This window comes from Passer domesticus, chromosome 13, assembly GCF_036417665.1.
Source record: "Passer domesticus isolate bPasDom1 chromosome 13, bPasDom1.hap1, whole genome shotgun sequence".
Taxonomy (NCBI): domain Eukaryota; kingdom Metazoa; phylum Chordata; class Aves; order Passeriformes; family Passeridae; genus Passer; species Passer domesticus.
In genome coordinates this window covers 10,914,933-11,203,290 of record NC_087486.1, presented here as the reverse complement: position 1 = coordinate 11,203,290, position 288,358 = coordinate 10,914,933, and the positions used below count along the sequence as shown (strand labels likewise).

General features: G+C 40.4%; 4 protein-coding genes and 2 long non-coding RNA genes across 19 annotated transcripts; 3 read left to right on the top strand and 3 right to left on the bottom strand.

Annotated features, from left to right (window-relative positions):
* Positions 1-47,968: 47,968 nt before the first annotated feature.
* Positions 47,969-186,082, top strand: ATP10B (ATPase phospholipid transporting 10B (putative)). The gene is made up of 24 exons (XM_064387690.1): positions 47,969-48,103; positions 48,337-48,499; positions 134,904-135,197; positions 136,565-136,759; positions 149,182-149,386; positions 153,000-153,085; positions 155,739-155,845; positions 159,404-159,535; positions 161,934-162,061; positions 163,190-163,442; positions 164,347-164,582; positions 168,355-168,534; positions 169,068-169,653; positions 170,171-170,277; positions 170,964-171,090; positions 172,574-172,758; positions 174,834-175,146; positions 176,301-176,377; positions 176,922-177,047; positions 178,124-178,324; positions 178,917-178,997; positions 179,109-179,213; positions 179,687-179,874; positions 182,492-186,082. The coding sequence occupies exons 3-24, from the start codon at positions 134,923-134,925 to the stop codon at positions 182,988-182,990; spliced, it is 4,392 nt and encodes a 1,463-aa protein (XP_064243760.1). The 5' UTR covers positions 47,969-48,103; positions 48,337-48,499; positions 134,904-134,922; the 3' UTR covers positions 182,991-186,082.
* Positions 186,083-200,540: 14,458 nt separating this feature from the next.
* Positions 200,541-210,912, bottom strand: LOC135280145 (uncharacterized). The gene is made up of 3 exons (XR_010347198.1): positions 210,821-210,912; positions 207,908-208,001; positions 200,541-200,967 (listed from the first exon to the last, which is right to left on the bottom strand). It is a non-coding gene; the product is annotated as an uncharacterized LOC135280145 (long non-coding RNA).
* A 2,567-nt stretch (positions 210,913-213,479) lies between these two features.
* LOC135280144 (uncharacterized) lies at positions 213,480-218,777 on the bottom strand. The gene is made up of 3 exons (XR_010347197.1): positions 216,901-218,777; positions 214,374-214,543; positions 213,480-213,580 (listed from the first exon to the last, which is right to left on the bottom strand). It is a non-coding gene; the product is annotated as an uncharacterized LOC135280144 (long non-coding RNA).
* Positions 218,778-238,437: 19,660 nt separating this feature from the next.
* On the bottom strand, positions 238,438-242,731 carry PTTG1 (PTTG1 regulator of sister chromatid separation, securin). Of its 2 annotated transcripts, none has more exons than XM_064387524.1 (6): positions 242,609-242,731; positions 241,797-241,899; positions 241,320-241,498; positions 240,427-240,505; positions 239,521-239,670; positions 238,438-238,590 (listed from the first exon to the last, which is right to left on the bottom strand). In XM_064387524.1, the coding sequence occupies exons 2-6, from the start codon at positions 241,876-241,878 to the stop codon at positions 238,511-238,513; spliced, it is 570 nt and encodes a 189-aa protein (XP_064243594.1). In that variant the 5' UTR covers positions 241,879-241,899; positions 242,609-242,731; the 3' UTR covers positions 238,438-238,510. The 2 variants fall into 2 exon arrangements, with proteins under 2 accessions (XP_064243594.1, XP_064243593.1); XM_064387523.1 differs by having other exon boundaries at positions 240,427-240,508; positions 242,609-242,729.
* Positions 242,732-242,767: 36 nt separating this feature from the next.
* On the top strand, positions 242,768-254,626 carry SLU7 (SLU7 homolog, splicing factor). 4 transcript variants are annotated; one of them, XM_064387519.1, is made up of 16 exons: positions 242,768-242,855; positions 243,263-243,439; positions 244,037-244,190; positions 244,386-244,466; positions 245,017-245,181; positions 245,327-245,392; positions 246,743-246,790; positions 247,283-247,414; positions 247,698-247,795; positions 249,186-249,253; positions 249,448-249,587; positions 250,352-250,513; positions 250,936-251,040; positions 251,222-251,296; positions 251,531-251,635; positions 252,559-254,626. In XM_064387519.1, the coding sequence occupies exons 2-16, from the start codon at positions 243,276-243,278 to the stop codon at positions 252,736-252,738; spliced, it is 1,743 nt and encodes a 580-aa protein (XP_064243589.1). In that variant the 5' UTR covers positions 242,768-242,855; positions 243,263-243,275; the 3' UTR covers positions 252,739-254,626. The 4 variants fall into 4 exon arrangements, with proteins under 4 accessions (XP_064243589.1, XP_064243590.1, XP_064243588.1 ...); XM_064387520.1 differs by lacking the exon at positions 242,768-242,855 and adding an exon at positions 242,869-242,953; XM_064387518.1 differs by lacking the exon at positions 242,768-242,855 and adding an exon at positions 243,016-243,148.
* Positions 254,627-263,900: 9,274 nt separating this feature from the next.
* On the top strand, positions 263,901-283,623 carry LOC135279942 (protein Shroom1-like). 10 transcript variants are annotated; one of them, XM_064387527.1, is made up of 12 exons: positions 263,901-263,950; positions 264,426-264,574; positions 267,433-267,520; positions 267,970-268,106; positions 268,373-270,506; positions 272,982-273,071; positions 273,792-276,575; positions 277,678-277,739; positions 278,440-279,015; positions 279,405-279,555; positions 280,691-280,963; positions 283,059-283,623. In XM_064387527.1, exons 7-12 carry the CDS (start codon positions 273,897-273,899, stop codon positions 283,311-283,313), a joined length of 3,996 nt encoding a protein of 1,331 aa, XP_064243597.1. In that variant the 5' UTR covers positions 263,901-263,950; positions 264,426-264,574; positions 267,433-267,520; positions 267,970-268,106; positions 268,373-270,506; positions 272,982-273,071; positions 273,792-273,896; the 3' UTR covers positions 283,314-283,623. The 10 variants fall into 10 exon arrangements, with proteins under 10 accessions (XP_064243597.1, XP_064243603.1, XP_064243604.1 ...); XM_064387528.1 differs by lacking the exon at positions 263,901-263,950 and having other exon boundaries at positions 264,375-264,574; XM_064387535.1 differs by lacking the exons at positions 263,901-263,950; positions 264,426-264,574 and having other exon boundaries at positions 265,382-267,520; positions 279,408-279,555.
* Positions 283,624-288,358: the final 4,735 nt, after the last annotated feature.

The window sequence follows — 288,358 nt, the reverse complement described above, 5'->3', positions numbered from 1 at the left end:
AATTATAGTTTGCAAAGAAGTGCAGAGAAGGAGATGAAAACTGCAAATCAGTTTGGTTTTGTGTTGTAATTAAGATTTTGATCAAACATCCAGCTATTTTTCCTGATCCCTGCTGCTAGATACAGAGGGAGAAAAAGCCTTGGTGTGAATATGGGAAAAGGTTCTCTTGGAGGTTATAGAAGGGAACAGGCTGCCTGCTCCTGAAGGACTGTATCCCTGAAATTCCAGGCTGCTGCCCTGGAGCCTGGGCTTAGGGTGTCTGTCCCTGGACACAGCAGCACTGACCCATCCTGCAGTGCTTTAAGTCTTGGCTTTCATTATCCCCCCAGTGCTCCTCTCCTGCTGTGGCACTGCATGAGAGCACAAGCCCTTCTGAGATCAGGGTTAATGGAGGGTGGTAGGAAACAGCCTGTTCTTTCTCTCACCTGGAGATCCTGATTGATTAGAGATGTGCAATTCAACTGTCATAATTCAACTGGCATAAACATTTTTAGTTTCTCCACATACTCTGTATATGATCTCACATGATCCAAGATTTCAATTTGGATGGTCTTCAGTTGTCTTAGATTCTTTTATGTTCCTCAGTCCAGATATTGAGACATATCAACTTTCATATCTCTCCTCACAACATCTAACATATTAGATTCAGTAATTATATTCTTTCTAGCCTCTAAAACAAATAAGGAGGTTAAACCCAAAAATTACTTCATTATAAGCTTTTAAAACTCCCATGATATTAGACTGTAGTTTGAGTGTATCAAATCCCCAAAATCACTAAACTGAAGCTTGGAGACTTCCTTCTGGTGTCAGAGTCAACAGCAGCCTCAGGGTGGTGTGCTGTAAATAAAGCCCTGAATTTGTGCTCAGATGTGGCACATCTGCACAGATGGAGGAGGGAGGGAGTTCTCTGTCTCTGCAATGAGACCAAAACCAAGATCCCAAGTCTCAAGTCTGGTACTCAGGGTCCAGCTTCAAAGTTCTGTCTTCAGGCTGTAGGAGGCCAAGGATGCTCAGTGTGACTCCTGTCATTTTAAAACACAGCCATTTCTGCAGATCAGGGCAGGCTCATATTAATGTTGTGTTTTAAGTCCATTTTACAGCAATTCAGTAAAAAAAAAAGTGGACAACTTTAGTTCTTGTGTACCCAGAGATGAAAGCAGGAGCTCTATTGATGTTGGCAGTTCCATAAATTGATTAGAAAAGGACCACTCCATTTGTCATTTCTTAGAAGAGGCACAGGGCAGATTTGTCTTAGTCACAGTCTGGTTGAGTAATGTGACTAAAAGCACAGCACATTAGAATATTCACCCCCTTAGAGATTTTGTGTTTTCTGGACCGTTTTTATTGTTGAGCTATATTTAGGATTCATTTTACAGTGTATTTTGATTATGTGTTGATGTATATGAGGGGTTTTGCACATGTACTACATTTGAATTCATTAGGAAATTATTTTCTATCATTTTGAAAACTATGGACAAACAAAATTATAAAAGCTACTTAAAACTTCTTCATATGTCAAATCCAATAAATGCTAGAGGTGAAACAACAATAAAAGGGTTGTTTACATGACTTATGAGGTAAGCTATTATTTTGCAAATAAGTGCTTCCCCATGAGGATTTATTGTCTATTAGTGTGGTGTGCAATAAATAGGAGTGATATTAAGATAAAAAAAATTGAAGTTAATACAGGCTTGTTTGTTCTTATAGAGTGTTTCTAGCAAGTAACGTCATTTATTAAAAATTTCAAATAATGCTTTTTGTACTGTGAAAATTCAAATTATATCTAGTGTTTAAATCACATTGCTATCAATCAATGTAAATAATTAATATTTCAAAACCCATGTGAGCAAATATCACGATACAATAAAAGCAATCACCGTATTTACAAGTATTTAATTCCATTTTATGCAGATTGCAACACATAATTTGAAGATCTGTTAATCTGGCTTCTAAAGGGAGATGTTCTTTCAATAATAAATAATTTAAACAATTCCTTGAAGTGGTTGTTTCTTAGCAGTAGTCTGTCAGTTAAACTTTGCTGAGCTTTTCTAAGCAAGATAATGCTTTAAATGTAAAGATGTGACAAAGACACTTTGGAATTACATATCTAATTTATACTTGAGTACTGAGCCTTGAGTACTAACACCATGAGTGGCTGGGCTTTTAGATTCTCCATGTGCAACAAGTTACTCCTTATATATCAAATACACAAAGACAGTTCTTTTAGAACTCTGGCAATACTCTCATTTGTTCTATATGTCTGATTTGGTAAGGGATTAAATGGAAAGCAAAAAAGACATAAGAAGAATTCCTATTTTAAAACATTGGTCTTGACAAAAACATGAAATATCAATGTAGTTTCTTGCATTCTAATAAATAATATCCTTACCTAGAATAGGATATTATTTGTATGCACTGCATTAGACTACAGATACAGGCATTTTATTCTGCCAACTAGTTTCTATTCACATATGGCAGAACTTAATGAATAATATGCCAGATTTGTTTGAAATTTCAGGCTACTGAGTACACAAAGAAAATGACTGACTACTAATATCTGCTACCTGAACTGTCCTTTAGAAGCATTTGTTGCTTCAGTCACCTCTGTAATCTCCCTGAGATCAGTGTTGTGAATGCTGTCCACTGGTCCCTTTTTCAAATCTGCTGTTTTCTTCCACTGTCATTAACAGAAGTAGCAAAGCTTCCATCAGTCAAACCTGAGGCAGTGTGGAGCAGAACACTTAGGAACAGCAGAATGTTGTTCCTTTTGACATTTATGGTAGGAATGTTATGTCAGCTCCTTTGTCACTTTAGAGCCTTTTATTTATGTGCCATTTAATACTGCACCTAGCTGTAAAAATAAGTCATTAGTGGGCAAAATGCTGGCACTCTGAGGCCCAAAATTCCTTATGCAGGAATATTTTCAACATTTTTAATTGTTTCTGAGTGACTAATAAGGATAATTTTGTTTCCATTTACATTCGCACTCTAATGAACATGTTTATCCTGTGAATTCACAAAATCACAGAATAATCTGAGTTGCCTTAGCAGATGCTATTAGTAATGCACTCCACCATATTTATACCTTTGAACAGTTCTTACAATTCTTTTATTCTTTTTGCTCCTAAGAGTCCTTTCTGTATTATAGGCTAGGAAAAAAAAAAAAACAAAAACAAAAACAAACAAAACTTCAGGACAATAAAGTTCAACTGCCAACATGCTATAACACCTGAAACTTTAAACCAGCTGTTGGTAGGGATATGACCAGGCAGGCTGGAAATGTCATTGAAATGTGGCTGTTGTCAGTGTGATGGAAAAACACATGATGTGCAGATTTTGCCAGTGAAGTCAGTTTATCCCAGAAACAGCCCATTTCTATCAGTTATATTTTCCTCCAAATTATACTTTAGCTTAGAGACAAAATAAAGCTAGTTCAACGAAAGAGATGGGGAAAAAAGAGTGAGATGGACAAAAATTGAAACACATTTTGAACGCAAAAATACTTTCTTCATCTTCCCAACAATTCCTCTGTACTACGCGTGTCCTTAATTGTTCTAAAGCATGTATTTCCAGCAGTTTCGTACGGAATAAAAAATGTTAGGTAGGTAAGATGGGGTAGCTTCAGGAGAGCAGAGAAGGTTCCATTTCAGAGAAAGGCAGAAGTTTTAGTACAGAGGTTTTCAGGCTTTATCTCCACTGGCAGCTGTGACACAGAAACACGGTGGGAACTCATTATGAAATACCTCTAAGGGTGGAACACAAACTTTTGTTCCACAAACTTAGGTTCAGCCCAGCATTTCTAATTCATTAAGTGTTTGCACTTTATGTTCTCTCAATGACTTGTTACAAATAAGCAAGGTGATCTCTTTGTGTCCTAGCTGAGGGGAGCAAGGTGACCAGACTTGTTCTCTTGGGGGTTTAGTGTCCAGACTTTCACTTGCATTCCTAAGTGTGGTGCAGCTGAGCATTCCACAGGGAGAAAATCCTTGGACTGGGTCTTGTAACACCCTTCAGCATCTGGAGGCAAAATGAAGTCAATAAGCACTGAGTAAGATTTTAGAAGGGATAATGCTTCTGTCACTGCTTCACTGAATGTAGAAGCATAATGGTGACATTTTATCTGCTTTTCTGTCGTTCTGATAGCACTCCAGTCCCCACTGTGCAACACTAGAGACTTCAGGAGGTACAATTTTGCTCCATTTTGGAGTACTTATCTCCAAACTGGTAATGCAAAACTCTTAGGAAAATTTTGTTAGATCATTAGATCCTCCATCCACTTTCTACTTCATCTGTAGCAACCCTTCTGAAGGAGATATCTCTGCTTGTTCAGGATGTGGCTGTAGTTATTATTTTCTTTCAAAATTTTGCATGAAAGCAGACACATATACAGGCACTTTTTCTTGTATATTAAGGCCATATTACATTTCCTCTCAACTAAATTTGATCAAGTAGGCTCAGAAAAAAAAAATTATTGCCCTTTTGTTTTCAGAACTGTCTTATAATTTCTTTTTACATTTCTTATGGAGTTATCTGAAGAAATGTTATGTGATGTCTGAAAATCAGCTGTCAGTTTCTTGCTGTCAGGGAACTTTTACTTTCTAGCCTATTCTTTGTTTTAGGGGCTCATTATTTTCAAGTTTAAGGAGTAGAGAAAATGAATTCTGAACAAGTTGAAATTCCATGACCTCCAAGGTTGTATTTGCAACTAATTCTGCTTCAGTGCTTTCTCATATCCAATTGGCCTTCATCAATTAAACTAGTTAGTGTTCTGTTCCCAAATAATTTTTAATAGAAATTGCATTTTACATATGTATTTTCTAGTCATGCACAAATGAGGCATTTAGTCTAGACTCCCACTATAATCAGTGGGGAGAAGGATATGTCCTCATCAGTGATTTGTCCTGTGTCTGTTGGATACTGTCTTTGAAGGCAATGGGTTACTCCCAAAAAGCAATTCTCACTTCCCAGTTGAGGACACTTACAGGGGCAGCTGAGCTGGTCAAACTCTGGTGAGATAAGTACTCTTGGGGTGAAGTTTATTACAGGAAATATAAAAAATGTAATACATATAAAAATGCAATCTATACACATGCATAATGCATACAGTGGGAAAAATCTGACAAATCCTTCTGCATTTGTCTTTTTGAATTTTTACTCTGGACATTCTCAGACATTACTCTAACAAGGATTGAATGTCCAAAGACATTTCTCCCCATACAATGTTAAACTTAACTGTCTGCATAAATATTCTCCTTTTCTTGTATAACATTACATCTGATGAAATAATAACTTTATCTTTTTGATTCAGCCATAATTTTGCTGAATCTTAGCAGCCTATTCTTTATAAGGAATGCATCCATTGTCTGTAGATTATTTGATTCTTTACTGAGCCCCAAGGATTTCTTATTTTCCTCCTAATGTGACCTGAAATAAACCAGACCATATTAGATAAGAGCATAACTGAGGATTTTGTTCTTTTATGGTTAATAGATAAATTTCAAGATCTGATTGAATATTGGATTTCAATTCCAACAATTCTGACAATAGATTGATTTCCTTTCTGCTTAAATTACAAAAAGATTTCCTGCAAAATAAGCTTATTGAAGTACTTCATTATCAGTTGAGTAAAAATATTTAAGTTGCAGGAAATCTCTACCATAATGTTTTATTAAAAGCTGATTAATTTAATGTGTTTTTGTGAAATATTTGGGGTGTCTGTAAAAAACAGTGCACAACAGTTTGCTTAGAGAAAGTGAAGGCTTCCCCTCCCTTCAGGAATGAACTCCCCACTTGTGCAAAGAGTTCCCCATATAAAAGGATGTAAGAATATACATAAGGGATGTGGAGAATGCTTTGTATTCTTTCTAGTGCTTCCAATGAAATATTTTGGCATCAGATTCTTACACAGACAAGAGCTGAAAAGATTTCCATCTCCATTTCATTTAAAGCTGTTAGGATATTTGCATAAAAATATGAATTGCATTCTCTTCTTTTGAGACTCTACTATAAAACTGGCCATACCACAGGATGGGAAGAGCTGACTCACTGCTCTAATTATAAATCTGAAGACTAATTAACCTTCCATGACTAAATTAAATTCCAAAATAAAAACGAACAGACAGAAGAAGCCTTTAAACAAAGTTTTAAAGCCCACTAGAATATAAAGGACCAAATATATTCTGGAGGCTGTTTTTGAATATTGATGAAGTTGAACTGTATTTGAAAATGGTACATGCAACACGAGCTTGGGAAACAGGCATTCACACAGCTGGGACAAGCACTGTCACAACTAAAATGTAGTACCGCAAGGAGCTCTGTAAATTTATAAAAAAATACTTCCCTGCATAGTTGTTTCACATCACGTTTTGTTTTTTCATTAAATAAAATCAAAGTGGATTAATCCTATTTTTACTTTTTTGGACGGGAAGCCCCACAGAACATCCTATTCCTGACAATTTTTTCCTAAGTTAAAAAACCTGCCTTGTATAAATGGGAACTTATTTGTGGACTGGGCAACAAAATTCCATTTCCCTCACTGGAGCTGAATCAGCTTCATAAGTCCAAAGACCAATAAAATTTTCCATCTGTCAAAAAAAACAAATAGACCTGATTTTGAGTGGATGAATGGAAGGCTGTTTGTGGCATATTTTTGTTCATATACGTTCCAATAGAACTTTAATTTAAGATTTTAGTATGTCTCTGAAATAAGATCATGAATAAATTAATAATGGGTAAAATTATTCCTTCATTGGTCTTCTTTTCAAGTTTTTATTTCCAGAGATTAAAACTGAGCAAGCACCAAAGATGCCTTGCTCCTGAGCCACTGCTTCTGTCCTGAGTACTTGATTACTTTGAGTGGATGTTCTGCATGAGTCCTCTTGATCCTTTGTTATAGGACTGCCAGACACTGTAGGTTTTGCAATAAGGCACTCATGAGGGGAAAACTCAGAAAAAAAATCTAAGTGAACTCACATTCACCTTGCTAATCTATGACTTCTTGTGAGTTCTTTAAGAGTCAGGCATTGAGAGGGAAGGATCAAATATCAATTTGCTGCCCCTGGGGGTTTGCCAGGGCCTTCAAGTGTCTTGTCCAGCTACAATATTTTCCTAATTTCTCTATTTTATGCATCTTGTGTACATATAGAAACTGATTTTTTATTTTTAATGCTGAGCAGAGGATCCACCTAGTGAAAAACCATCCAATCTAACAAAAATCCAACATTCCTCTAAATGCAAGCTGTCAAAGTTTTTTGCCTTTTCTAGACCTTAAGCTGGGTCAGTCTGCACTGAATTTGAGAAATAGTACCTTAGCATTGAAAAGCTCTGTGGGTGTACATGTGTTAATATGTACATTTATTGTTAGGGTTGTACAGCAGTTTTATTCCCTTTGGATGCTCTAAGCTGTGACTGATGGTGGCCAGAGCATGCTGTGTTTCAATGAGCTGTGCTTGTAACCTGCTAAGTGATGGTTTCCCATTCCTCTGCAGGATTATAGGATTATGAAGCTGATAACTTCTCTGAAACAGCCTTCACTCAGCAGAGCTAAAAAGTACTTTGACTGAAATGCTGCTTCCTAAAAGGGATAGAATTTTGGCTGACATATATCATGAAGCTTTTTTTGTATTAAGTTGTAATTGATGGGAGACCATATAATTTGACAGACTTTGAAATATTTAGTTACCAAAAAAATAAGTTCTACATGTGAGACCCATTCTTTTTTTTCTCAATTTTAAATAACAATTTGAAGTTAAATATTTGGGGATGTGGGAGTCAGAAACTCACCCTGAAAGATACAGAGCTCTTCTACTTTATACCCAGAAACAAATATTAATTTCTTTTGGAAGTTAGTACCATTTGGATAAAAAATCCACTATAAATTGTAAAAGGTGTAAATCCCACCTGAGCCCAAGGATCTTGCAGTCTCCAACTTAGTATCGAGTCTTCCAGTTCTATTGCACCTGCAAGGTTTTCAATTTCTTGCATTGCTTTATATTGTTTAAAATAGCTCTTAAATTTACAACATATAAAAATACAGGTACATATTTGAAACACTCAGAATTAATAATATTGTGTGTAACAGCCCTTACTCTCCATGAGCAAAAGATCTGAAGATCCAGCAATGGATTCTATTGCTGCACTGAGTAAAAAGGTGTAATAATAGTGTTGTCTGTTCAGCAACATTTTTGCAAAGAGCTCAGAATGATGTTAAGGTCAGAAGTCACAATGAAAAAAACATTGCTTTGTCTTTTGATTGTTCCATCCAACTTTTGTTTATGTCATGTTTCCTTTAGTTATAAAGATTTTTACTTTTTTTCCTGTGGTCTTGGTGGTTCAGAAGCCAGTGGAATGATACCAAACTGTGAGCTGAAATCTAATGTACTGCTTTGAGCAAATCATCCAAACCATCAGAGAAATCAAACGTTTACTTCAAGTGTCCATGTCAGGAGATCATAGCGTGGATGGGTGGAATGTAGGAAAATAGAGATAGTGATGAAGGCAATCTCACCCCTAAGGAGTTACAGCTGAATTAGGAGCAGACCTTAATAGGCCACGGCTGGATCCAGTTAGGATGGGTATTGTAAAAGAGTAGGTTGGCTGGTTGGGATGTTGAATGGAGTTTGTTGGCTGTGGTGAGAAGGAGTCAGTGCTGTGAGGAGCTGCCCATGAGAAATCACCAAGAAGGTATGAAACCTTTGCAATAAGATGGCAACATCATAGCTTAGAACTTTTTAGCTCTTAACCTGCTTGAAAGTTCTAACAATTAAAAACCATGGTCTGAGAAAATTTGGTCTAGTGTTTAAGTCTGTCATGCCCTCTTTATACTCAGAATGTACCATATAGTTAGAAAATGCTTCTCAGGCAGTTTCACAAGTGTTGGTTTTTTGGTTTTTTTTGTTTTGTTTTTTTTTTAAAGGTGGATGTACTGGAAGGGAGAGATAAAGGTTTTGAATATACGCTTAAGTATTTGAAAATACATGTTATAATCTAATATCACTGGGTTGAATCTCACTTGGCAGGAAAAACTTCTTGTTCATATAAGAATTTCTTTCATGATCCTCTCTGCATGAAAAATGGTTTGCTGCAGTGTTTATTATTTTCTCCTTTCAGACACATCACCTGACTACTGTTCTCATTTTGTTATCTTATACATCTCATATATGACTCAGAACATTGTTCTCTTTTCTTATAGAGATTTTTCATTTAAGTCACTCATTTGTAATTTTTTTGATTATTCTGCACAAATTTGCATGAAAAGCAGCCTAAATAAAAGTAATGTTTATTCAATTACTTGCAAGGCATCACTCTTCACTAGGAGCTGGAGCATTCTCTATAGTTACAGTAGCTACCCAAATGTGAGCTCAAGTGCATTAAGATTCTTGCAGAGCCCTAGCTACTATATGAAATAAAAGTGACAAGATCATGGCTGTCAGTGGGAACTGATGACTTCATACAGCATACACTACTTAAGTAAATCTTTGGCAACATTCTGTGTTTTCCCAAATGTGCTTTTGGCATTTCACTGCCTCTGATGCACTCGTGTTTTGACAGTGGCAGCTGGAAGAAAATGAAAAGACCAAATCTTGTGCTGTAGGTACTATGAAAGGCATGAAGTTGAACTACCAAACTGTGAAAAACACAGGATATTCTTGTAGCACTAAATAACTTCAATAATTGATTTGGCATTTAGAACTGACTGAGAGAAATATTTCTATTGTTGGATATTCTCAGCTAAAAGGCAAAGTGGAGACTCACAACAAGAAGCATTGTAGCATAGGATCAAGACTGCAAAAAACACTTGAGTTTTCCACGGGCATATGGAAGGAAGTTAAGTGGTGCTACTTTACCTTGTCTAGTAGCACTCCCACTACATTCTCATCTATAAATTGATACATAGATCAGACCATTGGAAAAGAATACAGCATTTTCTTTTAAGCAGCATTAGTTCATAAGGTCTATTTATCAGACAAATGGTGCACCTGATTCTTTCTACTAAGGACTTGAAAGGCAAGATGCTCAAAGCTTAATATTGTTACCTAGGATATTGAGACACTGGCATGCTGTGTTTAGCCTTAGCTAACTTACTGATCTAGCAGGTTTCTGGTGGAATTCTGCATGAGACTTTTAATATTAAAATGGTAAATACTTTGCCTTAACTTAAAATATTTAGATTATATTTCATGTACTTATGTCAATGAAATCAACATTTTTGTAGACCTCTGTTTCTTCCAAACAGAAAAATGCTTTCATGGGTATCTGAATAGCAGTTTAAATAAAATGAAACATGTTTGACTTACTCTTTACCACTTTATTCACCATGACAACCAGTCAATTTCTATATTATTGCACCAGACCTTTTCTAACTTCTATTCATTACGGTATTGTTCAAAAATGAGGTTTAAATGTATAGTATATACGCATACACAATGTCTGGGGTTTTTTAAAATAGCATTTAGTAACAAAGCACATTCTTCTGGCCATCCAGATATGTGAGCCCAAACTAGTATATGTTTACAGCAAGCTTTATGGGATGCTCCTCTGATGAAATGCAAGGCTATTAAGATTTGGCAGAGGTTAGAGAAACTTATCAGTTAATCTGTAGAGATCTGGACATTAGATTGTCAAAACCAAAATTTGTTGTGAGGTATGGCATTTAAATAACTTCAGTGGCTCCTCTCTGTTATTAGAGAAAAGCTGTTTCTTGAAAGGTGAGTGCAGAGGGACTGAGACTTGAAGCACAGCATGGCATGCCAATATGATTTTCTTGGTAACATAAAAAACTTATGGCAGGAATGAGAACTAGTCATCTCACTGAATGAATAATCTGGCTTTTTGTTGACTGAAGACTACTGGTAAAGATTAATAATTTAAAACTGAAAACCTACATCAGGAGTGTTCAGGAGTGTATATCTATCTATGGAGGCTACCTATCAAAAACCGTTAAGCTGTATCTCATAAGTCCCAAGTATCTGCAATATAGATGTAATATCAAAAATAATGTTGATAGGTGTTTCGCATATGTGCTTTGAAGGCATTAGTGGGATATTTTTTCTCAGATCTGGATGATACTTTTCCTTTCTTTTTTTAAGTGAATTGCCTGCTCATTAAATTATTTTAATGGTTAGCTGGCGCTCATTTTTCTTGCTAGATAAGATGTTTCAAAACTTGTTTCAAATAAGAGAGAGAACAATTGTTTTAGCAAAAAAAAAAAAAAAAAAAAAAAAAAAAACAGCCTACCAATAATTTTAAACTTCTCTTTAGGGGCTAATCTTGAGCAATATATCTTTTCCCTACAGGAAATCACAATAGCACATAGGGACATCAGTCCATCTTTACAAAATGGCTGGAACATTAGGAGAGAGGGTTATTTACTTGTGATCCCAAGTCCAGTAATAAATGTGAGTGTTAGGAAAACATTCATGACTGTAAAGTGGTCATAGATCCTGAGAGTGCTTATTTCCCAAGTACCTTAACAAGCCAGCCTTGTTAGGGTTGACTTAACAAAATAACATAACTTCTGTTGGAGCCTGCTTGCACTGTATTCAAAATTAGTGTGATTTTAGTAGATACTTATCCTCAGGTAAATCTCTTACATTATGTAACTTTTAATGCACTGGAGTTGAACAGTCTTACAATTTCTTGACATTTAGTTCCTATTGCTTCTCTCAGGAAACAACATATTTTCCTGTTACTGAGTTTTTCTCTATATATAGCCTGCATTTTCTTTGACATAATCTAATCTGTTTCTAGTTATGCATTGAGTGCCACACTAAGTAATCCATTCCCACTTTGAAGTTAATAGCCTAAGGGCATGTTATGCCTGGTATATAATTCACTCTTAGTCAACCCAGACAAGTAGCTTGTGGTGTTTTTCTGTTTTTATTTTTATAACCCCCTTTAATTATCTCAAGAAAATGTTGATTTTTATTGTCAAGTTTTCTTAATTTTCTTTTTGTAGAACTTTCTCTATTTGTTTTTTCTGTGTCTCTTTTATCACATACTGCCAAAAATGATTGAAATGTCTTCCGCAGTCATTTATGAGGATATTCTTTAATTTGTGATAGACAGTTTGAAATAATATCTTTGCCTTGTTTTGGAAGCATATTACATGGCACACAGGTGCTAAATCTGCTGTCTGTCATTACTTGTTGTGGTTTGATATTGGCCAAATGCCAGGCACTCACAACAGTCATTCCCTCACTCTATGCTATAGTTGAGCAGAGGAAAGGGGAAAAAGTAATGAAGGATTCATGAGTTAAGGACTGGCAGAAAAGAAACACTGAGGGCAAAATATGCTCAAATTTATTATTAACAGAGTCAGAGTAGGATAATGAGAAGTATAATAAGCCCTTTGTTCCTCCAGTCCCACCCTCTTTCTCAGCAACAGCACAGGACAGGGTGTGAGGGTTTTGGTCAGCTCTTCACTTGAGACTTCCCTGTTTGTTCAGGGAGTCTTTTTTCTCTTATGCCATGGGGTCCCTCCCATGGGCAAAGAGTGTTCCCAAAACAATCATGTCCTGGGTCCCTCATCCACAGGGTGCAGTGCTGTAAGGACAGGCTGCTCTGGTTTGGAAGCAAGGCCCTCTCTCTGTCTCTGGAAGCAGGAGCCCTCTCTCCATTCGGGTCTCCCATGGATCACAGCTTTCTCTGGCATCCACCCGCTCTGCCGTGAGCACTTCTCCCATGGGCTGTGAGTGGATCTCTGCATCCCCCATGGACTTCCTGCCCTACAGGGGGACAGTTTGTTTCACCACAGTCCTCACCAGGGCCTGCAGAGGAATCTCAGCTCCAATGCCTGGAACACCTCCTCCCCCTTTTCCACTGCCCTTGGTGCCACCATGTTTTCATTCAAATGTCCTCGCTTCCTGCTCTTCTCTGACTAGAAGAAAAGCTGCTGCTCACAGATACCATTGCCAACAAGTTCCACTAATTCAAAGATCCTGCAGTGCTGAGAGTCTGATCTTGCCTACGAGTCGCTGTGTTTCTGCTGTCAGCCACACAGCCCTGCTGCCATCGAGCTGGCCACGGCAGCAACTGCAGCACCTCCCTGGGGATAAACTTCACATGCACTGTTTTGGTTTTCTTCTTAAATATGTCATCACAGCGGTATTACCAACATCTCTAGTTGGGCCAGCTGCATGTCCATCTTCAGAGCCAGCAGAGATTGGCTCTCTCGGGCAAGGTGGAAGCTTCCAGCAGCTTCCCACAGAACCTACCTCTATGGCCCTCCCCTGCTACCAAAAAAACAGGCTGTGCCAAATCAACACACTTGTAGACTCTCATCTTGCAATATGTCTGCTTTTACTGAATATAGGTACAAAAATTATTTCCCTTTCAGTATTTCCTTTACATACATACTATTTTTCTATAGTCACTCTCATTTATACATTTCTTTTTTAGAGGTTTCATTGCTGCTCCATACAAAGGCATAAAACCAGATACATTTTTGAATGGTCAATGTGTCTAGCCTTCTTTCAGAACACTTGAAGTTTAAGGTGGAAGCTAAGTTGTCATTTTGGCTTCACCTGAAGAAAACTGAAGATGCGATTGAACAATAGGAAATTTAGACCTGTTTTGGTTTAGGGTCTTTTTAATAACAAGTATTCTAAAATGGGTGTTTTCTTCTGAAAATATAAATATATTTTTATTTCAGATAATGCAGATTTCCCTTCAAAAACATTTCGGAAGTTGCCCATGTATGTCTGTTTTGATCAGTAAATTTTATTTAACAAATAGCAAATACCAAGGGTGACTACTTACTCTGTAATGTGGGGTTCTTTATATGACAGCTGCAAAGACAAAATAAAAGATATAAAGAGCTGAGGAATATTTGGCTTTAAACCAATGAGACTCCTTTACACTGTATATGAAACGAGTAACAGTTCTAAAAAGTTAAGATATTTGGAACTTAATACTGAAAGGCAGTGGCTGTGGTTGGCAAAGCACTGATGCCAGGTATTTGATATTTTATACGCTACAGCTATTCCTCTCTTCCCTGTGTCTCAGCAATGTTATTATTACTAATGTAAGGAAGAATTAAATGCATATGGGGATTCAAAAACTGTTTTGTTTTAGCAATTCACATGAAACCTTCCAAGACTTCTGAAAGGGTTGTTTTGTATCAGATATGATAAGTCTACTACCACAACCACTAGAAATAGTCATTAAATTTATATCTTTACAATGTGGATGCTTTGAGGTAGGGAGTTACATTGGTTCTTTTATGTCTTTTTTTGAGGAGTTTACTTGCTAATGGTTCATTATTATGTGCACTAAAGAAGTGAGAATTTGTGTGATCTCCAGTCAATAAATATTACTATTTTTAATTCATGAGAAGTCACAGATCTTTAGCTAATGAGGTGCAAATTTGAAAGTGCCAAAAGTTTCTAATTGTCAGGTGAAATTATTCTGGAAGTGGATCTGTGAAGGAAATGACCACTGGGAGAGATTGTTTATATTTATATATGAAAATCCAACAAATTATCAGGTTTCTTCTGCCTGATAATAAAAATTCTATCAGTGCCTATCAGGTTGTCTTGAATACCAAGCCTGATAAAAATAATTACTCATGATGCAAAAAGTATTCAAGGGCCACACTGCATAATAGCAGGCTTTTTTTCCTAGTCTTCTCTCTAAACATATGCATAGGTGGTTTGTGCATTTTAGAATATGAGGAAGTTTCCACTATTTCAGAAAATCCAGTATGGTTTTTTTGATATTTCATATTCAGCATATAAGTAAAACTTTCTTTTTTCATGCATTCTCACTGCAAACACCCTTACGTTCATTGAGCTAAGTCAGGTCTTTTCAATGCTTTGAAGGTTTTTTCTGCACTAGGAAAGAAGTTACTCATGTCTTTCAAATCTCTGTGTTCTGTTCCTCAGAGTTAATCAATTCTATTCATGGATTTGAAAAATTTACTGTAATACTAAAACTTATGTCGGTTCCTCTGTATATTAAGAAGGAAAGACTTGTAACTTGGATCAGCATGACCTTACAAGTTTGAGTTGTGCCTTTGCAGGTTAACACTATTCAGAAAAATTATTTTAACTAGTGCTTCCTTTTACATTGTGAAATTTCTTGTGCAAATAAGTCACATCACTGCAAACAGGTTTAAACTGCTTCCATGCTTATTCATATTTCATGCTTATACCCACAAAAGGAGGGGTAAAAGACAGTGGAAAACAAGGTTTTCATACCTGCTTTTTCTATAGGAATATTACTATTGTAGAGAAAATAAGCAGGAGACAGATTATTCATTTCTCCATTGCTTTCATTAACTGTTGTTTGGCAGATGGAATCTTAAAATAATGTGTTTGTTTCTTGGGGTTCTTTGCTGCAATTAATATTTCTTCTGTAGAACACATTGCAAACTTTACTCCGTCAGGAAAAAATAAGTTTGAGTCCTTCGGCAAATTCATATAAAAGGAGTTCACCTGTGGCTATAAAACCATGATCTGAATGCATCCTCTGTCTCAGGAATTGCTACACACTCAATGTACACAGAGAGAATATATCAGATATTAATCCTTCCTTTACTGCCTTGTTATTTATGGTCTTTACTATCTGTTATTGATTCAGGTGAAAAATAGGTCTCAATTTTCTGGCAATTTTTATGTTCCATATAATATAAATACAAAGTCATCTAGATACATTGTGTTGAAGCAATGGTATTAGTCTATAAGTTGACAATAAATTGACAATGGGAGAGCTGAGCTATTGAGTAGAATGTTACCTCTATTTGGAAAAGTGTGGATGACTAAGAGTGGCTAGTATGTCACACAGTCTGTGTGAGATTTTAAAGGTATCTCAGGAGCTGGAGTTTAAGTCTTGTGTCCATATTGGCCAAATAAGTAGAATTAATGGACATGAAGATGAGTACAAAAGGAAGGGGGAGTTGGCAAAACCTGAAAAGTGAAGTCATGGCTCAGAGAAAACCCGTTTACATTTTGTCAGCTGATAGCAAGAAAGTTGGCATGGAAGATCCAGCTGAGGTAGTCTGTTTTGAGTACTAAAGTATATTTTACAAAGTTCTCCCCAACAGACCCTCTAGCTAAGCTGTCAAAAGACCAGAAGAGTCAAGTGGTCAAAGGATTGGATAAAGAAGCAGCAGCACAGTGAAAAACTAATGACCAGTTTTGATGGGGTGAAAGGTTCTCAGCAGAGAGCCATTGTCAGCTGTGTTAAAGGGTATGGCTGACAAAGCATGCAGCAAAGAAAAAATCTTTCATGGTGAAGCAGAAAAGAAGAAATATTTCCTTTCCCTGTAAAAGCAGGACTCCTCAAATAAAATAATGGTTAGTAGATTCAGAAGAAAATTGAATTCTACTTCATTAAATAGGTGGTCAAAATATAGAAATTTCTATTATACTGAGCCACTGCTTGGGAGCAGAGCACCAATGGACCTCTGACCCACAAGCACAGCTCTTAGGTAGAATGAAGAATAACAGAATAGGGAGGGGAAAATTACTAATTATCAATTAATTTTAAAAGGAGAATCCCTTAAAAATCCTTGCACTCAGAGATTTATTTCTGCCACCATAAACTTTCACAGCCCAAGCTATGGATCAGAGGTTTTTTTTATTTTTTGTTTTGTTGGGTTTTTTTGGCCCAGTAACAATATTTGAGTAGTTTATCTTTAGAAGTTATCTTAATTACTTGTCATGGTCAAACACTGCTTGATTCTTGAAAATTTGCACTTTGTTTCTATCCTTGTGGACTCTATTATATTATTTTAAGTCAATGCGTATTCTCTTTTAGGCTCTCTGAGGCTTTTTATCCGAGACTTGGATTTCTTTGCCAGAGTTTAATTTCCTTTGCTATGGATGCAGGGATTGTCTCCACATTGTCTCTTAAACTTTCCAATCACCTCTGTATTAAGAGGCCCCTGTTCAGGATAGGTTTGCTTCTTTGTGAGGACTTTTTCCATATCATCTCAAGTTCAGCAGTAATGTACCACATATTTCTGTTCTACCTTATTTGAATTTAACCATGAGGAAACCCAAAGACAGATGTGATGTGTATACAGATATCATACATAGGCATAAATGCTGAGTTTTATGCTAAGGTACACCTACTCTGATTTCAGGACCATATAGTACTGCATCTTCTTTACATTAAGTTCACTGTGATATGTTTATATCAGCCTTATTTATTTGCTGTTCCATATAATGTATATTTCAAGGAATACAGAGGAAACAGCAGAATGTACATTAAAAATTTACATTGTTAAAAAATTAGCAACTGCTGTGTGCTTACTTTTTATAATAAATAACCCTTGCTCAGAGAGAGGTTAATTTTCAGGGTATGTATTAAATACAATTATTGATTGTGTAGAACACTATTCTTGGAAGGTTTCTTACTTAAGATTCGATTGACGATATGTTTCAGCTAATTAGTGACCATATTTGCCTGGTTATTTCCCTTGTAAAATATATTCTTTCTGTATTGGATTCCATAAATCCATTTCTAGCTAAGGAATCTGAGGCTAATCAAAGTAAAGCTGCTGACCTTGTTACAGATAGGCTAACTCAGTCCAATTACTCAAATCCACCTGTGCTGCAATTAATTATTTCCTGAGGTTATGAAGTAAGCAGAGAAGTATAAGTAAAATTTATTTTCCAGCAATTTGTATTGATCTAAACGCATACATTTTCATACATTGCATTGATGGCCTTGTATATATTGTATTGCAGGCCTTGGAAAAATGTGAGTTGTAAATGCCTTAAATGTTTTTTAAAGGTTCCTTAATTCATTGGATAATATTGAGTAGAAAAATTAGTTTCTTGACACAGTTTGTTTTTCTAATTATGTTCACCCTTGGAACTTCTTAAATTATTATTTACTGTGTCCCAATTTTAAGTAATCAATTCCACTAAGTGCTCTAGAAAGATTTTGGTTAAATCTGACTAAATGTTTGCAACTAACACTAAAATTCTGACAAAATATTTGGGTTTTGTTTGATGGTTTTTTAAAAACCTCACTGAGGAGAAGAGACATGTTTCTCTCCTAGCATCACATGTAAGTTTATATCTAAAAGCCATCCTGGTCTTAAGTATATAAAAAAATACACATCTGAATAATTTAGAGAAGCTGTTTCCAAGTTCTAAAATATTCAAGTGATTTGGGCAAGCTCTGGTATCCTGTAGCAGTTGACAGAGTTTTAATGTGACAGAACAAGAGTGAAACGACGTGATGCCACTGTAAGTGCCCACACTATATCTGACCTATATAACCATCCCAAACCCAATCCAGTTCTCCATTTTCCAACCTGCTTTATTCTACTCCTTTGCTGCAGGTGCAAAATGAAAAGACTTAGAAGATGGCATTGATCTGTTATCATACAATGCTTTAAAGGAAAACTGAAAATTGGTGGTGCCTCTACTTTAAACTGCTCTGTAAAGCACTAACTTATTGGTTCCAGAGGAGCTGTACAATTCCATTGAAAATTTGAAGTTCAAAGATAGTAAACTACACCTGGAAAATACCATTATGGCAGATGAATTGTAATTAGAGTTTTAAATTCTGAGCTAATTGTTTATAAGAACATATTTACTTCCACACCTTAATGAAATTGTAACAAACATGAAGATAACGAATCAGGAAGGTAGAGCTATTTGTGCTTTGTTGATAAAATATGCTCCTGTGTATAAAAACAGTGCAAGCTGTCACGTGGCAAATGCTGCCATTTGTCTCCTTAGCACCTGGCTAATGACCCATGACAGGAATATCTGAGCTGAGTGATAACTGTACACTGATATAATCGGGCGTTATGGCACAGATTTTACCCTAAGGGCTTCAGTCATGTTTTTTAGCCACTTTGCTGTTGAAGACTAACATTGAAAGAGCTTTCCTGTCCAAATAAATTTTTCTGGGTGACAGAAACAATTTACAAAGCTCTAAATATGTTTTTTGGCCTGTTATTTGTAAGACCTAACTGTGGAATATTCAACATAAATAACATTCTGGAAGGTATCATTAGGAATGTGTCTGATTTAAACCTGCCTATAAAACTCCATGATCCATAGAGAGGTGTTTTCTCTACACTAGTCTGTCAGATAATAAAAGATAACTAGATATGATTTCAAGATTCCTCTGATACCATGTTTGCTTAGCTTTCTACGTAAGTTCTTGTCACCTCTTATAGGCTAACAAAGTATGTAGTTAAATAGTTAGTTTCAGAAGAGCAAAGTTTGCCAGAGGAAATTACTCTGGTGGAATAGCCTTCAGTGCATGAAATTTTTTGTTGATTGAATGATTTTTTGAAAAAGAAGAAAAAAGCAAAATCACCACACCTAGAACAAAAAAAGCACCCTCAAGCCCAGCCCAGGCTTATCTGTGTTTTCTGGAATTTAATAGTATAAACAGAATTTGCCAGCAGATTGTGAAATAGGTCCTTTTTAATGATAATCCCATGGCAATCCAGCATCTCATCAGAAACATCACTGCCAAGCTGCTTGCTCTTGAAGACTGCACTTACAAGGAGCATGTTTAAATATGCCAAGCAGAAAAGCCTGACCCTTTCAGCCACAGTGATTACGTGTTCTCCTGAGATAAGGCTGACAAGTGATTGAGTAACAGAGGCCAGAAGAGAGAATCAATTCTGTGTTAATGAGCATGCAAGGCTATCAGGGAAGCAAGTAGCACACAATTGGTTAGGTTAAAGACAATATTAATCTACTCGCAGGGAAAGGAAAGAGTGATGCTGACCCTGTGAAATGCATTGTGCAAGTTAATTTTTTATGTAAGTGTTCTTGTTTTCTATGTCTTAACCAATTTTGCCCTTGAAAGTTATGGTGTCCCTGAGTTATTCATTAATAACATTTGTCTTCCATACATATCTTGGTGGAGCTCCTGCAGTCCCACAACATAATCTTTTATTGTGTGCACCAGTATGGGTGGACAAGGGATATTACTGTCAAGTTAGTTCATAAGTTAATAGCTTGGTTGAGAAACATCCCCTTCCAATAATGAGAATAGATGAAGCCCCTTTGACCAGCTTCATTTGGACTACAGCTATCTTGGGCATTCACTCTTTCCCCAGACATTGTGAAGGAGATCTAGGTGTTGTAGACTGACATTCAAAAGTTGTGGGGTAATTGAGATTTTGCTTGCTTCACTGTAAAATACCTCAGAGTGCATTAATCTTTTCTGTGATCCCAGTTCATATACTTGCAGTATTCTCAGAAGCAGTTACATTGCTCCATGCCCACCCAGAGGTGTAACCAGTGTAGTCCCTCTGGGTGCAGAGCAGGCTGTGGATCAGGCACTTGAGGGAGTGCAGAATGGGGTTCTCTGCACGGGATTGTGCTTTGATGTTTTCTGATGGTGGTCACGTGTCTCTGGTAGAAAACAGGAGACTACAAAGAGGAATGCAGTGCATAAATAACACTTCCTGTTTCATTTGCTATGCCAATCCCCCCTCCAAACCTCGCCTGCATATTTTTCTTTGGCAGTGTTCTGTTTCTAAAAATAATCATAGCACCTGTCTCTGAACTGTTGGCAGTGTGATCCCACAGTTCACCTGCTTGAGTGACTCATGGCTTCCTTGGAAGGTGAGAAATAACCCTGTTCTCACTAATCATTAATTAGATCATCTTTTATCTATGATGAACTCTTATCACCTTGACTGAAGGGACAATGACTTGATTTAAGATCCAGAAACAGCTTTACAGATTTGTGTGTGGTCTGGTGCTGTGCACATAACTCAAAAGTGCAGTCTATGAATGCCAAGGAACCAGCTGTTACTATCTCTCACAAACTGGCATAATTTGTCTTGCAAACATACCCCATTGTCTTTTAAATACACATTCATACTAACAAAAGTTGCAATTATCACTGACTGTTTCCCTGGCTTGTTGCCTCAAACATTACTTTAGGACATGGTCTTGTACAAAAAGGTCAGGGTCAATGCTTCAGAGAGTGCAAAGATAGCTTGACCATAATTCTGTTTACTCCACATCTTCTGTCTTCCTTTGCTATTTTTAGCTGTTAAACAAAATTATGATTTTAAAAGTTGTTTCATGTGCTTGATTTCTTTGTTTTGTTTTTCTAAAACTTCTGGATGTATGGAACTATAGGGGAGACAAATTGTGAGTTGCTAAAATCATTACAGAAGCTGAGAGAACTCTAGAAGAACTAATTTACTTGGAATTGTTTAGCTCAGTGTTGCTATCACAGATGGGAGACCTGACTGAATTTTACCACTCTACTACTGCTTTGCAGTGATGTGGTCAGTAATCTCCTCCGATATGTGTGGGGAACAGAAGAGATTCTCTGCCTGTGTTTTTCAGAGTCACCAGTGCTTATATTATATACTATTTAAAAGAGTTATAAAGACAGAGAAACAATGAGGACAAAAATCCTGATTAAATAAACAACGTAAATGGCACCAAGGGAAATCTTAGATGCTCTTCATCTGCAGTTTGATGTCAGTTAGCATGAAACACATTCTTCTCTCTACTGCTTCCTTGTCTGTGCCATCACTTAGGTCACTCAAGAGTTGAGACACAATTCTCACAATCTTCAGGCAATATCACCTGGACCTCTCCTACATTATGCACTTTATCAAAAATGTTACCCTGGAGGCTTATTTAATCCTTTACAGCTGAGCAAACCAAGACTCTGTGGACCAAATAGAATAAATTCAGTGTTACAGCTTTTCCTCTACTGAGTCAGAAACCTTCCCTCTATGCTGCTGATGTAGCTGTTTTCTAAATTTAACTAGGGTGGTTTGAATAACTGAATAAGTCCATCTAAAAATAGCTCCTGGTCCTAGTTTATAATCTACTACTTAGTTGATCTGTATATAAATTGATTTCATTATTTTGAGGGAGCAAAGAGAATTAGGGAAATGGAGCAGCTGGAAAACAGGACATGGGACAACAAGTAATGGGAGAAAAGAGTTCTAGAAATAACTTTTAAACTATTATGCTGTAATTACTGATTAGTACATTACCCTCCACCATTGTTCTTTGAAGAAACAAGAAATACCTTTTTAGTGTTTGCATGCCTGTAGCAGTCTTAGTGCAGTCTCTAGTGTTGACTGTTGCACTGTGGGAATTGGTTTTGAAGCAGATTATGGTGCTTTGAGACCTCCAGTAGACAGATAGGATCTAAGGTCACTTGCTCTAATATAATATTAAATAAAATAATATTGTGGCTAGTTACAATAGTAAGAGTTGACATTCAGGTAATCCATGCAGTTGGTTTAACAGTTTGAAAATTGCCTTCTAGGAATGGAAATGTAGAAATACAAATAAAACAAACCTTATCAACAAAATTGCTTTCTGTTGGCTGTTAAGAGCCAGCTTGGGTACATCCCCCACTTCCTCTCTTGTGCACGTTAGTGTCAGGGATTTCATCCCGTGACAGTTGCACTTATCCCAGCCTTAAAATCTCCTTTGCACATCAGATTTCTAAACTAATCTTTGAAGCAATATTTGCTTTTATTCTTTCTGACTTAAGCTAATGACATGGAAATAGCTTTAGAATATACCATTTATTTTCCAATTTTACATAGTCACAAATCCTTTATTAGGTGGCCATGACCTCCCAGTAAATATTTTTTTTCTTTTAAATTTGCCTTACAGCAGATACTTAGTTTTGTATCACTCACCCCTACATACAGCCTGATGATTAGCTCTTAATTAGTTAATATAGGAATATGCAGAATGGTAATGCATTTGAATTAAGCTGCTGACCTTTTTCAGCCTGCCTGGAAGGGCAGTTTTCATTGTCTGTAACTTGTCACACAAACACAATTCTTATCTGGAAAAGTAGATCAAAAGCAGAAATTCAAATGGAGGTGGTTTGTTGGGAGGGTTGGTTTGGTTTTTTCCTTAAAAGAAGTGACAGTGCAAGTTGCCTAGAAATAATCATCTGCACTGGGGGGGTTTTCTTTCCCCAGTATTCCAGTAAGTGGATCTGTCCCAGTTGAGTGACCACACACCCAGCCTCTTCCTGCTCTGGGCTGGCAAGCAGGGTCTTCCCAGCTGGGCTTCTCTGAAACTCAGACCCTTCTCTTCTCTTGCTTTTAAGTGAGACCTGAAACTGTTTCCCAAAACAAGCCTTTATTCAGAAGAAATGTTCTGATCAGTAATCCAGTGACAGTGAAGACAGTCCCAGGGCTTGTTCTGGCACAGGCAGTGATGCCATCAAAGCCAGGGGCAATGCAAATGGGCTGGCACAGGTGCTTCTGCCTGTTTAAAATTCAGCAGCAGGGAGTATTTCAAAAGTCGTGTTCCAGAGGAACATAAGTCAAAAAGTTCTGACCCTCTGGCACATCCCATGAATTTCTTTAACCAGCACCAAGCAAGGCACAGAGAATGGCTCTTCACTGGGCTGAAAGGATTATCCTTGGGGAAAGGAGCAGTTCCTTCACGGTCTGCATTAGAACATGTAGGTTTTCTCATTCTACCACACTGATATGTTTAGTATAAATGGTGCTTTTTTAATATTTCTCTATTGTGCCACAAACACCTGAAAATCAAAAAAAATTAAACCTTTCTAGACGGCTGACCCTAACCATTTCCTTCAGAATATTGTTTTAGGAATTATATCAAAAGTGAAGCCATCCTCAAGTCTCTAGCTTCCATGTTCTGTGATAAAAGCTTAATTTCAATGAGAGATATATTCTGATTGCAAGTATGCAGTAAACACTGAAACCTCATTTTTCCAGCAGCATTTTGATCACCCTCTAGAGGGATATAGCTTTCAGGAATTAGACTGACTTAACTGCTTTAGTAAAACTTTGTTTATGTCTGCTAAATAGGTAATGGTCATTCAAATCACTCTCAGAAGTATTTTGTGTGTTGTAGGAAATAGCATGGAGTGCAGACAGACCCATTTGGCCAAATGTAATATGAAAATGCATTTGTTTGGTTTTTTAATAAGTAAACAGAATTTGTGGGTTGAGGAGCATAGAGTTTGCATCAATATTATTTGATTAAGTAATTTTTTTTTAATCAGCAGATACACCTTGCTTTGCTACACTGCAGAAAAAAATAGGAAATGTGGAAAATGTGCAAAATACTTGCAAAGAAAGTGTGCAAATGCTTCAAGCTGTTCATGAGCTGGTGTTTAGGTGTACTTTGAGATACTGTGTGAGTAATAGGATTGGTTTAGGCCCTAGTCTTGAGACAGCAGCAGAGTCCATGCTGTGTTTATTGCCACACTGCAGTAACCAAAGCACAATTACACAGGCTGAGAGTAGCAGAGGATGCCACTGACCTCTGAACAGAGCCAATTGCTGGGAGCATCCTCAAGGGGTTGCCCAGAAATGTCTGGGAGGTGAACAAATGTGTATTAGCACTAGACATGCATGTATTGGATCTAAAACTTTGTCATCCTTGTCCCTCTAAGCTGACTATCGGGAAAATGTAACTAAATATTTATATGATAGGAGTGAAGAATTTGAAAGAAAACAAGGGATCACTTCAATTTTCCTTATGAACCAAATTTCTCAGTTAAAAATAGCTGCCTTTCAGATAATATGTTCCATCTGAGAAGAACTTCAGGACTGACAAAGCTTCTGAATAATGTTGTCTAAGGTGAAATCTTGCTTTGTGTTCTGCCAAGACAGTAATGTTCTGTATTTTCATAGGTTTCATTAAAAAAAAAGAGTGCCCAAATACTCCGTTCTCTGAACACAGAGGCAAGTTAAAAGTCCCTTATACTTTGTTACCAGTTAGCAAATATCACGTAATACTTCCTATTAGTGCCAAAATATTAAATGACAGTTTAAAAAAAAAAAAAGGCATGCAAGCCAGTTCTGTAGGACTGTTTTTCCTTGATAAGCAAACAGAATTTTGCTGTAAGTTTCTGAATGCCTAATCCTTCGTATTATTCATTATACTCTCTATGTTAAGGATAAGAAAGGATAAGTGAATCCTATTTGTATTCAAAACACAAATTGCAGTCCATAATTATTCAAGTTCAGTATTTTTGATTATCTTAAATAGCTGTCATGGAATAGAGTATGTAGTCATCTAAATCTCTGATGCCAAATTCTGGGGTTGTTTTTCATGTTTTTCCAGGCAACATGGTTGTATGTAACCTATTCAAACTGGGGAACCTTGTTGGTGACTACTTGGATGAGAAGTTAGGCAGCATAATGACATTATTTCAACAGTATTAGAACATAAATACCTCTTTTAGTCTGTCTTGGATTTATTCATCTCCTTAGAAAATAAGAATTTTCTGCAGAAAGGAGTAGGGGCATCATTGCTTGGGCCACACTGGATGGCAGGGTCCATTTTCCTTGCTCTTACTTGTTGAAGAAAAGAATGAAACAGCAGAGAAAAGGAAGATAAAGTATACAACAAAAAATCAGTTTATAGACCTGGGTTTGTTTTTATTTTTTAGGGATTTTTGTCTTGGAAAATTTTAATTATGATTTCTGGATGGATTTGTAGCCTTGACTTCTATTAAGGGATTTTCCCATTCTAACAATTTTTTTTGCTGTTCTTTTGTCCTCTCACCCTCATTGGTTCTTTCCTTCCAGCCCTCTCTAAAGTGTCTGGTTTAGGTTCAGGATGTCCACAGAAGCTGCATAGATGAGCAGGAGCAGGAAATGTTCAACAGCAGAATTGCTCCAGTGTTTCAGTCAATGGTAGCAAAACCAGCAGCTCCTTAGGCAGGGGGAGCTCACAGCAGCAGAAAAGAGAGAAGTTAATTTGGTTGTGCAGGACATCATCCCTTCTACATTTTGAGGGTAATGTCTGACATTTCTTCATCTCACCTTGGTTACGTCTCAGGATTCTGTACATCCCTGCACATGCACAGAGATGTCATCAGCAGATTCTCAGTTTTGTTTGCTTCTATCTAAGTGTGTCTCACCAAGACCTGGCAGAGAAATACAGGATGTTTCACGTGTGATTTTATGGAGCTTTGTTTCAATTATGGCACATAAAACCTTTTCCTTTGTACTGTTACAGAGATTAATTTCAAAAGGAGGTGGTGACAGATAAAAGAATGGGGTAATTTCTGTTGACTAGAATATTTTTCCAGTCTAGAAAAGTGATATTGAATTAGGCCAAATCATTCTTACTATTAGTTTTTAACCTTCTCTCTATGTTACACACCTCTCAGTAGGAGCTCTACAGGTGGAAAGATTAATATGAGGGGAACCATGAAAGGGCATATGTCCTTCACAGATGTCATAGAATGAAAGCTTCCATGGAAATACATTTTTCTGGGCACAAAAGTTGTTTGAGGAGGGGGAGAAAAGAGAAATTGGTAACATTGATGATTTTATTCCTTAAAGCATATGCTCAGCCCTCTGTAAGCAGTGCATTCAGCTGGAGAGTCAGGCATTTCACAGTGATTGATTGCTTTTGCAAGTCTTGAGCCAAATCAAACCAGGCAGTTATGCACTGACAGCACATTAGTCAAGGAAAGCCTGAATTTTTATTGTGTAAATTTCAAACAATGCAAATAAATCTGCTTCTGTTTGCATGATAATAAAAATAATCCCTGCTGTGGAATGTCTACATTTTGAATTTTTGTGGTTTGGTTTTTCTTTTTAAGGCATCTAGCTAATGCTTTTGGTAATTCATGCCAATGAAAGTCACTTTTTTCCTAAAGTTTTGAAATCATGAAGCAGTAGCTATTATGTGGTATCTGCTTTGAAATTTTAGTGTATCTTTCTGTACTACAGTGCACTCTAATTTTGTTTATAACATTTGATTATCATGTCAATTTACATCCAGGGTAGAAGAAATTGGCTGGGTATCAAGCAATAAATTTTAATGGGTTCACCATCTGCATCATTTGGTGTAGCATTCAGTGATTTTTGTCCTGATGTGGCAAACAAGTTATCATTCTTTAGGCACTGCTGATCTTCAGTTCTGCATGACTGACCTAACTGCATGTTGCTCAGTCCCTGATGCCTGCTCCACACATTATAACAACCTCTCTGAAGCAGACATGACATGAAATACCAAAATGGCACAGGTATATTCTGCACGTGCTGCCATTTCCAAAATCTTTGCTGCGTTCAGAAGTGGTAGAAAAGAATGTATATCAGGAACCACATCACCATTAATAGTGGTGTTTAGGGCTTTGCACAGGCAGAAAAACGTGAGAAAATGGATTGTATTTTGGGCCTGTGGCAGATTGTCTCACACTTTAAGGCTAGGAACAAGCACAGTTTGTGAGAGTTGAGCAAAAGGCATTCCTGGGCAGTGAAGTGTGGTCTGAAATCCCTGATGCCCTGCGAGGTGCTGGGGTTTGAGGGCAGCCATGGCAGACAAGATCAGCACTGTCTGATCCCAGGGATCTCCAGAATCTTCCTGTGCAGGATGTTTTCACCTGTTCTGCACCACTCCTGATCACTTGGTCCTGCCTGCAGGCCCTCTGGGGTCCTTACAGGATGCTGATGCCAACAAACTGAAATAAGGGAAGAATCAGCATCTCTTGGCAGTGTACATTCAATTTGTCCACATCTACTGCCCATGGCCAGGTGTTACCTTGCAGCTTTCCTTTGCTGTCAGAGGGGAGTGTATCAGCTCCTGGAGAAAAAAATAATTCAACACCCTGAACTGTAGATCTGTTTATCCAGGCTGAAGTAACTAATTTCTTTTAGATAACCTAGCACTGCAAAGACAAAAGCTATATGTTTGCAAGTCATGCAGTTATCTACAGTGCTTTTCTTGGTTCTTAAATAGATAGATATGGTAAATTCCAGCTGAGATGCAATGGAAGGATTAGGTTTTGATCTTGTTGCATTGAAAGGAGTCAAGTGCAAAGAATTTCACATGATTAATGCTGTTGAATAATTTCTTCATGTTAATGGAGAATAATGATAACATAACTCATTCTCCTAACAAAGGTTTTTTTGAGTGGCATAGACATATACAACATCAAAGGGATCTGCCACAGGTTGATATTATTCACTACAATCAGTGTTATTTGTTTCAAGCAGGCACATAAAGAGATTAATAAAGTTCTATTTCTCATCTAACTGAAAAAAAAATCAAACTTCTTTTTATACCCAATCTGATATCATTATATAAAGAGATTAATTCTGCCAGCAGCTTACACCTATGAGTTTTCATAAGGTCTAGAGCCCTTGTAGATTCTTCATAGTATAAATATATTCCACTTGATTGCAAGTTCATGGTAATTAAAAAGTTGAGTGAGCCTGGTCCTATTAATGCCAAAAATCTAGCAAAGGGATTGAATATTTTGCTAGATTTTAAGCTTCTAGTCTTTCCTTTTCTCCCCTGCTTTTTCATACACTGTCCAAAAGCAGTATTAGGCAGTAATTACTGTCATTTTCTGTGAGAGGTAGGAAAGGGGAGCAGATAGAATCAAGCCTGGACATGGCAACAATTTGTTCTCATTATGCTGATGACTGCAATTCAGTTTCTGTTGCATATTCCCTTTGCTTTTACCTTAACTCCTTTGGTTCAGTTTTGAAATAAGAATATAGGAGATATATTTTTTTAAATTGTGGGGTTTTTGTTCCACATCATGCTTCAGATTGTCTTTTTAGTATGGCTACTAAAGATTATTTGGAGAATCTTACGCAAGCTGCTACATTATAAATTTCTTCTTTTAAACACTATTTATACTGTGGAACCATGTAGAAAAACCAGCTATTCCATTTCTGCCCAGTGTGCTAGGTAAAGAAAACAAAAAACCTGTATGAGCTTTCAAATGCTAAATGAAAATTCTTCAAGAACAGGATATATGTTCATATATATGTTTCATATATAAATTGGAACAGTTTTATTGTACAAATAAGGACATAATAATTGTATTTTCTTAGTTAAAAACATATGGAGAGAGAGCTTGGATAAGAGCTGCTTCTGAAATGTTATATATCCATGATGCTTTAAGAAACAGGAAAATTATAGTTAGCACTCTAAAAATGGCTCAGTTTTGTCAGGCTGGGAAACTTCTTTCCACAATTGTTACTTACAGTTGCTGGACAAACGGTGTTAATGAGTTTTGCCTTCTGGATTCTGCTTAAAATATTCCATCTTAGGCACCTCACCAGTGCTGACTCTACCTTTTTTTTTTTTTTTTTTAACTTTGGAAAAGTAATTGCTGTTCCTGGCACTGTATCCCTGGGGCTAGGTTCCTGCATTTAAATTCCTGACTTGCCTAACTCTTGATGGCAGATACTTTCAGGCAGGCAATATTAGCAGTTCAGTTACTGAGTATTCCTTTTGATACCACTGTTTTTATAGAGATTGGAAAATTCATCAATTAATTTCATGTAAAGAAGATCTAGTTGATATGTTCTCCAAAATGAATGTTTTCCCCATTATCAGAACGGAATTATTGCTTGGATCATTTAAATCTATCCCATACAGTGATATGGAAGACTGTAAGACAATGGCAATCTTGGTGAATTTATGTGCTTCACCTAATTTGAGAATATTTTAGATCAATATTTCACATATCCATGTTTCTTCCTATCTGAGGTGTATTCTATGTGTATATATATATGTGTGTGTGTGTGTGTATAAGGAATTTTTAGTTTCTTGCATCAAGTGAGCTGACACAAAATTCCAGAAGATGATACTCTCTCATTTCTGTACAGGATATTCTCATTCTTTACAATTATTCACAAACTTCAGCTTTCAAGAATCCTGTGGAATAAGCAAAACAATAGAAAATTTGATAGAGTGAGCATTGCAAGGGTATTGTAACCTCCACCTCAGTGTGCTTCTCTTCTGTGTGTGTTCTATGTCACAAACATGTGTCTCTCCTCAGACTGAGATACTCCATAAAAATAAAACTGCTCAGAGGTTTCTCTTTGGCAGAATAAGCAATGGCATCTATTTGACAGTCAGCTGCTACATTCTGTGATTAAAAGAAAATGATCGTTTCTCATGAGGATGTTGATTATTCCCTAACTTTAGCTCAATTGCCTAGTTGCTGATTATATTCTAATGTGCTAAGATGCTTTTTCCCAGGATTTCTGTATTTAGAGATAGTGTCTAGGATGGGGAAAAAAAAGGCTAATTTTTTTATAAAACAGTGCTTAGTTGTGATTCTTTACAAAGACACCAGTAGGAATTCTTTGGCTTTGAATAGCAATTTTTATCAACATAACCTGGTCCTGACATACTTTGCTGCTTTACTCTTAGTTTGCACTGATAATTTTTTTGTGAGGTATAAGAAAAATATAATTGTGTAATGTAAGAGAGTGCCACCAGTGTGAAATACTGCTGAGAGGGGCATATAAATATGCATTATAGATGGTAAGACACCAGTGACATAGTACCAACCATGTGAAAATACTTTCAGAAGGGTTATAAGGGCTCTTGCTAAAAGTAAACAGGTGAAACACCAGTTTATAGTCCTGCGGTCAAAGTGAACTTGGTGGCTTTCTCTTAATTTCTCTGCTCATTTAAAGAATATTCAGTCCTTGAGGACCTGAAAGGAGAAAGATTCTGATTTACAACGAGCCCCGCTCAAAGCTGAGTAGCAGTGTTAAGTGCTACACTGAATTAAAAACTCATTTTCTGTAACAGTCCTGTGTAGGACTGCTCATCCTTGTGTAGCTGCATCTTTGACAGATCTTCAGCAAAACTGACTCACATCCAAACCAGTGATTAACACAGGTACTTTTTCTTGTGTGTAGTTGAAAGAGATGTTCTTACTCTTTTCTAGATCTGCAAAGAAAAAATCTTTTATAGGAGTAAAAGTTCATTGTAGTGATATACTGCAGATGTATATGTGTTTTCAGGCAAAAGAAACCAAGTGAAACACGAAAATGGCTCTAAACTGAAGTAAGAATGTTCAATATATTCCTTGGAGGAGAGGGAGAGAAAGATGAGGCAGGATCGAAGTTCACATTGCAATTTCTGTTGTATATCTGAGCAAGTGCAGTTCTGACTTTGAAATGAGTGGACAGATCTCAATCTCTCCCATTTGCAGGCTAGAAAATGTCATTCTGCTAAATGGTCAAGGCTATATCTGTTCAAAATTTCTATCAGAATAACTTTGTCTACTCAGAAAAAAAGGTGGGTTGGTGTTTTTCATGGTTTTGTTTGAGGTTTTTTATGAAATGACAACAGAGAGAGAGAAGATGTTTTGTTCAAAAAATCACCCAAAGAAAAGGTTTTGTGAGGAACAAAATTAGGTCAGGAAGCTGGCACTTGATTGCTATAACTATATATTGCAATATAGTTCTTTCATGTGGGAGAAGCTAAATTGGAAATAAATGAAATTATTGCTGTAGTTGAGGGAGATTTGGGAGTGGGAGGCATACCCGAGGGGTTTTTTCTTCTTCTGGTAGGCTAGAAATTAGCAATATCTGCCAGCCAGATAAAAACAGGAGTAAAGTCTAGTATTACCAATTAGAAAGGACCTCTGCACTTTAGAAACAATGGTTTGTGTACCTTGGTGTAAAAGGAGGGGTAATTGAATCTTGAGACAAATGAAACTCAAACCTTTCAGCCTCCCTGTCCTAAAAGCTCCCAAGCCCAGCACAATGTTCCCTTCACCCCAGTGCTGTGCTTTAAAGCTTGTTCAGTGTTTCAGGGTGACTGGTTTTCTGTATATTATCTCTCAGTCCTGGGAAGAGTTCAAGTACAGCAGGAAGAGAGAGGGGAGTGGTTTTGGTCATCTTGGTTTGACACATTTGAAAATGAAGCTGATATTGAGGCAGACCACAAAATCAAGATAGCGGAACATGACCTGATGCTTTTTGTTCTGTAGCTTTCTGGTTTGAGAGATCAGAGCCACCATTTCATCTTGGAGTGCTGTTGGGCATGCCACAAATATTATGGCAGTGTATTGTGTCCCCATGGCATCCTTAAACGTGTCATGAAAACTTTTCACTAGTGCTATCACACACAATAGAATTAAATTAAAGCATGTTTTCATATGTCTGTTTCCAAATATGCATTCCCCTCAGGAAATTGTGTATGGCTGGCTGTTGCTTAATTCCACAAAAACATATTTATCTGGGCAACAACTGGAACGTTATGTTCAAACTTGCTGTTGGTAACCAAATTAATGGTAAGACATTAATATTGAGATAAAACCCTCAAATTCTATCAGTCATAAACAGTAAAGTTGGGCAGCAGAGACTACAGGAAAGCGTGAGCCAGAAAAATCAGTGGTATACTATGGGTGGATAAAATACTGTTTTCTTGTATAAACAAATTTGCTATGTGCCATAACAGTGTAACTGAGCACTTTTCCATGATCCCTTAAAAAATATTAGACAAGACATAAGGGATAAATAGGAAACAAAAATTATTTAGAATGAATTGCACTTAAGAAAATCTGGCTAGATTTCTATATTCCATGTCATTTTCTACAACTATAAAGTTATGGTTTAAAAACAAGACAAGAAAAAAGTTATAGCAGACTGTCTGATTAATAAATTGCAATCAATTGCAATGCCTAATTATCTCCTAAGAGGTTTGAAGAGATAGTAATGGATGAAGCGTGTTTTTCTCTCAGCATGAGGAGAGCTGACTAGAACAGCTTCAAGGCTTAAAATAAACAAACCTTTGCTACAAGTGAGAAAAGGACCAAAGTCTTAAATAAAAAATGTGCTGATTTTGTTGCTTGAATCACGCAAAGCCAAGAGTGTAATGTTTGTGTACAGATAATTGAAACAATGTTTTATAAGAGAAAAATCTTCAAAATTGTAAAAAAATCCCAGTAAAGACCATTTTTCTGTACAATTTTGGGGGGGGGGAGTGGAAATAATTGTGGTGTTTTAAGGAGTTCTGTTCAAAATTTGACATATGCAGTAAGTGATTTCTAGTTCCCTGTGGTATAGATGGAACTGTTACAGGAGTCTAAGCTCACAGTCCAAGAGAAAACATCAGGGGTTTAGGGTCATTCATGGTAAGCTTACCCTACAGGAAAAAAAAAAAATCTCAACATTTATCCTCTTTTGTTAAATACAATTTGCTTTACCAATTCTAAAGGCTTTCTCTTCTTTCTTCCCCCCAACACAGGGGAGTTTCTGAGCATGAAAATAAAACCCCACTTTAGCCTCTCCTGTGTGGTTTAAATTTACCTGGTTTGTTTTGGATTTTTAGTAGCTTGGGAGTAGATGTGGGCAGGTTTCTTGTGATTGCCACTCCTTTGCAAACAGACAAATAGAAATGTCTGAGTGCTCCTGGGCACAGCAGCCCGTGAGGCAGCTGCTGCAGGCTGCTCTTGAGTGGGATGGGTCTGGTCAGGTCCTGTGTGAGACAGAGCTCAGCGAGATACAGCATCTGAGTGGTTTGGAAAAGGAAGCACTGAGAGGCTTACAAAATGTAAGCAAAATCAGGGATGTAAGAGGAGTGAAAAGGCAGGTTAGGAGGTTTGTAAAGGTGGTAAAATTGTGTGCTCAGTCAGAAGAGAAATGGGAACAAGAGAGAAGCAGCACTTTGTGAGTAAATGAAGCCTTGGAGTGCTCAGCTGTAGGCAGATTTTTTTTTCTGCATCTCGAGATTTGGTGCAGTTAGAAAAAGCACAAAGAAAGTAAACTGCAATGTGAAAGGATGTGGACATGGTCTTAAAAGGAATTTTAAAAAAAAAAACTGGAACTACAGTCTGGAGGAAAAAAAAGACTAAAGTAGGGGACACAGCCAAGATCTACAAAGTAATGAAAATGAAGTGAATGAAAAGCTGGTGTTCATCAGATCCCTTGGTGCTAGAACAAACATGGATTGGTTGGACTGGAGGGAGGTTTAATACAAAGGATGCACTTTTTGCACTTTTTTGTTAAGATGTTTATGAATTTAATGGAATTTGTTGCAACAGCAGGCTGAGGTGACAGCTGAACAGTGTCAGCAAGGAGTGGAAGCAATTGGACACATTTCTGTGAAATGACTAAATTTTTAATTGCTCATTAAAAGGAACCTTGCAGCAATGTGTGCTCCTGATGCACAAACACAGAGGGATGGGGTGCAAGGGAACAGCAAGGCCAGGCACTATACAAAAGGGAAAAGCCTGTTTATTCTCTTAAAACTGTCTCATATGGCACTGCCCAGAGCACAACACAACACTGAGTAATATCCTACTCAACAGGCCATTCCTTATGTTCTTATGTAAGAAAATGTGGTTTAATTTCTCTTAACAGGATACCATGAACTGTGAACACTTTCTTGCAGAGTTAACTTTGATTGAGAGCATTTATGTATCACAATAAGCGTTCTCCTTCACAGCAGAGCCTGACTCTTGGATCTGTTTCAGGTTTTCTTCCTTCCTTCCAAGTAACTTTTCTCCTTGCTTCAAAATTCTGAGGCATGCACTCTGAATTTTTTGATTTTAACTTCCTTAAAAAGTTCCTCAAGAGTCCCTGGTGATTTTTGTCAGAAAAATTAATTATTACAGCAAGCTGAATAATTCTGGCACTTCAGATCTGTACTGATAAGTATGGATTAAAACTATATTTAAAATATAAGAGATTATGCTTTTTCATCCTGATGGGGTTCTCAGGCCTGTACAAATAAGAGCCCCATGCCCTGCATCCAGTGTTAGGGGAAGATAGAGGAGTGGTGTTATATGAGGCAAAATATGCTGATAAAACCAATGAAAACAATGTCACATAGGTTTCTAAAAAAAGTCTTACTTCAATGAAATGAAAATGCTTATCATTATTTACCCTGAGCAGATGGAGCACATGACTTGTTTTTGCTATTTCCCAGACACAAATAGAAGATGAAAAATACTAAAATCCCCAGTCACACATAGAAAGTGAATAATCACAAGAGTTAAATATTTCCTGAAAACACTATTGATATCTCTGACAGACACTGAATCACCTGTCAGCATCCTGCTCTTTGAAAAGTTTTTGCTTTTCATAACCAACTTCTCCTTGAGCATTTTCTGTTTGCTCAAAGACCAACCATTTAAACTTCAGCCATTCATAGGGAGGTTTGCCACGTTCACTTTATGAATGCCCAAGTGCACTTATATAACCAAAAAAAAAAAAAAAAAAAAAGCCTTTTGTAAGGATCTGTTAACAGATTACCTTTTTTTCCTGATACCACGCACTGTGTTATCTTGTCAGAACAGCTTTATGCTCTTTTTGATAAGCTTCCCATTCAGGACACACAAAGGATCCTGCAGACTTATATAAATTGCTTACACTGCAGCTTTCCCTGCCCCATTCTCTCTCTTCCAGAGTCTCCCCTTAAACCTTCTCCCTTACCCCTCCTCACACTTTTTAATCTGAAATTTTGAAAGACAAAATATTCCAGCTAGAGAATTGATGGCTCTGTGCCCAGTTGTCATCTAATTCTTCTGTCTCCTCTCAGTGCCATCCTCTGTCAGAAGGTCACGCTTCTCCCAGCTCTGCTGACTGTAGTGAGAGGAACAGGAGACAGAATGATTGTGGAAAAAGCTTCCTGGAAATAACTGCTACATAAATTTAGCCAAGTGCTAAATTTATAGGAGCGGAGGAGGGAGTGTTGGATTTTATTGCTTCCTCTCAATAGAGAAAACAGTAGGTTTGAGCTGTGAGATTTATATTTATATATTGATTTTTTTTCTTCTTCTTCTATACATTTTTGCATTTAGTTTGGGTCAAAGCTACATTTTCAGATTTTGCCAGTGTTATTGTAGGTTTTGCTTCCTTCAAGGGAAGAGAAGAAGTTTCACCCATCCAATTTTCTTTTTTCCATTAAACTGGGGAGGTGTTCTCTGACTGGGAAATTCAGCAGAGTCTCTGCTTTCAGGAGCTGTGTTTCTATATCATGAGGAAGTATCTCATGACCAGTGTAAATAAAAAGTCACAAATTTATTTCACTCTGAACAGGCCTCCACATGGTATATTTTTTTCTTCCCTCTCAACCCTAAATAGAAAAAACTTGTGGGGAAAAAAAATAGAAAAAGCAGCAGAACAATGCATGTTTCTGCCAAATTTGTATTCTCAGCAATCTGAGGCTGTGCAGTCTCCTGGCAGGAACCCAAAGGGTGCACCCTGAGGAAAAGAGAAATGTTTTAACATCCCAGTTTTCAGATGATCAGTATGGGGCGCCTAAGCTTAGGGCAGGTATCTGTGTGCACTTACACGTGTTCTGAATGCTGCTAAAATGAGCTCTCCTACTCATTTACATCACTTTGTAATTACTTTTTGCAGAGTATCTACTGCTTGTATTTCTAATAGTTTGTTTTCTAGAGGATACAAATTATGAAAAGAACTATGGGTTTTCATAATTTGGTTTTTGCTTTGCTAGAATTTGGAAATCAGTTTATAAATGTCTAAGCAGATGTTAGGAATTCCTGGGGAAAAAAATTTAAAAATCATAGATTTCTGGGGCACTTCTCACATTGAGTCATAAAGGCAGAAAAAAGGGCATATGCATTGATCCTAATTTCAAATAAACTTGTAAGAGATATAGATTAATGTAAAACTACATTCAAGTTACTTCTAGCAAAATTAAATACTAATAAATTAAATGTTAATGAGGAGACATGTGAAAGCAGTCATGGATTCATTTAACAAAGATAAAAATATGAACAGGTGAGAAAATAACAAAATTTTAATGAGATCCTGGCAAACAGGTGAAAGAGAAGAGGTTGCTAAGGAGATGGTATAATTTTTGTCAGAAATATTAAGTAAAAATAATTATTTCTTCAACTCCACATAAAGAAAAAATAGAATTTAGCAGACATTAAAACTATTAATTGACTATAAAACAAGATAGATGGCTGTAAAGAAAGAGCCCAAATGAGAGGCAGTGGCGTTTTCACAGGCACTGATGTCTCTGATCTGGAATATGCAGCATTTGGTGTTCCAAGTGTAAGAGACAGTGGTTTGAAAGAGCTGAAATGGGGCAGATTGACACTGAGCATAGGAAAAACAGACTTTATGGACTTGCAAGTAATGAACTGCATTGAGGATGTTTAGGATGAGCTCAGTGAATCGTCACTGAATTCCTGTTGTGATGGATATAACTATTATTCTTGCCAGCTCAGACAGGAGTGAAAGTTTGCTGATGCCTGGAAATGCTAGAGAGCTAAAAGCCATGAAAACCAACAGTGACGCTTAGGATTGTGTGGAACTCTGAAAAATGATGACAGAAGATATTAAATGATCATTTAAGACTCCAAAGAGATCATTAAAAAGCAATAAGAGATGCTAAATAGAACTTGGATTTCTGCCTCTCCCCTCTCTCCCATACTATGAGATGACAGAGGCTTTTAAGGCCAGAAATTGTAATGAACAGATGCTTTAAATGATACTTTTACAAAGATGTGTGAAGAAACAGATCTTCTCAATCCTAGTAATATGAACTACTTCACATCTACTCACACACCAAAACTGTAATTAACCCTGCACCACCCCAAACATCTTCCTTGTTCCCAGTGCCCTCTCTTGCTGCAAAGCACAGGGTGCTGTTTGTTTTTTTAATAATAAAGAAAAGGCAGAAAAAGCAGGAAAAAAGAAAGACAGTTCCATAAACTGTCATAACCTGTTGAAAAGATTGACTCTGAACTGAAAATACAGACAGCTCCTCCACCATCTGTTATACCTGGAGATATCTGGCATGTAGCTACAGCAGTGTCAGGTGGAAAAGCTACAGGAGACATTCTAAGGTCATAGATATGATAAAAACGGAAAGAAAGGATGCTGTGTAGGTGTTGGATGCCAGAAATGGTTTCCTGATAAATACCAGTTTGTGGGGGGAGAAATAAAGGAACTTCCACAATGCTAAAGCAAATAAAGGGAGTTCTGAATAACCACAGAAGGAACAGTGGAGGCTCTAAGGTGATGCAGGGACAGCTGCCAGCTGCATGCATGTTGACAAGAGAGGGGGCTGACTCCTGCAATACAGACTGAGAGCTCTAAGCACATTCCAGGAGGCATTTGTAGGACTTTAAAGGTCTGAGAATCTCTGGGGACTTGGGCTTGGCATCTACTCATCAATGACATCCTACCAATTAATTTAGCTACAAGACAGCCAATTTAATCTTTTGTCATTGAGTGGGCATCCTGAAAAGTTTAACTATTTCCATTCTTGCTGTCTACTGCTATTTGAAGCAAATTCTGTGTTTGTTTAGAAAGCACTTTAACAAACACTTGCTTGCTTCACTTATGTGCTTGGGTTTGGGATGTTGCCTATGTGAACTTAGAGCCAGATCCCTGCTAATGAGTAAGGGACAAGGTCATATTGATATTGAAATACGTACATGACTATATATCAAAAGGAAAAAGATAAATTCATTTTAATAGTTATTTCATCAAATACTAAAGTAATTTCTTTAAATTCAGCTGTAGTAACAGAAGAAGGTGAATTCTGGAATAAAAAGTAGAGGGAAAAGCATTGTGAAGCAGAACTAGAAAATATAAAAGATGATGAGAGGGAGATTCATTTAGCTGGAGTATTTTTCTGACTAATAATTACATTTCAAAGGCCAAAGAACACACACTCCTTATGGTCTCTATGATTGGAGAGGATATGAAAGTATTTGGAATTTGACTTGATGAGTAATTTCTAAATGCAAATCTGTAGTGGTAGAAGCTCTCAAATTAGAGTGAGGTCAGCTGGGCTGCACTCATTCACACCAATGGTGAGGCACATTCCAATTAGTTTCCATCAGCTGTGAACTTGGGTAGAAGCTCATTTTACTGGCAGAAATCTCTGTGGAAAGGACCCATAAGTCAGCAACAGGCAGGTAGTAAGAAAACTCTTTTGATCTACTTATAGCATAATTCAAAGAACCTGGGCTTATTCCTACAACCATGTAATAGTTAAGAAAATCCACAAGAAGATTTAATGTGTGGTTCTGCAGATTTCATTCTGGTTTTCCTGTTATCTTTCTTCATGCAAATCTAAACTTACCGTGTGATATTACCTGGATTAGCTCTTATCCTACTTGGGCACTGACCTCATGTAGAAAAATATCTATGTTTCTTTCTGAACTCTCTGATGACAGAGGTCAAATCCAGAGTTTTGGGATGGTTGTATAATAATTTAGACAGACTGAATTTGCAGGGATGTGTAGTCCAGCAATGACCTTATCAGATTTTTGCAGACATTTTCAGCTGCAGCTTAACGGCCATAACCATGTACTAGCAACAGGGAGATGTGGCTTAATTTTACATGCATATGACACTGTTGAAAATGATTTATTATATAATTAAGGATAAATATGCCCCAGTGAAATAAATATCAAGTATTGATTATCAGTATTATCAGTGAGCCAGTTGGAACTCAACCCCTGATGTTCTGCTGATATTCTGTATAGGGAAGCTTGTTCAGATGAGTGCTCATCTTATCTCAGACATCATCTAAGTGTTCTGTGAGTCAGAAATTACCTACCTCTTCTGGGGCTCCAAAGAGCTGCTGTCCCTTGTTCCCATTGATCAAGACTGGGAGGAAGCCTTGGCATGAAAAAAGAGAAGAAAGTACAAGCAGTTATTTCAGATTGCAAAATGGTAGAATTTTGAAAAGATTCATGTAAAAGTGCAAACTGTAATAATTCAAAAGGAAATTGAACTTTTCCCTCATGGCTGCTATATGTGGTTGTATATTGGAGATTAAAGACAACTGCTCCAATGTACTTTTTCCTTCATCATCTTCTATACTCAACTCTTTTACCTCATGCAGAAAAAGGAAAACCCTGAAGTGCTTTTCACAAAAAAAGGTCAGTCAGAAGAGATCACAATTGCAGTGCAAGTAGTGTTTATTTAATTTGATTTTCATGTACCCTTCATTGTCTACTATCTTTAACATTCTCATTTCCATCTGGAAGGCTGGGGAGGCAGCTGGCTTCCCAGCAGACACCAACTCCACAATTAGGTAGCTGGCATGGAGCTCTTGCTTCCCTGTTTTGGAGCTTGTCTGCCTCCCTGGCCCTCATGGCACTCTTGCCCACTCCAATCCACTTGCACTGGGAACCTGGCTGCTCTTGCTGGCCCTGGCTCAGGAGCAGGAAGGGTTCCATGGGTTTTGTACCAGCAGTGACATTGTATATGACCAGGCATTAGCAAACATATGGACTCTGATGATTTGAAGCCAGTTTGTTGGGTTATCAGTACTGTTGACTCAGAAGGAAATGTGTTGAGTATTTCTTTGGGGTGTGCTCAGGCTGTCTCATCAGGATGGCAGAACAATGTTTTTCTTACCCTGCTGACATTAAATCGGAAACATCCTCATGAAAAGGCTCCTGGCACAGCTTTCTGGTGGCATGTTTCATGCTGCCTGTAACCTCTGAGCAGCACTAATTTTTGAGGCTGCCTTTAAGCCTGTTCTGTTCCTCTCATCCTTTCTATTGCTTTAGGTTTGCATAACTCAGAAATACTCTGGACTTCAGGGCTTGCTAAAGATGCTTCTGATGTTCAAAGCCTTTTCAAAGTTTTACTGCATTTTTTCTTGCTTCTCTGGGAACCACCAGACCATGATCTGTAGCTGTTTGCTTGTTCTGATGCTGGCTTGCCTACAGGTTAGAGAATCAAAAAGTTGCTGTTTGAAATTAAGGGAGCTGGATGGTTTGAAATCTAGATGTAGGTAAACAAAATACAAGCAATAAGCTTAGATAACACACACTTGGAGTGCAACTGTATTATATAACACATTATCTCTCAAGCCAAAATTTCACAGAAATTACTTGAATGGGGGTTATTTTAGAAATTATAATTGTGGCTCTTGCTGGAATTCCTAGTTCAGCAGTTTGATTTCTTTTTTTTTATTACTTTTCGGTAGCCTGTGTCCTTTCCTTTTCTGCTCCTACTTTTCTGTGGTATTGCAGAGCTGCCCTAATGCTCTATCAAAAGCACCAGATTCAGATTTTGGGGCTTCTGTTACTGACTGTGCTTCTCTCCTTCAGCCAAATCCATCCCCACAAAATATTGCAGATAACTTGGCATCTTCAAGCTATCACCAGCCATGTTACCTTTGTTATCAAACCAACTGAGATTTAACCCGTGTTCCAACAAGAGGGTGCCCCATACTGCATCCGAGTGAGCATTTCCTTAGCCTTAATAATGTATCATGGTGAAATCTGCCACGTAATGTTACCAAAAGCTAAAAAACCCCTTTTGGTATTACTATATTATTGATTCAATAACACTTAGGAGCCTCATTTTTTTTGCCTCCTGGTACAAACCCAAGTTTAGATTTTATTTTTCCATCTTCATTTTCTGGATTCGTACGAGAGTTATCTAAAGAGAACACAACACTTTTACACATCAGTTACTGACACCAGTTATTTTTATCTTTTGCTTTCCCCAGCAAACAAACCTTGTTATCTTCCTTGTACAGAAAGGAGCTGCAGGCAGGAGGAAGGGCCACCATGGAACAGTAAGTAGGTGCCAATCTGCATTTTCCAGCTGCTACAACCAGGCAGAATTTGAACCAGGGAAGGGGAGCAGACTTCATCCTTCAGTGTTGAGCCTTGAGTTACTCACTGTCCTTCCAGCTTCCTTACTTCTCCATGATAGAAACATCTTTTGTTGGTTTTACAGTGAAGGGAGAGTAGAAAAAGGGGAGATAGTAAGCTGATTCTAGAATCAAATTCTAATTAATTTGAACACTTAGAGACCATTATGCCACTAAGCCCAGCTCCTCTTTAAGCAGCATAGGTGCAGATGGGGGTTTTAAGTTAGAGCAGAAATTCTGTACAGTGTTTCATTTTCAGAGCATCTGATCTCTTTTCTTAGTTTTTGATTTGCAGAGCTGATGAAATAGTAAGAAAATATATGTTATTTAATCCTGGTGACTAAAGTCAGAACTAATTTCTGTGGTTATTTCACCTCTTCTGGAAAGTGTAATGAAACCTAAAGCATCAAGAAAAACTTGCTCAAATTATTATATCTTTGATGACATTTTTTCGGACTTTTTTTTCTACACTTTCTGGAGCCAGAGGTCACCAGCCACTTACCAATATCTTCTAGTCCTTTTGTCCAGAACCTGATTTAATTTTTTTTTTTTTTTCATTCCCTTCATGCTTGAGGAAGAGCTAGAGGTGCCACATCCTTCAGGCAGACATGCTTTGTGTATGCCACAAGTGGCACCCACCTGGTGTTAGGGACAGTCTGGTTAAACTTCTGGCTGCTGCTGCCATCCTCCAGCTTTTGATATTGCATTTGCTTAGCAAAAAGAGCACTCCAGGTGTTCCTTGACTTCAGATTTTTTTACAAGATTTTTTCATTGTCCTGTTGCTAATTTGAATGTCTTGGCCAGATTCCAATGCAAGTAATTACATTCTGTCTGTCTAATTTTCCCTGCCGTTCCCATTGCAGATGTTATTTGTCACTACTTGCAAGAGTGGTACTGCTGTTGAATTTCTGGTGCATTTGGGTAATGGAGAAGAAAACTGTGAGCAGAGTCCAAAAGGAGTTTGCCTTTCTCCTTTTGAGATCAAATATCACTTTAATGATCTGGTTTTGAGGTGGTAGCCAAAAAACCACAAACATATTATGGTCTGGCAACAGTGGTGCCAAAAGTGACAAACAGAAACCTTTGCTGGCAATGTGTTCTTTATATCAATTCTTTAATTACCAGCAACAGGTTTCATGTAGAGTTATTACATTTGAACATCTGAGGTCCAGGATTTTTGATTTTCATCTAGTTTAAACTGATGGGTCACATTTAATTTGCCTTAGTTAAACTGCATTTATATCAGATAGGGCCACAAACTTTCAAAGACTCCACATTAAATTTTCATTATCTCTGTAACCTCTGCCCCTGAAGACCATGATCTGTAGGAATTAACTTTTATTTCATCAGCTGCATAGTAGAAATGGACTCGTGACTGTGTCTGCCATCCCTGAGGCTCTCTCTCACATTACCTGCACCCATGTATTTGGCTTCTGCTGTGTGAAATAATTCAGGAAAAAATTTCCTTTAAGGTAATCTGGGAGATCAGTAGGCACAGAATATTACTTTAAACGTTTATAAATTTTTTATAAAATTTATAAACAAAAAATTTATTTTTGTTTTCTTACTCATTACTTGCTGTGATTTATTATGGTAGACCTTTTAATGACCTCTCTGGATCAGTTTGTTTTTAAAAAATGAGATTTGTTCCCTAGATTAGTTTAAACTATACATATTCCACAAGTGGTTAAATCTGAAAAAGCAGATATCAGAAGGTGCAGTGTGGCTTCATGAAATTTAAAGTTGCTCCCCTAGAAGCTTCAGAACCGAGAATTTACTGAAAGCTGAAAATCCTTAGCCTGTTGCATTCTATGTTGGTTTATTTCTGTGGTTTCTTGAATTATTCTATCTCTCTAGGTAAAGAAATAAACAGGTAAACCTAAATCCCTGTTTAGAAGCAGACAAAACAATTTTTAATCCTTTTTTTTTTCCTATTTCTCCCTGGGAATGACATATATTTTCACTTTTGCCATAACAGCCGTTTCCACCTCAGTGGCACAGGAGCAGATCTCCTAACTTACTCACCCTGTGTTGTGTAATGTCTGGGGGAAGAAAAGGCATGTAGAAATTTGGCATAGAACAAATTTTTGCATTAGATCAATAGAGTCTCTGATTCAGCCAGAGCTGCAAACAGAACAGTTTTGTTCTGCTTGTGCATGGTAACAAGTATTACCTTATCCTACAAAGAAGTGGAGGTAAAAAGACTTGCAGTGCACTAAGCGTGTCTGCTTTGCAGGTCCCAGGGTGCTGTAGGGTAGAGGTCTCAGTTATTAGGAGCAGGGAACTGAGGGAGAGATAAATGATCCTGCCCAAAATCTGTGCCTGTCATACAAACCAGGGCTCCACAAAGGGCATTTTGAAATGAGAGTCTGTGATTGTGCCCATCCTGAGAAAAGTGTTACCTTGTAAGTGGAACTTGTTGTGCAGCCTGACTTGGAGGAGGACAGGCAGTCCTAACCTGAGAGTCACTTTCCCACAGTTATTTGGGGTGTTTTCTTGGCAGATGAGTTCACACAGATCTTTCTGGAGTTAACATCCACCTGCTAAACAAAGCCAGGAGTACATCACATCTTTACAACTTGTGTTTCATTTAATAACAATTTTGAAACACTTTGGGTTACCTTTCAGACCTCCTCAAAAATAACACTTCCCCAGTAGTTATTTTTAATACCCGTTTTTAAGATAACCTTTGAAAACAAACTCTGATATAACCAACAGAGTTATTAGAAATGTTACAGAATACTGTTAAGTTTGCTTCTGTCTAAAAGCTGAGTTTTGAGTAATACCATGCCAACATCTAGTTCTAACAGCAGGGGAAAAGTGCCCAGGACAGGGACTGGGGTGGTCTTTTCCTGTACCTTTTGCCAGAGCCAGTATCTCAGAAGGAAATACAGACTTGCTGTTGAAAGGCTTACAGGAACAGTCTTGTGCTTCTTGCTTATGTAAGTACTTGCTGAGAAACTTGTGATATAACTATTCTACTTCCCAAGGCATTAGCTGTTCTGCTGAGGTGATATTGCATTACACTGTGTTGTGCACTGATTCTAAATAATAAAAGCAATATCATTTTGGTAGTTTTCTCTAGGATATCAGACTGCTCTACAGGGTATTCATTAACATGCAGGAGTGGAGCCTGACTGGCTGCTCAAGCTCCCTTCCTTAACTGATTTAAACCAGATTGTATATGTCTGCAATTCAATGAAGAACTTGCATAAAATTCAATCCCTGTGCCTTATTATTTTTTCTCCTGCACCTCAAGGCCCTTGTGAGAAATGCTTTAATTAAAAAAGCATCACCATGGCTTTAGTCTCACTGGTTTAAACTTTAGAATTGACATGATATTTTTCGCTGCTCTGTAAAGAGAACGGGGGAAAAGAGTTGAGAGGGAGACAATAAAATATTCTCTCCCTTTGTCAAAACTGATAGAACAGATTTGCAGAAAGTGTTGCTTTGTACTTTTGCTTTTGTACAGTTTCATAAAGCCTAGCTTGAGTCACTGAAAACAGGTGCTTTGAGAGTGATGATGAGTGGGTAGATGTTTGCCATTGTTGGGTTAGGAGATCTCCCCCCTTTCTCTGCCATTTGTATTGGAACTGCAGTGGTGCCCATAAAGTGATTTTGTTCTATGTAGCCTAAGAAAAATTCATGGTTTGTGAGATTGATACAATTTACCTTTTGTTTAACAGGTTTGCTACTCACCAAGTTGGCACAGTACTTCTGCATTAAATATTTTCCTCTGTAAAACATCACAGCTGAATTCCACCTTGGAATAGCATCAGTGTTCTGACTGAGTCCTACAAAACCCCAGAAAATCAGAAACAGGACTAAAAATAGCAACAGATGTTTCAGTCTTTAACTTATGCCAGAGTGCAGTGTAGATGCTCTGAAGTGGGGCTGATGACTTTCAGAGGAGATGCATCAGAGGGCCCACCAGGGCTTTTTGGGTTTATGCCCTATTCCTGCCCAGCACTCAGGCTGAAGTCCTGCAGCAGTGTAATTAATGTTAATCAAACACTGTTGGATGATCTGTAAGTAGCTACCTACAGCTGACACAGAAAATTTCACTTTTTAGCTTACATCATTTCCCACTCAGGGCTGATGACATAAATACACATGTTACAGTGTTATTTTATTCAAACTACTTTATTAAGTGATTGACGCTGGTAGGTTCCTGACTTGAACAAGATTCATACCTTGAGACTTAGAAGAAGCAGTTTGATGCTGTGTGTAACTGAGCTGTCACACACTGGCTGTATCACACCTGTGTTGTTTTCAGGTCCCAGACCTCCCTGTTGGAGCATCTTCCCTGTATTGCTGGCACTGAGTGCACTGTGGCATTCCAAGAGGAACTGCAATTTAGTAGATTAATACTTGCATAACAGATTTGCAAAATATGTATTGTAGGGGCTACCAAAACTGATGGTCTTCAAATTTACTCTCACTGCTCAGCTTAAAGTACCATTTTTGAGGAACAATTAAAGCTAAGGTACTTTCCAATCATGTTCAAAAATATAAGAATGCAAAAAGAAAAAAGGAGGGGAAAAACCTCACACCCAAACCAAACACTGCCCCCCTCAACCTGTTTTTCTATTTTTTTCTTTTCTATCTAACCATTATATCCTAGTGAAAATTTTAACTGTAAAATTTTCTTGTGTTATAGCATTATTTGGACTTCTGTATTTTAACAATTTCCTCTTTAGAAGTTGTGTTTGCAGATGTATTCTGGGGCAAAGATCACTGTGTTTTCCTATATGATGGAAGAGGCAGTTTCCTTTCTTGGCTGAGTTGCTAGGAGACTTTATCAACTACTGTTTGTAGATAAATGCAAAGAGAAGCTGGTAGGCATCAGCAAGAAACAGTCATTTTTTGATACTGTAGGAAATAAATCCTGGAAATTCTAGTCTCTGCTTATCTTGCTATGGCAAGGTTTGTGAGGTTTTGTCTCCTGAATGCTCTGGAGCAGCAAAACAAGTGTATTCACCAAGGCTGCAGTAAATGACAACAGTTATGAGCAATTATCTTGAAATCATTCTCAAAGGCCATAGCTTTCAGAAAGACACCCTACTGCATTTCTTCAAAACAAAGAACCTCAGTAATTATTCATCTTTATTTTACCAGGTTTATTAAATGGTTCAGTGGCCTGATTCTGGCAGAACAAAGGGAATGGAATAGAAATGTAATTATATATTTGTGCTACAGGTTTGGCCATGCTTCTGCATTTTTAGAAAATTTAATGCCTGTTAAAAGCATCCATCCTGATGCATATGCAAACAGCTGCGGCTGTTTTACTGTTCTGAAAGGTTTTGCTTGTCGTAGTACTGTCAAAATATTCACCAAAAAAACCAAAGTTTTGCTCTCCAGTCCTTTGCTGATGTTCCATCAATTCTCAAACTGCTTGGCTATTATAGACTAATGGGTGTGACAACTATACTCTCCTTTAAAGCTGTGTATAGTCAGTAAATGGCTCTTACAGAAATCAGTGGAAGCTAAAACTGTGCAAGTTCCGTCTCTGCTACAAAGGATTTTCTTTCCTGTGCACAGTACAAATAGCACAGTATTCAGTGTGCAGATCTGATTAACTGCATTGGCTGAGCCAAGCAGGCAGCTCTATTCACATCCAAATCACTCACACAAGGCTTCTCAGAACTCAGCCAGGGTTTATGTGCACACATTCATTGATCTTTGATGGAGATCACAGTAAAGAATTCTTGTTTGATTAGTAAAGCAAAATCATTCTTTCTGGCTTTTTAAAATCAAGCTGAATAGACTACAGTAAGGATGACTTTACAACCTACCAACTTTAAATGGTGAAAACTTCCAAGTTTTTATAGAAACTCACTAATTTGGAGATATTTATATGACAGATTTTATGATAGGCTGTTGGTTTTTAAAAAGACGCTTTTCTTCTTACATCTTCCAGAGCCAAATCTCATTCAGAGTCCTCTCTTTTTAATTTCCCTCAAACAGTCTAAAAATAGAATATAATCCCCAGGATTTTTTGGGAAGATGGGGCAGGTTATTTTTGGGGTTTTGGGGTTTTAGTTGTTCTTGTTTGCTTGTTTGTTTTGTTTTGTTTTGCTTGGGGTTCTGGTTGTCTTTTTTTTCCCCCAGACTAACTCTCTCTTCTTCAAGAAGTGTTTGGACATTGGTCACAGGCATATGCTGTGATTCTTGGGGGTGTCCAGTAAAGGGATAAAAGCTGGGCTGTGATGATCCCTGTGGGTCACTTCCAGTTCAGGATATTTTATAGTTCTATTTAGAGAAATACAGAAGAATGGGAGAGATTTGTTCAGCTTTCCACACTGTAAAGTGTATCTGTTGGGTTTTTTCTTCTTTTAAATACAATATTGTTAATATAGTTCTGCTTAATTAATATCAGGGAGCAGAAGCTTATTTTGTTGTTATAGCATTCACTGGTTCCTATTGTTAACAATTAAATTCCTCAGGGTTCTGAGCAGACATTAATAAGTTAATTTGAGGAGGCCAACAGTCCCCAAGGTATTTGCCTACTCCCACCAGCTTTGGACAGAAAACTCCACTGTAATATCATTTAAAAAGAAAGAAAACAATAAAGAAAGCCCTGCTTAGAGTGACATTCCTGCTGAAGCCCACGTGTTCACTGCTCCTTGTCTGGCATGTGGGAGAGCACAGCCAGTCCTGGCAGGGCCTCCAGCAGCCACTCAGTTCATAACCTCTCCTTTCATCTCATTACTCTGGGCCAAGAACCAGAGATCAGAAACTGTAAAGCATCATTTGAGCAGGGGAATGGGGAATTCCAAGAGATTATTTGTTTCTAGTGACAAGTAAGGACTTTAGTCCATTTAGCATCTTTTGCTTTGCTTGATAGCTAATAGATATAAAAGAGGTTAAGGATATCAAACATCTCAACTGCTCCTTTCTTGCCTCCTAGACATGACACAGTACTTGGTAAACAAGAGGAAAATTTGGAAAGTATCCTAAGCTTCATCTTTAGCTCAGCTGTTTCTTCTGAGTGTCTCAGGGGAAAAAAAAATTTCTTTTACATATATCTCAACAGCTAAGGAAGCTCTCTTCAGTTCCACTTTGTTTCACATTCTAACAACGTAAATAAAGCAAAAATAACTTGTGTCTCTGAACCAAGTTTGCCTGCCTTTGCTAGTTGTGGATGCAAGTTTCCCTTCAAACAGGATCCTTCCTTCCCAAGTGCATGCTCCAAGGAGGTAAGTTACTTTTGTTACAATCTTATTTCTGTTTGTCCTGGTATTTAACTACAGAAGTGCCAAGGCTGGGGCTCTACAATATGTGGGTTGTTCCATGTCTAGAAAAGGGCTTCCTTTCTTTCCAGGGTTCTCCAGTTGTCTTCTTTCTAGCTCCTCCAGCTGGAACTGAAGAGTTGAATATGGAGCTTTATTTCACATTTTACAAAATGTTCTGCTCTTCCTTCTCCTGAAACTTGGTGCAGCTCCCTAATTAACTGTTTCCAAAAATCTCAGAAACTGTAAATCTTTATCCCAGCAGGAACTGCACTAATGTTCTCAGAGATGAAAGGCAAACAAGATAGTGTGTCACAGCAGCATGCCTCTTTCTACAGAGACAGGCATTTCACCATCTTATTAATAGTAAAGTTTTATGGAGCAAATATAAAAATATTTGTTCAGAAAAGAGAAATTGTGTCTTTTAATTTATTTTTAATGTAAAAATATATTACTTTAAAAATGTTGACAGGTCAAAATCAGTGATGGTATCCCTCATCCAAAGATACTCCTGTCACAGAACATGAGGATTTGACTTAGTTCACAAAGACAGAGCTTTAAAATCAAAATTTTAATTTGATCCCACTATCAACCACAAATCTAAATGCTTTCTGTTCTCACTATTGCAAGAAAAAAATACTGTGACACTTTCAATGTTTTTTATTTCAGACAACCCTGGAAATGATGGAAATTTCCCTTTGCCCCGTTAGTGCATGCATGAAGACTGGAAGGCCATAATGCTCAAGGAATTCCCCATGGGGCAGATGCACAATCCTTTCATTTTATGGGGGTGACACCTGAGGTGTGTGCAGCTGCCCAGCCTGCACCTGGGGGGTGGCCTCAGACCAAAGTGTGTGCTGGAGTCACTGCAGCCCTAGTCGAGCAACCAGAGCTTGGCACCTTTAAAAAGTATGACAGGATGGTTCCCTGTGCATGTAAGTACTAAAGGAAAATGTGTAGTGATTCTCCTTCTTCATGCCAGCAAGGAAATCTGTTTTATCACTCCTTTCTGTTATGTCAGCAGTGTCAAAGGTGAGTCTTTGCATAACTTGCATTAAATACTGTCTAGCTGGTTAGCACCTAGAATTGATTTTGGAAAAGCCTTCTTTAGGTTTCTTGATAAAGTAAGGATTAAATAGGAAGTGCTTTAGTTTGGTTTGGCTTTTTTTTTAATTATTTTTTTGTTGGAGGGGTGTTTTTCATAAATTCCAGTTTTATCATCCAGAGTACATTCGTATGGGTTTCAGGACATATCTAGCTTTCAGCTTACTGGTCTTAACTCTGCCCTTTTACATTCAATTGGAATTGACTAAATGGATTAAGAAATAAAAATCTTTACCTAAAAACCGGCTTAAGGCCAAGGAATGAAGATCCCCAGCTCTGCTGGTTACCCCTGACACATTTGCCTTCAGCATTTCAACTATTTAAGACTGAAATCCTAACAGATAAGAAGAAGAAGTAGCTCACTATTCATAGATTAGAAGTGTGATTTTCAAACTGCAGATATATAGGTTGTAACTTGCAGAATGGTTAAGAAAAGCACATTCTATAGATGGCTTCTAAGCCCCTAAGCAGTTACAAATTCCCTGAACCAATTCTGATAGCAAAAATAATTTCCTGTTGGTAGTGATGTCCACTGACCACATTTCACCTTGGCTTTACTGCAGACTGCAGTAAAAAAGCATCTTTTTAATAAATTCCAATTAACCAAAGGCAAATATAAGTATAATTTGGTCTATTCTCAAACTGTCGCTCTTCATTTATGTGTCATAGATGCTGTTACACAACAAGCTACATGTCAGTAATTTTTCTCCAGTATTACTTCTGAAAAATAATGAAAGATATTAATAGAAACTTGTTGGGCAAAGATATTGGGGTGAGAGTAATAGGAAATTATCAGAGCTGTTTTTTGTTCAACTTTTGTAGCAAGAAGTTGCTTTTCTAACAAATGCACTAAGCTTATGCACAAATGTATAGCAGAGGGAAGAATGATAACACAGACCACAGATATTACAGCTTGTAAATGCTGTAATCTAGCATTTAAGACATTGGGGTTTTCTTCCAATTCCTGTTTCATGCTGAAATGAGAATTCAACATTGCTTTCATTTTCATAGGTAAATTTGCTTCTTCAGAGCCCGTCTGGTTTAGAAATACTCACTATTCAGCTCAATACTCACTCAATATTCAGCTGGTTGCTAATATTCAGCTGAATACACAGGTGTCCATGAATGCTTTATATGCACATCCACCTGAACACGGCTGTGTTTGGAAGGAGGTGTTGGTGTAACAGGTATTTCATGACTGCAACTGAGAAATGCTACTTCACCCTGATTTAACAAAGAACATCTGAGCCCTGGTGTTTACACAGCAGTGCAGAGGAGTGCTTTGTTAGAATGCCTAAGTAGGAAAGTACAATGTATTTCTCTGGGCTGTCCCAATAGTCTGGGCAGTCTGCTCAAGTAGCAGAGTCTCTGAAATACACTGTAGTAATTATTTCTTTCAACTGCATCAAGAATGTATACCGTTTATTAGTCTTTCCCCTTTCCTGAAAACTGGTTCCAGGATATTTAAAGCTACACTTTCAGAATTTTAAATTATATTGTATTTAAATTATATTGTAGGTGATGGGCACCTTTTGTTGGTGATAGAGGAGGAGATTTCTGAGCACTATTGGGGAGCCTGAATAAGAGTTCTCTATTCTAAGACACAAAATTCCTTTTTCTATTCTGTTGTTTATGCACATTTCTTTAGCTTCTGAAGCATAAATTTTGGTGCAAGTTGGTTTACTGAGAACTTACCTTAAATATGTGGCTAATTAAGTCTATTTTGTGCAAGTTTCAATTCCCCTACTTTTATTATGGCTATGATGAAAAATAAGGGATTATCCAGAAATTAATTTCCTATTGTGATCTACCTGGCTAAGGCCAGAAAACCAAGATATTATAGATTTTTTTAGTTGATGAAAAATCAGGTGACTAAAAATCATTTAAGGAAAAACACAGAAATGTGCAAGGCAGGAAACCAAAACATGGCTGTGGTTAGATAGGATAAAAATATGGTCTGGGGACCTTCCACCCTGAATCAAATATGCTATGGCCACATGATGCAAAGCCCCAGTCTTTCTGGTGTGAAAGTGTTCTGCTCATTCAGATTTATTCAAGAATTGTGATGGGTTTATTTCATAGTGGCTAGCAATGCCAAACTTTCTATTCTCTGCCATTAACAAAAACTCTGCATTGAGTATTCTATTCAACTTTATAGAACATGCTCTAAATTTCTGTCAATTTTTATAGAATAATGCATTTTTATGTTTCTTAAGCTCTTTGGATAGAACTGTATGGTAAGAATATAATTCTCTATGAAATGTTACAGTTTCAGCCTCTAAGCTATATAACATTCTGTTAAATTTCTTAAAGCCAAGGAATTCCTTAAAGGCTCAGTGGAATGATTTCTGACTTAAGGCTCTATGAAAAGTAACAGAATATGGCATAGCAGCTTTAGAGGAATAAACTTCTCCAGGTTTACTTCACATGAGAGTTTTGTTCTCTTAGACATTTTTGGCTGTAATTGATTTTTTTAACTTTTGGAAAAAATAAACAAAAAACAACACCAAAATATCTGTTATAACAATAAATTATCTCCACATACCTGATATGAAGATGAAGTTCTCCAATCTGTATATAAATAGTGTGCCAGATTTCTATAACCCTGCTTAAGTCAGGTTGATATAATTCTATTTGCTCCATTGGACCCTGTAGTTGCATTCAGTTCTGGTGCAATGCCAGTGAAATGGACTCTTGGGGTTAATTTGGACAAAATAGTTTGACCTTAAAGAGATTTCTAGAGAACAACATTTCACCTTCACTATCTGCCTTGGGAAAGAGTGCTTGAGTTTTAAATGACACTTTGAAATTGGTCCTTTTGCTCACCCCCTTATTATCTAAGTAATTGCTGCATATGATAAATTGATTGATAGTCACTGAGTTTAATCTACATGAGACTTCATGAGACTTTGAAGAAATTGAGTGTTATTTAAATATAGAAAGCTTCTTTCTATATTTCTATTTCTTTAGAGTAGCTTTTAGTGTTTATCTGAAGTGCTATTTCAGGGGTGAATGATTTCTCCTTCTAACTTGCTTTGGTGCCGACATTTATATCAATATGTTTGTTACTGAGCAGTCACGTCTCTGACTGTGAAAGCTTTGTTGTCAACAACTTGCTGCTCTCAGAGAGATCCAATTTGTTTCCATTATAGATGAAGGCACAGCCAAACAGGAATTTGGTTTTCTGTTTGCATACGCTGCGTGGGTGCAGGAGTGACAAAGTCTGAAGGAAAATGTAAGGACTAAGCTGCAAGCAGTGACAGACAGAACTTTCTCCAGTGTGTGTGTGTAGCCTCTGTTTCTGAGCTCGTAGGGATGGAACATCACTGTGGTTTTCATGATTGTTTGACCCTTACAGTACCCCCAATCTGTAAGACTGAGAAAATTAACCCATGTAACAATTGTCTTGTGTCTGACCTGAACAGAATCACTGATTCAGCTTATCTCAAGAATGGATATTATAGATGTTATTTGTTTGATTTTAAGCAATTGTAAAAGCAGGAAAAGTAACTGAAAAGTGTTGAAAGACAGTCAAACATACTCTAATGATTTTCTGAACCTTGTAATGCAATATCTGTAGATCTCAGAATTTTAAATATGTGGGTCTAACAGCAAAAATTAATATTTTTCTTTGCCCTTATTAACCCTAGTGATTAGCAGGAAAAGTTACTGAGGTAATTTGAAAGTGTTGACATATCAATTTCAGGTAGTCAGTGTGAATTCCAGTTTTTCAGAGTTAATTTTTGAGAATTACTTTCAAAGCACTTAAAAACAAGTATACTTAGTAATGATATTTTTCTTTCTTGATTAGTGGAGTTCAAAATCTCTGTAGTTCATCCCTTCAAATTCCCAGGCTAACAAACTCATTCATTGCCATGAAATTGAGCTGGGGATTGAAAGAAAAGACAACAACAGTGAGTTGTGCTCCTTTGAGAGTCATCCTTCCAAATTATATCATGCTTAAAATCACATCTTGATGTTGAAACTCCAAAAACTTAGAATCCAAGTGTTTCAAATCTCAGATTTTCACTAGGCTTTGTTTTCTTTCAGGGAGTATCTCCCCTGATTGTAGAATCCCCCACACATAAAACATGGTTACTGCTTTTCAAATGCCACTGATTCAGTAACTATGTGCATAGGACACACATTATCATACATCCACATATGAAATTGTAAATTTAGTCTGCCAGGACTGTGCCTCTAACCTGTTCTTGCTGACTTTCATTGCATCTCTGATGCACACTTCTTTTTTCTCAATCTCTGATGAGGTCCATGGTTTCAGAGCTATGAAGATTTTTTTCCTTACATTTGACAAGTCTCCAGAAAGGTCATTACTATAACAGGACACAAGAACCTGGTCTGTTGGACTCTTTCCAAAACTTTGCTTTACTTGAACAAGTCATTTGTTCACTTTTCAGCTTCCTCTAATAGGAGAATAACATTTGTTAACATTGAGAAAATGTCAGAATTTTTTAAGCTCCACATGAGCTCTTTCTACAAAGAAACTTACAGCACATAGAAATTGTATCTTAATGATAGAAGCTGCTTTTGTGAGGCTTTAGCACAATATGATTCCTTAATTGATCTATAGTAGTGGAAGTTTTTGGATGGAATAGAGATAGTTGAAGGAAAATGGTTTTAGAAAGATGAGAGCTACCTTTGCTGCCAGCAAGAACCCATTAAAGGGGGAAAACTAACAAAGGCAAACCCAGAAGTCAGTGGATTATTTGCTTTTATTCTAATTAGTTTTTAAAAGATAGTTTTTGTTTGAGATTAAAATTTTTTCCCTTCTAGGTGGATTTGTTGGTTTTGGGGTTTGAGGGTTTGTTTTTTTTCATAAAAATGTGAAGTAATACTCTACTTTCTTCAACTGCTGTTTTAAAAGTATTGGATGGAAATTTACTTGCCCTCTGCTCCTTCAGGCACAAATTGTGTCTTGTCAAACCAGACATTTGCAGAGAGTCTTGGAGAATTGTTTCTCAGGCCAAGTTACTGTTTGTGCTCTTCTGTGTTTGCAGAATGAAAAGATAATGTTTGACAGCATTGGCAACTCTGTTACAGGGATGATGAATTCTCCTCAGCAGCCATCAGTGAAAATTGATGTAAATCAACTTCTTGAAGGAGGCAGGGCAGTTAATTTCAGGAAATGCAAAGTTAAATGAAAGCAAACAATCTTTGTTTATGCAATGATTTAAATTGGCTTATTGGCAAAAAATTTATATCTGAAGATATCTGTATCACAGTTGCTGTTATTAAAAAAAACAACATATGCTGGCTTTTGTGTATATAAAAGCTCATTCAAATAAAAAAGAAAAATTAAGCAGGAATCTATAATCTCTCTTTAGAGAGTTTCCAATTTGCAGGAAGATTCAGAGCTGGGCTTTAGCCAAGACAACTTGACAGGTTATTTTCAGAACTTTTAAGCTTACAAATTACATTAGTAGCTGTGTTCAACTTTAAGTGGATTTGAAGGCAAACTGTCTTTAGCAAAGCGCTGGTTTGAAATTTCCAATCTTGGCTTCTCTTGTTCTTTAACCTGTAGAGTGGCTGTTGCTTTCTCTGGGAAGCTGAGTTTTATTCTGACATCAAATTCCTGGTAGTTCTCTAGAGTTGGTGCATAGCTTGTTAATACACTCAATCTCTGACTGTGGTAGCACCCCAGTTTTGGTTTTGGTGGGAGTTGCAGCCTGATCTTGATCCCTGAGGGCTCTATAAATATGGTTATTTTGACGTCTGTGATAGTGTTGGGGTTTTTCGCCTATATTATTGGAAGCCAAATGAAATCATAGCTCACATTTCTCAGATTCTGCAGTGAGCTAAATTTGTAGGCCATGCCTAAAGTTCTGTCATGAGTTTATACCAAAACAAGTTTTATTACAAGAATGTTGTAGTTCTTTCTGTATATCAGAGATATGAAGCTTTAAGCTACATGGGTTTAGACTTCTGAGATGGGATTAACTTTTTAATAATTTGGTCCTCGATATCCATTTTCTTTTTAGAAACTGTAGTTCATTATGTTTGTCTCAAATTGCTTCCTGCATTAGTTTTAATCTGCCACTAATATTGGATATTTAAATTTAAAATCTGCTAATTTTCATCTATAGTCAAAACTAGATATCTTTTTAAATTTTGGGCAATTTATAGAGCAGGTAATTACATTTAACATTTTTACGTTCTTTTAGGTTATGTTGTGGAAGGGGTTATACTTTCAGTGTGCATGCTAACAAGCAACTTAAACCATTCATAATTGATAATAAACCTACTCTAGCCTACCCAGTATTTTTACTATGGATCTGTTTGTGTGCTGAGGATACCCAAATCAAACCTTTGCTCGTAGCTCCTCTTTCCCCACCAATGATGATGAGTAGAGCGATGCTGCTTCTTATCCTGCTTGCTTGAGTCCTCTATATTTAATTTGCAAAACACTGCCAAGGGAAGCTAAAGACTGTTTAGAGGACTGGGGTAGGTCTATTTGTTTCCATCTACTAATTTGTTCTGTCCTGTTTGTTTTCTTTATTCTTCCTGTATATTTGGCAGGGAGCAGACATGAATTTGACTGTGCTCTGTTGAACAGCCGCCACTGCCTCAAGCTGTTTCAGTAACACCTTGCCAAAACACTTTTTCTTTCCAGTTTTGTCTCCTTGAAAAAGGGGGTGGGTTGGGGCAGAGATTGCCACCTGAGAGTTACTTTGGGACTAACTGGGTAGATATCAGAAGATGAAATAGTTTCATCATCCTGAACTGGGGCAGAAGATGTTGAGAAATCAATAAACAAAAAAAACCTGCAAATATACATTGCCTCGACCAAAATGGTTTTGCTTTTTATTACTGCTGTCTCACCAGCATATCTTTAAATTGCAAAGTGATATTTGAAACAGAAACTTACTTAAATTAGCTCCATATCCTAATATGCCATCTGTATTTGATTTAGTAATTGTACTATGCTTAGAAATTTATCACAGCTGATTTTATTTTGCTACATGTTTCTATCTGAAGAGTTCTCAAAAGTTTTTAAAAAAATCAGAAAATACCCCACCTACCCATAGTAGCTGGAATCCTTCCACGTGTTGGAAACTATGTAACAATAAGTATATAACTATTTACTTTAACACCTGTCAATGTCTTCTGTTTGTTTTAAAATCTTCTGCTTAAATATTATCATCTTGCTCTATAGACCTCAAAATCCTGGTTTACAGGGACAGATAATTTGTTTCATACATGTTAAGATTTAGGAGGTTTACAAATGCAATAGAAAATGTACAATTACTTGAAACTATAAAATAATATATTTTATGCTGTGGAGTTTCTGAATCCTATTCCCCCACCCTGAGCTGCAAAGGGAGAGCTGTGTCCAAAGCATGTTTGCTGTGAGCCCATGAGAGCCTCATTTCTCCTGCTGTGGAATCTTTAATGTGCTGCCTGATGTGGAAGACAGTTTAATGAGAACTCTGATTATTAATTCAAACCTAGCCACTGAAAATGAACAATTGGTAATTAAGTGAATGTGATATGATGACTAATTAATTGATGTAACAAATAGCCAAAATAGTTATTTTTAAGCAAATGTTTGAATTGTTTGAGAAAATGTTTTGTAATACAAGCAAAAGCACTTTGCTCTATTATTTTTAATTGCAATTGCAGCTTACTCAAAAATGACTTGCAGTGTTCCTAAGAAGACAGGCTTCAAGGTCAGACTTAATCAAAAGTTAGATTAAGTCTATTACATGTTTGACTATAGAGATTTTAAAAAACAGCTTTTTTTGTCTCCATTACTTTTCAGTTGTTCTCAAATTTACAGTTTATTCCCTCACAGCATAGAGTTGCAAGTCACTAAGAGAATTCAGTCTTTCCTTGAAACATACCATCATGGATTTATTTAAAGTTTAATCATGTTCCTTCTTTTATCCCAGTTTCCATAATTTTATCTTATACAGTAAAAAATGCATTAATGAAGTAATGATTAACACTCCACTTCTTAGCAAGCAGTATTTTAATGGTAGCCATTGTGCATAATAGAGGCTGTTGTTGGAAATCTTCTGCTGGCTGATTGTGAAGAGGTTTGATTAGCAATGCAGCCCTGGAGCAGGAGGTGCTCCCAGTGGTCTCTGCTGGCAGCTCTGCCCAGGGCAGTTGGGGACCTGAGCATCCCCTGAGAGCACGCTGGGTGAGAGGTGCTGCTGCTGGGGCAGAGCGGATCCTCCACGGGCCCTCCCTGCTGTGCTGGGGCCTCAGCACTCCTCCCTTCAGCTCTGGATTAGTTATGGGTACTGAGGGGCTTCTCTTCTAAGCAAGACCTGTAATGGGAGAGGAATTATCCCACTCATAGAAAAAAAAATTCTGATTCATTTTCCTCCACTGAAACAACCACATGAGTCTGGGGAGGAAAATAAAACTGCCAGTGATAGATTACATTTTGCCTTCAGTGAAATCATTTTCCTTCTGTTTCAAGGTAAAAACAGTTAGGGATATACTAGGCTCTCTTGTAATAACCATTCACAGTGTTTTGCTGAAAGAAAATAATTGGAAACTGTTTTCCTAGGGACTTCTAAGCATAAATATGAAGTCGCAGCTTCTTGTATGGAACAGTCCTTTGCAGGATTCATAATATTTTTGGGTTTTTGTTTGCATCTTTTGTTTGCCTTTTTTTTTTTTTTATAGTATTTATAGAGCACAGAATAGCAAGCCAAGTATGGCATGGATTTCATGTGTATGTCAGAGCACACCTGAATAGCCCAGAACTTTTTCTTACAACTGGGAAATCTGGTGCAACTCTAAAAAGCAAGCCCCAGCTCATAATGGGATTTGGTTTCTCACATTTAGAGAGAGGAAATTTTCAAGTGAATACAAAATAGGATCAGGGATCTCAGCAGTAAGAACCCTGTGTGATAGCAGGGAATGTCAAAACAGAGCACTGCCTTTCTGATAGTAGCATGTATAAGCTCAAGAAGAAAACTGTCAGGTGGCAAAGCATTTTTGGTTAATAATGAAAGTGGAGAGATTTTCACATCTCTTGTTGGAAAAGAAATAATTCAGAAATGAAACAGATAAATTATGGGAGATAGGAAATCCTGTTCACTCTTGCACACCAGAAAGCTCTCTGGGACAGGTGCAGCTAACAGTGAGGTAAAAAACAGGTCATATAACCAGAGAACAAGTTGTGTGGCTAACATGAGGTCACCTCGTGTGTGAGGCAGGGATTGCTTGGAAAAACACATGGACACTACATCATCAAAAAGGTGGTTGGGTAAAAGGACACGTGAGCAGCGGCCCCGCAGTGCAGGCAGCCGATGTGTGCTGGTTTTGGGTGAGTTTAGAACATTAAAAGGATTTTGCAGCCGCGGGGACGAGCAAACCCGCCTGCGCGGCCGGGAGCCAGCAGCACCCCTGCTGGCCGCGCCCGGAACTGCACCAAAGGGGAAACTGCTTAAAGAGCAGCAAGAGACTTTTTGTTGAGTTTTCTGTTTATTGAGCGTTCTGTTTATTGAGTTTTCTGTTCTTGTTACTGTTACCGTTGTTGTTGTTTGCCTTGTTATACACACACACTAGCAAAGAAATGTTATTCCTTTTCTCATATCTTTGCCTGAAAGCCCCATAATTTTGAAGTTGTAATAATTTGGTGGGAGGTGGTCATACTCTCCATTCCAAGGGGGGTTCGTGCCTTACTTTGGTTGTCTTTCAAACTGAGACAAATAAAAATTCTCAGAAGGGACAAGTTTAGAGTGTAGGAAAATGAAGGATTCTAAAGGGTAACAATTGGACCAAGACTTGCCTCATTTTGTACTTTTCAAACCACAGAGATGAGAAAAACAAAACAGTGCTTTGTACCCATTGGGGTTTGTGCTTGAGTAACATTGTTGTCTGTTATAAAAGGTCTTTTTGTGAAATTGATTCTTCTTTGAGAATCGGAAATAATAGCACGGCTTTGCTTTTCTTGCTACACGACTTGCTGCACATTTTCAAGTGTGTGCCAGAGTATTTCTGCACATCTCCTTTAAAACCATTCAGCAAACTTGGAAATCTACCTTAAAAACTTCCAACTGCTTTAAGGTGTAAGCGATATATCTGCGCTCTACCTGCCATGAATAATTTAACAACTGAAGTATTTCAGCTCCCAAAAATCATAACTTGAAACAGTTGTTGAGTAATCTATTCAACCAATAGATTCTAATCTATTTTCCCTGGCCCTATGTATATATATATATATAGCTGAATCTATCCAGAATTAATACTGCCCTTAGTCACCAGTCCTTTGTGTCCTCACAGTTAATTTCTGCATGTAGATTATAAGTAGGTGTTCTATATAAATAAACTCCCAAAAGGGAACCAGATGCTGAACTTTATAGCTGAGTAAACAGAACCACTGAAAGGTGATGTGATATAATATGCTTGGCATCTGTGAGTCAGCATTAAGATGTGCTCCAAATACTATTGCAAACACTGACAGTTTCTGGATTTAAAGAACTCAATGTGCTTTCATTAGCGCTGCTGGAAATTGCTCCCAAGGGTTGTGGTTCTCACTCAATTCAGATCACTTATGTAATTTCAGACTATGAACTGTTTCAGGCAACTGCAATGCTCACTGATTTTTGCACGGCTTGATGAACTTTCCATGTAAAGGTTTCCCAGCACTGGGTTTAGAGCTAATACTTCAAGTTCAGTAGTCTTGAGGAACTCCCAAAATGTTAGATTAGAAAATGTTACTCACAAGATGCCCCCTGCCCTGCTTAATGGTCTGAGTGAAAAAGCAGAGACAGAAGCAGAGGCAGTGTGTTGGGTCAGGGCCCTGATTCACCCTGACACTCGTATTCATTAATCTTCTCTTTACATTGTTGAAAAAGTACCTGCTGCCTCTGAAGTGAGATAGCTCCACAGACAAACTGGATATCTGATTCCTGGCCTATCAGTGGAATGTAAATGCACTTCCAGTGTGGGAATGTACAAAGCTCCAGTGATTAGAGAGTGACTGGATGTACAGCAGGGATTGCGTGCAAGTGCTGATCACCTTCAATAATGATTTTTTTCTGACCGGGGGTAAAACTCGCCACGTGAGTTTTGCAGAGAGCTCATCCACCCTGGGCTGAATTCTGTATTTTAGGGAAACTTTCACCAAAGTCCTATTTTGAGCTCTGTCATTTTAACATAGTTTATAGGCAGGATGAGTAGAGGCATAAGGAAAGAATAAGTTTTATTTCTTCTATGGGGACAAGCTCAAATGCTAGTGAGGATTCAAGCAGCATCTCACCTTGTGGGTGCTGCGAGAGCTCTGGGCAGAGCTGTGCTGCTGACTTGCACAACAGGGCAAACAGGTGCTTTGGAAAAGCTAGATAATTATGTGGGTGTGATAATGAGGCACTGGTTTGGTTCTCAGTGTTCTTATTCTGACAGCAAACTCTTGAGCCTCACCTTCTGTCAATGGGCTAAAATTGTGTAGCCAAAGAACACAGGCATGACCAAGTGTGCAGGAAGTTGACTTGCCCTGAGTTTTTGCTTAGTAGTTTTTGCTTTTCATTTAAGTTCAAACTGCATACTAGTTGCAACACCTCCATAGGAAACATCCAAGGATTATTTTTCTGGTTTTTTTAACCAAAGCCATTAGTCTGTAATTTTTTATCATGGCTTTGCATTTCCTCTCTCTGATTGCAGCCAAGTACATAGGGCTTTACTAATCTCTTTGCAGGGATAAAATGTCCTCTGTTTTTTCCTTGGTGCAGGTTTCCAAGCCACATATTTGGCTTCACTTTGGGATTTGAATTGACCCAAAAGATCAAAGCAAAAATGTGTAATTTACCACGATCATTTTGACTTGTAGCCAGTGTTTAATAAGTTGGGAATTTCCACGGATGCAGAAGGGATATAGCTTCCCAAATCTCATTGACATTCAGAGGGTTTGGACACGCTTCAAGCTTATTTTACAATCCTATGCTGAAATGTCCCAGCTCTGCTTTCCATTCTAAATATACATTTCTCAGTTTATTCATTTTAATTTACAAATTCTCCATATTTAAAACTTGCATCTCCCTGGAAGATATTAATCTTGGTAACTCTGAATAGTGTTGACAGCCCAGTATAATTACACATGATAGAAAATGACTACTTGGGTCAACACAAGTTACCTAGTAGGTGATTTTCAGATAACTGCCATTCCTTCCTAAAATAAGGGAAAAAGATGGGCCTTAGAAACCTGACTAGAAAATTTTAGGTTTCTGAAAAAATCATAAATTTTTCTTCATGATGAAGTCAGCACGCAGCTAATTAGTGTTCTACACCAAAGACAAGTTTCTGTCTTCCTAAGAAACTTTAAGAACATACTCAAGCCTTTTACAAAATATTATGGAATTGTCAGCATTTTCAATGGAAGAATAAAAAGCAAAATACTTTAAAGCTTAGCAAATTTTACATATTTAACTGTCAGTGTTATTAGATCCAGCCTTTCTTCCACCATTTTGGAAATGGAAGAGCAATGAATGCTTATAATACTTAGTAATGGTCATTAGTTTATTGATAATTACTAAGTTCCCTGACTCTGCAGTGTTTCCTTGACTTTGCAGATCCTGATTGCTGAAGCAGCACTCTACAGTGACAAGAATCAAATGTTGTACTTTAATAATTTCTATTAATCTGTGTAATTTTGTGAACAAAATCAATAATTCCATCCCTTGTTTAAATATTTAATGAATTTTAGATAGGGGCATATTAACTTTGTATGATTGTGCTTTTGCTTTAAAAAAGCAACTTCTGCCAAGTGCCTGGACAAGTATCTGTGGGAAGACAAGGATAAATAGCAAAACCTGAACCAAATGGGATTTCCTGTGTTCTCATTTTGTTTCTGTGCTGTAGAACTCAGTCCTAGATGTAGCAAACCTGAGAATGAAATCAGAGGGTATTTTCTCAGCACCATCTTTAGTCCTGGAGAGGTGACCACAAGAGAGAGAGCCTGAACCTCCTTTGTTCCTGATCTAGAGCTTTCAGAGAAGGAGAATAGATAATAGATAATGCAAATGATAAGTAGTCTATGAGGAAGAAAATCAGGACTTACTTAAGTCATGAGTTTTGCTGTAGTTCTTAGTGCCACTTGGGTTGGTTTGTGCCTGGGGACATGCAGAAAATTTGCTGTGAGGTTTTCACAGATTTTTAGGCATAATTTTTTTAAAAAAACCAAGTGAGAATACAAAATCTGATTCAGTTATTGTGTTTGCCTTGACAATGGCCATCAATAAACTCATGATCCCACATTTTCAAAAACGGCAGAACAGGAAAGGAAGATCTCAAATAGCGACAACTGAAATTCCATCCATAAGTCCTGCAGTGAGCTGCAAGTTTCATAAAGCACCTGTGCAGGCAGCAAACACCAAAGCGAGAATCTTTGTGACAATATGGGAAAATAATAGAAGACAATGTCTGTTTTCAGATGAAGAGTTTCCATTTTGAACAATGCCAGTCAGGGTTATGGTTTCATTGCTACCCAAGTATGAACAAAGTGCACATGTCAGGAATAGGAAAAGATCTTGAACTTCTCAGAAGCCTTTTGTTTTTAATTTTAACTAAAGAAACTTCAAAAATGCTTTTACAATCCTAAACTTAGATATGGTTAAGACTGGGAATTGCAGTTGCCCCTTCTGTAACCTTTGGTGTTCTCCCCAATATTCTTTTTTTTTCCAAATGTACTCTATTTTATAAGCTCATTCTTTTTCCTGTACTAGTACATTTTCCTTATCTTCTAATTAAGCACTGCTTCCAGCACACTTATGATAGCATGCTCACATTATTTCAGTGTGGGACTTCTGCTGCAGTTGGCACAGGTGAGGCTGTGACCCTGCTGAAGCTGTCTGCTGCTGCTGCTTTTGCTGCCTGTTTCAAGTTTACCAGCTTCCAGTTCAGCTAAGGCAGAAATCCAAACATACAGCTGCTAGCAAATCTTTTTAATTGAATTTGAGAGGGGCTTGAACAGGTAGATAGCACCAAAATTCCTTAAATCCCTTCTGTTTTCAAAACTTGTATTAGAACCATTCCTTAAGATTTCAGTTCTGCATGAAGTACAAGAGCACTTTGCAGCTTTTCATGTTCAGACATGTCATATGTCTTCCCTTGCAATTGCTCACTTCCCTTTCTCCTCTGAGGAGATAGAACTACAATATGATTTTAATATTATATTGTTCAATTCTCAATAAGTGCTAGGATCATTAACAACACTTGATACATTGTGTGTTTAGCAATTACACAAATGCCAGGCTGATATTCTCATCTCCCATCCTCATCAGTGAGTTACTAACACCAAAGAATATGTGCAACTTTTCACTCATTTCTAAAAATTGCTAGAGAAGGATTATTAATTTCTCAGATTTCTGACTGTGAAGCAAATGTAGCGTGAGGCTTAATGTGCTGACAGCGTTTCCCCATTTTTAAAGGTAGCTCAGCTGTCATGGTTATAGTGCAAGAAACCAGTCCAAGCTTAATGAGAGTTTCATGAATGAAAAAAGAAGTCCTTTGAAGAGATCATCAATAAGAAATTGGTTTAAAAAGAAAGTGGAAACATCTTGCTATTCTCTGGTCTAACGTTATTTTGTATATGTGGTGGATGTTGTTAGACTGGTTGAAGTGGATTATTTATTTCCAAGTCACAGAAACATTTTCAGAAGAGGAAGATGTTTAAACTTTCCCTGTGCCACATGCCATAGATATCATTTTCTCTCTCTTTACTCCCATCAACCCCATTATAGTCTTAGTGGCTTCATCTCTTCCTTTCTCCTGCATCCCTATTTAGCTCTAGGTAAAGGTTCTCTCTGATGCCTCTGGAGTTTTTTGAATGCTGCTCTATTTCCCCTCCTTTCTCTCCTCTCATGTGCTATCATCAGGCAAGTGCTCCAAGGGGACAGCAGGAAACCTCTGCTTGAAAAAGCAGCAGCAGTGGAGTAGTTGGGGTTGTTGAACACAGCTGGTCTTGAAAGGGAACCACCACGAAAGATCTGTCTGGGACTTTGAAAATTTGGCAAGAAATAACTCTGTGTTTCACACATAAGTGGCCAAAGCCTGAGGGGAGACTCATGACAAAATGTGACAAAGGAGCAATCTGAAGGTGTTTATTTTGTAATGGTTTCACAAACTGGTGAGCTGAAAGTGTTTCTTGTTAATATCTCATGTAATATTTCTTGCCTCCAATTAATCTCATTTGTGCCTGCCTCCTGCTATCTGACCCTATTTCCTGGGCTGGGAAGGGGGAAGAGCTCTTTTCCTGCTCATGTCTCTCCTGTGTGGTGTCAGTGAACTCGTGGCACTAAGACAGAGTTGGCCAGCACATCTTCATGTCAGTGTTTGCACAAATGGATTTGTGTGAAGCAAATGGCTCCTCAAGGGTCATTTGAAGAGTCTCCCTGAATGCATTGTCCTTCCTCTAAACATTGCAGACTGCTGATGTAACTCATCTTTTAAATGTCCTATTCATGGTATGATATGTGGAGAAGATCAGATCTGCAAACAGTCCTTTTCTTAGAAATTCCAGTAGTCCTTATTATCAGATCTATTGGGGTTGTTTGCGTCTTTAAACATGGAAAGAGACACAGCTTCCTTGGGAGTTTCATTCTCTTTCCAGAAGGCTCCAGGCGTAGCAGAGGAGTGCTTTTAGGAATGACCTTTTATCACACCAGAGATAATAGTATGAGTTTTTTTTAATTCACTCTTGTGATGCTTTAGGCAAATGTATTTGGTAATGTCGTCCTCTGTAAAAACAAAAATATTATAAGGAAATGCTTTGTTATCACTGCTCACAGTAGTGGCTTTCTGGTTTTCAAAATACCAGCAATATTGCAAATGCTTTCAGAAGAACCCTAAGAAAAGCTATTTCCTCAAATAATTCACAGTCATTGTCAGCTGCTGGTGTGCATGTGAGTTTTCCATTTTTATTGCCCTTTTTCACAGAGAAAAAAAAAAGGCATCAGAATGTTCTCTGTTGTCAAATGAAGAGAAAAAACAGGAGGAGGGCTGCAAGATGAGCAGGAAGTTATTTGTGTGACTTGTTGAGGGTAAAGTTCAGATGATTACCTCAAACGTTGCAAAGCTTTGCATGTCAGCCTTTCTATATAATGAGAATTTTTTGGTAGATATCCAGAGAGGAAATTGTTTTGAATTCTTGCATTGAATTTTACAGTGTGCTGTTTCTGTTTGAGGGAATGAGTAGAGGTTCATTGTGGGCGTATGTGTTGAGCTGTAACCAAAACCTGCAGTGCTGGGGCAGCAAGAAGGGGCCCCTGTGGAGCCTGTCCATGTCACTGCCTATCAGGTACCAGCCCATCTCTTCATGATCACTACTCTGAGAGCAAATGCATTCCTCCCAACATATCATGACTGATTCTTCTGTCAGGCTTAAATATTGCAGTACAGCCTTCCTGTCACACATTATAGGAAAAAACCTGCTCAGACCTCTTAAATAATCTAATCTTGTCCATTTGTTTACTTCTTCCACATTTTCCTTTCTTTGTTGCAGCCCTAGAGCTGTGCTTCAAATTTTCACAGTGGTTTACTACATGTATTTCTTTCTGAAGATTGGCAGAATATTAACACTGTGTTCTAAAAATAAGTTGGAAAACTTCAACTTGACTCTTAATTGAAGTTTTACTGATTGTCTATCAGGATTCATTTTGCTAAAAATATAAATTAGTTCTCACTGGGTAAATTTCAGCCGTTTCTAATCTTTCCTTCTAATTTCTGTATTGATTTGAATTAATTGTTATTCCAGGATTGCAGGCTCTTCCCTATGACTGTCTAATGACTTTTACCAACACTCTATCACACTTGCTTTGAATTTTAACGATTCAGGAGATGGAGAGTTTCAGCAGTCATTGCTGTCTAGGAAGGAAATTGGTTTTCATTGGTTAAAAGTTATTGAATGTGCTGTTCTTTTTAAACATCCACAATCTGGGTTTGCTGCTGATGTTTTGTTTTTTAAGCTTACTTTTTCAAAACATTTTTTTTTACTTTTTGACAAAGTCACATTTTGTCGTGAGCAGAATCCTGAATGGTCTCAGAGCTCCTGGTTGGAATCAAGAACAGACATGGTTTACCTTATAGTTTCCCTGATTTTCTGAGTGATTATCCACATATACCTTATCTATACCATAGAAACCAGTTTTTAATTTTCAGGTGAGGAGGGGATGGCAAATTTTCTCTTCTCCCACTTTTCAGAATGCCCTTCCCACTTATGCTCTGCTGTCTGTGTAACTTCAAGCTTCCTGGAGAACAGCTCGAGTGCTCTCTGGGGACATGACTTACCATAATAGGGTCTTTGTTCTCTGAAATCTGTAATGTAATGGAAATATAACCTCCTGACATTGTATAATCTTAATGCTCTGCCAACTCTCTCGGAGACAAGATTTTGTTCCAGCAGTGGATGAAATGTGAATTGCAGTTCAGAAGTGTGTGTACTTGAAGCAGTGAATTCAGCCATCAGCTGCTGGGGTGGGTTGTGCCTCTGCTTCTGTTGGGAAACTGGGAGAAGCATTTCTGACACACTGAATGTTGTAAAAACTGATAGGAAAATGTTGCAAGTTCCTTTGGCCAGTGGCAATTAGTTTAAAAAACATAGTCACTTTGCCACAAAAGCACTTTAAGACAGCCCATAACTGAGGCCCTTAATCTTGGGGTTTGTTTTATTTTTCCCTAGCCGTACACAGCAGATTTTTATGGGGACTGAAGGATCAAGCTCTATTTGCTTACATAAAAGCATGAACTAACAAAACCCCCATATTTCTTTTTCTTAAAAAAGCAGATGAACAAAAGAGAAAAGAGCAAGTAGGACAGGAAGGATGGAGGGAAAAAAGCTAGACACAAGTGTCAGGTGGAAGAAGACATTGGGAAAACTGAAGGGGGGTAATACTGCACTTCTTTAGGATTGCTGTCTTAAGTACTGTGTATATTTCACCAAAATACAGAATTTCAGCTAATCACCTTAGAATGTATATTGCAAATGCAGTTTATCCCACCTCTGGCAGTAATAGTAATAGAGCTTAGAAGTAGGAGGAATTTTTGTTTCTCTTTTATTTCTGGGTTTTTCATTCTGTCTTATTCACAGAACAATTGAAGGTGCTAAATTGGTTATGTTTGGGGGGGGAAATCCTGAATATCTCAGCATAATTTTCAAAACTGATAAATTCAGTGAGGAGCTATTCTTCATATCAAGTTACAAATATCTCCTGGGTGACTCTAGGTGATAATTGTAAAATTATTGTCATGTAAGAGTTTAATTCCTAAGAGTATCACAGAAAAACTGTTCTATGCACAATTATAGTAGGTACAGGTAATCTGCCTGGTATAGTTACTTCCATTTAGTGAATTTCAGTGGTGTTTTCATGCAGCCTTTTAATTAACTTAATGTAAAACTGAGTTTCTAGGGCGAGTGATGATTTATGTGCCAGTATTTCCCAGTGTTTGCTCTTGAGACAGAAGACTGATGGTTTAAACAGTCTGAAAATGTTTCTTCCTTTTCTGTGTGACAGTTCATTAACAGATTATACACAGAAACATCTTTACATAAAAATCAGATTCATCAACAAATATGTCAAACACACATTTAATCCCATTCACTTGATGAACACAAATAATCCATAAAGGTGATTTATTATTGCCACTTGCTTTATCTTGCATGATCAAACTATAATCAATAAGAGCTATTAGTCTTTCAAGTTAGAGATTTATAGACCTTGGTCATGGAGTAATAGCCAATATGCACATAAAAATCAGTTTGAAAAGCCTTTGCTTTTACATTCATGTGTCCTTGAGACTCAGATACCAAATTGGATTTCATATCATGAAACAAACTGGATTATAATAATCTTAAATCAAAGAAATCAGAGGGGAAAATGGGTTTGTTAACCTAGCAATTGATTTCTTTTTCTCCCTATATCATACTGGAGATCTGGCTACTCAGCATTTTTAAAACTATGCATGCAAAACAGCCTTTTCAACAGCTCTTCCCTTAAGATCTCTTATCCCGTGGTGGTTTAGGTCTGGCTTTGTACTGTGTCAGGATCAACCCTGGGGCTTGCAAACAGCCCAGAGCATGCTGATTCCAGAACTCTGTGTATTGTATTCATTTTTGTCACAGTGATTTGTACAAGTTACAATTCCAGCTTCCAGTTAGTAACTTAAAATTTCTTACAGCTCCAGTGACTTTAAAATTTGTCTCCCCTCAAATTTAAATAATGTGAAAAAGATAAACTTTCTAACTTAAGGTTGCCTCACTTCAGAATCATAGATAAAATGAAAAGTTCCATTTTTGGGGGGCTGCTGTTGCCTGCAGACTCAAGTTAATAGTGTCATATCCATTTACCTTATATTTAATTGCCAGCTAGTTTTATTATCTTTGAGGAATCTCTTTTCTGAATTCCCAGATGATCCCTAATTCTTAATATGGAGAGCTGACAAGAAACACTGCAATAATAAGAGGTTAAAAAAAAATGTTTTCACCTGCTCCAGCTACAAAGGTACTAGCTGTGGTTTAGTTTTAGGACTAAAGGCTTGGTATCTATAGGTAAGGAGGTTGACAAAACTCTAAGTTCTTAAAGTTAAGAGATGCACAAATCCCCTGAGAGCAGAATAATTCCTATGTTCTTAAAAATATTCTCAGCCCAGCTTTGTGCATTTTAATAAAACAAGGCAAATTAGGGTTCATAAAATGTGCCTGAAGTCTCTGCTTTTCCCAGTGCTGTGTTTGACAGGAATTATGATATTTTGACTGTTGAAGTTTCATTTTGACTCCTCAGGTGGGAGATGAGTACACTGAGGAAATAGTTCTAGTGTTTCCTTCCTTTGTGACACACTGTGGCAGAGAGTTGGCAAACTGCTGTTGCATTAATCCTTCCACTGCAGAGAGTAAATCAAGTATACAATGGCATCTGTACAGGAGCAAATTCATTTCATCCTATCTCTGTGTGATGGCAGAGGCATTGCTCTGTGAGAGTATGTGAGGTCAAGGCAATTAAAAAGTCCTAGTTTTTGTGGACTTTTATTTATACACTATTTATTAGAATTATATACTTGGATCTATTTAAAGCTGTCTTTTGGCTCATCATCATAATCTTAAAGTGCAGATTTCATACTGAAATGATAAATACTTTTTTGAAGTAAGAAATTTGAAGTTTTCTTTAGATGTAACTTCAAGCTGAGATGTAACTTCAAGTTGATGAGAGGCTTACCATGTAGTTGGGTCTAACCTTCCACTGTGTTTCAAGTCATGAAATTATGCAAACTTCAACAGGTGCTTCTATGTTATTAACAAATGAACAGGTAAATTAAGTTATTAATCAGGTAAACAACATATTTAGTTTTCTTTTCACAATGTTGTTATAATTTCTCATAATACATCAACTGAATGTTTCATCTCCTGACAACACTTTTATCCTCTTTACATACACAAATTAATTTAAATTCTACTTTTATTTTAATATGGGGATTTTCATTCTTATTTTGCTATCTGCTGCCTCACCAAAATGCTGTCACTAAATCTTTTTGTTTTTCTTGAGAGAGTTCAAGAAGTGTTTGGACAATGCTCTGCGGCACAGGGTGTAATTTTGGGGCTGTCCTGTGCAGGGCCAGGAATTAGATTTAACCATCCTTGTGCCCCTTCCTTCCTACTCAAGATATTCTGTGATTTTCATTGATTTTGTATCATCTGAGATAGTGTGTATATGTTCCATTCCTAGGGACACACCAAACTGAGTTTTAACACACAGGGGAGAAAGAAAAGTGTGAGATCTTTCCTCTTCCCATTCATATAAGAAATCCTGGAAATTGCTATGGATTGTTCAAACTTCTCTCTAGAAATAAAACTTTTTAGTTTTACCTTCACTGATGAACGAGATATGAAACACCCACTGGAATAAAGGATGATGTCTAAGATACCATTCCTGGATTTCAACATGTGAAGAGATAAAATCTGCCCCTTCCAGAATTAGGACACAAGGAATAAATTGCTTGATGGTAGCTCCTTTTTAGACTGGCTTATCCTTGGTGTTAACCCACCACTGGCTTAACAAGGCTCTCAAATTGGTGAAAAACCAGTTTAGGCACCCAAGAGTGAAGCATTAGCTACAGTCACACATATTAAAGCCTCACTGCTCTACCACTGCTTCTCATCTGAAAAGAGAGAAACACCTAACATCCAAGGCTCCAGAGGATTTTCTGAATTTTCCCCATAATATAAAACTCAAGCAACATTCTGTTTGGGACCAGGTCAACAGCTATTTAGTTAAACAACAGAAGATAGTTGCAAAAATATTTATTCTTCAGTAATTTCTAGATGACAAAAATATTAAATAAAATACTGGTATGTGTTGGATGGGGTGGTGAGTTGAGAGTCTGCAGCAATTCCTTCCCACCAGATGGGCTGTAAGTAGCTTGGAGTGCTGGCAGCTGATATTTAGGATGTAATCTGAAGAAAGCAGGAAAGTAGAAGCAAGGGGCAAACTGTAAAGTAGAGTGAAATGGAAATAAAGAGAGCAGTGAAAGTAGGAACCTTGATAATGTTTTCTTGCAATATAATAACTGCAATTCTTAAATCACTCTAACTCTAGGGCAGGATGCTTCTTCCACAACTGATGAGTGAGATATAAAGGGAAATACTTTTACTGGAGAGCTAGAGTTGTCCCACCACAAAGGGCATCCTAGTTTGAAATGTAATATGGCACAATGATGTTAAAAAAAAGCCAGCCAAAGTCCTTATCTGTGTTAAACAAACTGCTTTCTGCAGGGGTAATACAAATTTCCCATTATTAGAGTTTCATACCCCTGTGACATGATGTGTGTCTTAAGGGGCTTGATGTCTAGTGAGCAGCTCTAGCTCTTTCTTTGTTTTCATTCATTTGTTTGACAATTTATGTTACACAGATTTTGTCACCTACTGTACTAAATCCTCTGGAGCCTGGTGAAAAAGAGAATGTTTGTCCCTGTTTCATGAATACAGCTGATTTCTTCAGATTCTCCAGGGAGTAAATGGAGACAAGTTTTCCCTTTCAGCATCTGTGTGTTACTGCTGGCATCTGGCAGCCAGTGTGCCCATTGCTGGTAATAAACAAGATGCAAAATATACTGCTTTATTTGTAGATTGCTCTCCCTGGTTTGCTTCAAGTTTCCTCTTCTACCAGATGTCACTGAGTTTAGGAGTAATGATTTGGCTTAAATGGACTGGTGATTGCTACCTGCCAGGGAAGCAGCTGGAAGAAGAATAAATATTTTCCTTCTATTTCAATGCTTGCTTATCTTTCACTAGTGTATTTTCTGAAGTTAAAGATGTGACTGATTCACCCCAGGTCTTTGTGGTCACAACTGGGCACTTTTTCAGTCATCAGCTGCTGTTTACTGTAGCTTTACCATGTCAACAGCATTTGGTGCCATTTGCTCCAATGGCTGCTATTGTATTCTGGTATAAATGTTCATTAGCAGTGCTTCCATGAGCATTTCTCTACTCTAGGTCTAAAGCAGGTTTTTAAAAATAAGTTAACTTCCCTTTTGGTGATATTTTCTGTGTTTCTATTCCATTTCCTTCCCGTACTTAAAAGACACAGCAGTCTGGCATGTCCTACCCAGAGGTGATAGGCAGTTTCTCTTAGGGATTTCTGACAGGCCAGGAAGGCAGGTAAACCCAGCCTGACTCCTCAGATCCTGTCTTCTTACTAAATCAGTTGCCATTCATTATTTCTAAACAAGTCTTGCACCAACTGTATAGTGAATTTTGCAAGCACTCCATGTTTCAAGAATTGGAAGGATATCTAATATGCGTAGGGTTTAGTTTATTTATAAAATTAGGTACAAAACATAAAAGAATCAGAGTACCAGCTCCAGTCTCACTCTCGTGTCCAGGATGGAAAAAACTTTACGTACAATCCAACTCCAGCTTCTTTGCTTGGGCTGATCCTTAGCCCCCTGTGCTCCCTGGGGCAGTGGGCACTTGGGGAGTGTGGAGTGATGTCTCCAGTGGTGGTGGCTGCCTTTGAAAATTTGTAACCAGAGCTGTACTGTGTTAAAAAGGTCAGCACCAGATTGGAAAATGATGAATGCTTTGGTGCTGCTTCATATCATTACACTTTGATCAGAGGTAAATAAATTTGTATTTTAAGCCTATCCTTCAAGTTTAAGGCCTACTGATGCTATTGAAGGATTCGTCACCAGATGTTTTATGACAGAGGTTTCTATTGTCTGATATAAATAAATTTGGCAGACCAGGTCTGTGTTGCATCTTGCTTTCTTCTTGAATTGTTTGTACTTTTCCTTACAGAATGAAGACAGTGTTTTGTCTTCTACTACCAAGCAAATGTCATGTAATAACTGAGCAATCTGAAAAATTCAATCAAATGTGTCTGCATGTTTGGGGAATAAATAGGTTTATAACTCTGGAAGGGGTGCATGTATAGCTGAGAGAGAAGGGGGGTGCAGAGGGGACAGGCTTTTACTCCATGTGAAAACTGACCTTTTTTCCCCTCCATGAATCTGTGTGCAAGATCTCTCTCAAGCTACACATATCGGTTGTTTTCTAAAAAGAGATATTAAACTTATAGTTGGTTATTTTGCCAATCACTGAGAATAGGACCCTCCAGCAAAAGAGGCTTTTACCATATTTGTGTAATTTTTTATGATTATATGGGGGTTTTATGTGGTTTGTCAATGACTTCGATATTTGAGTTGCAAAAGCAGAAGTGTGGCAGTTCTCTCCTGTGGTACTGGTGACATTTTGTGTTTCATTTGTCTTATGAAGACTATTGACTTGAGATCAGATATGTCAAAAGGAAATCTCTTTTTTGTAAATAAAAAATAGTGTTAAATTTATCTTGATTTTCTGTGTTACAGTCACAGCTTCAGGGGTATATTTACCACAGGGATGTATTTGTGAGTGGCATATTTATAAAAGCAAATGTGCAGCTCAAAGAAACTTTAAGAAATGTGAGAAAAGAGACTGATGGATACAGTGGATCATATCCAACATATTCAACTACTCCTGTACACAAGCTAAGAAGCTAACTAGGAAACACATGAGTGTTCTGAACTCATGATTTTCCATATTAATAGGGAAAAATCCTGTAAAAGATTAGGTTTTCTTCTGCTGTCTTACAAAATTTCAGTAACTGCTTCTGCTTATGTGTGGGGTCACAAAGTTTCTGTGCTGTAGCTAAATGCTGCATCACTAATGATCCTCTTTTGATTGATCTTAGAACTGAGGAGGAAAAGAGAATGATCATAGGAAATTGGCTTTAAGGGCACTGATGAAGGGCAAAAGATGCACCAAGTGACACCTGGTCATAAACAGCATGTATAGAAGTGATTGGATTGAAAAATAGGAAGGGAGCAACTCAATAAATAAGCATTTACAGGCAGTGTATTCTTTACTGAATATTAATGGTTCTCTTTGCAGTTATGGAATGAAATTCATTATTGCTACTAACATAAATATGACCTGTTTAAAGCATTTCATGAAGGAAATATATATTCCTTCCATTCAAAATACAGTTTTTCAGAAAAATTAAAGTTGTTATTGGGGAAGCCCACTAAATATCTGACTTGGCTTACAGCCATTGATCCAGGACAGAAAGTATCCTTTCACTTTAAATTGCCAACTTGATGAAGGAATTCTATTTTGTACTTCATTTAGGGTTTTAGATCAAAAATCCTTCAGGTTACATATCCTGTATCATACAAAAGAAGGAACTGGATGACCTCATTTTCTGTTGATGCATGAAAGAGGGTGGTGAATCTAGAAAAAGACTGGCTTTGTGAGGAAATGCACAGGAGATGATTTGATCTCTGTCAGTACTTCAAAAGTTGTGGGATTCAGGCAAATTCCTAGCTCTGTTTCTATAATAAAGTTACAACTACCTTTTCCTAGTCTAATTTCTTTGCAAAAATGATCTGCTTTATGATGCATAGCATAGTAGGGATTTTCTATTAGTTAGGGCCTTTAAGCAGGATTTTTTGTAATGATCTGTATACTCATGTGCCAGTAAAGTAGGGTAAAATAAAAATTGGAATTAAGCACTGTATAGAAAGTCATAAAATGAAACTTAGACTGACTTCATTGGTGTATTTGGAACAGGGGCTCAGAAGAGCTTCAGAAGAGTTTGTGGCATTTTCCTTGAGCCTCAAACTTTCTGCAGAGATTTTTCTAATGTCTTTGCATGACATCTGGAAAGTCATCATTTTCCATTCAATTCATAACTCCCGGCAGGAAACCCTGGCATGGCAAGAACTCCTAACCTGAGTTCATCACTCTGGAAAGTTCAGTGGCTGCTTGACAGCCCACCCCTCCCACAGCCTTGATAATCACAGTAATGCATATTCACTATTTGGTGTTTACAGTAAGAGAAGCTGTAAATTTTCAGCTTTCTCTTTTAAACGTGTTATAACAAAGGGAATGTTTCAGCCCTAGGCTGGACATCTGTGCTTAATTCTTCATCTTAGCCACCCTCATCAGGATGGGCATCTGCACATTGTTCCTTCATTGCACTTATTCATCCTTTTTTTGAGGTGGGATTTAGAGGATGCAGGTGGAGGACCTCATTCACCTTTTCCAATGAGGTGCTGTCTTCTCATTTTATTAAACCTGTTCCCCATATGTCCAACAGCTAAGATGTGCCTTTTACTGGCAGTCTTGATTTGGCTTATTTTTGGTTTAATGTAAATGTTGCAGCAAACTAGTTAATGGCACAGAGAACTCTTATTGATTTATCTTTTCTCTCCTGCCAACTGCTGGATGCAAAGAGAAGAGGAGTAATTCCTTGGATTTAAGGGGATTCTCTACAAAAGTTTCCTGGAGGAAAAGGGAAGGGATTTTTATGCAACGCTTACATTAAAGGCACCTTGTCTTGTAAGGTGCCTGCTTTTTAGTTTTCCACAAGGATTTCCTTGGTCAGAGTATATGGCCTGACATAGTCTCCTTTTATCCAGTTTCCTTTCTTCTTCAGCCTAAAGCAACATTCCAGTGACTGCATCACAGAATCCAAAGCAAGGGGCACAGAGGAATTGCTCTTATTCTTCACTTTTGTCTCCATTCTTTCCTTCACCACTTCACTCTCAGATTTAAACTGTTTTTTCAAGGATCCTCCTATGGTTTCACACAAGGAGAAAGAGCTTACATTGTCTCCCAATGCAGGGAAATAATGCTGAGAAAGCTTTCACAAATGTTGGTGTCTTGGCTATATTAGATTACTGTTTCCATGTTAATCTAATTCCATGCAAAATGGTGGCAAATACATGGTTGGTTTCTTGTAATGCCACTAAGATGCCCAGAGAGAGAAGTGAGTTAAGTGTTTGGTAGTTTTGGGAACAATTTTCATCATCTTTACATGTGCACTTAGGCCCATTATTTGCAGAGAAGCAGGATGCTCTCTGAGGCCATACAAAAGATGTACAGCTGAACAAGAGATGGCAGATGTTCTGGGTACAAATCATTAGAGAATCCTGACAGAGACTTTAAATAGTCATGAAGGCTGGCTGGATACAGGCTTCTTAAAAGTCCAACTGCTTCAAATTGCAGTGATGCTGTTGGAAGCTGCAGGCACAGATTAAGGGTAGTGGATGTCCCTTAGGGCAAAAATTCTCAACTTGAACTCTTCTCTGCACAACAAATCCTAAGCATGTCATGCCCTTGTTCCATGCAAAGGGTTTGCATTAATCTCAGAGTCCTTTTCTTGTTTGGTTGTTTTGTTTGTGGGTTTTTTAGAGAAAAGTCTTGCTCCCTGAACCAGTGAGGAGGCATCTTAGTTTCTTACTGTGCTAAATGCTAGAATCCACAACATCAGGTTTTTTGAACTCTTCAACTAACTTTGAAGAGTTAGTGTGCCCCACACCTTTTCCCTACCATGACATCCATGGTAGGGAAAAGGTGTGGGGCACACGAAGCCTCTGAAACCCATGGAGTTTCTCCATGGATAATTTTATTTTGCCCAGAGTGGAATCTCTCTTACCATGTTTGAAAGAAACAAAAGATGAAACATTTCCATCTTCCATTAACCTCAGAGGAACCAGCCAGCATGACCACAGAAGCAGCATTTCAGGAACAATGCAAGTTTTCTCTCTGCTTCTTTTGTAGACATGGCAATGGCCTTCACAGTGCACTGTGTACAGATTAATCAATAGATTTGGGAATCCTCTTCACAGATTTCTCTTTAAACTGAAAGCTGCAGCTAGTCAAGGGAGGACGTAAGAGTGGATACAGAGGATAAAGACAGCTAGAAAAATTGGAACAAGCAATTGCTTGTCAGAAAGGCTTTTCTAAATTGGAGAAAAGTATTAAGCAGAGTTCCCAAAGGGGTAGTCCTTGAACATAGTCAGTATCTAATGTATATACATGACTGACAGGGAGAGTGAACTAGTTAGTTGCTTATTAAACTAAATTTGGAGCAGCAGAGGATGTGGAACAAATAATAAAGGAGAACTGAAAGAATTACAGACTTAAGTATGAGCCCTAGTGTATTAAATGAGCTTTAATACAAATAGATGTATACCACAATAGAGCAGGCAGGAAAAGTGTTCTAAACAACAACAAAAAAATCATTTAAACTGTAAGAGAATAAAGTTCAAGGGCTACTCTTACAGACTGAGTAGAAAGGTGCAAAGAACAAACAGCATGTCTTTACAACTATTGTTTCCCATTTAATTAATTGATTCACTCAAGTAGCACCAAATTTTTGCCATATTTACACACCTGATTACTTGGCCCACAGATTATTCCCAGTCCATTCCTGAAAATATTTCAAAGTATTAGAGAATTGATTTGTGAGGCAAATCTAACTACTGATTTTCCCAACAGTAAGACCAATTGGGGCAATTCTGTGGTAAAAACATATTCCATTTACCCATCTGTAGGAATGAAGCTACATGGAAAAAAAGAAAAATAAAATTTGGACTATCAAAGAACCAAAGTAAAAGAGTAATATGTGTTTATTTTCCAGGTATATGTGTTTTTCAGCAAAGTTAATAGTATACCTATGCTTTCAGGTATTGTGCTGATATACAGCCAGAGTGATCTGGAAATCACATGTGTTGTGCTGTGGCTGCCAGGGGTCCCCTTTTCTCTCTATTGCCTCCATGTGCTGGATCTCCACTTCTCCTATCCATTGATACAATGTCAATATATTACCAAATCTGTGTCCAAAAAACTTCAGGGTAGGTTACTTACAGAGGCTCCTTAGCAGCAGAATTGCAAGAGGTACAGGAGATTTGTGCCCGCTCAGTCCAGGATCTGCTGCCAAGCAGAGGCACACGGACCGTCTCCATGGGCTGTGGCAGCATTTGCCAGCTCTCTTTGCCACGTGCAGCTGCATCCCTCCTTCTCCTGCAGGTGTGTGGACAGTGTTCAGACCATTGTGAGGGACCACAGGAACCAGCCAGGCTTTGGGGCAGTGAGTGCACATCATCTCCAAAGCGCTTCCTCATCTCCTCTGATGAAAAGACAGCAGGGCAGTTATAAACATCCTGCTGCCTCAATCTGACAGAACCTTGCAATCTTTTATTGCTGGCATGAAAGGATCTGTAAATCCAAGGTCCTTGTCCTTTTCCTTACAGCGACTTCTGTGAGTTACACGCCCCATTTTGCAATATTTCATTTTTACACAACCCAGAGGAGCATTGTAGAATCATGTACCCAGAACCCTGCACAGAACTGCAGCACTACAGTGCTGCTGGCCAGGTGAGGCTCCAAAGAAATCAGTGCAGCGAGGCAAAGCATTTTATTGCTGTTGGTAGTGTAGTTATATTTTATTGTCTTGGCTGTCACCTTGGACAGCTTTTCTGGCACTGGCTGATGTGGGTTAATCATGGTTACTGGGGCAGAGATAGGGTTGTGTATAAATTACTGCCATCACCTTGGAGAAGGAAAAAAGTCAATAGGAACTTCTGATCATTTTATTTTCAGTTTGGACTGGCAAGAGGTTTTGGTAATGATCTAAAATGCATCTTAGAAATGTTTTTAATTATGATTAAGATAGCTGCTAAATTTAACAAGATACAATTAAATACCAGTTTATTAAGTTTGAATTTGTTGCTGATTAGCGGTTACGCATGATGTAGGTTTTTAATGTTCCTTAATACTGAATAAATGGTTTGGATAATCAGTTGGTATATAATGTATTAATCTATTTCAAAATGCAAAGATAAACATGCAGTTCTGAGCTGTGCATTACACCTGCCCCCCTATTCCAGCTGATCTCTTCCACTGAGCCATTTAAAGAAACTGCAGCAATTGTAGGACAAGGCCTCAGGAGCTCATGAAGTATGGGATGTTTGGGGTTTGATTGCTTTGTTTTCTTTTTGGGTTTTTGTTTGTTTGTTTGTTTTTGTGGGTTTTTTGTATTTTTGTTTTTATTTGCTGTCTGCTGTATGACTTGTATATGGCTGTGCTACAAAGAGAGCAGTGGCCATTCAGGGACATGGTAGCTTTAACCTTTGTCCCACCTTGGGCTCTGCTGAACAGGATCCAGCTCAGCCTTAGCTGTGGCACCTTCATTGCTGCTGCTTAATACTTCAATATGTTTGCCATTGAAAGCACTGTCAATAAGAACACATGTGGTGCCTTCAGGAAATCCAATTTTAATTTAAAAGCTAGAAGATTCACCAAATGTCTGCTTTGTTTTCTGTATTTTAGAATTTACTTTTTTAATGGAATGCTTTGGAATACTGTGGCTTGGAGCACACAAGCTAATGTTTTCAATAATTAGTGCTTAACACACCGCTTCTTCACAAGCTGTTGTCAGCTGTGTTACTTTCATGGGGGTTCAGAGCTTTTTGGAAATGTGCTTTGTTTGTGCACAGGGTTTTCAGGAGACATTTGCTGTGATACAGCACTGATATCTTAAAGTCTAATACTGGTGCAATTTAACTTTTCCATACGTTCAATTAAGTGGATTCAGATACCTTACTCTGAAGCCTCAGTGCCTACAAATCTCATGTTTGGGCTAGGTGCATATTTCAGCTAGATGTTGTGCCTCATACAGTAACAAGGATGCAATATGCTTTACTATGAAGACAGATCTGCAGTTGCAGATTAGTATTTGCAGAGCAACAGATATCACAAAACAGCATAAATAGATTGTTATATCCACAGAAATATCCTGCATTGGCTTTCCAGTATCTTCCCCAGCTCTCTTGCCCCATCACCCCAGGTCCTCTTACTGAACTGTCTCAGTAATCAGGAGGAAAAAAACTTGATCTCTTCTCATAAAAGACTGTGTAATGGCTGGTTAGACCTTGAACTTAAAGTGTCTTAACAAATTGTTGTGTTACTTATAAGCCCTTTGGGAATTCTGGCCTACCAGATGCTTTGGATGCGCATCCTTCAGGTGCCAGCAGTGGGATGCCCTGCAGAGCAGAGCAGGGGGAGCCTCTAGAGCCCCCTCCAAGGTCTCCTGCAATCGTGGTCAGAAGTGCCCCTGCCCTGTGACCCAAATCATCTTCACAGGATTTTGTTCCTTCTTACTTTTAACTTCTCCTTATTAAAGTCTCATATAAACTTTTTGTAGCTCATCAAACAGAACTGAGTATTCAAGTGTCCAGATTTAATCCTCTGAGTAATAAAATAGTAAAAAACAAGAACACATATGAAAAAATAAATAAAATCTAATAATTATGTTATCTTATACTATTTTGGCCATCAGAATTATCATATTGTGTTCTTGACTAAGGGGCTTTGCTTTGGTTAACAAGAGCCTGAGAGCTTGTCTATTTTTTCCCCTGGATCCATCAGTCAATCCAATAAAAGGTCATTAAGTCCCTATAAACATGGCCTCTTTTACATTCTTTATTTATTAAAGCTACATGACAACTAGGACTACAATTTCATTGTAGTAGATCTTTTATGGAAGTGTAAGTCATAGGAGTAATGTAGCCTTTATCAAGGAAATATCCAAATTTGGGATTTGGCTTGTGTGATGGGTTTTGGTGTTTTGTTTGCGTTTTAAAACCTTCATTAAAAAATAAATAAGTAAAAAAAAACCCACAACAACAAAACCCACCATAAGATTTATTCCTCAATTTTGAATCGAAAGGACAACTTTAATCTTTGGTCCTTGCTCTGTTACTTGGGGCTTTTTTTTCACTGAGCTGCTTTTAAATTAGTGGTATATAATATTATTGATGTCTGCTTTGGAGAGAAGCTTAGCATGGACTTTTCTGGCATGTCATTTAATGAAGAATCCAAGATGAATGATTGTGTTAGGGCCTGAGAGACTTGACTCCTACAAATGAAACCAAAATGCCCTTTTATGTGCTGCCACCAGGGCATGGTGTGGTGCTGTCCTTGAACTGCAGTGAAAGGAGTCAAAAATAAGCCCTGGAGGCAAAACTCAAGGTCTGGTTTAAGCAGGAAGGCTCTATAACTGCTATGTAATGTAATCTATATTTGTACAAAATCTTTTGCTCTTTCTTGGGCAGACTGCCCAGAGCAGAGATATCCCTCCAAAAGAACAGCAGGTGGTATTTGGGGTGTTGCCTTTCTCTTTTTCTATTGATCTTCTGTAGGCAATATGTCATTCTCAAGAACATAAATCCAAAACTTTCATATAAAGACTCAAACTTCCTTTGAGTCTTTATAAGCTCTTCAATAGCTGGTGCTGAAAATCCATATATTTCAGATTTGGAAAGTGTTTGATCCTTTCTTTTAAGCTATACAAATAGCTAAAATTTAATATTTTCATGAGAACTTCACCTCACAGAAGTATGCTCCCCAGTCTTTATTTTAGGGAGATCATCTAAGCTAATTCATTTTTTGAGATGCATGGATTTCACAGATTTCACTTTAGGGAATCCTGGAGGTGGGAAGGTTATTGTAAGTCTTTAGGGGGTTATGGGAAAAGAGACCTCAAGGTCCTACAAGGAGTAAATAACAGATAATTAAATGGGACAATTATGCCTCATAACTGCTAATAGAAATGTACTTCCCAGCTTTATCTCCTCTAAGCAGTGTAGAGGGATAATTGCAGTCTACAAACGTTGTGACTTAGTTGCCTTTCCAAAGCCAAGTTGCCCTGAATGCAAAGTGTCCATCTTCCATTTTTTGAATGTCAGAAAAATTCAGTTTTATTTTAAAATTATATATTTTTGTTTCCTTCTCTCTCTGCCGTATTTCTTTTACAGTTGTAGTTAGGGAAATGAGTCAAAATCTGAACCATCACAGAGCTGCTGGAAGGAAAGATGACAGATTAATTTGGCCTAGACAGGTAGAAAACATCTGTGATCAGTGGTGCAATTGTATTGCATCTCCTGCTGTGTTTTCCTCTTTCTAACCACACTGCCTAAGGTGTTCCCACCAGATAATTAGATTAACATCCAAAAAAATTTTTCCCCATGGCTTTTGAAAAGGAAGCAGCATAGCATCCCTCCAGACAGATTGGATTTGATTGTTATTCTTAGATTAGAGAGCAGCAAACCACGAGACAAGAAAGCTGGGAAGTTGGTTGTAAAATTTAAATCAGGACTCCTGTCCTCGTTCTGAAATAATTTAACCTTGAGCTTATTTTTCTCTGAGAAAATTATCTCTGATGTCAGAATCACTCAAAAAATCATTGATGTCGCTTAGTCACAAGACTGAATTTGCTGGTTCATTAAATATGTCTTGCATTTGGTGTTTTAGCTAAGCCTGTGAAGAGAAAAATGACTGCAGCTGAAGGAAAGCAGCTTTTTATTGGGTTTGGTTTAGATGTTCTTTAAATAGTGGGATTCTCCCCAAATCTGATGATAAGAAAAAGCAATTACTGAATCAGTGGGAACATTTTTGAAGTCTGTTTGCCTACATGATTGATGTATGTTTCCCAAAGAGAGCATGAGGGGCGACGTGTTTAACACTCCCTGTGCAGCACAGAGTAAGGAGTGTCTGACTGTGAGGCAGCACAATTAGATCAGATGATTTTATTTATAAAATATTATTCATGTGCATGTTCGTTACTGTAGGTAAGGATTTCTAACATAGAGAGCCATATATACAACATTTTGAGATGCTTTTGAACATTCAACAAGAAAGAGGTTTGAGGGAAAGTGTGCTTTGCAGCAAGGGAAGATTAAAAAGCCAGGCAATTGAACTGATCTCTGTACTTCTCTCTGAATCTTGCTCTTATTTGAGAGTGACAAAGAAAAAATGGTTGTTGCTGCTGTTAGACTGGCAAGCTAAAAGAAATTACCTCTTATTTCACACATTTTCTGTTGTGTAGGGAGACAGGCTCACGCCTATAGTCTCTGTGAAATAGATTTGAAAAGACAGTCTTGGTAAAAATCTAGGCTTTCTGCATATCATAAAACTGTATTATCTCTCCTTCAACTCTCTCCTAACATAATTTCTCCCAGGAGTAGCCCTAAAAACATTTCTTCTTTGCAGTTGTATGTGTTAGGTGCAAATATTGCTTTTCCTTTCTCCAGACTGTAGTGCAATTTAAGCTGAGATTCATGATGTCTAGGGAAACTTGGTGTCCTCAGATGTCTCAATACCTGGAATAGAGAGAAGGGAAGAGTTTGGTAAAAGACTGTTAAATTTACATTTCTTTTGTTTCTTGCTGTGAAGTAATGAAATTGTAACATAAAATGTTTTTTAAGGGACTATAATAAATTCTTATTGTTTTAGTGCATATTGTGCTCTTACCACAATATATTCTTTTTATTCATCTACTTAGTGATCACATCCACCTGTATTTTGTATCTCATGGAAAAGTATTCTGCTGATTTTTCCTTGTTTATAGATGGATTACTTGGGAAGATTCAGATCATGATTCTTAGCCAGATCAAAGAGACCTCTCTTCCTTTATAAATCAAAATAGGGTTTTCCTCTCTTAGAAGAGCCCACTCGATCATTGCTGCAATCACATGACTAAATAAAATCTAACACTGCCATCTAGTGCCTGTGCTCTGGGACACTTCACTGTGAAAGGTGGTAGCAGAGAGCCTTTGATATCACTGTAACTGTGGAGTTCTCAACTGAGAGAAACACTGGTTTTTTTTCCAAAACTTTCCTTTTAATCTCTCTTTTTTTTTTTTTTCCTCCTCAAAGAAATAACTTCCTATCTAAAGTAATAATAACATTAAGTGTTTTATAATATGCTAAGAGCATCGGCTCTTGCACAGTTTCTAAAGGATTGTGTTCAGTATTGGACTGGGATAGGAAGTGCAGAGAGTAAAACTTCTGTCTGTGCTCTTCCCCTCGCTGTTGTGCTGGAAGCTGCTTGGAGAGTTTACACAAATGAGCTTCTTGCTACAGTCTGGGGGTGAAAAATTCCCTTGGAGAATGTGTCCCTGCAGTTTTGTGACGCAAATTGTCAAAATTACCCTAATGAAATAGGAGAAAGGAAAACTATTCAAGAAAGCATTTCATATCTCTGGGATTTGTTTAGAAATAACATGTACAGGACACATTTGAATACAAAGAAATATCGTGTCTCTCAGGTGAAAGCCCAATTTTCAGTACTGTTCCCAACAGCCTGCAGAAGAGCTCATTGGCTTTGAGCACTGAGGGTGGCAGCGTGAGCAGGCTGTGTGCTCCCCTTCCTGCTTTAGGTGCTTGTAACATAACTTAAACATATATAATGTTTAGAAGTACCTCTTTAAGAGATGCATTGATTTTAGCTCTATTCACTTCTTAAGTAAAATGAACTGCTGCACTGAAAGCTCCTTTCAGAATTGCAGCCTGATAGCCCCGAGCAGCCTGTCAGGCTGCATGTTTATTTACTGCTCCATTGCTCCCCCATGATTGATTCTTTCTCACATTCCACTATCGATTTTTCTGTTCTGTCTTTCTTCAACCACAAATATGAAGAAGTTCCCTGCAAGCCCAGTTGCCTTAAGCACTGTTTGAAGAGCCCTTTTTTAGGGTCTCTGTCCCCAGCCTGTGGCAGACAGACAGGAGGCTTCGGCTCAGCCTTCCTCCAGCTGGGAGCACCAGCACAGCTCCAGCCATGGGGATTGTGGAGAGCAGGCAGAGAGCTCCAGAGGAACTGCAGAACTCCCCACAACCAAAACCTGTGATGTGATCAAAGGTGATTGTAATAATTTTATTCCTGGAGCTTTATAGCAAAACATATTTTGCCTGTTTTTAGACTATTTCTTATTACTGCCCTTTTCTATTCACAAACACAGAAGATCAACAGATGTCCACAAAATTTTCTGGGATTCCCTTTTCCATAGTCAGGTGGTTGTTGTGTTCAATACAGTCTCAATCTTTGAAATTCAGTGTAAAAATTTGAAACTTTGACTGGGAGATGAGGAATTAAGTCAGGTAGGGTTGTTAATATGATTTTAGAGCTGCGCATTTCTTTGGTTAAGGGGAACTTTGCTTCTCTACAGTTTTGCAAACACTTATAAATTTCTCCAATAAATCTTTTATGTTTACTGTTTTGACTATTTATTGCTTATATGTTTTTGTTTCTAGTTTATACTCCTGTCTAATGAGATTATACAAGATCTAAAAAGATACTCAAATTCACTAAATTTTACTGAAAGCTCCATGCACATGCATGATGAAAGTGATTGTGGTTGGTTTTGGGTTGGGTTTTCTTTTGTTCTTTTTTTCCCCCCACTGTGTGTTTCTCTTCCTCCTGGTCAATGAAAACTAACAAAACTTCTTTTAATCAAGTATCATTTTGTAGGTTTTCATTGTGGCAATATTTAGTATTTAGTTGACATATGTGTTGTTTAATTGCAGTGTGTACATAATGCAGGGATATAGAAAAATTAGTTGTGAAGAACTTCAATCCAAGGAAAATTAGGTGTACTTAATATAGAAGGTAAATGTACTTAATATAGAAGGTAAATCTAACTGAATTGGAAGCAACTTCTTTCTGTTGATAAAGAATATTCTATCATTGGCTTTATTCTATGCACTAGCAATGTCCTGTCATTCCTCTGGACTAGAATTTACTTCACATGCCCGTGCCTTATGAAGGGGTGGTTTTGTTTTGTTTTTTTTTTCTCTCATTCCAACGGCAGGTATTGGCACTAGGAAGGCGAGTTTGTTCCTCCAGAGGTAAAGATCTTCCATCCTCAATGTCAGACAAGTTGATAAATCACTGTAAGCCATGGGCTGGTGCTGTGAGCTCAGGTACAGCTGATCATCCATGCTCAGATGTGACTGCCATGGTATTTTACAGGACAGAAAGACACCCCGGGACACACAGGTTCAGATTTTAGGTGGGACAAAGGCACATGTAAAATGGTGAAATCAGCCAGTGAGAATTTTCTGTCAGAGGTCAGAGAAACATGTCAGGAAGGGAGTTTTCATGTGGAAATGGGAAAGCTGCCTGTGGTTTCTCTTGTCTGGTTCCACATGGAGCTGCCTGGCTCGGACCTTCCCCACCCCACCACAGCTGAAAGGGAGTTGGATTCCAGAGGAGCTCATTTCCATGGACACCCAGGAAACAGCTGACCAGCCCTGCATGTATTCTGCCAGGCTCCCATCAATACAAAATTACTAAAATAGTGCTCTAAAGCCAGTGAGATGATTTCTGTGATGGGTATGTGTACCATAAACTACAAGTGATGATTTCAGGAGCTCTGTTGTGTAAGTGCTGTGCCTGGCTCAAGATCAGTCCTTCATATTTTGGTGCACTCAAAGTCACAATAAATAGCATGCAAATTAGCTCTTTACCCCTTGAAACAGTTACAGATTCTCCTCCCCAGAAAAAATATTAGAATTGCAAATCATTATGAATAACATTAAGCAATCAAAAGCTAATATAGAAATGTATGCAGAGATAAAGCAGATATTGTGTTCTGCAGGTTTAATGAAAAATGTCTGTTGCTTTTGTAGTCATGCTTTTATTTGATCTGTTTCTCAGGCTTTTTTGTGATGAAAAATCTGAGCAAATTGATTCATAAAAATTACTATTCTCTGGTCATTTTCTTTTATAAACATCTATTAAAAGTTCGATTCCATTTCCATTTAAAATTTGTTTCCAGGAAAAAAAAATATGTTGGAGTTACTTTTATACTTCTCATCTTAGAGAACTTGGGATTATCTATTATAAACCCAGACATTTTTATTTTCTTTTTGCTTGTGATACTTTCTGTCTCTCAAACCAGCTTTCAATATGACAGTGAAATGAAGATAATATTGTTTCCCTTTTTCTGAAATGGAAAATAACTACCTGAAAACTCTTTTAACATAGGTACAGGCATTCAAAATTAATAAGTATCTAGGAAGCAAGGATTAGTGCCATTGAGGAATGAGCAGTTTCTGTGCACTTGGCTATCTCCTAAAGAGAAGCCAGCAAAATATTTGTTATTTATTGAGGCTTATTAATGTATGCAGTCATGTAAAAATTATTACAGCTTTTTTAGGAACTGTTTCACCCTTTCACTATAGGAAAAAAAAATAGGTCAACACTGTATGTTATTAACACTGAATAGCATTCCAGCACAGTAAAATTTTATCAGTTACCTGTTTCTGGAGGTGAGAAAAATACTGCAAGTATGTAAAATCTCAACCTTTAAACTGAAGTCTCAAGCACACTATTTTCTTTCGATAATCTGTTTAATTTGCATGTGTCTTTGTAGGTGATTTTCAATGATTAGGTTCTTAACAATAACTTGTAAACAAATTTTTCAGATAGCTCTACTTGCAGTAGTCACAGTATTTACTTAGTAATAACTACTCTCTCTTTTCACTGAACTTACAATAAGGACATTTGCATTTATAACAGCTTAATTGCAAATATTTCCATATAGCACATCACACACATTATCAAGTTGGTGTCTAAGAAATCCTGCTCTACTTACAGTACTTCGAGTATTTTTATTTTGAAGGTGGTAGTAGTTTTGCCTCCTTTTTGGATTACTTTTATTTCTCTGTTAAGTAAAAAGTAGAACTCCAAGTTAGGTCACTCACAAACCCTTCTAATTTTTACTTGCAGATTTGTGTTAGAAATAACACTACAGCCTTTGTACAAACACATTCTTTATAACATCCATAATGCTTAACTGTATCAGTACAGTTACCACAGCCCTGGGGCACTGCAAGAGTCTGCAAATCCCCAACAATGACAATTGATCATTTGGGGGAGTTTATTTTCTGCTTGAAAATTCAGAGGTTGTGGTACTTGGCTTTAACAAATTTCACACTGAGGAGCTTTCATTTTCATCTGTTTTCCATGTCACTATCCCTGTCTGAGGTTCTTGATGTGGTCTCCATCTGGCTGCCATCCTGCTCCATTAGGAAAGTAGCATTTGCTTTCCTGACAAGGCTTCATCTCTTCTTTTCTGGAATGCAGGGCCAAGCCACTTGTTCTGCTTGAGCAGACTGGTTCATGTGTTTGTTTCTTCAGGATTCTTTTAAAACCTGAGACCATGGGTCAGAAATTAATAAGCATCAATAAAGTAGATATGAGGTATTCATATTTAACTTGATCACTTCAACTTCACATTGCTCCTGAGCTGGCAGACAGTAGTTAGTCTGAATCCCTTCCATGAAGGGGAAACATATTAAAGTTGTGTTGAAAATTACTCTATGAGGGTGTTATCTTACAGTATTTTTTATATTTGCAATGCTCTGTTAGATACTGAGGATATAAAGAAACTTGGCTTTTCAGAGACAGAAAGTCTGAGACCAAAGAGCTCAGACAGGAGTAAATTCTGGTCAAGACACCAGCCTGTGTTTTGGCTCACTGAAGGAGGAGGTCTTGCTCCCCTCTCAGAGCAGCTGAGCCACTTAAGGAGGTGACCAAGCTGATGGAGGAGGGAAGACTTGGATGGGGTATGACACGTATGTGAGAGAGACAGGAAAGACACACAAAGCCTTAACTTTAGCAAGATCAAATTGTAAGGTAAGACAATAAACAAAAGCATCAGGGAAATAGCTTGCACTAAAATGAATGTATTTCAATTATGGTTGTTTTGCCTCTGTTTCAGGTCATAATATTTTCTTTTCCATCCATCTATCCATCCATCCATTAACTGGATTTCATCATCTGGGCCTTTCAGAGCTATTCTTTGATTGTTTTCCCTCTTGCTAGATAACAGTACATAATATTGTCATTTATTCTTGTTCAAAGTCTTCTTTCAAGCTTTTCTGCTGCCTGGACCTACTGATATGACCAGTTAAGTACTGTTGGCTTAACCACTGACTGGGTCATTTTAAAGGATATGACTGATTTGAGCATTTTTCTTGAACAGGAAGTGATGATGCAAGGATGCCTAATGCACAAATAACAATAGGAATCATTTAGCTGGTTCAGTTACCGTGAGAAGTGAAGGTAGAATGTTTATAAACTCTATATGAGCTCTATGTTACTGTAATACCTGGCATATAGTCTGAGAAATGGTTGATCTGTTTAGGTGAAAATTATCACCTTCCAGGAAGAGGAATAAATATGATCTAAGGGTCTGAATTTGAGACTCTTGAGAAATCTGGAGTACTTCTTATAATGTTGGACAAATACTTTTCTCACTGTAGCTCTATAGCCATCTTTCCACATGCCGTTGTTCTTTTGGTTCAATGAAATTATATATTCCTTCAAGAAGGAACTTTTACACATTTTGATAAGTTACACATCTTGGCACAAGAAAGACCTGATTGTTTTCAAGCACTTTTTGAAGTCTTACAAAGAAACAGCAGGTGTTGAAATTACATCAGTCACTGTGTTATTGGATTTTGCACATGCATGGTCACTATTAGACGTGGCAAATCTTTAGCAGAAGTGTCACCTGATCACGTAGATAAGTTCAAAATCCTCCAGTTAGTAAATGTACAAAGTGCTTGTTCTGACCAATACAAATTTTGTTTAATTTATTAAGCATAAGCTCAGTGGGTATATTGAGAACAAACTGTATTAAAACATGAAATAAAACAAAAAATGTAAAAAGGGGGCATTGATGATAATAGTGGCTTGGGTTGGGTTTTGGCATTTTTATCAGAGCTTTTGTCCACCCCACTCCTGTCCAGTCCAAACAAAATTATGGTGATGTTATTTGAGGCCAATGATTCGGGCTGGTTCAATATATTTTTCCCCATAATAGCTGGAAGCCACCAGAAATCCTGTAGTGGCTAATTATGAAATTATCTGTCTCCAAGGAAAATTTCTTCTTAACTGTGTGTGCTGGTTATTCCCTGGAGGAATAATATTTTATATTTTTCATATAATTGTACAAGGGAGCTTAGAAAGTGCTGAAACAAATCCTTTTTTTAAAATAAGTGGATATTAGAAAATTATAAAATCCATTTTCAACTTTAGACAAAAATAACTGACATCTAAAGATGACACTAGGTGGGAAAAAAAAAAAATTCCAGAATATTTCCTTTTATTTTGAAGGGTTAGTTGAATATTTTCTCTTTCAGAAATGGCTAATAAGAGTGGATGCCATACTAACTGCTGGGTAGAATGGCAAAATCAAGTCTAGCATTGCACACCCTCTCCCATGCCTAGTCTCAGGCTTGCTGGCTCTAGCCCACTACGGGCCTGCACCAGCAGAACAAAAACCATTTTCAGCTGATCTCAGATATGAGAGTGTGAAAAAAATGTCCCAGATACATCTAGCTATAAAACTCTATTAAGTTTGTAGACATTGATATAAGTTAATTGGGCATCACTGTCCCACAGAGACCATATAACACCAAAACCAGGGCTGAGTCAAGACCTTCTGTGGTTTTGAGTCTGTCAGCTCGCACAGCATCCCACACTCGGAGGATGGGCTGAGGTTAACAATTAGTCTAATTAATCACCTACTAAAATTGTGCCATTGTAGCACAAGGGAGATGTGTGCAGAGGGGGCAGGAGCCAGTGTTGCTGTGATTCTGAGAGGCTGCTGTTAATGTGAAAAAAGAAAACACCACTTGCTGGTGAGCCCTGGTGGATCCCAAGACAGGGGGAGTGCTGTCTTGCCACCACAGTCAGCAATAGATGTGGAAGAGAGTAAAACTTTCCAACTGGTTTCATGCTTAGCTTGATGCTACTTTTGTAATTTTCCTCCCCAACTCCTTCCTGTGTGATAACCCTAGGATACAGTGAGAGTGGACCAGAGCTGACCACATCAGTTTGGGTCGTTCATCCAGGCCTTGGGCAAGAGCCAGGAGCTAATTTTGTCTCAAAGCCAAGGAAATCTGACTGATGAACAGCACTGCAGGCCAGAGGATTCACAAGGTTGGGACAGAGCCAGTCAAAGAACTGCCTTGCAGAAGCAGGTGAAAATGAAATATTATGGTCTAATACTACAGTCTATTAGTGACTACAGACAGGATATTTATGGTATGCAGTGTTTAAAGCAATGGAGTGTATATAAGAAAATCTGATTTGGAAAATAAACCAACACCCACTTAAATGTCATATACACAGCTTAGAACACTGTTTAACTATGATGATAACAATTGAGCTTATAATGAAAAGGGTGAAAGCCTCTTCAGTAGGTTTCAGCAAGTACAGGGCTATCAAAATGTTGCTTTGCTTTGCAAAAATGTTAAGTTGGCATACATGAATTATTTAAGTAATTCTTGAAAGCCAAATGTCTGCAAAGGTACTGAGGTTGCATGTAAATTCAGAAAGACAAGGATACTGCTGGAGACAGGTACAGTGCAGTAGAGCATAAGAAATGCAAACTGAATTGCACAGCATACAAGCAGCATTAAAGAAATGTATTTCAGCTTCCAGTCAGTGAACCCAAACATGTTGTACATTATGCAGACTGCTTAGTAATTTGCATAATTATAAACTCCCCCTGAAACAGTAAACATAACTGCAGAATTCAGTAATACCAAAAAAATCATCATTGGTATGAATTGCTTATTTGACTTTTTAATTTTTCTGGGGTCTTTGAAAACACACTGGTTTTAGAACAAGCCAGACTTTTACAGTAGCAAGTAATCTATATTGGAAAGAAATGGAGCATAAAATAGAAACTTTCTGTTTTAATATAAAGTAGTAGTCTTGTTGACTTTTGAAGTTGTTTCTGCTAAAGTTTTATTTTACAATTTAGATACATCCTTAAATTCCTCCAAAGAGTAATCCATTAAAGCACAGATTGCCAATATATGAGGGGGTTCAGAAGAGATTATCTTTATTGCTGCGGATAGCAGACAATATGATTATGTTAGGGGACTCTGCTGTGGCTGGAGAGCAGAGGAGCTGCATTAGCAGCAGAATACTAATATTGATAGTACTTCACAGGAGACTGCAGAGAGCTCTTCCAGGGAGATTCAGGGAAGAAATATAGAAGTTTAAATATGAAAATGAAAGAACTCTCAAGGAGACGGGAATAAAAAAATAATCCTTTTGTTAACAAAAAGAACAGAATAATGCATTTGGAACTTTTGTGAGCTTTATATCTAGTTCATGTTTTAAAGAAAGCCTGGTTTGTGGAGCAGTTAGGGAGGGAAACTTCTGCCCCTGGTTGTCCCCTGTGGGGACCAGTCCTGGGGTAATTTGTGTCATAGCTTCAAGTCAATTTGTCGTGTTTTGTGTAGAGTAAGTGACCCCACTAATGCAAAGGCTGCAGAGCAACTTCAGCCTGTGTTGGCTGCTGAAAACTCTAACTGGGAGGCAGCCACAGGAAACAGTGGTGGTGCTGCTCAGAGCAACATTTCTGAGGTTCCCTGTTGATTCTGCTTTGTGTTCTGAAAGATGTATGAGGGGAAAAAATAATGCAGAGATGGAGTGCTTGCAGAGTCCAAAGAGTTCTAAAGTAAATCGGTGGTGCATCACTCCCCTGGATGTTTCTGACCTCACCAATTTCATTGCAAGGCTGTTTGTGTGAACTTCGAGACAAGCAAAGATGTGTTTGCATTTACCTCTGTGAGGACTCTGAGTCATCCTTCATTATTCCCCATTCCAAAGCAATAACATCCTTAATTCCAGGCTTTTAAAAAAGCTTTTAGAAATTAAATAATTAAAACAAGCACCAGGAAAACAAACAATTATCAAGCAAACAAAACAAAAATTATAAGCTTCTATGCAAAAGAAATAATTACCCTGGCAGAGTAAACTACTTCTAATTTTTTCTAGTGAGAATGACATAACAATAAGTACTGTGTAATCTTTTTTTTCTGTTCCTAGGAAAGACAAAAGCTGCTAGCTCAGGCAGAGCAGCATCCAGTTAATTTTCTGTATCCTCAGACCAATTAGTCAAGTTGAGGAATCAATCTGTCAGAGTCATGCCTGAGTATTGGCTGTGTGGGAGGGGAATGGTTGTAATGGCTAATAGTAATTTATTTCAGAAAGGTAAGAACATTATTGCTATATTTAGTCCATATGTACAATAATATTGTCATTGAGATAAGATTTCTGAAAGGTTTTCATTTTGAATACCCTTTTTACAAAATAGTTGGAGACTCCATTCTCTTTATTTTTCTTATGTTTACCATCTTCCCATTAGTGTGACCAATAATGGGATTTACATGCAAGTGATCACTAATGACTAAATCCACAAAGACACTTTATCTATATGGTAATTTCAGGAGGATTAGGAAGGTGTGGACTAGAAACACACACCAATATTAGAATTCTGTTGTATTTCTGAGACTTAATTTGAGCCACCAGCTCAGCTGCTTGTTCCACCCACCTTTTGTGGATGAAGTGCCCTGCAAATCTTGCATGGATTTAAGCTCCTGAGCTATTGAGCGCAACTTAATGCAGACTGTGAAGCTGTAGGGCAGAGGCTACCAATCTTCCTGACCCTGAGGACCATTTTCTAAATTATTTAATTGTTTCTCATAGCCGTATCCTGTTGTAATTCTCTCTGTGTTCCCTGTGTTTTACAGACCAAGCCCTTACACCCCTTTGTCCCTTCTCTCATCACTGTTCAGAAACAGAGATAATTTTGGCAGATTGCTGTTATTACATTGTACAATAGAGACCTCCAGGTTATTGAAGAGTAAAGTTCTGTCTGCTCATTAACAAGAATGCATACTTATGGTTTTATGTTGTTTGGGGTTTTTTTTTTTAACTCCTCCCTGTTTCAGAAATGCACCTAAGTTTAAGTTCATTGTTCTGGGATTGGCTGTTCCCCCTTCCTGAGCTTGTGCTGACCTCAGGTTCAGCAGCCAGCACTCACTCTCTTGCCCTTCCACACCTCTGGCTACAAACACCCTTGAGTTACTCTGCACTTGGCCAGATTTTTCTCCCATGTGCTATTGCAGGCAGAACCCTCCAAGTAAGTGCCCTAATTTGAGGTTATCCAATTCCACATGTTCTCAGTCACTCTGGAAACATGCTTTTAGTAGTTTCTCCATCAAAACTGACAATAATCCAGCATTCTCAGCTGATAAAGTCTAGCAGAGGTAGGGGAGATTTTGCAGGTACTCTGCACAGGTAAATAAAGAGTACGACCTTTTACATTTACACAATAACTCATGTGCTATGTTTGTTCTTTGGCTGTGCCACTTTTATTCCTGCCTTGAGCTATGTGCACCATCAGTCTGAATAAACCAGTTAACACAATCTTTTCTCCCTGTTCTTGCTTTTAGTGAGCTTTGTAATTATTTGAGTAGCTATCTGGATGGAATGGGCCCACTTGTTCAGAGGAGCAGACCTGGGGCTGCCTCTCTGTGTGCAGGCTGGGCTTGTGCCTGTCTGCACCATCCTCAGAAAAATTCTTTGGAGGAGCAGAGAGTCTTTTCTAGGCACCCAGGGTCTCATTTGAAAATAAACTTTATGTAATGAGTACACCCAAGGAGGCTGTTTTCATTGTTTTAATAGAGTTTATGTGCCAGGATCAAATAATATAAGTAAGAAGTAGGAACCAATTAAAGAAATCTGGGTGTTTTCTTTAGCATTCTCCAGGGTGCTGTCAGCAGGCATATTTTCCTGCCTGTAGCCTGTCTGTTACCAATTGTTACCTTTTACCACAGATATTGTTTTATTTCCCTGCCCATTGTTTTAGTTACTTCATGAATAAAGAGAATTTAATTTGCCTCAATCTTAGAGCTACTGCATTTTTAAGTAATTGCAACTGATATGGGACTATCAGAGCTTAGCATATTATAATATGTATTAGCTGCTCCAGCTGGCTCTTGTAAACAACCTCTTTCAGTAATATTTCATTTCTATGCAGCTGGAGGTCTGCCTGAGCATGCAGCATTTTATCCTAGAATTGCTAAAAGTACGTTTGAAAAGCAGAAATTCAGGAAGTTAGTACTTGCACATACTGGGCAGTGTTAATGTTCCTGTCACATTGAAAAAATTTTACAGCCTCTTATTTAAAATTAATTTATGGATTTGAGTCTTGCAGATAACGTGTAAATAGTCTGTTCTGGATTGGACAGCAAACCATCAGGATTTACAGAAGATGTTTTTAGAGAACAGGGATGTTTCTCCCAAGCCATTCCTCCCTCTGCTTCATCTTTCTGCCTCTCCTCTTTCTTCTGTGTGTAGTGAAGTTCTTCTTCATTAACAGCCTCTGGAAGATAAGGCCTTGAGATCCTCAGAAGTGGCCTTTCCACACCAGGTGTGGGTGGGTGGGTGGTTTTTTTATTCCTTTTTCTAACTCATTATCTTATTTTTACCAAAAGGCTTTTCAGGCAGGTCTGCTAGGAATTGCTTATAAAACCAGCCAGCACAGCGAGTAGAGAAATAATACTGTAATTTTCTACTTTGTCTGGGGTTTTATTAGCCACAGAGGGGGTTTTGGAGCTCTGAGACTTTCTGAGCAGCATGGTCAGTAGGCTGCAGGCCTCTGTGTGTGTGGATGCTTTCAGGCCAAACCACCCTCTGACTTCTAGTCAGGTGCTCTTTTTCTGGTTATAGAGAGAAGAGAGTGCCACGTTTTACAGATATTAAGGCCAAATATCCTGTTAGCTACACACACCTCTCCCCTCTTAATTAGGCTATTGGCACACTGTGTAAGCTTCTACCAAAGCACCTGAGGGCATGAATCACTGCTTTAAAACACCTTTGGGGAGCAGCTGTAGTACTCACAGCTGGAAACTGGACCTTAAGTAGTTCTTAAAGCACGTAAAGCATATATATAGAGATGTTCTACCTGTTATTGTCATTTTGCAGGATCACTGGTTTTATTGTTTGACTTTGTATTAATCATTTGTTCTTTGTGTTTGCATGTTGTCTGGTCAGAAACTCTTATTCATTTACAAATATTAATGAAATTGTTCACCCAATTGTTCACCTAGGTTAGTTCAGGTGCTGGATGTGCTTAAAAATTGCTCCTCTTTGGTGTCTTTTTGAGTGGTATCTTTTCTGTGCTCCTGTGTCAGCCCTGTCCAGGACAGAAACTGGCAGATGAAGGATTTCCCTGCAGTGATCCCTTCTTCATCCACCCTCTGCACTGCATCTGCTGTGGTTGACTGGCAGCTGGCACGGTCACCATTTTTCCCAAACTTCAGAAAAAGTGTAGGTGATCAGACAGCTCTGTTACTCCCACAGGTGGTGTGATAGTGCCAGAAAATTAAATAAGTTGATGTAGAAACAAAACATGAGAATACAAGAAAAGTACTGATAGTGACTAAGTAGAAAGTGCTGTCAGAGTAAAACCACTTGGGAAAAGAAGCATGTTTTCTCTTTCTTATAACTTTGTGTTATGATAATCTCAGGGGACACAGAATCTGTGAGAAGAAATTGCATGTTGTGACTATATGAGGAAAAGCAATACTGTAGCTTGGTCTAGTCCTGAGCTTTTGTCAGTTGTTATTGCCTGCATGTTGTTGAGAATGATCAAAGCAATAGCAAGCAAACTGACTCATTTAATAAAGTATTAAAGATGTCTTTGGTAGTGTGATCTGACTCTGAGGTTTATTGCTTGACTTTACTAGAAGACCAGCCTTTACATCTTGAACTTTGTAAGGCAATACTGTTTCATGAGCTTTCATGAGTGGGTTTATGTACATCCAAGACTAAAATACCAAATAGATAAAGATCTTGCATTATGTGTTGTCTTTTCTTTGCTGTTTTAATTATCAGCAATTCTCTTATTTTTTACTCTCTCTTAAGGGAATGTGAATCTTGAAGTTGCTGTGGTTTGTGCATAAGGGTAGCATCTGCCTTTGCTCTCTGGAATGCTCTTCAAGGAATGTGTGGGATTCAAAAGGTCCAGTTTGGATTCTCAGTGCTGTCCAGAGCAACCAAATTGGACATAATTCAAGCACACAGCTTATTTATTCCTTTGCTGAACACAGTTTTGCAGTTGTTCTTGCCAGGTGAGTGTAAGTGGGTCTTGCTGCAGGAGTTTCAGAAGTTGCCCAGCTCAGCCCTGGGCTGCTGCCATGCAGAGCAGCCAGCAGGAAGGTTCAGGTCAGAGCCCCAGAGCAGTGTCCTGGCAGAGCTCAGGGTGAGCTGTGCCATCAGGAGCAGGAGGTGTGTGCCCAGCACATGTGCTGTGACCAGCAGTGGTGACCCCTGGCAGAGGGCTTTGGCAGAGGGCTCAGGGATGTCACCTTCCGAGCTGCCAGATTTGCCAGTGGTTTTCAATCAGTCCTGAGCTGGAAAATACAAGCAGAGTTCCCAGCAATACCTGCATGCTTTGTGAGTTCATTTCCTTGGGGAAACAACAGCACAGGCTCATAGGAGCATGCAGATACTCTTTTGCTGGCAGGCTTTGCTCCACCTGCTGAAGTGCTGTGTGAGGCAGAGGCAGTGAGGCCAGGCCATTAAATCCCACGTCTCCAAGGGGCTCATTAGCCTGGGCTCAGTGCTTTTAACCACAGCTACACAGCTTTCTGCTTTGGAGAGGAGTCACATCTTGGAGCTCAACAGCCAGGCTGAGAGCTCCCCTCTGCAGACAGCATCATGAGCAGAGCAGCCCCAGAGCCACGCTGGCATACGGGTGGGGTGGTGATCCTCACTGCACTCCGATGCTCTGCTGGCTCCAGTAACTCAGAAAAAGTGAAAGCATGCCTTTGATGTTATACTCTTGTACAAGTAATATTTAAAACTGAAAATAAATTGCCAAATGACAGGGCCAGGCTGCCATAATAATCTGATAATTTACTGCTGCCACCTGTCCAGCCTACAAGGCAGTGACTATTTCAGGTGTTTCTTTGTATCTCCCAGCATGAAGAGTACTCAAATCATGCTGGCTGGTTATCCTTGGCTTTTCAGCTAGGAAAATATTAATTTTCTGAGCTTATGCTCCCAAAATCGTCGTTGCCTCACACCATAGTAATAATATACCAATAGCAAAGCTAAAGATTCAAACTTTTCTAGTGTCTTTTAAAATTTTTTAATCCCTTCTTCTGCAATACTGGAGGGCCTGAGATGCTGTTTAGAAGCTTATCATTGACCTTTTTTTTCCTTAGAAAACCCTATTTTTTCACTTTGAGTTCAATATCCTATTTATTTCTGTAGGCTCAACCATGAGAAATGCACTCAAAAGTTTTGGGTTTGAGGCTTTTTTTAAGGCAAAAGAAAGTTAACATTTTCTTTTAATCAATTTTAATAGTAAGTCTGGGGAATTCAACAGGGTTTTGCCTTTGTACTGATGACTGCTGTGAATTCTTACAAAATCTAGTTTTCACTTGGCGTTTAGCTTCAGTAAATAGAACCATATATTTTAAATATCTCCATTACTTTATGCTTAATTTGCACTTAGCAAAACTATATTAATGGAAAAATAATTATGTTATGAAAGAAACCTTTCTGAATTGATTACCTGATCTTTAAGTAAAAAGTTGTTGCAATGGCTGTTTCTAACAAGCTCCTTCTCATACAGCTGCAGTGCTTTTTTCAGACTGACTTATTTGCTCTTTGATGTGACAAAAACCCCTGCACTTATTTCATCTGAATGATAAATGATTGCAAGGAGGGACGAATACCTTGCAACAAAAGATACCAGTGATGCTCTTTTCATTACTGATTTGTTATTGCAAAGATCAAGAATTGAGAGATCTGCACATCTAACTTAGATTATTCATTACTCTTCATAAAATAACCTTCACATGCGAGTTTGTTTCATCTATAGCTGTGGAAGTCTGCAGGTTTTAATCATTTTTTCAACCACTTGGATCAAAACAGAAATTTCCCCTCCTATGAAAACTTTTCCATTTGCAGACTTATTGTACATCTTTATTATAAGGGTTTTTTTAAATGCTGGAAGTCCAGTTTATGGAGGATGAGACAAATTTCCTTTACAAAAATGGTCTTTAATAAATGGGGATTTATTGGTTTTATCCTTATTTCCTTCCTTTTTTATTTTAGCTGATTTTTTTTCTATAGCACCACATGCATTTGGGATGATTATCTAAAAATAAAAAAAAAATTCAGAATTTTTTAGGCCTGTTGCTGTGATGCCCATTTTAGTAATGGCTTTTCAGCCTCAGTTTTCCTAGCACAGGGACTTCCCACAGTGTGGAGTGGGCTGGGAGGGCAGAGCTCCTTGGATATCTGCAGATAGCAGTGTGAGGTGTGCCTGGTTCCTGCCCAGGGGCATGGGAAAGAGTTCAGAAAGATCCAGAGGTCACCAGGGCTTATCTGGTTGCTGAACATTCCTGCTGTTTGCTCTGTGCCTGCCCCTGTATGACCCCCAAGAAGGATTAAACTTGAGAGTAGCTGATTTCTGACCTGGAGAGATCTCTGTGACTGGTAATTCAAAAGAGAGAGAGGCTTTGGGTTTGGAGCTACCACCTATGGTCACATCTCAGCTGTGTGGCTGCATGCTCTTGTTTTCATGTTTCAAGGTCTAGACGAGAAAAATTGTTGAAGCATGATTAAAAAAAGTGTGAGAGATTGTGTATGTATGTACCAAGATCTATCAACACACTGCTTTTCCTTCTGGCAGCTCTGAGCAGAATTCTAAGATCAGTTTTGATTGGTGACATGCATTTTATCATCTCTGTTATTTATTTATATTGAGTATCCTCTGGCAGGAGTAAGCTCTCTGAAGGTTAGCTCAGAGTCCCTGCAGTATCACTGAGCACCTCTCTGCAGTCAGGATGGGGTGAGGAGTCTCTCCCAGTCTCCCATGACAGCCTGAGACTGCTGAACCCCTTGGCATTACTGCAAGGCTCACATCACCATCCAAATGGTATTTATGCAAGGTCTGATGGTTCAGTAGAATATGGCTTATCAGGCAACATAATGCGGTAATTGGGCTAATAATAAAAATAAGAGTTCCTCTTGTAGTCCTCTCCTGACATTTGGATGACCCTTCATCCACCAGACCTTGTTGCAGTCCTTTGGTAATGTTCTCTGCTATTTTAACTCATTTTCCAACTAGACCTAAGCATTTCCAATTTAGCAGCTAGTTTCCCATACCCAATTTTTGAAACATGCTGTAGCCTTTAGAAGCATATAATGTTCTTTGAGTTCACAGTATCTGTTCTGCCAGGCTGCTTTATAACTTCATACTTTGTAACTCACTTTGGAACTCCTTATACATAAAAACACTACCTGAAAAAAAATTCTAGTCATTGTCTTGTTCAGGTGAATTACCACAGCAAGGAATTTCTGCCACAACCCTCTGTCACAGGAGGGTTTTTGTGTTGATTTTTATGAATTTTGCGTGAGATGATGAAGAATAAAGAGAATAGACGAGTCTTATACACTCAGTCCAGATGTCCTCATTTAAGTTATCTGACTGGGTAAAACTTGGAGTAGTATTTTGAAGGTATCCAAAAAGGCATTTTTGAAAAAGAAATCAATAATGTAATTTTTTAACTATTATATTTTAAATAAAGATTAATGTATTGTCAGGAAAGAGGAAAATAATGATGCTTATAACTAAAAGCACAAAAATGTTGGGAAACCCCAGGGCAAAATAAAAATCTACCATTATGATTGTCCTTTAAAAATAATTTCATAGTGCTCTTGTAAATTCCATCTACAGAAAGTGAGAAGAGATATGGGATTCTAGAAAATTGCAAAATTTATTTTAAGCATCACTGGACAGTAAAGTGATTTTTACCATAATATGCAATAGAAGTCTTTTTGAAAGACACTGAGTCCCTTGAGTAGGAGAATAGGAATGAGGTCATCATGTCAAAACGAGGAAAGCAATTAGAAGGATAAGAAACTGTTGAAAAGCTGTAAGAAAAGCTTCACTTAACAAAGGTTGCATACAAAGGAAGGTCAGGGCATTGTAAGCTGTGTAAGTGTGTGCTAGTTTGAGGGCAGACCAGCGGGAGGAATTAACTCCACACAAATATCTTGTGAGAGATTCCAAGTCAGAAGTACAATTTAATAGGAAAATTTAAAATAAAATCAAGGCAATAGTACAGAAATACTGGCTTAAACTAACAAAAGTCAGAATACAACCAGACACCCTGCTGGTCAAGGTGGTGGTACCAGTCCAATTAAATGGTGGCTGCAGTCCTGTTGGAGTGATAGATGTGGTTCTCTTGAGGCTGTGATCCTGCAGAAAGATCTAGTCCTTCTCTGGAGGTCCAGTGGTGGTTAGCAAGCTCTTGTCCTCTGGGCATCCAGTGGTAGGGCTCTCATGGTGTTCCAAGACTGAGATTATATCCAGGTAGGAATGTTTGATTCCTCCCTCTGGGCAGGGCACCTCACAATGATGTGATTCTGCGAGTCATGCAGCGAGACTTGATGGCCCTTTAGAGGAGATAACCCCCTGAAGGGAGTTACCAGAGCTGAATTGTGCAGAAGATAAACACTTCCCTACCTATTTTAACATTTTATGTAAACGGTAATAAGGTGCATATTTTGGTTACACCTTTCATTGTAACCCAAGACAAAGTGGTAGAAGATATCTAACAGGGAAGAAAGACAAAGTTGCAGAAAGGTTCAGATAAGGCTATAGACTCTTTTTTCTCATCACACATTCTGCTTCCTGGAATGTTTTGCAGTCCTTCAGGCAGGTGTACAGTATTTCAGTAAAGCACATAAGAGCTATGAAATAATGAGGACGAGGTAAAAACAGGTGTAAAGGGGTTTACACAGAGAATGTGAAGGGGTTTTTTTCAAGTAACTTCCAAGGCGACATTACCTTGAATGTCATGACTGGATTACATGACCACAGATCTACGGAGGACAAAACCACTGCTAGCTGACAAGGTTTCTTTTCAGATTTCTGAACTGAAAATAGGAAAATATATAATCTCACCTATCCTTCATGGCTCATTGCTTTGTTTAACCAGTTGGGTAGCATTATGTTTTCCCACAGGAACGCTTAATGACCCATGATTCTAATTTATAAACAAGAAATTATTTTTATTAAAAGGCTGTCTATAGAGCACTCTAGATTTGCCTGCCTAGACCTTCTGCCAGTCAAATCATGGTGGCATTTTCTGATAGCACTTGTCACTATTTATTTGTTTATGCAGTAGAAATACAATGCCTAGAATTATTACCCTTATAAGCAGGAGAGCAGAAATATTTGTAATCATTTTTGGCTGACGTGAAATCTGTCCTTTAGTTTTATATTTGCATGTGTGTTTTCCAAGAGGAAAATAGAAGATTCTCAAATGCTCATTGACCCAACACTTGATGTGTAAAGAGGGGATGGAAAGTTCCACTCCAGTGAAAAAAAAAAAAATCTGTGCAATTATTATTATTATTATTATTATTTCAATGAAATCCATTATTGCTCATGGTGGCGAGTAGCCAGAATCCATTATGTGCCACCATATTGCCTTTTAATTAATTGCTTTTAGTCTCATAAAACATTGCAAACAGTATTAATGCCTCTTGATACCATAATTGTGTTTAATGTACACTGGAACAGCTGCTATACAAAACTTAACACCATAACTGCATTTTTATTGAATGTCTCTCTTTGGTATTTTATATTGTTGGAGCCAACCTTGAAATGGCCTCCTCGTAACAAAAGTGAACAGACTTTAGTGTTTGTCATTTCCTTCACCTCCAGAACAGAATTTTACACTTTTGTGATGGTGAAAATGATGTTGAAAATTATTTATCATTGTTGTGGGTTTTTTTTCCTGGAACTACAAAGACATGGTAGATGAGTTCAAAATGCTCACTCCCTGTACTGCACTTGAAGACAAACTTCTAAGATGGTAACAGCATTTCTCTTTGCTAAGTGGAACATGAAAAAGGATTATAAAAAGACACTGGTACAGGTGAAAAGGTCATGCTTTTATATAAACCATGACCTCCCCTCTCAGAATAGGAATCTTATACTATTATACAAGTGAGCTCTGAAATACAAGTTGTTTAATTGTTCTAAATCTAAAATAGTTGTAAAAATTATCCATCTCTATTTTAAACCTGTTTTGACTTATCTCCATAGCTAGTTAAAAATAAAGAAAAAGTAGAAATTCCTGATTTGAGACTTCCAAAAGGGGGGCGGGGGGGAAGTAGAATAACCAACCCCGCAAGTTCAATTGTTTTATAAAGTAGCTCCTCGTCAGCACCCTCAGTGTTTAATCTATATTTGGAAAGTCAAGCATTTGTCTTTGCCCGTTATTTCTGTTGTAAAGACAAGATCTTAGATGTAACACTGTCTTTTATATCCACATTGATACTTGAGACCATGTTCCCCCGTGGTATCTGGAAGCAACTTCCATGAATGTGTATTATGAGAGAGTTTCTTTCTGTAAGGTGAAAAAAGAGGAGTATGTCTAGAATTTTAAAGACATTCCTACTTGTGTATCCACAAGAAGTTACACATTTTGGTGTTCAGCACTTGCTCGGAGACCTTTATGTTTCTAAGCTCTTTATAGAGAAGAAACTGTGACTCCAATCTAGAATGTAGCCTTAGGGGGAAATGTGACTAGATTTTCTGTTTTAAGGATGGAGAGAAGAGCTCTTCTCCTAGGCTGCAGTATGCCTTGGCTTTGGCAAACTTTGCTCATTACTTATCTAGAAAATAAGCAACAGTGATTTTTGTGCTCTTAGCTAACTGATGCTGCACCAAAACAGCCTCCTCCCTCTGGAAGTATTTATGTTGGATGTGCTGCTATTTAAAACTGTATAATTCTCATAAATAATCATTGATAGGAGATTCTGTATCAGAAGAGGAAGGTCCAGACTGCTGCAGCTGTCCATGATAGCAGTCATCTTTTAAATTAAGTATATGAGCTAGGTACTAAATGTTCTTGCATTTCTCACAACAAGAGAAAAGAGAGAAACAACTTTTAGATCCTTTGGGTACTTCAGAAGGTAATGGCAATATTTGGGTCTAATTTAACACTTTCATAATTCTTCTATGTAAAGTCTGATTTACTGGTAGTAATTGAACTGTGTGTTTCATCAGTTTCTGTCAGTACATCTTTTTGTTCCATGCAGGCAGTGAGGAGCAGCAATGTGCTGTACAGAAAATCAACAATACCATCAAGAATATGCCCTTTACAATTTTAATTTTAATTTTAATTAGACATTGACATCTGGTATGGACTGTGAATGTTTATTTACACACCTGCAGGCTATTTGATATGAAGAAATCCCAAGTACCTGAAGAATTTGTCTGCAGATGGAGTTTAGCATTTTAATTGGATGTAGTAATTGTGAAGAATGTATTGAATGTATAAGTATTGTAAAAATTGTATGCCACATAGGTTCTAAGTATTTGAAAGCTGTTCATTTAATAATAACACTTTCCCCTTCTGTTGATCTTCATAATTGATAGAAAAGCAAAGGGATAATCTTGACAATACTACAATCTCTGAGAGTAGCAAAGGTTTTGTTGAAACAAACTTTGATTTTTAATAACATGTAACCCTTACAAGGGACTGAAGTGGATGTCCATGAAGAAAATACCTTGTACGGCAAGCTCATTTGGGCTAAGTTGTGCCTGAGGAATCTCACATCAAACAGTCAGAGGACAGCAAAGTTCACTCAACATTCATAATTACTTTAATGATCTTGTTTGTTCTGTTGTTTTAGTCACAGACTTCATATTAAGAAACATTTCTAAACCTTTGTTTCTCCTGCCAGTAAGTACTGAATCAAGCACAACACTGCTGAATCTTGAAGTTAAGGATTACATTAACAATTTTCTACAGCAATTTTGAAATGTCACTTTCCAGGATGTATAACTTACTGTCATGTCCTCTGCTCCCCTTTACCAGAAATTCCTCTTGAGAAATGGGAACTGGACACAAGACCTATGTTTTGTGTTAGATGCTTCTCCCATTTAAAGTTACAGCTGTTCTAATTTTTTTCTCATTTTTCTGCTGTTTTCAGGCAGAGGAAAGGGGGAAAAAAGAGCATTTAATTCTGTATAGGGAAGAAAGAGAAAAACTTATTCCCAGAAATGCTATATGGTCTGCTTTTAAATGATCCATCCCTTTAGAGGTCCTGACTGTCCTTGCAGGGGATTGCATCTGTTTTGCACATTCTAATCTCAAGGATGCAGCATGAAGTCACTAATGTCACCCCTTCAGCTACTTCAGCAACACAAAAGGAAGGGATTCATTCACGTAAGCTGCAGCAAATGCTGGAACTGTGTCATTTTTACTGCAAGGCCCTTTCCTGTTGGTATGCAAAATCTGACACATTGCTGCAGGGAGCAATCAGAAGCCTGAAGTTCTGCTGCTTTAGAGGCTTCTTTAGGTCTTGATATATGGTCTGGAATGCAAAGTCTTTTTATTTGCTCACCTATGGACATCTCATATAAGGACTTGCAGGGCACCAAAGTATCTGTCTGGATATCAGATGTATAGTCTATTTTATAGGTTTATAACATCACAATATAATCACAAATTATAGCTTGTGATTTATACATAGTTTCCAGTTCTCTTGTTTTTAGAATCTCTATCAGAAAAATCCATTCCACTCACAAACTCCTATTTGCTTGGAAAAAAAACCAAACCAACCCATATAGCACACACTGCAGTGGTGTCATGAGTTTGTCCTAAAATAATGGGCAAATGTGGTGAATCAAAAAAATGAACTTGTCATTAGCATATACAAATTTCTATGGGTTATATAATTTTTTTTAAAAGAGAGATTTGAATAGGAGGAAATGCTTTACCTGAGCAGTATCACTTCCATGCAAACCTGAAGGAAAGGTTTGAAGGGACCAGAGCATGCCTCTTCCTGAAGAATTATCATCCCTCTAGCTATGAGCTACTTTTACAGCTGGTCAAAAGCAATGACTCTAACCTTTGCTTCTTAATTGCTTATTTGGCATCAGTATCAGTGGAAGACATTGTACAACCTTTTACTATAATAATAGTTAATCACAAGCATAAATGCTGCAACATTAGGGCCTGGTAATAAGGAAATCCTGCCATGCTCTTTGACCACCAGACAGGACTGAGTGACATGGCACTGATGCTTCTGATTTGCTTTGGTTACAAAATTCTAATAGCAGAAAAGATGGATTCCACCAGATTTAATTTTTTTTTTTTAGCTGAGGCTTTTGTTTTGTCCCCTGTGCAGTCTCTGTCATTTTGCCTAAATCCTGAGAAGTAAATAGTGCTTTTCAGTTTCTGGCCATTTCTTCAAGAGGACGAAACACTAAGATTATTTTAACTGTATTAATTAATATACCATGCTCAGGCTTTTTCTCAGAGGCCTGTAAATCTTGAGGAGCACAAAAGCAGTTAGAGAAGGGAAACCTGGATAATGTGATGAGAGAGCCTGTGCTTTAATATGTTCTGCTAAGTCCACAGTGTTCTGCTTTTGTAGAACTTCTGTCCAAGCAAATCTGTAAAATTAAATTTGGTTCAGTCCCTTGAACAAATGTGTAGTTATTATTTATGTATTTTCACTATTTTTTCCTCTGCTGTCTTCAAGTCACACCTTCATGTTCTTAAGGATAATAATGGGAAACAGAAGGTAAATGTATTTGTTTTCCAAGTAACACAGAAGGTGATACCATATGGCAAATACACTTTTAAACATATGGCTGAAAAAGTTAGTATTTTCTTTCTTAATATTAAAAAAAATCTATATGAGTTTGGTTAGGGTTTTGCTGTTTTTTTTCCCAGTTAATGTGATTTATAATAGCATCAGAAAGAAGTGTTGTTCTTTGAGGACAGGTACAAGCTGTCTCATACACAGGGAATTAGAGCGCTTTTTACTGCAGGTCTTTTCACTTGCATTGTTACATTTCCTATAGGAAATAGTAGAAATAACAGGACTAGAAGGGAGAAATAAAAGGACTACTAGAGAGTAGGGAGATTCTCCCTAATCTCAGCAGAGTCCCTGATAGTTCCTTCTGTAGAATATTGCTCTTTTTCACTTTCTTCAGACTGTCATTCACTTAGCTAATTGGGGAATTTTAACTAGGTCAGTCATCTCATTCTCTGTATGTCTGTCAAAAGCAGAGGTAGATGTAGAAGTGCAAGCTGAGTATGTCTGTCTGTTGGCTTTAGTCCTAGACTTATTGTCTGGTAATACAGAATTGTGTTCAGTATCAGTCAAACCAAGCTCTGAAAAGCCAGAGCCTCTCAGGCACAAGCAACAAAGTGTCTCAGAACCAACTGTGCCTGTGGTGTCCCCCTTGCAGTTGGAAGTCCTTCTTGGCATATCACATACTTATTGATTAAATAATTGATTAATGAAGTAAAGTTGTTCTTTTATCTAGAAATGCATAATACCTTTTCCAAAGCACAAGTAAATGTGCTGCTGAGAGAAAAGGGAAGCACTCAGTGGTCTCTGGATCTTGCAACACAATACTGCCTACACTAACAAAATATTAATTGATGATAAATGATGGTGGAATTGTGGAAAGCAACTTCTTAGTGGAAAAAATTGTCTTTTCAAGTTCTGACTAGCACTGGAAAGATTCAGAGGGACTTGCTGTGCCATGAATGAAATATCTTGCACTTAAGACAGGTAATTAAAAAAACATCACAAACAAGTGCAGGTCATGCACAATCCTGTGGCAAAGTGAAAACTAGGAAGGATCTCCTAAATACAGCAAGTGCAGGCATTGCAGTGCTATGCTGACCTTCCCAATGCTGGCAGCAGGCATCCATGGGGACAAGACACTGGTAATGAACAAGAGTATATGTCCTCACTGTTCCAGCATCACCCTGGGGACAGAAAAGATAATGGAGACATATATTCATCTCCAGAACTATAAGCTTACTCCTTCTTTTCATATTATAGTAATTAAAGTCTTCTAATTTCAAATGCATAGTTTTCCCTTCTCATGGAATTGTATCCATCTCAGGAAAAGAAGAGCTGGCAATGAGTGCCCAGAGTTAAATTATTGTGTTAAAATCAATGGCTGTGTGAAGAGCAAGCAAGTCAAGTCATGCTAGTGTTTCATGTCTCGACCATTCAGATCTTTTTCTTCTTATTGGGTTTCTTGCATGTTTTGTGTTGGGTTTTTTGGTTGGTTTGTTTTAACCCTTCTTGTTCCCAACCATCAGTTTTGCTCAGCAGCTTTATTCATGTTTGGCGTATTACTTCAAAGGCTAGACTTGTACCTTATTGTCAGAGACTGAAATGTTATAACTAATGGCTAAAACATGTCCATTAATGACTTTTGCCTGTTATAGAAAAATTGAATAGAAGCTGCAGAGAAGACCACCATCTCCTGATTAAGGCCCTGCAATGCATTGATAGAAATAAGATAAAGTGACTCGGGTGTGGACTGGGGAAGAAGAATATTCACTGAGGGATCAAGCTGAGCACCTTCAGAGTGCAGAGCACAGCCCTGGGGTCCTCAGCTGCCAGGCTGGCACAGACCCTCACACCAAAGGTGAGGAAGGTTTTGGGTGTGTGGTGAAAAAGCCTCTGGTGAGAGGCAGTGAACACCCATCCTCTGCTGTGCCGAGCAGCTCAGCTGAGGGGCCCCTTCACCCGGGGAGAAATCCAAGTGAAGGACAGCAGAGGGAGTGTCCTGGCCCATCAAAGGCCCCCAGAGGGGTCCCCAGACCCTGCACCTGTGTTAAACCAGTTTGTAGCACTTCTGTGTCCCTGTGTCTCCCCTGAAGGAGTCTGTCTTTCCCAGACTAAATGCACACTTGTCACTGGTGTCAGCTTCAGCATCACTGGCTGCATTGGTATCTGGCTGCCCTCAGCTCCTGTAAGGCTGCACTGCTTTCACCCTCAGGGTCTGTGGTAGTTCAAAAGGATCATGGCTGCTATAAAATAACAGATCAGGCAGCCAAGTGCCCAGGAGACAAGGATTTCTCCACATGAGCATTTACCCAAGCTGTATGATCATGTGAGAACATGCTGAACCTCCAGCTACCACTAATGGAAAGTTCATTTATGTAATTGGCCAACAGGCTCTGTGAAACTACAAAACTCAATTTGTTCTGGGATCATGGTCTTTCTGACATAGAAATTCAGTCTCTCTTATTCTTATGCTACATCTGAGTGTTATTAGGGGTGTATCTGCAAGCTTGTGCTTTGGAGAGAAGACACTTGAAAGTTAAAATGTTTAACTCTTTCTCCTCTGAAGGCTTGTTTTAAAATTCTGTTTAGATGGAAAAATGAAAACTAGCATGACCAACCCCAGAAATTTGTCATTTCATCTCATGTGTCCCTCACAAAGCCATTCAAGGTCTCCAGGTGTTTGAACAGATTTTGGCACCTACCTGACCTGCACAGTGAGTGTTTTGATAAGTCCTGTGCAAATCTGGATGCAGCAGCAGGGAGAAGGAAGAAGAGGCAGCAGAGCCTCTTGTGTTGTCACTTGCAGCACTGTCAACCCAATGAGTAAATCTGCTCCAGCTTTCCAGCTGGTTCACCCTTCCATGAGTTATTATTCTGTGTCACTGAGTGATATTTCAGGAACCAAGTCAAACATGTTAAAAATAACTATCTCCTATCATTTACTGTTATGAATTTATATTATTTTGAGCAGCAATTACTGGCTGACTCAGTCACTGGCAATGGAAAAGTGTCATTTTAAGTAACTCAGGCCAAGATTTAAACAAGAATGAGATTATTTGATAAGATGACAACAAGAGAAGGTTGCAGCCTTGTCAGTAATGACATTGCAAGTTCTCTCATGTTCTGTGCAAACTGTCATAACCTTTAAACAGGCATTTCAGCAAGATTAATTGCTTATGTCACACAAAGCAATGGGTCAAATCTAGACTGGAATAAATGGAAAGTTCAGTAGGCTCTTATTTTCTGGGGTTCTAAATCAATTCAAATATTTAATAAATAAAGAGAAGTTTTCATAAAGATTGTAGTACAGTTTCTTTGGCTAAAGAACACAAGACTTGGAGACATAAAAGAAAGTTTATGGTACTGTGTCCTATACAGCTTTTGACTTTGAGTGTGAAAATCCTAGAAGCTGGAGCAGTTGGATGTGATTAAAAAACAAGGTGTTTACTTTCTTGTAGGATGAGTAATGCAGTATACAGTTGTAAATGTAGGGTCTGTCTGTACATTAGTTCTTGAATTGAAACACATATCTTTATACAACAAACCTTTTCTGCTGTTGGAATAATTCCTCAGATAACCCCACCAATCAATTTTAGAGTTCTCTTTTTCATTTGAGTGAAAGTCTACATTTAACTTAAAAGTAAAAAGAGTAATAATTATGTCAAAGATTTCTTTTTCTTTTGAATGGGCAGAAATCCCTCCAGTGCTTGCAGAAGTTAAACGTATAAACAAATGACGAGATTCATACATCCCATCTAAGCACAGAAAACAGTGCAGCAGATGGTGAATGCTCCTGCTCTGCAGAAAAGCAGCTGCAATTCACCCTTCACTTTCCTGAGGGTATTGAGTTGTGTAGATAAAGACACCTCAGAAGTGAGTGAAATTGGCCTGGGAGAAGGTGCAGCCAGCACACCAAAAGGAATGTGAATCAGCCTTTCCCAGAACTGGAAGTCAGAGGATTCTCTGAATCATCAAAGTTGCTGTCTCAGAAGTGTTTACGCAGAGCTGTTCTGTGCAAACAGTCAGTGGGATTAACATCAACAGGAAAAGCACTGAGGGGCTGATGGAAAAGGGATGACAAACAACACAATGTGCCACTTTTGGCTAGCACACAGTTACTGTTACAGCCACTCTCTTGCAACTGTTTATGTCCACACAGGCAATAACAGGTACTTATTATTTATAATGTCTTTGTTAACTGCTGAGGCTTTCATCTTCTTCCTGCAAAGTGAGCCACTCTATCCTAACTCCAGATGGAAGGTTTAATAACTCCTATCTTGCTTGGACATAAGAATGTCATCTGGTGTGTTTTCTAAACCATCCCCTTTTAAGGCTTTTCCAACCTATCTTTATATTTGTACTTTGATGTAAGAGACTTTTTTATCCACCTAGCTCATAATACATGAAAGACAAAAAAAAATGTATAGGTACAATAATTGGCAATAGAGAATATTTGACAGGAAATGACAGGTTCTTTCCATTAAAAAAACCTGCAAAGGCTTTCTTATGTATTTATATTAATCTCTTTAACAAATTGCTCTTATATTAAGGATTTTGCAGCTAATACGTGTATAACATCAGAAAACAGTCAGACACTTTGAAAGAGCCTCATCAAGTTATCATCTCTTTATGAAAAAATAATAAAAAAGAGCTTTTTTGTTTCCAAAGGTATTTCATTAAAATGTCTAGCTTGATTAATCTCCTGTAGAGAAAATGTCTGTAGTCAAGATAATAGTGACCAGATTCTGTGACAATCACTCCAGATGACAGACAAAAAGTGAAGCATCAGTTGGCAGTGCCCTGGCTAACATTCCCCACAGCTATTATTCACTTTTTCTGTCTGCTTCATCTATTCTTGTTTTCCCGCTTTGACTTATTGCCACTATATCTCTTGAGGTGTCTTCTTTTTTTTCCTCCAAATGGTAAAAATCCATACTTGTCCTTGGTTTTGTGCCATCCAAAAATAGTCTTTATAAGCTTTCCATGTTGCTATCTTTCAAGCCTCATCTAAAAAATTAATTCACTCTCCTAGATCTCATTGTGCCTTAATGTTTATTGCTTCTTTTTATGGTAGAGGAAATGAAATGCCTTATCAACATCTAACTTTTAAAAAAATCTTTTCTAATTACATCCATTCTGTTCATAACAGTCACCCTCAGGTTATAGAAGTGGTCTTCAAGAGTGCATCACTACTATAATGTGGTGTAATAATGGAGGTCTCTTGGTTGGTTTTTCACTTGCTGAGATGTGTGTGGTGTTATCTGGCCAGGGCAGGAGCCTGGAAGTCTCTCTGTGCTTTTCCAGTATGCTGTACTTTTTACAGAAATTCATCTGCAGTACTTGAGCAGCATGCATAATGTGGCCTTCTTTCCATCCCTACCATTAGCAAAGAGACCAAAAAAGAATGAAATAAAAACTAATCGAACCTTATTTTTCTTTCCCTTAAGCTCCAGTCCTGCTCAGCAGGGTTATTTACAGCAGCTGAGTGGCTAAACTGAGTGTACCCCAGCTGAGTCCTGCCTATTGCAACTCAGGTGTCTTGGGGTCCAAATATATTTCCACTCTGGAACCAGACAGCTTTTTTCCTCTCACACTTCCCGGGTGTGGTGCCTTACACCCACTGACTGCAATTCAGCACTTGTGGATTCCTCCTCCTCAAAGCGTGGTTCAGATGGGGCTGTCTGGATCATTTCAATAGTTGTTTAAGCTCTGAATCCCAGCTCTCAGTGTGGGAGCTTCATCCCTTCCCAACTGCAATAATGACAGTTTTCTGAGCTTTTGCTGAAGATCTGTAGCAGTCTGTTTGCAGACATGAAGTTCAAAGAGCGCTTTCCACCACAGCTCTTCTTGCCTACCTGCCCTCCCTGCACACTGCCTGCTTCCAGCTGCCTTTGCTCTTTGACAAAACCCTCGGGCAACTGAAATCCTAGGAGACAGAGCTGCCTAGGCTGAGGAAACACTGCCTGTCTAGTTTGCCAAATTAGTCTATAATAATTACATTCTTAAACTGGTCCATTTTCATGGTTAATTTGGCTGGCAGAAAATGAAGCAGCTATTTTTGCAGTATATATGCACCATATGAATATAATCACTTGGAAGCACTGCAGACTCCAGGAATGAATGCTTTTTTAAAAAATTTTCTAATGAGCATGAGCAGGCTCTGCTGTTTGCAGTTGCCTGGGTAACTAAGATGAGACCTTTACCTGGCTCTTTCTTGTACCAGTGGAAGAATATACACTAATTCTGATGTTTGGGCTTTACCCTAAAGTATTTTCTAGAGATAGGAAAGGTCAAAAAAACATCTTTAAGCCTGACCTTCCTGCTTGCAACTGAGACAATGTTCAAGCATCTGATCTGTTTCATAGGAGAGCTGTGTGTGACTGGAATAGAAAGGAGTTGGTTCCCTTCACTTCTGCATCTAATTGCAAATTCTGTCCTGTGATGACAGGCACAAGGAAGCATCGTGGGTGTCTACTCTGAGTCTAATTGGACTTTGGGAAGCAGCTCTGAATGCCAAACATGGGGATTGCAAAGTGTTTTCCATCCACACAGTCAGGAGGGCTGTAGGAACCTGCTCCTGTGGGACCCCTGAGGCCCAACCTGGGCTGGTTCTGCAGAGCACTGAGAAGTCTGTCCGTGCAGACAATGTCTGTCTGCCTTCACAGTGCTGCTTCCTGCAGGGAACACATCTCCTCTGTGCAATTCAATAAGCTGCTTGAAATTTCTGAATTACTTGTGTCCTAGTAAGCTTGGAGATTACATTCCTCCTATAGCTACGACTGCGTTGTTAGAATGGAAGTTTAGTGGCTTTGGAACATTCTGCAAGGCTGTTTGATCTGGAAAAGGGGGTAGATTTGAAGGTGAAAATGGCACAGTATTGGTACATCCTAGGTGTGGTAAATAGGAAAGGCAGCCCAATCCTTAATGTTGAGATGTATTATAGTGCAGATGGCTTTTAATAGTACAGAGAAATAAGAGACAATGCAGAGGAGAGATTATCAAAAAATCCCACTTTTACCAGGAGGTGAAGATGAATAAGCATTTTAAGAAATACTAATTTAAATTTTACTTTGGCTTGTTCCTAACTTGGCATTTGTGACTGAAATAAAGGCTAGAGTGTTATTAGCTGTAAACATGCTGGTTTTTTCCTGTATAACAGTAGAAGAAAATCATTATGCAATAATTATGCCAGAACGGGCTATACTGCTAGAGCTTCATGGTAAATCTCCTTGTGTTGACAAGTTCACTGGCTGCCAAATAGACACAGAGGCCCTGAAGTTATTGCTGCCTCTTTCTGCTGCAGTGTGTCTCACAGGGGGTTTCACAGATGAGGACTGAGAATATGAAGTGGATTTAAAAATCCTTTCTTTTTTAAACTGTGGGAGGACTGAGCAGGGAGCCTGAGATTTTTCTCCTAATTTAAGATTTCAATTTTTCCACTTGATAATAAAACCCCTATTTCTCTAAGGAGGCCAAGAGAGCTGCTGCTGTGAAACACTCTTGGCTGCTGGCTCTGCCAGAGCTGGGAGCTCAGCTGGGCACAGGCCGGCCCCGGCGGCAGCTGGGCCTGGGGAGCACGGCGGGGTGGGAGAAGGGCCAAGATGACCCTCCAAGCGAGCCCCTGATCCCTCCAAGAAACCCAAAGCACACATGGCTCCTCTGTGTCGCAGTGAGCTGCTTTGATGGGCTAAGGTTCCTCCCGCAGCTTGATTTCCCCTGCGTTCTTCGCGGCCTCCGGGCAGGTGAGGGCTCACTGACAGTGCGGGCCTGGAGGCCTTCCCTGGCCTGACCCAGGAGAAACTGGGGGGGACAGGGCTGCCAGCACAGCTACAGCCCCCGTGAGAGCAGAACATCTGCAGTCTCTGTGGGAGCAGAGCATCTACAGCCCCTCTGAGAGCAGAGCATCTACAGCCCCCATGAGAGCAGAGCACCTACAGCCCCTCTGAAAGCAGAACATGTGCTGAGGCATACAGGAAAATCAGACCGGTCCCTCTCACATGGCATTTTTCCCAAGTGCCATTTCCCATCTGTATCTGTACAACTGAGATTGTGTTTTTCGAGTTATTTCAATCAGAAAGCGTGAGTAAAGTCATACTGGAAACATGAGAAAAGATAGTCTTTTTTCCCAGGAGGGTTAACAGAGTCCATGTATGATATAAATCCACTGAGACACAAATCTCCGTGTCAGAAAATCAAATGGGTGTCACTGTTGTCATCCTCCTTCATGCACCATGTGCAATGGAATTTTTGCTTAAGAGGGCCATTACTGAGCCTTGTGTTCACACATTCCAGAGCAAGGGAGTTCTGTGCATCAGAGTAGCATGGATGAATGCATTGACAGATGCCCAGAAAAATGAAGTGGCAGCAAGCTCCTAAGATTAGCCTGCTTGCAAGTTATCTTTTGTTGCTGAGAAGCACCTTCTTCCTCTGCTCTTCTGCATCTGGAGAGCTTGAGAACTGAATGGGCTATTAGGAAGCACAGGTTTCATAGAGAAAGCAGGGAAAAGTCAGGAAAGCTGCTGCAGCCATTCTGTGTCTTACTTTCTCATATATCTTCAGTTTTCTGTTCTCTTTGTGGAAAACAGCAGGGGAGGTATTTTGAGTGATCCCTAACAGGGCATTAGTTTTCTACCACCTGTGACTTAGAAACACCGCTGAAAATTCAACCTCTTTGCTTTAACTTTCTTCTAATCATACTTGGGCTGCTGTCATGTGAATGATGGTGAATGGCTAAGGTGGACAGATTTCTTCAGAAAAATCTTCCTTGGGAAGGTGGCAGATTGTCAGAAACTCAAGACTCCATCCTGGGCTCTGTTGTAAATCTGCCTTGAAGTTTCCCAGCAACAGCCACACATTGCCAAGAACACTTGAAAATAAAGCTTCAGTTATAGTTTCCTGATCTCCTGAAGTGTCTGGCAGTAAGCTCTGCTGAAATCACCACCTGTGCCACAGCCAGGGACAGCCCTGCAGGTGGCCTGCCAGCTCCCACGCAGCTCTGAGCCTGACCTGCAACATCTGGAGCTCATCCCCAGCACAGATTGACAGCTGTGCTGAATGCTGCTGCCACTCTGACAGACACTCCCATTCCTGGGTGTTTAAACACCAGCTCCTTTGCAGCCACATTCATAGAGTGACCTAAGCAAGCTTGAACTTCTAGGGCTCAGTATGGCAAATGTGAATGGAGTGCTTTAAGAGTTTTCTCTTGCAGTGCTACAAGCAATTTTTTATTCTAATGTGTTGCTTGGCTACAAGTCTTTCTTTGCATTTGAAAGCTCACATAAAAAACTAAATAGACTTCTCTGGCAGTTGATTCTTGGCTGCTGAAAGAATTTTTTTTTTACAACCAGGACTCTGAAAATTAAAATGCTCTATAAGGCTTTGCTTCCTTGCCACATAGCCTGTTCAAATATTTGCGCCATCCTTTAAATAAAATCTGCACATATATGGCAACTGGAATAACTGATGCAGAAAATCACAGAGCACAGCATTCTGTATTTATTGTTTGTTTTTCGGTGACATGGCCATTGTTAGTTTTAGTGGACTTGATAGCAGTTCTTCCAAGTGAACTATGTAACATAACTACATTATGGCTTCTTGCTCTCATTACCCTAACTTTGCCATCACAGATGTTCAACGTGGGCTCTCTAAAAAAACTCATTTATTTCTGTCAGTGATATGATAGGCAGTGAGGAGGTAAAGCACAGAATACACCGATCTGGCCATGTCTGGTTTCTGCTTGACTAACTGGGGCTGGACAAGGAGCAGGGGAAAAGATTTCTGCCAGGAAATGATGAGAGTTGTACTGCTGTAGTTTGAATAATTTATCCAATGTGCCTGAGTGTAGCTGTGGCTCTTGGTTGCTGACTGTCAAATAACAGCCTATAACCCCTGAACTATTTATTTGGCACTTATTGGGGTGTGGAGAGTTAACTTCCCCTCTAATCCTTATCCTTACTACCTTATCCTTACTACCAGTCCTGCAGGAAGAGCTCGCCCACTAATGCAGCTGAGAAGCAGAGAGCTGGTCCGGCTGGATCTCTCACAGCCTTCTCTCGTCAGCCTGGGGTTACCAATATTTACTGCAGTGCCCCAGAAATGTGTTGCCATAGAAGATGGATCCACCTCAAAGCCATCACACAGAGTTTTCACGTATCTGCCATGGTTTTAATGAAAAATTTGAGTAGTTTTGATTTTGCTAACCTTTTTATTTCTGTCATATCCTGATCTGAATATACGATTCCCCATTAGTTGTGTCCATTAACTGAGCTCCCAATTAAATTAACATTTAAAAATTTAGCAGTCAATTTCAAAAAGGCTGGAGTTACTTAAAAGAAACTGTTGTCAAAGGAGCTGTATTAAAGGCATTGCAGCTAAATTCTGAATGAAAACAGGTGTCATGCTTTCCTGAATATTAATTTTGATTAAATCCTTGACTCCAACAAAACTTCTCTGAATCATTCTACTATAATTTAACTTTGTGTTGGAAATAATGTAGATGTCCCACTTCTGATGCAGTAGCTAATTAGGTTAACAGCCCTAAACATGTATAAGAATGTAATTAAAAATTAGGCCACACTATCCACAACAAACTAGAGACATATCTGGCTGCAGGAAAGTTTGCCCTTTATTCTGCACCTCTCTGGAGCATGAGTGGATTTTACAATGCAGAGAGAAGAAAGAGTACATTATTCCTTCCCCTACCCTTTTTCTACTATCTAGTACAATTTCAAGTGGCTCTTAAAAAAAAAAAAAAAAAAAAAAAAGTTACTCAAATAAAAGGCTGCAGCTTTCAGGTCATACCCACCTCTTCTAAAACACTTGCATTTTATATTGTGTCTGACTGGCTCAGTTGTGTGGAACAAGTTGGGCAGTCTGAAACTGGGGAGATTTCTAAATATGTTCAGCAGTTTAAACTCTGGACATTCATAGTGCTACAGTAATAGTGGATGGTGCTCTTTTTCCAAGGTTCTCTGAATATTTTAGAAATTTTTGTTTATCCTTTTTTGGATATTTTCATCTCCTAGGGGTAGATACTTAATTTAAAGCATTGCCCTTGTACATTATTTCCCTATACAGTTTACATAATTATGAGAAACAGGTTCCTTGTGTTATCTCAGATTCTCTCAAGTCATCCTTTGCAAGTCTCTCACCTTTCCTTCTACCTGAAGGAAGATTAGGATACAAATATGAGTATTTTGGTAGTATCTCCCTAGAACTATTACCATCACATAGGAGAATTGGTGCCCTTATGAGACCTCTGGTCTGTGTGTCTCTGAATTTCTTTAAGAAGTATCTATGGTGTCTCTGTCCTTGGAGATATGCAGAACTTGAGCAGACAAGGCCCAGAGCAACCTGATCTGCCTCTGAAGCTTGCCCTGCTCTTGTGCGGGACATTGGATCTCTAGGGATCCTGGCTAGGGTAAATTATTCTGTGCCACTAAATTCAACAGCTCAGGGCATAACCTTGCAAGAGTTTCCTTTCAAGCTCTCAATTCAGGACAGGTTCATCCCCTGAAGCAGGAAATGAAGGAGAATACATAAATCTTATATGTTTATAAATGGTACAACTAGAATTCTAATTTGGATAGCAAGAAACCTGCTCCCAGTGTATCACGTATTTTCCCTTATGAATATCTGGAGTTTACTACAGTTCTTCAAGCTCTAACCATTCCTTGAAAGACAAAGTGCTCAGAAACCAGCAAAAATCATTTATGCTCTGTCTAGTAAGTCAGGAGGAAAAACAGTTCAGGAACTGGGGAGGGTTTTACTTGCTCTCAGTCTACTCTGGTGCTCTCTGAAATGGTGCTTGAATGTGCTGGATGAAAAGAGCATCCTGGATACAGCACTAAGTAGGTGAAATGATCTGGATGGGCTCCGAGGGCTGCTTTCCAGCCCATGTGGCTAACATGGATAATGTGCCTGTCTCTTCCGATGAGCAGCACAGTGTGGAGAATCCAGCAGTTGCAGGAAAACAGACAGAGAGCATGTGCCAAGAGGATTGTAAGATGGCCTGTTAAGTGCTGAGAACATCGTTTGGAATGTGTCTTGTTGAAAAGATCTGATTCAGTTGGCACTTGTTTCCAGCTTCAGCAGCATGTCTGGAAACAGAAAGCTACTGTGAGTCAAAGCAGGGATTTAGGCAGATAGGAACAGGAAGGAGAGAGCACCCATCTGCTGGAGCTGTCAGCAACGTGTGAGGTTCCCCAGGGGCTGTCCACATAAAGGAGCTGTCTGGGTGGGAGGTTTGAAGGAAAGCCAGATGGCTGCAGTTGCTTGTAAGAAGGTTGATATGCCAAATAACTTTTTACATCTGTAATGTGTGAAAAGGGATCAGCCCTTGACTTCAAAGTAACAGAGTGCTTGTCATGCTGCCTGATACTTTTCTGGCTTTTTTGCTGGCTTTTTCCTTCCCAGACATCAGGGTTTGCTATAGCCATCCTGCAAACAGATCACAAGGCACCTTGTGCTTAATCTGTGAGCTGCCTAGCTAGCAGTCCTGCCACAGCAAATGGTGGGGATGTGGTGCTATTGAGATTGGCAGCAAGCATAGAGTTCAGAGTAATGTGTATCTGGCTGAGTTCCAAATGGATAATTACATTCTGCCTACCTAAAATTCCCCTGTACAGGTTTTTGAAACCCATTGCTTAAAGTTGTTTTTTTATAATGTTGCTATCTGCTCTTAATCAGTAACTACCTTCCACTCTACAGGCAACTCCATTTCAGTGACAAGTGAGGTGACCTTGTATGCATTGTAGTGTCCCCACCATCAATTGCAAATCCATGTTAAAAAATTGAACATTTTCCTGCATGCTTCATCCCAGCTGCCATCTCCCCAATGATATGTTTCTTGTACTATGTACTTGTAAAGTAGTTGCCTCTAGTTTACCTAAAAGTTAATTTTTCAAAGTTCTTCTATCATACAGTTTCTTCCTGCTGTTTTTGCAATAAGCCTTTTTTACCTTTTCTTGGTTTCTATCATTTTTTCACCATGTGCAAAACATCACTGTCCTGTATCCCTTGTATTTAAAGTAACCTTAAATTCAGTGATGAGAAAGAGATTATTCCAGATGTGAACACCCCCGCAGAAGCTTCCATGCATCCAGAATCTGTCCATAATGTTGAGTCATAACATTTAATCAGATATGATGAAGTAGTTCAAAAGCAGGTAGATCAATATCAGCACCATCACTGTTGTAGGAGATATTGTCATCCTAGTGGCTGGTCTATCCACAGGGTCCATGAATTCCATTTTCCCATTTCCAGAGCCCTCTGAAAGCTGATCTTGGAGTCCTTATCACACAAAGCTCAGAAGTGGTAGTGACAGGTGTGGGTATTGAAGGCTGAAATTATACAAGTTCTCCTATATTTAACTGTAATTAAGCAGATGCTTGAGTATCCCTTCATCCGGTTTGTACTTTTTTAGGTTTGCCACTATCATTTTAGCTCTATTCCTCACAAAAGGTATATACTCAGGAGTGATTAAAAATATTAAGCTGTGCAGGGTGGACTTCACGTAATTCTTGTGGAAAATGTGTTTTGATGCCATTTTCATCCTGTTTCCCGCAGCCTCCTCTAAAAAGGAGAAAAAAATGAAGACTTGTTTTAGAATAGTATGTTCCTCAGTGGGAAAGAAAAGAAAGCAGAACAAAACACGTGCAGCACACTAGAGAGTTGCAAACTTGTTCTCAGTTTTGCAAAAAACTTCACAAGGAACGTCCCACTTAGAGATCTGTTGTAAAAAAATGAATCTGTGATATTCTTGCTAATAGTACTATGTTCCATGTTTCAGTAACCTGTTTATGCTCTGAGGCTTTGTAAAAAACAACAAAACAAACAAATGCATGAGCAGTGCAAGTTCTAAAGCCTGGTTTGGGGCAGGAGTATCAGCCACTGCAGAATATCACAGCTTACACTTGCATTGTGGCCCTTCTTTCAGGGAAAATTGCTGGTGCTCAAACTCCCACACTGTTTATTTTTTCTCCGAGCGTGTATTTCTGCCACAGGCAGTCCTGTAAACCAGATTACATGATTTAATATTTTGCAGGAGTTGTAATAACGAGGCAAGTAGGACTGTCCAACATGGACCATCTTCCATTTCAACCAGTAGGTGAAGCTGAGGAGATTTATTGGAAAGATATACTGCCTTCCTGCCATTAATAAAACTAAAGGGTTTGGGTAGTGCTGCACAGTTATTTCTCCTTGTGAATTTATGAGGGCATTTGTGGAGAGCTGTTTTTCTTCCCCAGGTTCCCTTTCCCTTGCAGTGAGTGATGGTTGTGCCGTGCTGGCTGCAAGGCGAGCAGAGAGCAAACAGTTCATAAATGTAACTACCTTCAGGAGAGCTCCTGGAGCACAGCAAAGTGCTCTAATGGAGGGAGCAGGAGGGTGGGCAGGCTGGAAAATAACTGCATGGCTACTTAAAGAGTTGATTTTGCTGTGTTTATACATCACTTGCTGCCTGATATGGACTGAGTGGAAATATTTTCAGTAGAGATATCTCTGAGTTAGGCTCATCTTCAGTGCCTTGTCAGTCACCTATTGCCTCTGTGCCTGTCCTGGTGATCTCTGCTGTGCTGCACAGGGAAAAAAAACCCTGAATCTATGCTGGGAAACTCATAAACTTATAAAAGTCACATATTTAATTATACTTATTCCTTGCACACTGTATAAAAGGAAAGATTGTTACTCTTTTTAGTTTGTTTCTTAACATCATGTAGCTCAGAGAGGAAGTTTGTTTAGTTCCTATGGTTCAAGAAGGGCACCTTCTAGGTTCATTAAGAAAAAAAAAAGGAAAGTTTTTAATAAATCTATATTCAAAATCTAATCTAGTAGAAAAGTGTCTTTTTTCCACTAAAATCTGTAGATATTTTTTCCTCTGAGGGCCACAAAATAAATATATTGTTTTCATTAAAACACTCATTTCTAATAAATGGCACTGACCTACTTTAGTGCTGTTACATGTGTAATTGAGGCAAAATAATGTGTTAATCCTTCTCTAAATATGGGAGTATCCTGCAAAGCTAAAACATGTAAACATAGGAGAAAAAAAAGGAAATAGAGCCCTGAATCCACATACTCTGCCTGCTGTTTGTCTTTAAATATTGTGCTGTTAAAATTATAGCTGTGAATTTGCCAAGCTCAGAGACTTGTAAAATACTCGGCTGATGAGGGTTAACCCAACATTCTTCAGAGTTCTACCTTTTTACAAGCAATAGTTTGATGTGAAATCCTGCTGGGATGAGTAAAACTGGGACAGTTGTTTCTGAATTTTTGTCCTTGCCTGTGACAGTAACAGTCATATTTCTATTTGCAAAATGGGTGGTTCATTTACATCATCAGCTCTTTACAATGACTACCTGGTTAATGATTGTAAAACAGACAGAGGGCCTTAAAATAATTGGTAAATTCTTTCTTATCTTCCTCTTATATCAGTTAAAGCCAGAATCATTTGATATGGCATAATTTAATATTTGACCTCTCTGCCTGTTTTCTCTCACTAGTTACCAGTTCACTTGTGTCCTGGGTGATTAGCTGGGGTTGTGCAACCTCCTTGTCTTGCCTCTGCACTGAAAACATCTCTAAAAGGGCATTTCTTTTTGTAACCTTAGCATGTGTTGTTATTCTTGGGGTAACCACCTATTTGCAGCATACTGTGTGACAGACCTCGAGGGGAACTGCCTCATGCAATACCACTAATCCCAAGAACCATCATCACCTCCTGGAAATGTCAGCAAAAAGTGGGACTTGCTATACAACAGTCTGGAAATTGGTTTTGTTCCTTTCAAATTTCTGTAGGAAATCACCCTGCTGTGTCTATATAAACCTGTATTTTATGTGATTAATCAAGAATTCCATCAAGCACATACTTAATATAGGAACAATTTGATAAAAGTACTGGCAAGTGTGGCAATGGGAAAGTATTGACGAGTGTTAACAGGAAATCAGGCTATGCAATCTCATGCCTCAGACAGCTACAAAACTAGGAATATTGACAGTCCATTTTTAAAAACATCTTACTTTTCTCTTACCAGTGAGAGCACAGCTCCTTGGTAACAATTATCCCTTGTGAACAAGGTTCCTAAAGTGTATGCATTGCCTTTTGTGCCAGTGTTCCATGAAAAAGTTGCTGAGCTATTACAGATGTGCTAGACTGTTGTGTAATGGCAAGGGTGACCAATGTGACCTGTGGGTTTTGTCCAAGGGGGACTTACTTCTGAAAATAATTTCTTTTGTAGAATTCACATGGTACAGTAACAAACCATATCTTGAGGCACTGCAGTGCACTGATGAATGAAAAGATGGTGTACTGAGTACAGAAATAGATGATTTTGCCAAGAGACTTTGTCTTCTAACTGCTAAGAAAAGCAGTAAAACCACCATGCAGCACCTTCCAGTTTAGTCTGGTGCAATAGTAACTACAGATTGCTGTGGTTATCCTATAACCATCACCCACTCAAGCAGTGATCACAATTATTGTTCTTGGAAGGACTTGCAAATGTCACACCTCTTATTCCAGGTAATGTAACTCCCAGCACCCCGTGGTATTTATAAATTCACTATATGTGCATGTAATGAGAAAGGACACAGATATCAACCCCCACAACACTCAATTCAGAGAAAATAATTAAGGAATAGAAGAGAAGAAATAACACCATTTGATGAAATTTGTAAAGTTGTTAAATCTGTCTCTGAATTTAGAGGAAAAGGAGTTCCACTCTTTGCAGCAGGTCGGCTGGGCTTACATAAGATAACTAACAAATGAGTAAAATTCCAGGAAGTTAGACTGACAGCTTTCCAAGCTAATAGCACTCCCTGCTCAAAGCAAAGTTGTAAAAATTATGGTTTCCCCCATCCACTTTAGGGTTATAGCTAAACCCAGCTCACTTAATAGCTGGAGAAGATGACTGAGTGAAGTGCCACGTGTAACAGCAGGCTGTAATCAACTTCAGTGTGAAGATATAAATTGCAATCCGGTGCTTTTAAAAGCAAGAAAAGTCAGTTTGAAATCACTGTGGTAACGCACAGGTAGATTGCTCTGGCAAAAACACAACCTTTGGCAGTGGCAGAAGCTCTTTCACACACTCTGGGACCAGTTGTAACACTTCAGAGTTTGTGAGGAAGACTTGGCTGAAAGTCTCTCTTGTGTCAGCAGTATAAGCAAGAAGAGGATGATAAGAACTTTTTTCCTTTGACTCAAGAACAGACTCATGACCTAATGTGATTTCACTAAAATTACTGTATGTAAAAAGTCAGCCTGGAAGTGAAGTCATGTATACATCAGACTCAAAGAGCATTTATGTTACTAATGCTTTTGGTTGTGTTTAACTTTGGATTTCATCTGGTTTTGATTATAATTAAATGAATTGAGTACTTTGAATAACCAGTCTTTTAGTTTGTAACAGAAATTAGGCACCCTCAAACTTTAAAGGCAAACAAAAATATTTGCTATTTTTGTTCAAACAAACCCTGGCTACAAATCATCAGAGTGACTGTATGCTTATTATTCTGCTCTTTAAATACATACTAATTAAAACCTGAAATTTTTGCCAGTGTTTATGATAAAGTTCTACAACCAAACAAATATATTGCAGAAGAGAAGAACAAAACAGGTTTTCACGAGTTAGAATTTAAATTCTTAAATTTTAAAAATTAAGAGAATAATAGCAGAAAAGATGTTTGGATTAGTTTCTTTGGGTTTTTGTCATTTAGTGCAAATCTTCAGAATGCTTTCTCAGTCTGATACTTATCATTCTGCTTTAAGAACATATTTCAGACTTGAGCAATCTTAAGCAAAATTATAATTTCTTCATTTCATTGGTTAAGTAGTAATTAACAACACATATTATGATAATATTGTTTCAGATGTTGCAACCAGATGTAAGTGAAGATCAGGTTTGCAATTAGATTTATTAAATTCATTTTGGGTTCAGCCTTAACAGTTGCTGTTCTGGTATCACTTGGATTCCATTCTGCCTCTCATTTCTGGAATCAATCAACTGTTTTCTCATTGTCATGATTATTTTGCATTCACAAAAATGTCTGCACAAGTCATTTGTTGCAAAGCAACGAAAAAGTAAGCCTAGGGAATCTTCAGAAGGACAGAGGCATATATTTGCTTTTTACCTTAAGGTTTCATGTGAGATTTCAGACCAGAAATAAAAATCTGCCAATGTTTGCTCTTCATTTCCTTGTCAGAGATTTTGTGATAAACTTTATTTGAAACATAGAGTTTGAAGATAGATTGGGAGAGGAAGTTTGAATTTGCCAGAGATTCTGACAAAGCATTATCTGTACCCAGCTCTGTTGGGATAACACTCTGTTAGGGCCCAAGTAGTTATGGCATGGAGCATTCCTGTCAGCCCATTTTTCTTGGCCTTGCCTAATTTTATAAAATAATTATACTGCTGAATAACAAAGAGGTGCTTCATCAGGTCTGACCCAGTTCTGCTTCCTAAATCTGGTATTTGCATATCATCACTATGTTCTCTAAATGCAGCCTGTGTGAATCGAATAAAATAATTTTTCTGAAATTTTTCTAGATCTCAAATTTTTAATGTGCTTTTGGGTTTCTGCTTATGCTGCCACACTGAGGTACATCTGATATTCTGCAGTTATGTGGTTTCCGACATTATTGGGTTAATTTCTCTTGCTTCAGTTATGTATTTTTCTATGGGGATGAGATGTGACGTTTTCCAAAATTACTTAATAATCCCTGTTTCCTTGCAAAAGGTCTGGCTTGAGTCACCTTGCAGTACAAACATAAGCTCTCTTTGTCTCCATGGAACATTGCCCATAGGCCACTTCTCCCTGATTTCTTGCTTTGGAAAGAGCCAGAATAGCTGGACTATATTCAGGCACCTGCAGTAATTTGCAGTGTGAGTGCATCAGTGTTTACCTCCTACCCCTGTCCTCTCCCACTCCCCCATCAGTGCTGCCTGAGCTGGCTGCCTGTCAAGTGACTCATTTTCTCTGGAATAAGAGATATTTCCTAAGGTTAATGTTGTAACTCTGTGACCTGACAGATGCAGGAGCAAGCAAGATTAGAGATATGGATAGGATAAGCTGGTTTTTTCTTAGGAAAACCAGCCTTGGCTGGGCATACTGTACATTTTGGCCTTTTAGATTTTATTAATAGGGGTTTGGGGAGAAACACCCCACCAACAAGTGAATTTTTGTATTGACCACTCTTTTGTGGTCTTATAAAATAGTTTCTGTCATATTATCCTGTTTTATTTATCTAGTCTATTTAAATGCAAAAATGTGTGTCCTAGTTAACCTAGCATGGGAGAGGATGGCAGTATAGAAGGTGAGATAGGATAGAAAGGAATGTTACTAATGTTATTAAAAGGGAATTAATGCTTCCAAGGAGCATTTTACAAGTACATACTATTATGCATTTTATTCTCAGATTCGTATATAGAAATTTGTGGTAGTCTTCAAGGCCAAGGAAACCTGTGAGCAAGAAGGGGAGATCAGTTTCCTGTGTCCAGTTTAACCTGTGTCCATCCGGTAGCTGACATGGCTCTCTCAGGTCTCCAAGTGTTCTCCATGTGGTGCACAATTGTCAGCACTGCTTTTCTGGACTGACATAATTTTCATGTCATTCTTTCAAAATTTCCTGAAAATAATTGCTCTGGAGAGAACCAGAGCAAGTTTATGCCGTGTACACATTGTGCACACCTGTGCCACCAGCCCAGGTGTCACTGGACATCCCTTCAGCAATGCTGGGTCATTAGGTCCTCATTAAGCTTTCCCTTGATCTTTGATTGACATGCAACTGTGCCCTAGTGAATTGGCAGTCTTTTTAGCTTTTCTGTTTTTTCTTTCCATTTCATATAAATAAGTAACCATTCTCTTTGAGGCACTTTAATATTCAGATTTGGAGAACTGAAATTAGAGTCAGCACATTCTGACAAAAACATAGATGCATAAAAGGTTTTTACATATAAAGGATCTTCTGGTCAGTTTCCAGTTTATTTTCATTTTTTTCTGCTTCCTTTTGGAATTTTTTAGCATTGCTGAGTTCCCACATGAACATCTGCAACACAATTTTCCGCCTAAGTGCTTTATAATCATACACACTATAAATATTAGATTGTCTTTTAGAGGCCACTTCACTTTGATTTTGAATATTAAGTGGAACAAACAAAAAAAATTATTATTCAGACAATTGCTCTAATTTTGGTGTCCTCATTTCTGGGCTAAAATGCAACTAAATTCTGCTGTTGCTGGAGTTTGAAATACATGGTCTTCTAATTAAATAGTGTGCAGGATCACTCAGAGAGCTGGAGGCAGAAGCATACACTGGATAACAGGTATTGGTTTCCTTTCTAATAGCAAACTCAAAGGACTTCTAAATAGGCAGATGAGACCACAGGGAACGTTTCCCAATCCTGCAGCAGAAAATGCTGCTCATGTGATTTATTTAGAAAAATGAGAGACAGCTGTGCAAAAAGCCTCACCCAGACATAGATATTGGGCAGGAAGCATTTATTTGCAGTTTACTGAGTAAACCTTTTCTGATCAAATGGGCTGCCAGTACAGTGGGTCTAAAGCTGCCTCACTTTGCCCTGCAATAATCTTGACTTTCCTCCCCAGTCTGTTTCTCTGTGCTTCCTTTTCCCCAGCATCTGGGTGGAGATGGCTTCTTACAGTGTTGCTGGTGGCCAGGATTGTGTCTACCCCAGAGGTGACTCTGCCCAAGCTGAGTTACTGCAGTCATGCTGAATTGATGTTTGGGAGGGCTTATTGCAGCCTGTTACTCCACTACTCCCAGAATGTACTGGGCCCAAAATTCCCTGATACTTTTTAAATCCTTAAAGATGGATTTTCTCAGCCATGGAGAGATGGTAAGAATTGGAAAACTCTGATGGTGCTGGGTTCTGCTGTTTTCTCTGATTATTGGTGTCTGAAGTGTTTTTATAGATAAGGAAGGTTCCCCAGATGCAGAACGCTATCAAGATATTTTCACTTCTACATTACCTGTAAATCAAGAAGGCTCAAATAGCACAAGTCCCCTCTAAGGCTTTATTCCCTTATTCCAAAATTTTTATTTTATTTCCTAATTGAAAGCAGCAGCAACTTTTCTTCATGTTGCCCCATATGGATGATGCAGCATCCATCCAAAAGAGCACTGGTGAGCTGCAAATTTATGTCCTGTGAGCTGAATGAGTGAGAGGCACTGTAGCACACCCATCTTTTCATTTCCTTATCTGGGTTGGTTTTTTGGGGTTTTTTTTCTGATAACCAGGTTATGGAATGAATGGAGATAAAGTTTTCTAGAGCTCAGGAAGAAGTTATATCTGGAATATTTTTACTTTTTCCCTTTGAATTACACTTTCCTCTATAAGCAAAGAAAGAATTGTATGTTTGCCTGTATTTAAGACCTCATATGGAGGCTGTTTCCAAAGGTCAGTGGTATAGGCTGTATATACAATTTTGTTTAGGCCAATATATGTTCATGTGGCATAGAAATTTTCTTAATATTATTATTATTTTAAGAGATTCTGTATCATGTCTCTTCTGTTATTCAGATAAGATAGTAAAGGCCTGTTTTCAGAAAACGTCTGTATTTAGGACAATACCTTCATGTGCATCCTCAAAACAATATCCATGCTGATGTGTATTTCTTAAAATGGCCTTGCTTCTCAGTCTCACTTCTGCACTGGCCTGAGCCTGCAGTCTTCTGTCTGCAGCTATGTTTACTTATTTGAAAATATACATGCACATAAATTATTTTTAGGAATCCACTGCCAAAGTCTGGCAGTAAGAAAAGCCAGAGGAAAAGTCATGACAACCACAGCCTTGGCTGCTGTTTCCATCTGATGCCAAGTAACACCATGCCATTTTGGGCTGTGTAAGGGCTCTATGCAATGTCATTTTCCAATGTCTCCTCGGCTGAAAATGTGAGCTGGGCAAATGCTCTGCTTTGAAAGGTGGCAGAAGCTGCCTCTGCCTACACTTGTGAAAAGTACAGTGGGCCCAAATGTAATAATAGCCCACTGTAGTTCTTGGGCGTGCTGGCAGCAGTGATATTCCTTGCAGCAAGCCTGATAATTTTAGTCTAACTCTCTATTTAAATGAGCACATAATGTGGGAGACCAGAGCAAGCTCCTTATTCACAGAATGAAGTTAACACAGCATCCAACATTACTGTTTGCAAGCTGGAAACTTCCCTCTTGAATAATATTTGATAATCATCCTTGTCTGCATGACCTGTATGTCAGCATATGCTGAGAGCACATCTATTTTGAAACCAGTCTTAATAACACAGCTGCAGCCCTGCAGAAGGGAGAGCTGCCTCAACATGCCTCTGCACTGCTCAGCTACAGCAAAGTTCTGCATCCAGCACTGAAATCTGGGCTCAGGAAAGAGCCTCATAATTAACTCATTATTGCAAGGTTTTTGGGTTTATTCCCCAAGGAAAGAGCATCTAGGTAAGACATGGAAAACGTGTCAGTCTAATACAGTAATAGAACAGTGAAGCTCTGCAGTCTGACGTATTAGACTTATGAAAAGCTCTTTTCTATTTATCCCCTACAAACACAACCTTGGACTGAAAACTATTATATAATTGTTAATCCATAATACATTTCTCTTGTCAGTGGAATGACAACAGTCTGCACTGACTAAGATTTTTGAATGAAGCTCTTTTTTTTGGAGCTCTTTTTCATTCGAGCAACTTTCTTTAATACTGCAAGTATTATAGCTCTGCTATAAAATGCTACAGGATCATTTTAGGCTGTATCCTGCTAATCAATACAACTGCATTCTTCATTCTCCCCAATCTCCTTTCCTTTTCCCATTAGTCTTAACTACATGATACTGTCGGTGAACTGTGACCAAGGAAAAATTTCTGTATAGTATCACCAAAAAGTGAAAGAGCTTTCTAGCAGATAATTGCAAAGCAGATAAAGAAGCTTGTGGCTGAAATTTCTATAATACTCAGTTCACTTGGTAATGTGTATCTCCCCGGTCAAGCCTTCCCCAGAATGGCTCTTTTGAATGGATGCTGCATCATCCTTATGGGGCAGCAAGAAGAACAGCTGCTGCTGCTTTCAATTAGGAAATAAAATAAAAATTTTGGAATAATGGAATAAAGCCTTAGAGGGTACTTGTCTTATTTGAGACCTTGTTGATTTACAGGTAATGTTGAAGTGAAAATATCAGGTCAAAACATGGAATCATTTACTTAGTTATAATTCTTGATAATGTACACTCCTGAAAGCAAATGCTACCACTGCACTTTCCCACTGATTTTCAAAAATAACCTCCACCATGTCTGAAATTTTGCCCTGAAGTTCCAAAAACTAGCTTTTAAAACAAGGTGCAGATCTTGTCTTTCTTTGATGGCTCTGAAAATGACTGTTTTGTATCTCTACCTTCTGAATTTGTTTTTACATATGCCTGTGAGCAGGGTTGTTTTTCATTTGGAAATATGTGGATCCCTTTAATAAACAGCATGAGGCATGATTGTGTAAAACTTGTTTTGCATATGCTGGAGAGACAGGACTCCTTTCTCCAGCCTTTTAAGTCTGGGATGCAGAGATCTGCAGCTGAGCCTGTTATTTGGAAGAAATGAGGCAACCTCAAAAGAGAGAAAATTGTTTTCTTATTGCTGACTTTCTGGTGAGCTTTTTCCTACAGTTAACAATACCTTTTTTCTATGCAAGAGTCTTCAAAAGAGAGATGGCATTTGAAAAAATGCTTGTAAATTATATGTCACAACCTGTCCTTCCTTGCTAATAGCATCAGCATAGCTCTCTAATGCAGTCTGTTTCTGTCATATAAGAGGGAGTTTTTCTTTAGTATTGGATGAGATGAAGCAGTTACAGGGAGAATGCTAATTATATAGGCTAGCTATGAAAAATTGAGAAGGGCTCTTTTCAGTGTTGACACATGGGTGCAAAAGGAAAACACCATCAGTGATCTGTTGCAGCATCCCTTTTCCAATAAAGAGACGCATTTCCCAGATACTTTTTGCTGGCTTACAATTGCAGTACTCACAACTAGAAGATAAAGAATTTGGAGATTAAAATGCCAAATTGTGTCTACTGCATGCTAGGGTTTACAGTGCTATCTTGCTTCTGGTTTCTTTCTTGTTAAGTTCTTAAAAAGTTCATAAGTTGCCTAAAAATGCCTACAGCTTCCCATTACCATATGACATATATAAAATAAATTTTAAATAAACAATGGCCTGGCTGAGAAGGCTTGAGACAGGTGAGTATATGGTATTTCATCTGTGACATGCAGATCTATCTGTACATGTTATAATCCACACTTGGAAATAACTTGCCACGGTGACTCCCTTTGTCTCTGCCAACCCAGTGTGCCTTTCAGCTCTTCCAACCAAAGGAATAAATAATTATCCTGTTTCTCTCTTTTTTTTCAAATGTGTTCTTGTGCCCTGGATATTTTATGTGATGGATACAGGCACAGGCTATCTGTGAAAGTTTATCACAGTGCTGGCTAAATCACGAGTGCAGTGACTTCACAGATGTTTAGGACAGAAAAGTAGCACAATCTTACCAATGATGAACGTTTCATTCATTGATTAAATACAGGAAGAAGAAAATAAAAGAGGCTTTCAAAACATGAATTGTGGCCTTGGTTTTTATAAGGTAGAATTAATAGCTGCTTATTGCAGTGAATAAATTACTGTTGTGATATGCAAAATCCCCCTCAGGAGACAGGCTTGTCAATAGCTTTTCACAAACAGGAACTTTTTCAGAGACCATCACAAAACCGCTGGGCAAAAAGTGTCCCTTCCGGGAATAGCACGATGCACTCTTTTAGTTAATAGAAGATGGATATTTTAATCCACATGCAAATGACAAAGACAAATTGTTTCCTCACATTGTTCCTCTGAACTGGCTGATGACACAAGTTACCAAATGGCACTCCAGAATCTACAGAAAGAGTATGGCAGCGCTCCTTTTGTTGCAAAGAAATTCTCTTTTTTCAATAGCTGCCTGATTACATTGTGAATGATACCATTTTAATTTAAAGCATATCATTGGCTTCATTCTTCCATCAAATATCAGAAATCTTGAAAACCTTCTGGGACACCCTTTCTTCCACAGCTTTTTGGGAGAGGTGCAAAGGTTTTCACACTTTTGTTACTGCTTATATTTTGGACATTTTGATGCAGCTTTTGAAATAATGTGAGTACTGCATCTACCCTCCTGCACTGACACCATCTTACACAATTATCATCTCGCATCTTAGTGTAACTGAATGTCTAGCTGGCATACTTCTGTATGGGAAGCCACCTTTGCTATAAATAGATAGTAGTTTAATCACTTCTGTGTTGATGGTCTGGTTCATTCCAACTGCAGAAGTTCAGGAATTGAGATACCTAGATACATTTTAGATTTTTGCCCATCTCTTGAGACTGTAGTACCGCCAGTGGAAACACAAAGACTGACAAAAAATTGGACTGTGGGGAGGAGCATTTTTTCTAAAAGGAAGAATAAAAGAGGTAATGATCTGTTATAATTGTATATAATGATTATATCTCTGTGGGTCTAGAAATTTTGAGGGGCATCTACACAAGGAGGGAGGGGGCGTGTCCTAGGCTAGGTTGCACTGTTTGCTCCTAGAAAACCATGTGGGAGTTACAGATGGGAAAACTGTGTCTGCCCTATTGAAAACTGCCCACAGAGCATCCATCAGTAATAGAATAGAAAGAAAGAGGGTAAATAATTTCTTGAAATTGAAACTTTTTAGGTTTTCAATTAGGGAATGATGATAACAGCATTAATTGACTGAACCTTTACAAAAGGCTGAACAATGAGACACTAAAAGCTTATGCTGTATGATTATATAGCAATAGAGGGGGAATTGTCATGGATATTCCTCTGCATGGCTTACCTGAAGTGGCTGCCTCCTACTTATTAGCTTTTGTGAGCTTAAGAACACAGATTATTTCTTTTTGTCCCCTCCTTTCCAAGTCTGGCAGTGCTGAGCTCCAGCTGAGCCGTGGCTTGTCCATATATTTCTCATCCTGTTGCACAGGGACAGGGTGGAAGCACAATGCAACTTTCTGCAGCCCTGCCTGCTGTTTCTGACCTTGTCCCATGGAAAGTCTCAACATCCCAGTCAGAAATCAAGCAGGAGCTTCCTGGTTCCTTTTGAAGGCAGTATTTCAGAAGTGGCTGACAAAGGGGAGCTCAAGCAAGGCTGCAACAGCTCTAAATGTGCCAGCACTGGAAAAAGCACCTGTTGTAATCACTATGCTGAAGTGGAATAGGTGGCAAATCCCAAACAAGATGGTGTTGGAAAAGTCTGCATCAGCTTGATGTTTCAGGATATGAATTGTGGTGCTGAAGCTTCACTAACCAGATGAAAGCAAGCCAGCTACTTTTGTAAAAGTATGTTGAAAAAATCCACACTTCATGGGTTTTTTCAGTGCTATCTCTGTGAAAATATAAATCAAATAAGTATATAAAATATTCTGGAATTGCAGAAAATTGATTTTGAGATGCTTTTTCAGAAAGAGTTGGGACAGACACATTAAATATATTGCCAAAGAAGTGCAATATGTTTTGTAGATTTCCCGCAGTACAGAAGGTGGCACAACACAGCAAACTTCCAGCAAGTTGGAATATTCTTTAAGACGTTGTCTGAATTATAGAAAATTGTCATTTTACAGAAGCTTCTGCTATTTTTCCACTCTCAGCACTGAAGTTCACAGGTCAGGAAAGCCATTATCTTGCTGCTTTGATTATGAGTGCAGTTGTGTAATTCCCCCACAGAGCACTTGCTTAGTTCTGTGTGGTTTATGAGGAATCTCTACATTTCCTGCAACACCTTCAGTTGCCTGATGGCAGCAATTGGCCTCTCTTCATGGATATGCACTGTTTGACTACTTCCTTTCAAAGACAATTGGGAGGAGGGCTGAATTCCAAACTGAATAAAACTAAGTCATTTCATTAATTCACTGTACAGCAAGAAATTTGTTAGGATGGAGTGCAGAGAGACTCTTGAATGTCAAGCAGGCTTGCCTAATTGTGATTTGTGAAGCTTTAGAAAGAGTTTCCCAAGGGAAGTTGTGGAAGACTTGGTTCTATTATGTGTAAGGCTGCCTTAATTAATCTTGTCTGCTTTTATTTTTAGCGATATGCTTGAAATTATTGTTTTTTTCATTTATAAATTCTAAGGAATTTCAACCTACCTTGATGTATCTCAGATACAGAATGAGATGCTCTGTTAGGTAGTGAGTAACTCTGTCACTCTAGATAGATAGATAGATAGATAGATAGATAGATAGATAGATAGATAGATAGATAGATAGATAGATAGATAGATAGATAGATATAATGTGGTTAAAGATGTATGTAGTAAAATATGTATCTGGGTCACTTTTCCATCCACTGTTCAGACCTTAATTTAAGCTGAAATCAACTGGGGAGTTAATTGCTCAGAACAAGAACAAGGTGGCAGAATTTTCCAGGTGTACAGCATTTAACCTAGAAAATATAAACTCCATCATTTCCCTACAATGTTTTCACTGACTACTCATTGTGTATATTTTGGGAACCACCAACAATGGAATTTCTGCCTTTTCATTATAAAATCCTTCAGCACCACAGTTTAAAGATTACACTGTAAGGACATGATTCTAAGTTAGTATATATTGAATATAACTTTGATTTCAGTTAAATATTTATTCATTTGCACACTGGCAGAGTAGTTTTCTCTTCTTCCAAGACTCAAACATGCACATATTTTTTAATATGATTAAGGGTTTGGGGTTTTCTCTAAAGAAAGCAACATACTCTTTATTTCCCCCAGTCTAAATTAGGTGGATTCAATTCACATGTTTTGTTCAGTGGAACCTTGAAGCTGCACAAGGCCAGTACCTTTTATTTTTATTTTTCCCGATTTAGTGCCTTGTCATTGTATGGCAGCTTCCAGTTCTCAAACTCATGCTGCTTGAGTGAGATTTTGCTGTGTTCAGATTGAGCTACTCTTGTGTGGCTGGAGCCCGAGCGTCTGGCATGCTGCATCACACCTGCAGCTGTGAATGTGGAGCAAACCAGGAGACAAATTTTCAGTGATAATAGGATTAGCATTGGGAGATTTAATTCCTTTATCTCTCCAACCCATAAAACATCCATTGTTTCAGTGCTGGCTGGGATTTTCCTTTCAAATCAAATTTCTTTGAAGACTTTGGAAAACTGTTACCTGTGTGTAAATGTGATTAAGCTGATGCTGCAGCTCTTTATTATCTGAGCTATTAAGATTCAAAACCTGAACCAGTCCTGCTATAAGAATGAACAGGAAAAGTATTGTAAGAAAGTCAGACATTTTAAGAAAAATGTCTGAATAGATTTGGTGGCACTTTATAATTTGAAAAATAGGATACCGGATTCATGATGGAAAAGTCGATGTTCACCACTGTTAAATTGGCTTTATCTCTGTCAATTTGCTGTTCTAAGACACAGAAAATAGATTTTAGATATTTTTTCAACATCAGAGATAGAAATAGATTTTCTCATATTGAAGATTTTGTTGTGTCTTTTATTGTCTGCAGAAGTTCTAAGATCAAAGAACATGCACTGCACCTAGCAGGAGAATTGTCTTTGTGTTAAACCTCAGCTTGCAAACCATGAAGGGAGCTTTCTACCAGAGTGGAATTGGATTTCAGCACTTGTCCTGCGTTTGTCTTTCAGCCTGCCCTCCCTGCTGTGGATGGCTTTGTCTGTAGACTCGGCTTGGTACCGCTGGCAGCGACGGGGAGCTCACAGTCCCTCCCAGGCTCCATCAGAATCAACACCACTGCTGTTTTCTGTCAGAGCCAAACCAAAACTCAGTCTAAACACATGGAGGATTGTGCTGCCTGACAACGAGAGACAGTGGAAAGGCTGGAAACAAGCTTCTACATTTTATTCTAGAAACAGGATACAGACCACAAAGTACACATGGTTCACTTTTTTGCCCCAAAATCTTCTGAGGCAGTTTCACAGGTAAAAAAAAATTCATGCAATCGAGGCACACAGTTTGTGGTGATTGGGAGTGGGGCTGGCCCAGCCCCATCCCCAGTGGCACAGCTGTGAGCAGCAGGTGAGCAGCACTGACAGCAATGAGCCATGGAGTGCCCAGGGGCACTGACCAACCACCAAAGGGAGCAGAGGCACACAGGGGCAGGGCATGAGCAGGAGGGGGTAAAAGGCTGGGCTGAAGGACAGGAAAGACAGATGCTTGCAGCCTTCTGAAGTGATGTGATGGTACTCTGTATGGGTTGAAGCTTTCTGAAATTGTGTGGTGATATTCTGTGTGTCGTGGCCATCTCAACTGCAACAATTCAAGGATCCTTGATATTCCAGAACTCTCTCTGAAGCTGTGATATTCAGGTGTGTTGGAGAAGGGCTGCTTTTGTAGTTGCAACCATACTAAAACTTAGGTGATGATAATTTTTAACAAAATGGCACTCAGTTGACACTGAAATGGTGGATTAAAGCAAGCAAGAGAGTGCTTAACCGCTGCTGTGACCAGCTTTTTTAATTGAATACTGCAACAGTTATTTTTGTAAAAAAAAATCAAGTTTTTATTTAAAAATCCTTCTGCTTTTGTGTTGTATAAACCTCTGGTTTTTAGAGCACAAAAAGAATTCATTGGATGTGTTGAGACAGCTATGAAATTCCATGGATTTCAGCAGCTCAATTTTTATATATTTTTAATGTCACAAAGTGACTGTCTGCAGATGTAGAAATATGTATGTGCAAGTGCAAGGTCAGGTTTTTTTCCAAATGCTAGTTTAAAATTATGTAACATCCTCCTCCACCCCCCCCCCGCCACCAGCATAAAGAATCAAGTCAAAAAGATGCCCAGGGAACCATCATCACAACAAAGAGAAATGGAAGTTGTATATCCATCTCTAGCTTTGACATTTTCGTTCTGTATACTAGACTGGCCCATTCCTAATTTGGCTTGCCATTTACAGAATCCTTCACAGATCCCTGATGGGAACATTTCTATAAATTCATTGGTTAGTTTTTAAAGGTTTGTTTGGTTTTTGTTTAATTTTGTGCTAATTTTCAAGACTGAATTGCTGAGGGGCCATTAAAGACCTTGGAGATCCCAGAGACAAATATTGTTTCCAACATATGAGAAACTGGAGCTAGCTATAATAGTATGAAGATTACTTCATACTGTTCACAGGCTCTTCTGAAGAATAAAAAATGCATCTTGGTTAAGCAGCTGATTAATTTGTTCTGGAGAAAGGAAAAAGAGGGTAGAGGAGTGAAATTGTTAATTTTCCTTTGGGAGCTTGTTCATTAAGGAAAGGATACATTCTAATTTCTGACTTTTAATTTATTTTATACCTTTTCAGGCTGGGTAATCTTTACTTTTTCTTTCTGGTGGTTCTGAACTGGTTCCCACAAGTGGAAGTTTTCCACAGGGAGATTACGATGCTGCCTCTGGTCGTGGTGCTGCTTGCCAGCATGATTAAGGATGCTATTGAAGACTACAGAAAATACCAGTATGACAAGACAATAAACTTCACTAAAACCAGGGTATATGACAAGTAAGTAAACAAAATCAATTATTTGCTTCCTTGCTTCTGTTCTGATAGAAACTGCTCATCTGATTTTACAGTAACTCCCTCTCTGACCTTTCAGCGTACTGTAAATTTGGAAGAACCATTACAAAATATTTTTTCTACCTTTAAAAATACCTTCTTTATCTCACTTAAATCATCTCAATATCACTGAGGCTTTGTTTCATATCACAACAGTGTGTGCTGGTATATACAGGTTTTCATTCCAAGTTTTCCAAGCAGCTTGTCAACACACACAACATCCTCTCCTGATAGAAGAAGGATCTGGAGGATAAATGGAACTTACTCAAGTCTGGAATGGAAAACTGGGGCTGTAGAGAAAACTGGAACAATGTCTTTCAGATGTCTCACACTAAAACCAGTAATATAGAAATTAATGATCAACTACAAGGTGAATCATCTAGTAATAATCAGGAAATGAAAAATCAGGACGGAAAATCATATAATAATCAGGAGATGAAAAAGTTTTAGGACTTCCAGTAAGCAGAGAGATCAATACAAGCCAGCTTGGCTTTGGAGCTGGTGCAACACCTGCGGGAAGCTGTTTGCTCAGGACTGACTCAGAAGGAAGAAATAATTTCACTGCAATTCTTGTTGCAACATTTTGATTTCATCAGAGTTTCTTGTCCAAGTACTAACTTGAGACTGCTTACCCTCTCACTACATCATGAAGCAAACAGGAGTTAAATATTTGTGTGCTTTCCTTTTTTCACCTGCCTTTAAGCCCAAGCCACAGAGAAAAAAAATTGCTATGGTTTACATACATGTCATTAGCTCTTTTGGAAATTTGCCCTCATCTGTGCTGACGGATTTATGTGTCAGAGGAAGAAAGATCAAAGGTGCCTAGGTGAGAGAGGAAGGTTTGGGGTCTGTTGGAGGGAAGGATCAGGATGAGGGGCAATGCAGGTACATTGCACTTCACTTGCTTCTGTCCATGTCTGACTCCTCTGGCTACAAAATCATAGGTTTACTTAGCTTGGGGGAATGGGGGTTGGTTGTTTGTTTAATAATAATCGATCTTATGGTCATGAAAACAAACAATAGATAGAGGAAATAAAAGAGAAATGCTCTCTGTACTGAGGCTTGTGGCAATCCCTTGTTGACATCTGGGACGCAGAGCTCTGCCCATTACCTTTGAGCTTCCTGGCAACTCCCAGGGTTATAAAGTGATTCTGGAACTCCTGGAGTGACCTGTGAAAATCGGGTGTGTGTTCTCAGCTTTGCCACTGCTCTGTGTTAAAGCAGAGACACTTCATACGAGCAGAGAAGGGAAATGGTCTGAACAGGGCCTCCAGGCATCTGCTGGCAGGAAGAACAAAACATTCAGGATGCTTTTGGCAGACGTGAGGTGCAGCTGCCCCAGCAGGATCTAGGGCCTGGTGCAGCTGAGTCAGGATGATCCCTGGCCCCGGCTACGTGGAGGTTGGAGTGGAGGAGGCAGCCCTGGGATTCAGACATCTCAACTCTTCTCTCCACCATTCGCGAGTTCATTTGGGCTACTGAACTCTTCTGACTTCGTTGGTTTTCAACTTGAAGCTACTTTTTGAAAGAAAAACAAGATGTCAAGGAAAATTTCTCCAGGCTGCTTCTCTACAATGACATGGAAAAAACATTTTTTCAAGGAAACCTGCTGCCAGTGTGGTGCTCCAGACACGGAAATCCAAGATGAGGAGCTGGAGAAGAGAGGAAAAGTAAGGAAAAGAAAGAAGAAAAATGAAAATAAACGTGTGATCATCTCCAATTTGCCCTTTGGAAGCAAGAAGAGGAAGGAAAATCCAAACAGATTCTATGATTACAATGAAATTAAGACCACAAAATATACCATCTTAACTTTCCTCCCTAAAAATATCTATGAGCAGTTTCACCGCTTTGCCAATATTTACTTTGTGTTCATTGCGCTGCTGAATTTTGTGCCAGTGGTGAATGCTTTCCAGCCAGAGGTGTCTGTGATCCCAATTTGTGTTATAATGGCCATCACAGCCATTAAAGATGCTTGGGAGGACTTCCGGCGGTACAAATTAGACAAAGAAATCAATTATATGGGTTGCTACATTTACAGCAGGTAAGCTTTGTATAGCTTTTATTACCAAAAACATTGGGCCAAGATCTTTGATCATTGGTGAAGCTTTTTGTTTAAAAAGCATTAATAAATAACAGCTGAAAAATCACAGTAATTAGATGAAATAGGGAGAAGTTATGGCCACTGTGTATCACCTGGTATTTGTTCTCACACAGGAAAAGATTTTATTTTATTTTTAAGTATTGTTGTACTGGGAGTTAAGTTTGAGTTTCATTGTGTTGGTGTGTCTATCAGCCTCTTAGAAATGCAGTGCACTGAAAACAGGTGCTTAAAGAGCTACAAGCAGCTGAATTTCTAAGATATTTTCAAGAGGGTTTAATTCTACCAACCTAAGGTAGCACAGAAAAAGATCTCTCACAGGACTTGTTTACATTCTTATATGCCAAGAAATCACTTCAAAACCTGGCCCTTTGAACTACATTTTATTTTACGCTCTATGTTGTTAACTAGTTTTCAGTTATTTTTCTTTCTTAGGTAGTATGTAAAATGAACCTGTAAAAACAGTCTAAAAATGAAAGATAGTAATTTATGCCTCTGTTTAGTCACCTCAAAATGAATTAAATACACATGTCTGTACTCACTTCTTCAAAGTGCTTCATGACTTCTTGCTTTTAGGACATTCAGAAGATTGAAAATTATGTTTTATTGTATCAAAACTGTTCTCTCAGTAAAGTAGCAAATTACTTCTCCCAGATAAAATATCACATCTGGGAGTCAGAAGTGCAAAACTTTCCATCTCCGTGAATGTGCCTGTCATCCCTCCAAATAATCAACAGTGCTTTGTATAACATGTGCTTTCATGAGCAAGATCTTGCAGAGCTGTGGCTTTTATCACATGAGGCTGTCATATCTCTTTGTTTCTCCTGCATGTGTTTGTCAGATTTTTATTTTTATGTCCTGCTGGTTAAACAGGAAAGCAATAGGTTTGCTTGTTTAGGGGCTAAACTTAGGCCCACATATTGTTTGTCGTTTTAAAAAACCTGCACTCCTCTCCTTGCCAACTTTTCAATAAAAAGCTGGCATTTCACCAGTTTTTAAATATTGTGGATTTAAGGTCTATCTGTAGAGAAGAATGTCAGTAATTGTAGCTCTTTGGGTAGGGTGGCAAACTGCTTTTTCTGTCTATCTTTGAAATTTCAATCTGCTTGAATATTCTAGCTTTTCCAGTGTTGCATTAGCCTATGAGGCAATGGATTGTTTGTTAATACTTGTTAAAACCAGTACGGGACAGAATAAGTGGGGCAGTAGGTGCTCGTGAATAAATCTGCAGAGGGATCTTATTTATTTCCTCTTTACACACAGAAACCATGCCAGTTTAGATCTGAAAGCCTTTTACCATGAGAACATGAAGTAGGGAGTACTTATAGAATAGAAGTAGGACTTGTTTTGTATAAGGGAAAAATATCCAACATGGAATTACAACGTATATTCCAATCCTGGTTCAAGATTGTTATGCAGAAACACGAGACAAGTCTGCCTTAAAATTGGTTATTCCATCCCATAAAAAAGATTTTGATCTATGAATCAGTCCTGTCTAGGATCTTGTCTTTCACCAAAGTCTTATGGCCCAAAAAGGTGGTGTAAGGGAAAGGAAAATGTGAAGGGCTTCAGACTGCAGCATTCATCCTGTCTGGAAAAATTGTGTGTAATAACAATTGCCATCAGATCAGTCACTACAGCTTATTATATTATGAATAATTTCAATCAGGGTTCTCTGGTGCTTTGGGAAGCTGACATTTCTTGTTCTTCTTGCTAGCTGCAAAGTCATGGAAGGGCACAATGTCTTCTAATTTTCTTCCATATGAATCATGAAAATAGGTAATTGTTTTAACATAGGTGAAAGTCCTTTTGGGACACTGGAAAATTTGTTAATCTTGTGGCAGCAAAAAGTTATTTCTAAAAGAACCACTGATCTTCCATCCTAGATGAAATATTACTTAGATTTTAAGAGATAACCTTGGAGTATATGTTGTCTTTATTTCAGATTTTAATAAGGACTCTGGCACCTGTTATAAAATAAATACAAAGGCAAAGCAAATTTTTCTAGATACTGAATGTTCTCCAAAGCTTTTTTGAAGACACAGGGAAATGCAGTAAGTTGCCCTCTTTCAACAGAGAGCAAGGAAAATTAAAATTAAATAGGCCTGCTTGTAAACATATTTATTCTAATTTTCTTTTCACAGAGATCAGCTGAAATGGGAAATCTAGTCTGCTGGTCAAATGAAAGAAAAGACACTTCCAGTAGTGTAGTTAAAAAATATTTAATTGAAAAAATGAGAAACAATTAATAGGCATTAAAGTGTCCTGGGGAGATGCAATAACCCAGATGTTTGATTGAGGAATTTGTACTTTTGGAACCAAAACTTTTTGAATCATCCTCCATAGACAATCTGCTGTGCTGTTGGAATGAATCACACACCAAAAGGAGAGAACAAAAAATTGAATTGCAGATGGTACAGACCTATGTTTAAATGCCACTACTTTCTCATGGTTTTCTTTAAAATATACTTTGTCTACTTTAAAATTTTCCAAGCAAGGTGGACATCCATTACTACAAAATGCCAAAGCATTTTCTATGATGCTATACTTTATTATCCCTCTTTAATTACATTTAAATTTCTCAAGTCACCTGATTTCATGGAACCCTAATTAGTTAGACTCCATCCATAAAAGTTAATTATAATCTTCAAATATGTGTGATTTTCATCATGTTCACTTTGCTGAACCCAGATGTGGGTGAGGGTCCATAGTGACACAGAGTCCCCAGGCAGGTGCAAAGGAGAGCTGCATTATTGCAGAAACCAGGCCTTTTTAAGCAGTTAGCCCATTATCAGTTACATAGTTTTAAAGAATAACAAACATAATTCAACCAACCACCATACACCACGATGTGAACACGCAGTGGTTATATAATTTGTTTTCCTACCCCTAGCTCAGCTGAGTCTCTTTCCCACACTCCTTTTCTACTTAGCCCAAGTAGCAGGCCTGAGCCATGGTTTTACAAGGGTAACAAGGCCCTTATTTTATAAGGCTGTACCTATATGCAACACCCAGAGACATTTTAGTCAAGACTGGCACAGATTACTCTTTTCATCTTTCTAGTCAGTCAGTCCCTCCAAAGCTCTCATGGTTATTTTTCTCTAAACTCTTTTCAGTTTGCCATTAACTTACTAACAGGGGCCAGCACTGAATGTGGTACACAAACCTGAAAGTGACTATCAATACAATAGTTGCTAAAAGCTATTATATATATTGAATTCTCTTGAAGTTCTATAATGTTCAAGGAACTAATTGATATGAAATTATTATATAGCTTGGCTCTGATATACCCCAAGGGTTGTATCAAGTTCTGTAAGTACTCCATAGCATTCAGACAGGTTTTTGCATCAATTTCACATTTTTGAAAGATTAAACATTTTTTTCCTCAGTGTTTTAGTAGACACTAAGATACAAATGCAAGGGCTGTGCACAGTTCAATATGGCACAGCAGCAGCCACAAAAACATTAACATTATTTAAGCTATTCATATTTCTTAATTGTAAGAACCTAATTCAGATATCTGAGACAGTGACTCAGAGAAACCTTGTTTATGTGCCTTGAATCATCCTGTGGCCCTTTTGGAGAAGCAGGTAAGCCAACAGGCATCCTAAATGAGGTAGCCTGATTACTCTTTCCATAGAAAGTTCCTCTGTAATGCTTTCAGACCCTGTCATTTTCAGGTACTTCCTACAAGCATCAGTCTCCTTCTCCTCTCTAAGTCCACTGATGCCTGGGGCACAAAAAGTTTAGGCTGGCCTTCACTCTGACTCTTTGTCTACTTAGGGTAAGGTTTTAGAACATTTAAAGATTTTTGAGTCAGCACTAACTCTGGGTTAGCCCTGGAGCAGAGGTACAGAAAGAAGGAAAAAACAAAGCGCTCTTAACTGTGGTGCATGAAATCAGAACTGCCAACGGCTGAAAAACTGAAAGTGGCTTAATCTGGACCCACTGTTTTGAAAGAGAATTAAAATTTTTCAGTCAATTGAAGTATTGTGATTCTGTGCTGCAATTTTCTCTGACAGCAGTGGAGATTTGCTTGCCTTCAGGTGACCATACATACTTTATGGGAAGCTGGGCAGCAAAGGCTGCCCTTCTGTTTGAACCTCCTTCATCTGCTCTGTTCAGCTGGATTTCTTAGCAGAGGATTGTACCTCCCGTGGGTGCTCCCTCCCCCTGTCTGTGATAGTGCCAGGGATGCAGTGACCAACAGAGCTATGGAGAATCTGGAAAAAAGCAGAGAAAAAGGTAGGGGACATGCTGGAAAACAGGAACTGACCTACTGTCAAAACTCAGAGTTTAAAGAAAAACAATTTTTCTCTGCACTCAGAAATAACATATGCAACTCATTCAACCCAAACTGAACCTGAAAGTTTGTAAAGTAGAAAGCAGGATGAGAGGAAAAACCCATTCTGACAAGGGCACAGTGAGCTGAAAGATTTCTTGCCAACACTTCATTTAAAGTGTTGGTCAGCAGCACTGAGTTTTCACTTGTTAAAGAGACTTTCCTTTCTGCTTTGTTATTTTTGTTTTCTGACAAATCATAACTTTAAAGACTAGGAGCCTGCTGGAGGCTTTAGTGGGTTCATTTTATATACAATAAAAAAGGGCTAAAGCCTGTGTCCCATTCAAAACCTCACCACAGGCCACATTGCAGTCTGTTTTCTTGGGCATAGCAATATCAAGGCTCCAGTGGTGCCTTCCTGAACAGTGTAGGAATCTCATCAGCTGGAAGCTGAAGACCTCCAATAGATGAATTCCTGTGACAGTCACAAATCATATACTGGGAGTAGTTGCAAGTTACTACCTCCCCTGCCTAATGTTAACCATGAGTGTTGTTCTCTGGCAATGGGCATCCCCTGCTCTGCCATCCCTCTCATTTTTGTCTGCTCTTCATGTACTGTGGAAATGTTGCACCTAGTTTAGCTGTGGATACTGAGTTAGCAGTGAGTGTGACTGAAGGCACAAACATTGCCTTCTGCTTGAGGCATTCTTCAGCCTTGCAGGGAGCTGAGAAAATGTCCTTAACCAACAGAACACTCAGGTGTGTTATGTCACCATGACACTGCTGGAAACCAGTGCTACCAAAATCAGGAAGAAATTAAAACACCTTATGTGGGATATAAGGATTGTGTTGTGAGGAATTATGGGACAAGCTGAACTGACTAAATGCAAACCAGCTCTCAGCTGGTCCAGGCAGCAGCACTTGAAAGTGGAAGAGCAGTGAGCTGCAATTGTTGTCAGTCAGGGTGCATTGCTACAGGGAGGATCCTGGGTCTCTGTGGAAGAAAATCCATAAAATACATTATTAAGGCTGCCACTGCTTCGTGTATTGCTTGATCAGAGCTTTCTTCAAGATCTATTACCTGCCAAGGCAATTAAAGCTGCTTCACAGAAAAGGTGCAATGGCTTAGCAGCAGGAGATAATGACTAAACATTAAGACCAAATAAATAAGAGTCTCTGGCTTTGGCTCAGAGACCTGCAAAATCATGGTCTTATGGCACCAAGATTCAACCTGTCTGAACTTTTAAAATACCATTAAAACCTGGAGAGTGGCAGGTTTCTACCATGTGACCTCATGAGCTACCTGGTCATATAAGGATATGACTATCAAAAAAGCTGATGTAGGCTGTGCTTTCCAGAAACTTTACAAGTTAATGAGAGTCCATAGAAACTAATGCTAATGATTAGAACACATCAATTGAATCACCTTGAAATTATCCGTTCCTTCCAGCTGGTGCCAGGAAGAATTGTAACAATAATATTTTGTTCAAGACAGTAAAAAAAAAATCCTAAATACAAAAATCTAGAATTTACAAAATTAACCTAGTAAAGTCCAAGCAACATGCTGTTTACATCTGTTTTATTTTATTTCCTCAAAGGTGAGTTAAAATAAATCCAAAACCATTTATATTAACAAATAATACATTTATAAAATTCTGTTACTTACCTAAAGTTTATGTAAGCTTCAATAGGCTTGTATTATTGAGAAAGAAAGTTACTCGTTATGCTGCTATAGGCAGTGTAAGCACATGAGGAAAGAGGATTTGTTATTAGCATTGAGGAATTTGGAATGCCAGTATGATACAAGTGTGTGCACTTCATTAGACTTTAGAAATCTAAAGTCTAATAGTTCTAGTTGTTTCTAAAAGGTGCTTTTGCTGTCTTAACATAGTGCTCAAATCCTGAGAGTTTGGTGATGTGGGAAAGGCTGGGGCTGGGTACAGGACTGGGCACTGCTAAATGACATCGTGGGATGGGATGGGATGGGATGGGATGGGATGGGATGGGATGGGATGGGATGGGATGGGATGGGATGGGATGGGATGGGATGGGATGGGATGGGATGGGATGGTGGCAGGAGCAGTGACAAACCCACACACACGCCCTGGCACCTTCCCATGCCCAGGCAGCCTCTGCAGCTCAGGAACATCATCAGCCAATTGTGCTGTACTCTGACCTGTGGACAGTTTCCAGAATCAGTTCCTGTCTGACCTAGTGCCTTCCTTGAGTCCTAAATCTGCTCCTTTGCTCTCAGGTTTTTTTGTTTTGTGGAAGTATCTCCTAATGGTGAGGTCATGGACATGAAGCGATCTTTGAAAATATTTGGTATGGGGTTTGCATATAAAAGCTGATATAATCTTTGATAGCATAAAACAGTGCAAGATTTTTATCTGCAGAAATAGACTGTGAAGGATAAGCAGCTGTGTGATTCAACCTATTGTGCGTGTAGAACCAGGATCCCAGGATACTGGTGTTTTTCATAAAATACATGGTGCTTGAAGGAGGCCATTTTCAAATATAGCATTCTAGCAAATTTACATACAACAAAATAGAAATATGTAGGTTTCTCTATTGACAACACTGATATATTTTTCTATGTGCCATGACCTGGTGGCAATATAGTACAGAGCAAACAATATCTTTATTTTGAACTGCAAAGGATCCTGGGATGGAGCTTGCAGAAATTCTAGGGAATAAGATTCACTGGACTAATTGTCTGATAAAATGTTTCTAGATGACAAAGATTTCTGAAGATCTTTGTCTAAGACAATCTAGGAGACACACATGTGGTGGAGTGCATGTGAAAAATTACTTTTATTTGATCTTTTCTGTATAGCAGAAAAATAATTTTTATTTCACTCCATTCACCATGAATTTTGATCCAGTTTTTCTTTGAAATTTACCTTTATTGAATCCAAGAAAGTGAAATCAAATTGTTGACACAAAGTCAATAATTTATTCAAGTTCCCCCATGATCTCCAACTGCAGCAGGACTTTTTTATGGTCCTTTTTTTCCGAGAAATGACTTCATAAAATCTGTTTAGCTCAGACTTTCTGTTCAGATTTGATGAGTTCAATAACAGTTCTGGCAGACATCATTTTGACTGTTCAAGGCCCCTTTTCATTGGCAGTATCCTCTGATGGGCATCATCATGATATCTATAGGCAAGGGAACACTTTTTGAATGTGCTTTTGATAAATTGCCTGGTAAAAGAGAGCAGGGACTGAGGAACTTTCTTCTTACATCTTGTCTTCAGTGTGCCACAGCCCTGACACCACATGCTGTAAGAATCAAATTTCCAGATTCCCACCTATTGAAAAACCCTACATCTGGTGATTTTTATTTTATTGGTTCAATACATTTGCCCTTTTGTGTGTTTGTATATTTCTTGTCAGAGCACCTTGGATTTATTAAGCTCCTCTGTACATTTAGCAACCAGAGCTTGTGCTGTTAACTTTCATCACTGAACAGAAAATGGGCAGTGTTCCCAGTTACAGGGATTGCTGAAAGGAAACTGCTTCATCTGAAAAATCTTGTTAGACAACTAGGACAGTGCTGCCGTGGGGTGCACCAGTTTCATCGTGAAGTACTTTGCTTCCTTTCATCCACTGGCAATTCCCTACAAAGTTGTAGAAAAGCTTTGTACTATTTTTAATATTTTAAATTATTCATCTTATAATCAAGATTTTAATCTTACAGGTTCAGATGAAGAGTTTTCTTCAGGAGCAGAAAATGTGTATTCTTTGAATACTCGTTGGGATAGAGTGACAGTTCACCTGAATGCAGGTTTGGGATTCTAGCAATCCCTGAAGTGTAGTCCCTGTGCTAGTAAGGCTTTTCCTCTGATCTGAAAGAGCTCATTTGGCTTTTCTGACTCACTGTCTCCTCTGTAATTAGTGACTGGGTAGAACCCTGAAGCTTTACTTGTAATGTAGGTTTCATAGGGAGCTATTGAAAAAAAAATTACAAATCCTTTATTTCTGTGGATTATTTGGGCTAATCTGGTTTCTTTCAGCTGATGTAGAATGCAGCCAGCTAGACAAGGCCCTTTTATAGCATTTTATGAGTGGACAAAATCAGAAATATGCTCTGTAAACTTCTGAATTGTGCAAGAGTTGACGCACAGAGAGGTAGGATTACCATGGAGAAGCCACAGCAAACATTATATGCAAACTATAAATGGCATTCACATGTCTAGGATGGCAAGACAAGACATCTATTTCCTCTAAACTGATCTTGTACTCTTTCTTTCATGTTTTAAACAAACTAATTAACAAGTCCTATTCAGACCTTCAGAAGAAGGTGTTTGGCATGGAAAGGATTGGTATTTACATAGTTGATTTGTTATATTAATTTAGTATCTGCTTTGTAGAGGATTAAATACTCAGCACAGACTTGCTAAAATGCTTTACAAATAGAAATGTAGCTAAATTTTTTTTTAATGCATAGCAGCATATAATTAGCTTACAGCAAACCTCTGTTCTTCTGTGTGGTCTTTTATGTCTGTTGTTGAGCAAAAGAAAAAGGACATGCAGGTAAGCAGCATCAGACAAAATAAGAAGAATGAAAAATTCAAGAAAGAAAAGTTAATGTAAGATGAAAAAATATTGCTACAACCCCATCATTTAGTAAGTGCTTCAAAAGCAGCAGTAAAGGGATTCAAATGATCAGGTTGGGGGGTTCTGGTTTTTTAATGAAAGTCAGTTCTACTGGGAAATGGACAGAATTCAACTTCTTGCATAACCTGCACAGGTAACTGCTTGTTGTTGTGTTGTGGATAAGGGCACAAGCCAAGTGTGAGGGTTTGCCTGGCAGCCTTGTGGCTGGCTCTGCTCTGCAGCACGCCAGGAAAGTGGGTTATCAGGAAATAGCCCTTGGCCCGGCACTGAGGCAGTGCTTGCATGTGTGCTTTGAACTGGAGCAAAACACTTTATCTCTCCCATCACTGCTCCCCTTCTCATGTCACAAACACTTCAATGAAAGATAGCATTCTCCATCCAATAGATGAGGATGATTAAAAACTTAACCAGAAATGAGACTCTGAGTCATTACAAAAGGGCTTTAATTGTCTATCTGGTAAAGTATCATGAGAATTTTCCCTCTCACAGAGCAAGGCATAAGATGATTCAGTTATTCATCCTGAAAAAATAATTTCCTCTCAAGGAGTTAGAGGAACCAAGCCATTGTTGCAGTGCATTTTTTCCCATTAACTAATTTTAAAGCTTATTGTGTTGTTTCTGATCTGCTTAGATGGTTAAGAGCAGTTGAAGGATTAATTACTGAAAATGCAATGTCAAAAAAAGTCTGCTATTTGCTGAACTTAGTTTGTTGATGAAATAGTCGTTTCCTTGAACCCCACAGGCTCTTTTTTAAAATTTTTTGTTAATTTATAAGCTCTTTGTTTCTTATTTAACTTTTCCATTAAATTTGGGCTCTGGTTGGTTTTTTTGCTTAATAATAAGGGACCATTTGTCAGCTCTTCCACCTTTTAAAGTCATTTCTCTGCACTAAGCTAAAAATTTGTAACTACCTCCTGAGAGTTACAAACTGGAAAGACCTGAAGCAAGTGTGGCTGAGGTATCAGTTTGCTTCCTTCAGGAGCTATATGCTGATGTTGGAAAGTGTCTAGGAAACAGTCACAGTCAAAAACAATAATCTGAATTTCTTCTATGAGATATTCAGAAATACCTCTCTAGGTCAGAACTGCCTGCCATACTTTGTGCAGATTAAAGGACTAGTTCTAGAATGAAAGAGAACTGCTGTAAATGCTTTATTCCGTGTAAAGGTTTTGTTTGAATGTGACATATGGTGAAGTGGTGCTGTGGAAGTGTCTGAATCATTAATTTCTGGCTTCTGTGCTGTGTCCTTTAAGAAAAGGTCATTGTGCCCCCATGCCCTATTTTGTCTTTTGGAAAGAGGAAACACAACCCAGCAGTCCTGCCTGCCTAATGTCACTCATCACCCACGATACGCTTTCAATGCAACAGGGAGGAACGTGCTTACGTGGAGAAGTGCTGGAAGGATGTCAGAGTGGGGGACTTTGTGCAGCTGCAGTGTAACGAGATCGTCCCAGCAGACATCCTGCTGCTCTACTCCTCTGACCAGAACGGGATCTGCCACCTGGAAACCGCCAACCTTGACGGGGAGACCAACCTCAAGCAGCGCCGCGTCGTGATGGGCTTCAGCAGCCAGGTCAGTCTGGGACAGGCAGCTCACAAAGGGGCACATCTGTCCCCAGCTGTGGCCACTCTGCCACAGCAAAGCCACTGCCACGAGGGGTTCATTCCTGCATGGCACTTGGAAGGAAGCTCGTGGTCCCCTGCCACAGCATCCGTGGGTTTCCTTATGGGCTCTGTGTCTCCATTGTGCTGACACACCACACTCACTGCATGGGCAGCTGGAGGTGTGAGAGCTCAGCTGGGAGCTGCTCTAAGGCACTCTGGGCTGACAGTTTAATAGGAACTCAAGGTAAATTAATTAATTTTTTTTTAAGTTAAATGTTTGACATCAGTTTGTGATTCAGTTTGAATTCTTAAAATTGCCATTTCTTTTTCATAGGCAGTATCGTTTCCTTTTTACCTTTTTCCTTTACTTTAGTGCTATATTCACGTGGCTGATGTTGGATAAACCTGAAGTAAACTAGAAAATATGACTTAGGGAGAGTTGTTACATTTTCAAGGGTCTTTAAATACAAAGCAGGGCAGTTTTTTAAATAACCCAGAGCAAGTTTAAGGAGTGGTAGCACGTGCAGAGGAAAACTTTGTTCCATTGGAATCACTCCAGCAGACAGGAAATAAAACCTCACAGATAATTCTAGGAATTACATTAATTCATTTAGCAATTAGTACCAGTGCCACTAGGAAGATCTTTTGGTTTAGTGGTGTTTGGAACACAGCTGCCAGGGAGCAACCAGACATTAAATAAAAGCACAATATTTCCATGGCCAGTTGAGATCAGGTGCTGTACTCGTGTTATTTGCTTGTTGTCAAATGGTAATCACTTTTCAAAGACAATTAAGGGCTTTCTCATATTGTGGCATAGCACAGGCCTTTTCCAGTGTCATCCAGTGACAATTAGAGAGAAGTTTTGTTCCTGAGACACACTGGAAATTTTAATATGTAAAGATTTAGCCGAAAAACAGTAATCTGGCTACTTAACATTTTTTAAATGTTGTATTTTTGTCATGTAGTTCTAATTTCCATGCTAGTTTTTCTATCTATTTTTCCTTTTAGAGGAGAACAGGGTGCTCTACCATTACACAAACTGTGAACTTTTACCTCAGTTGTTTGTAATGTGTGTAAGTCTTCCATTATATCACAAAATAGCCCCATGCCAAACTATGCCCCAGACTGCCTATTCATGGTGATTTTGTTTAGACTTTGAGCTGTCACTGAGATAAACTGTATGCCTAAGAATGTCTATAGTTAAGAACTCCTGCCACATTAACAGAGTGGGATGCAATTGTGGCCATGGTGGCAGCCAGTGCTCAGGAAGGTCAGAGCTGACAAACTTCCTGTGTCACCCTGCTCTTGGGGTGTGTTTGTGTGAGCAGTGTGCTGGAGGAAACCCCAGTGTATGTAGCATCACACTGCAGGTTTTCATGTGCCAACTTCTTCCTTGTTCTTTGAGCTTTGCTTAGTCCTGTGATTTATGAACTGCGTAAAACCCCTCGGATGTAATTCTGCCTATAAAGTGACTCTTTAAACAGAGAGGAAATAAATACATATTAGTCAGTTCTTCACTTGGGTTAGAACTAACTGGGGTTAGTTCTTCAGTTTAGGATGCAAGAAAGGTGGAGAGAGTATTTACAAGAGCATGGAGGGACAGGACAAGGGGGAATGGCTTCAAACTGACAGCAAGTAGGTTTAGATGAGATATCAGGAAGAAATTCTTCCTTTTGAGGGGGTGGAGCCCTGGAACAGGTTGTCCAGAGAATTTTTGCGTTTCTCATCTCTGGAAGTGTCCAAGGCTGGGTTAAACTGGGCTCTGAATCAACCTGGTCTAGTGGAAGGTGTCCCTGCCCACGGGATGATCTTTAAGGTCCCTTCCAAAACCCCTACCATTCTGTGATATGCTCAGGAATATTGAGTACAACTGTCTGTAAAAGACTGAGAGAAAGGACTATCATTTTTTTCCTTTTATGACATTTTTAAATTTGATTTTTCAAACATAAAATTCTTGTCATCAAAAGAGAAAAAATTTGAGACAAGAAACATTCTTCTGTATCCCTTTCTATCTAGAAGCCTAATAGTTTTCTTTTTTAGCAATGAAAATGCCAGGTGACTTTTGTATCTTCCTGTTCTCCTGTTGTACAAATTCTTCTGGCAAAACCAAATATGAACTGATTTTCCTGTTGAGTTCATGAAGTTGAACAAGATTCAGCAGAGGTGAAAATTCTCTCTTAACAGACATTCTAAAAATACTCAACCAGATGGGTCAGAAGGTATGCAAAATGCCCTTATATTCCTGAAGTTTTTATATTTCCCCCAACAATTTTTTATCATATTCTCTACTTTTTTGTACTTATATATATGTGTATATAGTTTTTAAAAAAGGAATATATGCATTTTTTATGAAAAGAAGAATGAGAGAGAAAATAATGTAAAAATTAAAGCACAATGCTTGCTTCAGAATAAGGGAGGCCCAGTAGCAGATTTGATTTCCAGCTTTCCTAATGGAGCATTTTGTATTAAGTGAGCTTCAGTTCTTTTAAAATTCTGTGGCACAGAAATAATTATTATCTTTCACATTTCTCACATCCCGTTTTTATTACATCTTCTTAATCAAATATCAGAGTTCTGTGTTTTTTTCAGTTAAGACTAAATCACCACTTATGGCAGTCAAGTACCTCTCACTCTGTCTGCTCTCTGGACTACTTCATGCAGCCCAAACCCCAGGCTGTTCCCCTGAACACTGGGGAACTCAAGTAAAATCCTGTCACTCAGTTAACTCCAAATTCTGACAAAGCCTGAAAAGCTTTGCCTCATTTTGTCTCTCCCAGCAGTGTGGGTTTATTCTACTGCTTTCCCTCTTCTGGATTTTTTTGTCCATTTTAGGGTTGGGTGGTGGGGGTTTTATGCTGTTAGTCTTGCTTTTAGTTTTCTTTGATTATGATGCATTCATTAAAATGTGCGTTCTCTTTACAATTATACCATCCTGGACATTAACATAAGTCTTCCAGCATAATCAAAAATCCTGTTAAATCCTGAAATTATTTTTATTTGAGCTTGCTCTTGGTTGACCACTGTTTTTCTTTTATAAGTAATCTGAATATTTCACAGGACCATAGAATCCCAGAATGGTTTGGCCTGGAAGGAACCTTGAATTTCATTTTGTTCTAACCCCCACCATGGGCAGGGACACTTTCCACTAGCCCAGGTTCTCAGAGCCCTGTCCAACCTGGCCTCAAACATTCCCAGAGATGGGACAGCCACAGCCCTGGGAAACCTGTGCCAGAGCCTCTCCACCCTCACAGGGAAGAATTTCTTCCTAATATTTAATTTAAATCTACTATCTTTGTTATATACACTTCAAATGAAGACAAGTGTTTCCACTAATTGGCATCTGTGATATCTTGTTCAATACACAGCCTTTTCTTCACTTACTTTAACCAGTTGTTATTCCAAGAGGAGGAAATACTCAGCCCTTCTGAAGCTTTACTTCAGGCTGAATGAGTTAAAATGTCTTTGTCTCTCCTAGGGCAAGTGCTTCAGCCCTGGTGGTCTAAATTAAGCTTTTCTTATTGTTTAGCATTTCAAATACTCATTGGATTTGACACTCATTCTCAGTGTGTTTTCTCTTGTAGGATACTGTGTTTGAACCAGAATTTTTCCAAAACACCATCATCTGTGAAATGCCAAACAATGATCTCAATAAATTCAAAGGTTATATGTAAGTACTTATTATCCATAAATACATTCTGGATCTATACTTTGACATTCCTCTTGGAGGAATTGGATGGAAGGAAGATATTTTGGGGAAATTGATGGTTGTCACTATTATCTATTCCAGATTCAGAAGTCAATATAAAATGTAGACTTGGACTCTGTTTTGTGGCAAGGTAGAACCAAGGCTTGGCATTGTATTTACAGTTGTTTCCTGCAAACTATTTTCACAGAGATTCAGCTCTCTTCCAAGCTTAGACCTAAGCTTATTTACATTTGACCTGTTGATTAGACTAAACTAGATTTTAGATAAATCTTTCCACTTGTTTAAAGGTATCCAGCTGCATGGCTCTAGTTTCTTCACATTTACAGCCACAGGGAAAGGTGTCCAAGATCTAATAAACAAACCAGTTTCTTCTTATTGGAAAGGTAGAAAAAGCAATCATGCATGCAAAATGCTGTTGAACTGATGCACTGGACTAGTATAAAAAAGTAGGGTATGTTTCTTTTTTGTCTTTCTTCATTAAATAATGTTGGCACAGGCATAACAGCACATTCAGCAGATTTAGCCCCATTTATGAATTATAAGGCAAATTTCTATGTCATGGCTCATGTCTTAAAATTCTCTTACCCTCCAAAACAGAGCAGCCTTTCCCAAGGCTCTTTTCAGAGAGGTCATCAGTCCATTCTTATTCACACACCACAGCAGAGAATTGTCCAAAATACCTACCCACACCAAATGCATTGGTCTGGGTATTTTAATAATGCATATTTATTATCTGCATGCCCCATTGTTATGCAGAAAATTGAACTGCATGAATGTGTCAGCATCCTCACCCATGCCCCAGCTTTGCTAAATTTATCAGTAGCTAAACTAGAATTTAATGTCTCTGCAAGAAGCAGTGAGAGTGTGGCACCTGGAGGATCTGCAAATGGCTGGCTCTCTGACAGAGCAAAGCAGGGATTATCTCCCATTAGCACTGACCATACCTAATCTGGTTTTGGGGCTGTGCCCTGTAAGAATGGTGCCTCTAATAGCAGTGCCTTTTCTCCTCTGCTGCAATATCTTACAAGGGAAAAAGAGGTCGAGTTTGTATTGATTGCTGGCTGTGGTTCTTGGCTTCAGGGAGAATTGGGTGTAATCTAAATTGAAGCAATCCCTCCAATTAGCAAAGAGCGCTGAGATTATAGAAATGTAGGAGATATGTCACAAGAAAACACACACAAATACACACCCTTAGGACTCAGGGCTGGCTTCAAAATATTCAATTCTCAACTGAAAGTCTGTAACTGAAATTCTCCTTGTGAAAGCCTATTAACTCGCTTGATGGAACATGGAATTAGCTGCCTTTCTCTCCCCTCTTCAGGAACAGAAGAAAGAACTTGCTGGGTAAAATTACTTGCTAAGAGTTAGTGGAGCTCCTGTCTTTAGTCTGCTGAGATTTGAGCTATTTTGTAAACACAAATTATTTGGAGCAGGCTACCTTTTTGTCCATGAACCCTTAACCAATTATTGAGGCTCTATTGCCTTGCTATAAAATAGCAGGAGTACTCTCTGATAAAAATGATAAGAAATAACTTAATGACATCCATCTGACATGTCCCATCACAGAAAATTCTGTTCAAGGGGATGCAAGAGGGCTTCTATTAAATGAGTTCCCCAAGGAGGAATTCAGATTCCAAGAGAAACAGATTTCTGGCATTATGTTTTTACAATTCCAGCAGCTGTAGGTGGTTGACACTACACCTTTTCCCTTGTCTAGTTTAAGTTGTGTAATCATGTGCAGCTGCACTTAGACATTGGACTTTACTTAGCTCTAATATAACACCTAGCCTTGCCCTTCATTTGAGAGATGAGACTATTTACTGGTAAATGAAACACAAAATACTAAACAGAAAGTAGAGAGAGATAATTATTCGAGGAAAAAAGAAAGTTTTTTTTCCCATCCTGACCTTTACATAACAAAACAAGACAAAGCATCTATATAGAAGCTCTCAGCTTTGGTAAAGATCTCAGGAGGAACCTACCAGTGTAAAATAAAAGCTGTGTGTAGGGGCAGGTGTGTGTCATTAATTTTCAGAGGCAAGAAACAAATTGCCTGCCTGATGGAGCACTAACATTATGATTTTCAGCAGCTTGTTCTGAAAGCAGAAGGACCTGGTCTGTGGAGAGGCAGCTTTGGCCAGGATGAAAAGTCTTCTATCCAGGATGAGATGAGGAAGAGCTCCTCAGCCCAAAGGCTGCTTCAGTGAGCTGAGATTCACAAAGACCTTTGGTGGCTGATGGAGCCACAGAGGCTCTGGCAGGGTGTGAACCTCTGCTCATCTTTCTAAAACAAATTTGTCTGCAAGAAGTTGCAAAATTGCTCTTGTTTTCTTTCATAAGATAGTGAATCTGCCAGATAAGTTTCCAAGTGAAAGCCAAACTTGTTTTGTACTGGCATCATGACACACACTGTGCAAGTGGTCTTTAAAAGAAAGACTTAGACTTTGTAACTTTTTGCTGGAAAAGTTTCCTTGAAACTGAGGGAAATAAAAGCTGAACAGGACCTACAAAATTGCTTTATTTCAACTTGAAATATACATGCACATGAAAATTTTCTTTAACACTCCATTAGAACAGAAAAATTAATTGCTCTATTTGATTATATTTCTTCTAGGGAACAGCCAAACCATGAACAGGTAGGTCTCAACATTGAAAACCTCTTGCTTCGTGGATGTACCATCAGAAATACTGAGGCTGCAGTAGGAATCGTTATCTATGCAGGTAAGACATATTTTCTATTTAGGTAAACTGATAATTTCTCTGTAAATATCCTTTAAAAAATAAGTATAGTCTAATATTGCAACAGAATTTGACATTTTGTTTTAAAAACTGGTAGTGCACAGAAAAAGGTTATAACTTTTTTTTCAGTGAAGGTATTACTCATCCATCTCCAAAGCCAGCAAGTCTTGCACTGGGTCTTTGGCAAGTGACAGTATCCTTGTGCATGTCAAATATCTTGTAAAAATATCCAGACAAGTAAAAAATTGCTCAGGTGTATTTAACCCTCAGCTCTTGCTATATTACTAATTCCATCTGTCATAAAATCTACACAGCTGCCCTAAGGGACATCCCACTGGCTCCTCAGGGTAGAAACTGGAGCAGCTAAAGAGATAATTAGGAAAAAAAAAGTGAATTTCATTCATGCATTCAATCTGTGCCAGTGCCAGCACGCAGGAGGCAGTGAGGCAGCAGCTGGAGGTGACAGAAAAGGCAGCAGCAGCACAGGTTTGTGCTGACACAGACAGAGTGTGTCTGTGCAGCCATGAACTTCGTGCAGGAGACATGGACAAAGAGACACAGTGTTGGTGCCCAGATGAAATGCAGCAGTGCCAGGTTCAGCAGTGGGTCAATTCATCTGTTTCTCAGCATCTTTTACCTTTGGAATGTTACCACTGCTTTTACTCAGTGAGCATTATTTATCATTGGTTTTGCCAGCTGTGTCCTCTTCTGTGTCAGATAGAGTGTATCAGCTACCCTCTCATTTGAAGATTAAATAAAAGTCAATTCAAACACAACAATTAATCCCATTAGCTATCATTATCTTTCCAGTAGAGTTATATTAACTGTTTTATGTCTAATCAGCAGCAAGGGGTTCAGAGTTGAACCACCTAAGAGAAAAGAGAAGTCACACCTTTACAAGAGTCATTTAGCTTAGATTCATCTCCACAGCCCGGCACAATTTTCCTGACAACAGACTGTCTCTTTCAGTACCACACAACTGGACTCTGAGTGTCTGCAGCTCCCATATGTTTGATTCCAAGGCAGCTTTGCCTTTGCAGGTCTCTCACCACATGCAAGGGTGGTGCCCACCAGGCAGAGGAGGAGAGCCAGAGCCAAACTCTGCAATCTTTTTTTCTAAGCAGCTACTGTATAAAAATCTCAGTGGGGATCATTCCTGATATAATTGGAGTAATTTATCTTCCCTTCTCCTGTAGCAGTTTCTCATTTTCTTCCGTTTAGCTCAGATTTCCCAGTATGTTCCCTTGACCACCAGCACAGATCCTAATGGGGATCTCCATTTATGTTTCTTAAGCTGCCAGTAGAAAAGGCTAGAGTTTTAAAGTTATTCCCAAGACATGGTGATTTTCATATGAGTAGATCTTCAAATCAATTTCCGACTGAATTCTTATTGTTAATGTCAGCATAAAAGTTTTTGGATTTTTTTTCCTAAAATTAGACTGGCTTCAGTCAGTATCATCTTCATTTCTAGGGTTCTTTGACATTGATTATACTCTAGCTTTTAATCATGGTCTGTGACCTTTTCTGAACAATCAAGATCAGTCACATAATAAGATGGCACACTTTCCATTTTTATGACTCTATTACTCCTCAAACTTTCTTTCTAATAGAAGCCTTTGTGGGGAGTGCAGCCATCACTCAGTGCCACTGCTTGGGCTGTGCAGTTCTCGTCTGACCCGAGGACAGTTGTACTTTTCATGGCTACCCAAATTGTTCTACACAGAGCAATAGCACTAAAACACAAAAACCTCATTACAGACTGACAGCCAATGTAGTTTTCTCCTTCTGATTGGGACAGCAGTAAGAATTATATGCTTTTCATATACTAAAGTACCAGAAAGAAGTTTTAGATGAGCCCATCATCTTCTAGAAGTAGAGAGCCCATCAGCATCTAGAAATAGATATCTATCTAGAGAAATAAAGAAGTTGGGATAGTAGGTGAGGTGCTGTGCTTCACAGCATAGGAAAAGTTGAGGATTAGAGGAGAGCAAAGCAGTTTATTTCTCATATTTCTGATTTTCTCTCCCTTACGAGGTGATAACTGTTACAGAAGTGTCCTTTTTCTGATGATCACCTGAAGTGGAAAGGAATGGTAGAACTGATATTTGGAAATAAGCTCATCAACATTTCCTTAAGGGTTTTCAGGGAGGGATTAGAGGGCTTTGGATTTGTTTTATTTCAATACAAACCATTCCATTATGCCTGACATAAAAGAAAAGTGAGGAATAAGATTCCCACAGCTGCTGGAGGAACAGAAATTCAAGGAGCAGTGCTCTCCCCTTCAGTGTAGCTCGGTGGTTAAGAGATTTTGCTCACCAAAGAAAAGGCTTAGGGTTTGTTCCGAGTTCTGCCTGTATGGGACTGAACACACATCTCCTGCTTCCAGCCTGTACACTGGAAAAGCTGCCTAAGTGAGACAAGAGGGTTTGTGCTTGTGTGTGAGGTGGAAGGGCAGGAGCAGGGGTAGCATAAACTGGTCCCACTGACACAGCTCCAGGTTGTGTACATCATTACATATTCATTGGAATGGTAAGCCAGGAGCCCCAGCTCTTGAGTGAATGTCCTGAACATAAGGCTGGAGACTAATTTTCTCTCTAGCTCTCTTCTTAATTAATAACTGCTAATGTAAACCTGGAATGAATCCAGCAGGTGTGATTGAACTGCACCTAACTTCCAGTTTTTGGGTTAAATCATTTCCCCAGAGAAAGCTAAAAGCCAGCTTGGAAAACAGTCCTTGTCACACACATCATGCACATACAAATGAAAACTAAATACGAGCCTGCAGGGTCTGTATTTTCAGGGAAAAGGACTGCAGAAATAAACATAAAAGATACAAACCAATGTAACAACAGATGGTGTCCAGATATCCCAGTTGTGGAGCCACAGTTTAGATAACATTAAATTGAATTGAAAAAGTAATTTCTGCTTCTTGACTTCTTGCAGCAGTCCTTTTTTCATTATTATTATTATTATTATTATTATAGCAGCTCACTTCTCTCTCACTAAGATTAAGGACTGGGGATTTTTTTATTTCTCATATGACTGCTTTGTCAGCACTTTACAACCAAATTGTGAAAAGCTAAATATTTTTTTTTCACTGACTTGTTGAATTTTAATTAATACGCAAAATATATCTAGTGGCTTTTGAATTGCTGCTGAAAAATATTCAAATGTAGTTTTCAGGAATCTTTATAGCACCTAAATAATTTGTTCATAAAATGCAAAAACATACATTTCATTTTCTTGTTCTTCTCATGGATATTTGGCTTTTGATGGTTTATATAAACCTTATGATCCTACTTAATCCACTGTCATTGGGACAGAAAAATGTATATGACAGCTGAAACCTGTGATATAATGGAGGTTTTTGGTAAACTTCAAGATTTAGACTCTGATGTCTCAGTCAAATAGGAAGATGGACAAGGAAAGTTCTGAATGTCAGCATTAGTTGTCCTGCTCTCAGTTGGGGAGCTTTTTAAAAAACCAAACAAAAATACAACATATTACATAAATATTATAATATTAATTTGTGTTTTGAAGGTCATGAGACGAAGGCCATGCTGAACAACAGCGGCCCTCGCTACAAGCGCAGCAGGATAGAGCAGAGGATGAACATGGATATTTTCTTATGTGTGGGACTCCTGTTTGTGATGTGCCTTGTTGGAGCTGTAGGTATGAAGCACTGACAAAAATCTATTTCCCAAATGGTGATGAAAATTTATGTTGTGGACATGAGTGAGATCTACAGGTGAATAATGTTCTTGGGGTCTTTAGACTCCTTGGTCTTTCCAATAGGTGAGTTAAGATGGTAAATCTAAGCAATTCAGTGAAGAAAACATGGCTATAAATGTTTCAGACAAGATTCATCCCCACCATGGTATCATACATGTAAAGCAAGAGAAAGCCATCCTGTGAGTGCATTGTAGGAATGGATATTTGTCAGCTGAGATCTTCCTTCCTTCCCGAGTGCTTCCTGAGGGGGTGCTTCTTCCTTGTGCATAGCAGCAAAAGTTAAATGATTTTGCTTTACTTTCATTTCAGTTGTGCTTTCCTCTAATATGTTTGGGAGTGGTATTAAACAGAGACACGCAATTTAGAACCCATGAGCTGCTCATAACTATTTCATTCAGTTTACATCCTCCACGGCTTCCTTCCTTCTCAAAAGCCCCTTTACATCAGGCTGTGAAATGGAGTAATTGCTTATATTGTAATAGCCTGCATTTTTCTGGGGTCCTTGCAGGTGAGCATGTGTGAATTTATTAACTGGTGTTTGTTAACTGACTGGATTTGTAATCTCAAAAAGATCATCTTCACTGTGTGTAAGCACCTGCTTGCCTTCCAGCTCTGATTGCAATCTGTCCCGGGCAGGCCAGAATTAACAGGATCTCATCATTCAGAGCAAAGGACCAAATTTTAGGTGTACAGACTTTTGAATGGGGCCATGCTTTAAGGAGATAGCAGGGGCTCCCATGAGCCCCTTTTTCTTTTAATGGATTTTGTTTCAGTGCCAATTTACTCAGTGCTGCTGCTGTGATTAAGCAACAGTCAAATCAAGTCTTCCCGTGCCTGCCCTGGAGGCATGTGGGGTGGCACCAGTCAGTCATCAGGTGTGATACCATGGGAAGTAAGGACCATCCAAAACAGGTGAACAACTGAACTGCCTTGATCTCCTCTCTAGTATTACTGCTTCATGTTGCAGTGGGAATTTTGGCACCAAAATGAGATTTCAGTTTCACAACTGAGCTGTGTGTGAGGGAAAGATTTTATTCTCCTTGTTCCCCGGCTGCTGTTATCTGGATTTAGAGACTTGCCTTGTTTGGTGTGTGGGGGCTCTTGAGTAATAAAGTCCTTCAATTTAAGGTTAAAAGAAGACTCAGATGAAAAAAGCATTTGAAAAATAATTTTTCTAGTCAGGTTAAAAAAAAATGTTCATCTTTTAAGTGAAATATGTAAAAGCATAAAAAGTCTTTTACCTTTCAGCCATCCAAAATGTCCAGAGGCTCTACCACGAGTTCTTGCTTTGCAGCCTTATCTGAATGTAGGGTTCTAGGGAAAGTTATCACTGTTGGATCAGTTATCAGGATTGTTCTTGCACACAGTGATAAATTGGGGTAAGAAGTGGCTTGTAGAGCAGAGTTTTCCTTGTTCAGATGTGACTGTGGTCTGAAGCAGCCAAAGAGCTTTGCTGAAGTAATTTGAATATTTTTGGCAGCATTTCAGTAGGCAGATGCTGCAAACCAACTGCTTGGTTAACTGGTGCTAATGGAGGTTTTATTTGAGCTGGACTGATAGAGGCTTTTGGCATCTGCACAAGTTATGCAACGAGGGAAAACAAGTTGTTTGCCTTAGCTCTGTGGGAAGCTCCTGATGCTGTAAATTTAGAAACCTCATTGACAAAAGTTTATTTCAATAAGGACAGTATGGAAAGTGGTAAAACATTTGTGATGGGATGTTGTTAAGTCCTGGAACAGAGGCTTTGCTGTAGCAGTGCAATGATATCTGCTGGTATTTAAAACATGGAGGAAGAAGCAATTTGAGATATGATTTAATTGAAGGAATGTAAAGATGAGTTGCCCAGACTGAATTTAGGAGATTTTTCAACTCTTAGTGAACACAGATTGAAATCAAGACTGGTCAGAGAAAATAAGAAATATTTTAGTTTGTCTGTATACAAAATTCTAAGACTTATTTCTGTGAGAGGAAAGAGAGTCTTCAGCTCTGAGGATTTTTATGGATAGGTGATAGAGATGGAATCTTCCAGCAGGGAAACACAGAATGAGAAAAGATCTGTGCAGAGCTAAGAGCTGTGGGAAACACCAGATGAAGCAGAGGTGAATGAAAATATCCCTGAATACTCATTTGTCAGGAGTATATCAATTATGTGCATGTGCTACAGAGCTCTGCAGGTGCTTTGCATTCTCCAAAAGATTTGCAGCATTGCCTGGGGAGCATTGTTTTGGAAATGCTCTCTCTGTTCTGTTAGCAGAGCAGTCCATATCTGCACATTTCAGAAGCTTTGTCTCTCACTCCACTGCTCAGCTGATTTCAGTCTTGTATCTCATTCCTACAGGACATTGCATTTGGACTGGAAACTTTTGGGAGCATCCACCTTATGATGTCCCAGACTTGAATGGCAATTTTGTGTCTCCAATTCTTGCTGGTTTCTACATGTTCTTGACAATGATAATCCTCTTGCAGGTAAAAGACAAAAAGCTCTCTGTTACCTCCAAGGAAGAAGCTACTACTTAAAATTGAGTATAATCACTAATGAACAATTAATATCAATTAATAGCTGTGCAGTGCCTTCTTAATCCTATTTGAAAATATTGCTAGGAGTGTTTCAAATCAGTCAAGTGTGAAATAATGTTTCTTTTTTTTTTTTTCTTTCTTACTGCAGATTTTTTTCTTGCTATTGAAACCCCACAAGGACATAGATAGGAAATAAATGTATAATATCTTTAACTCAGAATAGCTAGCAGATGCAATAAAGAAGACATTTACATCCAAATGCCAGCTTTTTTTTTTTCTGCCTATATCCAGAATTCTAAAATAAGAAGGCCACTTAGCAGCTCAGAAAAACAGTGAAACAAAAATTGCCAATTTGCCAGTGGGGAATAATAACTAGGTATGGTTCATCTGGTCCAGGAAAGAAGCTAAATTAGAAGTAGGATACTTGTATAGCTGAATGTGATTAAGCCTAATTGGGAAAGAGTATTTTATTGGGTGAGGGGAAAAATTACATTTACTTTTCAGATTTCTTTATGTCAGTGCTGAGATTTAAGTGGACAGAATTTTTTAATATGAAAAAAAAAAATCTGAATATAACTTTCAGAGCTGCTCAGAGATTCCCTGGGGGATTATTCTTCATTACTGAAACAGAATATTTGTGCATCTTAAGAATTCATTATTCTTTCAGGGCAAGGAATCTTGTGGGTGGGAAGTGTTGTGTGCAAAGTAATGGTTTGTGAAACTTTTCTGCACTAAAAGTTAGTCTGTGCTAGTCCATCCTTTCAGAGTTTCAGAAGGGTAAGAGCAAGCATGACCCTATGTCCAGAAAACATGCTTTGTAAGGGCACCCTCTAAAAGACCCACCTCTGAATTTAGTACTCTAGGAATTTAGTCTTAAGTTTGCCACTTATCGCTGTTTCTCCATTATTGTGTGCAGGATTTTTTTTCACCCCTGAATTATTATTAATCAGCCCTAAAATAGGTCTCTAGGAGGAACTGCTTCTTTGGAAATCATTAGTATACCTGTGCCAGGACATTTCTGATAGAAAGCAGTGAAATTTATCTCACCTCTCACTGAGAATTTAAACTCTCTTCCAGATTTTAATCCCCATATCTCTTTATGTGTCAATTGAGTTGGTCAAACTGGGCCAAGTCTTCTTAATTCACAATGACATTGACCTGTATGATGAAGAAGCAGACTTGCCCATCCAGTGCCGTTCCCTCACTATTACTGAAGACCTTGGACAGATCCAGTACATCTTCTCAGACAAAACTGGGACACTAACAGAAAACAAAATGGTATTCCGACGCTGTACTGTTGATGGAATTGAGTTTTCCCATCAGGAAAATGGTGAGAGACACTTTTTTGTACTTGCTTTTTTTTTGTCTGAGCAATTAAATGTTATTAATTTAAATATTAATACCTAAACATACTGAGCCCTCTGGAGTTTTGTGGAATAGTCACTTTTTTGTGAGGGACTGCTGTAACAGAGATTCACAAAAGTGAAGGTGTTTTAAATTATTCAGAAGTCAGATGGGAAAGGTTTTCCAGATCCCTCTGCAGGCACCTCCAGGATTTGCCCCCCATTCAAAGAGAACACTTTCTCTTTCATTTCTAAATGAGCACCGGACAACCTTTTATAAGCTCACAAACTGATTCTAGTTAATATTTAAACTCAGTGGGTCCAAAAGTAATTATTTCTGTGACTATGTAAACATACACTTCTGTGTGATATGACAAATACAGGTACTCATTTCCTGGAGTGGATCCTGGCTGCAGTCCGGGTCGGAAGGATCCTGGCACTCAGTGCTCTGAATTCATGGTGTTGACTCAGGGCCCTTCTTCGTCATTATTTTCATGCTCTGTGTAGTGGAAAGGATCCTGTTAAGCCGGCAAGCAGCTGCCAAAAAGATGTTTGTATTCTGTGACTGAAAACATTAGCAGATTTGTGAATTACCATATTTCACTCTCCTGTTCCAAATGCAAAAAGCAGCTGAAGAGACAAAACATTAAGAGAAGCTTATAAAAGTGACTGATCACTTTGAAAACACATTTTTATTTTCTTGCTATAATAACAGTGGCAATTGCCAGAAACTGCTGGACAGTGGGCATTTTTCTGGTGATGGCTTTTGAAATGTTTTGGCTTTGATTTAGTTTGTTTCAGGTTTTTTTAACTGATCAAGGAATTCCTCCCAAACAATGAAAGAATAAATCACAAAAGAATCAGAGGTCGGGTTTCATTTTTCTTTTACAGACAGGCGACTGAAAACACAGAAAGAGCTGGATTTAGACAGTGAGGATTTTGCAAAGCTTCAGCATTTCACTCTTCCTCCCATGAATCTTGGGAGGCCAGCCACCTACAAGCAGAGCACCATGAGGCCCTTGAGGAGGTGCCAGAGCGACCGGGCGCGTCCCCAGGGGCACAGCAGGAGCAGGTCGGTCGGGCGGCGCGACAGCAGCCAGTCCCAGGTGGCCTTCAGCAGCCCCATCGTGAGTACCTGCAGCAACACCTCCCAAGTCACCCCTTCTGCTGCTTTTGTGGGAAACAGAAGGATAGAAATCTTCACAGACTCGAGAGGGTTTGATTCACAGCCTTAGAGATGTCTAGATTGATGTGAAAGGAAGGTACACAGACACTGAACAGAGAAATCACAAACTTATTCTGTAGAATATGCCTTAAGTAAGAAACTGTATTAGATAAGATGATGAAGGGTTTTATAGTGTAGTAATGTGATTGTAATAGAACAAGCTGAGTTTAGATGTTATAACAGAGACATAGAGACATGTAATAAGACCTTATTGGGCAAAAGTATCCACATTGCAGTAGAAAGAAGTAAAGGTGACAGGTTAGAAAAGCAAAACACTCTGTGGCAGCCGTCCATTGGATTAGAAAGTTGTATACTGTCTTACAACAAAGAACTTATGACCATCTTAGACTATGGCTGACTGCTTGCTGTCTTATAAATCTCATGGCCTTGGAGACTGATGTTATCTAAGCAATAAACCCTTCTTAGTCCGATCGTGGTCCCATCCCTTTGATTAACGTGACATCAGCCACAGAAAGCCAACAGGCAGAGAGGAGAAATCCGAGCCTTGCTGGAGCTAAGAGAGGGAAGGAGACAAAGAATCAGAGTCCTCGATTGGAGCATGCAGGCTGCAGTCAGGGGGGAGCAGGATCTGTTGCAATTTAGGTCTGAAGCTTCCCAAATTCACCCAGCCTCATTAAAGTCAGACTGTTCTGCTCTTCTTGAAAGTTTTTTAACAGACGTTTCAAACAAGGCTTTTGTGAACAATAAAAGGTCATACACTTTCAAAATTAGAATTCCAATTAAAACAAAAGGCCTGGAAAACACATCCAAATATTTTCATTTAAAAAATAGTCTAATAAAAGAATTCTCAGAACTTTATTTGCTGCAGTTTTTATAAGATCCTACTTACCTCATTCAATTCTGCTGTCATGTAGTAAGTACCACTTAAACTCCTACTGTTCTTGGAATATGGGAATTCTGTACGTTGTTATCCTAGTATTTTCCAGCCCAAACCTCGTGAGTTGCTGAGAACATCTCCGTGGATTCTTGAGAACCCATGAGCCATGACTTCTGAGAACTTCTTATATGTCATGACTGTTGAAGGATGATAAAGAAATTTCTTGCCAGTATATTTTCCAGTTACATTTTTTACTGCCAGGCCTTTTCTTTTTCTTCTAGAAATAAATATTTTTTTAATTCATTGTAAAGCAATGTTTTAATGCCCTATGACAATTGTGAAGATGTAAAAATAGAGACATTTAGATATTGCACAGAGCCTGCCCTGTATGACCTTTAAATGAGACATAGTACTATCCTTTGCCACCTGAGACAATTCCCTATTAATAAAATGGGAATATTAAATTTTTGGTGTCTCTATAGTTCCAGCCCTTTGGAAATTGCATCAACTCATCTGATGCATTTTTACTCTGCTGCAAATCTGCAGCATTCTGAGTACTCCTGGTATAGAGAATGTGTTTGTAGACCTGTGTGTATGTCAGCAGACAGATGTTTGTAAGAAAAATCCATCGTTCAACAATGGAACATGATAGAAAATTAACATTTACTCTCTCTACCTTTAGGAGTTCTTGCGAATAAAGAGAGTGACAGTACATTTTCTTCAAGATGGAATAGTTCCAATAAGCAGTGCCTTGCTATTAGAAATATTAGAAATATTAGAAACCAGAAACATTTAACAAAGATTTTCGTTGTCCCATGGTCATCAGATTTTCATGCCATTGAGTAGAAGAAATGCTATCAAGTTAATGAGGAAACCTTAAAACTGAATGGCACTAGCCATTTTACATCAGCATTTTCACTAACTAAAATTGTTAACATTAAAAAGGTGGCAAATTTAAATTATTATCATGATTAGTGCTTTTTTATTCCATTTTCTTTTTGCTTGGTTAGGGTTTTTAATACATGTTCAGGCTGAAAATTCAGGTCAGTGCTGCTTTCACTTAATGTGAAAAAGAAGATGAGAAAAGTTGTTCTAATAAATATTGATTTTTTTTATTGTTTTGTTTTTAAAACCTGTCTCTGAGGCCACAATTAGCCTGTCAATTTTCGATTTTTCCAGAGGAAAGTTTTGAGTTCAGAAATTTGCTGCTGAAGTGAAATGCCCAGTAGTGCATTGTCCTTTTTGACAAGAACTTGCAGCAGACATTAAGGATATAGATGAAAAAGAAATTGAGTGGGATGATGACAGATAGGAGAGATGAGATACACATGTAATAATTTGGTGTTTGTGATTTTCATTCTAATTGTGGCAATGCAGAATGAAGAAATTGAATGAAAAATCATGCAAGGTGTTGGTGAGATTCTAACCTTTATTATTTCAAATTTCATAGAATTCCCAACATAACCGTTTGACATAACTGTTTGAACAGTTCTATCTGCACATATGTGTTCTTCACTGGAATTGTCCTGTTAGCTATTTGGGATTATTCTGTGTACAAAGCATGGTATTGGCACAGTCCCATCACCCACAGAGCCACTGCAGTGCAATATTGTGAAATGGTTTCTTAAAATCAGCAGCTTTAACTTTCCAGCCTCTGATCCTTTTTAGGAGACCTGAGAAGATAACCAAAAAACCAGGCTTATCCTTAGCATGTTTTTGTTTGTTAGAGAAAGGACTGCATCAATACTGCAAACATGTCCCCGTATGTGAAGTAAAAACACATTAAAATACTGAGCCAGAAGAAACAGAGCTTTCTGGAGCAGGGAAAGTGCAAAGCTTTGTTCCAGCTTTGGATTTCAGCTGAGCTGCAAAATGAACAGTAGATTCATTTATAATTATGAGGATTATTTAAGAACTACTTGTCACTTTAGCAAGCAGAAGAGGGAGTGTAACATTCAGCACAGTACAGCCAGAAAGGTTCTTGGGTGACTTCTGTTGCCTGTTTACAGAACATGGGAAAACTCTGCCAGATGGAATGAGGTGAGGGCAATAGCTGAGGTGAACTAGAAAGCAGCTAAATAACTTTGGCAGTTCCTTAAAGAAGGCATGTTGGTTCATGGGAAGATGTCTTTTAAATTTGGAATTCCTTGTTAAATATGGCCCTGAATTTAATCCAAACTAGATTCTGCTAACATTAAATTTCTATTAAAAGTAATACTCCCGTAGTTCTACATCAAATTAAATTGTAGGGAAGTGACATTGTTAAGTAGTTTGTTTTGCAAATTTAGATTTTATTAGAAAGAGAGTGGTGGTAAAACTACAGAAATATTTCAGGAACAAGTAAATATGTATTTATTTATTTATTGCAAAAACTGAAGAAGAAAAGTTTGAGAGCACTTCTATTTCTGAGTGCAAAATGAAACTGCTCTGGAAACAAAAATTGATAGTGCTGTAATTAAACCATAAGCACAAAATGTTCTGTGTTGAAATAACTATCAGCTTCCACACTGAACTGGGAGACCCCAAGTATACATTCATCTGGAATGCCCTTTAATTCAGGAGTGAGCAGTTTCCAACTTAAGGGATACAGTATAGATTTTTGTGATTTTTAGTAGATCTCAAAAGAAATAAAATTCTGAGATCATCTTGGTTTTGAAGATGCATTTCCTTCTAATTATCTAGTGATGCAGCTTTTTGAAATACATAATCTTTCCATAGATGTTAAGCACAAAAGGCATTTTCTAGGTCTAAATTCAAGAAATCTATGAAGTTGCCAGTTATTCCTTGAGGACAAGGGTAAATGAAAATAATCCTGACTGAGTAATTTTTCTTCCAGGAAAAGGACGTGACTCCCGACAGCAGGCTGCTGAGGCGAGTGCGAGAAGCTGCCCTCCAGACTGAAAGCTTCTCTCCTTTTATCCATATGAAGACTTCCACATCCTTTACTGACTTTTTCCTTGCTCTTGCCATTTGCAATACAGTTCTGGTCTCCACAGCTACTGAGCCAAGGCAAAGGGTAATCTAACCTTAAATACATGAGGAAAATGGATCATGCTTCCATTTAACAACATAGTGTCCAGTGAAAACTGAAGTGGTGAAAAATTGTTTGTTTGAGAGTTGGCCTCTAGTTCCTTTACATTTTCTGTAATATCTACTGCTTCCATGCCTGTGTATCCCTTCCTAGCTTGTCGTCTTATGTTTGAAGGCTACCACAGGATCTGCACTTTTTCTTTTAGATTTTATATTATATATGCTGTAAGAGGTTTGTTGAACATACTGGGTTTTCTCTGATCTGCCAGGCAATTGACAGAACTACAAGGGCTGCATTACGTCTTTGTTTCAGAAGCAGATATACAAATCACCATCAATTTTGGATGCCATCTCACATATGGCTTCTCTATTAAATCTTTCCACCACAGTTAAATGGCAGGAGAGGGGAAAACAGGAAGTTGTTGTCATTTAGATGCAGAAAAGTAGAGAGAGGTTTTGAGAAGGGTCTTAAAGTTCACATTTATTTATTTTTAACCTTTGTTTTTCTCCTATTTCTAGGTCACAATCCCACCACCAATAAAACCTTCAGGAATCACCCTGGAGAAGATTCATCAGATATTTCAAAGGCTAAAATTAGCAAGCCTTAGTCAATCTTTTTCATCATCTCAGTCTAGCTCACAGCTTGGTGCCAGCTTCAGCGCAAAGAACACCGAGGAGCCTCTTGCTGTGCTGGAGGGCTGTGACAATGAAAACGACGGCTCTGCCAGCAGTGGAGGCCAGGAGCTCCAGGACAAGGGCAGCACAGAGATTGGTGCTCCTTCCTTGGATGAAGTTTTTGGGTCTGCAACCAACACTTCTCTGCCAACAGAGTTTTGTTACGAGGCTGAGAGCCCAGACGAGGCAGCTCTGGTCTATGCTGCCCAGGCCTACGGCTTCGTCCTGGTGTCCCGGACGCCCGAACAGGTCACGGTGCAGCTGCCACAGGGCACGCTGCTGACATTTGACATCCTCTACACCCTGGGGTTTGACTCAGTCAGGAAAAGGATGTCTGTGGTGGTGAGGCACCCTCTAACCCAGGAGATTGTTGTCTACACAAAAGGTGCTGACTCTGTAATAATGGACCTGCTGGACAACTCCACCACAGGTAATTAGCCAGGGAGATTTTTCTGCTGTGTCTACTGACAATAAGTGTGCTGTAGTTTTTTCTGCATGAAATACTATATCTAGATATTAGGAGTATAAAGAGAGAATAAGCTTTGTCTAGTGTTATCCTTGCAGATCAGAACTGAGATATTTATTCAACTTCAGAAGTGCTTAGAATATGAAATGGGATAATTAAATTCACTGGTAATACTAACCCATGGGGATTGTGTACTCTGCAATAATACTGTCATAAGGGCCTGACTGTTGTTTTTCAGGTTGTCAGCAAGAGTGCTGTATTATTAATTAAAAAAAAAAAAACACAAGTAATGTTATCTTAAAGGAAACAGGAGTTTTAGCAATATTTCAGCTTCTGCACAGCCAATACTTTTGAGCTTTTCAAGAACTTGGTATTATAATGGAATGCACTTTTCTCCAATGCCAACTTTTTTTAATCTTTGGCCATTAGATTGAAAATTATCTGTACTTAAAATATGGAATCTTCTCCTTGTGTTTCATAGGTGACATTAGCTCAGATAAGAGACAGAAAAGAATAAAAGAAAGAACACAGAAGCATCTGGACTACTATGCCCATGATGGACTGAGAACCCTGTGCATAGCTAAGAAGGTGGGAGAGCACCAGGTTCCACACATGTCAATAAAATTGCCAGAATAATATAGTGATTATAATTCTGCTTCAGACAACCAGCCAGATATAGCCCATCTCTTTGTCCCTCTATTTGCCTTGTCTGGAGTCTTTTTTTTCCTTTTTCCTCAATGTGACCAAATGAGAGATTTTTAGTCAGTCTCAAAACATTTATTTCTGTTTCTGCTGTAGTAACTCCTCTGAGTTACTGAGTAGCTGACCTACTCTACAATGCTTCCAAGCAAGAAACAGAGTCTGCAGAACAGCCAACCTTTTTTCTCTTTTGCTTGGCATTCAACTTTCAAAAACCTTACTCTCAGCCTGAATTAGTGAATTTTAGTGTCATACTTTCATACAGAAGTTGTCAATGTGCAACAAATAGATCATATTCAAGCTCTGGAGAAATGTAGATCAGCCCTCAGAAACTGTGTGCTCTCAGCTAAGCAAGAGTTGTGTGAGCAAGTTTCTATATGTCACATTTTTGAGTCTCAGCTGTAGATCATTTGTACAAACTACTTGTTCTTGCAGTTTTCTATTGGAAAAGTTATTTTAAAGATGACACAGTACTTTACCAGTTTGGATAGGAGTTGAGTCTCTGTGATCCAGAATGTTGGCATTCCTCTCTTATTTCAATTTCAAATAAACACTGCTTAAATTGTGTTGTGCAGGTCTTGAATGAAGATGACTTTAAAAAATGGGCCAATTTTCGTCGGGAGGCAGAAGCTGCAATTGACAACAGAGAGGAGCTGTTAATAGAGACAGCACAGCATCTGGAGACCAAACTCACCCTGCTGGGTAGCTAAAAATAAGAATTGTCATTGCGTGAAGTATCACTTGCTCTCCTGTGATAGTCTTGGCAGTATGGCAGACAACAGCTTATACTAATTTATATCTAAAATACTTCCTCTGTGGTTTGGAAATCTCCAGGCTAGGGAGATAAAATCCAATGACAGTGTCTATACAAGTTCTCATGCATTTTGGGCAGCAGTAACTTTGAAAAAGTTACTTGAAGCTGTTGTGTGCCCCGAGCAAAGAATATGCACATCAGCTGTTACTGTGGCTCAGCTGACACACAAGTTCCCACAATTCAATTGTGCATCCATAGCCATAGATAAACCTATAAAATACTGTAAATTAACTTCCATTTTGAGCACACATTCTGAGGGAATTTTGGTAATTGAACTGTATTATAAAATCCAGTAACTTGAACATGTAGGTGTTTTCCTACTGAGTTCCTGCTGTTGTTGCAGTGTTGTGCTTGCTTTGTGCACTTTGTAAAAAGATGTTTAGCATTAAAACTTACATTGATTGACATTTCTGCATCATTCATCACCATCATATCTAACATCATTCTGTTAAATTATGGAACACTGCAGTGCTTTCTGTTCTATTTTGTTTGCAAACATTTTGTTCTTTACGACTGATTTTTGGAGTTGTCTCAGTCTCATTTTTCTCTGACTGCAATTTGTGCCCATACTTTGTTGGATTTCTGCGATTGCAAGCAATAGCTTGCATTATGGCTTCTCATAATCTCTGCAGTGATTTAAAAAATTAGAGTAATAATGGTAAATGCCATAAGCAGACCACATAAGAGTTAATGTAGATCTTGTCAGAGTCTGTTACCTTTGCCAATTACTAAGGCTCTATATGCTTTCACACTTCAGTTTGCAAAATGTGTTCCCTTAGCCTAAATCAATATCTATCTTTAATGTACCACAGTTACAGCATCTTCAAACTGACCTCTAGTGGAAGGGATAAGGAGTATTGTAACATTCAGATGGTCATTTCCCAACATCATCAGGATGAATGTTGGCATCTGATTCTAAGTTTGTGCACGTTCAAAAAGAAAACGTACTGTACTGTTTCTTCTGCCTTTGATGGCTGAAGCATCTGACTTGACAACAGGGACAGCATCCATTTAAACAGTCAAAGTTCATCTTTTCTGGTTGCTTTGATGGGACTTAATGCAGTATTTTTAAAATTCATATGCTGTGATTCCTCTGCCAGCACATTGTCATTTTGGATTATTAGGAAGAAATGAAATGCATTGTTCTTGCAATGAGCAAAATGAGACAGAACTTGATTGTTGACATATTCAGACCTTAATCCAAATGCAGATCATGTGCCTGCATGTTTATTTGTTGGACAAAACCTTGTTTCAATTCTCAATAAGTTCAGGAGCGTGTCTGGAAAGCAAAGAGCTTTCTTTAAACAAGAAAATAGCAACTTGATTTTCAAGAAGAAGAAAATTATTTCTCTTCTTTTCCTATTTGCCCAGGAGCAACTGGGATTGAAGATCGCCTGCAAGATGGAGTACCTGACACTATTGTGTCTCTCAGAGAAGCTGGGATAAAAATTTGGGTGTTGACAGGAGACAAACAGGAGACAGCAGTTAACATTGCATACTCCTGTAAGCTTCTGAACCAAAGGGATACTGTCTTCACCATTAACACTGAAAATAAGGTGAGTAAAGAAAGACAAAATGCACAGAATTTCCTATCTTACCTTTTCTTTGTGTCTTGCAGTTTGGCAATCTGTTGCTTTAGACCTCACTTAACAAAGAACAGTCAAAAAAACCCAAATAGCATTAGGAGCAAGAGGCACAGTGAGCTCAGCTCCTCCACGGGCTGGCAGGAGGCCGTGGAGGGCAGGCAGGGCTTCCTTGTGTGACCAGACAAGTCACACATCTGCGTTGTCTCAGGTTTTCTCTCCAGAGAACCAGGTTACCAATACAAGCTTGCTTTTCTCAATAAACCTATTGTGAGGATTAAGTAAATACTGTTAAAATACTGACTGTTTTCCTTATGGTGGCATTGCATGGAGCAGTGAGATGGCCTGGTTTCCAACTGCTTTTGTCTGCAGCTCTCTGAAGGAGAAAAAGCACTGTGCAAATATCTGTCTCTTTCAATGTCATGGAAATAGAGAAACACGCAAAGATGATGTGGAATCTGGCACAGAAAACATTCCAAGGTGTAATTCCATTTGAAACACGTATCTGCTTTAACAGGAAGCAGAATGAATACGTTTAGGATGGAAATTAGACTTGTGTCAGAGCAGAGATGCTACAGGCAGGACCACCCTGGCTCCTGGAAATGCCAGCATGGTCACTCACCCACAGCAGCCTCAGTGCCCTGGATCCAGGCTCAGAGGCAACCTGCACACACGTGGGGACTTTGGGAATCCTCTTGGTTCAGGGGACACTGGAGATTCTCCACAATAAGATTTCGTTTCCTCACTTTCAAAATTAAACCAAAGACAAACTTCTGAAAGAAGCTCCCAATAGCAGCAATGAAGGACACAAGTAATATATACAAAGCATTTAACCTGTAATTTTGCCAAACTTAGGTCTGGAAGTGGTGTCAGTGGGAAGGGCTTCTCCTTACCCCTGAGCCTGGCAGATTATTCAAACACTGAAAATTAAATATCTTCCAAGAGGATGCAACATAATTAGATAGCTTGGTGGATTTGTTTCAAAAGGCAAGTCAAGGCAAACCAGGAATTTCCACTACTGTTTTTGGTTTGTTCACAGAAAGATGACGTTTCTTCAATAATTTTAGGGGTTTTAAGTGTACATGCTAGGTGCAGGTTTTTATTAGATGCCAGAGGTACATTTGATTCCAGAACCTCCCACTTAAGTGTAATTTAAATCTTGCAAACATCCTACACATGTACCTTATGCTACATAAAGTGAAAATAACATTATAGAACTGAATCATCACTCAATAGAGCTGACAGAAAAGGCAGAAAGAGGACTGATTAGCTCCTCAGATATTCAGGGCCATGCCACAGAAGGAGGACTTTGAGTACTAAGAGGGAGCAAAATAACTTTGATATCATTTTGGATTTTCTCTCCAGTTTAGGAGATCTGGATGGGAGTGGTGAAAGTTTTCCCCTTAAATCTGTTTCTATCTAGTACTAAGTCAATTCCAGTTGTTGGCATCTAAAAGGGGACTTGAAGCAGATTTGCTAAGACAGAAGGGTATTGTTTTTGAGGCACAGTGCTTGAAAATATGAAGTTTTATTTCTGTTTCTAATTGTGAAACATGCCTGATGTGTGACTTAGAAAAGACCTAACTCTGGAAGTTACTGGGTGATTTTGAAAATGTGGACCTCTTGTTTCTCTTACCACAGTTTATTATCTCTGGAAGCCAGTGCTGCAGTATCTCACATCATTCATATCAGAACTAGATTTTTCAATCTCCTTAAAAGAAAATATTTTCTTTTTAATTTCTGAACTCTCAGCACAAAGGCACACATGCCTTCCTGATGTAAAGATTATTATATTTTCTTTTAGAATAATTCCTTACCTCAGTTAACTGGCTGATAAAATGTGCACTGTTTTCACTGAGGGATTGGATGGTGTCATATTGAAATAATCTCCAATCAGATGAATCAGTGCATTTCTCAATTTCCCCTAATGCTCATCTGATAGGCTTAAACCCACTGGCACGATTATACAAACATACATTTGGCAAGGTGCTGTGCTGTAAAGGGAGATGGAGATAACTATTTCTAGCACCACCTCTGTTTTCTCACAGGAAACTTGTGAATCTCTCCTGAATTTAACCCTGGAAGAGGTGAAGAAGAATTACGAGTACGACAAACCACAGAGGAAACTTTTTGGCCTCATGCCATCATCCTTCTCAGTCCCTGAGGCCCCCAGCCCCGAGTTTGGGCTGGTGATCGACGGGCGGACGCTGAACGTGATCTTGCAGGGCGGGCTGGAGGAGAAGTTCCTGGCGCTGGCGCGGCACTGCCGCTGCGTGCTCTGCTGCCGCTCCACCCCTCTGCAGAAGAGCATGGTGGCCAAGCTCGTCCGGAGGCAGCTCAAAGCCATGACCCTCTCCATAGGTACCTCCCCTCTGCATCTCACACAGACACCTGAAAGCAGGGTCTCTCCTGGAGAGAAGTGTGTGGGATATCTTGTACGGGGCAGAGTTTTGTGCCTCAGGTAGACGCAGTGAGCAAGCAGCATTGGTTAATCTTTCCTGATCAAAACCCGTCTAAAAGTTCTGTTTCACCTTTCACAAAACAAATCTGCCCTCCTTTAAACAGGATGAAGGCACTCCAGATTCAGAATCTCCCAGCAGTCCCTTTCATGCACATCAGTACAAACACATGTACATATTACCTCCAAAATGTCCTTGTTTTGGGCCTGAAAATCACTCATGATTAGTCATTATTTTATCTTTTCATAAAGCCCTTTTCCTGTCAGACTTTCCCTGGTGAAAACAGAATTATCTCCAGAGTGGTATTAAGCACTGACTCATTTGCCTTTTACCTCCAAATATTATGAAATGCTTTGAGTCTCCTTCCACACTTTTGGTAAGTGATGCCACTAAAATCCTTGATGAATTGATTTAGATGACTCCAAACTAAACAAATACACTTCTGTAACAAAACAGAAAAGGAAGTCTATTGTATTTTTGAAATATTACTTTGCGTTACAGTTCAAACCATAAGCTTTCAGCCTTCTGCATCATTTACTGTACCAGCTAACCTAATTTACAATCTCCACATTGCAGGCAATAAGCATGGTCATTCTTTCCCTGGAAATTTGGTTACATATTTGACATATTGCTGCGAGTTGAAATGAGCAAAATAATTCTTGAAACTGGCTTGTTATGTTGTCATCTGCAATCAGATTTGTCATAGATTCAGAGAATTCAGTGAAATAAGGTGTTGCAAAACATGTTCCTGAGCATATGGTCTTGGCCAAGCAGAAACACAAAATGATGCTGATGTAAATGGTGTTGGGGTTGCTGTGTCACCAACCAGCTGGTCCCAATGCTGGATTTTGTTCTGGTGGAGCCAGGTCTCCTGGGAAGGAGGGAGACCAAGACCACAGCCTTGATGCTGTGCTTGATGCCATGCATCAGTTCCCCTGGTCAAACTGCATGGTAGTACAGAATATTTTAAATAATCAGCATAGCTGAGATTATTTCCTCCTAATGGAGGCACCCTTTCTTGCATTGTCATTGTTCCCCCCTGTCTTCCCATTCTAGGGGATGGTGCAAATGATGTAAGTATGATTCAAGCAGCTGACGTTGGAATTGGAATATCTGGCCAAGAAGGCATGCAGGTATCCTCTCAGTTTCTTTCCTCTTTTGCCAGGTAGTCCCTTAAGACTTAACAAGTTTCATAGTGGCCCTACACTCTCAAGTGTCATCTTAAAAATGCAAGTTGTCATCATAAATTAATATGCAGTTTGTAATTATGGCCCAAAAAAAAGAGCATTTTGAGACAAAAAATTGTCATATGAGGACAAACCTGTGTTTGCTCATGAGACTGGAAAATTAGCAGATGTCTGCCCAGTGTTAGGTGAGCATCTGGTTTCTGAATCTTCTCAGCTGCTGCATTTCCAGGTTTCCAGGTTTTGTGGATTCTCTTCCACCATCCTCTGCCCTTCCTGTCCTTTCCCACACATTCCCCTTCCTTATTCCCCTTAAATCAAGAGCTCTGCAGAGACAGAAAGTTCTAACTATGTTCTTGAGGGTTGGTTTGTTAGTTTGCTTCTTCTACAATATTTAATAGTAGGAAATTACTTCAATGTCTATGTTCAAATTTTGTTACACAGCATGTGAAAAGGATGTATTGTAAATGACCTTCTGTTCCTTCTCCCAAAGGCTGTGATGGCCAGTGATTTTGCAATATCCCGATTTAAGCATCTCAAAAAGCTCCTTCTTGTCCATGGACATTGGTGCTATGCTCGTCTGGCAAAGATGGTGATTTACTTTTTCTACAAAAATGTGGTAAGATGATTAATATTATTAAGTTTTCATCCTAGCAAAGGTTAATTCCAGGTCTGAGGGCTTTCTTGGTTGTTTGTTTTTTTTGTTTTTGCAGGTTATACTCTAACTTTTTATGAAGCTACAGTTCATGTTTCTTCACTTTGCAAGTTTATAGTATGCCCCTTCCTTCTTAGCAAGGTGCTGCATAGAGCATAGAGAAAAATACAGGCTCTAAATATATTTTGAAATAGCATTATTCCAGAGGGAAAAAGGACTCAAGGCTTAGCAACTTTATATGGCAGCACAAGAAACTTTATTAATAATACCCATGAGCCTCAAAATAAAATTTGCATAAGGCAGATCAGATTATTAGCACTCAAATGTAGATGAGTGTTCACTAAGAACTGCCTGCCTGTAAAACCTCTGAATTTTTATAGGAACCACTTGCAAGTAATGATGCATTCATATCTGTCATTTTATTAAAAATTTAATGTATATGCAAATGACCCTTGCATTGAAGTACGATATAAAGTGGAAAAAATTAATTCAGTTTCTACGAGACTGGGAAAACAAGTCCATTTGACATGAAATACACTCTGAGCATGAAAGGCTTTTTACCTAGAATTCAAGGTATCTGGTTTTTTGTGAAGTTTTTAATAATTTTCAATAAGGATTGCTTCTTATTACTGTTAAATTTTGTAGTGAAAATGAACAATTTTGCTTTTTTTGACTGGACATCCTTTTAGAGTTCAAAGGCTATTTATTTGCAATGTGAAATAGTTCTCCAGACTAGGATGCTGCTGTTCTTTAATCTCCCTCATATCATTAGGGAGCAGCACGTCTTTGATTCCACATGGACAACGAGATTCTAAAATCTGGTGCTCAGGGCTGTGAACAGTTTACTTAATTATTCTCTGATATGTTCTCAAAGAACCATAATGGCTTTTAAAAAGCTGTATCACAGTCGATCACCCTTAAGGTGTATTGCTTTATGGAATGAAGAGCAGTGCCCTTAACCAAAATCCTGAACTCTTAATTAACAGTGTCTCAATTAACGCCACAGGTGTAACTGTGTGTTTGTATTTGCTTCTCCCCAGTGCTACGTCAACCTGCTCTTCTGGTACCAGTTCTTCTGTGGCTTCTCAGGCAGCACCATGGTAGATTACTGGCAGATGATTTTTTTCAACCTCTTCTTCACCTCAGTGCCCCCTCTTCTCTTTGGAGCCCTTGACAAAGATGTTTCTGCAGAAACGCTCCTACGTCTGCCCGAGCTGTACAAGAATGGACAAAATTCAGAGGTATGTCATGACTGCTGAAAATACTGCTTGATAATCCAAAGGACCACAGGTCTTTTTCTTCAGGAATGAGGGAAGGAAGAAAAGAGTTTTGACTTACTTGGAATGTTGAAACAACAGGAGCCCAACCTTCTGTCTCTCCAGTAATGCATTCCACCCCATGGGAGATATGACACCATAGGTCACTACATAAGTTTAAATATGGCAAACAGTCAAATTAAAATGGCACAAAATCAGTGTTGCATTAGAAGAAAGGATTTTTACCAATTTTATAAGTCTAGAAGGAGCTTGGATAAGGAATTTGAGGAATAAGATCCCTTGTGAAGGGATGTGACATTGGCAAAATTCAGCTTTTAATATTCTTGGTAGACTTGGTAATATTCCTAAGGTAAAATTCTTCACTTAACATAGATAAAATGCCTGTTTAGAGATAAGCCTTTGGTTTAATCAGCTGTTCAGGAGGTATTTATTCATGGAACGAGACCAGTTAGCAATAATTAGTAGTTTGAATGGAAGACAAACACCAATTATGTTTGCAGGGCAGGCTAGAGACTTATATCCCATCATAATGACTGTTATCTGTAAACTCCTGCAGATATACAACTTGTCAGCTTTTATTATTACAATGTTGGACGCCTTCTATCAAAGCCTCATTTGCTTCTTTGTCCCCTATTTGGTAAGTAACAGACTTATTAATATTCTCACTCTCCTGTCCTCTTTAGAAGCAGTAAATTCAGTTCTGAATAGTCAGGGTTCCTTCACCACAGCCTCTCTGCCTGTTTTGTAGACGTACAAAGACTCTGACATAGATGTGTTTTCCTTTGGAAACCCCATCAACACCATCTCCCTCCTGACCATTCTCTTGCACCAGGCTCTAGAAATGAACACATGGGTACGTATTTCACCTGTCCTGTTCACAGCACTGGTATTTTTGTGAATGTTGCATCTTGTGTAGGCATAGAATTCTCGTTCAGAGTCATTTACCTGAATTCCGGGTCACTAAAGGTAAGTAACAGGTACACTACAATTTCACATCACAAAAGGTAAGTAACAGGTAAATGACAATTTCACAAAGTGCCAGGATTTGTTATTATCCCCAGGTTAATACCTTCATGTGCACAGTGACAGAATTTATTTCTATCATGCCTTTGGACAGGACAGTACCAAATACTTGCATGCCTCAATATATGAGGAAGTGTTACTTGGAGAACCGTATTCACTGCTGTTTTCTAAATTGCTTTCTGGCTATTTCTCCTACTGCAGATCTCAGTAAAATGCACTGTTAGATGCACTCTTTGCAGCTGCCTTTGTCCCCTCCTGTCTCACACCCAGTCAGGGTCTCACTGGCATCACTTGTGCTTGCAGACCGTGCTGCAGCTGGTGACAATGATCTGCAGTGTGGCTTTATACCTCATCTTCTCCATCATCTACAACGCTGCCTGCCTGCTCTGCAACCCCCCCACCAACCCCTACTGGATTATGGAGAGGCAGCTCAAAGACCCCATCTTCTATTTATTGTGCCTCATCACCCCTGTCATCGCGCTCTTACCAAGGTTTGAATGCTTTCCTGTTCTCCTTTTGTGGGTTTGCAGACATGTGAGTGAAGAAACAATTGTGATGTGAACAGATATGTCATGTGTCAGACACGTGCTGCACAGGGATAATTGATCAGCGTGGAAGTCAAATGCCTGAGTTCAACCTTCCAGTTCATGAACCATTCATTCATTCAGTTATATAACCCTAGATCAGTCACTATATATCTTCTACTTTTCCCATCAGGAAAACCTTTCTTTTTGGGGTGCATCAAAATTTACCAGTACAGATCTGCTATGTAATTGTTCACTGTCATAACCACAATGTTGTTGAGCAGATCAAGATTATAAGCAAATCTGACATATTCTTATATGTTTGAAAGTTACTAAATATATTCTTGGTTTTAAGTAAATTACGATGCATTACTAAGCTGAATTTAAGAGCATTTCTATATGAAAAATATTCATTGCATCCAGAATTTTAGTTTAACTTTGTATTGCAAAAAATCAGATATGTTAAAGATAACTTTAATTGAAACTGGATAATATTTGGAGAGGGATAGTTATTGTGATGTGTTGCTGAAAAAATGGTTTAAAAATCAGAATTATTCCGTTCCCGTATACGTATGGGAACATTACTACTTTTGGTGTTCAATACATTACTAATTCTTAAAGCAGGTATGTTTTAAGTTGCACCATTTGTTTCAAATATTTATTTGTTATTTGCTTGGACATTGAAAGAAATGGGTTGGTTTGACTGTCTTGCTAGTTTCCCTCTCATCCTAATTCCCATGAAGTAATACAGCACACTGGTATTACAAAATTCAGGACAATATTTTTAGTATCTGATTTTGTAAGTGCTTTAAGGCATTAGAATCTGAGCCTTAACTTGGCTGAAAAAGAACTTTTAAAGAATAGATGGTGTTTTTCTTCAAACTATTATTATTTTCCCATTTGAGTTGAGATGCTCTTGTGATTTTATGTTACATTATATAAGTTCAGATCAGAATAAAGAACACAATTCAGTAAGGTCTCATGTCTTCTAGGCAGGGCATTCTTTTCCAGTCTGTTTTGCTCCTGCATGACTTTTGTTTTCCTATCAGCCTCATTCACAGTGTCATTTTTGACCCTGAGCTTTCTGCTCAGAGCTGCATCCAGCACGTGGTTAGAGGGCTCATGTCTCCATCCTGGGAATTTAGCACAGTTAAGACCCTTGCTGCCTCAGCAGGTTACTGAGATTAAGGGTTATATATTCATATCTTCAAATCTGGACAACTGCTGTTCCTTCATATTGGTACCCCAATTATTTTCTGCACATTCCTTCATCTGCAGAATATCCAGGACCTATTTCTACTCCAACTGAGCTGTGCCAGCAGATCAGCAGTGGTGAAACCACCCTTTGCTGAAATTCACTAAATTTTAACTTCCATTCCATGGTCCATCACACTGTGCTGCTTGCTCCCTGTCTCTTCATTTGGTGTCTTGAGGTTCTGGGTTCCTTCTAAGAAGTTTTTTTTAAAATAATTGCTGTCCTGGCTTCTTCCCCTCAGCACTGCCTTTTGTTTGGGCTGCAGGACTCAGGGGAGGTTTGCCCTGTGCCCTGCCTGGCCTCACAGCCTGCAAGTGAGAGCAGTTTACAGGACAGGAGACACAGTTTGCCATTCCTTCTCTGTCATCCTGGCTGGTTTACCTGGAACTTGCACAAAAGATACAGGAAATGAGCTGAGGAGAAAGACACAGGACATTGTGACCCACAGCAGATCTACACAAAAAGAAAGTCTTGGGCTCTCCCATGCTCTTAACTTCCTGACCAGCCCTGGGATTCTGTTGGGATTGACCAGCCTGAGCACAGGCACAGCAAATAAACTTCATCCACTCCTGCCTGAGCAAGCCCGAGAAATCCATTGCTTTAAAAGCCCTTTCTGTACTGTTGCTTGTTAGCCTTTTTAATCTTGTAAATCTTGTTTATACACATACATTGAGCAGCAGGATGTGAGGATGGCACCTTTCAAAATGCAGTTTCACAGGGTACCCATGTTTGTTATAAAATACATGTTGAAGTCACCTATGTAAAGGTCAAATACTAATAAAAAGATGCCTTGAAAGAGACTTTGATTTTCACACAAAGCTGACATGACATGGAGAGAGGATGTATGCAGTCTCACAGCACACAATATTTAGTTACATAAGTTCTCTGTCCTGCAAAGGGCAGGGAGGACGTTTCTGTTGCTGCTTTCTAAAAAAAAATCCAAAAGCTGAGGTTTTTAACTTCTCATTTGCTCTTATCTAACAAATTAAGATCTCTTCTTTAGCCTGTTTTAGCAGTATAAATGCAACTTCCATATTTTCAAATATTGCATCTCTTGAGATTTTTTTTCTATTTTTCTTCACTTTTCAGCAAACAAGTAGTTATAAATACTAAAAAAAAATTTAGTATTTACACATATAGTTGACTCTATACAGGTCAAGCTAAATATATAGTAACATGTTGTGTTAAGATCCGGGAGTTAACTTTCATCTGCCAGGTATAAGGTATCTGTACAGTAATGGAAAATTAGTATCTGTATTTGGGAAATATGATGTAGATTATGGAATGAGCCCACTGATAAAAAAATCCATTCCCTTCCTCCTTCATCAGGTTCTTTATTTTTGCTCTACGAGGAACCCTTGGAGCATCTCTTGTTCTGAAAGCACAGCAAGTAGATAAACTTCCTAAGGAGCAACAGGATCTTGAAATCCAGAAACTAAGGTCAAGAAAAGAAACTACTTCGAGTGCACCTGTGGCCGCACCTGCCTCTAATGAGGACCTTGACCAAAGCATCAGCCACTTATGTGTGTCACCATTTCTACATCCAGCAGCAGCCCTGTCTCCCAGGGACACAGAAAATCAGGGAGCTTCTGCCTCTCATCCTCTCGGCAGAAGGACACATGAGGAAGGCTATTACTTCTTTAACAGGTGGGCAGAGGAAGAATCTGCTGCTACTGATTCTTCTGCAGGACCTTCCTCTGGCCATTATCCCCTTGTAGCCAGCAGGGAAACAGCTCCTGGGCAGGATGGTGGCAAACTGACTAAAGATTATCTCAAAAACTTTAATTGCGGAAGCCACCGGCGGTCAGTGAGTTCAGTGACACTCTGAAGAAATGTTTGAAAATGGAACCCACAGCCCATGTGGAGAAGGACTCAACAGGAAAAATAAAAATGTTTATGCTTAGCCATTGTTCTCACCAGAAATGGAGAGAGAGGCGACTGGAGTGGTGCAATAGCAACTCCAATATGCAGCTTTAGCTGAATGCATCATTGTCTGGGTTTATCAGTGCATGACTTTTTGATCTTCCTGGTTTGGTCATGTCACAGGAACATTACATGAGCATCATGCAGTTGCTGAGAATTGCACAATTACTTTCTTTTAACAGATATTTTTGTATCATATTAATAGGGAATACTTGTGAAGTTTCAATGTTGTTATTATTATGCTATTGAGTTAATAGAAAGAGAATCCATTCTTTATTAAACCAAGTCAAAGCAATGCATCCCACTCTAGATTTTTACTATCCAAGTCTTAAAAAGAGCTTAGTAACTTAAAAATTATAATTCTTGTGAAAAATTACTACCTGCAGATACTAAAGGTACTTGCAGAATAATAGCAATGGAGAGGCATTAGAGAGTTCCACGTTTTAATACATGTACTTTACACATACAACAATATCAGCTCTACAGCCTCTGTTCCCTGAAGAGTAAGATTTTTATGCAGATAGCAGTTTGACCTGATATTGTTAAGAAAAGGACAAATGAGCTTATAAAGTTGAAGAATACAAATACTAAACTACGTGAACTGCCAAGACAACTCGGTGGTAAAAGGAGTCTACTTCTTCATACCTACAAAAGTAGACAGATATAACAAGTCACATTCAAGGATTTATGTCCTAGAATTCTTAAATTGTCCCTGATTTTTCTTCTAGAAATTCAGTTTCTCATTTCAGTTCCCTATATTGTTATGTGGTGCTGCTGCATTCAATCAAGTATGAGTCATGGTCCTCCCCACAGCTGGTCACAATCATTAGCTGATGGATCTCAATAATGGAGATTTTGACAAGCCATCTATGAAGGTGCCTAATCACACTGTAGTAAGTACATGGTGTAAATGGTCTACATGGTGTAAATGACCAAAATATGCGTAATATGTTAGCCCTTTTCTGGTATCTCAGGGCAAAAAGATGCAGAAGAAAACCATAAGATGTCACCATCATAACTACTTATTGCAATGCAATGAAAGGTGACTGATATTTCTTATAGAAATGTTGACTAGTAAGACCATTTCCCAAGGTTTTCTTCACAATGTGGGATAAAATCTTACCTAGTTTAAAATTCAAACCACCTGTACTTTTGTGAATCTACCACTGGTTCTGATTTAATAGGTTTTTAGCCTTTTTTATACATGCTGTGTTTAGCTATTTACTACCTATGACAACATGTGATCTTTCTAATAACCTATTTAGCAAATGCTAATTTAACTTCTGTATGTTATAATAATTACTGTAGCTAGAGTCTTCAAGTTCTTACTTTAAAACAACTCAACTAAAATTGAGTAGCATATCTCCCAGTGGGATTTCTGGTAGCCAGAGCAAGATCATATGTTAAGAACTCCTTTTGTTACAGTATTAATTGTCAGCAATTAAACAATTCAGTAAGAGATTTCTTTTTTTCTGCTTTATGAGCAAAATGAAGGAAAATAGGTACAGATGAGATTATTGTTAATGGAGGGTGAGATTGCTCAAATGTTTGCTCACTAGCTGGAACAGAGCTGGGGCAGCAAGACTAAAGAACAATCCTTTACCATTCACAGCTTTTTTTTACATTAAATGGCCCATTTCCTTTGAGCTTAAAGATGTCACTTGCTTACACATTGTACTACAAAATGTGAAGTGTTTTATAGAAATAAGTGTGATAAGGTCATGCCTTGCTGTGCTGTTGAGAAGACAAAAACAGAGGTGAAGGAGTGCTTTTCCTACAGTCACCCCTGAGCAGCAAACTCCTGTTTGCAGAGGCTGTTCCTCTGCAGAGTAGGAACCCTTACCAGAAGAGCTAGATGACAAATGTATCTGAATGTGCACGGGGTTAGACAGGATATGTTTAACCAAATCTGGAAGACTTCCTGAATTGAATGCCAGTTGTATGCTTTCCTGAATTGAAGGCCAAGAATTAATCTCATGTTTTCTCATCAGTCTCTGCAAAACGGTTCTACCATGGATTTTGCCCTGGCTTAGGCAGAAGGGCATACAGAAATAGCATAGAGGGGAGGGAAAACAGGATTGATTAGGAACTCCAGCAAAATAACCCCCTAAAAGCTATTTAGTGATGCATTTCCTGCTGTGTCTGGGAATAAAAGAAGTGGAAGAGTCCTTTTCTAAGTATTTTCTAGGCTGCAACCAAAAATAGTTATGTTGGTTAAAAGAAATAAATAATCAACTTTGCATGGATGCAATTTTGTATGCCTTAAATAATTCTGTAGCTAAACACACAAACTGATAATTTTATTGTGTAGGAGATTGCCACAAATGGTCCAATGGATGAATTTACCCGGAGTTTGCAACATAGAGGAAAACCACCCCTTCGTTTTCCTTGATCCTTGAGGAGAGAGAAAGCTGAAATAAACAGAAAAGAAAGGCAGCACCATGCAAGGCTTGACCTCTGCAGTGCAGCTGGCTCCAGAGCTTTCTGTATCTCCCCTCCAGTGCTGCCAGCCATCCTCTGAAGCAGATGCTGCCTCAGTTTGGACCCATATTAACTGCTAAACAGTGTGATCTTCCTTCTGCTCCTGGCTATGCACTTACCATGAACTAGCTCTTGTTAAAAAAAAATGTTGAACAGGCACTTACTTCCCTTTGATCATGAGGTAAATTAGCTGAGACTATCCATCCTTTGGGGATGTAAGATCAAGAGAAAAAACTTTCTTTTCCAGTGAAAACAAGCCTACAGCAAGACAGATACTCTCCTAAGGAATTTCTTTGGAAGAAGGGAAGTGTATTTACTAAATGGGTTATTTAGACCTAACTGGATTTCCAAGGTAGCTTTATTTATTTATTTCAAGACATATTTAATAATACTGTCAAGGTCCATGTTCCATTAATTCTAATGTGAATGCTCCATAACAGAACAGGTGTCTCATTTTTAATGTAACCTCTGGTGATACTCAATATTTCATATGCTTGGATAATAAAACAATTAAATAACGGAGGGGTGTGTGAAATTACTGCATTTTTTTTTATTCTTGTCTATGATGTTACTTTAATGATTCTGCATATGGAGCAGTGCTTTGAGCTACACATAGCTTTACCTACGTGAAAAGGAGGAGGTGACATCTCACAGGGAGGTGAGCAGGAACTGACCTGCCAGGTCTGTTGGCTCACAGATGCAGTCCCCTGCTGCTTGTGTGGGCAGTGAAGAGCCATCCCTCATGTTCTCAAAACAGGCAAAATCTGGGCTCTTTTAACACGAGATGCAGGGAGTGCAAACACACATACACTTTGTTCATGTCTGTCTCAATACAGCCAGCTGGAGATGTCTCTGGCAGTTATTGCTGATTATCTGCTGCAAGTCAGCAATAACTCTGCAGTGTAAAACCCAGAACTATCCAGGTGTGAGAGAGGAAGGATTCCAGCTTGTTCTCTTTCCTTACATATCTCTTTTAATACTCTGTGGAGATGAGTTCTCTGCTGAAGCACAGCAAGCAGCTACTTTTCCCAAAGATAAATTGCATTTACTTCCCCACTTTGTTGGCTGATGCTGCAATGTGTAATTCATTTGTTTGGCTGTAGTTTGAGGTATGAGTACAGAGCTATTAACTTAGGGGTAAGGTGACTGCAGGCAGGACGTGGCATGATTAGATACTTGTAAGCAGCACTGATGAGTAAAAATATAAATGTGGAGACAAGAGGCTCTTGAAGATAATGGTCACAGAGGGTGGGATTTAAAGAGATGACCAAATAATACTGAAGAGCTATAAAGAACTTTTGACATTGCCAGGGACTGGAACTTGCTGCAATTATCAGTACATGAGACAACTGTAAACAGAACTTGCTGTCTGGCTCTTTAATATAACACCAGCTTATGCTCATTTACATGAAAAAGGTTGAGCCTGAATTGAGTCTGAATCATTATTTTTCAAAAAAGATCTGAGGATCTGTTGTCTGAAGGCATAGAAGGCAATGGTTATTCCCCCACATTCCCAGTGCAGCTACTGAAGTATCTTCCACATCCAGCCATACTTTCCCTGTTAGTGCCCAGAGAACTGGTGTGCTCATTGTGTTCTTCAGCAGGAGAGCAGAGCTCTGTAAATTATCCACATAAATGACAAAAGCGTCAAGTTTTGGCTCACAGAGACTAAATTTTGACCTTCACAGAAACCATGTCATGCTACTGCTTTCTTGTACCCATTACTGTACAACACCATAAAGCTGAGACAAAAATTTGATGGAACTGGGAGGGGAAGCAGTAAAAATATTTGCAATAAGTAGACAACACAATAGAAGAAGAGTCTAAACAGAGGTGGTTCCTGCCTTTTGTATTCCTCTCTATTTTACTAACATTTTTCTGTTTAACATCAAACAAATCATTCAGGGAACTTCCAGACATTTATTGGTTTTATTCAAAAAAGGACAAACAGAAATCAATAGGCTACAGGCAGGTCAGTCGAGTGCATTTGAAATCAGCTGGCTTCCCCTGGAGTTTTATTAGTGCCTATCTCATTTTGTTAATACTTTAATTCTAAGGATTTTTGCCAGGAAGGACAAATATGTCAAAGTTCAGTCTGAATAGATCTTCTTTCACAATATTTAGGCAGCTTGTGGCCAGTGATTTCATTGTCTAATTTGAGATCTGAAGAGCAGAGGAGACTTTCATTCTGTTCCTGTGTACATGGGATGGAATGGGAGTGAACCATCAGTATCAAGACCAGGAGTGCACCATAATGATAAAGGAAGAACATGAGCAAGTCCAAAACCTTCTGGAGCTTTCCAAACAAATTCCTGAAGTGCTTTCCATCTCTGTTCACACATCATTTAGGGCTTTAGATGTCCATCTAACGTGCTTTATGAGTTGAACAAGGGAAGTGTGCATTCATGCATGTTCTTGGTTAAATGCAGAGGACTGTAAAGAATGGCCACACTCTTGCAGTTGCTAAAATGAGCATGGTTTTAATCATGTTTTGAGAAGAGGTAATGCTGTACAGACTGAAACAGGATTTCTCAAAAATTTTTAATGTATGAATACTGGGAATCTGTTCTTAGGATCCTTTCTCAATTTCATAACCTTCAATATCACAGTAGGGGGGAATATAGCACACAGACATCAAAGAGACAGAATTGTGCTTGCAGCTATTAGTTCTTACATAAAAAACCCAAAGCTAAAATTTAGAGCCAATAGGAGTCTAACTCTCCAACACTCTTCAATAATGCGGTCCAAGCACCACACCAAATAAACATTTTAATTCCTAATACTGATTTTGAAGGCAGGTTTTGTAAAAGGAATGTTCTGGCACCACATGTGCATTTGACTTGCATTCTTTAACATTTAAAAGGATTTGCAGTTTCTCGAAATTATTTATTTGTGATATATTTGTGATATATTTTCACAGAATCAAACAACAGTCCAGTGTCTCAGGAGAGAAAGACAATCCATGTCACCTAATTGTCTATGCAAGTCTTAATTAACAAAAAAAACTCAAACCCTGTGAGAAAGGGGATTAGCCCTACAGTGGAGCATGCTTGAGGAGAACCTGCTACTGGAGTTTTGAAGATTCATCCATTGTCTGTCATCAAAAGAGGTTTTCTTCACTTCCAGATTGCAGAAATAGATCACAATAATGGTAGGGATCTGGAACAAGCTCATAGGCTGTGAAGACTTCCCTGGTGTACAAAGCAGTATCAGAATCTGCTTCATACCTCACCTGTTATTGTAAGCATGAAATGTGCAAATGTTCCCCACTGCTGTAAATGTCAGCATGCTGGGGGCAAGTGCTTTGATTTTTTTATCAGCAAATAATGTTAAATTGTATAGGGTTTAATCATGCTTGGTAAGAGTGATGAACTTCAAGGAATGAGTTTCCTTCCAATCACTCCATCTTCAGTTCAGAAAATAATTTATAAAATCCTGAAAAAAACTTCCTCAGACTGCTGAGCACTAAAATACAAACCATTTAGACACAAACATTACTTTGATTGAGGAAATCAGGTATTTGATCATATAATTTGCAAATAAACTTTGAAAATCAGACCTCTGATTTTCTGGCACCTCTAGGCAGTGAAATATTCTGCATTTACAGAAGAGTATACAATAGCTGATAGGATACAGCCTAAAAACTGTTGATTTCTAAATAAAGCAGTTGTATTTACCAGGCCAGAATGTAAGTGGTCAGAAGGTGGGAGTGCTCTGCTGGAGTAACTGAAGTCTGGGGTTTTATATGTGTGGAGAATCTCACCCACACGCCCCACCTGCTCATTCCAAAAGGAAAGGTGCAGGTAAAGGCATGGAGGAGACTTGTATAGGGGTTAAAAAAATATAAAATTTCAAATACCAAAAGCATAGTGGAAGATAATACTGGTAGTATCTTAGCAACCAGTGAAACTTGAGGAAAAGCTATACAGGGAAATCAGCTACAGCCCATTTTAAGGCCTCTCTCTAGTTTACATTTGTTATGTGTTTCTGAAAATGGCTTTGTAGTCACAGTATTTAAAAATATTTTTATTGGAGGACTTCATCATCTTCAGTTTCTGCTGAGGGAAGACACATTTTTATATTTGGATCAGTAATTACTGATTTATTAGAGCAATTTCATCAGTGTGTGCCTGCCTTGAGGGCAGATCAGAAGAGACAGCAGTGAAAGGAGGGGTTGGTGCTGTGCCCTGTGGGGTCAGTGGCAGAGCCTCTGCTCTTTCAATGGCACAGAGACAGGGCCTGCATGTCCTGAGAAACAGGACAGTTTTTGTGTGATATCTTCTCCTTTTTTTCTGATTACAATGGTTTCATCACTGTAACTACAGTCTAGATTTCCAGGATTTCTGTGTCACCCCAATACATAGAAAATTACAGGGTTATGGGTTTTTTTTAAATCATCTGAAGTAAAGATATTTGCTTCATGGCAGTCAAGGGGCTTATGGCAAAATTTTATCACAATGCAGAATTAATATGACATCAGACTGTTTTCAAAACATCCGATTTCTATTCAGTGCTTTTGGAATAAAAATGCAGAAATCTTGAAGGAAAATGGAATTTGCAGAGTTAGTCAAATATTAGAATAATTGATACACATAAATGCCAATACATTAAAGATTCATATTCACTTTGTTGCTCTTTGATTGTAGGAGTTTCAGCACCTATTGCATGCTATTATTTCTATCATTATTAACCTTCACAACAATGACCACAAACATCAAATTTTAAAAATTGTTGAAAGTATGTTCTTAAATATTTCCTATTTGTTACATATAGTAATTTTTTATTCTCATACTAGAAAGTTATAATTACCTAAGGAAAAGACGAAAATAGCATAAAGTGAAAATTAGTTTTGTTTTATAAGAAGCAGATATCCACAGATATTTTGTGGGCAAACCTCTGTGTTGCAATTTATTCAGACCTGCTTGCTGTTCAGTGATAAATGAACATCTTTCTAAAGATTGACAAGAAATAGGAAATTATCCAGAATCCCCTAAATGCTCAGTTCCAAGAAATATATTGTCTGCTTAATAGTCTTTATCTTGCTCTAATCAATACTGTCACAATCGAACAGATTGTTCAGCTCACAAAAGGCAAGCAGATAATTTACTGTAAAAACATTTTTATTGCCTTGTGTATAGGTCTTTCTTTGTTAAGCCACTAATGGCTCAACTGTGCTAAATAATCAGACTTTTGGGAAGAGGAAAATAAATAACCTTACTGAACTACTGATAAAGAAACTGTACACAAGTAGTTTTAATCATGTTTCAGTAAGACTTAAGCTCTATGTATTGAAACTCTCTGTCACCAACAGTAAGCTCTTATAGGTCTTGCTATTTACTGTAAATTCATCCCTCTCCAGGGCCTTTTGTCTTGCTACCTGACTTGGAGCTGGCTCAAGGGCAATTTTTAATCAGTATTTTGAGGTTAAGGTGTCGCCAGCTCGCTCCCCAGGCTGTGCTTGGCCAGCCCCTGAGGATGGTCCTTCCTCAGCACAGAGGTCCCAGGGCAGAAAGATGCAGGTGCCAGCAGCAAAATGGATAATTGTGCTGCTGAAACAGAAACAAAACATGCCTTGGCAAATGTCTTTTTTCCAGAGCTATCTGTGCAACAAATGCTTTAAAAGTTTCTCCCTCTGCAACAGCACTCAAACGAAACCAAAATGCATAAACACCTTAAACCCACCAAGGCAGGCTGCCTTCAGGCTCACATCCCCCAGCAGGGTCTGGCCCTGGGCAGCTCTCCCACAGGTAAATAAATTACCTGCTGTGGGTTTCAGCAGTCACAGGTGCCACTCAGGGATTCTGACAGAGGAAAATACCTGCCAGGAAATGGGAGCTGTGTCTCCATGGTTCCCTCCCAGCCTGTAAGAGGAAATAATAATCCTTTCCTCTACTTGGAACAAGTGATATGAGAATAAGCAGGCTTTAAGCTGTAGTGGCCGAATGCTGGCAGAAGTGGGGGATGCTGGGCAATTTGTGCCAAATGTGGAGAGAATACAGATCAGATTTATCAGGAGAAATCCCGACTAATATCTTTACCTTATGAGAACTAAATTTCAGAGGGAAATCTGAATAGATTCACAAAGGGGGAATTTTAAACAGTACTAATGTCAACAACTAACGCCTTGGACAATAAACTGGAATTAGCCTCTTGTGCAAGTACAAACATTCATCAGCACTGTTTCATGTCCTGCCACTCTAGCAGCTGACACCCATGACATTCAAATGTCTTTAAGTCTTTCCAGACAATATTAACAAGACCCTAATGGACAGATTGCACCTGTCCATTAGACCAAATTGACTAGTTTATTGTCCTCATAGTCTTCTGAAGAGTAATAGGCAACAGCTTGGGTTGACAGAGAAGATTTCTGGATTACAGCTTTTACATCCATCCTGAGAGGAGGTGACGCTGCCCTCTCTGGTGTGGAAACAATCCATGAGACTGACTGCCAGCAGGTGATGCTGCCTGAGAAAGCTTCTGTGCTGGGACACCAGATGATGCCTCCAGCCCTTTATTGGAACATTAAGGGAAAGACTGGCTGAGAAGTAAGTAAGGAGAGACGAGCACTGTGTTAATACCTGGAGACCAATTAACAGCAGAGCGGGAGCTGCTCAGTATCCCTGAGATGGTCTTAATAAAGAAGAGAAAGTTTTTATTTCAGGTAATTCTGAGATTCCACTCAGGGCAACAGGCAGGTAAGCAAGGGGTGGGATTCACACTGGCATATGGATCCAGCACACTCTCTTCCAGGGAGACTGGGAAGAGTCTTGTGTTCCAGGTATTAAGCACTGAGCCCTCAGGATGAGAATCTCAGCCCAGTCATGCAAGGTACCACAGATTTTTTTTCTTCTCAGAATGTCTATGAAAAGTGGTACTCAGTAATTGAAAGTTTGAATTGTAAAATAGCAAGAAATATTCCCCACTGGTTTCTGTACTATACAGGTAGCTTTTTTTTTTTCTTTTTTTCAGCAGCAATCACTTTCTGCAGACACCTGCTGCACTTGCAAACACAACTTTTTATCTGCTCACTTATGCTGGGAATGATCCAAGAATTCCAGAAAGAAAATCCTCACCAGGCACTCAAGTGGGCAACAGTGCTACAAATAGTTCCCTCTTGGCCAGAAGCTGAATGCTTTATTTATGTATGTATGTGTGTATATATATATATATATTATGTATACATATTTATATATGAAGAATGGATTGAAATGGCTGGACATGGCAGCTTGCTATCCCCAAATAAATGTGAGATAAGTCCTGGAGCCCACAGTGTGTTTCCTCTGGGCTCACACCCAGCCACAACCCTCCCAGGGGGGCTCAGAATGCCTGACCAAGGCCAGGGGAGGAAAGGTGAGGTAGAGACTTCAGAGGTGAGCACACAGTGGCCATGAGCAAGCAAAGAGGCTGCCAAGCTGAGCACCTTGCTCCAGATATTGACAGGTCTCTCTTTCTAAGTCACTGTTCCTTGCACAGATGCAGCCCAGATTTATGTAAAGTTTTATGAAATGAGTTTCCATTTGCAATCCCCATCCACTTCTTTTCCTTTGCCTTCCTGCTTCTTCTTCTTCTTCTTGGATGTTTTCCTTTTGCTTCATATTTCTCAAGGAGATCTATACACATGAAAAGCAAGAATGGAACAGAGCTAAGCTAATTAACAGCTGCTTTAAGCCATTATTTACCCTGCACAGGAATACATCTTAAATCAATGCCAGTTTGGATCACAAAAATGATGCTGGAAGAGACACGCCAAAGCCTTGAAAGCCCATCAACAATCTCTGTTCAAACTCACCATTTTGCTTCAGAGGAGTCCACTGAGACATCTCCTGGCTCCATAGGTCCCTGCCTGGAGGAAAATTTTTAGAAACACATTTCTCACCAATTCCAGGTAAGTGAAATCACCTTGTGAGCAGTCTGAGTCAGTGCAGCATGATTACTATTTCAAAACAGGGAAGAAAGAAATCAGGAAATATTTGTCTTAAGGAAAAGAAAAAAAAGGCAAATAAAGATAAAAATTTAAAGGACTTTTGCTCTTTTCTTCCTTTTTCACTGTCATAAAGTTCTAGTATTACCTCTTATGGCACCAGCTACTGGGAAGGAGCCAGAAAAAAATGCTTGTTCTGGTTAAGGATACATATTTTCAGCATTGACTCATCTGTCCTGGGTGCCCAAGCACATAATGCACATACATATGTGTGTTTTACACAGACTGGGTTCCTGTGGGTTTGCAAATGCTCTGACTGAGGGTGGAGGAGGTTGCAAAGATGCATTTCAGCTCAGCTGTTCTGCATTTCAGTGCAGGCAGCAAAACAAGAATAAATGCAGTTCAGGTACAAAGCTGTGAAATTTGTTAAATTTTCTGGATCACTCTATGTTGTTGCTCATGCAAATATATGAATTTGCTCTGGTTTCCATGAAAGCAACATGGAAAGACTTGCATTGGCTTTATGAACTATATCATAACTGGCAAAAAATGCAATCTGGACTTGCAGTTCATAAAATTATACAATGATTTGCAGAAAGGAAAAAAGCCTCTGTCATAATGAAAGCAGGATGTTTGGTTGAACACACTGCATCAACATTACGAGCTCTCATTTGTTCAGCAGACTGAGGTATGACAGTGTCACCTAGCAACTTCTGAAGGGCATTCAGACTTGGCCGTGCTGAACTCCACAGAAAAGCCTGTACACATGAATTTACAAACCAATACTTTTTATAGATGTGTCAAAAGCATCACATTTGATATTAAAAAATTAACACTGTACAGGAGGAAAGGAATCAAAAAAAATAATGGTCATGCTGGCAGTAATGCAGTGGGGGGGAACCACTAAACATGAAATGCTGTAACCCTGGGAAATAAAGGTGTGCATTTCCAAAGCCTCTCCTCTGAAAGGTGTGCATGCACACCCAGGAGATGTATAGACATGTATGTATGTATGTATCTATGTACATTACTTTAGACAGGTTCCATGTTTTTCCAGGTACTTGTATTAACAAAGAGGAAAGATTAAATTTGTTATGTTTTGTCCAAAGTATTTAATACTTCCTTGTATTTACAATTCCTTGTTCTTCAGTAAGTCCATACTGAGCTGCTCTCAGCTCACATGAAGATCAAGGCATGGGGCATCATGGTGGGCTGTACTGTTAAAATCCAGTCACTCCCCCTGGCACTGGCACTGCCAGGACTAATGGAAAGATAAATCTCTCTGTGTGGAAGAGTTCAGCCAAAATGAACAGGCATGGTGGTCAGCAAAACTTGGGCTGATTTTGGCTGACAGACCAGCTATGATGAGGAAGGATCAAGTCAACCACTCAGTCAACAGTCTGTGAGCTTAAACTACAAAAAAAACCCCAGAATTACTAGAAGTTAATTTAGGCTTATAATAATTTTAATAGGGTATTTTGAGTAGTTCTGCATGAGGCAGGTTTATGCATTCCTCTGCACAGCTGAAAATAAAAAGTGTGCCTTGCAGTGATTTTCTAGGTTTTATTTTAATTATTAAAAGCTTTCAGAGAAGAAAAAAAAAAAGGGAAATTTCCTAAGAATTTTCAGACTTGTAATGCACTGGGACTTTTGCTAAAAGTAAGCAATTCTTTTACTTACAGAAATTCTAGAAAAAAAACAGGAGTGGGTGCACATCACATTGCATTGTCTGGCTATTTGTGATTTCCCTTCACCCACACAGTCTGCAGGTGAATTAGCTGCTCCCTGCAGCTCACCCTGCACTCTGGTTTCTCTGAGTTTACACTTGCAGCCATTCATCACCCTCCAGGTCACACAGAGGGATTGCTCCAAGGTGGGGGAAGGAGCAGGTGCTAATGGGATCTGCCTGCAGGCTTGTCTAAACAGGCTATTCCAGAATACATCTAAGAAGTCTACAATGATTTAAATCAAATCTGAGCCCGAAAAAGAGAAGTTTGAGTGTAGAGGGAAAAATAAAAAAAACTTAAGCAGAAGCAAGAGTGGCAAAATCTTTTACAATGATTCTTTAATGTCTCCCCTCCAAAACTTTTCCTCTGTTGCTTTCCTCCCATCTCCTGTGACTCTTGGGCTTCTCCTTCCAAATGCCTCCCACCTGGCAGGTTTTGTGGGGGCCAGCTGCCTTTGAGCCTGCCTGTATTCTCAGGTGTCTGGTGCCTCCCATGCAGGAAGGGTCAGATTTGAGGGCAGCAGATTTCACACAACAAACATAACTGAGGACACTGATTATTCATTGAGTCCTCTGTAATTCCCATTTCTACCTGACCAGCCTCTTCCTGTGGCTGAGCAATGGCAGAGCTGAGGCACCCAGAGCCCTGCTGGACCCTGCCCCTGCAGGCTCTCCTGCCTGCCAGCCCTGCAAAGTGGGGTGGGGCTGGCAGTGTCTTTGTTTTTTAGTACAAAATAAAAGCACTGTTAATACTACAGTGGTTACACACAAAATCATTACCCCTTAATAACATGAATGTTGCAAGATCTGACATCAACATCTACATTTATTTATGCTGAGTTGTCCCCAAGGCCTCACAAAACATAATTTTTATTGAGCAGTATTTCTCTTACACCACCTACATACATACAAAACAATTATATATAATGAATGATGGTAATTAGAAACTAAATCTGGCCTTGCTGCCTCCAGTCAGAACATTTTCTACTCCATGGGCTAAGATGAAACCACACCAGATCAGTGAGACAATTTTTAATCATAACAATGCTTCTGATCTCCCTGTTCTCTCCTCAGCTCCCTTCCAGGACTGATATCTTCCATGAGAGAACATAAGCAACTTGTTTTCTCCTGAAGTCACTGAGCAACGTAGATTGCTCTGCCAAGAACAGGCAAAAAGCCTTGCTGCCTGGAAACCAAGGGTGACAAAAAGTGAAGGGGCAGCTCTCAACACCAGCTGTTCCCACAGGATACAGGGTGTCCTGTTATCCTTCCATGCTCTTGGTGAGCAGGAGCAGCCTGGAACCAAGCAGAGGACACCGGAGCAAAAGGCTTTCCAACACACAGTAGCAGAGGGCTCTCTTGGGATCAGCAAGAACATAACAGAGGATCCAGCAAAAGAAAGAGTAAAAACCATTTATTTGATGGGGTTTTTTCTGACAAACTAATTAATCACTGGGGCAATTATCAATATTAAATATTATTTGCCTTTTCAGAGTTTTTGGTTCTACCTTCCTGTGGTGGCTGAACAGCAGGCCTGTAAAGCTTCATGGACTGGACTTTGCCTCAGTCAGACATAGCTGTGAGAAAGCTACCAGCCTTTCCTAGGAATAGAATCCTGTAACAGTGAAAAACAGCTTGTTTCCCTGAGAAAGGTTCAAAGATTGGGATTGTTTCTTGCACCTGTATAAGCTATTCTAAACCATCAAAGAGAAAAATGCAAACAATATCTAAATACAGATGCTTGCCAGCAGGTAGGCATCTCTGGTGAACTCACCAGTTGTTACAGGTAACAACTTGTTAGTGACCAATGAGAAATAGGCACAATATGTTTGTAAAACTCTATATATGGGACGTGGGAATAAACCTTTACCTTTTTTCGCTTCACGAACAAGAGTGTGTCTCATTTCTCTAAAGTGAGGTCAACAGTGATTCCTTCCACCGGTAGTAAAAACTGTCTCTGCCTTTTTATTTTTTAAAGCTTCCCTTTCTACTTCACCACTGTTTTCACTAACAAATAAACTACATCTTCCTACTTCTTTCATTATTACTCTGCTCTACAGCTGCTGGAGAAAAGTGATGCTGAAGCAAAGCTGTAACCCCAGAAGAAGTTTGTACTTCTTCATTAGAACTAAGCTCCCATTTAGGAGACAGATGGAAAAAAGTTTAATTAGTTGTACAAGTACTTCACAACCCATGGGCTGATGAACTCAGCTTCAGTTTAATGCTTTCTCCTGTGGTTATGTTATAGCACCAGCCACTTGCACTTCTTCTCATTGATAGACGAAAAGTGGTAAGAAATCACAGAAAATTCAGGACTGATAAAAACAAATTGCTGGTTGGTGGGATACAAGGCAGAGCACCCTGAAAAGTGCCTGGCTGACAGCACAGGAGGTACTTGTGAGCTGATGTGCACGAGCAGCAGGGTGGGAAGGGAGGTGACTGGAAGGCACAAAAAACCCAACACTCCTTTCTGTGCAGTGTGTGCAACTGCAACAGAAACTCAGTTTCTGCTCTAAATGGTTAAAAAACCTTTGTGTTTATCAAATAAATGCAAATCATGTAATTTAGATGACTGGCAGCTGTAATGGGCTGTAGAATGATACTCTGCCAGTTTAAGTGGGATTGGGAATGCAATCAGATCTCAGAGCTGAAGAAAGAGCCCACAACTGAGGTTAAAGGCACAGAGACAGAACAACCTCCCATGGAGGATCCACAGACTAACAATGGCAGGGGGTTAATGGGTCTTTCCAAAAGAAACCTCCTATTGATATTTCCCTAATTCTGCTCCTAAAGGCAGGGCTGAAATCGTAGGCATTTAGTCACTTAGATCAAATCACAATTCCTGATAAATTTATCTTCAGTGGTGGAAAAGGCCACTCCCCTCTACTCCACTAGCAGCTGTGGTCTGCTGATTGGGAGGGTCTGCCAAGATGCTGACATTGCATTTCCATCCAGAGCCTCCATGCTGGCTGGAGCTGCAGTCAGGTTACACAGAGGCAGAGGGGAGAGTCTCTGCTGAAATTCCCCAGCGCAGGAGTTTTTCCTCACAGCTGTTCTGGCTTTGTGCACACTCCTCTGTGATCCGTCCCTGGGCAAAGGCACGCAGGCTGCTTTTATCTGCCAGGGACAATCAAGGTCACTGTTTGACATTGATGTGCAATGGTATTCCTGTGCTTCACCAGCCCCTGAGCATGTGCATCACACTGTGGGTGGCTTGAGCTCCTCCCAGACACCAGAGGATGACCAGTTCCCCTGTCTCTCCACCTTCCTGCCATGCACACTCAGGCCTGGGGCTAATGAACTTTGGGAAGCCCTGCGCCTCCCAGGAGGTTGCAAGCCCCACTGGCTGAGGCACACGTGGACATCCCTCCTCCCATGTCCCTACCCCCAGAGAGCTGTGTGCCAAGTCCGAGCAGCCAGACCCAACACTGCTGCAAATTCCCATGTGTGGAGCCAATTCTCTGCCAGCTAACACCAGCCTGGGGACCATGGGCCCTGCCTTCAGTGCCATTCACCCATCACCAGCTCCTCCTGAAGGTCAGCCCTTCTGAATTCCCACACAGCTACTCACAGGCAAAATAATTTGCTCACAGACATTTTCATTTTAAGAAATCTTGTAGCATTGCAGTTAGCTCTACTTTTCTCATTTTATTAATTTTGCTCTGGTTAAACGAAAGCTGATAAATTAGAGACTTCTGTAAGGCCCACAGAAAATTAGGTTATATAACACCTTTTTTATTTATTTAGGTTGATATCAAAGTTGTTTCTTATCGTTCTTCAGGTATATTGTTCTCAGGAAAAAATTCAATTTTCTATTCAACAAGGAGGAGCTGATTTTTCTACTGCTGATTTTCTGTCTTTTTCTCAATTCTCACTCTATTATTGGGGGAAAAATAACAAGCTTAGCTGGAGCAGGAGGAACCCTTCCAGCTTTGCACATCACACTGTGCCATCCCTCACACGATCCAAGTGGTCCACCTATTGGGCTCTGCTCGACAGAGCAAGCACCAAAGTCAGAAGTACAATGATGTTTTTCTTGACATAGTTACTTGCTGATGTTGACAAACGGAGTGACAGCTGTGCCCTTTTTAGGGCAAGATTTGTGCGGAAAACAAAGTCAAATAAATAATCTCCTCGGGTGTTTTTCCCCCCTCTCCTGCTCCTGCAGTCCCAGCTGTGCTGAGCTCCCAGGAGGCAGCCAGGCTGGCTGGAGCTGCAGATGGGCCCCAGGTTCACAAGAGCCAAATCCTGCTCCTCATGGCTTCTATCATGTCTTGATTTGCTTCCACAGCAAAACAGGCTTATTTTACGCACACAGTGATGGGAAGAGTGAGCAGAGACCTCTACACCCCCAAAACTGAGAGGAAGTAAGAAAGAAGGAGAAGCAGGAGGGTAGCTGGAGCTGTAAGGTTTGGCCCCTTCTGGATTTACCCCTGGCAGTGCCAGGCACAGCAGGATGAGGAGCATTCAGCCACCTCTGGCTGACACTCACTGGAAAAGCTCAAGGCTCCTGCCACGCTGCATTTCTGCTGGAAAAAAATCCAGCAAGGAAAACCAGGAACCAGCAGGGAGCATGGTTTGGGGTGCAACTGAAATGTTCTCTCTCTGTTGTTCCCTGTGGCCACCAGCTGAGCAACCTCAGCCCTTTGCCCTGCTTCCCCCAGTCAAGCTGGAGACAGTGTGACAAGAACCCTGTCAATATCCTGATTCACCTGCAAAGCACAGAAATACCAAAACACTTAGGAAAATCCACCTCTGCCTCTTAGACTTCACAGTCAGCAGAGTAGGTCTTCAGAAACCACACTGTTCCTGGGGAAAGGAGAAGCACAGATAGAGGTGATTTGCTCAAGGCTACTAGCCCAGTTACTGGTGGCTGCAACCACTGCAAATTTCCTGTGATAGCTGTCATTTTATGGCTCCATTTTACCCAGAGAGAGCACGGGCAGCAGTGCCTCCAGACACACACAGAGGCAAGAGGAGAAGCTGGGGGTGCTCATGGGCAGGCTGGGGTTTGATGCCCACACGAGGATACGTGATGCTAGCTAAGAGCAAGGCATGTGGCAAAACGTGTAAATCACTGGGAGCACACAGCTGGATGTACAGACACCTGTGTGCATGGACACCTGTGTGCCTGTACACCTGTGTGAATGTACACCTGTGTGCCTGTACACCTGTGTGCATGGACACCTGTGTGAATGTACACCTGTGTGCATGGACACCTGTATGCATGTACACCTGTGTGCATGGACACCTGGGGGGCCCTTGCTGTGCACTGAAGGGCCTAAGCAGCCCACAGCAAAGGGCTGCAAATATGTAACTGTTGAAATAACTAATCAGGACCTGACAGAGCAAATAGATAAGTAATTGCAAGAAGGCCTCAAGGTTCAGCTCCTGAGCTAATGCTCTAACTGTGTGTGTTAATCACAATTAGTCAGAAAAGTCCATTCTTACTGTAATTGCAATCTTGGTGTTTGATATGTGTAACAGAAAGGGACAAGTAAGTGAATGTGTGGGTGACACCGCTGAGAGAGAGCACGGAGCACAGGGACACAAAAGTCCTCATGTCCTTTTTGGTTTTTAAAAAAAAGAGAATGTGACATCAAAGCTCCTGCATCTCAAGAATCTGCCTTCCCTGGGTGCCATGGTGCTGTTCCAGAAGCACCTGAGTCAGCAGAAGGGGCCATGAAGGTCTCAGCAAGCTGGAAACTTCGGGACATCACTGCAGCATTAAGCTGGAGGAGACACGGTGTCCACCTGTGAAACCAGGGGAGTGACAATGAACTAAGGGCAGGGGAGAGGGACTGGGGCACGAGGCAGGTGGCAAGGATGCAAACCTGAATTGCTGAGGGAGGAAGAAAAAGTGGAAGGGGAGAAGCCAGTTTTTCTCTGTCCAACTTGCATGATACCAAGAAATTTTCCCATTGCATAGAGATAAAACATTACAGGAGAGAAATACTTTCTGTATCTGTGGGTGTTTAGATGTGCTTTGGGGCATTAATGCAGCTAGAAATGACCCTAACATTACACTAATCAGGTGTGATTTTTCAGTATGACTTTTTATCCTGTTTCTTCTTCACACCTACTGGCCTGAAAATGGCAGCTCACCTGTTCAGATTTCATCATTACCTTTGGAAGTTATCAGCTTTGTGCATATATAAAGGTTATGAACAAATTCAGTTCTTCTGTTTAAACAAAAAGTAAAATAAATCCTTACATTTCCTTTTATTTTTTTTTATGACAACAAAACTGTGAACACAGGTAGGAAAATAATTGATGCTTTCTAAGAAACTGTCAGGTGTGAAAAATACTGAAGGCTCAACAACTGTATTAATGCTATGAAAAGTGTTAGACAGCAGATTATAAGATATATATGATAGAAATTAATACAAGAAAATCCTGTGCTAATTTTTTCCTTCTAGAATTTGGGCTGACATCCAGCTGTTGGCAGAGGGAATATGGGGCAGGTCCAGGTCCTCCCACTGTTGTGGGTGGAAAAAAATGGGCAGAGTTGTCTCATCCCAAAGACAAGTGAACTCCTATAGCCATGCTCCTTTGTGAATCTCAACATGAACACCCCCACAAAAAGTCAGGTTCTACTTGTTCTCCAGTATCTGTAACCAGGCTAAATGAGCTGGGGCACTTTTCAAAGATGATCTCTCTGTGCTGACTGTGGTTTCAGTGAGGACCTCTTTCCCTGCCCCTCAAGGCTGCATCCCTTAACTCAGAGTGCTTGGCATCCTGCCCTAGTCAGGTTTAGGGAAAAGGCACTTTGTCCATCCAGCTGTTGATAAACCCAGTGAAGAGTATCTGCCATGTCAGTCTATGGATAAAGGACTGTGACAGGAAAACATACTTTTCTGTAATAGCCTGCGGTTTTTTCTTTTAATCAAAAGCAAAACAAAACCCCTGAAATGCATCAATTTCCCATTAGAACTGGAAATGTACTGACATCCTGCGATATTGCCTTTACATTTTAGTGTTCCACTGACATTTCAGGAATTAAAAATGAAAAATTAGCTTTCAAAAAGCAGGATCTTCTTGATTAGAAAAACTTGTTGAAATTGTAATGGAAAGATCAGAACAATTTCATTAGTCTTCATTAAAGAAAATTAATATTATTTCTATTCCCTCAACATAGAATCATCTATTACAATTATTAATATTGCAGATGTTTCTTTTGTCCCAGCATTTAATGTATAAAGCTGCAAACCTTCTTGCATGAAAAACAACTTATGATCACTAGAATGACATGCAGTTCATCTTTTTTAAGTTCATTAATTTTCTGTAAATAGGGCAGAGTCACTTTGCATTGTTTGCATTAATGGAGAGCTCAGAGCAGTTTACCCTCTTACTACTTATCATTCATTTGGGTGATAATTTTTAAAAGCTTTTAAATTAAAATGGTAAAGATAGTTAGGGGAAAGATACAGCCTTTCAGAATGTTTCAAGAATGATAGATTATCCCAGCAAAAAAAGATGTTTCTCATTTAAGAAATGTTCCAGGGCTGGCTGCACCTCCAACAATTGCATTTTAAGGCATTTTTCAAGCCCCCACCTTGTTTTAGGCAGCTTGCCCATACCAATTATGGAGCATAAGTGAACCAGGCTCCTGCCTGTGTCCCCCCAGGGGCTCAGCCTCACCCAGCTTGTCCCAGGACAGGTGACAGCATTGGGATGGTGGCTGCACCTGGTGTCTGGCTGGGACCAGTGACCCATCACAGCCTGGGGAGCCAGGCCAAGCCACCAGCTCAGTGAGGGTGACACCTCTGGCTGAGCTCATCACCCTCAGCCTCTCTCAGGGCAGGATTCAGGGCAGAGGAGCTGGCACAGGGTACAAATTCCAGCACACCTGGTACCACATTTGCAACCTCTTTTATACAGGCCCTCCTCATGAAAAGTGCCTGTGTTTGTGATGAGAACACTGCAACCAAGGTAGTGAGGGAAGAAGGCACCCCTGCTTCCTTGGTTGTCACCCTTCAGCAGTGAGACACCTCTCAGCCCTCTGCTTAACAAGGGAACTCTTCATTCACCGCATGTCCCAAAGCCCAGGGGAGCTCCTCAATCCCCCAGTTCTGGTGGCAGCGAGCAGCAGGGACAGTGCCTGTGGGAATGCTTCTCTGGGGCGCTGCTCCTCAGCTCAAGCTTTTTTTTAAGACTTCTGTCTTTCTGGCAATAATCATTCATTGTGTTGCAATCCAGGTGTCCAACATGCCAGTCAGGCACTTTTTGAAAATGAAACCTTGCTTAAAATAAAAGAAGTAAAGATGAAATGAGTTCCCAGCACTCATCCAGGCAGGTGAGCCTGTTCTGCCACAGCAGGAGCAAAGCCATGGATCCAATAGGCTGATCTACACTACAAGTGGTACATTTTGTTTGTTTGTTTTTTGTTTGGAGCTCTGTGAGAGACGGTATCAGTGTGATTTGTTAACTCTTCTGTTGTGGTTGTGAGGGTCCCAGGACGAGGGAAGAGATGAATCTGACTCCATACTCTTAGAAGGCTGATATTATATTATATTATATTATATTATATTATATTATATTATATTATATTATATTATATTATATTATATTAATTATATTTATTATATTATATTTATTATATTATATTTATTATACTAAAACTATACCAAAAAGAATAGAGAAAAGGATACATCAGAAGGCTAGAAAAGAATGAATAATAAAACTCTCAAATTGACCCTCTGACTCCTCAGAGCTTCGACACAGCTGGATCATGATTGGTCATTAAATTAAAACAATTCACATGGAACCAATCAAACATGCACCTGCCACATTCCAAAGCAGCAAAACAGGAGAAATAAATCACATAATATTGTTTTTCTTTTCTTCTGAGGCTTCTCAGCTTCCCATGAGAAAAAATCCTGGCAAAGGGATTTTTCAGAAAATACCATGGTGACACTCTTCAACCAGCATCTCCCTCTGCTCCTGCAAGAATTTTGGTTGCCTGCCAGAGGGATTTGGGATGGGTAGAAAAACTTAACCAGCTCTGGGGAATGATTTCATTTCCTCTCAAAAATCTGCTTAGAGGCGCTGAGTAAAGCAGGATGAGGAAAGGCAAAACCAACCCAAAAGAGCTGCCCATAGTGGCAGCTCATCTGACTATGGAGTGAGCCCAAAAGCCTGGCTAACTCAGACATAGGCTTGGGGGCCTAAAAAAATAAAACATAAAGCAGCCAATACTCCCTAAGTTCACTCAACCATCTCAAGAGACATTTAAGTCTCCTTCTGGAACCGTTGTCACCTCATCAGTTTCCATTCCTAAGGCAGAGACCCTTCCAAACCCAATTCCAATCTCAGCCTTGGCTGGTGATCCTGCTCTGAAGCTCACACACCAGCCTGAGGCCACGTTTTAGCCCACCCCCAGGCAATTTCAGTGCAGGCACAGGGGAGTACTGTCACAGAAAGCAGAATCAAACTGTCAGTGGCCTCACTGAGCAGAGGGCACCTCAGTCCCCTGACCAGCAGAGCAGCACGTGGGCCTTTAACAGACCCAGGGCTGCCAGGCCACTGCAGTGCTCAGGAGTGTGAGCCCTACTGCACTGCAAAGGAACCAGCACAGAGCAGGTTTGTTCGTTCTTACCTTGCCTTTCCTACTGGATGTTACAGATGTAAGTCCTGAAGTCTTGCTTATCTGGCAGGGTAAATTTATTTTTTGTCAAATGGGCAGCATATGTTTTCCCAGCCAGCTGTGCCCAGGTGTGAACAGACAGAGCTCCCATGAGCTGTGTCAAACTGGGAGAAGGCATTCAGAGCTCCAAGGCTCACCCTCTACTCAGACTGTCTATTAATCCAGTCTGACAGGCATTTCTACATGGGCCTGGAGTGTGCTCTGTGTGTGCTTGTTTGCCTGTGTGTGCACACAGCTGTGGTTTCTTGTGATTGTTTGAAACAGCCAGGTTTGTGTCTCCCACCTTCTCTCCCATTCTGCTCCTTCTTTTGCAACAGAGTGCAGGAGCTGTTCACCAGCTGCAGGGAAACCTGACCTGGGCAGATCTGCTGATTGTGAGTTCCATCCCTTCCCACTGCCAGGACCAAGGCTGCACTGCCAGCCAGAGCACAGCTCCACTGCCTCTGCTCTCATCCTCCCAAGACACAGGCACTCCTTCCTTCAAAGCAGGAGAGGCACCTCTCTGAACACAAAGAGGTGCACATGGGTTAGGAATTAACCCTTTGGACAAACGTCAGCAAGAGCAGGCTTTTGCCCCACAGTCAGCAGAGTGTGAGGAGGCAGACCGACACCACCTAAGATGTCACATGCGCCAACAGAGCTGTACTCCAAAAGAGAAGGGTTTAGCCCCAGAAATTAGCAGTTCACTGTGCTGAAGCATTTGTCAGACTTCTCAGTGACTGGGGAATTGTGGTTCCTTTTAAGTGAGTCAGTGGTGCCCTGGATCACTATTTTAGTAAAGGGCAGGGGTCCCCTTCCCTTCACAGAGAGATTTGAAATCCAATGTCACATGCAGAACTGAAGAGGTGAAAGAATCAGACCTGACTGCTTCCAACAAAAGTTAATAGCAAACCTAGGCAACACACACATGGCTCTGTAGCATCCATGCTGAGGAGCTGGTTTGAGCCAGAAAGCTGAGCCCCAGTGCTGTTGAACCAGCTGGGAATATTCATGTGATTAACAATGATTTGATTTGAAAATCAATGTGAAGGAGGTTGTTTGCTTGCTTTGTCCAATTGAGTCCCTGAAAGACTGGGTTCAATACAGGGAGAAATCCAGCCAAAGCAGGAAGGGGATTCTGAGGAGGGCTGGAGTGGGATGTGTTTGTTATTTTATCAGACATCCCTCTGGGCTCTAGCTGGGGAAAACTTGAGCATTCAATCAAATATTTTATGTGTGTCTATAATAATTCAAACAAAGGAACAGCTGAGAGCCCATGGTCATTTAAAGATAGAGCAATTTCTGTTTAGCAATCTTGTGACTGCATTTTCTCTATATACATGCAAGACTTCCTAATAGTTATGTGGGGTTTGCTGCAGTTTAGCTGCTAATGAAATACTATGAATTTAGAGGAAAGCCAACACAAACATTAAGTCTTTAAGAGAAGTATTAAGAAGCCATTCCCCTGGGTCACAGAGCAAAGAGGCTGCATACACACAGCCATTAAATATTGCCAGGTGTAAGATATTGGGCTTATATTCTAACCCTAGGAGGAGTGATAATTCATCACATATAGTTTGAATTAGAAAGGAGAGAAGCATTTTTCAAACTTTAGTGACATTAAATTGTCCTCTCCAGCTCCAAGGAGCTGCTGCTGCCAATACTCCTGGGAGAAGTGCAAGAACCCCCGGAAAAAAGTTTTGTGGTGTGGTCTGGGAAGCAAACTAATAAGCAATAGATAAATGATCTCTCCTGACAGTATTATGGTTTTTTAAATGCATGAAAAGCTCAGTGATGATATCCCAGACCCCATATAAAGTTCTCATACTGACATATTACTTTTGCTAAGTAGCCACTTGCTCCATAGAAACCACAATAAAATACCACACAGGGAAGTGTCACACCAGAGGGAAAAGCTTGTCATCTTAGTATTGCCCTTGGGAAAGTGAACCTCCTTAAAATCAGCAGCTTTGTCTGTTATGATGTAATTATTTCATTATTCACTGTGGGAAAATGAGGTTTTTCCAACCCCCCACCATCCAACAGGTTACTCAGACTCCCATTAAATGCTTGGTCTCTACATTTAATTATTTTGGGGCTGTAAGACTCTCCCTGGCTTGAACAAGGGTAGATGGCTGATGCTCAGACTTCTGTGAGGAAGTCCATGAACACAGGAGCAGGACAGCCCTGCCTTTGTGCAGATCCTTCCCACAGCCACAGTCAGCACTGGCTGCCAGGGCTGCAGGCAGGACCAGGAGCTCTGCCCACAGCACACAGAGCTGGCTGCTGATTCCCACCCTCACAGCTTCTAAGGCTGTACATCTCTGGGTACAAATGGAGGCACTGGAGGCTGGGTGAGTTCTGCAGAAAGCTGAGAACTGGCTTAGCAGTGAGCAGTGCTGCCCATGTCTGAGTGGAGTCACTGACAGTCCTCGATACCCTCTGGTGAGACTGCTCACAAACCTCCCCTTGCCACCCTTAGCACCATCTTCCCCACAGAAGCTGTTCTCCTTAAAGACTAAAATTTCCACCTTCTCAGAAAGGTGTCACCTTTCTGATCCAGTTCCTGACCTGATAGGAACAAAGTACCTCCTTTTGAGAAAGGAAATCCCATCTGCAAGATTTTCACCGCAGTTTCAGTATGTCTCTGTAGGTCTGGACTCCTTTGACAGAGAAGTTCCATCAGCTGAAGGTACCTCAGTTCCTTCAAGCAGTGGGACCTCTGCAGCTCTGTTTTCTGTACCAACACATGTTTCCCCTTCTGAGATTTCAGGAAAATTGAAGTAGCCATGGACCAAAAGATGTGTCAAAATACGAGTTTATGGAGGATGCTCTGCTGCTTAGAGCAGATTAACACATTCTGCATACAAAAAGCACTGAATGAAACCATTCTCTGTATTTGGACACTAGGCAATACCAATATAATCCAAAGAAAAGCAAAAGAAGAGTTCTGCAGTGAAAAATACCATCAGCAGTGAGGCTCAGCCCAGACTGCAGCAGTTACCAAGTTAAAATGATCAGAGCACTTTGGGCTGTGATCACCTTACACTCTGGAGGCTTTTCACGAACCTTTTTTCTGCAGCTGAATTTCTCATGCATTTGACAATTTAGGTAGTGATTCAATTCTCTGCAATCTCCTCCTGAGTCATTACTGGAGCAACTCCTATGCAAAGGTAAAGAATTTTAAACAAATAGCTTTGCCTTGCCCAAGATGGGTTGCAAACCCCAGTTGGTCACAAATAGACATTCAGACAAAAGGGCTTTCTATTCTCACAGGTGAGATCCATTTACATCCACTGATGCATTTTTATTTCAGCAATTCAATGTTACCTTTCAGCCTCTTTGTGAAAGTATTCAGTGAGACTCTACCTTTTTATCATGTATTTGAAATATTTACTCATTTACTCAGATAAAAAAGACCTTGATGATTTGGAAGCAGCCACAGCTTTCCAGATGAAAAAAATAATAGCTTTACCATTAAAATTATTAACTAATTTGAGCAGTTCTTCAGTAATGGCAGGAGACTAGTCTGTCTCCCATGTGTGAAGAAGCAGTTTTGGTGCTTCTGTGCCTTGTGGAAAGGCAGTTCTACCCACAGGAGGGCAGTGCTAGATCAACTGTTTCTATTTCTGTAATATGCTCTCCCAGCACAGCACCTGAAGAGCTGTCTCTTTCTCTTTTATATTGTCATTGTGTGTGGAGAGTGGCAGGCACAGCACCAGCCCTCACAGCACTCCATGGTGACAGGGTCTTTCCCTCTGTGTCCAGCCTGAGCCAGATAAAAGCTTTCCTTAGCTGCAGTGTTGCCCCAAAGAGCTGCACTCCTAGGACTGCTCAGCACTGGGTCAGGGTTCAGCCCTGGAGACAGCTGGCTCAGTATTAAGCCCAGCAGCCACCTAGACTTCTACCCTTAATTCCAACACCATTATAGACTAATACCAGCACTGCCTCAACAGCAGTAGCTGAGCCAAATCCAAACTGTGTGTGTGCCAGATAGACACTACCCAGACTTGGCTTGCCTAATATTAATGGTTTTACCCTGTTGTTCATGCTGACATCAGCAGTGTTGACAAAAAGCAAGCAATGCATTTTGATAAATCTGAAGATTGTGTTTGGCTTCCCAAGCAGCTCTGAAGCTTCACAAAAGGACCAACACATTCCTGCAAACCAGGAGTCTTCAGGGAAGGGAGAACAAGATGAAGCAAATGTTTCTCAGGTTCAGCTCAGCAATTGTCTGTGCATACAGACAATTCCTGAAGCAAAGGCAACCACTTTATTTTGACTAAATATGCCTGGGATCACTGAATCTTTCTTCCTGCTGAGTTCTAGAAAGGAATGGGAAAAGTTCCCACTGTTAGTCAGTGAAAGTAATGGTTTTGAGAACACCCCTGTTTTGACTTAACCCCTTGTTCCACTACACCTGTAAATTCTTTGCTAAATTTAGTATTTTTAAAGTAAAATTATGAAAACATAGAATGGTTTGTGTTGGGAGGAACCATAACACAGTTCTAACCCCCTGCCATAAGCAAGGACACCTTCCCCTATCCCAGGTTGCTCCAAGCCCCATCCAACCTGGCCTTGGACATTTCCAGGAATGGGGCAGCTTCTCTGGGCAACCAGTGCCAGGGCCTCAGAGGGAGAAATTTTTTCCTAACATCTAATCTAAACCTACTCTCTTTCAGATTAAAGCCATTGCCCTTTTTCTATCACTCCATGCCCTTGTCCAGAGCCCCTCTCCAACTCTCTTGAAGCCCTTTTAGGTACTGAAAGGTGATCTGAGGTCTCCCTGGAGCCTTCTTTTCTCCAGGTTGAACACTCCCAGCTTTCCACAGCAGAGGCTCTCCAGGGCTTGGAGCATCTTTGTGGCCTCCTCAGAAGCCACTAAGTCCACTAGGTCCTTCTTATGATGAGGACCCCAGAGCTGGATATAGCATGCCAGGTGGGGTGTCACAAAAGTGGGGGAAAGGGGCAGAATTGCCCTTCATCTGCTGGCCACCATGCTTGTGCTGCAGCCCAGGACACATTTGGCTTTCTGGGTTCTAAATTAACATCACTGGGTCACATTAAGCTCATCAAACTACACTGCCAAGGCTTTCATCTCAGCTCTCAATCCATCGTCCACCCAGCCTGTGATTAGCAATCCCTGTGTTTGGGATTGCTCTGATTTACATGCAGGACCCCCCCAGAATCACAAGTCTGGAAGAGACCTTCAAGATCATCAAGTCCAACCCATTCCCTGACACCTCAACTAAACCACAGCACCGAGTGCCACATGCAGGCTTTGTTAAACACACCCAGGGATGGTGACACCACCACCTTCCCGGGCAGACCATTCCAGTATTTTATCACTCTTTCCATAGAAAACTTTTTCCTAATATCCAACCTGTATTTCCCTTGATGCAGCTTGAGACTGTGTCCTCTGGTTCTGTCAGTGCTGCCTGGAGAAAGAGACCAACCCCACCTGGCTACAGTCAACTTTCAGGGAGTTGTAGAGAGGGATAAGGTCACTTCTGAGTCTCATTTTCTCCAGGTTAAACAGCCCCAGCTCCCTCAGTCGTGCCTCTCAGGGTTTGTGTTCCCAGCCCCGTTGCCTCCTCTGGACATGTCCCAGTGTCCTTCCCACCTGGCCCTGCTGAAGCCCGTGCGGTTCCCTCAGCCTGCCCGGGCCCTGCGGATGGCGTTCCGGCCCTGCAGCTCCTGCACAGCCCCGCAGAGCTCACAGAGGGCAGGGCTGCCCCAATCCCCACCAGGGTCCGTACAGCCCGCGGGGATGCCACAGCTCAGTTTCTAATCCCACCATTACTGCCAAGGTCCCTGCGCTGTCTCCCGCTGCCCAGAAAGCTCCGCAGGCCCAGCCCGCCCCACTCTCCCTTCCCTGCTGGAAGCCGGCTCTTCATCAAACCGGGATCCCGCTCACCACAGAGGGACCGCGGTCTTTGCCGCGACACCCCTGCCCTCTCCCGGACAAAGGGAGCCTCGCACCGCCTCTGCTGCTCCGGGAATCGGGGAAAATCCCTGAAAAGCCCCGAAAAGGCCCAGGCCGGCTGGCTCTGCGGGACCCCGCGGCGCAGGGCAGCGCACAGGGAAGCAAACAGCCGGACGGCAGCACACAGCCCTGAGAGCACGCTGTAAACACTGGGTTTGCTCAAAATATGCACCTTTTCAGACTCTCAGCCAAATTTGAAGAGTATGCATCAGAGAACTTGGCTTTATCACAATATTTCTCAGACCTCAAACCGAGTTTATATCTTCTGGTTTTATTTAGCAGAGGTTCAGAGAACTCACGGGTCAGGAGTAATCAGACAAAAGGTGCCAATGCTCAGTTATACAAACGTGTGGCACCTGAGGAAACTGTCTGCCCACATCTTAGACAGCTTCCACTGCAAACCAGTAGCTTCAAACCTGCCCAGGAAAAAGGAAAAACAAAAACTCGAGAGTGATGGGGCAGTCAGTCACCTAGAGCAGACAAAAATCCTGTCACTAGGAGCAAACTTCCCTGCTGCAGCACTGGGAGCTGCCTAGCAAAAATCCCTGGCTGTTACAGCAGTAATTACATAAATCCCTTCCATGCATTTGTGTCAGAACCATTGATCAAGAAACAGTATTAATTAGACCTAATCCACACTTTGGAGGTATCAGCGTGGCTCCAGGGGTTTAGGGCAGCAGACTGTGTGTTTCAGCAAGGCTTCCTTAATTTCATCCTCACGAGTTTGAAGGCGTAAAGGCAGAGAGGAAAGGAAGAGGCAAGAAAACAACAGAAAAATAGCAGATTTGCAAATTCCAAGGTGAGTTGTGTGGGAGGATAAATACTGCTGGGGCTGTGCCTAGGCAAACTGAGTACCCTGTGACAGTTTGTGCCTTTGAGAAAGAACATTGAAATATGGTGGAGATACCAAATAACCCAACTACAAGCACATCTATTTGCTTCTCTCAGAGCAGACAAACAACAGGCAATTAATGGGCAAAGGGCTAAATGAACCCCGAGTTATTTGCTGCAGGATGCCAAAGTCTGACACCCCCAGCACTGCTCCAGCCTGATGCCAACACTACTGGTTCCCTGCCTCCAGTAAAAAACCAGGATCTGCAAGACAGAGTGGGAGGCAGGCACAGACAGAAGGGAGGGGCTGGCACTTGGAAAGCACTCCAGGTCTTAGGCTCTGAAGAGTTAAAGCAACAAGAGGAATCGTAAACAAAAACAAAACAAAACAAAACAAAAAAACCTAAGCAGCAGCCCTTACAACAAAAATGCATTTTCCAAAATTAATGATATTTTGATAAACCCCCCCTTTAAAAATAGAATATTTCAATTGTAAAATGTACAAAGACTAAAATCTTCATAAATATCCTATTAAGAAACTTCTGATGCTGTTTTCGGTTTTCCATTGAAATACAGTGCATGGAGGTTGCCATAGCTACAAGCAAATTTTTAAATAACTGTTTTTCGTCAGAGCAGCTGCAGTATCCTACAGAAATGAAGATGAAGTGGGGAAGCTGGAAGAAGTCTGACCTTCCAAATTCAAGCTCCTAATCAAATGAGTCCAAGATTTTCATAAACACAGATTAGAAACTTTTAATATGGGTTCTGGTTTTTAGAGAAAATACCACTCTGTTATTTGTCAGGACCCCAGGAAATGCTGTCAGCAGTGCCAGAGATCTCAGTCAAGAGAAGAGCTTTGTTTTCATGCTGGAAGACACAAAAATTTCCACTGCTAAGCCCCAGCCTGGTACAAGTCCCCAGGCACCAAGGGATGTCCTGCAGCCTCAGCTTGCTCTGAAAGGCTTTCTGAGTGAACTGCTTGACTGGCAGAAGTGGGCTTAAAAATGCCCCAAGAGCCACAGGTTTCTGTACCCAGGAAAAGCTCTTCCTTGCCTGAGCTTGTACAGGAAAACACAGAAAGGAGGAAATGTGAAAAACAAGTGAAGCTGTAAAACACTGGCAGGAGGCTTTTGAGGAGAGGCTGTGATTTAGGTGGTCCTCCCTCCAGTGATGTTCAGTGCTTGCTGGGTTCAGGAGGCTGCTTCTTCTTCTGTAGGATCTCTCCTTGGCTTGAACAGGCAGAGAAATATTCTGTGCAATAGTGAGAGCAGGAAATAGACATTTCTGCACTGTGGGCACCTGTTCAGGAGAGGCCTAATCTAAGGGCAAGACTGAGAGCCTCCTTTCCACCTGTAGTGTTAACTATGGCAAAAGTCCTACAAAAAACTTCAAATAAAATCATTTTGTGCCCTCAGGCAAGTATGTCCCTGTGTCCCAGTCCATAAAACAAAAATAAATAAAGAATAAATTTCTCAGTGGATTATCAAGAGATTTGACTCCACCAAAACAGTAATTGAATTGCCATCTATGGAAGGTGGAAATGCTTGGCTGGGCTCAGGTGTTTTTCTTAACAACAAATTAATGATTATTATTAATAACACTGTTATGAATCTGAAGAAACCATCTCAGTGATTGCTGGTTTTATGCACATTGCTGCATTTATCTCGGACCTGTTTCTGAGAGGGAGCTCCACAGCACAGTGGAAGTGCTTCCTCCTGCCAGGGTGGGGATGCTGCAAGGCTCCTGTTGCTCTGCTCTGCCACCACCTGCACAGCACAGGAGTTTACAGGCAAGCAACAGACATTAATCCATACAGACAAATCTTCTGGACAAGGTAATTTTATTTCAAATGTGATTTAAAATTCCTTCCACATCTTGAAATGAAACTTCCTTTCCCAATGATGCTTGTTTGATCCAAAATTATTCTGGGGTAAAAGACAAAGAAAAACAAAGAGGAACAAAGTTAGAAAAAACTTTAAATAAAATTTAGAAAAAGGAAAGTTAAAAAAGCTATCATGGCAGATTCTCCTAACAAATTACAATTTTTTTACTAATTCCAAGTACTCAAGGAAGTGTTCAAGGCCAGGTTGGATGGGGCTTAGAGCATCCTGGTCTAGTGGGTGGCCCTGCCCATGGCAGGTTGGAAATGGATGATTTTTCAGATTCCTTCCAAACCAAACCATTCTATGATTCCATGATTCATGGGTACTGAGGCAGTTTAAGTACTATCTTTAGCACAGAACAGAAATTTTTCAGAAAAGATGGAAAAGTCCCTCATTTAGGAATTAGATACTTCATGGCAGGCAGAAACATCTCAGGCACTCAGTGAGAATCTGGCACAAGATTGTTCAGCTGGCTTTGCCCAACATCCCTCTCCAGGTTGGCAGTAAGTGCTCAGAAAATGGAAAAAAATAATGGTACAAGAAAGACAACCTAGTAATGTAGGTTATATATTTTTTATAATGTAAATTATAAAAATTTCTCTTTGCCAGGGTGAAAATAGGCTAGCACAGCAGAGTGAGGGAGGGATGCCAATGAACAAAGAACTCTGTACTGTGCATGTATCCTGTGAAAGGGTCACACCTTCCTGTATATCTTTAGGCATTAACTTTTCTGATGTAGGGCTTTTTTAAAGAAACAGATGATTTTAAAAAGCACAACCTGCTGTATGGTTAGGCTGCCAGAAAAACAGATTGTGAGTCATTGCAAGCTACTGACCTTAGTCAGCATATTGTGACTTCACAGCTTTCCAGCCCTGCTGCTCCTTCCCCAGGGCAGGTGAGAGGCTTGTCAAAGCTGCAGAGGCACACTCACTCTCACAGTGAAGTGATTTCTCTCAGCTGTGCAGACACCAGGATTGCTGAACCCAGCACAAACTCGGCATTTTCCTGGAAGGAAAAAGAGATGTTAGCCAAAAAGTTGAGCCACAGTCTGCAAAAGCTACCTGTCCTGGAGAGCCAAAGAGCAGGGCAGAGCCATCTCCAGAGCAGTGAGCAATGCACAGCCCCTGTTTGGAGAGTCTGAAATATCTCCTGAGAGCCCTCCCTGCAGCCTGCACCGAGCCTCTCCTCAGCATCCACCAGGCAGGGCAGAAATGCAGAGGCTGAAGGAGAGGATGATGGCTGGGAGGCAGCAGAAGGGAAGGGAGCAGTGGTCAGTGCCACAAGGCACCTCTCCCTCACCTGCAAAGGGAAACACAGCAACACCTACAGACCAGGGACTGCTGCAGCTCCTCTCTCTGTGCTGCTCTGCTGTTTGCTCCCATTTTGCTTTTGAAGCAGTTCATCAGACCCTACAGCACAGGAGGTTTGCTTTTTTCACCAGATTCAAGCATTATCTTGAATCAAGAAGAAAATCTTGGGGGATGAGCTAAAAGAAAGGAAATAAAATTTTAAAAAAGAGGGAGAGAGATAATACACAATATATAGGGCAGAAAAGCAAAAAAAAATCTTCAAGAGATATGCCCTGAGAGAAGCAGGGATGGATCAAGAACCCAGAAGTGGGGACAGAATATCAGTCAAGGGAGGGGAAGGCAGCAAACCACACAAGCAGTGTGGTGGCACTGGGGCACGCTCCTACAAGAAGAAGAAGAAGTATGTAGGTGTTTGTCCTCATTTGTTTGTTGTGAATAGTAAGCAGAAAACCACAAGTCAAAAGCAAAAAGCATGCAAGAGAATTCAGGGCTTCTCCATTTAAAGTGTTGGGTCTCTCAGTTTGCTCTTCTGCAAAATGTAGGTGCCCTGCTGATCTGCCAGAGCTGTACCAGGGGGATTCAGCCCATTGATTTATTCAGAACAAAATAAAGAGTAAGATCTGTGAATAAGCACCAAAATGTGCCATAGGTCAGTTTAAAAGAGACATAGAGTATATATATTTTAGGAAAAGCTTTACTTGTGCCAAAAAGTAGGTTTTAATCTATATCAGCACTAAAAAATTCAGGTGAAGTCATCTGAATGCTTCTGTACTGAAAAATAAAGTGAAAAATCAGAATTTCACTCTGGGATTAAACATTTGGATCAACAGATAAATTCTCCAGAAGAGATGCAGTCACCAGAGTTGTGATGCTTCAACTTCTGGTGGTTGTGCATGGAGCTGGTAGATTCAGTAAGGATTTAGATCCATTAATGTACCCTGATGTGTTGTACATCTGACAGATCCCCAGGCCAGGAGCCACTGAGTCATTTTACCTTCAGCTCTGTGACCCTGCATTCCTTCCTGTGCAGGCTGGGGGGGTGAGGTGCAGGCTGGGCCATCCTGAGGCTGCCCCTTTAGAGTGAGGCAGAATACACAGGAATACTGTGAGGCAGCAGAATGAGACAGACAGAAGTTACACTGCTTTGAAACTGCACACTAAAAATACTTTCAGTTGTGCCGGAAAGGCACAGCAATGTCAGCAGGACAGCCTGGGACTTGAAAGCTTCTCTGGTTTAAATATATCAAGAATATCCCAAAAGAAGATGCTTTGTCATGAAGGGCAAGCAAGCCTCCAAGGCAACCACAGTAGCCTGGCCCGAGGAAGAGCTCACTGAATGGTCACTGCAGGGCTGAAAGGCAGGCTTGCATCTGCTTTCAAAATATTCTGTACCTATTCATTCCATTCTGTTCTCTCAGCGAGCAGCAACTGGAGAGCACAGAAACATCCAGGCAGCTGTGAGAGGAAAAAGGTTTGAGAATAATGAACCCTGGGAACAGCTTTTTCCTTCACCATTTTCCTCATAAATGCTCTGATCAGAACATATACTTGTTCAGGACACAAATACCATCCAATTTTTCATTACACACAGGCTATGAGGCAGTTTTCCTATATGAAAGGCCATCATTCACGGAGAGCTGGAGCCCAAAGCTGGACAGAGCTTTCCTGACTCTCCCCTGGACACAGCCAGCTCCATGCACTTGGGAAGGTTCAGCACCACACAGATGTGGCCACCAAATTTTTCATAGTGATATCCCATTTCCAGTTTGCCAAAGGCAAGGTGACTGTGAGTTTGTAGGGGGTGAAGAACCTCACTCTGGGGGTGCACACACCCCTCTGGCCCACCCAGGGTACCCCCTGGCCCCTCCAGGGAGTAGATCACAAGCACCAGCCACCACCAGAGTAACAGCAGCCCTGTATGTGCTCCCTGCCTGCATGACTCCTTCACCCCTCTGCATTTTAACTACTTACACTTAGTTTGAGACAACAAACAGTGCTGTTATTAGTTCATGACTTACTGCAGGCTTTTGAGAAAAGAAGAGCATTACTTACACCACTTTTGTCACATAGGTGGGACTCCAAAGACTTCTGTAGTGCTTGATTTCATCCATGGCCTTGTTGCCATGCACACATCACCTTCTGTGCTGCATCACTGCCCCCAGGCTGGGCTGCACAGTGAAGGAAGAGGATGAAGCTCTGCAGCACCTAATATCCACCACACTGCCTGCATCAGGCATACTGTAAATTGTTCCATTGATCTCTCTTCTTTTGAAGATTTTGCCAACTCTGACCTCAAATTTCATTTCCTCTTCCTGGCAGGGATGATAGAGGAAAATAAAAAGTAAAAATCTCAGTATTGTCCTTTGCTCAGTTTCTCCATCCTGTTTAATGGATATTCACACAGCAGGAGCTGGTGGAACCAGTGAGCTCTTTCAAGAACTGTAATTTCTAAACTGGTGAGAACAATACATCTCAGACAGCTGCAATTGAAACTCTTCAACCCCTAGGATAAAAATTTATATGAAAAATACATCAGTATGAAGGTACATCTGTATCCACAGGCAACAGTGATTAATATCTGATTTTTTTGTGTGCAAATACATATTCAGAATGAAAGGCACACAGCAATTTTAAGCTACTTAGCTAAACATGCTCTTCCTGCACCTGCAGGATTTTAGCATTTCTATGATTTTAAGAGCTTTGTAACACAGGGATAAGATCAGTTATGATCCACTTTACTGAGTTGGAAAAATGTAATTTAGGTGTTATTATTGCAGGAAAGAGGTGGGAAGCTTGTTGCTAATTGTAACTCTTCACATGCTTAAAGACGACAATTACTTTTCCTGATCCCTGGAATGAAAAATGAAAACTTTTAACAGAGGTCCTGCAAGAAAAAACATCAACCTGTGACTTGAATGAATTCCCCTACAGAGGGAAGTTTGTGCTACCACGCCTTCAAACAGCACTTACATTGCCATCACTAATTACACTGGAAACTCCCTAAACCAAACACTTTGGGAGCACATCACTAACCTCAGGAAAGGAAATCTCTGTTTATATAAGTGGGCTGGTTGGCTGGGGCAAATGAATAAACTTTATGGTCACAGCTTCTGTCAAAAATGGGTATTTGGCACAGGACAAAGCAAATGAGGCAATAACTGCACAGTAGTGGTACCAAGAAAGCAGGGTAGTGGATTATCAGTTGGCAAATTTAGTGCTCAGCCCAAGGGAGGTCCCGGTTTCCACAGTCTAAAGGAGCTCACCACAGGAGAATGTTCCACTCAGCAGGGTTTGGGGACATCATCCAATCTACACCATCTCAGGGATTCAGATGTAGCCTTGATAACAATGAGAGGAAAGAATCAAGCTAATCAAACAGTGGGTAGCAGCACAGAGCCTGTGAGATCACAGAGATTCAATCACTGCACAGCTATTTATCCTGAGAGAGCCTTTGCAGTGACCCCTCCCTGCTGAAATGATTCACATCACTCGTGCTTCCTCTCCTGCTTGCTGCTATCACCAGAAGAGGTAGAGAATGATCAAGTGCTTCTTTGATCTCCTGTGTATGTGAAGACAGAAATATCCAAGCTGAAGAACTGAGCCCCATGGGTCTGACAGCAGATTCAATTACAACCCATGGAATTCAGTTCTCAAAGCTGAGAATAAATGACATTCATTTTCAGGCTGTCCCAACACACGGCAGTAGCTCATACTCCTGCTGGCTCTCTCCAGTGCCTGGCCTTCTTCCAGGAGCTGTAAAATAAGAGTGAAAACTTCACTGCAGCCAAATCAGCCATTCCCAGACTGTAGGTCAGAAGCAGAATAATGGCTCCAGGACATAGATTTTGAAAAATGAGCTATTTTATATATTCCTTTGACACCAGAAGTGGCCACACACATAGGCACAATGTGCCCTAACGTGTTGCAGAATTCCTGGTAACAAAACAAAACAAATTTTAAAAAATTAAATAAAAAAAAAAACATACAGCCAAGGAATATAACACTAAAACATTTTGCACTTTTCTGGAAGCCTTTGGGAATTTCAAAGAGGTGAGTTATAAATTTCCTTTTTTTTTTTTTTTAATACAACAACACAGACACAGAAGTAAAACCTTCCAGAGTCACTCAGCAATCTTTTTAACAAAATAATCCAACCAGAAGCTCTAAAGAATGAAATTTGGCACTGGGGCAGCCCTGCAGAGTCATCAGAGTCTGTGTGGCAAAAAGGCAAGTGGGAGCCTTCAGCATAACAGCTGCATGATTGTGTACTGACACAACTTTGTCAAATTGTCAACATCATCTCAGAGTGACAATCCCACCCAAAGGCATTCTGGAGCACAGAAAAACACTGCTCAAACATGCTGAAGGTCAAAGTGACATCTCCCCCAGGGAAACACCTCATCACATCTGACAAACCTAAGAGCAGTCACAAGTTTCATTAAACTGCATACCCCAAACAGGGAAATTTTGAGGAAAAATCGATGTTAGATGCATATAGGACTATATATAAACAGTGCTTGGTAAGTTATAAAAAATTTTCAGATTTATTTGGAACATTTTAAAGATACTTCTTTCTGGTCCAGTGAGATGAAGTCTCAGAAAAAAATCTCTTTGGTTTCAGTGAAAAGAATATTTGGTCTGAAATAAAATATCTGGATGGGGATTTCAGATTAAATCTTTTAGCTTTAAAAACTTTTAATTTAAGGAAATTTACTGAACAGAACTTAATTTAAGGAAATTTACTGAACAGAATGGTTCTAATGTAATTATTTTGGTTTAGGATTGATTTTATTAATTTATAAGTATTTTTTTCAGTGAACAATCCTTGCTAGCACCCCATGCCACTTTCCCAGCACATCAGCCTCACATGCAGCCCCAGAAGTGTTGGCAGGAAAGGCAGCAGTGTGCTCATTTCTTTACAGCTTTAATTGTCTTCTCAGGCTGCTGAACCAGTCAACCAAACAACAGAAATTAAAAATATACTTCTTTAACTGTTTCTCTTGCTGGGAGGGAAACCTCTGAACAAACATATTTGCTAAGTAACTGCTGTGTGGTACCCACAGCCCAGCTCAGTCCTACCCATCTGTCACTTGACTCTGTGAGACAGGAAAGAAAAATCAAATTAACAAAAGTAACATCTTGCTAAGGCACTCCAATAGGACAAAACTTCATCTGCAACTTTAAAATAAGGTACTGTAGCAATAAATTTTGCTTGTCTGATATTTCTAATTTGTCACTGGAATACTGCTTGCTAAGATCACTGCTGAGTTAATTAAGCAAGACCTTCACAAGCAGCGTGGCCCTTCTGTGGCAATCCCTCTTCCAATGCCAAGCAGGAAAACATCTCATGATCATCAATAAAACATCCTATCTCATAGCAGAGAAAAGGTCAGGAAGAAGAAAGGGTGGAAGTGTCTATCCCTTAGGCCAGTCTCCCCATCCTAAGGAAAGTGCATGGCATTTCCATAGAGGCACCAGTGTGCTCAGCACCCACTGGGTACAGACAGCTTTGGCACTCACCGTGGCACAATCAGGCACACAGAGAAAGGGAAAACATGAAATGCCCCTCCATGAGACCCAGCTAAAGAGCTGCAGTAGCTCTAAGCTGCCCAGGCCAGAGCACTGGGTGCTCCCCCAGCCTGCTCTCAGCACCCTGAACTCCCCTGTCCCTGCCCGGGTGAGGTCTGGCAGAGCTGCCTCTCCCCAGGGACAGGGGCTTGCAGAGACAGCCCCAACGCAGGGAGACAGGTGAACGTGCTCTAAGATTGCTCCCCTCCCTCCCAGAACTCAGGGATGGATCTATCCCACACGGGAGGACAGAGCAGCCCAGCTCTCCAGCAGCACACCTGATGGTTTAGTGAAATTCCTAAGGAAAGGCATGGAAGGGCACATCCTCATAATTCCACAGCCATTTTCCAGGTAAGTTGGCTTTACAGGTTTTTTTTAACTAAGTAGGACAAAAGGTCACATTCTCTGTTTCAGTTTGCCTGCAGAGTTTAATATCATTGCAGTGCATTGGTAATCTCTCATCTTTAAAAACATGATGCCACTTTCAGCCACTTTGACCCCTCATGAACTTCATATGTGACATTCTCTATCCTTTCACTGTCCTTCCAGGAATAACTCCCTCCCTCTGAGAACCCACTTACTCATGGATTAAATTAATGCATTTGCAAACAAGAAGACAGCCCATAAAATTATATTGTTCTGCCTTTGCAAGAGCAGTGAGGAGGCAAGTCTTTCAATGGGCCATAAATCTACTTCTTGGAAAAACACTATTTTGTTCTATTCCAGCAAGGTCCCTTAGTACCTCACAGCTTGGAGATCTTATTACACCAGATTTAACAATTCCTACAGGACAGATACTTAATAGACAATCATCCTATAAAGTTTTACTGCTACACCAAAAGGCAAACCTTTTTAGAGTGATTGAATAATGTTAACTGCCTGACGACTATTCTTCCATAAGCTTTCTTCTTAATTAAATATGTTTTAACAGGAAAAGAACACAAAGATCCTAAAGCCATCAAGTTACTGCAATGTGTAAATTCTCTGCATTTTCCTTACCATTCCTTACTCTTATTCTCTATGCTGCCATTACAACCTTTCTTTTTAGTAAAACATCTACATTTGTCCAAACATATAACCAAAGAATGAGATTTTAATGATTTTTAAGCAGTCAATTATCTACTGCAGCTTCACATGAAATCCAGACACTACCCAAATGAGCTCATCATGGGTGGTAATTAATTATCACAGATAGGAAACTTGAAATAAAATATGAATATGGTCCCACATCATTAGGAGCATAAAGCATCTTTTTCACCTTTATTTCATTAAATACATTTTCCCCACAGCTAGAAGAAAAATACATGTCTCACAGCTCCACTGACAGCTGGGTACTTGAAACAAGAGGGTGAAATGGAAGACTAAGTTATTCTAGAAATTTTGACATTTTTTTAAAAAATAGGAAAACTCACAGCCAGAAAGGAGCACAGTGGCACCAGAGGCAGGCAAGCACTTGAGACCAGCAGAAGCTCTCAGGTTCAGCTGTGCTGGCTGTGAAATTTCAGTGCAGACCATGGGCTGTGCTCTGCAGAGTCAGAGTGTCCTGCAGGGGAGTTCTGCTCACTGGGCAGACCTCGAGCATCCCCTGCAGCAGCTCCAGACCAGCCTCACGCTGTGAAAACCTCTGCTTGGTGTCATGAACCCAGAGTTCAACCTCCAAAACCCATACGTTTGGTCCTCTCCATTTAAAAATTACCCATTTCTTTGATTTCCCCTTTTTCCCACTCAGCCCAGGACAAGCAGCCTCATCTGCTCTCCACAGCAATTCCAGCTCCTGTAGGATCTGCCTGGGCTGTGGGGGGCTCTCACCTAGGGCTACCTCACACCAAAAACAAGGGTTACCTCACACCAAAAACAAGGGTTACCTCACACCAAAAACCATCCCACCCTTCCTGCACTGAGCAGGTCTCCTTCCATCATTCCCTTTCTCAGCAGAGCAGCTCTGCCACAGATTAGGGATCCACAAGAAAGTCTTTACTCTGGTGCTTAGGTACAAGGCAAACACTGCCCATGTCCTAACTTTAAATATTGTAAATTCCTCTCAGTACAGCTCATGTGCAAGTTCACAGAGTGCTCACACACAGGAGATCCTTCTGTGCTCTGTAAAGATCATGCTCACCCATGAAAAACCCAAGGCCAAAGTTTCAGCTCAGGCTTAAAGAAAAGCCTCACCTAAGCTTTGCTCTTGAGCTCTGCCAGCATCAAGCAGCTCCCATCAGACACAGACACGAGTGTCAAGCACACCCTGCTCCCAGGTTCTCCCCGTATCAGTGAAGACCACAGGCAATGCCAGATGAGGAACTGTACATATCCTTTCCCTGAACCCTTAGGATGAAAAATGGAACAGGTCCATAACACCTTTGGCCCTGCAACTACACCGACACTTTCATTATTCCCACACCACAGAGAAAAAAAATTAATAATCTGAACTGGTTAATTCTTACATGCAAAAAAAAAATTTCCCATTTCATGATGAATCAGATTAGCCCAAACACATATTTTGGGTTGTCCAGAAACAAGTGCATTTGTTCCCAAAATGCTTTCTGGAACTTCCAGTTATTTTCTGGCTGCATTTTTAATTTTAAGAGATAGTTACATTTCTATTGCAAATGTCTATTTCACAAATAACAAACATTCAATTTCTTCTGCTGTAGAATTATCTCATTCTGCTTATCTTGAGGTTCAATTCTCTTGTTCCCATTTTAATCACATTTTCCAACACAGTACTTTGTGCAACAAACCATTTTCCTTCATGGAAGATAAAAATGATTGCATATTCCTTTTCATTTTTTAAATGAAATGAATGTTATTTTTTGACCTAGAACAAACTGATTTTTTTTCTGCATTGTTTCACTAAATTGGAGAAAGAATACATTACAAAATACACACACACTGGGCATAAATCACTAAGAAAAAACAATATTTACACTATCAGCCATCTATATACATTACAGCTAGTAAAAACACTAGTATCAAAAGTGCATAATGAAAAGTTATTTCCTATTTTTAAAATGTTCTGGCTAACAGCAATAATAAAGATTTCTAATACTAAGTATTATTTTTAGTAATCACTATACCATTTACTTATAGTGTAGTTACAGTACAGTATAGTTTCATTTATACTCAGCCTTAATAAGTCACAGCCCTGGAGATAATTTCAGCAAGCTTTATGTATAGAAAAATAGAAACTTTTGTGGGCTCCATGTTCTGGCTTTTTTATATATGCATTCAGACGGCAGGATGAAACTTTAGTGAAAAGAATGTAGCAGTCTGAAGCACGTACTCCGCACACTGCAGCAACAGCTGGACTAACAGTGCCAGATGTAAGGAACTGGAAAGCCAACTTCCAGTGTGCTAACAAGGGCAACTGACATGTCAAACGCCCTTGCTCAACTTCTCTCTATTCTTTCTAATTTCAGCAATAAAATTGTACTGCAAGCAAACAAGAAGTTTCACACCAGCTGACTGAGGACAAAGCAAAACTCTTTCCAAACTCTTCGAATACAGAGTGTCCCAAACCCAGTGACACTTTTTTCCTTGGTCGGGATATCTGATAACCGTGCCCAGGGCAGGTGCTGGAGGTGACAGATGTGCTGGAGGTGACAGATGTGCTGTGTCCAGCAGGGTGGGAACTGCTCAGCTGAACTAATTCCTGACAAATGGAGTGGAACAGAGCAAGCTCAAAATGACTGGTCAATCAGTATGTTTCAAAAATAATCTAAACACCCAAAACAGGAGGATATAAAAAACAACAAACAGGAGAGAGTGGATGACCACTTCTTATTCCTTCCCAATTTACACCTTTTTAATAACTCAAGAGTACTGACACTGTTTCTTCTGTTTAAAGCACACAGGTACTTACAGTATTTGTCACTAAATAACTACTACACTATATTACTAATAGAAAATGGTTACACTCTGAGTAAGCAGTTAAAAAACAAACAGGCAAACATCAATTAATCACATTTTTGTAACCCTCTCATTTAAAAAAAGGAATGTCATCATCACCTGGCAAAGAATTTACTTGGAGAAGCACAGTGTAATAAAACATTGTAAAGCTAGTAATCCATTAGAAGCCAGAGATTTCTTCAAACAGGTTTTTTATATAAACACTTAAAATACAATAAGTTGCTGTATTTATATTGTAACTATACTTTTACTGTATTTATATTGTAACTATACTGTTATTGAAAATAAAGTATTCCACAAACAGCAAACAACCTTTCAATACACGCGTAGTTTGTTTCAATACTAAAGCACTGAAATAAAGGAGTGTAATATCAGAATAATGGCACAGCTGGAGCAGTGTGGAGGCCCCTGCCAGTCTGCGAGCAAAGAGCTGTGCCCTCGTTCAGGCACCTCAGCCCTGCTCCGTGCCCTGGCATGGCTCAGCCCAGGGGCTGGGAGCTCTGCTGCCAGACCCCGGCCATGCCAGGCCATCACCCATTGTGTTTAGAACACGAAAAACTGGGAGTCAGTTTCTGGAAGCTTCCAGGGACTGCCTGCAGGTGCAGATGGCTCCTTTTGGGGCACGTGAAATGGTCCAAGATTTTTGTTTTGTTTGCATCCATTAGCAAAGGCTGAGGAATGCTCCCCTACCCTGTGGGCACCTGGGGTTTTCCTCTGGGATACACTCACCTCCTATTCAAAATTTTAAATCCTGCTCTCCTTGAACTTATCCGATCTCATTTTAAATAAAATAATTTAGGTATTATTTAGATTCAACATGATCACATCCAGAATATTTAGGCAAGCAGGCTGCCTACAGCTAATAATTCCATTAATAACTTAAGATCGCAAGAGTTGCCAACAAGGACTTGATACTCAGTGTATATTAAAGGTTTAAATATAAGTTTAAATCAATTTTTTCAGGCTTCTCCTTGATGAATCCCCCAAGACCATCCCAGGCAGTCACTGATATATTTGAAACCTCTGTCTTACAAGAGTCCCCCCCCGGAACCCTGGGTCCTGCTAGGCTGGCAATCCTCAAACTCCCTCTCCCCAGGAACTCCAGGCCCTGCTCACCCAACAACTGTTTAAAGAACTGTGAAGCCCTGTCCCAAAGCACATTTAGATGGAGCCCAGGTATCTGAAAAGCTGCAGAAGAGAGAGCAGCTGGATTTGCTCATGAAATTAGGGAATAGATTCAACAATGATAAACAAAACCTATTTCAATCATGAAAACTGGTGTTCATCCTCTCTTTTGGGAAAAGATGGATAATGTGTCCATTTTGACTGACAAAAAGGTATTTTAAAATGACCAGAAAATTTTATCATCAAAATAATTCACATTTTCATCACCATTTCCCACAGAAAAACATTCATTTTAACACTCTCCCAGATGAAGATGAAATGCAACCAAAGCTATGGCAATTAGTATTTTTTAATCCACTAGCCAAAAGGAATAAATCATCAGAAAAAAGTCATTTGGCTAAATCTGAAATAATTTTTTAAAATTATTTTCTAAAAATAAAATACATACATTTGAAACATGTAATGTAATATATTTTTGCCTAAAACAAAAAATGCTACTTTTTTGCCATTATTATTTTTGCATGTGAGAAATTAAGAAAATGCAAACAGTTTTTTTTTAAAGAAAAAAATGAAAGTATATTTCTCAAAATGTTAAAATAAATTTACTTTTTGATTATTTACTCAAGACTATTTGCTGCACTCAGGTGAGCTTTGTAAATAATTTCAGTTCAGTCAAAGCTGCATTTTTCAGTAAGCAAAGTAATCAGAAAAATGAAAGAGTAACTGCCTGTCTCTAATCACGCTAGTGAAGGGAGGGGAGCTGCCTTATCCTGCAAACTCCAGAAACCCTTCCCTGCACCACCCAACAGGGGATTTGTTGGAAATTCCACCACAGAAGAGCGGAGATTTCTCCGTCTCTTTTTCCATGCTGCAAAGCAAATTCGGATGCTTAGATAAGTTAGAAGCACATGCAAAAAATAAAAATAAACCATTTCAAAAAAGTAAAGAATTGATGTGAAATAAACCAGGGACAACCAGTCAAACTCTTCTGTTACAATCAAACATTGTAGTCTCAAAATCAGTAGCATTTGACGAAAAGAAAATAAATACATACATCAATTAACTCACATCCTCTCTCTGTTTAAATAGTTGTTATTTAAGTGGGTTAAGATACAGATTTAAAAGAAAAAAATATATATAAATCATAATTCAAGGAAAATATTAATGCACATAATGATACCACTACCCCTTATTTCTGAATTCCATTGGATTTGGAATAAAGTCACAAGAGGACAAGGACAAGAGAAAAAACTCCTGTGTGGTGAAGAGAAGCAGTAGAATATGTGCCGATTCCCTGACACAACAGTATTTAAAAGTCATTTGAAATTTTTCATTGCTTTAGCATAAACATAACTCAAAATTACTTCAAAGACTTGATATTCATTATGTTGCATTTACAGAACGTAAACCCATCAAAGCTGACAGAACTATCCTGGTTCAAAACTGGAGGAATTGAGGAAGAAGTTGACATTTTGATTCAATCTTTAATGTGCAAATTACCTTTCACGTATACAAAGTGTGCTGGCACTCAGGCAGAAGACAAACATAATAAATCAGCTTACTTTTTTTTCGGCTCTTACTCACAGTGGAATCCCCAAAATTCATTTTATTTTATCTTTTTCCCACTCTTCAGCTTTTTCTCTTCCATTTTCCTTCCTTCTCTTCAATCAGCACAGGTTTGCATTTCTCGTTTTCTATTCTACATCACTCCACTTTGTTGTCTACAATGGAAAGGCAGACAGACAGACAGACAGCAGGGACAGAGACACTGCCGGCCCAAGGTAACCTCCTCAGACTCCCACACTCTGCAGGATCTGAATCTCTCTCAAAAACATTTTAACTTTATAAAGGGAAGGGAATCAGAACTCATTTGCATGTGGGTTCATTCCATCTCCTCAGCTCACATGTTTATAGCTCTGGAAAGTCCCTTGCTGATTCCCTGGCTGATAAGGAGTCAGGAAGGTAACAGAGCTCAGGAGAGGTGAGACCTGTTCTGCTGACCTTGCAGAGGGGCACACTGAAGCGCTCCATTCTCCGCGCTGGGAGGGCTCAGCTGGGAGGTTGGGGTGCTGCTTATCCTGTAGATTTCAAGGCTCAGACCATGCATGCAGAGTTAAGACTGGAGGCAGAGAAACCCCCACTCTTGCGCAGGAGGAAGCTCTGGTCAGGCGCTCGATACTTCGGCTTCCTGTCTGTACACTACGCGGTCTCATCTGGGGAAATCCTGAAAACATTATCAGATGCCTGATAAGCTCTTTAGCTTTCAAGTACATAGTGATTCAGTTTCGGTCAAAACCTCATTTGAATACAGTTTTAAAGTCTAAATAAAAAGTGAGACCCTAAAGGAGAAGACATTAGACTTGCAGCCTAACATCTGTAGCATCCAAAACAATGTGGCTGATGTTTGATAGCAGCATAAACAAATCTACATTTCCATATCTGCACCAAGATGGTCAGAGCGTGTGTTCAGCTCATTAAAAAGGAGTAGAATGAGCTGTCTGGTTAATTAATGCTTTTATTTATCCACAAACACAGCAGAAGCAGCAGCATGGATTGCTAACTCCATTCCAACGTTGCTCACCACTGACATGAGGCAGATTGTTTCTGAGAGAGAGAAGTTGCTTAAAATTCTGATGCCCACTCCTCCCATGGGCTTTTCTGGCAAATCTGGCAAGTGACAAGACTTATTTTGTTCCATGTAGACTCCTATTTGCCAGGCATCAGACAGATTTTTTCCAAACCTCTTCACAGACTCGGAACAGGTTGACAACATTTAACCCTGTGGATTTAGTTCTAGAAGAGGAAACCTCCACCACCTCCAACATTTTCCAGTTCAGATGGGTATTTTGTGGGGACTCACCCACAGGAAACCACACCCTCTCCACTGGTTGTCTTCATCCCAGTCAGGCCAGGGGAGTTTTCTAGGATACATTCCAGGAGGTTCTCCTTCACACACAACTTCTGAAGACAAAGAAATGCACTCCATCTATGAGTCTGGAAGCAGCTAGGAGCATTTTCCCACATACTGTATGTCTGCAAGCAGAGAGAGCACACTCCCAGCACAGAAAACCTGAATCAAACACTCTCCATGACAGCTCTGGTGTTTTCTGCTGCACTCGCCCCCAGGGTTACCACAAAAGCATACACATGTATTTATCAGCTACCTTAGAGAAGAGGAAAATTTGAAAGATATTTCTTGTTAATAACCACATTCCTCTTAGTGAATACAGAAATTCAGGCTGCCCATACTCAGGGCAGAGATATGTACCATCTTTTGTTTCATCCCAAGATCTGGTTTACAGATCTTCAACTAGGCCAATACACAGGCTACAATTCACTAGAGCAGAGGTTTCAGACACAAAACCACTCACCATTTTAATACCCACATCAAAATCCCAAAAGCATGTGAAACTGGGATTTTGCTTTTCAGCAGCATGAGAGATCTGATGGGCTAAAAAAAATATCATTGTTTGAGCCCTCAGATGCTGCCCTGGGTCACATTTGTGCACAGAGAAGCCAAGGCTCTAGTAAGACTTATCAATAAGGATGCTTAAATGGATTTGAATGAGTCATTGCACAGGAATAGAGCAACAGTGAAATCTCAGGCTGGGATTCATCTGTGTTTGCAGTGCTCACTTGTACAACTTTGAAAATGCCTCCTCACTCTAGTCTCGGATTTAAAAACTTCTTTGTAAAAGACACTGAACTAAATTAATATATTCCCTGCTGAGCAGTATGTCCTTGCTGGCTCTTTCAATAAGGATAATTCAGGTTTCCTGTGTCCCAGAAGGTGTCATTGAGTGCATGTGTCACAGCTGGATAACCTCAAGCAGAGAGCAGCTGAACAGAACCCAAGTCCCTGGGTGAGAGCAGCACTTTCCTCAGCCCCCGGCACATCCTCCAAACAAAAGCAGGAAAGTGAAGAGTAAAGCCAAAACATTTACAGAGGCCTTTAGAGGGCAAGGATGACAGGACAGGTTCCTCTCTTTGCTTGTGAAACAAATGCAGGGACCCCCTGGGGGGACAAGGAAAAGAAAGTTAGTACAGAGTGGAAGAGACTGGCAGTGTGCTGTGCACTGCTCCTGACAGCTGACATCAGTCAGGACATCTGTTATCATCTTAGCATCTCATCTGGAAAGTTTTGAAATTAATTTCTGTTTTGACAGGAAGTCCAGATCTCAGCCTGAGTGGCTGGAATCTCTTGAGGCAATATTGTGTTAAGCCAAACAAGGTAACACTACAGCCCTGAGTGCAGTACTGTCAGGATACATACGTGTACATCTCAGAATACATACATCACATACATGGTGATGTAGTGCATTTTAAATTACGGCCCAGGTGCCAGAGCACCTGATAGTTCCAGCTTCTCTGCTCTCTTTACTGCTGTTCACTGTATTCCTTCTTTCATTGAGGGAGAAGGTCCTCCCAGAAGAGAGGATCTCTCCCAAGGTAGTTAAAATCTTTACAGAAGAATAAAACATGCAGGCATCAGAGATAAATCATGTCCTGTATATAAAATGCCTTCCACAAAAATACAGCCTTCAGAAAGCAGAGTAGACATACAGTCATTTCATGCATGATTTCATAAATCTTTCATCCCTGCTTAGAGTATTTCTTTGTGACAGGCAGTGAGGTATGAGTTATGAATTCCAACAGGAGCTGGAGCTTATTCCCATTGAAAACTACAGCAAAATCCTCATTACTTTTGAAGAAACTGAAATCTCTTCTTCAATACTTTTAAAAGCAACTTTGACTTTGGTTCCCCTGAGAGGTTAGTTCTGTGAGTCTTTTGCTATACAGAGCCTTATACACATACATATATTATTCTTTACTTTTGTGCATCTACTTGTCTGGTTTCTTTAAGCTGAATTGACTTACAAATTTTATGAGCTCTCCCTCTGATTTCTGTCTCATTGCTTTAATACCCAATACATTGAAGACAGCTTGAGCTGACAGAGAAACTGAGGAAATGCTTTATAAATCACGCACCTTTCACAGAGCACTTGGCACATTTACAAAAGCTATGGTCATATCACAAGCCAGGTAGGATTTGATTAGCCATTTCACTGCCCACTGTGACAGGCATATAAATTAGGACACCGTGCTCCTACCTCTTATGCAAGCATTGAAGAGCTGTCAGGCATGCCTGGGTAGCAGAAAGGAGAGGGGATGGTAGGAATAGCTCTTCTGTGTGCTCCTGATGACCTGTGCAGCCTCCAGAAGCCAGAGCTCTGCCCACGGACAGGGCTCACAAAAGAGGGAGGAACATGCCAAGACAGGAGAGCTGCAGCACCCTCCATGACATGTTTTTCTAAACTGGGAAATGTTCCCAGTAGGAAATGCCTGCAGAGATTCATACAGAGGCATTAACCTTCCCCCAGAGCCTGTTTGTGTACATGAGTGCATGTACATGCACATATTCCTTATCCTAAAAGACTTTTGCTCCACAGTGGCACAGAGGGCTGGGGTGTTGCCAGAACAGCCCACAGCCCCTGCAGCTTTGCTCTGTGTCCTTCATGACAGCCAGATTGCTTGTCCCCGTGCTTTAAAACCTGTCAGAGTTGTTCTACTCAGGTTTGTCATTCCCTTAATTATTTTCCTGTGACTGGCTTTAACATCTGTGAAACCAAGAGTCTGAGAGCCGGTGCAACACAGTCAGACCCCACACAAACCACAGTGCACCCAGAGATCTGCTCCCACACCTGCATCCTGGCCCCCATCCCCCCGCATGCTTCCCTCCCTGGCACAAGTCCTCAGGTTGCCTGCACCCTGCCCTTGAGACAAACAGTGCTCCCTGAGACGAATGCAGCATTTCAACAGGTAAAAATATTCCCCTGTCAGCCAGCTCAAGTGAAAAGAAAATGATGCAAAGTAGCACCAGGCAGACGAGTAAAAATTCTCTCACAAGCTTCAGAAACGTCTTCACTTTGCAGTCAGAAGTCAGAAAACAGGAAGGTTTCAAATGAGTTACTAAGGCAGGAAGTGAGTCAGCCTGAGCAAGAGGGACAGCAAACAGCAAGCCCTTCCACCACAGACAGCCAGGCACAGACAGGGAGCCAGGCACCCAGAACCAGAGCGAGCAGAACACATCAGCAGGGCAGGGACAGAGAGGAAAAGATTCCTCTTCTCCACACACACTGCCCAAAGGAGGGAAGATTTTATCCATCCAGAGGACTGACTGCTGACCAGCCTTCCTTCTCCTTGCAGCCCTAACCACCAAGGCACCAGCCCATCCCTCCCACCCCTGCCCAGGCACACCAAGCCCTCCTCTGCTCAGGAGCAGCTGAAGGGAGTCCTCCAGAACAGCTCAGCTGTGAGTGGGATTGCAAGGCCCCTCCAGCATCAGAAATCTGAATCCTGGCCTCTCACACACTCATTTAGGTACTTTTTGTTGGAAATAGAAACACCAACACTTCCTCCTCAGCTACCATCCCACTCTGCCTGCATTTCACACGAGACAAAACTGCTCTGGAAATGGTCCCATCAGCCTCCACAGGATAAGGAGGCCAAGGAGCATCTTAGCTTAGGGCTAGAGAAGACTCCAGCTACTTGCCTAGGAACAGATGTTCATCAGAGACTCATCTGCAGCAAACAGAAGAACCATAAGCCACCAGTGTCACCCCAGCTCAGCAGCATATTATAGCATGAGTTCTGAAGATCTTCATTTTGGGGACAGGTACTAAAGAGATCCCAGTCCTCTTTTAGGTGAACCTCCAGGCACAAAAATTACATCTAAAAATAGAACCTAGGGAGGGAAGTCACACAGGCAAAGTTAAAAATGAAACTATATACTGGACAGTATTCCCCATCACATAAAAATGTTGCACTCCTGGATGCAGTGCCAGGAACAACATTGGGGCCTTAAGCCTGGACAGTCACACAAGCACTGAAACCCTACATGGATAACAAATCCCCACCAACTTTTGCAGATCCCAAAACTGGGTAGAATACTTAAAGAATTAGCTGTTCCACGGGTGATACATCTGGTTCCTATGTGTTGTCCTCTGTTTCAGACCTGTTGTTGAAGATATTAGGAGGACAAATGATGTTTTACTCTCTGTATTAATCAGAAAACTAGGATGCTAATTCCAGCTGGAAAAGAAAAAATCTGGAGAATGACAAACAGAATTGGCTGGGTTCCAGCACTAGAAAAGGCCCTTGCCTACAGAAGATAATAATCTTCTGTAAAGCAACAAATCACTGTAGCAAAAGACTTAAGAATCACAGCATGGTCACACACATCATGTGGGGGAACCAAGACACAACTGAAGAATAAGATGAGCTCCCACAAAAGCAACCAGATCTCAATGCAAAGTATTTCCAGATCCTTCCTAGTTTCAAAAGAAACTCAGACTAAGGCATGGGAAGCTACGCACAGAAGAAAGAATTTCAGAAGAAGGTTTTTAATCCTTGAAAGAAGCTGTTGAGAACTTGTTATCTAAACAAAAAAAAAAGGCTGGAGCAAGACTGGGTAGAAGGTAAAAAGCAAAATCCAGAACCTAGTTGCAACTTGCAAGTTTTGAATATCTTCCAGTGCAATAATCATTCTTAGAAAAGTGCTGTGCTGTTGGAATAAGTTTTTCCACAGGAATGTTCCCATTCTCATTTTCATTTTGCCTTTTTTTTCTCACACATGCTTTGAGAGGTCAGCACACTCTTGGAACCATGAGGCACTGCATTCACAAACTACTTTACATAGCAAGGATTTTTTAAGTCAGCTTTGGAATTAGAAGTCTTGGTTTCATAATAAGGGGACTCTTTAACTGACAATTTTAAATACCTTTAAAAATGTATAAGCTCCTTCACAAAATCCAGGAGAAGAAACATAATAGGCTCTACTCCCAGCTAAGGAACACAAAGCTGCTATAAACAGCCCTCAAAGGTTGTGTATTATTTAAGAAGGAATATGATGGACAAGGACTATACAACACCTAAACAGCCTCAGGAAGGAAGTACAGACAAAACTTTCAAACTGAGAAGAAGTTCAGAGAAAAGAGCTGTTTGCTACTTGATATGTTTAGATGAACAGAACTTGATACATTCCCTGGAAATAAGCAGAATCCATCAGAGAGAATCACAACTTATTTCTGCTGCCTGAAGTTTCCACAAGCAGCAGGTACAGAAACCCAACTGTGGTTAATTGTATTTTTAACAGGAGATTGCTATCATGGTGAATGAAATGCAAAATCCTCTAAACTAATAAATCCAGCAGCACCTTATATTTGATTAAAGAAAAAGACAATAGGTTAGTTAAACATGATGTTAATTTATTGATTCTTGAAGCTGGCTTTTGGTCACCTGGCTTACAGAAAACTGAAGCCAAATAATAGCTGATTCATGCTTGGTTTTCTCTGTTTTTTGTTCTCATTCCAAAACTGAGTCATAGAGACTTTGAAGAACATGCACTGGAACAACAGCCAAAGAAAACACCCCTATTTCTGAATCAGATGTTCCCAGATGGGGACGTTCCGGCACAGAGGGTGCCTGTGCCTGCTGCGACCTGCCCCGAGCACAGCCAGTCGCTCTCACACACGATGGCTCAGCAGCACACGGAGCCAGCTCGGTGTCCGTGCCCAGCACAGCGGCACAGCCTGCTCCTCAGCCCCGCAGGCACCTCTGGCAGGGACTGCTCACACCCCAGACCCTGCAGGGACCCGACACAGGGACTGCTCACACCCCAGATCCCACAGGCACCTCTGACAGGGACTGCTCACACCCCAGATCCTGCAGGGACCTCTGACAGGGACTGCTCACACCCCAGAACCCACAGGCACCTCTGACAGGGACTGCTCACACCCCAGACCCTGCAGGGACCTCTGACAGGGACTGCTCACACCCCAGAACCCACAGGCACCTCTGACAGGGACTGCTCACACCCCAGAACCCACAGGCACCTCTGACAGGGACTGCTCACACCCCAGACCCCACAGGGACCTCTGACAGGGACTGCTCACACCCCAGATCCCACAGGCACCTCTGACAGGGACTGCTCACACCCCAGACCCTGCAGGGACCTCTGACAGGGACTGCTCACACCCCAGACCCTGCAGGGACCTGACACAGGGACTGCTCACACCCCAGGCCCCACAGGGACCTCTGACAGGGACTGCTCACACCCCAGACCCTGCAGGGACCTCTGACAGGGACTGCTCACACCCCAGACCCCACAGGCACCTCTGACAGGGACTGCTCACACCCCAGACCCTGCAGGGACCTCTGACAGGGACTGCTCACACCCCAGACCCTGCAGGGACCTCTGACAGGGACTGCTCACACCCCAGACCCCACAGGCACCTCTGACAGGGACTGCTCACACCCCAGACCCCACAGGCACCTCTGACAGGGACTGCTCACACCCCAGACCCCGCAGGGACCTGACACAGGGACTGCTCACACCCCAGACCCCACAGGCACCTCTGACAGGGACTGCTCACACCCCAGACCCCACAGGCACCTGACACAGGGACTGCTCACACCCCAGACCCTGCAGGGACCTGTGACAGGGACTGCTCACACCCCAGGCCCTGCAGGCACCTGACACAGGGACTGCTCACACCCCAGGCCCTGCAGGCACCTCTGACACAGACTGCTCACCCCCGGGGCCACTTCGGAAGGGAGACTGGCCCTGATATCCACCCACCCCACAGGCTGGGAGAGCTGCGTGCTTGCCCTGCCGAGCTGAGGGCTGCCAGGGCCCTGCAGCTGGGATTGCCCTCTAACAGCCCCAGGAACATCCCCTGCTGCAGGGCCAGGCGCACATTTGGGCTGTGTCTCTGCCGACAGCCCACCAGAGAGGAACGAAGGGGAAGATTTGCACTGCACACCCCCGGCTCAGCCCGACCCGCTGCACTGAGGGACGGCTCATCTCCTCTCCACCTTCTCAAGGGGACATGGCACACTGCAGCTGGGAAAACACTCGGGGAAAAGTGAATATTTCCAGGGGGTTTTCCTAAAACCCACTCACATCCAGCAGATGGCTATTTAGAGAAGACTAATACAGTATCTTGCTTAGATGTTAGAAGAAATTTGAGCAGCAGTGGAGAGCAAAGTAAAGTAACGAACGGGGAAAGGTCCCCTGCGTGGCTGGGCAGCCTTCGCCCTATCCCCACTCACAGGGAAAGATTGCGTTTGGAAGAAAGGCTCAGGCCTTGCCTTGCGGGAAGACAAGGCTGTGCATCCCGCAGCAAGGAGGGCTCTGTGTCTCGCTGGGATCCGTGGTACACACACACTGCTGTGGGCCCAGAAAGAGGCGGCCTGAGGCTGCAGCGCCCGCGGCGACCAACCCCGCCCGGCGCCGCCGCTGTGCCCCGGCCCCACCGGCACCGCGGGGCTGCCCCTCATCCCCGGCCCCACCGGCACCGCGGGGCTGCCCCTCATCCCCGGCCCCACCGGCACCGCGGGGCTGTCCCGTATCCCCGATCCCACCGGCACCGCGGGGCTGCCCCTCATCCCCGGCCCCCGCAGCCGGGGTTCCCTGTCGCCGCTCCGCTCGCAGTCACGGCTGCTGCACCCACACAACCCCGCCGGCCATGGGCTCATCATCCCCCCGCCACCTACGGGTCCCAGGGCTCGGTACGGGGCGCTCCCTCCTAACAAGAACGGGAAAAGGCTCCAGGAAAGGGGCAGCAGTACTGCTTAGCTACACTCATCCTGCAGGGACTTCGTGCGGCGATAAACCAGAAATAGTGTGTTCTGGGGCACATTAACCGTTTGAAGAGCTATGAAGTTTTGTGTGGAAGAAGCCATGGCTTTTGTGCAAGTTACTAGAGTCATGGCTTTGCTAACCCTAGAGAGACCAATTGCCTCCAGGCTTCTCATTTCTGTTCTTTTTAAGCAACAGAAGATAAAAAGTGCTCCGCTGATGGACGTCTCCCTGTAGTCACAGGGCAAAGGCACTGTGAATTCCTCAGTGCCCACTCGTATCCTCCATTTCCCATTAACGAGGCGATGAAGCCATCACAGCCACCTACACCGTGTGCAAGGTACCAAAGGCATGCAGCACCACCGCAGCGATTTCAGGCTGCAGGAGGAGAAGCTCTAACAAGGCCGGATGGTGCCACCCACTGCCAGAACTCTGCACACAGGATGGAGAATCTGATATGCACTGAATTAACTTTACTGAGCCTGCTAAGATTTTCTTCATGTGCATCTCTAAATTCTCCTTACAGAAGGGCTTCAAGTGACTCTCACAGACAGAACAGTTCTTTGCAGAGTGATAAGCCACTGACAAGGTGCCTGCTCTGTGCATTTTGTTACAATCCTGAGCTCCCAATCATGTACCCCTGAGGTCTATTAAAGGCTGCCACCACTCAAGCATTCATTTTCATTACAGATTGCAAATGCATATTTGCAATCACCAATATCTCAGATCTTTGCAGGAGGCTTGATCTTGCAAGCAAGTAAACCCAAATATTAGAGGCAAGTTTTTAGTAAGATCGCTGTGGTGGAGGAAAGTGCTCAAACAACATTTTGAACTCAAGTTAGTATTCCTTACAATATCCCAAGAGAAAATAGAACTTGGTAAGTAGTAAGAGCTGTGTGTGTTACAGAAACATTAAAGCAGTTAAGGAAGCTGATTTTTTTAGTCACCAGTAGCAGTCAGTGTTAACACCTACCTGAAGCAATACTAAATTCCCAGTGCTCCTGTGGCAGCATTTCATGGGCTGACATGGAGCAGGCTCGCAGCTCTGAGGGCATGAGTTTACATTTTCCAAAGAGAAGACAGTACCTTGTGACTGGGAACTCTTGGAGTCACCCAGAGCAGGAAACTCCACCCACAGATGAAGTCTCACCAGAGCTTTGTCCCAGAAATTCTCAGGAATGTGCATTTGCCTTTAATCTCAGTCAGATTTGAAAAATAAATGAGGAAAACAAAAGCCAGCTGAAACAAGTGGAACTTTCTAATGAATGTTTACAAAATTAAGCTTCATAAAAGCAAAAGCTTTGACCTGCATTAGCCAGAAATCCTAATGAGAGCAAAATGCCTGAGATGAGGTTCACTGTAGCAAACAACTTGACTTAATCCTACCACTATCATCTTATCTTCTACACCACAGCAGCACTCATCCCTATGCAGACAGGCCACCAATATTCCCAAACCTGACTCACCCCATCTTTCTGCACACCCATTCCACCAGCCCCACAAGTAACAAGTATTTAAGCTCCAAGATTAAAGTATGGCAGTACGAAGAAGCCTGTGAATCTGAAGTGATTTAATTATGACCTTTGTAAACATTATGCTTGTTCAGTTTACTACTAAATTCTACAAGCATGCTTTAAATGTTTTAATGTGCACATATACACACATGTGGACACAGCCCAAAAGGCTCATTTGATTGTAGAAAGAGATCTAGGTTCTTGAACATAGTGAATATTTCCAAGTAACAAACAAAATCTCATATCCCCATGATAAATTTCCGTAACACATATGAAGTACTAGTGTGTCTGTACATACAAAAAGCTACTACCTAAATTTATGTTAATGTCATTTCCATACTGTGTCTCATACCACTGCTCTCTGGGGCCTCACATAGCAATGTGGTTTTACCTGTGTGGCTGCCTACCAAGAGGCCATGTGATGGCACTGTGGAACCACATTCAGTGCCTTAGTTATAGGCATTTTTCTGTGAAAAGTAGTCTACAGCTGCATAAGAACCCGACATACACCACTTGCCCACTGTGAAGAGCAAACAGGTTCAAAGGGAAAACAACCAGAACACCAGTTCTAGTGTTTACACTAGATACAGAAATTGGTTCAAACCCTTGCACGTTTAATGGATCAAGTTAGGCAGTGAGGTCAGGAGTTCAACCTATCATACACACTCCAACCAGCAGGTACCAACTCCTAGATATGGACAACAGTGTATTGCCTTGCTTAGGAGCTCATCCAGGCTCTGCTTTACCTGCTTGTCAGAACCTCCTCAAAGCTCTGTTTTGCTACCTACCTACAGTGTCTTGGGGACACTGAAGAAGTAGTACAATAGCACATAGGTTAAACTAGCCTTTATTGAAATATAGAGCTATATGAAATTGGACCTCAAAAGAAACTTCAGAACACACATTAAACATCATAAATTGGAGGTGGCATGTCAATGATCTCATCCAGGGTAGCAAGGAAGTCAGCAGTTGATCGTAGCAAGTCTGAAAGTTAGAAATAAATCAAATCAGTTTCTCAAACTCAGAATGCACACAAACATAAGCTAGCTCCCAGCAGCTCAGCATAAAGTTCTTGAATAAGCAAGGGAAATATTACTCCATTGTATAAGCCAATGCCACCTAACTGATCAGCTTGCAATGCACCACAAAAGGTTGCTCAGTGTACTCCTTTCACTGGGAAGAGTTAGTTTTCTTCACAGTGGTTGGTATGGGCTGTGTTTTGGATTTGTGCTGGAAGCAGTGTTGATAACTGGGATGGTTTAGTTGTGTTGAGCACGGCTCAGCAACAGAGTTCTGCTCCTCACCCCACCAGTGAGGAGGAGGCTGGGAGTGCTCAAGCATCTGGAAGGGAGCACAGCCAGGACAGCTGATCCCAACGGGCCCAGGGGATATCCCAGACCCTATGGTGTCAAGCTCAACAGACAAAGCTGGGGGGAGAAGAAAGGAGAGACATTTGGAGTGATGGCACTTGTCTCCCCAAGCCACCATTGCATGAGATGAAACCTGCTGTTGTGAGGATGCCTAACCCCTGCTTGCTGATGGGCACTGAATGAATTCCCTGTCTTGCTTTTCTTAAATGCATGGCTTTTGCTTTAGTTATCAAAACTGCTTTTATGTCAAAGCATGAGTTTCTTCACTCTGATTTCTTCCCCATCCCACAGGAGAGGAGCAAGTTGTGTGGTGCTTGGTTGCAGCTGGGTTAAGCCCCAAGCCAGTGACACCACTCTGAGACGAGTGCCTGAACTGGCAGCATTGGCCAGGTACACTGAGCTTGGCTACACAGCAGAAGCTGCTTGATACTGGTGCACTGCTCTGGTAGCTCAGACAGCAGCAGCAACTCACTGCTGTAGCCAAATGGCTTTTTGCCCTGATGAGCATTGTGTGCACTGAACATCATGCAAAGCTTCCACTTACTGGATTCCCATGAAATCTCTTCAATCTTCACGGGTGAAGAAGCCATGTTCACACATCTGTCATATGTCCTTTCAAACACCATGAGGGGAACACCACACAGGTTGATATTGCTTAGTTTGTGTTCTTCAGGAAGATCAAAACTCTCGAAGTCTGTATAAGAAAGACAGTTAAGTGTGCAGTAGCCTGGGAAGCTGCAAACCTCTACACTAAATTAAATAGGAGCCCACCTAAAACAACACAACAGTCTCCTCTTATGGGGTATTTACTTCCAGTTACACCTTTCAGTTGTCCATGAAATCCCATACACTAACTCTGATGAAAACTAGGCTGCCTAACAGAACTGCTAATGTAAAGCAGTTAGTAACTTTAGCACGCAAAGCATGTATGTTTCATCAACACAGCAGTCTTTGGCACAGTAGTTTTCACACACATCCCCATGAAGAGGAAAGTTTAAGGACACACTTTGAAGGACTGAGAATATCTGAAATGGGCTGGCCTAATAACAGCTTTAGAAGCTCAATCTTCAACTATTACATCCTAGTGCAGTAGTAATCTCTTCAGTTACAAATCTTGGCACACTCTTCTATATTCCTTTGAGTAGTCTATTAGTTATTATCTACTAGTCACTAATGAACCAAGAAGCTAATACCTGGTTATTTGGAATGTGTTTCCACAATAAGAGACTCAGAATAACACATCTGAGGCACAGCCATTACTGTTAGAAATATCACCTCATTCCTGTTTAAGTATTTCAGAAGCAGCAAGCACCCTTGTGCTTCAGAAAGGATTCAGGAGAAATGCAATGCTGACTTGTGTGCCACAGTAGCTTGGACAAGTTCTTAGAACAACACCACCACTCACTAAAGTCTTATTGTTAATTTTAATAATTACATTGATAGTTCTCACCTTGAGGATCCAAAGGAAACATATTTTCTATTTCTGGCCATTCTTCTTCAGCCACTGTATGACAGCTTTCTAATCCAGTCTTCTTGTTAGTCATAAAAAGAGGAAGTAACATTATTTGAGCTGCTGTAGAATATTTGTAGTGGCTTTCTTGTGCTGCTCAGGTCTATAGACAAGCATACCTGTCATACTTCTCTCAGTCAGGCCTAAATTCTAATGCCTTCCAACACAAGAGGAAGATGGGCAAGTGTTTCAGCTGAGTTTGTGTAGTGCAGTACTATGTGTGGTGGTAAGAGATGACTGCACTAGAACAGGCAACTCTTAAGGTGTGGATAAGACAAACTCAGACTATTTTCTCCAGAACCACCTACATGGTGCCCTGCTTTTGAGCTGGATAGAGTTATTTTTCCTTCTAGCAATTCTTATGAACCCATGTTTGGATTCATGATGAAAAGCAGCTCTCTCAGCTATTGCCAAGCAGTGTTTGCACAGTCCAGGCTCTCTCTGCTTCTCACAAGCCCCAGTGGGGAGGCTGGGGGTGCACAGCCAGGACAGCTGGCCCCAGCTGCCCAGGGGGATACCCCATACTGAGCATCCATGGCATCTCAGCAAGGAAAGCTGGTGGGAGGCAGGGCTACCACTGCTCTGGGACTGGCAAGGCATTAGTCAACAGCTGGAAAGGAATTGGTTTTGTTTTTCAGATTTTTCATAATTAAATTGCCTTAATCTCAGCCTATTATTTTTCTCACATTCATCCTTCCAATGCTCACCACCTATCCCATCAAAGAGGGGGTGAGGGAGCACCTGTGTGCTGCTTAATTATATCACAATTAAGCCTCAACAGCAGGTCAGTTATGGATTTCCCCTCCTCCACAGCATAAGTGTGTTGTACTCACTTTGTTCACAGTGCAAGGCTGATTTTTCTGTTTTAGCTTATCCGTCTTGCTGGTGACTCCTTCAGTTTTATTCACATTTCCAAGAGCCTTTCTGACAGAGCGAGATGTGACTGGAGAGGCACTGATTGCTTTTTTAGGAAGTGGAGTGTTAACTTGTGTTCTTTCAGCTAAGACTTTTGCTGAATAAGGGGGGAAGAAAAAAAAATTTCAGCAACCCTGAAGCTTGCCTAAGTAAGTGAACATTCTGGAAAATTAGCTGACATAGAAATCACTGTTCACCATCTATAAGCCATAAGCCACACTTATGACAAAAGCAGAGTTATCTTCAATTTTATACCAAGCAATGAGCCTGGAAGAATTAGTTGGGCAAATGAGTTGATGAACAGAAAAGCTGTTATCATTAAAAGCAGTGACTAACAAAATGTGATTTATGCCCTTCACTTGATCCCTTACTGGCTCAGGGCAGCAAATACGCACAAGATCCTGAAGGGAGCTTCAGCTGACTCTTGGGAGCATGAAGTTCACTATTCTCCTGATCAACAAAGATCAGAGTTGCCATCTTCAGATTGATGAGGCTACCCTGTAGAGTCCATAGAGGAAAAAGGGAAAGCACTTTTTGTCATTTGTCTCATCACAACGCACTTTTCAAGCAAGCCCCATTAGAAATAACAGAGCTATCACTGGTCTCTAGACAAGGAAACAAACCCCTACTTCCCCCAGTTACACAGCAGGTCAGCTAAAGCCCTCAAGTTTGAGGGTACTATTGGTGCTCATTATTGGCATTGCACAGGTGAACAAGCAATTCCTCATTGAAGAGGTCTGCAGGAAGACTCAGAACCACAGTTAGTGAGGCTGGAAAAAAATCTCTAAATAATAATGTGCCACATCCAGCCTTCCCTTAAACTCCTCCAGGGACAGGGACCCCACCACCTCCCCGGCAGCCCGTTCTAACGTCTAACCACTCTTTCTGCCAGGAATTCTTCCCAATGGCCTGCTTAAATCCCCCCAGCACAGTTTGACGCCATTTCTTTTTGTCCTGCCGCTTGCCTGAGAGAAAACACCAATCTCCACCTGGCTATAACCTGCTTTTAGGTGACTGTAGTAAGCAATAAAGCCCCTCCTAAGCCCGCTCTTCTCCAGGCTGAGCTCGCCCCCTGCCCCTCCTGCACTCCAAACCCTTCCCCAGTCGGTGCCGTTGTTTGGCCGAAACGCCTTTTCTTTGTATAGCCCAAAGCACAAAGCCAGATATAAAGTCCCAGACCGGCCCTAGCCCCGAACCCCGGGCTCACCCCAGAGCCGGACCAGCCGCAGCACAGAGCTCTCACCGCTCAACCAGAGCAGAGCGCCCTCAGCGCTAACGGCGCCGTCCTTTAAACCGGCCGCGAGCCGCCCATTGGCCGCTTCGACCCACGCGCGGCAGCCGATTGGCTGAGCGCGCCGCTCGCGCACGGCCGCCCGCGAGCTCCGGGGAGGCGGCTCCGCCCCGGAAGTGAGCGCGGCCGCGGGGCATTGTGGGGCGGCGCTGCGGCCTGGCAGGTAAACAGGGCTGAGGGAGCGGGACCGGGATCGGGATTTGGATTTGGGAGCGGGATCGGGACCGAGATCGGGATCCGAGATCCGGCAGGGTGGATTCTGTAGGCTCCGAGCAAGTGCTGGCGGCCCCCGCCCGGCCCTGCGCCCGGGCCTGGCGCTGCTTCCCCCGGTCGTTCTCGCGCCTGTTCCGCGTGGGCGCAGGCCCAGCTCCTCGGTTAACAATAACGCAATTCTGTGGTTTGGGCGGCGGGGCTGGTTTGCCAGCACAGAGCTATGTCAGCAATGCGTAATACGGAGTGAGCTCGTTTCACTGGGTGACACAAAATCGCGTTGAGGAGCTGTGATATCAGAGGGCATCGATCTGTAAGGCTTTTCTTTTGTTTTCTAATTTATTTTTTTTTTCTGCTAAGGAGAAAAGCCGAAATGGCCTCAGGTGCGGTAGCGAACGCCCCTCCTGCAGGGGGGGCAACTGATGTGAGCCTGGAGGAACCAAAGAAGATGACGAGGGAAGATTGGAGGAAAAAGAAAGAGTTGGAAGAGCAGCGAAAACTGGGGAATGCGCCTGCTGAAGTGGATGAAGAGGGAAAGTACGTTTTACTAAAGCTGTGAATGTTCTAAAGCTGCTGAGGAAAAATGTCTTTTTGTGTTGTGGTTATAGAGCAATTGTGAGGGTTGCACATAATTTCAGTGTGAGTTACTGTAGAAATAAATAGTTGAACTCTGTATTTTAATATTTCAGTCAGGAGATGCATTCTAGAAAAATGTATGTTCATTTTTTATTTGCTGTCAGCTACTGTTCTGCTAAAAAGTCCCATCCATGAAGTTAATAACACACGGTGTTTTAAAAGTGAGCAGAACATAGCACAGGGGTCTTTCACAGTGTGCCTCATCTGTTGCCTCTCCCTTGCTTCCACAGGGCTCTTGCTTCTGAGAAGTGTTGCCATTTATTTTGCTCAGTAACATTACACAGAATAGGCCATTTGATTTGGAGTCAGGAGTTTAAGTGAATTAGGTGGCAGCAAAGTCAGAGATTCTGTGTTTATCAGACTGAGAATTTATTCTGTAGTGCTGTGTACCAACCTTTTTATTTATTGTCTCCTCACTTTACTGTGAGGGCTGTTTGTCAGACTGAGTTGTTTGGGTTTTTTCCCTGCCGCGTGTTCATTGCACAACGTCTTTTACAGAGACATCAACCCTCACATCCCTCAGTACATCTCCTCGGTGCCGTGGTACATAGATCCTTCTAAGAGGCCCACACTGAAGCACCAGAGGCCTCAGCCAGAGAAGCAGAAGCAGTACAACTCCTCTGGAGACTGGTACAAGCGGGGAGTTCAGGAGGTACGCAGCGCCTTTCCCCTGACGGCACGGGGAGACCATTTCTGGCTCCGTGCTTTTGGGGGACAGCAGCTTTCAGCAGCAGGGAGAGCAGCAGCGTGGGCTGTGGGGAGGGCACCCACCCTGACCTGGGGCTGTGTTTGGGGGGCTGTGTTTGGGCTGCGTGGGCCGTGCAGCTGACGCTGTGTTTGTCCCCAGCACGCCGTGGCCACGCGGTACCGCAAAGGAGCCTGCGAGAACTGCGGCGCGCTCACCCACAAGAAGAAGGACTGCATGGAGGTAACCCTCTTCTGGCCTGGCAGTGGCTTGGGGTGCCACGGGAGCTCAATCTCTGCCAGAAACAGCTGGCTGTGATGAAATACTGGGCTGGGAAAAGCTGTCTTGGAAAATGTTACAAGTAGTGAGAGACGGCCTAGAAATTTCTGAAGAATTTGTTAATGAAGGGGGAAAGTGATGGGATTCAGGGTGTCATCCATCAGTTCTGTTTGTAACAAGATCTGAAATAATAGGTGAAAATGTTATTTTCTTGTTAAATAATTGCATTCTCTCAGCTGTTGTGTCTGCCTTTCTGCTTCATCTCAGGTAGAAGCCACCCCCAGAAACTATTTTAATTGCTTCCTTAATTGTAGAAAATATAAACAGGAATTTATGGAGTTTGAAGTCAGTTGTGCTACATAAAAGTGCAGAACTACTTGCATTTATTTACAATCCACAGCCTTACAGCACTGAATTTAGAATTTCCTTGCTTGATAGATAGTATTTTTAAAAGGATATATGAGTGAATTATCTAATGGACTGATCTAACCATCTTTTTTTTTTCTTCTTTCAGAGACCCAGGAAAGTTGGAGCAAAATACACAGGCATGAATATTGCCCCAGATGAGCACGTGCAGCCTCAGCTGATGTTCGATTACGACGGGAAGCGCGACCGCTGGAATGGCTACAACCCAGAGGAGCACATGAAGATTGTGGAGGAGTACTCCAAGGTTGATTTGGTACGTAGGGGCTGTGATTTATTGGGGAGAGAGTTAGTGTTTGGTGTGGCTGGCTGGGAGGAGGAACACTTGTAGTGTGCTCTGTTGATATTGGAGCCAATTCTAAGGAGAAATATTTAAATAAATGCATTTTTGTGCTGCACAGGCCAAACGTACACTGAAAGCCCAGAAACTTCAGGAGGAGTTGGCATCAGGGAAGCTGGAGCAAGTGGTGAGTAAACTTAGCTAATCTATTTTTGCTTAGGCTGAATGAATACAAAACATACTTTCTGACTCTTTTACTCTCTATACATTGTCTGCTCTTGGGTTTTATGCCCTTCAGTAATTTAAAGATTTTCCTAGCACCAGCATGTTCTGTGTCACACTCAAGAACTTGAAGCATCTTCTTTCAAATGAGAATTTCCTTGTGTTCCCCTTACAGGCAGAAATTCTGTATGATTATTATTGTTCCTGAAATTGTTGACGTAGAATTTTGGGTCAGAAGAGCTTGTTTTCCATGTAGTAATTTTTTTTCATATACTGAAATGCTTTTCTCCAATTTAAAGATTGGTATTGTCTGCCTAGTGCTGAGGTGATGATTGTGCATTGATTTAGTAATGTTTAATATGAGTTGAAATGGGAAGTTGTTTTCTTAAGAAGAAGCAAATTTGTTTAAGATAAAATCACTGCCCAGTGACTTACAAAATGGGGGAAAAACCAGAGACTGCTACTGGTCAGAAGGAGGTTTTTGAAAGCCTCCTTGCAGAGGCTGTGCTGTCCCCCTGTCCCCCCGTGGGTTGTCACTAGATGGCACAGTGAGCTCCATCTGCCACCCAGCCCAGACTGCAGTGCTTTGACCTCCCCAGCAGCAGAGACTCTTCCTCTTTTCATGCCCGTTCTATGAAGCAAACACTGTTGGCTTCTGTAAGCTTACTGCTTATCAGTGGAACTGTGGGAAGGAAAGTGTGTTTAAATTTAAGAGCTGTCTGTGAGGGAGAGGACTGAGACTGATTTGCATAGTCAGTGCTGCTCTGTGTTCCAGGGCTCACAGCTGTTCCCATCTTCACTGCTGCAAGTATTCAGTTAAAGACCAAGCAGGTTAAAAAATTAAATCTGGCTGTGTTTGTCAAACTTAAATTCTGCCTTCAGTTTCATGCTTAGTATTCCTGCAAATCCTGGTTAAACTCTTGAATACATATCTCCTTAATTAATTTTTAAGCTTTCAGAGTTGCAACTTGGTTATATTTACCTGATATGAAATGTTACAGTCTAAATCCTCAGTGTTCAAAGGCGTAACAAGCTCTAAATAACAGCAGCAGTTTTAGAATTTGCTGTTCTTGCAAAGAATTGGAAATTTTGTTGGGGATACTGCGAAAAGTTCTCCAACATGTGTCTGTCACAGAGACAGCTAAGAGCATTCTGCTGGAATGTTATGTAGCAGTGTTTCTGCATTTGGGGCCAGTGGTAAATTGTATTTTGTATCCAGCATGAAGCTCTGCTTTGATTGCCCTTTGTATCCCTGCCATCTTGCCTTTTCCCACTGTCTTGTCTTCTCTGCTGATGTGCTCTTTGTTTGCTGCAGAACTCCCCAAGACACCAGTGGGGAGAAGAGGAATCAAATTCACAGACAGTAAGATGATTACCCACTGCATCACACCACGGGCAAAGAAAGAACCTGTACTTAGTGGAGCAGTAAAAGAGGGGTGCCACAAGGGTTTGAATGTTGTGTCCATGCCACTGCCTACCTCTTTGGGCAGAGGTTGCAGGATTTCATAAAGAAGCCTTTTCTTTCAATTCCTGTGTGTTGTCAAACCTTAGAGATGCAAGCACATAACTAGATTTTAACATGTGGTATGTTTTAACCAAAATAACTATTTTCTTAATATCATCATAGTTAAGTTAGGGTAACTTTCCATAGAAGGAAGTGAAAATTGTTTAACAAGAGTGCTTCTGAAGTGTTGAATGCTAGATTAGCCTGAGAGCACACTTAAGCCCAGGTAAACTGTGCCACCTTGTAACTGCAGGGATTGCAGAATTATAAGGAAACCACTAAAATCAGATTCTTGTACGTGTCTCCAGAGGGAAGGAACTTTTTATTTAGAAATTTTCCATTTCTCCTCAGGAAAGAGATCATAACAGTGAAGATGAAGATGAAGACAAATATGCAGATGACATTGATATGCCTGGGCAGAACTTTGATTCCAAGAGACGCATCACAGTCCGAAATCTGCGTATTCGGGAAGACATTGCCAAAGTGAGTAAAGAGCTCTGTGCAGATCTTCCTCTGTACTCCTGAGAGTTAATGTCAACAAATTACCCATTCAGTTATTAATGACTTTGTTTATGGGTCTGAGGGTTTGAAAGTTAAGGTCTCTTCTCAGTTCTGCTCCTGCCCATGTTATGACTTCATCAAGGTCATCCTTTTGCACAGATTGAACTTCTTAAAACATCCAAACTGGAGGATGCAAGAGTAACCTCAGTTCTTTCAAAATCATAATTACTAAATGTTTTTTATGTTGTTTGTTTTTTTTCCCCAGTACTTGAGGAATCTAGATCCAAACTCGGCTTATTATGATCCCAAAACAAGAGCAATGAGGGAGAACCCTTATGCCAACACAGGCAAGAATCCGGATGAGTAAGTTAAAATGAGGTCATGCTTGTCTATCCAACAAAACTCTTAAAAATGATATTAATAGTTCTATATTTTCTTTTACCTGTATGTCCTTTAGCTAATGAATCTCTAGTCAGTTACATGTAAACACATTAGTAAATCTAGAAAAAAACTGTTTTATTTAGGAACACATTTTGGTTTAGTATATAAAAGTGGTGTTTTTGTAATACTGACTGATCGTTAATCCTCAGGGACATGTGGACCATGGTTTAGTGTAATTATCTGTACAAGTGCTAAGACACTGCTGCATCTAGAGGTGATGCCTGTAAACAATAATTATATTTATGTCAAATATTTCAGTAACCAAATCTTAAACTTTATCCCTTGTTTCTTGGTTCTGGAGACTAGCGTGGTGAGTTTGTGGTACATAACAAAATATTTTAATTAGGAATAAGATATCCTCCTGTATTAATGGATTCTGCATAGAAAAGATGTGAAAGCTTTGTATTGTCTAGGTAGCTTAATGAAAGCTGCCATGGGCTGGCTTTTGGCTGCACCCTTGGCTGTCTCCCTTAAACCCCAAGTCAGACACTTGACCTGTGTTGTGCTGGGAATGTACAGAGTAAACAGGCTGTGAGTAAAATGTGTTAAGAGAGCAGTAATTGGATTAGCTCCCTGCCAAAAATAGAATGGCAGTGCCTAAATGATAGCAAATATTGCTCTTTCCACCTCTCCTTGCCCCCGGCTAGAGTAAGGCCAGTCAATTCTTTTTTTTAGATGCAGATGCTTTTGCTTCTCTATCAAGTCCTAATTTGACCTTTGTTGAATCTAAATTTCTGCCACCGCTTTGCGGAATGTAAATTTTTCACAGTGGTTTTGGGAAGATGAAAGAGTGGGGAATTGGATTGCTAGCATTTTTTGATCCTCAGTGTGTGTTTCATGTGCTGACTGTGCATCTCTTCAAGGGCTGTGCACAATTGTCTCACTTTAATGAGAGCCATGAAAGTATCCAAGGCTTTCTTAAACTCAGCCACATAGGCTGGGTCTGGATTGAAGAGTCAGAAACCCTGAAGTGAGAATCACTGTGCTGGAATGGCACAGACAGTTTGTGCATATTTATTGTGTTACTAGGTCCAAGTTTAACTTCTAGTGCTTGACATCTCAGACAGAACTCCAGGGCTGTGTCATGTGTCCCTTGAGCACAGACATCACAGGTTTTGAGTGGCTGCCTGATGCTTTCATGGCATTACAGGGAGCAGAGGTTTTTGTTCCATGTATTGAGTTGAATGCACCTTCTTCTCCTTCTGTTAATTCCTAGTGCACAAGAGAATTTTTACTTGCCTGTTGCACTTCTGTGTTTGTATTTGAGAGGAAATCACGTTACATATGCTAAGAATTGTGTTCTTTTCTGCAGAGTTGGTTATGCTGGTGACAACTTCGTTCGCTACACAGGCGATACCATTTCAATGGCACAGACCCAGCGTAAGTGGGCTTTGGGGTTGGGGTCGCTGAAGGAAATTGACTTAAATACTTAACAATGCTGCTTTCTTGAAAAGATAAATAAATAAACCTTTATAGATCAAGGCCTCTTTCAAATTGCTTCAGAATTAAAGGGTGTAATTTGAATGTGTGTCAGTTTTAGAGTAAGTATTGAGTGGAACCTCTTGTGTACGCAGTGTTTGCCTGGGAGGCTTACGACAAAGGCTCTGAAGTTCATCTTCAAGCAGACCCTACAAAATTAGAACTCCTCTATAAATCTTTCAAAGTGAAAAAAGAAGATTTCAAGGCACAGCAGAAAGAAAGCATCCTAGAGAAGGTAATATATGTTTGGATTTATTTAATAGGAATTCTGTTTGAAGTCTGGGTCTTGGGGAACAAGTAAGATTACTAATCCTATGTGAGAGGGCATCAGCTGTTCTCAGCAGCTTAGACTTAAAATATTTTTATATTTATACACACTATCTCATTGTTTGATGAATTTTATTTAGTATAGGAACCTTTGAAAGTCTGCTGGTATTGATATTATTGGGAGCTCTTCCCTAAACTGTCAGAATTTCTCCACTGAAGAAATCTGAATTTCTTTTTGACACAAATTTTTGGTATAGTCTTGTAGATAAATACTTATTTTATATTTTGCAACTTGAATCTTGGACAACTGAAAAATAACTAAATAATCCGTTTGGATTCTAACCATGTCCACATTCAAGTTTGGAGGGGTACAGGAAGTATTGTTCTGGTTCTACCCAGGCTGGTCTTCGGCTTGGTCTCTAAAGATTTTCTGCTTTGAGTGAGGGGTATCACTGTTGTCATTCTCCAAGCATAAAACAAAACAAAAACTAGCAAACAAAAAACCACACACACACCAAAACCCCGCAAAACTAAACACCAAGAGACACCACAGTGGCCATAGGAGATGATGTATTTCTGTCTTAACTCTTCACTAAAGATTAAACTATCTCTGTCCACTTTTGTGCCTTCTTGGCAAGGTACCAAAGGTGCTGTTTTTGAAATGTTTGCTTAACTATATAAAAGGTGGGTTTTTTCCAAAACTATTGTATGTCATTTCTATTTGCATTTTAGTATGGAGGACAAGAACATTTGGATGCCCCCCCAGCTGAGCTGCTGTTAGCTCAAACAGAAGATTATGTGGAGTATTCTAGGCATGGAACAGTCATCAAAGGACAGGAGAAAGCTATTGCTTGTTCTAAGTATGAAGAGGATGTGAAGATCAACAACCATACAGTAAGTTCTAGGTTGTGTTAAATTTTTTTAAAATTAAGTACCATCCCATTGGAGGTATATGAGGATACAGTACAATTTAATTAATACACCAAATACATTTCTTCTGTCTCAATGTGACACTGTCTCTTAAGGAGAAACTTCAAATTGTCATAGTTGTGATTTAAATTTGAGGAATTGCCATGGTAATCTTAAACTAAAGGGGAAGTTACTCTCTTCACCTTCCACTTTGAATATAAGTTGACCACATCCTGTTGTGATTCTCTTTTTTGACACTGTACCTGTAAGGTTCATGTAAAATAGCAAAAGTGTTTCTCTTAGCTTCCTTTTGGACTGTTTGAGTAATTTACTTACCAGGAATCAGCTCAGGAGTGAATTTTAGCCTGCCTCTTACAGGAGTAACTGTGTGCTGTGCTCTCTTGCAGTGCATTTGGGGTTCATACTGGAAAGAAGGAAAGTGGGGTTACAAGTGCTGTCACTCCTTTGTCAAGTACTCCTACTGTACAGGAGAAGCTGGGAAGGAAATTGCTGTAAGTATTCTCTTGTTTATTCATGTGGAAAGAGCTAAAAAGCATTGATATTCTTACTTAAGGTTTAGAATGTTGCTTTTTGAGGGAGGCTGTTCTTGTCAGTGATTTGTGGGATTTTTTTTCCCTGCATCTTTCAGATATTGTCAGTAACAAGGTATCCTTGTTCTTGTCTGTTGTATAGAATACAGAGGCAAGCTTAATGGAGGAGCAGCCTGAGGAGGAAGAGCACATGACAAAACCCAAAACACTGATGGAGGTAGGATGTTTCCTTTTCTCAGGAAGACAGATATTTATTCTCAACGTTTTATCTACAAAATTCTGTAGAGCCCTAATCAGCCTGAAAATTACTGGACTGTATTGTTAAAACATTAACATCTCCATTGAAAACTAGGCTCTCAAAGAGCATTAATGGAAGTTTGGATTTAATGGTTTGGGCATTATTAATGTTGGCAAGTTGAATCTTAACAGTAACTTGTTTCCCACCCTACAGATCCACCAAGAGAAACAGAAAGAGAAGAAAAAGAAGAAGCACAAGAAGAGCTCAAATTCTGACAGTGAGGGCGAAGAGAAAAAGAAGCAAGAAAAACTAAAAAAGGTGCACTATAATCTTCAGTGGCTTTGTGGCAAAAGGAACATGACATATTTTACAGCATCAGTTTTATGAAGCCTATCATGTAGCTCTTGGTGATACACCATGGGGTAGTTTGATGCTAATTTTGAGTTAAATTAAATTTTAAATGCTATTAGGTGTTCTAAAGTCCATTCCCTATTCCTCAGGCAAAGCTTCAATAAATATTTGGTTTTGAAGTCTTAATTTAGATGACTTAGAACATTTCATGTCTAGGCACCTATTAAACCTGTAGGTCTATAAAAGACATTTCAGAACATCATGATTTGTGTATTGAAGAAAGGTGGAGAGATCAAAGGCAGTGTTAAATCTTAACATAGCACTTTGTATCCCAGGCTTGGCCCAGTCTCTCAGCTGATGTAATGAATCCATGCCCCAAGCCATGCACTGCTGAGCAGCAGTGTGCTCCCCTGGCCACAGCAGCCTGCCTCAGGCTGCCCTGAGAGGAAACCTGTTAAAACTGTGCTTAATTAAAGCAGGGTACAAATGCAACTTCTTTTCTGGAGCAGCAGTAGTAGTTTGAGGAATGAGACAGCACATAGCATTTTAGAGTTGAAACCCCAAGCATATAACAAACCATTTGTACTTGCTAGATCATGATTATATTTTAGGTAAATCCTGTGAGTTTCTTACTTGATTTTTACATTTGGAAGGAGATTATAGTATCTTGTTTACTAAATAGCATTTTACCAACATTTTATGTAAACACTAAAGAATGAGCATTAAGTGAAAGGTGCTGTGGGTGAGCCAGACAGATGTGCACTGCTTATCCCACCCTTGTGCTTGCTCCTTGCCCATCACACAAGAATCTAAGACAAACCTTCATTGTTGGGTTTTTTTTGGTTTAACTTCCACTGCAGAATTTTTTATTCCTTTTGCTCTCATTTCAGGCTCTCAATGCTGAAGAGGCTCGGCTTCTCCACATCAAAGAAATCATGCAGTTAGATGAGAGGAAGAGACCATACAACAGCCAGTATGAAACCAGGGAGCCAACAGAAGAGGAGATGGAGGCCTACAGAATGAAGAGACAGAGACCTGATGACCCCATGGCCTCTTTCCTTGGGCAGTAGTCACAGGAGGCACCATTCCAGTACACAAGGCTTTTTCCAGTTGTTTACAACTATAGACACTTGATTCCCTTGCACATGCCTAAAATGGCAGAAACCTTTCTGTGCTCTGAAGAAATTTGTGAAAGCTTCTTTCAGCAGACATGAGCACTCTAGAACTTACTGAAGTTTTATAAATGTGTGTGTTTGTATACAAATACAGGCACGTATATACACACACATACATGTAACATATGTATAGATAAAATACTACACCCACTCTGTAAGTCCTTGAAGGAGATCTGACTGAAATCCTAGGTTTATTTGGCCAACTAGTAGGTGTGTATATATATATATATATATATATATATATATTTGCCCAACTAATGTGTAAAGTTGTGATACAGTAAAACTGACTAGTCAGAAGAAATGGTCAGCAGGTGTCAATATAGAACAAAAATTTTTGACAAAAAATTGATACAACTATAACTAGAGCTTCTTACTTGTAAAGCCTGTATCATGACTGTAAAAGTCATTGTTTCTTGATCACTTTGCAGTAAGTACTTTGGAAATGTAAAAGTTAATTGCTTTGTTCTGGTTAAACCAATATGAAAATCTTAATTGCTGTCTAGCCTTTTAAATGAAAGGGTTGGGAGAAGCTGACTGTAGAGTTTTTAAATTCCAATTGTTTCTTTAGATGTTTTTCCACAGAAATTTCAGTTGTAAAGATCTGTGTTCTTGGGTTTCCTTTTGATAACAGTGTCCTGTTACATGGTGTGACACCAAGTGTCAGGCTCTAATCCCCTGTGGGAATGTGAAGCAGCATCTGCTTTGGTTTGGCAATGTTAGTCCTTAAACTGGGAGTTTTCCCCTTTTAACTGATTAAAAGTTGAAGAACTGGGTGAAAAACTGCACAGCATGACTTTAGAGTTGGGAATTACTTCTGTTGAGGCTTAAACTGTCTTTCCAAGGAAAAACTGCTCTTTTCCACAAATAATTACATACAGAAAACACACCTGTGAGTGTCCTGCGTGTGATTTCACAGATACTGAGGACTGAATGTTTTGATTTGGCACACATAGCTAATTATAGCTATTCTGCACTGGTCTGCAATTGGTTCTGTATTAATACAATATATGATATTCTCATTGGTGATCAAAATTTTGAGTGTTTACTGTGTCTGTGATCCTCTGCCGCACAGTAAAAGCAAACTGTCAGAATTGGCTGGTTTGAGCTGAGGTGTTCTCAGGGCTGCAGCACCTGAGGTTGTGCCAGCATGCCCTGCAACTGCTGTTGGCTTGGTCAGTGCCAAGTTCAGTTTGAGGGAGGAGGAGCTGTCAGAAGGGGTCCTTGAGTATTTACATACCTTTCTCAAAGCTGCAGTTTAGTCTAAAAAAAGTTAAATCTGAAAGAATTAATTCTTTATAAAGGAGGTAATTCAGAAATAACACAGGAAATAACACAAAGGAAATTTCAAGGCTCACTTTGTAAGCTGTGGATTGCATGGAAACTTTAATACATTGAGTCTCTACTGGATCTATGTGAAGTGATTGTTCAGGGATTAAAATTCAGTCCTAAATTTAGGATTAGATTTCTCCAATGAGTCAGTCCCAAGCACTAGGGCAATAGTTGCTCCTTGCCATATCTTTAGTCTGTAAAGGAAGAGGGTTAAAGGTTTGTCAGGTTATTTATTTCAACCTTGAGATGACAGTGTGTTATCCTGAGACTTGTTCTTAAGCAGCTGCAACACTTACCTGATGTTTTTAAAAAAACCCATGCATACATTTCCAGCTGGAATACTCCGGTCAGATGGATAAACATTTGTCAGAATAAATGGCAGGAAATGTGAAGCAATGCTGATACACTCAGAACCTTCCAGGAATAAACAGACCTGTCTGCTTTTCATCATGAATATGAAATGGCATTTCTCTTCTTTGGGAGTTTGTTCTGGGTGCAGCATTTCATGCAGAGAACTATGTAAGATTATTTCTTGGGTCATGAGCTTTTTTTGCACTTGCCCCAGTTACTGTACAGGCTTCTCCAAGAACAGGAAAGGAGTAAGTCAGAATTTAAAAACACCATTTTGTTCTTCACCTGCCCAGATGTAATTATGCATTGGGCTGTCCACTGAACTTAATAAAATACCAGTCCTGCCTCAAAGCAAATGTTTCATGCTAATAATTTTTATGATAATCAATATAAATCAGCAAGTGGTTTTTATATGGAAAAAAGTTACTAATACAAAATGATAAATATGTACTTTTAGATTGTCGACAACCTTTCCTTTCCATGGGTTGAGAAACAAATGGTTTAGATAGTAAAATACTTTCTTGAGGTGAATTTTGTGACAATCTGAGAGCCTGTGAAATGTAAAGGTTTGACCCAAGGGTTTGTCAGATGTCTGACTAATCCCCAAGAAGTTAATTGTTGGGGTCTGCTCTTCTGCCTTTGTAATGGTCACACCAGACTGTGTATTTTATTGCTGCAGTTGAATGTTCTGGTATCTAAAAATATCACAAGCCATTTTTACAGGCCCATTTGTAGAAGACAAGAATTACTTGTTTTTCACCATTCATTGCAGAAACCCAAGCATTTGCAATTTTAAGTTACTGACGCTGTCAAAACTGTCCTGAGGAATGCCCAGTGTCTGTTCTCCAAGCTGCCCTGTTGATCTCTCCAGCCCAGAATCATTTATTTCTGATAGGATTCCTTGGCTTGTGCCAGCAATGCTTCTTCACCCTTGCTGGGCTTACTCCCCACGATGGCACATGGCCCCCATTGTGGGGGATTTGTGCATTCTGGTCCTTCCAGCTGAAGATCAGACACACATTTCATATTTCTGTCTAGTCCAGGCCTAGTGTGGTTGTTGTGGCAGGTGTGCAGTTTGCTCCTCTCTGCCTCTCTCTTCCTTTTCCTTCACCTCTCCCTTGGAGCCCATCTGTAGATGCTCCAAGACAATTTAATTGTAAGATCAGAGAGGTAAGAGTTCTGTGCTCGTGGTGTTTGCTGCTTTAGCTGCCTCCAGTGCTGCTGGGAAGCCTCAGCAGGAATTAACCACCTAAAAAAAGTGTCCCCCCCTTTCAGGAGTGTTTGGCAGCCCTTGCCAAGTTACTGGCTGTTGGTTACCCTGCCTCCCACGTACACTTTGGTCATTCTTTGATGGTTTTGAATACCTTGGGGGGGGGGGAAGGGACTAATTTGGTGGGGGGAATTGGCACAAAAACAAAATCCTGTACTTTCAAGGTTTTTTTGTAGATAAGCTGAAAAAGTGATTTCTGATATGATTTGAAGCAATTCTTGCTTAACTGATTCATTTGTCAAACTGAAGATGTGTGTGATGGGACAATGCCAAAAAGCAGTTCCAGGCAGATCTTGGCTGACAAGGTTCTCTCATGCTTCTACTTGTGCACAATTTTGAGTTTCCAGTTCCAATCTTATGAGACTTCCCTACAAACCCTTGAGTGCAATAAGTTGATTTACTGGAGGCTCTGACTTTCTCTGTAAGCAGCATCTGTTCTTTGGGAAGCTCAGTTAATATTTCTGCCACGTGGCATTTCCCAGCAAGGGCTGAACAGCCCCACAGACCCAAGAGAGGCAGAAACAGAGTGAAGCTCAGAAGTGCCTGGATGTGAGTGACTCTGGGATGTCCCAGTGCCTCCCTGCCCGTCCTTTGCACCAGCTGCTCTCCTTTCCCCCAGGCAGATCCCCAGCACAGAGGAGACACCTCCATCCCTGCTTGTCCCTGGTAAGCAGCATGGGCTGTGGAATTGCTTTGGTGTATTTCAGGGGGTTGGGGGGGCTCCGTAGGATCTCTTCTACCTCACCAAGGGAATTTGAGCTTTTTCCTGCTCTGCTCAGGTCTCTTGAGCTTTAGAATCTGTGACCATAACCCCAAGTGACCCTGGCAGTGCCCACAAAGCTGGCCTGGGGCACAGTTATCTAACACGGGAGATCTGCTCTGGTCAATAGGGCAGGGAACTGGAAATAAACAACTTGCTCCCTTTTGCCCTTAACTCGCTGCATGAAAGTGGGTAAACAGCAGTGTAGCCTCAAATATGTCATTGAGGAGCTTTCCTCAGCTCTGTGTCTGAGAAGCATTGAGCTCAAAGCACCTTTCTCTCTCTCTCTCTCTCTCTCTCTCTATATATATATATATATATATATATCTAGTGAGTAATTTTGCCTAAATTATATAAAACAGAATGGGAAAAGGAATTTGCACATACTAAATAAAAAGGAAACCTCTTCCAGGTTTGTAAGTTAATTGTCATCATTAGATGAAACTAATAGAATTTCACATGGGTATGTAGGAAAATTGCTTCTTCTAATGTATATAAAATCAAATTTGAAAGCAGAGATCAAGTGTAGCATCTTGTATATCCCCTCATAGGACTTTCAGAACTGACACCTTGTGTGCTTCCTGTTTTCTGTTAATAACTTCTTGCAACTTTACCACATGAAAAGCATCTTGAAATTTGTTCCTGAGCTTTTTAATATAGTGAAAACTCTTGCAAAAATTGCAAGAGTTTGGAAATTTCCATTGTGCATGGCTTGCAGGATAAGGTTCTTATTAGCAGGAATGTTTCATAGAAAAGAAAATATGTGCTTCCTAAAATATTAAGTGTAAAATGTCTTTGATAACATTCTGTCATTCCAATGCCTTCTGAAGTTCAGGGAAACCCCAGAATTTAAATGATTAACTGGCATTTCCAGACTCCTGGCCAAACTAACTCTTATCACATCTGAATGTTCTGTTATTAATGAGCCAGGTTTGCTTGGAGCCTTCTGAGACCCTTTTTACTGTTTGATTACTAGAATAATATTGCTTTTACTTGTGAAAATATGTGCTCAAGTTGCACTGGGAGACAGCCTGTTTTGGTTTTTTTTTTTCAAAAGCTACTTTGGTAGAATCACAGGATGGTTTGGGTTGGAATAGACCTTGAAGATCCCTAGCTTCAGGCAGCCTGCCCTGAGCAGGGACACCTCCACTAGACCAGGTTGCTCCAAGCTTTGTCCAGCCTTGTCCCTGCACACTTCCAGGAAGGAGGAGTCCATACCCAGAGCCCACATTGCACAGACATAGATCAGATCCTGCTGGCTCTGCACATTTCAAAGCTCCACTGCAGAAAAAAGCACATGAGAAAGAAATACCTGTTGTCAGTCAGTATTCTAAATTAGTCTGTCCTCAAAAGCCAGGCCTTCATGTTCTGTGTCTCTGTTGTCCCCCAGTTATTTTTGCTCTAAGCCCTCCCCCACTGCTGGGTTGCAGCTTCACTGCTGTACCTTGGTTTATCTGGGACCAAGGCAGAGCTGCCCTGCTCCGGATCTGGAACTTCATTGTGTAATGCTCCTTTTTCTTTGGCATCTGATGACCACAGGATTTATTTAGCCTCCTGTAACAAAGCCCCATTGTGCTGCAGTGTTGTGAGGGAAAGCAAAGAATCAGCTGCTGCCTTGCTCTGTAACTGCAGTGCAGCCTGCCAGGAGCCCCCCTCGGGATTTATCTCTCCAAGTGCAGAGGAGAGCAGCACACAGCTGATGACAAAAGCAGGCAGCAGCTGGCATTGCTGCTCTTCAGCTGGACCCTTGCCCCAGGGGAACCATCGTGTCCCTCTCTTCTTACTTCTCTGGGATTTTACAGTGTTTAAAGAAACAAACAGATCACCCTTCCTATGGGAGTTGTTTATTTGCACCTTGTGCTACTCTTTTAATCCCTGTCTGCAAGTGAAATTCCTGAACACATTTTTTAAATGTAGTGACAAGTGGTGTTTAAATTCTGGTTTTATAAATACCTGGAAAAATGAGAGCATCCAACTTCTGATGAATGACACATTCTCTGAGAAAAATGCCCTGATTCTTTTTTGAAGGCTCTCTCTTCTAAACAGAAGAGTTTTGGCCATTAATCTGTGTGGAATCATTATCAGACTGAGTGCAGATTTCTGTTTGATATCAATCTCTGTTTGATAGTAGTTCTGGATACACATCTGTGTTCCAGGTACACACCTCTGCAATGAGCTCAGGGATCCCAGGCTGGAGGGACAGGCTCTGATGATTTTTATGTTTCATGCCCACACTCCTTTTCATACTGAAGGAAGCTCAGCAGAATTTTCCTTTCTCTTCTCTCTCCTTTCTCCTGACATTGACTCAGAATTCAACCAATTCCTCTGTTAACACTTCCAGCTCAATAAACCACCAGGAAACAAACTGAAAGCCCTGATCAGCTTCTGCCAGATCACCAAACTGAACCAGCTCAGCAGGGTTCAAGCTCTAGAGCTGCAGCAGGGCTGGTGTGGAGGAAGGGCAGAGAAGGGGTGAAGGCAATCTCTCCCTTTCCAGCAGCAGCTTGGACTCATTTCCATTGAAATGGCTTGAGCAAATTCTGCTCTGAGGCCCGGGGATCACTGGTGATCTGTAAGCCATATATAATGAAGTTCAGCTGCTTTGAGAAAAAAATATAAAACGGTGAAATTAATTAAAACCACTTATCCAGGCTGGTACAGCCCCTTGAATCAGAAAGGGAAATGTCCCAGTGCTCTGTGATATTCTCTGGAGGTTTTCCTGTGGGCTCAAAGAGCCCAGACACTGCTGGTGTAGTACTTAAATGTGCTCACAACATGGTTTCACATGGAAACACATTGGTTGTTTACTTTTCTAATGAGGTTTCCAGATATTTTTTTGATTGTTCCCACCTAAAAATCTACCCTTATATATTTCACCAGGGTCAAATCATGTAATCTTACTCATACAAAACTCCTACTGAATATTTACATGACTAAAAGAAGCCATATCAATTTAAGGTAGTTTTTTGCATGTGTGCTTTCCCCAGCACACAGCTGCTTCCTCCTGCTCTATGCTGCAGCCAAAAACCCTGATCCCTGTAACTGCTTATAGTGCTGAGAATTGGGAAACCAGCCTTGGAAGAAGCATGAGGAGAGGAAACTCCCCTGAGCTGCTTTGGCTGCAGAACATTATGTATTAAACTAGGGACTGAAGGAACACGGGGACCTGTCTTTGATCCATGGAATCAGGATGACTTAGAACAATAGTCGTGACTTTGTCAACCTTTCTTCTATAAACTATTACAAATGAACCAGATAATAGGCAGTGTAGAAAAAACACTGGTTATGTACTGTTATAAGGTCATGCAGAAGGATTAACTCTTGTAGGAATTATTGGATTCTAGTGAAAAAATAATGAATTTGTGTTGGTAATGACACTGCCTTAGTCCTCTGTCCTGGTGTGGTCCCTAGGTAGGGCAGCCCCATCTGTGAAGAGTGGGGTTGATGAGATCTCTCAGGGATATTATTTTGTCCATTAGGCTGCTGTTACTTGCATGGTTTTGGTGGCTAAACCCCACGATTTTTATTTTTCCTTGATATCAGTGCTGACCTAGTTCTGCAGCAAGTAACTGCACAGCCATCTGTATCCCAGCTGATGCCAAGGAATGAAAATATCCCTGAAAGGTAACAGCCCTCTGGCTGAAGGGAACCTTAGGGGCAGCACTTGCTATTTGTGTTGTTTTGCACTTTCCAGCACCTGGGACAAAAGGCTGGGAAGGCAGAAGTGCTGGGAGCAGCCCAAGGGCTCAGGGGGTTTGGCCAGCCCTGCCCACAGCTCCTCCCTGGGTTCACTTTGTCCTGCCTATGGGGCTCAGCCAGCAATGGTTTGGTGTATTTGGGACTCTTGGAGAGAAGAGCCAGCCACAGCCATGAGACACTATTTTGATGTTGAGTCTCTCTGCTGTCCCTGCTGCCTGTACATGTTTCTGTTGTGTTGGCACTGTCCACTGGCAGTCAAGGGGCAGTGGCAGAACGGGGGGTGCCAGCGAAGGGGAAGCAGAGATCAGCCCTGCTTGTGCTGAGCATTGATGGCTGCAGGTTTTATCCAGAATTGGAAATTCCTGCTTTCAGGAGCTGCACATGAGTGCAGGACACATCCCAGCACAGGGCAGATTAGGCAGCAAACCTGTAAAGTAGCATTAAGACACAAACTTTGGCCTATAATCCTAATTATTGCTTTTCTACTCTCAAACAGTTTTGTGGCAGTGCTCGGAAATGAAAGCTGTGCCAATGGCAGCCCCTGACGTGGTTATCAGGGGTGTCATGAGATTTTATGCCTCTCTGAAAGCAGCAGCTGTAAAAATTCAAGGCTTTCCTGGAAGTCTTAGCTTTCAGCTAAGAAATCCACCATGTATGTAAATATTTTGGAGTGTGAAGAAAAGCTTGAAAACACATCAATGTACTCAAAAAGTTTAGGTACCAAAGGACAAGGAAAACGAATGTCAGCTCTGTTGCTGTTATCAAATCCCTTGTTTATTTTAACTCTTGGCCCTGTTTATTATGGTTACCGTAAGTTTGTCAATTGCAAACCTAAGCCAACTTTGTTATTTGTAAATATCCTGAGAATACTTTGTTATTTCCCAGTGGTGATGAATGGATGGTGGAGCACTCGTGGCTGGTACTGGGGTGAGGTTTTTCCTTGCTTCTGTCATGTTCTCTGACACTAATGTGTTCCAGTGTTTTTAACTGCCAAGAGCAGCTGTGAATTCTCTCTCTGGGGATGTTCCCATCACATCTCATTCAGCCATTATTAGTCATTAAACATCTTACCCTGTGATTGAATCCAAGGATAGAGCAAAGGGCAATTACTCAGCCCAAATATACAGTACTTCATGTGAAGGCAGTGGGAAGGTTTAATTGCTAATACTTGTGACATATGGATTTACTTGGGGCCCTAAAGGAGCTCCCACCTTCCCCCTGTTAGCTCTGCTCAGTGTTCCAGGTGTGACTGCAAAGCCCTGCTGGAATCCAGCCTGGGAACAATTTGCCTCTGTGAGAGGCACAGCACTAGAGCTGCAGACCAGATGAAGCATTTAATAACTTCATTACAAGGCAACTGGTTTATAAGTGAGGAGGAGCATTTGGAACGTGTGATTTATAGTTGGGAATATTTTATAATTGGTGAATGCTGTTATCACACTCACAGTGCTGTGCATTAGTGAGAGTTACTGGTAAAATTTCCATGGTTTAGAGCTCAGGTTGGGTGACACTGTGGTGACAGGGCTGTTTTCACAAGGCTTTGCAGTTCTGCAGAGTTTCAGGTGATCTGCTGACACTCTGCACCTTGCAGAGGCTTTCAGCCCCTCAGGTTATGCAGGGATTGTGTTTGTTTTCAAGATTCCCACAGTTTTTAATGGGTTTATCCTGACAAGAGTGTGGTAAGAGTGCTGTTCATGCCCAATTAACATACAAGAGACACTTCATTGAAGGACCCTTGAACTTGGATGTCTGCACAGCTGTCTCACAGAGTCAGGCACTGTGCTGTGCCTGGAAAAGCCTGGACAGTTCTGATGTGTTGAAATGTCTTTAAAAATCTCCTTATACATAGAAGGGCCAAACCTTACAAAGATGTGTGACGAATCCCAGAGCCAAACCAAACTCCCCAGAGTGAGTAACTGCTGCAGGGTTCAGCTGTTGCAGTCCTGGGAGAGGCAGGAGCTGGTGCATTAACTCTCTGAGGTGCAGGGTGGAATGATGGCTTTGACTTCCTCTGTTTTCTCATGAGGTAGGCTGGAACCTGCATTGTTTCTGCAGGACTGAGGCCAGGCTTGTCTGCAGCACTGTCCCAAAGCGGTGATTCTGTGAAAGACCTGCACCAACGTTTCACTGGCAGAAGGAATGTACAAAAGCTCCTGTGAGAGGAAGCACCACTGAAGCTGCCAGCTCTGCCCCAAACCAGAGTTCTGCTCATCATGTGGCAGGAGAATAGCTCAGATTCGCCTTTTTCTCCCCAGTGCAGGATTTTTTTCCTTCTTGTTTCTCAGACTGCTGGAAATGTCCCCTTTCCTCCGATTGCAGAACACTTGATCAGATACCAAGCCACTGCTGTGTGAAAATACCATTAAATTCAATGACTAAACACTGAATTAGTTACTGAGTAACTTCTCAGGAGCCCTTCTCCATACTTGGGGAGTTACTGAACACATGTGCTGGTGAAAAACCAAGGTGTGGGATGGCCTGTTTGTATACAGGACTTTGAAGGGGAGCCTGGGTGGTTGCTCACAGAAAAACCTCAAATATTAATTAAATTAATAATCAGTGAATAGTACCAGAGGCTCTTCATGCTCAGGAGAAGTGGATTGAGACCACCAGCAGAAGGATCCCTGTCCTGTGCAGCTGCTCTGCAGTAAAGGCAGTTCCAAGCTCTCTGGGATGGTTTTGGCACAGCCCAAAGGCTCAGCCTGTGGCCCACTGGAGATCACTTTTGTCCTTCCCAACGTGTGAAAACAGCACAGCCACAGGTGAGCAGATTATTTTTGTGGGAAATGTGGAAGGAATGCCCAGTGTTCCCTGGAGAGACAGCACACAGCAAATCATAATGCCTGCATGGCATTATCCAGCTTAGTTTGAGGGAAAAAATAGTGCCACAAAATCAGCTTATTTTTTAAGCCCATCTGGAAACTAGTGGGAATTCATCTCACTGAATAAGGCCATTATAAATTATATCAGGCTTCATCACATATATTTGGAGGCAGGAAGAACTTATTGCAGAGGCTTGAGTTGATCCAGAGTCACACAACACAGATGAAAGCCTTCTGTGTGCCTTCTGTGCACTTTCATGAACAAAATATTTAGAAATAAAAGCACCACAAAACAAAAATTGTAGCATATAAAACACAGTTTCAGAGTTGCCTTGAGCTGCATTAACTTTTACTGTACAGCCCTTTTTCTCTCCCCCTAAGAATACAGTACATAATCTTTTAAGAAAATCAGCTCTAAGTCCTTTGTTGGATTAAATCTAACTACTTTCAGTTGGATTTAATTCGTTTTTGTCTAGCAGTGCTTCTCAGCTGCCCCAGAGCAAGGGCCCTTGGCCCGTGAGCGGTGACCTGAGGCTGGGGACAGAGGGGATGCTGCTGGAGCGGGGACACCCGGTGGGATCGCAGGAGTGCCCTGGGTGGAGAGGCTCCCCTGGCCTCTCCCCTGTGGCCTTGGCAGCATTTCCATGGAATTTTTCAGCGGTGCCCACGTGGGAGGGGTGGCGGCCAGCCAAGGGCTCGGCGGGAGCAGCGCCGTGGTTAATGATTGACCGGGAGATAATGCAAGAGCCCGGGCCGGGCCGGGCCGCTGCTGCTCCTGCTCTGTCACCGCTGTGCCCACAGAGCGGGCAGTGCCTGCCGCTGGCACCCGGCACGGCCGGCAGCCTCCCCCGGCACGGCCCGGGCCTGCGGGGACAGGTGAGAGAGAGATGGGGGCGGCCGAGCGTGTGGGGAGCTCGGCTGGCTGTGCCCTGCAGGGTGAGGGATGGGAATGGCCCAGGCTGTGCCCTGCAGGGTGAGGGATGGGAATGGCCTCTGGCACCCGGAGTGTGTGGAGAGCTCGGCAGGCTGTGCCCTGCAGGGTGAGGGATGGGAATGGCCTCTGGCACCTGGAATGTGTGGAGAGCTCGGCAGGCTGTGCCCTGCTCAGGTGAGGGATGGAATGGCCTCTGACAGCCGGAGTGTGTGGAGACAGGCTGTGCTCTGCTCAGGTGAGGGATGGGAATGGCCCAGGTTGTGCCCTGCAGGGTGAGGGATGGGAATGGCCTCTGGCACCCAGAGTGTGTGGAGAGCTCACAGGCTGTGCCCTGCTCAGGCTCTGCCTTACTGGCTGTGAGATCGCTGCGGGCACAGCTGGGACTGGGACCAGAGCGCTGCCTTCTGTTTTATAAAGGGAATATTGGAGGTAGAAAATGGGCACTGTGTGTCCTCACTGGGAACATCCAGCTGGAGCTGACAGGCATCCTGGTGTGTGCAAGGTGTCCCTGCCCATGGCAGCCAGCGGGGAGCTGGACGAGCTTTAAGAACTGAATGATCTTTAAGGTACCTTCTAACCCAAAGCATTTTGTAGTTCTGTGATTGTAACAAAACCAAACAACATCTCTGTGTGTGTCTGTGTATGTCTGCCTGTGTGTGTGTGTGTGGTAGATGCCTGTACCTGGTACATATTGCCTTCAGCAGTTGCTGTGCTGTCTGTTTGGGTATTTGCTTTGTGCAAGAAAAGAATGAAAAGAACATTCTGGTTACTTTGGTGTTTATATTGTGTTTGCTGTAAGTCTGGAGAACACAATTCTGCTGATCCATGGTCTGAGTAGCTGCTCCTTAGCCTGTGGCTAAGTGCCTGTGTTTGGGGAGGGATTCAGTGAGATCCCAGCTGCAGACCTTTGAGTGCCACAGGGCATGGTGTCACTCGTCTCTCCTGACAAGCAGATTTTCCTTTCCCCTCGCAGGGTCCCTTGAGCAGCTGGGGGACACCACACGTGTCCTTGGCCCTCCCAGGGCTTGGTGCAGTTTGTGTGATCTGTGGTTTGGGTGCCCGAGCCGCCCCTGGCCGTGCCTTGTGGCACAGGTGGCACAGGTGCCAGTCTGGGTGCTCCTGGCACTGTGGCACCGCTCACAGCGGGTTTGGGGGTCTCAGCAAAAGAGGAGTGTGCCATCCCAGCTGGGCACCTGGGGCAGGCAGAGCCCGTGGTCCTGCTGGGGAGGGATGACCTAGACCTGGTGCATCAGCCCATCCAGGGCCAGGCACGAGCTGGGTGGTGCTGAGAGCAGAAATGTTGGCACTCAGCTGTGCAGGGGCTGTGTTCTCTGCCAGTCCTTTACCCCACCGAGGGCTGACTCGGCTCGCAGGGGCATCTGCTGCCAAAGTCCACGTGCTCCCACCTGAGGCACCCTCTGTATCAGCCAGCCTGGGAACAGAGAATGGGGCAGGATGTCTGTTGGAAGATATTAAAACCACATTTTGAAATGTTTAACTCGGGGCTGGAAGCTGTCTTGGGCACACATGGTTGCGCCAGGCCACCAGAGCTTCAATGCTTGTCCTCGGGGTCTCTGACTGTGAAAGGTGGCATTTTCATAGGGAATGTAACCAAATAATTGAGGACAGAATTGAATTTGTAACAGAAAAATAATCTTTAAAATGCTGAAATTATCAGTGTATTGTAGTGTGTAAGGGACCAGTCACATCCCTGCTGTGGACATGGACATTCTGGAGTGTCACCTGAGTCTAATACAGTCACAGGAGCTCTGCTCTAATCTTGAGTGTGCAGATTATGTGGGGTTTTTAGAATAAATAAAATCTAGGTCTGTGTTAAATGGGTCAGGTAAAGGGACTGTCAAGTAGGCATTTTCATAGATGAAATAGCTACTTTGATACAAAATGTACTTGATGATTCCCCAGCACAAGCAATGTTTGTGGCTAATGGTGAAATGCAGGTTACAGAGGACTGATTTAGGAACTCGGAGGGGAACTTCTGTAGAATGGGTTAAATACAGAAAGGAGGATCTGCAAAAGCTCACACCTTTCTGTTTGGAGGGGACTAGGTGGTATGAAGTGCTCCAGACAGGAAATCCCGTGGTCCCTTGCTTGTGTGCACCCCGCAGACCCTCTCACAGGAACTGCCCCTGCTCTCTGAGTGACTCACCTGTTAGCAGAGGTGAGCACCTGTGCTGCACTCACCTGCTCAGGGAAAGTCCCTCACAACACCTCTGAGTGCTGCCTTTTCCCAGAACTGAATTAAATTTTGCTTCCCCCAGCATTTTTCCTCTGCCATCTCCTGCCAGTCTTGCAGCCTGTCTGGAGGAAGGCTGAAGGAGGGTGGGTTTAGTTTAGATACTGAGAAGAAATTCTTTCCTGTGAGGTGCTGAGGCCCTGGCACAGGGTGCCCAGAGCAGCTGTGGCTGCCCCATCCCTGGAAGTGTCCAGGCCCAGGCGGGATGGGGCTTGGAGCACCCTGGGATAGGGGAAGGTGTCCCTGCCCAGGGCAGGGGGTAGAACAGGGGGATTCTTAAGGGCCCTTCCAACCCAACCATTCTGTGATTCTGTGATGCTCTGTGCAGACCAAGGGTTTGATTTCTGCATTTTCTGATTTTCTAATTCTGAGCCACCCCCACCCCACCACTGAACCTGCTCTAATGTAACTATTGGATATGTCCAGATTATTTTTAACTACTAATCCAGGTTTTCATTTTTTGTTGTGGAGACCAGAGCTATGTTTAGTGAGATTAAGCATGAACACTAATGAATTCTGCCCAAACAATAGTTATGGGAAAATACTGGAATGCAATATTTGCCAAAGGACCAGAGCAGTCTAATGTATTATTTCTTGTGTATATTTGGTGGTTTCCTCTTGTTCCAGTGGAATGTTCTGTAGTGACTGGATACTGCATTACTGTCTGCCCCAGCCCAAAGGCAGGCATAACTGTATTTAACATCTGGATGAATTAGTCTGAAAGCAGACATGCTCTGCAAAGGAATAGTTTCTGTCTCCTATGTCAAAATAAGAAAGAGCTAATGGCTTTTTTAAAATACCACATTAATTGATATGACTTCATAATCCTTGATTTATAGACAAGAAAATAGAAGCACTAATATTGTTTGCCAGTTATATTTTAGACTGCTGCTATGAAAGACTGGAAATGTTACATGATTTCCTGAGGGTAGTAAGGTATTTTAAAAATTAATTTGTAGTTAGGAGGAGTGCTGAGAAGGTGAGAGGCCTGAGTTCTGCTCCTGCTGTGGGACTCAAATGATTTCATGGTAAGGCAGAGTCCTACTGGTGTGGCAGAATAGAATTGAAGTTTGTAAGATACACTCTGAGGTTCAGGGAGATTGTTTTGGTGGATGAAGCTGCACTTCCCCCCCTGTGCTTGCTTTCTCTCTGTTTCTCTCATGGCTCCAGTCTCCTCCTCACCTGTGTTCAGTGCTGGGAAGTTTTCCAGGTACCACCAGCTGATTCCTGTGCTCTCCTGTTCTCAGGGATAATCCAGGTGAGCCAGCTTGACCACGTCACCCTCTGCTCTGGGAAGGTCTGGTGGGATTCTCTGTCCCATATTTTACCTGGTACTTCCTAGATGGAAATGACTTTGGGAATGTAGTGAAGAGAGTGCATTTCTTTACCTTCATGAAGTTCACAGCACACAGTCTAAAGCTTGAAAAGTTCAGCAAAAAAGCTTCTTTGTACATTAAAGGACCAGAGAATTAACTTTTTGATCCATCCAAAGCCATAATTTAAATTATATAAACACATATATTTATATACATAGAAGATATATAGATATAGATAGATATAGATATAGATATAGATATAGATATAGATATATGTATAAATCCCACTTCATTAAGGTGAACTGGACACTGCTCCTTCCCCAGTCAGTGCCTCTGGATCCGTCCTTGCCTAAAACTGGAGCTGCAGCAGGAATGTTTGTTCTCATTGCAGGTTTGTCTGTGGAAAACATAACTACAGCATATAGAAATTGGAATCTGCAGTGTTGTTCTGGCAAGGACTCTTGGACTGCAATTACAGAGCCATCCATACAGCTGCTGAGAATAGTTTTATATTAGAATAAAGCATAGGTAGGTGCCAGAAAACCACAATTCCTCAAAGATAAGATGACTTCATGACATGTCCCAGCCAGCCAACTCTCTCTAGTGAGTTTGAGTGAGCATCAGCTCTCCCAGAGCTCTGATAAAGCTGGAAAAGCCAAATTCTGATCCAGGCAGTGCTGGGAATACACTGGGTGTGGGGTGTGGGGCAGCTGGTGAAGCTGCCTGTAATAAGCACTTGGGTTTTTCTAATTATAGACAATTATGAACATGTTTTTAAAACTGTTCTTGCACAGGTTGCTAACCAGCTACCAACTCGTAGGAGTCTGAACAAAAACCACGTCAGTGGAAGGAGATGTTGAACTGGAATAGCCCTATTTAAAGGCCAGTTTCTTCTCTTGTGAGCTTGACTTGCTGCCTAAGCTGTGGGAAGCAGCCAGGAGTAGGTCAGGCGGACTATGAGAATTTTATTTTTCTCTGATATTTCTGGGACAGCCTTGCTGGGAAGCAGTCAGCATGGTAGAAATGAGAAAACATCTTTATTATAGATGTTAATTAAATTCTATTCTGTTAATTAGTTAATTTAATAATATATATAGGAATTCTAAAGACATGTTTAAAAATCAACAGTGTAATTGGATTTTTTTTTCTTTTTGATTTTTAGTGCTTTAGAATCTGTAATTTTAATGCTCTTATGGTGTTTTTGTAGCCTGTAAAAACAATGGGGCTAAGTTTATGGCATAAAATGAACTTGATTAGATTTACAAAAGAAATAAGGGAAAATATGATGACATTAAAAGGGATGAAATGGAAGTGGTTAGGAAGAAATGCATACATTTGGGATGAAACTCTTGATTTCTGGCAAAATCATTTTCTGAGAAGCACTTACAGAGTAAGTGTTTGGTGTTTAATAGAATAGAGACTAATGCTGATGGAAACCGAAAGAAATCTTTGAGGCTGAATAAGGAAAGTCAGGGAATTCAAGGACAATGGAGAGGTATGTAGTGGGTGACTGCTCTGATTAAAAGGTCAGACTCTGCTGGGTGCTCAGAAAAGGTCTCTCACGGGGCTGTGAAGCATTGCCAAACCTGATCTTCCTCATTAATTCCTTGGCCAGAGACTGGGCCACAGTTCTCACCTCCAAAAGCAGTTTATTTGGGCCACAGCTTTTCATCACCCCACAGGCATGTCAGGCAGATCCCCAATGTTCCTGTCCATCACTGGAATGGCATCCCTTTGGAAGTGGGGCCAGGGAGGTGTGGGATGGACCCATTCTGGTACTGTGGCTCCAGCAAAGCTCCCATGCTGGTCACAAGGGATCTCTTCCTCCTCAGAGAGCCTGGCCTAGCAGGGTGAGGGGGTTCAGGAAGGTTTGTCTGTGCCCCTACACAAAAAAAGGGGACACTCAGATGCATTTTATTACTATTATTATTATTATTATTATTATTATTATTATTATTATTATTATTACTTTCATCCTTCTCTAAATTTCTCATAACGCTTAGATAGCTCCAGAAGCCTCAAGTATCCATGGGTTTTACTGGAAATGTTTACATTCCTCAAACCATGGTGAAATTTATTTCTGTGCACACAAAGCATAAGCCTCTCTAAATCCCACTTAGGCTCTCTTTTGGGACTGTGTGACACTTTGACTTCCCTGGCTCCCAGTAGCAGGCTGAGCCTTCCCCAGGACCTGGAAACCAAATGTGAGGTTTTGTCCTTGGGTGTGAATGTACAGTATCCTTGGTGACCATTACCTACCTGCACAATAGTTCTGGAAATTGCACTAAATGAGAAAAACAGAGATTAGAGTCTTCAGAATTCCTAGCAAAATAATACAGATTAGCAGAAAGTGTGTTTTTTTCAAAGGCAACATAATCTGCTATGTTTGCCTTCCTGTTAGAAATCTAAAGTTGAAAGCCCAAGGGGATAAAATTGTTTATTATAGGCTATAAAAATAATAATAATGGGAAAGTATCTATTAAAAAGAAAAGGCAGAGAAAGAGAGAAATAGAGACTTTCAGTCATGCTGGGCACAAAGGTATGCCAGCCACACTTTCCTGCATGTAGTCTCCTTCAATTTCTCTCACCATTTCAACATTCATGTCAAAGTGATGGAATCTGAAGACTTCAGACATTTGTCTGGAATTTCTGGATATTTCAGAGTCTGGTCAAAGAAGCAGCTCTTATTTCCAGACATCTCATGTCTCAGAGAATAGATCCCTGTTGTGCAGGGGCATGGCTTTCTGTCCAGGAAGACCTGGATGGAGACCTGGGAACCTGTGCTAGATCACCAGCTGATGACCTGCTGAAGGCTGCTGGGGTGCCAGAGACTGCACCTGACTTCCCCAGGATTCTGCACCTGATTTCCCCAGGATTTCTGCCATGGGAAAGCCAGGAGGATCACCTGCTAAAGCAAGAGTCTCTCAGGTGATCCTTGGTAGCAATAAGATCTCAGGGTCTGGGGAGCAGATGGGTCAGGTGCTGCAGCCTGTGCAACAGACTGGAATGTGAAGAATTTCAGTTAATATTTACATCCAGTGTTTACCCTTTGATAAGGAACAGGTCATCCACTAAAATGACATAATATTGGTAGGTTGTCAAGGTGTTTGCTTTGTGTTTTGCACACTTGTTCTCTTCTGGAGAACACTTATGTGCTGTAGTTTGATCCAGATCAACAGCTGTGGGTTTCCCCTTTATTTTCATGGGGCCATCTGTATAAGAAGGGCAATTACACAACAAGAGAGCTAGGTAGGTTTGAACTCTGATTGTGTTTATTAAGGAAAATTCTCATTCTTGCTTCTGTGATGCAAAGATTGTGTTGGTCACTTCAAGGGAGCTCCACAAGTCCACAAATTATTGCAGACTGTGTTATGTGGCAGGGACCATTTTTCCCGGGTTTTGAGGGCAAATCACAGAGAGAATACTTCTGTGTCTAGTGGGTGATGATTTGTTTGGGCAAGCATTGTAGAACACTGCAGGTGAGTTACAAATCAATTATGGCACCTGGCAAACTCTAAATGAGGTCAAACAAGACCAAACTGTAATTATAATAAATCTTGCCCTTATAAGACAGGTAAGTTGTTCACTGACTGTGGTTTGGAGCCACTAGGTTTTCTCTGTGCAGTTAATTTGCCAGACATGAGGCTTTGGCATACTGAGTTGATTGCAAAGAATTCAAGATTGTGCAATGCAAATCACCTTTCCCTAGAACAGAACAGGTTGATGTGGATGGAAGTTAAGTTAGTCTCTGTTTTTAACAACAAAAAACAACAAGCAAACAACTTTGGAATGTAATAGGTTGATAGTGGCTTTATTTCTTCCTTGGGCATGGAGTGGATATACTTCCTGCATACTTACACTGTTACTACACTTCCCTTCATCTTTCACTGGTTTTGGTTCTGCTACACTTTAACATTTTTCTTCTTGCTTTCAAGTGTTTACAATGCAAGTTTTGCAAGTGGGTCTGGAATGGCACATTGTATTCCAGCCTTGCCAGAATGTATCTGAGACCCAGGGGCTGCACGGTCCCCGAGGGAGCTCTACCACCTCCCCATGAGAGCAATAATCATTGCTCATGTCAGCTGAGTTTTAAGGATATTCATGATTTTCTCTTACATGGCAAAGAGAGGGCAGTTTCCACACAGTTCTTTGAACACATTGCGAGAAACGATTCTGCTGCCAGGGCTTTAAGAAATATCCTTTTCAAAAGAAATAAGACAAGTTTTCCCCAAGGTGTGTTTCAGTATCAGTCAGAGCTTCTTACCTCAGTCTTCTAAGGTACTGAAATGGCATTTCCTACTACTTCTGGTGTCATCATCAAATCCTGAGTCAAAAATTCTTCTCTGTATTGCCAACTTCACTGTAAATCCAATGAGGAGCTTGAAACAATGGGGGAAAGGAGATCTTGAGAATGACTGGTATAGGAAACCAGGAGAGCACTTCCATTGATAGACATGAACTAAATCACAACAGTTTCTTGGATTCCAGACATTGCTGTGAAAAGTTAGAGCCAAATTCTCACTGTAAATCAGGGTAGCTCCATGAACTTCCATGGAACTGTGCCAGCACATCCCAGACAAGGACTTGGCTCCATCTGTTTACAGCAAGAGCTGCTTGGAGAGGTTCCACTGGGAGAAAAATTTAATTAAAAAAGGGAGATAAGAATGACAGAGCAATCTATCTTCTGGATCTCCTGTGCAATGTGGCTCCCATGGGGTTTGATCCTGTGCCCCCACAGCACCTCCAGGTCCTGCTGAGCTCTCCCAGGGGTCACTGCCCTGGGCCAGACCTCCAGGGCACCCCTAGGAAATGGAGCTGCAGTGGGATACACCGTGGTACCCTCCCCGTCTGCACTGAGTGTCATTGCAATCATTCAATGATTTTTTTCATCAGTGGTTTCAGAAAATCCAAGGTTTTCCTTTCACCAAGTATCTAAGGTTTTTGTTTCTTTAAATTCCTCAACACACCGTGGTGGAAAGGATGGGAAATGGCATCGCCAGCCACTGATGCTTCCTATTTCCTTTGTGACCCTGTTATTCACAGACAGACAATTAAATTTCACAGCTGTGTTTTAAATCATCTGTGAAAAGGGAGAGAACTCCAAACATCCTTGAGTTGGTTTCTTACTAAAATGTTAAAAAACAAGACAAACACCCAGGCAAAAAAAAAAAAAAAAATCCAACAAAAAAAACAGCAGGCAAATTACCACTTTGTGATGTTAGGCTGTTTTCATTTCCCAGAAACTAGTTAATTTATATAGTGTGCCCCACCAGTCCAAGTTTCATTTATAGATTAACTTGTGTATTTTGGCTCCTATCCATCCCTTCCTTTGGCTCAAAATGAATGATACCAGGACTGTCTTTGAAACAAGGCAGGAATGTGATTTTTATTTTTTTTATTAAGGAGAAACATCACCCTGAAACCTCTCTTTCTGCCAGCTTTTTGAGGTTCCACCACAGAAATATGATATTGGGAATGGCAGATTAGTGTCTGGTGAGTTCCACCTTTATGAATAAATCAAACATGTAATATTCTGGAGGGATCTGGACACAGTTTGTGTCTCCTCAGAAGGCCTTTTACTGGAGCAGCTTGATGATGAAGCTTTTCAAGATTGTTTGTTTGCTTTCTTTTAATAACTAATCCATTTCTAGAGCTGGTTTAAATGAGAATGACTAAACAAGGCTGCTGGTAAGCACCACTCTGGTGCCAGGTTCAGTCTGTTATTTGGGGCTCCTGCTGCCTGGAGCAGCTCAGGGGGTTTGAAGCTGGCAGAGGTGGCTGAGAGGGTCAGGCTGCTGGTGTGGAATCTCCTGCTTGTCTTCTCTTGGCCCCTTGGGTTGCTGCTTGTGGAGATCCATTTGTTAAACTGAACCTATGGGCATCATGCACAGCAATCAGAGAGCAACTGTCAAGTGCTGCTGATAAACACAGGCTGTTTTCCAGACTGCAAAACCTCTGTATTTGTCATATGTGAACTCTATGCTGGTGCTTTTTCCTAGTCCATTTGGGGGTTTGCAGGGGAGTTTTGAGCTGCAGCCATAAATATCTGGCTATATTTTAAAATCTGTGACTTGGGACTGACAGCAGAATGTCTCATCAAGATGCTCTGTCAGTCTCAAGCACCTTTTTCTAGGACACTGGGAAAGGTTTTCCAAGATGTGCCAGGAGAATCCTCCCACTGTGTCTTTTTCACACATTTCTCTTTCTTTTTAGGATCCTCTAGATATTATTGGAATGTAACTGTAGAGAAAAATGTTCATTTCTAACAACTCGGTTGTGGACTTCTAATCAGACTTGGATTTCTGGAAATACTACAACATGACTTCAGCTGGGAATGAGATCGAAAGATGGACTCACAGGCAGGGTGGCAGGACTGGGAAGCTGCTAGAGCCTGTGGCCTCTCCTGAAAATGATCACCTTTTGTCAGTGAAGTCAGTCAGCAGCATGGACCATCTCTTGCATCTCCCTCGAAGGGCAGACTCTGCTTACAGCTCTTTCTCAGGAGGCTCAAACATCCCAGAGAACCCCACACCACCGTGCCATGGTGAATACATCTGTGTTCCTCCAGAGCAGGCCCCGTACATGGACTCAGAATATGTGACAGGAATTTATAATCTCAGTGCTGCCCACTCTGCCCTCAGATCCCCCCAGCCGTACACGGCACCAGAGCTGAGCAGCTCCCATGGCTGTGGGATTGCTCCTGCCCAGAGGAGTTCAAATCAGGGCCCTCCAGCCCTGGCAGCACCTCTGCTGTGCCCTCCCTCGCGCCGCGAGAGCTGTGACACCACTCACAGGCACTGGGACAAGGCAGGAGACAGACAGGGCTCTGCAGGGCAGGCAGCTCCTGCTGTGCAGCACCGCCAGCCCGCAGACAGGGATGGACCCTGGAGTCAGCACTGGGATGCACTTACAGAGCAAGATGTAGGGCCTCCTAGGGAAAAGCCTCTGGAAAACAAGGGCCTTTCTTCTGATTTTACAAAGGTATCAAAAGTTCAGCCATTAAAGACAGAGGAAAACGCAGAGTGGAACCTATCACGACAACCTACAAAGAGAAGCAATCCACACATTTTCAGGAGACCCTCTTCTTTCATTTTCCAAGAATATTTAAAGACAGACTCTGTGGCAAATGTTCCCAAAATACTTTCTGCGTATAATTCAGGTCATGGTAACAAAATTCCCAAAGAGATGAACTCCAAATCCTATCACCAAGCACATTCCAACCCCAGTGCTGTTAATGATACACAGGAAGTCAAACAGTGTCCCAGGGGTGTGTGTAAGGCAGGTGCCAGAGAAGCAGCTCTGCCAAGCACTGTGCCAGGGCCCAGCCAGAGGAAAGAGTCCCTGCCCTGTGCTCAGGGCCCAGTCCATGCTGAGTGGCATTCAGACACGGATCAGGATGTGTTTGAGGACAGCTCGGAATTAAAGTACATGGAGAATGCTCTTCTAAATAAAAATTCTCCCAGGAAGCTGAACAGTTATGCAGACAAAAATCAGTGCAATGATTCTGAAGGAAAAATTATGAGCAATATTAGGGAACCAGTCCCAAACCAGCAAAACAAAGTGCAGAGATCACCACTGTCCTGCAGCTGCAATGCTGTGGGAGTGGGGCACTCTCAGTGTGAGGAGCTGGATCAGGGAAGGAAGCAGGGCTGCGATGGCATAAGCCAAATGGCTTTTTTCAGACCAAAGGAAGAGTCCACATCTCAATCATTACGTGAGGTCCAGAAAGGAAACCAGGGTAACAACAGCAGTCCTGACCTCAGCAGGTGTCTGGAACAAGAGGAAGCTCCTGTTCAGAAACAGCAGCCTGTGTTTCAAACACAGCTCTCAAGACAGCTTCGGCAGGACCATGCTGGTGAACAAATAACCAGGCAGGCAACTCCCATGCTTTACTATCTGTCTGCGGGGAAAACCACCAATGTCCTGCACCCCAACCAGGACTCGAAGGGCTCACCAAAGGAAATTCCATCAAGCAGCTATGCTGCCTCAGCACACTGTCTAGAGATGCAAAGAGAAGGCCATCAGCTTCAGAGGAGCAGCCACCACCATCAGCGCAGTGCTGATGATCTCCAGCTTCAGAACAAAGATCTCATTTTGAGGAGTCCTGCCTCATTCACAGAAGAGAGTTTCCAGAATGACTACATAGAGAAACTTAAAATGGCTCAGAAAAAGGTTCTCAAAGAAACCTCTTTTAAAAGAAAAGACTTACAGATGAGTTTGCCTGTCAGACTGAGACAGAAATCCTCTAAAAGGCCATCAATTGAACACCTTCGGTCTTTCTCCTTATCCAGTGCAAGTGAGGATGCCAAACCTGTTCCTTGCTCCCCTCCTCATCTAGAATCCTTGGAAAGTTTCAATAGAAATGAAGAAATAAGGAGGCCACAAAAAGGTGATGCAGGGAGAAGGAAAAGGGTAACCCATGAGCAAAAGAAACTCTGCTACTCTGAGCCTGAGAAGCTCAATCACCTAATGGATAAGGAAGTATTGTGGGGTCACGTTAGGGATGAAACCACTGGGCAAAGTACAGTGGCATCCAGGAGGAGGGATCTGGAGAACAGAGGAAAGGCATTTTCCAGTTCAAGTGTCTCCAGGACAGAGCTGAAACAAATCCAGCACAGTGCACTGATCAAATACATGGAACGAAAGATCAGTCAAAGGCCAGGGGGGTCACAACACCTCCCACTGCATAAGCCACCCCTGCAGGAGAGGCTGTCGAATCCCAAAGGTCCTCCTGGCCACATTTCCAACCCAAATGGAAGCAGGAAGGTGAAAAATGATGAGGTTTTCTGCCAACTTCTCTCTGAACAAAAATCACCAGATGTTTCTCCTCCTTTGCCTTTTGCTCCCCCACTGAAGGTGAGCAGCAGGTGTGATCCCAACCAAGGGGACAGCAGCTGTACCAGCAAGTGTCCATCAGCTGAAAGTCTCCCACAGACAGGGGGTTCTGCAACTGGGAGAGTTCCTGAGAGATCAAAATCCACTTCTTCTTCCACACAGGTAAGACACCAGTACCTGAAGGGGGCATAAAGAAGGTCAAGAGGGACACTGGCACTTGAAGATGCATTTGCAGGGAACACATGCTGTATGCAGAATGAGGCTGTTTGTGCTCTAGCAGTCCCAAAAAAGGTCATTCCAGGGAGAATTTTATAAATCACCTACCTTTTTTGGCTCATGAATTTGAAAGAGAGTAGCTGTCAATATTGTTAAGGAGAATATAGAAGATAAAGGACCAATAAATAAATAATTAAACATGCCACTAAAATTAACCTACTGAAGTGACTGACAAATTTCCACCAATGCTGAATTTCTGAATTGTTATGAGAGTAGAAGTATCCTTTGTTGACAGCTGTTTTTTTGTTTTCTAGGGGGAAAATATCAGTGCTACCTAGGAAGAGCGTAATAGCAATTTAATTAATAAAAAAGAGATAGACAAAAACATCCCCAAAGATTAAAAAAAACAAACAACTAACAAACCCCAAACCATTCCCCCTAGAAAAAAAACCAACAACAACCAAACAAAAAACTACCAAAAAAAAACCCCCACAAATATTGTATTTGCGGGGTCCCTCATGGCGGGAAGGAATGGTGAATCTGACTCCATATTCTCAGAAAGCTAATATATTATTTTATGGTACTATATTATATTAAAGAATACTATGCTAAACTATACTAAAGAATACAGAAAGGATACTTACAGAAGGCTAAAAAGATAATAATGAAAACTCGTGACTCTTTCCAGAGTCCTGACGCTTGGCTGATTGGCCATTGAGTCAAATCAACTCACAGCAGAATCCAATGAAACAATCACCTGTTGGTAAACAATGTCCAAACACATTCCAAAGCAGTAAAACAGAGGAGAAGCAAATGAGATAGTAATTGTTGTCCTTTTTCTCTGAGGCTTCTCAGCTTCCCAGGAGAAAAATCCTGGGCGAAGGGATTTTTCAGAAAATATGAATGTGACACACAAACAAACAGAAAAGCTCAAACCTCAGTGAACCTACTTGGAGCTCTACCATCAGCTTCCCTTTCTGGGGGTAACAAACAGGGGAGAACATTAAGCAGCTGCCTAAGTGCCCCAGTGTGCTGTTTTCCCTTGCAGGACGCGTGCAGATGTGCCAGAGGTGCAGCAGCACCGGGCCGGCGCTGCGGGAGCTGCCCCAGGTAAGGCTGGGGGCTGTGCTGGCCGCAGCCCGTGTCCCGAGGGTGGGACCCCAGCGCTGCTCCCGCCTTCGCTCTGGGAACCCTTCGTTGTCCATACGGGAATATTCAAATATTCAGCCTTTAAAATCGCTTCCACCGCGGGAAGTGCTCCTGAGCAGCTGTCCCTGCTCCATCAGATCGCTGGGATCACAGCTCCCTCATCCGAGCCTGGAGAAAACAGCATTTCCAGCAGCTCGGAGATGCCCACTCCTGGAGAATATGTGCGGTCAGGATTGTTGCAATAGGGGATTTTGGTGTGTTTCTTCAAAGGAAAAAAAAAGCTGTGCCATTTGCACATCACTAACTAGGAAGTTTGTGTTTTAACTCTCCAAATTTGCTTTGCTAGTTTTAGGAGCATCAAGGGAGATAAACATCTGAAATCTGTCTCAGCAAGGCAATGATGTTGACTTTTGTAGTAAAAGAATTCCCACTCTTTCAAAAATATTCCAGTGGTTTCTAGAGACTTGAATGGCTTATGGAAAAAAAGAAATTAATTTTTTTCTTATATTTCCTAGTTTAGCAGGTTAGCATAAAAGTAATTGAAAGTTCCAGACAGAACCATAATATCAGAAACATTTGATCATAGCTCTTAAACGGTTTTAAAAAAATCTGTTATAAGAGGGAATGTCTCAAATAAAAGGAACTGTCTTCTTCCTTACAGTTTCCGTGATGCTGAGGAAGATGGACCCAAGAATCATGAACATAGTGACACAACTGGACATGTGTGTGGCCAGGATAAAAAGGAGCAAACTCCTGAAACCCCCCTTCCTGTCCCAAAAGGTGGAAGCAAGGAGAGTGCTCGAGTGGAGGAGGAATGCAGAACTCAGTCTCTGGGTGGGAATGCTGCACTCCAGCATCCAGAGCAGCAGCCTGCAGCTTCTCCAGAGCAGGGAATGGATCTCCATGCAGCACCAGCTGAGCCTCACCAAGGACACAAACATGCAGCCAAAGGTCTCCTTGCCCAGGAAACATCCATGCACAGCAACCATGATGATGTTCCCCTGGAGAGGGACACACACCTGCCCCAAAGGAGGCTGCAGACTTCTCAGGAGCAGAGGTACCAGGAGCTTGCTATGGAGATCATTGCCAAAGACAGCTCCCTGGTGGACATTCTCATGCCTCATCCTCTTAGAAAAACTGCTTTGGACCTGATGGAGGGTTTGTTTCCTGTTAACATTTCCATGCTGGATAAATCACGCAGGAAAAGGGGAAAGGCACAGCGTGTGCAGGAGAATGAGTAAGTAGGCAAAACCAATTATCTAGCACTTCGGTCTATTTAATGTAGAGATACTATACATACTAGTATGGTAGTAGTAAGATGAATTTGAGCACATTGTTTCATTTTTGTTTCATTAGAAAACACATAGCTTTCTGATTTACATATCAAGAAATGTCTGAGGGATGCAGTATATCATGGAAGAAAAGTGGTCCAGTGGTTCCTTATTAAAGGGATTGTGACAGACCTAGGCTGCAAATCTTTAGCTCTCTATCTTCTAGACAATTAGAAGATCTCCTGTGGTGAGAAGAGAGGAGAGTGATCCTGAAGTCAAGATGGATAAAACCATTAATTCAGTATTTGTGAAGAAAACTGTGTTTGCTTTGGGTATTTATTTTCTGTTCCAATAGCAGGAAAAGTCATGGAGATGGACCAGAAGAATGTCCAAAATCTGAGCATGAAACCAAGCAAAGGAGCAAAGATCCTGCCTCTATGAGAAACCAAGTCCTGAAGAGGAACAGAGAGAGCACAAATGAGCTAGATGACATCACATCTAAGAAGGTATGTAAATGACCTTCACAAGAACCACTGTTTTTCCATCATGACAAAGAAATTCTTATTCGTGTCATTATTACTATGGATATTTCACAGGCAACTTTGAATGAATTTTTGCCAGTAGGTGAAGTCCTGGCAAATTGGCATATTGATCATAAGTGGTGGTATTTAAATCCTGCCTGATTTGACTCAGATCTCTCATCTATCATCATTAAAGGTTTCCTTGCACAGCTAGCTCCTGTGCAGCAGCAGCAAACTCCCAATTTAACAGTCAAATCTAATCTCAAAATCTGTAAAATAAATTAGAACTGGCAGCCTAAATAAGAAATATTCTTTACTTTGAGAGCTGGCAGCAGCTTCTGCACGTTCCAGTGTCCAATTAATTCCATACATGCAGAGAATGGGGGGCACAGCTGGACAGTGACAGAAGTATGGAGCTTGGAAGGGTGATTATGTAGCCTTGCATAGTTAGGTGGGCTTTTCCCCTGGCCATGCTCCATCTCAGGTAATGGCAATCTGCCTTCCTGAGGCTCCTCCTGCTGTGCACATTGCCTGCTGTCTAACTGTGCCCCCATTCATGGTGGCACTGTGCAGCTTCCAAAGAGCTGATGGTGTGCTCCCGCTCAGGTCTTGAGGCCTTTTTCCATATAATTTCCCTGTGAAAAAGCCTCCTCTGATTATTTTTCTACCCAGGCACCGTGGCCTGCTTGAATTGCCCATGGAGCTGACTTTTTCTGTGCATATGATAAGTGAAATTCCAATCAGTTCTTCCAAAGCTTGGTGCAGAGCTGGGACTTCATGCTCATGTCTTAGAACAACAACTGTGTGTAATCATGTTGTAATCTTTATTGCAGTTCCCTTCTGACTGATTGGAAGCTCTCTGAGCCAGAGAATATATCACCACCTAAGGTGATTACCAGTAATTTGCTTTTCAGAGTTTGAGAATTAAGTACAGCTTAGAAAATACTGCTGGGTTGGTTTTTTTTTTCCCATTTTTTTCTTTCCTGTAGCTTAAAATTATTTTAAAAGTAAAAAAAAAAATTGGCAAAGACGATGAGAAGAAAATCCATTCTGTAGAACTGATACGGATTCTCTCTGGCAGTAACAGCTTCTGTGATTTTTTTTGTTGTTGTTTTTGCAGCTGGAACTCATGGCCAGTCTCCAATGCAGGCTGCAGGCGCTGTGGGAGGAGCAGGAGCTGGTTCTCCTGGAAGTCAGGGAATGTGCCAAGTGGGGCGAGGAGCTGGAGGTGCTGCTGCGGGAGCTGTGCAAGCCCAAGGAGTTCGAGCGCTACCTGATGTTCATCGGGGACCTGGAGAAGGTGCTGAGCCTCTTGCTCTGCTTGTCCAGCCGCCTGGCCCGCGTCCAGAACGCCCTCAGCAGGGTGGATGGCAGCACGGAGCCTGAGGAGAAGGTGAGAGACAGCAGAGCTGCTGAATTGGTTTGGTTCTCTTCTCCCTAGGTGGGAATTCTTTGTGTCCCAGCACGGGCCATGTCCCCAGCAGAGCAGAGCAGAGCAGGTCCTTGGTGAGGAGCAGGGTACAGTGCAGAGAGAGCCTGCAGCTGGGGGCCAGCAGCAAAACCTTGAGAGGCTCCAAGCCAGAGGGGTGGCCTTTGGAGCCTTGGGCTGCTCCCTGGAGAGTAGCTCCAAACCTGTGCTTTTTGTGGATTTATTTCTCCACTGATAATTTAATTAATTACTGCCTTTGAAATCATATTTCACTGAATGGGTTTGTCCTAGTGAGCAGGAAGGTGTGCTCATAACTTGAGATAAAGCTCACTGTAGTTTAACTCAACTAGCCAGCTTTGATGGAAAGTGAAGATTTGTCTCATTCACCAGGAAATAATTTCAACTCTTGCAAAGTCTCCTTTTTGCTGAAGAAGAAAAGCCAAATTTATCCCAGGAATTATGTTTCCCTGCTATGCTTATTGCTCTTAGACATGTTTTTTATCAACACAATACCTGCTGTTATCTCTTTTTTGGAAATTGGAAAAGCATAGAGTTAGAAAAACTGGGATTTTTTGGAGCTGTGTTGCTGCTGACCTGTATCTCTGGAGGTTCATCATAGTTCACACACAGAATAGCACTAAAAAGGTTCTCTCATGCAGTGTGACACAGAGAGCCAGGATTCACCTCTTCCAAAATGTCAGTTGTGTTAATGTGAATAATTTTAAGCAGTATTTCATGCTTACTTTCACTTTATGGTAGGCAGGAAGGGTGTTGTTTCTCTGGCATTACATTTAAGTTCTTCATAGGAAACACATTTAAATAATTTATTCAAATATTTGAATAAAATGCCTGGTAAAGTCTTGGTTAAGTGCCAACGTTTTTAACAGACATCTCCCACTGGATGCATTTGCCCTCATGTCAGCAAAAACAGCAGTCTCAATCTTTTACTACATTTTTAGGGTGTCAGTAGTGACCATTGCTCTGTGCTCTATTTATGGACACTGTCCTGAAACAGAACATTTTCCAACAGTGGAATCCCCATGAAAATTATTGCAGCTGAATGAGAATTAGGTAAAGGTGAAACGTACAAAAATCCTGTAGAACAAGCAAGGCCCAACTCTTTAAAAGAAGCCTTTGATACTGTCTACATCACAGTTATTTTATCACACTGATGCGTTTCTGTAGTCTTAAAAAATTGAGAGCCAGACACAGTTAAGGGATAAAGGGTTCTTACTTTGGTATTTAAAAAGGATCTTTATGGTGCCCCACTTTGCTAAAGTGGAATGCACTGCAATGCACACACATGGTAGATGGCATATACAATTTATAGACCTTACAAATTAGCATATCTAACAAAGGTGCCCAATGAGAGGCTTGGAGGAATAGTGTGATCTCCCTCCATCCTGAGGAATTCCCCCTGAGGCTAAATCTTAGTTTCCAGGGTATGTCTAGAGAGGACCTTGGTTTCCCAAGATAGTGTAGGGTTTTCCCACCTCCAGCTGTGAGGCCTCCAGGGTGTTTGGTATCTTGGCTTAACAGAATACCAGGACTATGCTAAATTATCAGACTTGAGGAATTACAAGTATGCATGCTAAGAGTACTGAGGATATGTAAAAAGTATATAAAAGGTAGATAAAAGAAAGGGCAAAAAATCATCTTGGCATAAACATGCACCTTTTAATAGAAGCTACTCTATCTTTTTAATATGATAGTGGCACTCTGGCCACATGCAACACACAAAACACAAAAATACATACCTTAAAGAGCTTCTAATTGAATGAAGATTGTTACAGGATACTTTAAAGTGACCAGAATGTTAATATTGATTTTTTTTCATGAGGGCAACATAGGAGAAATGGGCCTTGATGGCATTTACTGTGTCTCTACCTTACAAGCCACAAGAATGAGTAATTCAATTGAGAAAAAACTCAGGTGGAACACAAAGCCCACAAGAGGAAGTAATTAAATTAAATTGACTGTGGCTTCCAAATGAAGAAATAGAGCCTGCCAGGAGTGATGGGTTCTCATGGTGTGCTGCTTTGTTCTTTGATTCCACCAGCAATCGCTGAATGAACGGCACAAGCTGTTGTCTCGACAGCGGGAAGATGCAAAGGACCTGAAGGAGAATCTGGACAGGAGAGAACGTGTGGTCTCTGGAATCCTTGCCAAATACCTGACAGAGCAGCAGCTCCAGGATTATCAGCACTTTGTTCAAGTCAAGACCTCCTTGCTGATTGAACAGAAGGACCTCGAAGAGCAGATTAAATTTTTCGAAGAACAATTAGAAAATCTCGAGCAAAGCATCCCCATCTAACACCCACCACCAGGCCAGACATTTTTATATGTTATATGGGATGTTTCCCTGGAAATCCACAGGCACTCTTCTCCCAGGGTTCAGTTTGTGGATTCTTCCAATCCTGTTTGTGCCACAGCACTGACAAGGTTCAGATGCTTTGGGATGCTCCAGGCACACTCTGACAGCATCTCACAGTGTGTAGCAAACTGCCTTGTGGACATGACTGATAGGATTCATTGCTCCTATTAACTGAATGTGTATTTCCCCTTCCTCTTGTCTGTCCATCTGTTTCCAGACTGACATCATCTCAATAAAAGAACCCTACAAATATTTGCCTCTTGTGGGTGGGTTGAGTGTTTGAAAAGAAAAATTATGTGGGTGTTCAGATTTGAATTGGTGATTGCACAAAGCCATAGAAAATGTTATGGACCATTTCAGTGAAGCTCCTGCATTCATTCCTACTGTTTATATGTGTGACACAGTAAAAATACACTGTAATGAAAGAAAATAATTACTTCCTTTCTTGGCAGTTGTCACCCATGAGTCTTTCCTGGCTCTGTGTAATCCTGGTAGGCTATTCAGAGGAGGTCAGAAAAAGGGTGATCTTCACTGACATCAAAGAGCCAATCAGTGATGTAGCCAGTTTAAATGAACAGTTTTGGGAATCACAAACTGTGAGCTTATTCCTGCACAGTCATTTGCAAAGTCCTTGCTGTGCTTTTGAAGAATTTATTTTTCAAGCAGCACCTTCAGGACATTGTTTTTAGGAAGTTTTCAATTGTCAGTATGCACAAAAAACCTGAACATGGGGGGAAAAGATCTGCTGCAGACTGGGCCAGGAGGAACCACTGGAAGAGATTATTCAGTTTCAATGAGACTTTATATAAATCCCTTGGCAAAACTCTTTTAAGCCAGTGTTTGCATTGAGTCAAACCAGTGATGTTGCTGTATGTAAAATCTCACTGTGTTTTGTTTGCAAGAATTCAATGAGAACAATATTCAACCTAAACTACATATCTAGACCATGAATAAGGCAGCCACTAATTAAACTCAGGTTTCTTCCACAGCCAAAACAGATGTTCATTGTGCCATGATGATGGCATTTCCTTACCAATAAATGTTTTACTCCTGGCTACAGTAAGTATCCCCACCACTGAGAGAAGCTGTCTGCTCCTGAGGAATCTTTGGAAGTGCATGTCACTGGGCACAAGAACTCTGGGAGCACAGTGACCAAGCTGCCAAGTGTGGTTGTCTGAATACCTGAGGGAAAATGGCCAGACACTGTAGAGCCTGTGAGTAATCTGCACAGTGGTTCTCACAAGGCCAAAAATACAGGCTTTTAATACATAAATCAGAGAGCTGCCTTTTGAAAATGGTCTTTAAAATAACAAAGGCAATGTTAATGGAGTCAGTGGAGAATTTATAAAATATAAACAATGTTAAATGAGCTGTTTACATGATTTGAGAAGCCTGACTTCAAGGTGCACTTTATTCTTATTATTCCTAGTTGAGGGAAAAACACCTGATTGGAAATAGGTGTTTTGTAATTGAAGCTAATGCTTGCTTTTAAGGGGAAAAATGGGTCTGCCCTGTGTAGCTTATCTTTTTAGGGCATTGTGTCATGGGGAGGGCAATTGCTACCCCTTCCACAACTGGCACTCACACGTATGCTTCAAAAATATTATTTTAAAATAAAAAATAGGCTCCTTGGTACAGTGTTAGATTTAAATTCCAGGCAAAGTGAAAACTGGACACAGGCAAAGTGACAAGTGGACACAGTGACAGCATCAGAACCTCTCTGCAGGCAAGCAGAGATCCCCTTTCAAAGCACCAGCAGGTCTGGATTGTCAGGTGAGTCTCAGTTTTGATACTGATCATTTGTTAAAAATTTATCAGGAGGGTAATGGTGAAAGTTGATGCTGGACCTCAGCCATGTGCAGCATTCCTGGCACACCAACATACCAAGTCATGGTAAGTGCCCCTTTCTGCTCCAGTCAGCTGTGGCCTCTGAAGGTACAGACTGAAGCCAAGAAATAGTTTAAGCACATGCTCTTGAATCCTATTGCCTTTTGCTGAAAGTTTGGCATTTAGAGCACTAGTTACATCCCCATACCAACACATGGCAGCTTTTTCCCAACTTCAGCTCATGCAGCGTAGAAGGCAGGATGGCCAGAAATGCAGAGCATCTTCATTTTACAGCACTGTGACCCCACACTGCTCCACACAGCTTTTTCTGACCAGTTACCATCAGAAGACAAAATTAAGACCTGAACTCTCAATAGCAGTAATTGGAGGTCTTTTGGGGAAGCAGACCCACAGGGATTATGGAAATAAAACCCTGTGCAGTGCTTGTATATAATTACTGCTCATACCATCACTCACCAGCCTTCTGTCTGTGACCTCTGCAGCAAAGGCACTGCGTTACCTCTGACCAGAGCCCTGCAAAGTCTCAGCTTCAAGAGACTTCTGCACCTTGGCAACGCCCGTGCTTCTTATGTAAACGAAGTCAGGTTGTGTGAGTGGGGGAAATGCAAGGAATGGAGAAGTTCCCTGGTACCTGACCCTCCAGGAGAGCAGGCAGGAAATCCCCGCCACCGCCCAGCCTCGGGATCCTCCTGCTGCTGCCGCCTGCCAGCCTGATCCTCTCCCAGGTAACACACAATGTGAGCCCAGCTCCATGGAGAATTGTAATCGGAGCGCTGCGGGGAGCTGTCTCCATGAATTAATGACAGCTGGAGCCTGGAGAACAGCGGGGCTGAGGAGAAGGAAGAGGTGGAAGAGGCAAATGCAGGCGGCCGGCTCTCCCCGCGGTGTGCCGGCGGTGGGAGGCTGGTGGGATTCCAGGAACGAGCTCTGCATCTCGCTTGGCCACCCACACACGGGTGGCGTGGGGGGAGACTGCGATAGCTCCTGTTGTGCTGTGTGGGCCGGATTTGGGGCTGAGGAGCTGGCTGGTGCTGCCCGGGGCAGAGCGCTCAGGGGCAGCAGCGCCCGGGAGATGTCAGACACAGCCGCTGTCTAGAACTGCAGCTAGCATCCACCGCAGCGTGTGGGAGTCACTGCTGGACCAGGAGCTGCTGCTTCAGCCTTTTGGGCCCTACATGGAAGGATTTTCATTATTTTGTTTGAAACCCCAGCCTCATTTTCTTCACTGGGGCATTATGCTGGGAGATTTTTGGATGTGGAACTAATTAAGGAACAGAGAGCTGCAGGAGTTAATGCAAATGTACTCTGCAAAAAGATCTGTTTCGTGCTTGTAAGAGCTGTATTTAATAAGTAGAAGGATGTTCTCTCTGCTTTGAGAATTCATGGCAACCATCTGAATAAATTTTTTAAAATAAACTCAGAGCAGCATTGCAAAACTAATGTTCTGTGCCTGGAGGGAGCCCACATAGACATTAAGGAATAATCAGCCTGTAGGAATCATGCAACCTCTGGGGTTCACAAAAGGCTCTCAAGAAGCAGCACTTGAATTTCACTGCTAAATGGAGAGAGGCATTAAAGGTTATCAGAGACTCCAAAATACCACATGAGCCTTGAAGCTGAGTCATCTCATGGATAAATCCACAGAGAGACAATATGGGCTGCACTGATAGTCTTGATTTAGAGAAAAAGAGACATTTCTAAAAATGTGAATAAAGACCCAGAGGTCTTTCCAATGGGCTCAGCCCATGGTGGAAGAGTAAGAACATCCCAAAGTACCTCAAAAGGGAACCACTTGTGAAACAATCTCTCCAGAGACCCCTGCCCTGTGACAGCTCCTGATGGCATGGCTGGTGCCTGCAGGACCCCTTTCGGGGTCTCAGCTGCTCCCTGCTGAGCACAGGGTCAGTGTCACCTGATGTCACAGTGGCTGCTTGCAGAGGTCTGGTCTGGAGCTCATCCCAGCCTGGAGTGAAGCTGCAGCTCTTTGTTGCAACGGGAAAGCTACCATGGGAAGAAGAAAATACAACACAAAAAACATGGTGAGAAAGCCTGTCTGTACCGCTGCAGTTTGTTATTGTCACCATATTGGTGAATCTTGTTTGTGTGACCATCTGCCTGTGAGTGAGGACTCCAGGGAAGGCCTGGCACCCCAATACCTCCCATCAAGGCCTTGTGTGTTTGGGTATCAGGTTCTGTTCAGTGGAAATGAACGTTATTTGGTTTGTGTCAGCTGTGACTCCACAGTGCTTGCTGTGCTTCTCAGCTGGAGTCTCTTCTTGTCTGGAGGGTCTCAAGGGATGGGGATGAATGATTTTCCTCTTGGGAAATGGTGGTTTGGGCTTGGCTAAGAACTCATGCTTTCAGGTGAACAAAAGTAATGCCCTCCCTGGGACAAACATAGTGCAGAAGTTCTACTGGGAAAGGGAAAGCTGAACACTGCCAGCTTTTTATTGTGCACATCTCTATTTTCTCTTCACAGAAAGGGAAGAAGATGTACTAAAGCTGTGCTAATATTAACAGTATGGATCTATTTTGTGTGGTTCCAGGTAACACAGGCAGTATAAAGGGTCAATGTGCTTAATGACTTGTTTTGTCTTCTAAATTACTGAAATAAACCTTGAAACTGGAATGGAAATATTCTTCATTAGGACTCAGAGTTTTTGATCTGTGCTGTCCTGCTCTGCCCCTGCTCTCCCCCTCCAGCAAACAAACACCACACTGTTTGTGCTCCTGCTACATGCTGGCCAAGTCCCTGTTAACAACCTCTTAATTTGGGGAGTCCCACAATAGTACAAACAACTGGAAAGGGCAAAAACTGCCATGCTGCTATTTTATTCAGATTAATATGCAAATCAGGAGACAAGTACATCCAAGGAATGTAGGTCATGGTGGAAACACGAAGAGAGGAGCAAGAGATGAGCAATGGGCAATCAGGGGACTGTCTAGAAATGCTTCCTCTACCTCCAGCTGGTGGCTGCAGCTCCCATTGGTCTTTTGGAGTTACTGTGACTCTTCCACTGGACCGTGGGTTTGTGATGAAGCTGAAAGCTCATTAAGACTCCTCTACAGTGCAGGAACGGGGTTTCCTGGGTTTTCATAGTCCACGTTTCTGTGCAGCACTCACAAGAGAATGGAGA

Excerpts from the sequence above, each read along its gene's own strand:
- ATP10B (XM_064387690.1), top strand. The coding sequence starts at position 134,923 with ATGGCTTTGTCTGTAGACTCGGCTTGGTACCGCTGGCAGCGACGGGGA. Across the intron at positions 163,443-164,346 it reads GTTTTCCCATCAGGAAAATG|ACAGGCGACTGAAAACACAG; the intron begins GTGAGAGACACT and ends TTTCTTTTACAG. Across the intron at positions 175,147-176,300 it reads AGCCATGACCCTCTCCATAG|GGGATGGTGCAAATGATGTA; the intron begins GTACCTCCCCTC and ends TTCCCATTCTAG.
- PTTG1 (XM_064387523.1), bottom strand. The coding sequence starts at position 241,878 with ATGGCAACTCTGATCTTTGTTGATCAGGAGAATAGTGAACTTCATGCT. Across the intron at positions 240,509-241,319 it reads AGCCTTGCACTGTGAACAAA|AAGACTGGATTAGAAAGCTG; the intron begins GTGAGTACAACA and ends ATGACTAACAAG. Across the intron at positions 238,591-239,520 it reads AGAGATTTCATGGGAATCCA|ACTTGCTACGATCAACTGCT; the intron begins GTAAGTGGAAGC and ends TCTAACTTTCAG.
- SLU7 (XM_064387518.1), top strand. The coding sequence starts at position 243,126 with ATGTCAGCAATGCGTAATACGGA. Across the intron at positions 244,467-245,016 it reads AGAAGAAGGACTGCATGGAG|AGACCCAGGAAAGTTGGAGC; the intron begins GTAACCCTCTTC and ends TTCTTCTTTCAG. Across the intron at positions 245,182-245,326 it reads AGTACTCCAAGGTTGATTTG|GCCAAACGTACACTGAAAGC; the intron begins GTACGTAGGGGC and ends TGTGCTGCACAG.
- LOC135279942 (XM_064387533.1), top strand. The coding sequence starts at position 273,897 with ATGACTTCAGCTGGGAATGAGATCGAAAGATGGACTCACAGGCAGGGT. Across the intron at positions 276,576-277,677 it reads CCACTTCTTCTTCCACACAG|GACGCGTGCAGATGTGCCAG; the intron begins GTAAGACACCAG and ends TTTCCCTTGCAG. Across the intron at positions 279,016-279,404 it reads CAGCGTGTGCAGGAGAATGA|CAGGAAAAGTCATGGAGATG; the intron begins GTAAGTAGGCAA and ends CTGTTCCAATAG.